A 288,358-nucleotide genomic window follows, 5' to 3' on the forward strand; every position below is an offset into this window, starting at 1 on the left:
CTTGTGTCTCACATCTCATGTAACAAGAATCCAGCTCTGCCATGAACTTCTGTTCCTCCCAGTTTGGCTGTTGGCAGCTTGAATTTTTTAAATTCATTTAGTTTGTTTCTAGCCCACCTTTCTCACTGATTCTCAGGATGGATTACAAAAAAATCAGACAGCACTAAATATCCTATAAACAGTCCAATAATCCTAGGATTACAGAGTTAGAAAACAATGCAAAACTGTCTAAAGGCAAGACATACTACGAACTCTACTCTAGTTTACTCCTGTGATATCTGTCGGTCTACCCCTCTACTTTTGCCCCATAGTCCACTTCTTCCTCCTCTTCACCCACCGCATTTGTCTGTCTTCATCTATTGCTATTAATCTAGGCCCCTTCCAGACCATATCTAGATTTCACCTCATGCTTCTTGTCCCAAGGCTGCCTGTCTCTCCTTTGCTCACCCAACCACTGTTCATTCATCACCCTTCTAGATCTGCCACATCCTTTATCAATTCATGTCTTTCTCCCACAGGAAAATTGATGGTGAGGTGTAGGCTGGAAAGGTATCGATGCTCGGCCATAGGTAGCCGAGCACACATTGTGCAGAAAATGTGAGTCCCAGTAGAAATGGGACTAAGATTGAGATGGAGCGTCGCACCAGAGGGCTTTGTCATAGCCTGAAAAGCAGGCTGCTTCGAGGAAACACAGGAAATTCAAAGCAGGAAAAGGTCTATACTGAGGCGCCCAAGTGAAAAGACCAGAAATCTGGGCTGTTTCCAGATGGCTTACCTTCACCTGGAACGTCGCGCCTCGTTGCGGGGAAAATGCGAAATATCACATTTCCTCGCACGAGTTTCGCGTGACTTCGCGTGACGTCGCTCAAAACTCGCGCGAGGAAATGCAATATTTCGCATTTTCCCCGCAACGAGGCACAACGTCCCGGGTGAAGGTAAGCCATCTGGAAACAGCCCAGGATGTGTAGAAACTGTGGTCAAGAAGGCAGATGGGTAAATAGAGTGGCAGATTGGCAGGGCAGCAGGCAGGCTGGGACACCGAGACTTCAACCAACACACAGTGATCATGTGTTTGCTGCAGAGACAAAGAGTCCTGGAAGCAATTAATGGCCAGGCCAAATCAGAGGCCAGGTGGAGCCCAACTTGAACCTGAGATGATATCTCTTGTTCTTCCATCACTCTGTATCGATGGGTAGGTCACCACTAGAGGCAGCAGAAAATGAGAGAGCAGCATTGGAAAATTGAAGTAACAACAGGAGACACTAAAGCTTAATCATTGTACTCAAAACAAGTAGCAATATACTATTACATATATTTTTAAATAAAAAAGTTGCCGTGAAATATTCTTTGAGAACTGTTTCAGGCAGTGAACCAGGCTTAGATTCTTGTTGATTCTTTTACCGAAGTAAATTGCACTCAAGACGGAACTTCCTCATTTCTTTTCCTTTTTCTAAAATATTCAATCCTAGGGACAGCCAATGAAGTTGATGAGCAGTAGATTCGGAACAGAGAAAAAGAAGCGCTTCTTCACACAATGCATAACTAACTTGTCAACTCACTGCCAAAGGATATAATGACAGCTGCTAGCTTAGATGGTATTAGGAGAGGAATAGACAAATTCATGGTGGAGACGCCCATCAATGGCAGTTAACCTTGATGGCTGAGGATGGGTCGTCCATGTTCAGAGGCATTACACATCAGAATGTCAGTAGCTAAGAGGCAATAGCAAGAGGAAGCTTTGGCCTCTGTATCTCTCCCATGGGCTCTCTGGAACTTCTGGCTGGTCACTATGCAAAACAGAATATTGAACTAGATGGACCTTTAGTCTGATTTAGCAGGGATCTTCTTGTATTTATAGAATCCCCAGTCCACTAACTGGTATGTCTTGAAAGGTGTGTCAATCAAAATACCGATCTCTTTGTTATCTAGGCTATGATTGCATGAAGATGGTTAATTGCAAGCTTACTTATGACTAAGTGGAAACAAAGGGCATGTACCACTTAATAATACATGCCAGGGCTGTACTTCTTCAGACAGCAGGTGAAGACTTGCATGCTTGAGTGGTCTTGTAGCCAAAGGACCCCCACAAATCTTTCAACAGGCTTGGAAAGGTAAGACTCTGTTTAGGATTGCGCTGCCATCCTTCCATGTACAATGCTTATTTTCCGTGTGCAGAGATACTGATTTAACACCTCACAGAGAACTAGGTCCATAAGGTATGTGTTTTAATGTTTTGTCCATATCATTCCAATCTTTTCAAGGTTTGTTGTATTCTATAGCGGTATTTGGTCAGCCACTGGATTAGATGGTCCTGTGGACCAATCCAAAAAAGCAGACCCTATATCTTAGAGCCTAGATGTGTGTTCCCCCTCAGGACAGAAAGCATCCAAGCTCATAGGAAAACTGCATGTCAAGAAGAGAGCTCGACCCGTCACATGGCTAATTTTCTACCTGGGTTCCCTATCCTGTGTGCAAGCTTTCAAACTAGCAATGCTGTGAAGTAGTACAGCCTGGGGGGAAGTTTGTCTTCTGGATTCTACTTAATGTTTAAAACTGTTTTTCAAATAATCTAGATCAAAGTGTGTTTGATCTAGATTATTGGTGTTGTTGGATCAGCCTAGGGTTGCCACCTCCAGAATGGACAAATTCTTGGAGATTTTGAGGATGGATCCTGGTGAGGATGGAGTTTGGAAAGGGGATGGATCTCATAAGGGCATAATTCCAGAGTCTGCCTTCCAAGGTAGCCACTTTCTCCAGGGGAACTGATCTCAGTAGGCTAGAGAGCAGTTGTAATTCCAGATCTTCAGGCCCCACCTGGAGGTTGGCAAGCCTAGATCAGTCTGAAGGCCCATCTAGTCTAGGGTCTTCAACAGCAGCCTTCAAAATATCCCTAGAAATCTCAGCAAGCAGAAGACATGATAGATCTACCGGTTGTCCTCGACCACTGATAATGCTGGGGAGGTAATGTTATGGCTCCAAATCCAGAGGTGCCAATTTCCCTATCATGGCTAATAGCTCCTAATAGATCTATCCTCCATGGCCTTTTTTAGAGCCATCGAAGCCCATCACCTTGCAGACCTTGCAGCAATGAATCCTAGAAGTTAATTATGCATTATGCGCTCTACATACAAAGAGCGCCTCGATGGAAGAGGAGACAGAAACACAGACCACTGGTGCGAGCATCCTGCCTCCCATCCCCTTTTAGCGCAGACCTGTTGAGGCCTGACCCACCCGGCAGCTTGATGGACGAGGAAGTGCTGATACAGCCAGCACTGTCTTCTGACTTGTGCCGCTCGATACTTTGCCGAACGCATCCATTTATACACTGTGATATATAAGGCTATCAAGCCAGTGCGGTAATAGCTCCTGCGAGGATTGTGTTGGTTTCTCCTCCCCTCCCTTCCCTCAGTCCAAGGAGCAGGTGTAAATTTAGCAAAACAGCTTCACTAACCTTTGGCTGTCTATTATGGTCAGGCCTCTGGGGCCCGGGTGGAAATTCAGAAGCGCCCAGGTTTGGCAAGTTAGGCGTGTTGTAGATAGCTTAAATGTGAACCCCTGTTTCCATTGAGAAGAGACTGGGAGGTGTGTCTTTTCTTCAGAGTTTGCAATTGTGGGAAGCAGTTTTGCAAAATGTATGTTTCCCTGAACCTGCTCCTTATCATTGGCTTCTGCTGGCAGGAGCAGGGAAATGCATGGCCTGCTGGTGTCACATGGTGTAGGTGGAAGATGGGGAAGAGGACAGGGATGCTGTGAATTTTTCATTTACTGTGTTTTGATTTGATGCTCAAATGTGAGCTGATCACCAGGTGCATTCAGTTTGGTACTAAAGATGCAAATGCCTGCTGAACAGTTTGAACGAGGTTTTGCAAAATTGCACACGTGCAAAAACATTCCTGGTCCAAACAGGTTGGCAACCATTAACCCTGCTAAGGGCTATTAGATGAAAGTCCTGGCCTGGATGGCCCAGGCTGGCCCAGTCTTGACAAATCTAGGAAGCTAAGTAGGTCCATCCTTGGTTAGTACTTGGATGAGAGACCGCTAAGATAGTCCAGGATCACTATGCAGAGGCAGGCAAATGGCAAACCACATCTATTTGTCTCTCGCCTTGGAAACCCTGTTGAGTTTTCTGTAAGTTGGCTGCGACTTAATGGTGCTTTACACAAACACACTTAGATGAACACCAGCTTGTAAGATTTTTTAAAAACCCACCATGTTTATTCATGACTGATTTTATATGCTTTGTGATTGAGTTAACTATCTAGAAACTTTTTGAGCCTGGGTCACCTTTGGAAGTTTGAGGTATGATGCTGGGCGCCACTACAAAACAGCTGCCATAGAAGGAGAAACAAAGCACAAAATGGCTGCCACGGGAGGTGAAGGCAAGCACACATACACATACACAAGGAAGGGGGATGGGGAATATAAACACACATATATACACATGAAGCACAAGGGGGGATAACAAGAGCACATACAGACAGAAGATGATGACCACTGGGAGGGAACGGTGGATAAAATACACAGAGAGAAGAAGCCCAAGGGGTGCTCCACTGCTCTGGGGCACCCTTGCCCCCACTGTCTCACATAGGCTTCCCGTAGGCTTCTCCCGGGGGTTTACCGTGTTGTCTGCTGATCACTGGCAATTGGTGGGAGGTTGTAAGCCCTCGCAGATTGCCCACCACTGGCAGGCAACCTGAGATCATGCACCAGGCAGAGTCATGGCAAGGTATGATGTTACTTGCTGAAGTGATGTCTTCACACCAGCCATGGGTGAGCTCCTGCACTTTGCTGGGGCCAATTTTGGCCTCGTGCAAAGTGTGGGAGCACGCCCATGGCTGGTGTGATGGCATCACTTCCTGGAAGTGATGACATTGTGCCTTTCCGAGAGTGTGTGTTATAGGAGATCAAAACAGATAAGTCCTAAGTCCTCCCTCTCCAGCTGGGAGGGTATAGGGACAGTGCCAGGTTTTCTGGCACCTGAGGCCGGAGGCAGCTTCAACACTGTTGCTGCCAATGTCATGCCACAGGCAGCTGGGACAGCATGCGTGCGTCCTCCCACCCATCCCGCTCAGTTGCTCCGTGTGCCGCCCCGGCCGCTTGCTGCACCTGGCCGCAGCTGCTGCACCCAGCCAGGAGCACGTGCTGGTGGTGGCGGCAGCACGGGGCAGCTGAAGCTGCAGCAGCTGTGGGCCAGGCATGGCAGGCGGCCGGGGCAGTGCGCAGGTGGCTTCCCAGTCCTCCAGTGCTGCTGCTGCCAGCACCACAGCGCACACCCCTGCCCCTGGCGCACCCTCTGGCACTTCAGCACTTGAGGTGGCTACCAGACCTGCCTCTATGGACATGCTGGCCCTGCCTATGGGCACTGTTTACAAGATCCTGGATTGTTTTCCAGGAAGTAGGGGGAAGGATTCAAGTGAAAACCCCTTCATTTGGATGAAGGCAGCCAGTCACTGATTCTGGTACGGTTGCCAGCCTCCAGATGGTGGAGATCTCCTGGAATTACAACTGATCTCTGGATGACAGAGATCAGTTCCCCTGGAGAGAATGGCTCACAGGGCCCAGCTAGAGCCCATTGTATTGTTAAACACAATGGGCTTTGTTGCTAGTAAACTTATATTTTGAATGCTTGACACCTGATATCTGCAAACATACCATGCCCATTTGCTCCCGCTTTCCAAGGAGTCCTAAAGGGAAGAGGCAGCAGCTGAGCTTGCCATCTCTAGAGTGTGAAAGCACAATAGGTCACCCCAGCACGAACCACAACTAAGCAAAGCCTTTAAACAGCAACACAGATACACAGGATGAGATATACAAATCCACTTAGTGGGAGATACTTGTTCAGATTTGTTGGTTACTGCCTAGAGAATGGAGCTTGTGTGTCCATTTCCTACGACAGGCATTTGGGAAGGAAATTCTCAGTAGGCCCTCCTAGTCTCGTATTATCTTTAGGTTTGGAAAAAGAATGCCTTGGGGAATGTACAAATGCCTTCTTTTGTTGCTACATGACCAACAACGAGTCTCAGAGACTACAGGAAAAAGTTCCAGTGCGAAGGCTTTTAGGCTTTCCCTTCTCATCTCCATGTCATATATTTATAGAATTTACATCTATGGCTCATACCAAAAATTTCTGCTGCTAGTGGACATTGGAGAAGATCAAACCCACACATGCACATTTCATGAGGATGGGGAGGGTCTCTGGTGTGCTTCTCTGCAGTGTTTGAATCCTGGCACATGCCCAATTCTGCCCACTGCTGACACCAGCTGCCTCAGTAGGGATAGAAATTTGTAGTACCCTTCTCTACAGTATGAATATAGTAGTCAGAATGCTGCATATAGACTATGGAGCGATGGGTTCAGATCTTCCCTCTGCCCACGTTGCTTGCTGGGGGACCTGCAACCAGTCACTGGATTGGGTCCTACAGACCCATTCCCCCAACAGTGGCACTTTCCTTCTCTTTGAGCTTCTTGAGAGCTGGCATGATATAGTGTATAGAGATCCTGGGAGATCCGGGTCTGAACCCCCACTTCTGCCATGGAGGCTCATTGGGTGACCTTGGAGCAGTCAAATGATCTCAACCTAACCTACTTCACACCCTGACCTGGATAGCCAGGTGAGCCTACTATATAAAAGGCAAGCCATTTTGGCGATGACTCGCATGCCCCTCTGCGAGGATAAACAGTGAGTCCTTGGCAACATGGCTTGCCACGGAGGCCCAGAGGAGGCCGCAGCAGCCCAGTGTGCCAGGCCTCTGGGGGGCCGTGGAGGTGGCAGGGAGGCCCAGCATGGCAGTGTGGACCTCCCAAGGCCCCACAATAGGGGTGGGGGCAGCTGCCAAATCAGTTTTCTACAGTCCGTTGCATTTTTCCACACAATTGTTGCAACCTGCGAGTCAATAAATAAATGCTAAATTTACCCAGCAATGGAAGGCTCCTTGCATTTGGGGGGAAGGCATCACCATGAATAGAATGGATCCTTGAGATCACTCACCCTCACCTACCTCAGAAGGGTTCAGTGCAGATAAAATCAGGGGCTTAGCTCTCAGGATGAAGAGCAAGAAGATGGACTATAATTTGGTTAGTCAGTTGTAATTCTGCTGTGTTACTGTAATAGGGAATGAAAAAGAAAATATTTAAATACTACTCTTTCAGATTACAATAAGAACTGGGAGAAAGTAGCTTTTATTTATTAAATTGTCAGCTACAGAACTTCCTTTCGGAGCTGAACCCCCCTCCCCATGTTGAGTTTTGGCAATGCATTCACTTATTGAAATGTAATTGATTAATGAATCAATTAATCGGATCAAAAGTTGGTGATTAATCAGCTAAAAATTCTTTAACCAGTTGACAGTCCTCTCCTCAACAGATAAAAGCCTCCTGATTTCTAATCTGTTTGCAAAGCTCTCCAATGCCGAGCCTGACTTTGGTTTTTCAAGAGTCTTGCCCTTTGTAGCTTCCTTTTATTCTACATCTGCAGGCAAACGAACCCTCCGCTTGTGTCAGCAGGAATCTCCTCTGCTTAACCAGACCGGCTACAGCAGCTCTTGGGTGAATGTGTACAGGGGCATCATATCACCTGTGCATGAGAGCAGATGACATTTCAGTGTTGGTTTGGCGGGCAAGGTATCTCCTTGGGGACCGTATACACAGCCTACTGATGTCCCCCTATTCTGGGCTGAAGCTTCCCTCCTCTTTGAAATCCCAAAGGGAGAAAATGCAAGAATCAAATCGGCAGATTATATTCATCTCCAGGACTGGGGGTGGAGGGAGATGCAGCCCTGACAAAAGGCAAAATCACCATAATCAAGCATGCACGCAGCTGTGATTAAAATGCTGCAACCAACTCGGGTCCCTTTCAGTTGTGGGGCAAGCCATGTGGGAATAGCCTTATTCACAAAGGAACAAGATTGTTTTTTATCCAGGGCGGAAGGAGGCAGGGGCAGGAAGGGTATGCTTGCAACACATGTCAAAATCATCTTTACATTCCAGTGTCAAACCATTTCACAAAGGATATTCAGGGGTGGCGTTTTAATTTTCAGGCCTCAGCCATATTTGGGGACTCGGTCACGTTGTGGAGACCCATTGCTTCCCATGACAGAAATTTTTCTCCCTGTTTTCTGGCCTGCTGTGCCTGGTTTGTGAATCAGGCATTTTGTCTCCCTTTTCGCACATTAAGAGTTTGTAAATTGGGATTGGAGTCTACAACCTCACTCTAGCCTGGAAGATGGCTTCTTATCTCAGCATGGCCAATCTGGCCACCTGGATCCATGCTATGGTAACATCAAGGCATGACTATTATAATGCACTATACATAGGTCTCCTATCTAAGTTAACTAGGGGGCTCCAATTAGTGCAAAATGCTGCAGCTCGACTGTTATCAGGAGCGAGCAGGAGCATGAACATCACTCCCATCCTACAGCCATGCTATTGGCTACCTATCAGTTACCGTGCTCAGTTCAAGATATTGGTTATTACATACAAAGCTCTTCACAGCTTTGGTCCAGCATACCTACAAGACTGCCTCCCTCCCTATGTTCCTCCACTGCAGCTCGGCTCATCTGAACAGCGTGTCCTGCAGGTCTCAGGCTGCACACAAGCAAAATCAACAACAGCCCATGTACGGGCTTTCTCTGTGGTGGCCCCTGCCCTGTGGAACGACCTGCCTGAGGAGGTCAGGAGAGCCTCCACTCTCCTGGCTTTCCACAAAGGATGCAAAACCAAATTATTCAAAAAGGCTTTTTACTCAAATGAGAGAGCTGTATTGTAGGGATGGGGTCTCAGATGCTTCACTAATGAGTTAGGGACCGTAGACTTCACCACTATGTTGCCTTACGTATTATCTGTTGCTTTAAATATGTGTACCACCTGTGCTTCATGTTGTCTAATGTCAGTCCTAGAATTGATTATGTTCTGTTTCAGTATTTTTTCTGCTCTGTATTGGATTCTTACTAATGCTATGTCTTTTTAAACTTGTATCTATTTACCCTATGGGATTGTCTATGGAAATGTCCTTGATACTGATTGTACTAATCTCATACTGTGTAATCCACCTTGAGTCTCAGTGAGAAAGGTGGACTACAAACAAACAAACAAACAAACAAACAAACAAACAAACAAACAAACAAACAAACAAACAAACAAACAAACAAACAAACAAACAAACAAACAAACAAACAAACAAACAAACAAACGTCTCTTTTCTACATGTGCCACAGTTGCAATCTGAATAAGTGCACTGCGCATGTGGGAACAAAGGTGAACCCACAGCTGGTTCCTGACTGTTACACCTGACACAGGTTGGGATCCTGGACCCAAGCTGTGTGCTCCATAATGTGTGAAGAGCCTTTTCTGTGGCTTTCAGAATATATGACATTTATATCATGCCCTTCCTCTTCTAAGGAGCTCAAGGTGGCATATATGGTTCTGCCCTCCTCCAGTTCATCCTTACAACAACCTTGTTAGGTAGGTAACCTGGGCTGTTTCCACACTACTCACCTTCATCCGGAACGGAGGGCAACGTCGCGAAAAAAACTCAGAAGATAGCGTCTTTTCGCGCGAGTTTTGCATGACGTCACGCAAAACTCACGCAAGAAGACGCTATCTTCTGCGGGTTTTTTGTGACGTTGCACCCCGTTCCGGATGAAGGTGAGTAGTGTGGAAACGGCCCTGGAAGAGAATGATTGGGCCAAGGACCCTCTGTGAGCTTCATTGCTCAGTGGAGATTTGAACCTGGGTCCCCCTAGCCCAATTGCTAATTCAGGTTGACCTGCCTTTCTAGTCCTTGGTCTTCTAAGCTTTCTGCTGCACAATTCCTTCCTAATAATAATGTTCCCTTGTCCTGCCAAGCCAGCCTGTCATTTCCACCACAGCAGCCACATTAAACTTCCACATTCTACAAGTTATCCATCTCTCTCTCTCTCTCTCTCAGCTGTTTCTGTGACATCACCGCAGTTTAACCAATTGTTTTAGAGAGTGGGAGGAACTTGCGGGTATGTGACAGATGGTAGTGGTTTTTTTTTAAGTTCTCTCTCTCTCTCTGAGTGTCCATGAAATGAAAAATATTCATTAATATCCATACAAGAATGCTGCTGTCACCTCTACTCCCTCCATAAGTCAGAAATATAAAATTCTGTTCCCGTTGATTCATTGAATTTGGAAGCATTTAAAACAGCAACAAAAATCTGAGATTGGGATTTTTGACCAGGATTTCCTTGTGGGTTTGAAAAAGCGATACTGCTGTTGATGGTGCGTGCTTGCAGCATAGGCTCTCGCCATTGCATGTGCAATGATACTGGTCTCTGCAATTTCGGCTTCTTGGTTCCTTAGGAGCCTCCTGCTAGCTAGACAGGGAAATCTGCTCAGGCACTAATGTGGTGCACGTCAGGATACAATGCTGTTAAACAGCTGCCAAGCAGCCCCAAGGCCGGATGCTTGGCAGGCAGCAAGCCCACGCCTGCAACAGCTTTACACTTTTATCAAGTGCTCAATTAAATGGTTTTCGGTCTGGGCAAAAGACAGCTGTGCCCGACGAGGCTGGAATTGTTGGCTTGCCCAGTACAGCCCCTTGCATGCTCCTCTTGCAGAGGCAATTTCCAATTTCCCTCCTGCCTGACCTACTGCATCAACTTTGTACATTAGATTTCTTTGTGGAGTCACATGCAGCTATGAAGATCAAGTCTATTGCTTTAGCTCTCTGGCATTATTAATGAATGTTTACATGATCCTCTTATGAAGGGCTGAATTCCCACTAAAACAGATTGTGGAGTTCAGGTAATGTGAAATACCAGAAGGTATTTTGACATGCTGTACCAAAGTTTTAATTGCTTTCATTGGACTACCAAATCCATAATGCAGTGTGGGTTGTGAGAGAAAACAGCACAAGTAAAAATATAGAGAGTCTGCAACAGAAATGGGTGAACGTGGGCAGCAAAATGAGCCAACCTGATGAACAGTAAGTGGATTTTCAATTGAAAATTGACGTATTGATGGAATTTGTCCCGCAAGGGATGTCATTCCCTACTTGGAATCTGCAAAGTGTCTTTCTGTTTTTTTCTCCTAGCACCATATTAGGGTATCCTTGGAAGGGAAATGATCCTGCTACCTTGCTGGAACTACGCAAATTTGGGTCTGACTGGTACCTGGATGGAAATCCTATGCCATCCACTTTGAGTTGCAAGAACAGGAGGCAGCTAGGATAGAAATGGACTTAAGTAATAAATTGGAGCACATCATGCTTGTCTCACAAATGAAACCATCCTCTGATTTTACTACATTGTCTATACTCTTTCGCTTCATTTGATGGTCAGAAGGAACTCCCCATGCTAAAAGCAGTCCTGGGTTGTTGCATTGTTTGGTGTAGTGTCTCCAAGGGCAAATTGAATAGGATATATAAAACAACTTTGCTATGCAAGAATATGCCACAGAGGTTAAAAGAAACTGGTAGCAACTGAAGCTTGAGAGTTGATTTGGCCAACTTGATCTCCGGAGAGAAAATGGTCTCCAAGGGAAGGAATACCATTGAGAAGTTCAAGAAGGTGGAGCATACTCTCTCTCTCTCTCTCTCTCTCTCTCTCTCTCTCTCTCACACACACACACACACACACACACACACACACACACACACACACACACACACACACACACACACCCTGTTTTGCTCCTTTGTGTCTTCCCATATGAAACAGGAGTGCTTTGGTTATGTGGAGCCCTTGGGAATTGGCATTTGTCGAACAAGCTTGCAAAAATTAGTAAAATACATTATTTTGGCTATGAGCATATCTGTACTGGTGTGCAAAGAGGTTATTACAGCATCTGACGAAGAGAACTTGATTCTCGAAAGCTTATGCTACAATAAAATTGGTTAGTCTTAAAGGTGCTACTGGACTCTTTTTGATTTTGCTACTACAGACTAACACGGCTAACTCCTCTGGATCTACAGTAACTATAAGAGTGTCTAGGGCTAAGAGCCCTTTTCCTTGGTGTGCACACACAGGAACAGCCAGGGTGTTATCTGCAAGAAGAAACTGGCACACTCCCTATGGTCTTAATCCAGCCCCTCCAATCTTCTTCCGTTCTCACTGAGATCCAAGGCAGATTACACAATGCAAGTGAAAATACAATATAATCAACAGCTAGGACATTCACTGAGCGAACCACAATAATTAACAACAGTTAGGACATTCAGTGAATGAGATACAATAGGGTATGGTAGTAGAAATTTGAAAAACAAGTAAAAAGCTGAGCACAGAGATGAAACCTTTCTGAAAGAAAGCATAACTAATTTACACAGCATGTTTATAAATGTGGAAACTCCCTAGTAGGTGCATGTCTATACCAGCAAACACTACCCAGCAGATTAACATATAGTCCCTGTCCCTACTCCCTACCAATGCATCTCTGAGCTACTTGTTATAACACTGCCCTATAATTGAAAGTCCTCTTGAATAATTCAGTTTTGCATAGTTTGCATAAAGGCAGGAGAGTAGGACCTTTACTGACCTCCTCAGGCAGGTCACAAGGTGGGGGCCAGAACAGAGAAAAAACTTGTGCGAGCAGCTGTCAATCTTGCCCAACTGCAGGGTGGTTTCTGCAGAAGGCTCTGTCCAGATGAGCAAAGTTGCCATGGCAGAACATAGAGGGAGAGGTGGCCAAGGCCATGAAGGGCTTTGAATGTGATAGTCATGAACGTGAACTGAGCCCAGTAACTGATGGGAAGCCAATGGAGTGGCTGCAGAATGGGAGTCCATCAAGCTCCTGAGAGTAAACAAGCTGCAGTGTTCTCTACCAGCTGAAATCTCTGAGTCAGCTTTGAGGGGAGGCCTATGTAGAGTGCATTACAGTAGTCTAGTCTCAATGTTACTGTGCCATGAATCAAGGTGGCTAGATTGCCACGTCAAGGTAGGGTGGCATCATCCAGGCTAGTACAGGAGTCTGGCAGGAAATTTTATTGTGCTCCAAGCAGGAGCTAAACTCCTGGCACGGTGCTAAGCTGGAGCTTGCAGGCACGGTGGGGAAAGTTTCATTGCAAGTTAGTTTGACAGCTGTGTATATCCTACTGAATGCCTCTTGTATTAGAACAATCTAAACAATAGGGCATAAAATTCAGCAAGAAGTTCTCCTGCACAAGCTCTGCTGAAATGAAAGAGAACTGTGCAAGAGAATGATCAGCTATCCTATTAATTTCTAAGGGGTTTGCATAAGAAACTCTTAGCCGGATTGTGCCCAGCCTTTGATTATAGTTTAATGTATTTGCAGTTTGTTTTCTATATATGCTTGACTGATGTATACATAAAAGTAAAAATAGATATTAAAACAAAAATACTTTTGTTTACTGAATTTTGAAATGCTGGATAGATTGGCATTAGGAACAGGCAAAAATGTCACCAACAAAGTCTAGGTACTATTCAAGAATTAAAAATAAATTAGTTCCTGCCTGTGGGCTTATAATCTAAAAAAATCAAGGGGTGGAACAAGAAAAGCTATTTTATGATCTCTATAGCTATATTGTAGAGCCCCGACTAAGGGGTTTGGTGATGATGCTGATGCTGAAGCCTCTCACAGTGATTGGCTTAGGTGTTCTGATGTCACAGAAGGGCTGGCCAGTCAGGAACGATTCTAGCTTCTCTTGACAGAGGGCTGCTTTAAACGTTATACATTGGGATATAAAAGGATGTGCTTCCTCTCCCCATTCTTCTGAGCCTTGTGCAAAGATATGAAATGTTCCTGTTCCCCACAGAGAGATCCTTTCACGTTAAAAAAAAAATTGCATCTCCTCTCCTGGATTAAGAAGGATGAATCTCAGTTTGTGGCAGGAAGTACCTCTGATTAACTTGGGTGCCTGCATTCCTACATCACAGGTTGCCAGAGTTAATTTCTAACTAGGATTCTTTGCATGATAAGGGGAGGGGAGCGAGGCACTCAAATTAGTCCAGTTTTGGTTTGTGCATATACTGGGCTTAATGGGATATCTGAATGCCTGTGCGGTGTAGTGGTTAGAGTAATGGACTAGGATCTGGGTGATCCAGGTTTGATTCTCTGCAATGCCATGGAGGCTCACTGGCTGACTCTGGGTCACTTACAAACTCTCAGCCTAATCTACCTTACAAGGTTCTTTTTTTAAAAATTTTTATTGGTGAGTACATAAATTTTACATAAATTCCCCATATTGCCTAAATTATAACAACCCCCACCCTTTCCCCCCTCCTTATTGACTTTCAACAGCTTTCCAACCCTTAACCCATCTTATCGTTGAAATTATTTTTAACTATATTCTTCTAAATCTTATATATATTGTATCCCTTATTCTACCTTACAAGGTTCTTGTGAGGAAAAAATGGAGGAGAGGAGAAAGATGTAAGCTGCTTTGGGTCCCCATTTGGGAGAAATGCAGAGTATAAATGAAGTAAAATAAATAAATAAATGATAAATAATAAATGCAACCTATCTTGAAAAAATGGTTGAAAAATGGCTTCTGTTCATATTAAATATCAGGGACATCAAGGAACTTCCATGTGCTTTTTTTTTTTTGCTGGTATGAAGAAACTTCCATTTAAAATGTGAAATTTGAGATTCTGAAATTCTGCCAGATGTCTAATCTTTGAAAAGTTTCCTTCCAGCCGTGTGCCTTTTGGCCTGTGTGGGTCAGTGTATCTTTTGATGGTGAAACTTCTCAGGGAAGACCTGTTATCATAAGAATGGCATCAGACTTGCTTGTCGCTCTTTTATTTATTTATTTAAACAATGTTTGCCTCACTATCCTTCATTTAAGGCGGTTTGCAAGAAGTGACAGAAAAAACATCCATAAAACATAGCATAAAACCCAGATAGTTCTTACAATATCTAGAAGATTGCTGTTTAAAAACACTTAACAATGAAAACAATAACATCAGATCGGTATTCTCTCCTCACATTTTATCCCATCCTTTCTGGGAACTCAGGGCAAAGCACTCTACTTTCCCTTCGTTTTATCCACACAACAACCCTGTGGGGCTGACTAGATTAAGACAGAGCATGTGACTGGCCCAAAGTTACCCAGTTCATTGTAGACTGGGAATTTGAAGTCCCTTCAATTCAGGGCATCTAGCTTCAGTTAATTAATTAGTTTATTTATATACCACCTTTCAGCTAAAAAGCCAGGCCAAAAGTATCTTTTAAAAGCTGTTGTAATGACTTTCTTTATTATTGATACTCCTTATATTGTTGTTCTCAGGGGTCATTTCGTAGAAAAAGAGCTGGAGGAACTCATTAGCATAACTTATTAGCATATGCCACACCCCCTTAACATTACCAGAAGTGTGTCATTAGCATAACTGATTTGTATATGCCACACCCCCTGACATCACCTATCCTGGCTGTTTTGGACCCAATCCTGGCCATTCAGGGCCGAAATTGGGCCCAAAATGGCAAAAAAGGGCTGAAAATGGCCGAAAAGGGGCCCAAAATGGTCAGGATCGGGCCGCTGCTGAGTGGGAGAGTGATCCACCACCTGTCAGAGGCCCAATTTGGGCTGTTTCGGCCCCAATCCAGGCCGAAACTGGCCCAAATGGCCAAGAGTCAGGTGGGCGGGGCCACCTGACATCTGCTCCTTTGGGGAACTTCCGGAACTGCGTTCCTGCGCATTCCCCCTCAAAATGATCCCTGGTTGTTCTGTGATTTTGTTATATTGCCTTTACTTTGAAAGCCACTTTGTACATGTCTCTGGAAAGGGAGCATATACATTTTTAACGCACATAAATAAAACAATCTCTTATTTTGAAATGACACAAGTTAATAAATCAGCAGCTAGGGTCAGGTTCCCTTACCATACTCCCTCACCATCCATGGATCTTAGTTCTGGTCAAATACTCTAACAATTTAAACAACACTGTCATGTCCACAAAACTTTCATCCAGATGCTATTTTCAGTTGCTATGTATGTTCTGTGACCATGTATATCTCCCATGAAGGTAGTTTCAGGTGGGTAGTTGTGTTGGTCTGCAGTGGAAGAGCAAGATTTGAGTTCAGTACTACCTTAAAGCCATTACTATGTATTAATGTGAAAGTTGGAGAGTGAAGAAAGCTGACAGGAAAAAAAATGACTCATTTGAAATGTGGTGCTCGAGGAGAGTTTTGTGGTTACCATGGGTGGTCAAAAAGACAAACAAATGGGTTCTAGATCACATCAAGCCTGAATTCTCCCTAGAAGTTAAAATGACAAAACTGAGGCTATCACAGTTTGGTCACATCACGAGAAGAGAAGACTCTTTGGAAAAGTCTATAACGTTAGGAAAAGTTGAAGGCAGTAGGAAAAGAGGAAGATGCAAAGCCAGATGGCTGGACTCAATAAAAAAAGCCATGGCCTCCAGTTTGCAAGATCTGAGCAAGTCTGTTAATGATAGGATGTTTTGGAGGTCTTTCATTCATAGGGTCGCCATAGGTTGGAGACGACTTGATGGCACATAACACACACACAGCAATTTACAGATCAACAAGATTTCCAGGGGATAAGCTTTGAAGAGTCTTGACTCTTGAAAGCTTATACCCTGGAAATCTTGTTGGGTTTTGAGGGGCTACCACACTCAAATCATGTTCATGTATACTATTCTCTCAAACTCTGGGAAGAACTCCTGTTTATCACTTCAGCATGGCTTGCACTGAAGTTTCTGGAGGATGATGCCCAGAGTCTCCAACATACTCCTACCACTCTATACCACCTTTTGATCTAAATGAGGGTTCTACCACATCTCCTGTTACATTCCCATGTATAGATTTGTACACCCCCAAAGAGCGGCCTCCTCTCCATTCCCCCTCCCTTCCTCATCCCCCAAACCACATTGTGTTTGCATTGCTGGGATGGAGAGGTTACTGTAAATGGCAGGAAGGAGAGGTCAAAAGTAATCAACCTGCCGGGCGACCCTTCACCCCTTCCCCAGCGTTACACATGCCCGGGCTAATACACTTGAGCCCAGCTGCTTGGCAGCTGACCCCCCCAGAGGCCCCCTTACTGACAAAAGGCCTATCTTCTCTCCACCTAAATGATTTAAATTCTAATCAAACATCATTTATAGTACATCTCGCAGCCGTCTCCTGGGAACTGCTCCCACGTGAGCCGTTGCCAGGGCAACCAGGGGGTCTCATTTCAGAAATGTCAGATTGTATTATTGTCTTCACACTTCTCTGATAACCTGGTGTCTCTCTCCTTCTTTCCACCATCCCTGTGGTTTTTCACTCTCTCCCCCCCTCCCTCCTCCCCTCGCCAATCCATCCCCACCCTGCATCCCAGGAGAAAATTACCAGCTCTATTTCATTACCTGCTCTGCCTCCATCATCACCCCTTACACACGCATGCACACACGCACACACACACACACACACACAGAGTCACACACATTTCCCCCCCCCTTCCTTTGGGGCTTGACTGTGTGGTCTGGTGTCATTTCATTTCACTAGATATGAAAATGAGACACAGATTTTCGCCAGAGACGATAGCAAAGCACAGTTGTTCCTGAGATTCTCCCTGGAATCAGGCTGTTTTGAAAGCAGGTTCACTTCCAGGCCTGATGGCAATTCATGGCTCCAAGATCTGGAAGCAGTGCATTTCATTTTTCAAACTGGGAAAGATTTCTTGCATAGGAAAATAGGTCGAGATGGGTAGCTGTGTTAGTCTGTCTGTAGCAGTAGAAAAGAGCAAGAGTCCAGTAGCACCTATACAACTGACAAAATTTGTGGTAGGGTATGAGCTTTTGTGACCCACAGCTCACTTCTTCAGATATAGGTAGAAATAGGGATGCTCAGTGGAACCTAAATACAAACACATACCCATTCTCAACATCTCACTGATGGAAAGAGGCAAATATTTGCAATGTCCTAGTTTTCATACAGAGTTATCACTTTGTGAACCCCACTTTCCCCAACAATGGTATGTTTTTGATTTGTGTTGTAATAGCTTGTCTGATCCTGATTGATAATCTAAGAAGGTATGTTTGTTCTTGACAATGAGATGCTCTAATTTACATATGACATGGAACTGGCAAAAGAATTGGCCCATCTGACTTTGCATGTACGCAGCCATCTCATTTAAACTAGACTGTCACTTGTTATCTGCGTATGCTTACTTGGTGCACTGGAGATGTGTATGTTGCACAGGTGTTGCACTGGGATGTTTATGTAGCACATGTAGCTACGTTGCATGGAAAGCACCCATGTTTAAATGATGGGCAAATTTATTTATTTTTACTCATTTATAAAAATGTGTATGGCTGCCTTTCAGCCCAGTCAGGGCTACCAAGGCTGCTAACCATTATTGTACTGTGAAAACATATCATAAAAACAATTCATAAAAGCAATTAAAACCAGAACTAAAATGCAAATTTAAAGAACATACAACATTAACAAAAACATAGGGCAGAAAGGAGAGATCGTGGATGGAATGACAAACAAAAATAGGGTTGCCAGGCCGATGACTGGCAGTCCCAGGAGTATTTGGGGCAGAGCATGAAGGGGGGAGCACTGCATGTTGTGTGATACTCTAAAACCTTCCCCAATCTGTATGGGAAAGACCATAGAGATTGTGGAAATTCCTAGAATGTCACGGATGCAGTGACCAGAAGTGATGTTGCTCCGTCTGTGACATCAGCACTCCCATTTTCTCCCATTGTGACAGCAGGTAGAGTAGGAGAGAGACGGCAAAGCAGGGGAGAGCTGGCAGGGACAGGAGGCTGCTTACCACAGAAGGCAATCTGGAAAGCCTAGACAAAATAAACAAAACAAACAAGTCTTCACCTACTAGCAGAAGACAGTGACAGAAGGGGACATGCAAATATCCCCAGGAAGAGAGTCGCATAGTTTTGGTTCCATAGCTGAGAAGCAACTCTTTCAGGTTGCCACCTGCCTGATTTCAGGAAAGGGGAGTCACTCAAAGCAGGGCCTTGGAAGATGATCATTGCAGTTGGGCAGGTTTGTATGAGAGTAGGTAGTCCTTATGGTAGGCTGGACCCAGGCTTAGAGGGCATTTAAATATCAGCATCAACACCTTGAATTTGGCCTGGAAACAAATTTGGAGCTAATGTAGATGAGCCAAGACTGGAGTAACAGGGACCCACTCCATTTTTTTGCCTCTTCAGCATCATGTTTCATTGCATAGGAACAGCAGTTTGGCATGGGAGCCAGTTGAGAATTTTACAGAGAACTAGTATTGTATAGTGGTTAGAGCGTCAGACAACTAGCCCAACTAGGGGAAAGGGCTGGGTTGGGTATAGGCCCCTCCCTGATAGATGCTTACATGCATGGAGTTTTTTTTTTACATAAGGAAGCATTTAAAAAGTGACCTGAAATGTTACCAATTCTTATCACATCTGTCTCTTTCCTCCTCTTGTGGAATGTGCTTGACGGCCCTTCAGGCCAGGCACTTGAAATGTCTTCATGTGGATCAGCCCCATGATATAAGTACATGTCTGACCTGGTATGTCTATGCTTGTAGAGGTCATTTCCTAATGACGCATTGTTCAGCAGCCATGCTTGCATGTATCCATAGAGGCAGTCAGGTCAACTGCTTCTTCCTTCACTTTGCTCCTGCACATGGAGGAATTTCAAGTATCTGAACAGGACCACAGATAAAAAAGGTGCCTTTCCCCAGTCAGTTGATGTCATGTACTCTGACTGGCAGCAATACTTGGTTAGAGAAAGATTTCTCCTAGCGCTTGAGAACATTTAACTGGAGATGCCAAGAATTGAACCCTGGGACCTTCTGTGTGCAAATCCATCTGCTCTGCCACTGAGCCATCTCTTAGTGCAAGCTCTTAGTGCATGCTTTTCTGAACTGGTCTATGTTTGCACATGCATTCTTCTTATTGCACTTCAACTCTCACAGCTCAGTACTAATACAGTGAGGATTTCAAAAGCTCAAAATAAACTAGGATAGCAGAGAAGGCCAGGTCGCAATAAACAGTTCTGTTTTGCCAGGGCAAACGTATGAAACTGCCTTGCACTGAGGCGATTCACTGACCAGGTAGGCAAGGATTGTCTTCTGAATGACAGCAGGTTCCCAAGATCTAAGGCAAAAATCTTTCCCAGCTCTGCTGCCTAAAATAGGTCAGGGATTGAATTTGGGATTTTCATTATGCAAACATCCCAGATTCAATTCAGATTTTCTGCATGCAAACATTTTCTCTACCATCAAAATTCTTGGTAAATGAACTTCAGCACTAGGCATACATCCAGTGTGGGTGAGGAGTGTGATGATATTTGGGGGTTTGTTTTTCCATCTTTCTTGTTAAAAAAAATACCAGCAAGAAGTTAAGGGGTCATAGGTATGGAGACAGATAGTAACAGGTATGCCTTATGTTACCCCTCATTATTTACAAGTGCCTCTGCTTGAGTGAGGGTGTGGGGAAAGCATTATTATTTTTAACTAGCAACAGAGCCCTTTTTTAAAAAAGGGGGCCCAAGAAAACCCAAGAATGCTAGACTTCCTGCCCCCATGGCATCCTCCAGAGGGACGGGACGGCTTTCCTGGCCTCCCCCTCCCCCATGGCGGCACCTCCGGAGGTCTCATTGGCCACCATGCACTTTTTATCCTGGTGCTCCTGCATAGGCACACCAGGAAAAAAAGTGCATTGTCACCAATACAGCTTGCCTTTTATATAGACAGATTGTAAGTATTCAGTCATTACAATGATACTGATTTTTTTAAAGCATCCACGGTAGGCTATTGAGGCAGAGTTAGCATAAAAGCTAATGCTGATATGTTTTAATACCACCTTGCAACAACCATCCTCCACCAGACGCATGCATGCATGCATGCATGCATTTTATATGGTCCCCATTTCCCTGGACACTAAAAACTTCCAAGCAGTCACCAAGTTAATTTTTCCAGAGGAGACAGCGCCGGCCATTTACAGTGTTTTTGGCAGTGGCAGCGGTGGGCGGCGGAGAGAGAGGTGTGGATCTGGAAAACAAGTCCTAGAAGGAAAAGTTGAAGGAATTGGGTATCTGTTACGCATAGAGAAGACTGCCAACGTAAGAAAAGACTTGCTGGATCAGACCTGTAGTCCGTCCAGTCCAGCATCCTGTCTCACACAATGGCTTATCTGTTACTATGGAGGGCCAACAATGGAACATAGAGTCTGAGATTTTCCATCTAATAGAACTGGTATTTCAGAAGTTTTCTGCCTCTGAATGTAACAGTTCCCTTTAGTCTCCATGTCCCTAGCATTCTCTTGAAATACCTGAAGAGCTGTCCCATGGAAGAGGGCAAACACTTGTTCCCTACTCTTCCAAAAACAAGGCTAAATATACTTGGCTTAAGTTACAGGAAGGTAGATTTGGGTTGCACATGAAGGAGCAATTCACCAATGAAACCAATTACTTAGATGTTCCCTTGTTGGAGATGCTCAAGCAGAGGCTCCCTGTCAGGAATGAGTCCAGCTTTAGATTCCCTGTGCTCTTGCCCTGAGCAGAGATGGATTAGATGGCCTCTAAGGCCCTTCCAACTGTAAGTCCTCCATGGCTTATTTTATAAACACCCACACACAAATGTGACAGTATCTTACTGCAGGAAGAAGATCCCACAAAGAGCAATTTGTGCAGCTCCCCAAGGCTGCCAATTCCAGCTAAAGACTATCAACTCTCTCCCTATCCATTCAAAACGCAAATTGCTATTTGCCATACAGTTCTCTGCTAAGCGCCAATCTTTGCCCACCCATTCAGGTGTATTATCCATTCAGAAACATCCAAAGCCATCAAGAAAAATTAACATTCTTTTATGAAGACCTTGACCACTCATTGAGAGAGATCATGCCAGTCAAACGATATGTATGCATTCTCCATCATCATCTCTAGGTACTAGATAATGTAGGCTGATGAAAGTATGTATGCATTCTCCATCATCATTGCTAGAGAGTAGATAAAGTAGACTGATGAAAGTTTGTGCCTCCTAGAAATCGGTGAGTCTTTAAGGTGCCACATGATTCTTTAACCAAAATTGTGTAATACATTTTTCATTAAACGCTGGGCAAACTTTTGAGTGCCCTTTATTAGGCTGGATGTTTAGTATGTATAAAACAAAGGAACAAAAGGTGGCAGTGGGTAGGTGTGTGGGATATCCATGAAGGTTCTGAACAGGGCTTTTTTTCTGGGAAAAGAGGTGGTGGAACTCAGTGGGTTGCCCTTGGAGAAAATGGTCACATGGCTAGTCGCCCTGCCCCCTGATCTCCAGATAGAGGGGAGTTTAGATTGCCCTCTGCGCCACTTGGCAGTGCGGAGAGCAATCTAAATTCCCCTTTGTCTGGAGATCAGGAGGCGGTGCCACCAGCCATGTGACCATTTTCAAGCGGTTCTGGAACTTCGTTCCACTGTGTTCCAGCTGAAAAAAAGCCCTGGTTCTGAACCTCCTGGAATAGTTCCTGTGGATGGACTCATGAGCCTGGGTTAACAGAGAAATATTGGCCCGGCACCTAAAAGAAAGCAAGAGCCAAGCTACAAGTGACACCTTACACAGGTTGGACACTTGTCAACTCCCCTCAAGTTTTGATGGGAAATGTAGGCATCCTGGTTTTACAGCTTGGCTCTCCATTACAGCTGCAAGACCAGGACGCCTACATTTCCCATCAAAACTTGAGGGAAGCTGACAAGTGTCCAACCTGTGTCAGGCGTCACTTGTAGCTTAGTTCCAACATGGGTGCCATACCAGACTCAAGGGGAAAGGCATTCCGTAAGTGAAGTGCCAGTACTGAAAAAGCCCTGTCTCTGGATGCCACAAGCTTACCTCTGAAGCAGGGGCATAGAGCATAGAGCTTGTGAGACAGACAACTGGTGGGCTGGGAAGTTCCCTGGCCCCATGGGTTTTACCACTAAGGTTGCCAGTCCCCTGCTGGAGATGGGGGATTCACCTGCTCCCCCTGCCCCAGCTTACCTGGCCAGCAGGGGAAAAGGCAGGGGAACACGGCTCCCAGGGTGTGCTCCCAGGTGGCACCGTGTACACCTGCACTCCTCAGTAGGCTGATTTGGGCTCCAAACAGGACAAGTTGGGCCTAGTTGAGCCTAAATTGGCCCACTGTGACGCGCAGGAGCTCTCCAGGGCCTTCCCATGAGTGCTCCCATGAATCGCAACAGGCCGAATCAGGCTTGTTTGGGGCCGAAATCAGCCTGCTGCGAAGTGCAGGAGCAGTCCAGGGCCCATAAGGCCTCGGCCACTGTGCCTGAAGTGTGGGTGAAAATGAAAAATTACTTGGCCCTAAGGTCAGTCAAAGGTGTCTTGTTTCAGTTTGTTTTGCTAAACTGGGCAAATTCAAATTCATAGAAGTTTAATGTGTAGAAACAAGCAGCTACAGTTTTTTATAGCATGGAGCTAAGTATCATTGTCTGATAATAGCTGCAGATCAAACTGATATTGAACAGAACAGCTAGAAGGACCTGTTTAAAAGCTGGCGTTATCTTGTCCATAGCATCCAGCACCTCTCAGTGCTAGAGTCATCACCAGAAATGCCAAGGCCTCTAGTTTAAATCTCTTAGGCTGGGACCCCTTTGGGCTTTTTTGTGTTTGCAGCAGAAACACGTGGATCTCCCTGCCTAGGCTGAGTGGGTGGTGCTCTCCGATCCACCCGAGCAGCTGTAATGAACCTTCCTACACTTCTCTCTGCAAAGAATAAACCAAGCCTGGCCCAGGCGGTTAATATTTAACTGAATAAAGAGCCATAAATATGGAAAATGGGACTTTTAATTAAATAAGCAGCTTTTAAAAAGACCCTAGGGCTGGAGTGGCTTTTGTTTAAATATGATTGATTGGTCTCTCTTTCTCTCCTGCTTGTGAAAAGTCCAAGGAGGGGGACGGTTTGGTCTTTGTCACACTCCAGCTGGCCAGCTGCTAAAGGGGAGTGCTTCAAGGTGGCGACAGTGAGCGTGCTGTATTTCATTTAAAAAGCATGGGGGGAGACTAAGGGTCAAGGCTAACTGGAAGTTAAAGCCTCTGTGACTGGTGCAATGAGATACAAATCAGGAAGTCTCTGGTTTGTGTGTGCCATGAATGTACCAGGTAGACTTTGGCAAACTGTTCAGCCTCATTGGTAAATGAGGACAATAATAATGTTGGCCTACTTTGCAGGGCTGTTGTAAGGGTCACAGCACTGCACATTCAAAGTGTTATGTAAATACTATGTGTGCAGTGTTGCATAATGGTTAGAGTATCTAACTAGGCCTGTGGAGGTCTAGGTTCAAATCCCAGCATCCTGTGAAACTTATGGGGGGTCTTGGGCCTGTCACTCCCTGTCTCCACCTAGCTTACCTAACAGGGTTGTTGTAAAGAACAGAAGGAGGTGAGGAGACATGTGCTGCCCTGAAATCCCTTGGGAAGGGCAGGAATAACAGTGTATGTAATACATAAATTAGGGTTGCCAACTCACCAGTAAGAAACAAAAAGCCCGTAAGGTGCCACCCACCTCACAGGGTGTTTTGTAGTGGGGATAATAATGGCATACTTTGTAAACTGCTCTGAGTGGATATTAAGTTGTCCTGAAGGGCGGTATATAAATCGAATGTTGTTGTTGTTGTTGTTGTTGTTATTATTGCTATCTCTGAGATAAACTCTTGTGCTTTTAGCTTCCTTCAGGAGCATATACTTGGCATTTATATAGCTCAGCCCCTGCTTCAGAACCAGAGCTAGTCCTTGATGTCTATCATAAATCAGTCACTAACTCAGGGCACCTTCTCTCAGCCATTCAAACAGGCAGTTATCTGCCTGCTAATTAAGAAACTATCCCTAGACACAAATGAGGCAGCCAATTATCACCCAGTCTCTAATTTGCCTTTTTTGGGCAAAGTGAGTGAGAAAGTAGGAGCTGACCAATTCCAGATCTTCTTGGATAATTCTCATGCTCTGGACCCTTTTTAGTCTGGATTCAGGCCAGGCTATGAGACAGAAATGGCTTTGGTGGCTTTAGTTGATGATGGCTGATTCCACACATGTTGGATAATTCACTTTCAATGGACTTTATCAAACGTTTGAGGTGGATTTTTTGTTCCACACACAAAAAAATCCATTCCAAATGATCTATAAAGAGGATTGGAAGTGCATTATCCAACGTGTGCGGAATCAGCCGATCTCTGCCTGAATGTAGTCAAAGGCCATGCTTCTTTGTTGCTTGCTACTCGTCAATCTATCTACAGCCTTCGATATAGCAGTAGTCCATGCCATCTTGTTGAGGTGTTTGGAGGCAGAAGTGGGCATCAAGAGATGTACCTTGGACTAGTTTAAATAATTTCCCATGGGATGAACTCAAAGGGTTGTTTTGGGAGACCAGTTATCTCCAGAGTGGGAATTATCTTGTGGAATTCCACAGGGCACAATCTTATCCCTCATGCTTTTCAACCTCTATGTAAAGGAAAACTCATTCATAGCTATGGAATTGGATGCTGATGCCATCAATATGCAGATGACACCTAGCTCTATATCTCACTATCCAAATCACTATGGAATACAATAGTGATCTTGGGTTGCTGCATGTAGTCAAATGGCTGAAAGTGAACAAATTGAAACTGAACCCAGACAAGACAGAAGCGATGCTGGTTGAGAAGGCAGAGATCTTGAAGGACACTGTACTCCCCAATTTCAAAGGAATTCATCTGACTCTTGTAGACTCAGTTAAGAGCCTAGGGGTTATACTGGATTTAGCACTACTACTAGAGAAGCAAGTTAAGGCAGCTGCAAAAAAAGCTTTCAACAAACTCAGTCTAGCCTGGAAGATGGCCCCCTACCTTGACATGGCTGATCTGGCCATATGGATCCATGTCATGATAACATGGTATCATGATGAGACTTAACTACTGTAATGCACTGTACATAGGTTTCTCCTCTAAGTTAACTTGGAGACTTCAGTTGGTGCAGAACGCTTCAGCTTGGTTATTACTGGGAGATAGGAGAAGAATTAATATTACTCCTATTCTCCAATTAGTCTACTGGCTGCCTATCAGTTACCGAACTCACTTCAAGGTATTGGCTATCACATGCAAAACTCTTCATGGCCTTAGTCTGGCATATCTACAAGACTGCCTCTATCCCTATGCTCCACCACAACAGCTTCGCTCATCTGAATATGGCCTTCTGCAAGTGCCACCTCGTATGAGGGCAAAATCAACAGCTGCCCATACACACGTATTCTCTGTAGTGCCCCCCCCCCCACCTTATGGACAGTTCTACCTGAAGAGGTCAGGAAAGTTCCCACTCTCCTGGCTTTCTACAAACAATGCAGAACTGAATTATTCAAGAGGTCTTTTTACTCAGATAGGAGGGCTGTACTGTAAGGAAGTAATCTCAGAGGGATGCATCAGTAGAGAGATTAGGAACCATAGACTTCACTACTCTGCTCTATCTGTTGCTTTGGCTATGATTCTACTGGAGCAGCGGGAGGGATGGCCCTCATGCGCCTGACAGCTGCCCCAGTTCGGCCTAATCAGGCGGCTGGCGGGCGAATAGAGCTGCCAGAGGTGGGATGGGGGAGGGGAGAAGGCAGGCAGACAGAAGTCTGACAGGAGTAGGGGCAGGCTCGGGCACTCGCGGCAGTGGTGGGGAGAATGCAGGGAAGGTGAGATAGGCAGGCAGAAGCCTGGCAGGTGTAGGGGGCAGGTGTGGGGTGCGTGCAGAGGGAGTGTGGGGGAGAATGCAGGGGTGAGACAGGCAGGCAGAAGTCTTGCTGGAGTAGAGGGGCAGGCGCGGGCGTGGCGGGGGGCGGGGAGAATGCGGGGAAGGTTGAGACAGGCAGGCAGAAGTCTTGCAGGAGAAGAGGGGCAGGCGTGGGGTGGCAGCAGGGGGCGGGTGGGGGTGGGGAGAATGCAGGTAAAGTGAGACAGGCAGAAGTCTGGCAGCAGTAGGAGGCAGGCGAGGTGGGTGCGTGGTGGGGGTGGGGAGGAGAATGCAAAGAAAGTGAGACGGGCAGGCAGAAGTCTTGCAAGAGTAGAGGGCCAGGCATGGGGTGCGTGAGGCGGGGGTGGGTGGGGGCGGGGAGAATGCAGGGAATGTAAGACAGGCAGGCAGAAGTCTTGCCGGAGTAGAGGGGCAGGTGCAGGGCACACGCAGCGGGGGACAGGTGGAGGAGAGGGGTAGACAGCGTGGAGCACTTCTTCGCCCGCCAGGTACCCAGTTCCGCCATGTTCAGCTGGAGGCAGGGAGGGAGGGGAGCAGGCAGCGGGGTGTGCTCCTGCTCCGGCCTCATCGGCAAGCCCTGTTGCCCGAGACTCACTTATCATTCCTGCTAGGGACGTGCCAGAGCGCGCCCGCGCTGTGGAATCCATGTGAGTCGTCGGCAACACGCTTTCTCAATTATGTTATAGGATTACATTGAAACATCTTTTAAAATGACTGTACTGACTCACACTGTGTAATCTTCCTTGAGTCTCAGTAAGAAAGGCGTACTATAAATAACAAAAATAAATAAAAATTAATAAAGCCTGGCCTTGGTGCCTGTTGACTCATGGTTATAATCTTCTTGCACGTTTCAGGATTCAGGCAAGTGACAAGCGAGCTGGTGAACCTGTTCCGGGATTGTAACAGTTCGTAACTCACAGCAAAATCTAAACACCTCTCAGAAAGTTCAGAGAGGAAAGTTAACCTGCTCAAGTTTGGAGTTTATAACACTTCTCATATTTTTAATTGGAATTCTAATGGGACCTTTTGAATTCTCTTTGCCATTTTACCATTTCCTGCCTTGAGCCTCTGTGAGGAGCAGGCATAAATCCCTCAACTCATCTAATCTGTCAAATGCACCCAGATGACCAAAGGTAGGAAATGACTTCCCAGGTCCAGCTGGTTTTGCCCCGCCCACTAGGGAACGGAAGAACGAGTACAAACGCAATCCCTCCAGCTCATGAATCATTTTAATACAGCCAATGCCCTCTGTGTGATAATAGGAAGCCTTGTCAAGTTCAAGCCCGTTGATTAGAAGTAATGCCCCCCGGCTGGCACAGGAATAACAGAGCTGATGATGAGCACAGAGGATGGAACCTTTGCAAGAAATCTAAATGAGGATGGAAGGCTGGCTGCAGCCAGATGCAACAAAGTTCATAGGCTGGAGACCTTCTTGATCTTCCGAGGCTGTTTTCTGTACAGCACCTAGCACTCTGATAGTGGTTTATTAGTAACGTGAAGGCCAGTGTGGTTAGAGTGTCAGACTAGGACTGTGGAGATCTAGGTTCAAACCACTCACTTGCCTACTTTACAGGGTTTCTTTGATGATCAAATGGATTGGTGAGAACCATGTGAGATTAAAATGTGATAGTACAAGAGGAAGATAATGGATAGCTATTGACTGTAATTGCTAAATGGAGCTTCCAGGATCAGCAGCAGTCCATCTTCGAATACCAGTTTCTGGGGAACAAACAATGAGGAAGGGCAGTTTTCACTGTGCTTGGCTTGTATATTTTTCAGCAGCATCTGGCTAGAAACAATTCTGGGCTAGATGCACCATGGTCTGGGTTCATAGATTCTTAATTTCTGCATTTTAAAATTAAAGTTGGTTAACTTTTAGTGTTTAATTATTAACTAATTACACTTTAGCTCAGTTTTCCTCCAAAGAGTTCAGGGCAGCATAGCATATCTACTTTTTATCCTTACAACAACCCTGCATGGTAGGCTGGGCTGAGAGAGAGATGTGAAGCCCTGGTCTCAGTCCAATACTCTAACCATGACATCACATTGGCTTATATTGTTCTATTTTGAAAGGCATTTTGCTCTCCACATGGGGGTCTAGGGGGGCAGTTGCTGTGGACCCACCCCTTTCATAATAAAGGTGGTCCTTTTTAGTGAAACAGCTGGCCATGGGTACAGCTGGGGCAGAGATGTGACAGAAGTGTGGATTATTTACTTCTTATAGCTCAAAGACACTTTTCAATGTCAAAGGAAACTGAAAAAAAAACTTTGAGCTACCATTTTATTTCAAATTTATCAGGGCCCAAGGACATTGATTTGGGGCTCAGATCTAGTGGTCCATCCAGCTTGAGGCCAGTTGACTGTCCCTACTCAAGAGGAAGCGGGAAAGAGAAACCTCAGTGGGAACGATGCCCTTTTCAGAGAAAATCTGTGACAGGATGGAAATCCCTAACCATAAAATGGGCCTAACTCAGCCTTTAATTTAGTCCGAGAATGCTCATTCCAGGAAGTGTTCCAGGGTGACTGTTATGGAATTTTACCACACAAATGTTTTCAAAAATGAATTTCAGTCTTAAATGTCATGTCATCGGTCCCCCCCCCCAACTATCTCCTCTTGGACACCCTATACAAACAGGCCTCTAGTCTTCAGCATCCTAATCTCTGTTCATATCAGGCAGTTGTTCTGGGTCTGCCAGAGCTGGTGGTATGAATCACAAGTGACATTTGGCCAGAGCTGGGTGACTGTGACCCTTCCCTTGCCCCTATTGCGCACCCCCGACAGCTCATCTGTGGTGGTTCGCAGCTACCTGAGCGAATGCAACTCATCATCTGGCAGGCCCACCACTTGCCCTGTTGCCATGGCAGCAGCTGTGGCTTCGTGGAGGCAGGCATGAGTGATGGCCCAAGCCTTTGCCCCAAGGCTCTCTCCATAAAGCTGGGGATACGGTGGAAGGGCAGTGACGGCGGCTGTAAATCGCCCTCAGAGCTGGCGTGTGGAGATGAGGTACCGCTCTTGGTTCTCTCTGCAGGGGAGGGGAGGAGAAGGGGAAGGGGAAGACAAGGCACTCAGCTGTGGAAATAGCCCATCTTGTCTGAGTGCTTAGAGGAGGTGCTGTCCCTGCATATCTTTGGGCTCTCCAGGTGCGTTCATGTGAATCTGGCAGGCAGTGCCACGTGTGGCCTTGGATCTGGGTGCATTGTTGTAAAAGGGTCATCCTCTCGTCTGCCAACCAGCCATTGTCTTCTCTTCTTTCTTATTTTCTCATTCAACGGTCTCCCCATCCTTGGCCTTTTTGGCATTGGATCAGCAGGAACAAATACATAATTCACCCTTGCCTTTATGTTGTTTTACAGGAGTGAGCCGGGCCAACAATTTGGCTTTGTATCCTCAGAAGGCTCCAATTAATTTGGGGAGGCTTTGTATGAGAAATGGCGAGGGTGCTGGTCTTAGATGATGTTCTCTTATATGTACTGGACAGTTTGGCATAGATTGTATTGTGATATAGCAGAAATGCAGAGAAGTTACAGAGTTCAGCTTCAGAGGAATCTGACCATTTTTAAAAAAAGAACTTTAAAAAAAGGTTTTTTAAAAAATGGAGCTTGTACATTTGCTGTGGATGTGTCCAGTTATTTGGTCTTTTGGGGAGGGAGCTATTACTCATATAAATTTTGTATAAGAATATTAAGTGAAGATATTGAAGATTTTCATGTACTTCTAAATTATTTGTTTGTTTCCTGGAGCTTAAGTGATGGTCAATGAAAATGGACTTGTGCCCTTACTAAAAGACTTATTCTACAGCATTGGAGAAACAACTGCCCACCTCCCATAATTTTGGTTGTTGTGGGTTTTCCGGGCTGTATTGCCGTGGTCTTGGCATTGTAGTTCCTGACGTTTTGCCAGCAGCTGTGGCTGGCATCTTCAGAGGTGTAGCACCAAAAGACAGAGATCTCTCAGTGTCACAGTGACCCACAACAACCATCATTCTCCAGCCGTGAAAGCCTTCAACAATACATCTCCCATAATTTAATGGACTGAGGACCTAACAATTTTATTATCATTAAATACATAGCATATAGATGACAATTGTCTATGGATTTATGGTATTTGTAGGCCTACATGTAGACCTGCTACCATTATTGTTATATCTTTTCTTGTTGTTTATTCTGAAATTAAAAAATTAAATAAAATAGGAGATTCTAGTCCTCAAGACTGCAAAGCTCAAAAATCTCAAATGCCTAAGATGGGCTGAATCAGAGTTGTGGTAGCCAGAATTAGAACTTTTAAATATTCCTTATAATTAAAAAAAGAGTTTATCAACCTTACCCTTTCCATTGTGACAGAAGCATAATCAATTATGCAAACGAGTAAAATTGCTGAATAAATTATGCATAATAAGAAAACCATTGTATATTTGCATAATTTATGCAACATGCATAATCCTGCTTTCCCTCTTGCAGAATTTGAGTTACCTTAAATGCTGATTTTTCTTTTTGTGGCATAAATGCTGCTCTGTACACAAGCAAGTGCAGGCTTTGGAGAACCTCAACAGGAAGAGAATTGCAGAACTAGGAGGAATCCACCCGCAAGTGGATCTTATGGATCTTTTTTCTCCAGATGGTTTACATGGATTATATACTTAGCAAAGTTTTCTGTTAACTCCAGAAATTATAATATTGGGGAAAATTTTTTTTAAAGGTGTGTGTACATAAGCAACATTTACATTTTTTATCCTGCCCATCCTCTATTGATCTGGGTGGAATACACAGTTCTCCCCACCTCTATTTTATCCTCACAGCAGCCCTGCAAGCTGAGTTAATTTGAGAAAAGGGCAGGGGGGCTGATTCAAGGTCACCCAGTGAGTTTCAGAGCCGAGTGGAGATTTGAACCCATGTCTCCTCAGTCCTAGTCCAGCACTTTAACCACTACACCACCACATTGGTTCTTGCAGTTTATAGTGCTACAGGCAAACCCAGCACTGTACCCCAAACTGACTGATAGGGGTCAGGGAATGTATTGAAAACTCAGGCTTTTAGACTCCTTTTCAAGAGTTTTTTCAGGGGAAGGAGTTAAATCTTGAGGTGAATGGCCAGAAGCAACAGAGCAGCTGGCTTGTTATTTGGCTTGTTTCTCCATCACCTTATCCATTAGGATCCACCACTGAACTACCAGACATAGGCATATTCTTCCCCCTGACCTGCAAGGTGGTATCTCCTGCCATGTGCTATTAGGTTGCACCCCTAAATTCCAGACTCTGCCCTCTTACTCATGATGCTGAGAAATCTGTAATCTAATTCCGAAGATGCATATTTTAGCAGCAGAAAGCATCTATAGGCTGGGTGGGTGGGTGGCTAGATGAAGCAGGATCATGTTGTAGGGGAAGGAGAGGTTATCTTTCATCTCATGCCATTTGAAAATTCTCCTCTCGCTTTGTAAAGCTCTGGTAGCATGGCTGGCTATACTATGAGGTGAGGTGGTGGCCTTGGGCAGCAGATGGGAGAGTTGGCTTGTGCCTCCTCTACCACCTTGTCCTTGTGGCTACCCTACCCTTGACCCAACAGCTGGAGAACCTAACACTCCTTCCTTCCTTGTTCCTGAGAGGTCTTCAACCCAGCATGGTAAGTGGCATATGTGCTTTAGGGATTACTGAAGTCTTGAGAGCCAGGCATGAGTGGCTTGCTATGCTGTGCTGAAAGATGTCTGGGGAAGGAGCGCTATGTGCTCCATCTCCTGGGTGGTGCAGTGGAGGAGGGGGTGGGAGCAAGGAGAATGGGCTTTAGGCAGTACCTCTTGTAGAGCAAAATGGTAGTACCTGTCTTTGTTCCCTGCTGCTTAAATCAGCCTGGTAAAGCTATTTTGGATTGAGGAACTGGTGTTGGGGCAAACAGTTGGGCCCCTTTGTACACCTCTGGCAGCCTGAGGCAAAAGAACTACACATCAGAGAATCTGATCATTGCACCCCAACATCATATAAGAGTTTGACCCTAGGAGATCTGGTCTGGTTACCCGATAGAGAAGCGGGCAGTGTAGGCAATCATAGGTTAGTATAGCACACTCCTGGCATTCTCCATCAGGGCAGGCCTCCCTCTGTGTGCAGAATTTTCTCAACAAGTCCCAAATGCAGTATACAGCAATGAGAGCTGCATTTCCTTTTGCAGAGATGGTTTTGTTCCTCTTGAAGCAAGGACGCGTGTGAGTTACATCAGTGACACAGTAGTGCAACTGGGCACAATCCATCTATTTCTGTGCCTCTGGGAGCCATCAGGCCCCATTCTGATATCAACCTCATGATCCACAGACAATGCATGTGCGGAATTTCTCCTTCAATGACTTCCCAGGGGTTGGGATGCACAATAGAATTTAGCCCCGGCACTGTGATGAAATGCACCCATCTATGGGAACTGCTTCATTGGAATGAGGCTGGAACAATCCCTGATTGGAAGGTGAGGAAGAGAAACAGAAATTGTGCCCTCTGGTGGCAAGAGAGAGTTCTATAGGATAGACATCCTTTGACTAGCAGTGATTCTGTATTCTTATGCTAACACTCTAGCCCTGTCACTCAAGCTCACTCAAAATCATTGACTCTTCCAGTTGCCAAAGGGAACTGCAGAGAGAAGGTTGAAGACTCATACAACTGTTCAAGCTCACATATGCAGGGTTTTTTTTTAAAGGACTTAATAGCTCTGGTATTGTTTGACATTTGGGTTTTACTCACTGTAGAAAGCAGCACTAATTAGTTCTTGGTTTCTCTAGAGTGGCAGAAAAGCTCATGCTTTTATGAAGTGCTGAGGATGTCTGTGGCCAAGTCCTTTCTGCAGCTGAATATGGCACTCTTCTGATTTCTCCCTCCCTGACCCCCATGGTAAACTTGTAGAGAGGTACTTAATGAAACCATGTGCCGGTGAGATAGAAATGAATCAAATGATAAGTGAGTCCAAAGTACCCATTCTCATAAGAGGGTTTGCTTACTGTGTCTCTGCCTTAGCTACTCATCTGGGTTTGCCTTATAACCTGGAAGCGTACTCAGAATAGTGACTCACAGAGGGGAACATCGGGTGGGCTCCCCTGAGCAAGGATTCTTACACAGTATAAACATTTTTGGGTGAAAAAATGAAACAAGTTGTTCAATTTTAATTGATAAAAAAGCATGCTATTTAGGGAAAAAAAGATTGTAATCTCATTGGGGCAGGAAGTTGTTTTTGGGAGGGGTTATGCTATTATGTAAAGCTCTGGGAACTTGGCAGTATTATACAATGAAATACAACACTAGAACTTGAGATCACCTAATAAAACTGATGGCCAGTGGATTCAGGACTGAGGAAAAGAGTTTCTTTTTTCTCACAATGTGCATCTAATTTGTGTAATTTGCTGCCCCTTGCTCAAATGGCTTTGAAAGGGGAATTAGACAAAATCAAACTCTATCCTTGGCTGATTCTGCACACGTTGGATAACGCACTTTCAATGCACTTTATCAATCGTTTGAGGTGGATTTTTTGTTCCGCACACAAAAAAATCCATTCCAAATGATCTATAAAGAGGATTGGAAGTGCATTATCTGATGTGTGCGGAATCACTCCGTGGCTTCTAGCCATGAGAGCTAAACAGAACACCCACTTATGGATGTAGTCCCTTGGAGAGGGGCCATGACTCCGTGGCAGAGCATTTACTTTGCATGCAGAAGGTCCCAGGTGCAGTCTCTGGTTAGGGGAGCAATCTGAAGCAGGTCTACCCATTTTATTAAATGGGACTTACTTCCAGGAAAGTGTTCTCAGGATTACAGCCTAAAAAGATCAAGTAATAGGTGACCTGAAAGATCTCTGCCTGAGACCCTGGAGAGCCACTATCAATCAGAGCAGATAATGCTGATCTTGATAGACCGATAGGCTGGTTCAGTATAAGGCAGCTTCATGTGTTCAGCTATCAACATACTCCTGAATACTAGTCACTGGTGGTATCAAACTGAAGGACAAACAGTGCACGTGAGAAGGATTTTGCCTTCATGGCCTGCTTGTGGGATTCCCAGAAGCTTTTAGTTTCATATTAAAGTTAGGAAGCCTCTGGTTCAAATCACCAGTTTACCAAATTACCATTTTACCACGAATCGTACTGGGTGGTAACCGTGGGCCAGTCACTATCTCAGAGCATTGTAATGAGAATAAAATGAGAGGAAGGGAAGAGAGCATGTATGCTGCTTGGAACTCCTTTGGAAAAGGGAGGGATACAAACCTTTGAGATAAATAAATCTCCGTCATTCATTGGGGGAAATTAGCTAGATCTTTCTTTGAATCAGGAGTCTTCTGATACTCTTCAAAAAAATATTGAGAACATGGTTGGCTATTGGGATTCTCAGGGCCCAATGAACTTCCACATCGGCTGCTTTTTCTCCAGATCCCCTCAACTACTTATTTATAACTAGCAACAGAGCCCCTTGTGGGAAAAAATACAACAGGCTCTAGAAAACTGATTTAGCAGGGCTCTTTGGGGGTCTTGGGAGGACGGTGCCTCCATGCCGGGCTTCTCTGCTGCCTCCATGGCCTGCATCGGGCAGCTCCGGAGGCTGGAAGTGCTGCCAGGGGTGGTTAGGGCCCTGGAGTGCTCCTGCGCCCCACAGCTACCCAATTCGACACTGCAGCTGGCTGCAGAGGCCGGGAGCGCTGCAGGGGCAGGGATGGTGGCAAGGGCCCCAGCGTGCTCCAGAGCCCTGAAGTTGCCTGCAGAGTGGGGAGCACTGCAGGGGGAGGGAGCAAGAGCCCTGACATACTCCTGCACCCTGCATCTGGCTGCAGAGGAAGGGAGCACTGCTGGGGGCGTGGGTAGCAAGGGCCCTGTCGCACTCCACACCCTGCAGTTGGCTGCAGAGTGGGGAGCGCGGGGTGGCGGCGGCAAGGGACTTGGTGCACTCCTGTGCCCCACAGCCGTCTGATTCAGCCATGATTGGGGCCAAATTGGACACCTTCAGAGGCGAGCTGTGGTGGGGGGAAGGGAGAGCTGGCATCTGCTAGTCCAGCCCTGTAAAAGAATAGGAAGTAGACTTGGCCTCCGGGAGTATGGAGGCCAGGTCTACCAGCCCAGCAAAGGAATAGGTGGTAAACCTGGCCTCTGCAGGTCTAGCACCCCAGTCTACCACCCTGGTAATACTACAGATGGTAGAACTGGCCTCCAGGAATACAGAGGCCAGGTCTACCCACCTGGTAGAGCCATGGCAGGTAGACCTAGCCTCCACAGGTCCAGAAGCTAGGTCTACTAGGCCAGCTGAGGAAGGGAAAGGTAGACTTGGTCTCTGAGGCTGTGGAGGCCAAGTCTACCACCCCAGCAATACTATGGGTGGTAGGCCTAGCCTCCAGGAATAAAGAGGCCACATCTACCCAGATATTAAAACTATGGGAGATAGACCTGGTCTCTGTGGGCCCAGAGGCCAGGTCTACCAGTCCAGCCAAGTAAGGAGAAGGTAGACCTGGTCTTTAAGGGAACAGCCTAGGTCTACCCAGTGGTGAATCATCTTGAACACGCTTACTTTTTTATGTGGCAAGATGTGCTTAAGAATTCTGGGCAGAAAACCCATGTTCAGAATTGTCTACTCTATTGTAATAATGTCACCATTTATATTTAAAGTCGAACCTTGAACAATCCTGGTGGTTTCCTATCCTAGCCTGCTTTATTCCAACAATGCTGTAGCATCAGGTGCTCTTTGACAATTTAGAGGCCAATTATTCCTATAATATGAATGGACCAGAATCACAAATAAGTTCTCTGCCAGTCCTCCAGACTCTGACAGGCTACCATTATGCCCCCCTTTCCTGTTTCACTGGGACACCATCCTTAATGTACTCTGTTTCTTCTCATATAAAGAGTAAATAAGCTCTGCTATGAGCTGGATAGCCCAGGCAATCCTGATCTCGTCAGAACTCTGAAGCAGGGTTGACCTTGGTTAGTAATTAGATGGCAAGACCAAGGTTGCAGAGGCAGGCAATGGCAAACCGCCTCTGTTCATCTCTTGCCTTGAAACCCCCACCAGTGGCTGCCATAAGTCAGCTATGACTTGAAGGTACTTTCCATCACCAAATAAGCTCTAAGCTTAGTGAGGCATGTGGATGAAAAGTTTTATTCCTGACCTTCCCTAACATTGTCACCCACATTCTTTCCTCTCTGCTGCTGCCTAGTCCCCTGTCCCCATCTCTCCCCCCATTTGATCTATAAGAACTTCCAAGGATCCTCGTTGGATTTTCACACTTAACATCTCACAAGCTGCCTCCATTCGATTATCTCCCCAGCAGGGAAGCAACTATGAGAATTCATGCATCCCACAGAAATGTCCTCCTTTCCTAATCCAGAGGCCTTAATCGCCTGGACATGTCCGTCTAAACGTGAGTGTCCCTGTCTTTTTTTTTTTTTTTAAGGGAGGAGGATGTGTCTTTCAGGGAGAAAATCCCCCACTGGCACACAAGGCTGAGGTGAAAATGAGATGCAGCTGTCTTGTCAGGCCCAGTGAGAGCTGCTGATTTCACGCTTCTGGACGCAGTAACTGGATTCTCAAACATCCACATGGATATGCATACCACTCCACTCCCAGCTCAACTTTATGCCCTTTTATGGCTCAACTAGAAACAAAGCCTGTTGGGAGAAAAAATACAAGAGACTCTAGAAAACGGATGTGGCAGGCCCCTACTAGTGGGGAGCACTGCTGGTGTGTGTGTGCAAATGTCCTGGTGCGCTCACGCGCAGGGCAGCCGCCACATTTGGTCCTACTGGGGTCAAATTGGGTGGCTGCAGAGGCATTGAATGCTGGGGGGGGGGCAGCAAGCAACCTGGTACACTGCTGCACCAGCCAGCCACCCAATTTGGTCCCATTGGGGCCAAATCGGGTGGCTGAAGAGGCAGGGAGCTCTGTGGGGTGGGGCAAACAACCTGGCACGCTCCTGCGCCTGGCAGCCACCCGATTGGACCACACTGGGGCCCAATTGGGTGGCTGCAGAGGTGGGAAATGCTGTCGGGGGGCAGCAAATGCCCTGGTACGCTTCTGGGTACGCTCACGTGCATGCTCCTGAACACCGCAGTGGCCCAATTCAGGCCTGGATCAAGCCACTGTGGAACATGGCAGTGCTCCTGTGCTCTGCAGTGGGCTGGATTCAGGCTGAATCGGGCTGCTGTAGAGTGCAACAGGACTCCCGTGCGCCGCAGTGGCCCAATCTGGCACAAACTGGGTCAGATTCAGGGGCAAATCAGGCCTGAATCGGGCCAGATTAGGCCCGAATCAAGCTGGATTCAGGCCAAATTGGGCTGGATTTAGCCCCCTGCAAAGTGCGGGAGTGCTCCCAGGGGCAGCTTCCACCCTACGTGATGTCACTTCCTGGAAGTGCCATTATCACGCAGGGCGGATGTATGCCTTCATGCGGGCCAGGGGGCATAGGAAGGTGAGTACCAGGTCCTCTGTAAAGTTGCTAGGGGGACCTGGCAACCCTACAGGGAGCACTGTCGGGGGAAGTGGTGGCAAGTGCCATGGCACACTCCTGCACCATGCAGCCACACGATTTGGCCCCACTGGGGCCAAATTGGGTGGTGGTGCACAGAAGCACGGCCAGCTGAACGTGGATGGGAGAGATGCAGCTGCCTCCTCAGCAAGCCCTGTTGCCGAGGGCTCACCTCTTTCTCCGCTAGGGTCATGCCACTGTGCCTGCGTTCTGGGAAAAGAGATGAGTCGTCTGGAACACATTTTGCCTTTTATAGATATAGACGGCAGGCTTGCAGAGCTGCATGTGGCCTCTTCCCCATGTTCTGACCACAGTTTAAATTTCTGCCAAGCAGGGAGGACACCCCTCCCCTGTTTAGCTGGGAGCCAAAACAAAGCATTAATTGCTGGAGAGATCATCTTTGCAGCAGACTCCTAGGATGAGAAGGGACAGTGGGCTTCCTTAGTAAAGCCACTCAGTAGGAAAAATAAGCACTTTATACAGAATTGCAGTGAAACATAAGCGAGTTTACACCAGAGCAAAACAAGCTTAAGACAAGGGGGTGGACAAGATATTTAAGGAGCAGCCATGTGCAATATTTAAAAGTAGATCCTTTTCCCTTTTGGAAATGGGAAATACCTGTAAGAACTGGATGTCAGGACTGGCCCAGATTCAGCCTCCATTCAGGTCTCCTCCCCCTGGCCTCAGTCCTTGTGCCTTTTCTCTTCTGTATCTTGAGACTCAAGAACGGGGGAAGACTAGAATAACTTTAGGGCAGGCTCAGTGTTGGATCACACACACTTTGCATGTAGATGGCCTCAAGTTACTGGCATCCCCACTTAAAAGGATTTCAGATAGCAGGAACCCTGGAGAGCTGATGGGGACTGGAGTAGCTGAGCTAGGTGGCCCAATAGTCTGACTTGGAATAAGGTAGCTTTATATGTTCAGCCAAGCTCCACATCCTTCCTGTCAACCGCCCACTGGTTCCTCCCGACCAAGTCTAGTTTTTGGCTTGTGTGGCTTCCCAGCCTTGTTCCAGGTATTTCTGTCTCTCAGCTGCTTGCTCCCCTCTTCCTTTCTCCTTGCCTACTTATTCCTCCTTCCCTTCCCTTCCACTTGCCTATCCTCGTTTCAGACCCTTCCTGGCCACTTTCTCAATCCTGATGCAGGCATACAACAGACCTGGCTGTGGATCTGTCTTGTACTCCATCTGCCTCTGATATGTATTCAGACTCTTGTTTCAGATTCCCTCTGCCTGGCTGCCTGTGGCATAGCATTGACAATGGGAAAATGCAGACAGGGTTGTATGAAAATCAAATAACACAAAGAAACCAGGTAGTAAAGGATTTATATTTATATCCTGATGTGCTCCTCAGTAATTTTCTAATTAAAAATAATAAGTAATATACACTGTTTTTCAAAACTGTACAAAGAACGAAGTTAAACAGATGCCTCCCGGCGAGAATAATTTCATCAGCTGGTGTAAAACAGCCAATGCAGCAGTTTTCCGGGTGGACAGGTGTCAGGCAAAAGATGGCATTGGTTCCTCCTCAAGCCATCTCGGATTCTACCCGGGAGAAAGGAATATCCCAAGACATAAAATGATGAGTGTAGCTTCTTTCAACACAGTGATCTTTGGAAGATCCAAGGTAAGGATCCACTTAGGCTGGAAGATGGACCCCAACCATCCTCTTGACTCTGAATCTGTTCTCAGCTGTTGAAAAAGATACAGACAGTATTAACTGCACTTATATCTATCCAGAGGGAAAAATGCTACACAGCATGGACTGTCCATCATAAAAAAAAAACGGAGAAAGCAGGTGCACTTATGGCACGGTACTCAAACTCTGCCAATGAAAAAGTTCAGAGACAGAAAGGGGTGGAGATTCTCCACATACAGGAATACATACACAAGAAACCCAAGCACAACACGATAGCAAGATTCACACACTGGGGGTGATGACTAGGATGGTATCCATCACGCCCTCCTCCCCTTGCAAGGAATGAAAACCTGGTGTGTGTGTGTGTGGGGGGGAAGCAAGGAAGGAGAACACAAACCCATCTGGGTGATGCATCGCACTGAAAACTGCGCCCTGCATTAAAAATTCACCAGCCAGTGAATTTTCAAGGGATTTGTAGTAATTAGATGACAAAATGCTGGCAAATCTCAAGCTTGCCGAAGATGTTACTCAGGGGTCAAAGACTCGACACTTTTGGCTGGGTAATTTGTAAGTGTCAATCACGCTCAGCCAGCAGAGAGAAGGCAAAGCTCTAGCGGCTGAATTCTAACTAAGTCCAATGCTCTCGGCCTTCAGCCACCCTGACTCCTCTCCTCCCTCCCCGCCTCTCATAATAACTTCATATGCTTGCATGCAAATGCAGTGTTCATTTATTTATAGACTGCCCCATCCTGAAGGCCCAGGGTGAGCAAAAGTTATTTAAAACACACGCACACGTAGATTTGGTTTTCCCATCTCAAAGAGATTACAGGGCTAGAAAAAGGACAGAGAAGGATGACAGGATCGAGGAATTGGAGCGCCTGACCTAGGAAGAAAGGCTGAAGCACTTGGTCAGTTTTAGTATAGGAAGCTGAAGACTGAGGTAGCCATGGGGATCACGGTGATGGGTGGGAGAAGTTTATATAATTTAGGAGAGTTTAGGATTAGTGGATAGAGAGATTTAGTTTTCCCCTCTCTAGGAGTCATCTGGTCAAAGTGAATAGCAGCTGGTTTAGGACAGTCAAGAGTCAAATAATGTATGATATACTTGTGAAACATGGCCAGAAGAAGTGATAATGGCCACTGGCTTAAATTGCTTTAAAATATTTATATATTAGATGAATGCATAATCTATTGGCCATGATAGCTAAATGGAAACTCCACATTCTGAAAGTGTGTATCTCCACATATCAGACAACATGAAAGGAGCATTTGCCTTCATGCATTGATTGTCAACTTCCCAGAGATACCTGGCCAGCTTTGAGCGGAAACAGAAAGCTGGGCTAGATGGGTCTTTGGTGAGACCCTGTGGGATAGGTGTTCTAATTCCTGGCAAGATTTGGGACGATGGCCCCCTTTCATTTGCTCTTGAAACAGAAAATACATATGAATGTGAGATGTCCGGCTGGCAGTTACTTAAATTCTATTGTATGAAGACAGTTATTTTATTTTTATTTTAATATATAACCTTTATGAAAATCTAAAGACCTGATTCAATGAAATCAAATCTCAAACCAAATAAAAGATACCATTTGCCCAAATCCTTACCCTCTGCTAACAAAAACCTCAACCCCTGAAACTCTGCCCCCCAAAGGATATCTCTGAACATTTCTGAACAGTGACCGTGGGTGGCGGAGAGCTCCACAGATGGCACCCAGACTGCCCTGAGGTTGTCTTGAAGCCGCATGGATGGCATTGAGAAACACTCTTAGACAATCTACAAGAGTGTGATGTGACATTAAGGGAGAAGGCAGTTGGTTACCACTTAAAATAACAGCTCTTCTAGCCCAAGCGTCAGTTTTCCCAGCAGGAATCTCACAGGGATGTTGGGACAAATTAGGGAAAGCAGGACAACCCAGAATACGCATCTCAAAAATGAATGCGGATTGACCCAACAGGAGAAAAAAAACCCTATCCTCACATGGTTCCTCTGTACCCTGTGGTTCTCCTCCTTAAAACAGGGCTGCCCTCCTTTTTCGTCATGACCTCAACTAGAAGGATTACAGGATTCACAATTTTTTTTCAGGTGAAGATGGCTCCTTGACAGTTTTGGAAAGTGTCTGGCAGGATGCAACCAACACATCTTTGAAGGTCAACACTATCATGTCTTATACATGAGCATCCAGGAACATTTAGCTGGTAGCTACGGGGAACCAGAATATTGTATCAGACCTATTGTTGGTTTGATGCAGCCATGGCAATCTCTATGGAATTCAGGTTCTAGACCAAGAATTTGCCCCGATGAGTGACAGAGTCTTCTCTGTTGTGGCACCACACCTATGGAAAACCCTCCTTAGAAATACTCATTTGACACTTACAAATTGTCATTTTGTAGCTATGATTAGTTAAAAAAGAACTTGCAGATGATCTGGGGATAAAAAAGGCCCTGAAAACATCGAGGCAGTATGTTCTCATTTTCTGTCTTTCATTGCTGTAACTAAATGCAAAATTTCAAGTAGTCTGTGTCCTTGCCCCAAATGAGCCAGCGTTGCAAAGGCCCCTGCTGATCTAAGTGTTCCTCTCATTCATCTTTGCTCTCTCTCTTGCACAAGACCCTTTAATTTCAGATGTCTTTACATAGGAGAAGTATCATGCTGTACTTGCCCTCTCCCCATGTGTGCAAACCAACCATTTTGTCCCCCCCCTTTAATTTTCCAGTTTCAGTGGATGACTGAGAATTTCCCCACTGAGGATGCAGCTGGATTGTCTGTACTCAGCTTAGGTGGTAGAGACAGCCAGGAAGAAGTTAACTAGGACCCTAGCCGCCAACGGGAAGCCCCTGCGAAGGCTGCTAAGCTGTCAGCCTGCCAGCCCTGCTCTCTCCTCCGTCTGTTAACAGAGATGCCTATTATTTTGCTGGCACCCTGGCCCTGGTTTGCATATTTCACCGATTCAGGTCACATCGCGTACACACGCATGCCGTAGCCAACGTCTGTTGATATTCTCGGTCTCTCGCCCAGCTCCAGTTTGAGGTGAAAGCCTTCCTTATTAGCCAATTTGGATGCCCATTTACTGTGAATTACTCAGCCTGATTATTATTCATGAATGGATAAATCTGAAATCTCAGCTCCCTGCTATGCCATTTCTCTCTCTCTCCCCCCCGAATGAATATATTTAAAGAAAAACAGGAGGCAGTATGTAGCACTGCTTATTCCCAGATAGACAAATGGGCTGTTGCCACAGAAAGGATCCTTTCCCTTCCTTTCCAACCAGGATGTTTACTCTATGAATCTGATACTTGAAAGGGCACAAAATGTTCCCTCCAGGTAGGAGAAGTGCCATGACAAACAGTAAGCTTACTCTTGACAAGGAGCTCCTCACCATAAAACCAAGTTTGGAACTGAAGAGAGAGTCTGCACTTGGTATCTTCCAGCAATCAGTCTGTGAATCACAGTAAACCACTTTGAACATTAGATAAAGCAGGGTATAAACAAAGATAGTGCTTGTTTGAACCTTATTTTTTTAAATGAGGCTGCTTCGCGATGCTAACAATATTCTAGGCTTGTAGTATCTTTTTTTGGGGGGGGGAGAATGTTTGCTTTGAATGCTTAACTTCTGGTTAACAGTTTTGTGTAGCCTGAAAGCTCATTTCTCTTTAAACAGAATGCAGCAATGTATCTTGTCTTGGGGGCCAGAAGTTCTGGAACAAACTATCTGTGTAGCACTTTTCCTATGCACTATTCACATCCATTATCCTAACATTACAGATCAGGAACTGAGGCCAAAAGTCTAGCTAGTTCTGAAATGGGGTTGCATCCCAGCTGCAAATGGCTAGCCTAGGAAGCCCCCAGGACTGCCCATTGGGTTTTTCTATTGCAGATGCTCTCACTTCTCAAGTTTAAGGACATCTTAAGTTGACACCACCACCCTATTTAAACAATAAAGGAATTCCAGGGAGTTCCAGCCACACTCACTTGCTAACTGCCTTTAAAGTTTAAAGATCATCACCATGTTTCAATATGGTATTGAAACTGTGAGTATCTCTACACAAAACATCTAACACATGAAGAACACATGTCAGGAGATGTAATGTTAGTTGGGAAAGGTAGTTTAAAAAGGCAGAGCCGGTGGCAGGACAAAGGCGTTTCTATTCATTGGAGCTGTGTGAAGGGGCTGTGAAATGCAAGAAGGGAAACAAAAGCCTATTACAACATCTCCAGGTCCAAGCCCAGTTCTGGAAGGCAGCTCCAGCCCATTTCCATTCCTTGCTGCCCTCTAGTTGTGATCCCTCACAGTTTGACACTGGAGAGGTGAAATTGACAGAGCCTTCATGGAGGTGAAGATGAAATTATCAAACCCTCTGAGAGCGATCTCTGCAGGCTCTGTCTTTTTAAATTATGCTTCCCGGCTAACATTGCATCTCCCTACACTTGACGAACACGTGCCGAGGCGTCTCGTGTCCACCAGAGCTAAAACTTTTTGCTATCATTTATAATCAGTAAACTTGAGATACACCTTTAATCTCAACCTGCGAGATGGAGCATATTTTTAAACTTTTTAACATGTATGTTCCTCTTTCTCTTCTCCACTCCCGATCTCTTTCTGTCTTTCATGTCTTTCACAGGACATGTCTTTCCTATAGACATGTTGATTCAACAGTCATTCCTTCTCCCTAAGGAACTCTGGAGACTGTAGCACTTTGTCTTAGTCAGGCTGAGGATTTCTAACTGAAAACTCTTAGCACCCTCAACACTGACCCTAATCGAAACACCTTCATTATGCACAGTACGATCTTCATCTAGAAGGGTTGGGTTAGGTGTACATCCATTATGGCTATAGCTCCAGGGCTAGGGGGTGACCTTGCTAGAACATCTATTTGAGTACATCCATCATGATCTTTGGTACCATGGACAATAAATTTGGAGCCTGAAGCCATGGGATCAGTTTATTCTTTGGCTTCTCCTATTTGCTTTTAGCAAATGTTTATTGCTCGAATACAAAGATTATCAGTAAATACATTACTGACTCTTATTGTAAACCTCTCTAGCAGGATATAAATGTTTCAAATGAAATAAACAGGCTAGTAAAAGTGAAGGCGTCAATCATGCAGAACTCATCTAGAAAAATGGGGAACTGTTTGCACCGCTTCAGCATCAACAACTTTACAAAACAAAGAAAAGGCTGAACCTGCAAATGTTCATGTTGCTTAAAAGGACTTAATTAAGAAATTAATTTCTGTCCATTTCCCACCATTAGCAAATTGACTTGCAAATTCTCAGCAAATTCAATCTGATCAGAATATTTTAGGGTGGAGAAAACATTTAAAATACATTAATCAGGAAGGATTTAATTCCTTTTAAGCAGAGAAACTTTACTTCAACAGTGGCCTCTGTGTCCAGGAACAAACACTTGCTAAAACAACAATGTCAAAGGAATTCCTTTAAAATATAATTTTAAAGAAAAAAGACATCCTCTCCCCCATTCTTGTGAAGGAGATATGCATCATTACGGGAAAACAGAAAAAAAAAAGTCTTCATTAAGATGGAGAAAGAAAAACTCAAATGACTGTTTGGATGTGGGGGGTGGGGGTGGGAATCAAAGGGTTAAATTAATTTTCATAAAAATGTAAACTTCAGAAGGTTCTCTGTTCTCTTCCCACTCCCCCCTCCCTTCCCCAACCTCTGGTGCTTTTGAACGTCTGACTGGCAAGCATTTCATATTTCAATCTCAGCAGAACAAATTGAATTAGATGTTGAAACCAAGCACGGCTCTGTTCTCGAAAGCCTACCTGTTTTGCTTGCACTAATCCTTTGCCTTGCCTTGCCGCTGCAAAGCGCAGAGAGGCTTGCAGCGAGAAATTCGCCCTGCTATGAAAGACAATGTTGGGGGGGAGGGCAGGAAGGAGGGAGGAAAAAGATACAAATTGCCTGTGGCAGAGATATGCTAAATGCTGTTCTGTATATTAATTCTGCTGTCTGTCTTGATAGTAGCACAGCCACGCTGACAGTATCCGGCTCCATGTTTAAATGAAAAACCACCAGTGTCCATTTATTTATTAATTATATTTTGAACACGTACATGGTTACCTCTTCACATTTTATCCTCACAGCAACCTTGTGAGGGAGGTCAGGCTGAGAGAGTGAGTGCACCAAAAGCAACCTTGGGAGCTCCAGGGCAGAATGGCATTTTGAACTCAGGGTTCCCTGGTCCCAGCCTTACACCCTTACTACTGACCCACACAGGCTCTTACAGCATTCAGTCTGCCCCCCTGACATGCTGTGTTGTCCATTTGCATATATTTTAAATCCACTGCATTGTGCTGTTAGGCCAAACAGGCCTTAGCATCCTAGTTTGATACTAACCACTATTTCACTCTGCCCCTTATGCTTCCAATCTGCCCATCTGGGATGCCAGGTGATCTGTCTGCATAGGCTTGCATATATTCCACACTCACTGCATTCTGCTAGGGGGCCAAACAGCTCGGCCACAGGGTCAGTCTATTGATAGCTTTCCAGTGTTCAAGGACTCCTCTCTGAAGTCCTTCTAGGTCCATCTGAAATGTAAAATGAAATGCTTTGACTGGCTTCCTGAAAAACACAAAGCCATTTGCTACACTGGACACTTAGCGGCTATTGTCCTATAAAAGAAGGGTGCTGGAAGAAGCAGCACTGTGCAGTAAGCCCCCGAGATCCCAAGTTGCCCATGTGGTGACAGAGGAAGGTACTGAATTAGGTACCAGACTGGAAACTGGTTTGTTTATTGAGAGTATGAGAGAGAACAGGAGGTTGGGTCAACTAGATTTATCCATGGAGTCTGTATCTGCAACCCTCTGGCTTAAACTGTCTGACATGACACCATGGTTGTTGTGGGTTTTCCGGGCTGTATTGCCGTGGTCTTGGCATTGTAGTTCCTGACGTTTCGCCAGCAGCTGTGGCTGGCATCTTCAGAGGTGTAGCACCAAAAGACAGAGATCTCTCAGTGTCACACCACACTATTATCCACACTGTGACACTGAGAGATCTCTGTCTTTTGGTGCTACACCTCTGAAGATGCCAGCCACAGCTGCTGGCGAAACGTCAGGAACTACAATGCCAAGACCACGGCAATACAGCCCGGAAAACCCACAACAACCGTCGTTCTCCGGCCGTGAAAGCCTTCGACAATACATGACACCATGCCTTAGAAGAACTGCATGCGGGTAAAGAAGCAGAGAAGAGAGCAGCTGCTGCATGCATATTCCACATTGCAAAAAATTAAACTGTGCACCCAGGCATCAAACTCCTACACTCTGCACCTTCTCTTCTTTTGCGCAAGTGTATTTTTAAAACTATACTGCATGATTTATTCTGGGTTTGCATGTTACAGAAAAGGCGCTGCTCAAGACACTACCCACAATCACTGGAAATCTAATCCATCCTTCTCTTTGGAGTCTGAGATTTTAACACGCATTGCCCATGCCCGTTTAAGTGTATCTTTGCATCCATAAAGTCCAGAAACTCGTTTTAAAAAATAAATACATAAAGCACACCGAGATTGCCTAGAAGCTGAATCCTGAACCAAGCACCAAACTCAACACACACCCAACTCTATTTGTTCTGGCTTGTGGAATGCATCCTGCAAAGTGACGGACTTATAACTGCATTCATTCATTCAGACTTATGCAGCCTCTTGTGGCTCAAAACCCAGATTTGTCCATGGCTCTGATGATAAGGCATTTTGCTCCCCTGAACTTTCCAGCCACCCTGGAAACTCAGAATCTTTCCTCTGGCATCTGCTCCTGGAGCTTACTGCTGGCCTTAGTCAAGATTGGCTGCTTCCCTCCTCCTCCTCCTCCTCCCCTTCCCATCCAAGCTGCGCTCTCTGGAGGAAAATGTCAATGGCAGAGGCACCCTGAAATTAGAGCTCTTCTAGAGGGACACAATGCGCTGCCAGACCCTGTGCTTATTCCAGAGGCACGGTGGGAAGCAGGCAGTTACTTAACCTGCCAGGGATTAGCCCTGCCATCATGCAGACATCTTCCCTTTCATCAGGAGAGCCCCGGCAGCGGCACTGAGCCTGCCTGTCTTGCGCGCAGCCGCCAAGGAGGCAGGTGTATTAGAAAGGTGATTGGCCAGCTGTGCACCCAGATGGAGCCTGAGCTGCCACTCGAGAGGCTGCCATCGCCAAGGAGTTGACAAAAGCCCAATAATCTGTAGGGTTATGGCCGTCCCACTGTTCAGTGCATTGGCGAGGGGGATAAGAACAATAGGCCAGCCTCGGCGAAGGGAGAAGCAGCCACGCTCTCGGCTAATGCAGCGCAGACCCAGAGCAGACACACACAATTGCGAGCTGTGCGACTATCTTCTGTGTGGATCAATGAGGGCACCTCTGTGGCTCAGAGGGGAAAGCCAGGAAACGTGCTTTTCAGGCAATGGAAGCCACAGGCAAAACAATCCAGAGGGGCAGGAACCAGAGCAAAGGGACAAATATCTTATAGCAGCCAGATGAATGCAGAAGGGGGGTGGCAACAAGATGCAGGCAATGCACCCCTGCCCCCAAGGCCTAGTTTCAGGCTGCTTCCACACTGAGACACATTACAATCCTTAACCTTCGTTTCTTAAGGACATCATTTGCTTCCTTGCTGTCTTGGTGCAGCCAGTGTGCACGCGCCCTGCTTGATGAATCTTGTTCACAGTCTGTAAAGCACTTTCTTCTCCTTCGCCCAGAACAAACTATCTCTTCTGTCAATTTTGTGTTTTGATTTAAAAAAAAAATGTGCCAATTTCTGCCTCTGGTTTCCAAAATATTGTTCCTTTTGTACTTTGCTGGTTTTAAGAGGAAAGCCTTAGAAAGATGCTCCACGGGCTGAGTTTTTGCTGAGGTGGGTAAAACCTTGCATTGGGGCTGGAAGACTTCAGGTTGCAGAGGGTGCGGGTCTTGGGATTAACAGTGTCCTAAATAGGATTATACCCTTCTCAGTACATGTCTCGACATGGGGGCATCCACCAGTAGTCCAAAGTGGTACAGTGCAGACAAAGGTGTATCAGGATCACAAAACAGGTGAGCACAGAGGTGAAGGGGACAGCTCCACATTTTTGTGGGCTTCTTGGTACCAGTCTCTCAGCAAGCCCCCCACCCCCCAATTGACTTCTTCTTCCTTTGCTCTTGTGACAGGCACTTCTTGTCGAAGAGGTGGATGCCAGGGAGAGAAATAGAAGGGGTTCCCCCTCTGGACGTTCTCTCCCATCTCACTTCCCTCCCTTTTTATGCAGCCAAGGCCAATCAGTCCGTCTTTGGGGCATATGGGTTCTACTAAACAAATAATAAAAACAAGAGAGTGCTTATACTCCGTTCTTCTAGGCAGGTTAGTGCCCACTTATATCGGTGAACAAAGTCAGCAATATTATTATCCCTGCTATACAGCCAGGGAACTACAGCTGAGAGGAACAGCTATTGAGCTATGGCAGTAGTGGGATTTGAACTACCAGACTGCTGATTTGCAGCTGGACCACATGAACACTATGCTACAGCAGCTCTCAATTTCAGCATTTGCAAGTCCGGGGGAGAGGGAGTTCAGGAGGAAGCATTATAAAAGGGGCCATATCATCACAGCCCAAAGATGCAGAAAGTAAAGGTGATGCCTTAAAGCAGAGTTCAGCACTTTTTTTTTGCCTATGGTGATCTGGGAGTGCTCCAGGCAACGGCCAGAGAAATAAGCAAGGATTTTACAGGAGTGGATATTAATGTAATAAAAATGGGGAGGGGGCACAAATACAAGGATCAAAGGATATATATACTAGGAGTTTGGGGGGGGATACAAGAGATGATTTAGGTGGGTGGCTGTTTTGGGCTGCAGTAGAACAGCAGGATTTGAGTTCAGTGGCACATTAAGAGACCAACAAGGTTTTCAGCTTTCAAGAGTGAGAGCTCACTTCTTCAGACAAGAGATAGAGGAAGAAGTAACAAGAGGAAGGGACTAAGAGGTATACAGAAGGAACTGGGGTGGTGGTGGTGGTGGACTAAAGTAATCATTAGTTTATAGTTGTCCCCCTAGAGTTTCTCCTCCCTTCCTGTGCCCCCCAGCCCAACACCTGCCCTGCAGATGGGGGCTGAATGATGGTTTTGGGAGAAAGCTTTTCCTCCTCTTCCCAACTCCAGATAAGATACTCCCAGTCATTCCCTTTCCCTAATCTAAGAGAAAAAAAAATCCCGACTGGTTAGTCTGGGCTTCCTAAAACCACAGGGGCTGCAGGGAACCCTCCTGCCACATTTTTTCCTGCTGGCAGGCATACCAGAGAAGCATGCTTTGTACCTCTTCCTCCTTCCTTGCAGTCAACAATGTGCTGTTGTGGCTCATTTTAGCACAGCCCAGGCCTGTAACCTTGGTGGAGGCTTACTGGTTCTGCCTGTCTTTTCCTCTCCTTCCACATACAGCTTCTCCTTCCCCATACAGCTCAGTTTGCCGTTGCACACTGGAGGTGGGGGGGGGGCGCAGCTGTAGGAACGAGAAGCCCCATACCTTCCTGTCAGTCAGCTGGGCTGCCCCAGTGGTCAATTTTGGCCTCCCTGACTCACTTCCTCCATGGCACTGGCTATAAGAAAAGAGGCACACCTTCGTTCCTTTCACTGGGAGGGTGAGAAGAAAGAACAGCTGGATAGAAAAGTGGGGGGGGAAGGGTGTCCTAAAGAGAAGATGTGGAGGGGGAAGGGGGAAAGGCAGCGGGGAAAGGAAAATTAAAAGGCTGTAATTCTGTGCTAAGCACAGGATACCTGAGCCGATTCCAGATGGCTAACGTTCACGCGGAACGTCGCGCCTCGTTGCGGGGAAAATGCGAAATATCGCGTTTCCTCGCGCGAGTTTTGCGCATCGTCACGCGATGTCGCGTAAAACTCACGCAAAGAAACGCGATATTTCGCATTTTCCCCGCAACGAGGCGCGACGTTCCGCGTGAACGTTAGCCATCTGGAATCGGCCCTGCTTTGCAACTCTGACTACTCTGAAGGACTGATAAAAGTCTTTTAATTGGCAAAGCAATTTCTAATTTTGTTCACTAGACCAACAGTAATGGTTTCTGTTATATAACCAAGTCTGGGGAATCCCCAGGACACACACTACTTCTTTTCCCTCCTTCTCTTGATAAACACATATACATATTAACACATGAAGTTGCCTTATACTGAATCAGACCATTGGTCCATAAAAGTCAGTAGTGTCTATTCAGATTGGTGGTAACTCTCCAGGGCTTCAGGTGGGGTCTGCGTGGGTTTCATTTCATCTACAATGTGAAACCAAATAGCTGCATCTCCCTTGCAGCAGTTTCAGCACTTCAAAAGGCATGAGGGGGCGGGGGCTGTGCAAGAGTGCCTCAGCCTGCCACATTGCACGTCTGATCAAGATCGGTCCTTGTGGCATTTTTAATTGCTTTAAAATGGTGGTGGCATCCCTGTGATGGACACAAAGATACTGTCAAGTTGTAGTTTGGCCTTCAGAGACCAAAGGCAAGGTCATGGAGAAAGTTCTGGACAGCTCCAAATAAACTGACTCACTAGATGGGGTTTGAATGATGTCAGAAAGCAGAAGGGAAACGGAGGCAGGTTTCTTGGGTGGGACAATGGCAGTAAAATAGTAACAGCTCTCTTTCACGCACTCTTCTCCACCATCAAATAAACAGAGATACTTCCACATACCTTTAGAATTTGTGTGTACTTGGCGGGGAAGTGACAATGATCTTAGCTGCCTCCCTCATCGTCCCCTTCTTCTTCTAGCTTCTCCAAGATTTCTTCTAGAACGGCTGACCGCTTCTTTTTCTTCTTTGCTGGGGAATCTGGGGGAAGGGCAAACAACAACGTTCAGGGAGGGGTGGGGGAAGGCAGTCTTGTCATCATGTGTCTGCAGTCCTGGCCAACCAGCAACAAGACACTCTCTCACCTGTGGCTCACAGAGGTATGCTTCTCCAAACCTGATCTAGAATGTCAAGATCCAGCATGGAAGTGGGATGCCTGGAACTGAATGCAGCATTCCAGGTATTTATGAGTATTTACAGGTACCTAATGCTGAGGCATTAAGCACCTTTCTCTCAAACATGTGGAAGACTGTGTTTGGCTACAATTGCACCGCATTTGCATGAAGACTGCTGACAGCCTGAGACTGATCCAAAGACCACCTACCTATAAAGCCTGGCTCTCTGGACTCAGTGCCTTAAAAATAATATACTCTACACCAAGACAAGTTGAATTTTGTGACACTGTACCAACCATGCCATTATGCAGGTTGTAGCCTGAATAACATCTTCTTGCTTATGCTGGTCATAGGGAGATGCAAAAATGCCATAAAAAGCAGGGAATGACCCTTTCCACCCTCCACCGCCTACTGCTGGAAATTTTAGCCACCTCTCTGGATTCTTTCATTGGGCATTGCCCATACATATCTTTTCTTTTCCAACTCATAAAAAGGACTAGAACCTTTAAAAAAAAACAACCCTGAAATTCTCTTGTGAAAGAAAGTAATCTTGCGAGAGCTCAGGAAGCCCTTTAGAGCATACACAGTTTGTCAACCTATTTTTAAGAAGGGTTTGTGCACTGAAAGAGGTCAGGAGGATTATCCACTCCAGGTCTATCAGCAGCAACAGCAGCAGTGAGTAAGGAAGGTGGGTAACAACGAAAGGTCTTGATCCACCTATGTTTGTGATTCACTAACACTTCCTGTATTCATGCATATCATTAATGCTGCAAATTGCTTTCAGCAAAAAAAGAAGCAGCAGCTTTTAACTAGTTCTGGAATAGCTTCCCAAGGCAGTATTCAAGTACTCCCTGGAATGATTCAGGGATCAAACCATTCTAACTGGGTTTAAGACAAATTTTGAAAGCTCTCACAGCTTGAGGTGTGTGAATCAGGTAGTCATCAGGTAGTCATCAGGTAGTCCCCCTTGTAGGGGGAGTGTAGTATATATAAATGCATTATGATACTGGCTGTTTTCTTTCCAAGGGATTGAAAAGAAAAAGGCCCATATAGGGAATATCTTTATTTAAATCAATGACGTTGTTGCATTTGGAATATCTCTGTATAGTTTTGTTGCCCCATCTCAAAAAAAAAAGTCTTAGAGCTGGGACAGGTACAGTTCAGAGGAAAAATATATGAAAGGGTGGGAGAGATAGACATATAAAATTACAACATATTGTAGAGAGAGGGGAATTTTGCACCCACCATCATGAAATGAAATTGATGGGTAGTATCTTTCAGTCAGGGAAAATAATCTGTTTCAACAAGAGATTTAAGACTTAGGGAAATTGCTGCCATGAAAGGTGATGATGACCAATACGAAGACAGCTTTTAAAAGGGATTAGACAAAATAAGAAACACTCAATGGCTTTTAGCTACCCTAACTAGATGGAATCTTTAATGTACCTCTGGATTGCTGGGGACAAGTAAGAGAAGTCCATCCCCTTCATGCCTTGCTTATGGGCCAATCAGCGAATATGTGGATGGTCAGTACAAGAAACTGGATACTGGCAAGATAGACTTTTGACCTAATCTAGTTTAGCTCCCAGATTCAAATCTCAGCCTTAGCCATAAACTCAGCAGACATGCTGTTTTTAAAAATAAAGAAGGGGCATATTGATTTTCTATCACTTCATTGTTGCTCACGCAGAACATGAAAAATAGATGGTACTCATTGAAACAAGCAGATGCACCTAGAAATGGGATGCAGAAGAACAGAATGGGTCAAAGGATGAGGGGAGATAAAAGTGGTTGTGATGGAAGAAAGAAAGCCTCAAGGGCTGCCTCCGTTGTTAAAAGTGGTGGATGTCAAATGGGTGCTGTGGACATTTTGGCTAGGAACAAGCCTTGCCAAGGAGCTGCACGGTGCCACCTCTCTCACTTTCTTCAAATTTCCCTTCAAAACTCATCTTGTCTGTGAAGCTTTTGGCATAACCCCTTAGCCCCCACATTAAATATATTCAACTGAAATGAATGCATATTTTTCTCCTGCATGCTTGGTCAATATTATGTGACTGACCCTTCCCCAGCAGAAATTAACAATACTCAAAATAAGTAATAATTAAAATAATAAAAGAGACTTGGGGGGTGGGTGGGTATAAGGCAATAAAATCTGCATACATTTGCATATGAACGCATTACTACTGAAGAAAACCGCTTTCCTTGTTTTTAGATGGTATATGCATTATTTTAGAAGAGGCATTCCCTTGTGTGTGAGATGATGCTTCTTGTAGAAAGATGTCTGCCATCTACAGTTTGTAAGTTCATATATTAAAACAGTAATTGACAGTGTTTAGAACAAACAAACCACTGCCTGATTAACTGGGACACTGTCTTAGTTGATCAAAAGATTTTAATAATCGAAACGATTAAACTCTGCAGCCCAAATTTTTATATAGATATCTCATCTAATTACAAGATCCAAGGAAGGCCCAAAGACATTAAGAAATCCCACAGAGAACACCTTGCCCTGAAGTCTATGGAAAACACTGAAACTATCCTCCTGTACTTTCCCCTTGTTTTCAAATTCAGTCCTCCATGTGGAGAACAGCTGTTCAAAGCCCGATCTCAGACATCAAACGCCATCTCAAACAAACAAACAAATGTACTTGCAGGACTCAGGGAGAAGGTGTAAAATAAATACATAGAACAAGCTGTGCATTTTCTTTCAGCATTACAGCTGCTTCCAAAGATAAACAACAAGTAAATGTCACAAAACATCAATACAGGAGAAATTAACCTGACAAAAGCTGCTCCCCCCATCCGTCCCCCACCATTCACGACCAAACAATTTTGCATTTCTGGAGTCCCCATCTAATGATTTTATTTTTCAATTAATTCCTTGACAGAACGCCAGGACTAGTCTCACTTCCGCTCCTGTATTTTATGAATGTTGAGACAGAAAGCCAGTGGGAGTGGGGGGTGAGGAGAAGTGACAGGAAATGTTTTTCTTGACAGGCCTTCAGCCGAGAATCTGAACCTTGGAAAGAAGCAAAATGTGTCATTAAGAGACAGCCAGGCCAAGCCACACTCATTTCAAGAGTGAGGTGAGATGGCAGATTTATTGTATTCAGTCATTAAAAAACAGTCTGAAAATGATATCTAAATGCATGCCTCCTCCCTTGGGTTGCCAATTCTTGAAATAAAAGATTCTGGCACTGGTGGGGCAGAGCCAAGGAGTTTGGTTGGATCTGAGAGTGCAGCCAAGCAGTTCTGGTAGATTGGCAGGAGGTGCCAAGTGGCTTCTGGCAGATCCAGTGTGGAACCCAGTGGAAAAAGGGGTAGTCTATTCATAGAATCACAGAATTGGAAGAGGCATTACAGACCATTAAATCAATCCCTGTTCCTTTAGGCAGGAACAGCCTAAAGCATCCCCCACATGTATTCATCCAACTACTCCTTGAAGACTGTCAATGGGGGTGGGGGGACCCATCCCATCCCTAGGCAGCCAATTCCATTGTTGAATTACTCTTAACATGGAGGAGGTTCTCCTAATGTCCAGTTGGTACATTCCCTCCTGTAGTTTAAACCCATTATTTCAAGTCCTACCCTCTTTTGCCAACAGGAACAGCTCCCTTCCCTTCTCTAAGTGACAGTCTTTTAAATAGTTAAAGAGAGCAATCACGTCTCCCCTCAACCTCCTCTTCTCCAAACTGAACATTCCCAGGTCCCTCAGTCTTTCCTCATACGGCTTGGTTTCCAGGCCTCTGATCATCTTGGTTATTCAATATATGGTTTTTAAAAATCTGAGGAGGAAAAATGGCCTTCCTTCCTTCTTGGCTGTCCAGGAATGAGCCTGAAAGAAAACAACCTATGAGGCAAGGTGGGGAAGGCCAGTATTTACCTATTGGGCTGTTTGATCTAAGTTCAGGTCCCCTGTGTTTGGGGAGTGGGGGGCATCAAATTTGGGTCTGAACATGAAATGTAGAACTGAGTCCTCCTGAATATGTACACAGACTTCCACTTAAATGTCTCAGTCTTCCCTTCACGCAGTAACTAATTTGTTAGGAAACCTGCATCATAGCCAAGACTTCTCCCTTGATCTAAGACTTCTCCCTGACCCTCTTGTTTTCTGTAGGAGTCTTTTTTTTCTATCATGAAGAAATGTTCTGCTATGTAAACTATCAGCTGCAGAACAGATACAATGGGGGCCAGTCAATGTTTGTTTAATCACAAATCAGACCTACTCATAGCTAAAGAAGGGATCAGAGAAGGACATGGGATATTAAAAAGAGAAGAGTTACATGGGTAACAACCGATGAAGCCTCCCCTGCCTTACTTTCCCATCTTTCATGGTTTAAGTAAGTTTTCTCTCAGAAAGACTCACTCTGGTATTAGAGTATGGCTTGGAGAAAAGTGCCTACTTCAATGGAACCTAGGGCCCTGAAGTTATACAGTCAAGAAGCAAGGTTCTTTCTCACTGTCTTAGAGAACAATTACAGCCTATTTATTACAGATTTAACAGCTTGCTTCTTCCTAAGGAAATATGGGGTTTTCAGAGATGTGTGTGTAATCTCTAGCAGAATTCTTAGCATCCATGTTAAATTAGAGTTCCTAAGATTGTTTTTTGGAGGGGAGGAGGGGAGCCACCTTTTAAATTAGTGCAGAACAGGTATAGCAATGGCCTACATGCTCTTTCTTTATCCTTATCCCCCCCCTTTTCTAATTCTCTCTCTGTCTCTCTTAAAAAAGCCACAGTTATGGTGCCATCTTAAGTCTGGCTATGACCCATTGGCAAGTCCTGACCCAGTAGGTGAAAACCAATGCCCTAGGACATACCCAGCTCTCCCATGTGGCTGCACACTGATGAAGAAAATCACAGTTGGTAAATTGTCTTTCAAGAAATCTTCTGCCATTACAGGTATTTACATTGAAGAACCACTGGTAACTCTTCAAGGAACTCGAGGGGGACATAAGAACACAGTTTTGAGGCCGTTGCTTTAGGTCTGAACAACAAAGGACTTCAGTTGATCAGTCTTTAAGCCTAGATCTGCTCCAAAGATGTAGAAAGTGGAGGAAGCTGAGATGGGTCAATTTTTAAGAGTACATGTGTGGGGAGTATTGAACCCTCCACTCAACTTTATTGTTGTTTCCTTGCACCTTGTTTTCCAGTGTCACTTTTTTTGCACATGAAATCAAGCTTGGAGAAACACACCTAGGGGAATGGGGAGGTCAGTGGCAAAGATGTGCTGGGGGGCGGGGTGTCCAGTTTCCTTCCCTTGTATGTGCTAAGAAACAACCAAAAAAATAGACTTCATCGCTTCTTGTTTTTTTACATGGAGTAGACCCAGTTTTTTAAAAAGATGAAATCTCCTTGCCGCACATCACCTTCACACTTGTGATTCCCACCATCATCAGAGGATGCTCTTGGGCATCCCAAAGGTGCCAGATTCACCCAGCGAAGATGTACAAGGAGGTGTGTTGTTGAAAGATCCCTCCAAATTACAGAACTTCCTCCCTCCTGGATGCTGAACAGACCCCAAACTTTTGGGAAGTGCTGCAAAACTTGACTTTGCAAGAATGGGCCTTGATGTTACATCGTCACAGGAATCTGCAGAAGAGGGCACGAGGCCCACCACGATTTGATATGGCACATTCTATTTTGTGGGGATTGTATTCTTATTGCATTTTGATTTACACCGAACTCTCTCAGTTAAGATTAGAGAGAAATCTTTTTTAAAAAATGGCAATAAAAGACTTAATTACATTTGCTTCACTTTTTTGTGTGCGGGGGTGGGGTGGGGATTAAGCACTTCTGGTCAATTCTACTAAAATCTTTTCTGCACCAACACATACAAACAGATACCCTGCCATGCCCCCCCCCCGCAACCTCCCAAGTTTTTCATTTGCAATGCATCCCCTTCAGTCCGAAGCGCGCTCGCTTTCCCAATCCCAGCCTCTGCCTGGGTTGAAATTTCCCTTCTGTCAGTTTAATTCTTTGATCGATGGGGAAGAGCAGGAAACGTGGCCCTGCGCAGCTGGCCTCCCAAGTTACCCCTGGCAGGAGATCGCCGGCCCTGCTGGCGACGGCTGAGTGAAATGTTTGTGGAGCGCACAGAACACAAGTCAATAGTAATTTAGCTGGATTGGGAGCAAGTACCTCCTCTGCACGAATTGCAGTTCCCGAGAGAGGAGGAGGTGTGTGCAGGATATTACTGACTCACTCGGAAATATTTCCAAAACAACCCTCCAAGAAGGGGAAAAGGGGGGCGGGGAGAAGAGCGAGCATCTCGCAAGCTGACTACAATGCAACGGCAGGTTCACATTAAATGTCTCGCAAGCAGCAACCCAGCACGTAACTTGCAAGCATAGAGAAAGCAAGCTAGGGCTAGTCATGCCAGGCAAAGAGGATGCAATTGCTCAGCTTGGCAGCAACACAAAGCAACTGCCTCTCAAGCTTTGAAAACAGCAGCCCAACAGAGCCTGGGTTCAAGTCCTTGCTCACAGCCAAAGTGGAAGAGGGAACCTCAAAGCCACCCAAATTCCCCTCATTCAGTCCTGTATGTGTTTGTCCCCAACCCAGTCCATCCGCAGTAGCACAAAGAATATATGAAGGTGCTTTATCCAAAGGTCCCTGTGACTCAGTACTGCCTACCCTAATGTTCTTTTTTTAAAAAACTGGCAATATGTGGGATTGAACCTGTGACTGTCTCTATGTCATCTCAAAAAAAATGTGCAGTACCTCTGAGCTATGGGAGAAAATGAATGAATAGCAAGTAGCTTCAGGTAGCTCCAATAAGGGACCGAGGAGCAGAAGATGCCTCCAAATTCAGCTGAAAACTGATGATCTGAACTCTGTGATTTGAGGGGACAGTTTTCCCCAATTCTGAACATGACAAATGGTCAGACTCTGAGATAGGGTTGCCAGCTCTGGGTTAAGAAATTCCTGGTGATTTGAGGGCGGATCCCGGGGAAGGCAGAGTTTAGAGAGGGGAGGGAGTATAGCAGTCTGCTATTCTGAAGCTGCCATTTATAACAACAACAACAACATTTGATTTATATACTACCCTTCAGGACAACTTAATGCCTACTTAGAGCAATTTACAAAGTATGTTGTTATTATCCTCACAACAATCACCCCGTGAGATGGGTGCGGCTGAGAGAGCTCTGAAAGAGCCGTGACTGACCCAAGTTCACCCAGCTGGCTTCTAGAGGAGTGGGGAGTCAAGCCCAGTTCTCCGGATTAGAGCCTTGCTGCTCTCAACCAGTTCCTTCCAGGGAAACTGATCTCTGTAGTATGAAAATCAGTTGCAATTCTAGGAGAATGCCAGTTCCTACTTTTGAGCATAAATAAAACCCAGTACTTTCATCGGAATGCAACTTCTCAAGTCTAGTGATGACTAGAATAACAGAATGCACAATTTACTGTCTCCTGTGATACCTTTTTAAAAGCAGAAGTTTACAATGGATAGATTGCTGCTTGTTTCCACATGGTTGTGGTAGGGGGCTACAGCTGGCACATTCTATACTTCTGTTCCCCCTTTCCTTTGTGTGCATTCGTGTTCCTAAAGCCTTTTAAAATATACTCAGCAATACACAGAGCGCTCTAAAATACAAAGGGAACTACTGTTATTGTTCTAATGTTTATTCTAAAAGACAACGAATAAAAGCTTTTAATAAAAAAATAAAAGAAATGTTGACTGGCACTGTGCATTGCACATATTCAGCCCCTCCCAAATGCTCTGAACTGCAATAAAGGTGATGGGGGCAAACAAACATGCTCAAATCTGTGCACATGGCTAATTGTATCTGTAAAATGCAAGACTAATTAGAGCCCAAATCAGGGGATTTTAGGGGGTTCTAGCTGGTAATGACTTAGCACAGTGTCACCATTTTGCTGGTCCAGGTGCTCTTCTGCTCAAACGGGGAAGATTATAGACTGGGGCAGAGTGTGCACGGGCAGATGAAGTGTGCGCTGCAGTCACCTAGAGCAGAGAAATGCTGTGAACTCATGATCTTCTGGACAATGGGAACAAGGAGCATTTTTCTAGGTGCAAGTCAGTTTGACAACCTGACTTATCCCTCCTCAAGCACAATGCAAGTGTCAAGCCAGTGTCCCACAGCAGTGAAAAAGGCAAACTATGCTGGAGATTATTAGGAAAGGGACTGAAAATAAAGCAGCCAATATTATAATGCCCTTGTACAGATCTATGGTGCGGCCTCGTTTGAAACACTGTCTGCAGTTCTGGTCTCCGTATCTCAAAAAGGACACTCCAGAGCGGGAAAAGGTACAGAAGAAGGCAACCAGGAAGGTTAAGGAGCCTTTTCATTGAGGAAAGGCAGAAGAGACTAGGACTTTTCAGTTTAGAAAAGAGATGACTAGGCGGGTGCCTGACAGAGGTTTGTAAAATTATGCACAGGGCAAAGAAAGCCGACAGAGAACTTTTTCTCCCTCTCCCAAAACTGCTAGAACCCAAAGGCATTCAATGCCGTTGCTGGTCAGTAATTCAGGATGGACAAAAGTATTGTTTTTAATACGAGTGATTAAAATGTGGAGTTCATTGCCAGAGAGTGTAGTGATGGCCACAGGCATAGAGCCATTAAAAAGGGATTAGACAGATTCATGGAGAAGAGGTCTGTAAGTGGCTACTAGCCACGATGACTAAAGGGATCCTCCATATTCAGAGGCAGTAAACCTTTGAATACTAGTGCCAGGAGGCAGCATCAAGGGAAGGCCTCAGCCTCTCTGCCCTGTTGTTGTCCCTCCAAGGTAACTGGCTGGCCACTGTGTGAAACAGGATGCTGAACTTGATCTAACAGGGCTCTTCTTATGTTCCTTGAAATGCTGAGGTTAGGCTTAAACCGTTCTTTCCTGAGTTGCAAGTTTTCTCTAGGTAGAGTTTTTGATTTTTTAAAAATTAGAACATTTAACCTTGAGAGCTCCCATCTATAATTGTACAACCAAATGTCCTGACCTGGATGGCACAGGCTATCCTGGTCTTGTCTGACTGCAGAAGCTAAGCAGGGCTAGTGCTGGTTAGTACTTGGATGGGAGACCACCAAGAAAGACCAAGGTTGCTATGCAAAGGCAGGTAATGGCAAACCACCTGTGTTATTCTCTTGCCTTGAAAAACCCAACAGAGGTCACCATAAGTTGGCTATGACTTGACGGCACTTTGTGCATATGCGTGCACACACACAACCTTGATACGCATTTATCACCAGTGATGAGAATCAGGCCACAGATAACCTTAGAAACTATGGGTTAAATAGCCTAGAAAATAAAACGGACACTTCAACTTTCTAGTCTGAGTGTTCTCCCACTTAGCTGTTCCTTTCGTCCACACCCCTCAAAAATTTGACTGTGCAGACCTTGCTGTTCACCCTCTATGTCACACACAGACCAGTGCGGGTTTGAAACATCTTCCACGTCTGGATTGTGAGAAACCTGAAATGCCAAAGCTCTAAATTCCCCTTTCCCCAGATTAGGGCTGTTTGAATATACACAGTCAGTGTATCATCTCCTCCCTGGTCACTTGCCATTCCAGTGGTACAGAAATTAAAGCGTAGGCACCCTTCTGTTGCAACCAAGTTCAAAAACTTGTTTCGATCACCCTTGAGGAAGAGGCACAGTTCCCAAGCCCCAATACTGCTGGCACCTGCCCTAGGACAGTCTGCACACTGAGACGAGCTTTTAAGAACCAGCCAAGGCAAAGCCTTGGGGGATGGTGGCAGGTTGCTAGCAGCAGACGCTGCAGCTGAGCGCAACGTTCCAAGGTGAGCGGATAAGTGCATGAACCCTCCATGTGTAGCGGCCGGCTAGCAACAAAGGAACAGGGAGGGGGATAAGGGCAAAGCTGAGCATGTAGCCAAATATAAACCCATTTCCTCCTACCCGAGAGAAAAGCAAACAAAGATTTTTAGAGCAGATACCTCCGGCATCATTATGCTCTTTCCAATGAATTCCCAGGCACCGCAGCCGGGAAACTGGACTGAAAGCCACTCTCTACTGTGGGCCTGCTGTTTGAAATGCCCTCTGGATAAATAGCACACAGTCAGTGACTTACTCTCTTCCACTTGGCTTTTCTGCCTGCTCTCTTCCCTTTCTAATACATCCCTGTAAGAATGTCCTCTTTTATGTGTTTGACCAAAAATCAAATATAGTCCAAACTTTGGCTGGGTGGGTGGATGAGGGGAATTACATTGAAGAAGGGGGAGGGGAGAGGATACAATTAACGCAGGAGTAAGGACATATTTTTCTGCCTTGTGTTACATTTTAATTTCTCCTTTGCTCCAAAGAGGTGAGGGTGGTGTACATATTTTTTACCTGCTTTTACTTTACCTCATAACAACCCTGTGAAAATAGGATAGGCCGACAAGGTCACCCAGTGAGCTTCCTGGATGAGATTACTAAATTACCTTGGGCCAGCTATTCTCTCTCAGCCTAGCCTCCCACATAGAGTGGTTGTGAGATTAAAAATGGCAGAAAGAAGACCACACGTGGGAGCAGTTGTGAGATTAAAAATGGTGCCTGGAAGGCTGCCCTGATCCTTTTGCTTATAGGTTTCCTGGAGCATCTGATTGGCTACAGTGGGAGGCAGGATTCTTAACTAGATAAGCCATGGGTCTGATCACAGGGTGTTTTGTTGTGGGGATAATGAAGGCATAGTTTGTAAACTGCTCTGAGCGGGTGTTAAGTCATCCTGAAGGGCAGTATATAAATCGAATATTACTATTATTACTATTAAAGGTAAAAGTGCAAGCACTGAGTCATTATTGTCATTACTGTGGGCCTGCTGTGCAGTGCAAGCACTGAGTCATTATTGACCCATGGGGAGACGTTGCATCACGACGTTTTCTTGGCAGACTTTTTATGGGGTGGTTTGCCATTGCCTTCTCCAGTCATCCACACTTTACCCCCAGGAAACTGGGTATTCATTTTACTGACGTTGGAAAGATGGAAGGCTGAGTGAACCTTGAGCTGGCTACCTGAACCCAGCTTCTGCCGGGATCGAACTCAGGTCGTGAGCAAAGCTTGGACTGCAGTACTGCAGCTTACCACTCTGCGCCATGGGGCTCTTCCTATTACTATTATTGTTAAGCAGACCTTACATTCCTGTTGGGGAATGAAGCATCCTGCAGGCAGTTACCTGAGACGGACTGATTCCCCCCCACCCCAGACTCTCAACTGTGAGATGCTTATATTCCCCACAGTAACAGGAGTGGTGTGGTGGTGGTGGCAATAGCAGGGAGGAACCCCAGCCAAGTGTTTTCTTCCCCTGCCCTCTTGCTTCTGCTTGGAAAACACTTCATAATATATTTAGATGGGGGAGCACAACTTCCTCCTGTCTCAGACAATTGGTTGAGGACAGCTTGTTCTCCAGAAGGATGGGAGGAAGAGGATGTGACTGAACAGTTAGCCAGTGGTTGTAACATATACCGGTGATAGATTTGCCAATATGCTATAGGCATATGCATGTTAAAATAAAGAGAGAGAGGGAGAACGTGCCACAAGCTCCTTTTTGCATGCAGATAACTGTAGACAGAGAACTTTCTACCGCAAAAGCCCTTTGGGTTCACTTCAAAGACAAGGAGAGGGCGTTTAGATGGCATTTGTGTTGCCTCCAGAAAGAAATGCTGGGAGCAGAAAGCATCCCAACCTTGTGAGTCATACTTGGCTCTACCAAACTAAACCCCTGTTGCTTGGCTTTATAGCCAGTGGGCGCAGATGGCCAAGGCTGATGTCCAGCATGACATATTCAGGGAGTCTGACTCCAAGGTTGTGGGGTGATGGCAGATGACAATGGAAACCTGATCATAGAAACTTGCCTGATACAGAAGGAATCAGAGTACTGGATTGTCTAGTTCAGCAGGAGCTACTCTAATTGGCAGAAGCTTGCCAAGATTTTCCCCAGCCCTGCCGTCTGAGATCCTTTTCAAATGGAGGTGTCAGGAACCTGGGACCTTCAGCATGCGAAGTACGCACAATACAACTTTACTCTGAAGACAAGAACTGCATTCTTGCTTCCAACCCAAGGAACTGAGGTGTGCGTGCATGCATGCAGTCTCTGGATCCTGCACATCATAAAAACCACAAGCACACGTTTTGATGCCTTCTTTATGTCCAGTCTAGTTGATACACTCATTGAGTCATTTCCAAACGAACACTGGAATGATACACTGTCATGTGTACAGTCACTCACAATAGAATGAACTGTTCTACAGCAATGCTGAGGAAAGAGCAGCTGCCAGGAATCATATCTCATGAGGAAGCTGATGAAGACGTTCCCAGTGTTTTTCGTCCTTATCCACTATGGCGCTTCTACCATTAAATGTGAAGGCTGAAATATGGTTATGCCCCCCAACAGATCTAAGTCGTTCTTTATCACTTAGCACAAGGATTGGTCTTCTCTTTCTTTTTAAAATTGCTTTTAGGCAATTAAAGTTGTGTTATGATAATATAAAATGCTGCACATGTTCTGATTTTTTTTTTCATTTTGGTGTGCATAGGCTAGCACGTAATTGCACATAGGCCAGAGAGAGATCTTGATCTCTTGCTGGAGCAGGAAACATGATCAAATATATATATGTGAAATTTGCATCTGAATGTGGATGTTGCTAGTTTGTGTGTGTTGCTTTCAAGGGTTGAGCTGTGGCGTGGGGGGGGGCAAGCACCTTGGTGCACTCCTGCGCCTGACAGCCACCTGATTGGGCCACATTGGGGCCAAACTGGGCAGCTGCAGAGGCGGGGAGCACTGCCAGGGGGGCTGCAAATGCCCTGGCGTGTTCCTGTGCCTGGCAGCTGCCCAATGTGGGGGGGGGGGGGAAAGTGCCCTGGCATGTTCGTGCCGAGCAGCTGCCCAATTTGGTCCTGTTGGGGCCAAATTGGGTGGCTGCAGAGGTGGAGAGCGCTGCCAGGGGGGAGGCAAGTGCTCAGGCGTGCTGCTGCCTCAGGCAGACACCCGATTTGGTTCCATTGGGGCAAAATCGGGCAGCTGCAGAGGCAGGGAGACAGAGTTGCCAGTTCCCCACTGAGGGCTGGGGAAGGATTGTCAGCACCATGTTAGGGGTGGAGGACTTCCCGGTTCCCATCCTCCACCCCCAACCCCTACTTATTGGGCAGCGGCATGCAGGAACGAGCCCTTATAAGTGTGGGGAGAGAGGGGAGGCACAGCAGCCTCCTCAGCAAGCTCTGTTGCCAAGGACTCATCTTTTTCTCCACTAGGGGCATGCCGCCATGCCTGCACTCTGGGGAAAAGGCTGAGTCATCTAGAACATGGCTTGCCTTTTATAGGTATAGATGTTATAGATGAGAAAATACAGGAATTGTAAGGCAACATCTGACAGACTACACTGTATCAGCTCCTTGCAGCACAAAAACTTCCTGAGAGATTTCTTCATACCAGTACTGACAAGCACAGACATAGGGAAATGAATGCTAGATAGTTTACAGGCACTCTGGCATTCATACCAATTGTTTGGGTGGATAGATGAAGTCACTCAAAGCTGCGTTCAGCACAAACACAATGCAAGTGTGCCAAACACCACAGGGAAAATTTAACCTCGCCAAATTATCATGGGATTTGGCAGGCAGATCCCGGAGCTGGAAAGCAGCAGAGTTAATGCGCCAAATGCATGCAACAGACATTACAAAGTCACTCTGTGTGAAATCAGAGTTATACACACGGTCACTGCGACATCTAGATGGGACTTCTTATTGTCTTTATTCCTGAAGGTGCCTAGTGGGAGGGAGAGATGAGCCAAAGGAAGCACATTGATCTTTCTCTTAACCCTTAGGGAGGTTTGGGGTGAACCTTACACTAATATTTGCCAACCAGTACAATTGCGTTTGTCAATGCTTGTCAATAGCTGCACGAAACAGCAGTTTCCATCTTCGGATATGTCAGCACTGGGGCTTTGATCCAAAGAAACCATCTTATTCTCAGTTCACTGCTCCTCTGAGGAGAGACTCCCCTTTCACTAGATAAGCACATTTTGTTTCATGTCCAGAAAGACAAGGTGCCCGAGATCCTTACTACATATCCACCCAACTGATCAGACATCCCTACAGTTGGTATCTTGCTCACTCCTCCTGTTTCCTTTGTGGTGACCCAACTGACAGGATTTCTTACAGGCTTCTCAAGCTACAAGGAAGATAATTTGAGAGAAGGGAGCTTTCCCTAAGCCTGGACCCCACCCCCCTTCTCTGATCACAGGGCCAACTCTTCCTCTTCAAATCCTACTTCAAAACTCAGCTTTTTTTGTGATGCCATTGGTTCGGCCTTCAGTCCTCGCTCCAAACTGAAACAAAAGCCTACATATACCAACTGCTTATTGTTCCTAGTAAGCCTTCCCTCTCCTCCCTGTTGCATCCACCTACTATTGGTGATTAGACTGTAAGCTCCTCAAGGCAGGATCCTGTCATTATGCTTATGTGACAGTGCGGCCCTATCCATAGTTACACTACTGTGCCACATACGTTGACAGCACTGTAAAAAAAAAATCACTATTCCAAGGGACCACATGTTCAAATATGAGTACAGGAAGATGGCAGATCTAGCCTCTTCTCCTACTCAGTAGAGAAGATTGGATCTATGTTCAGGCAGCCACATGCAGCCACAAGCGGCACTGTCAGTAAACTGTGGTTTGTGAATTCAGATGTCAAAACAAACCACAATAAGTACAAATTGCAGTTTACAAACCAGTTACACACACCTCATTTGATGATGAACAATCAACCATAGTTTGTCAGACTATCTTGCATTCTGACATCACGACGAACCTGTTTGATTAAACCATGGTTTATCAAGCTATCCAAATACAACTTTCTGTATACAATACACAATTCCCAGCAATCCATTTAGTGTCTGCATTTGGAATTATCAGATCTAAGATGAGTATTTAATTCATTCTACTAACTGCCAGGGACAACATAAACCAGGAAATTCACCGTTTTATCTCGAAAAGTGTGTCCTTTGGTCTCATAAACTCTCTTTAGGCATGTAGAACCAGGAGTAGGAACAATGTTGGCTGCTACAACTGGGTAGCAGAGCGATATCTTTGGATTAGCTAGGTCTGGTACATATGCCAATAGTCTGGCCTTCTGACCCTGCTGATGTTCTGCCTTCCGCTTAGGCACTTACTGTGCAATCCTAAGCAGAGTTACTCCAGTCTAAGCCCATTTAAATCAATTGTCTTAGACTGGAGTAACTCTTCTTAGGATTGCACCATCAATCTACTCCCAATTGCAGCCATGGGTAGCAGGTTGGGGGAAAAAAATCCAACCCCAAGATTTTGTTTGGGTGCAATTTTCCACTTCTCTAGGTTGTCTCAGAGACTGACAATTTTTTGTACCCTACAGAATCAAGCCCTGAAAAAGAGTCATATAGATCACCTATTCATTCATCTTTGCTGCTTAAAATCACAGCTACTCAGCGAGGCTCCGAAAAACTGAAGACTACATCATGTCTGAAAATGCTGCAAATGTCCTTTTTTGGAATAGCTTTAAAACAGCCAGTGTGAAACAGGAGTTGGGTCATTTTATTTGAATGGTTTCATAACACTTAGCATTTATCAAGTGCATTTTGAGTGTTCCAAGCCTTTCACCCCAGACGACCTCTGTAATATTTACAACAATACTGAATGTTAGCTTGGTGGTAATGTCATCCCTGAGGCTGAGAAGTATTTTGCCTCTCTAAGGCTACCTTGCAAATTTGTGACTGAGATGAGATTTGAATCACAGACTTTCCAACAGAAGCAAAAAGGAACCTTTGGCAATCCTAAGACTACACATGTGGCAAAAGAAACACATCCTTAAACATAAAAGGGGAGCCGTATTCCCAATGACTCACCCATTCATGTGGTGCAGGTGCAGTCTGTGTGCCTGCGGGAAGGATGGCCCGCCTCCCAGCCCTTCGCCGCCATGATAGGCTGGTAAGGGGAAGGGCCCGCTTGCCTACCAAGCCTCCGGCCCTAGAGCAGGGAGGGCAGGTGGTGGGATGGGTGGGCACGCCACCCAGCCCTTTGCCATTCACTGCCATGATGGCTGGGAGATGCGCCCGCATGCCTGCTAAGCCTCCAACCCCAGAGCGGGGAGGTCAAGTGGTGGGACAGGCGGTGCACCTCTCAGCCCTTTGCTACTATGATCAGCCAGAACTGGGGAAGGGGCAATGCCAGACCTGGCCACCTTGTCCTCCCCTGCCCAGATCAGGGCATGGCAGAGGCAGCAATGCCCGGCCCACCTGCCCTGCTCTTTCTAGAGCCTATTGTATTTCCCCCCACAACGGGCTTTGCTGCTAGTTTCCAAATAATGGCACAGCACATGGTCACTGGCATGAGTTATGTTACCTTGAAAACGCTCAGCAGTCTTCCGTCTTAGGGCCTCCACTGTCTCCTCTGTGTCAGCCCATTCCAAAACCAGCCTCCTGCCGTACAAATGGGTACTGTGGCATAGGGCATTGAAAGCTCTCTGTGGAGAAATGGAGAAAAATACAGAGCATATTATCAACATTTGGCTTCTTTGAAAGCCTTTGCCAGTCCTCCACCCACCTCCTGCCTCAAACACACAGGTCGATCAACCCCATCAGTCAATTGCTGAGTATATCCATTCAAGACTCATGGGTAGCCTTAGCCTGAAAAGACAGTATCCACTACTGGCTAGCACCACGTGGAAGACTTTCCTACAACAGTGATTGTGCCCAAGGGAGCTTCTCCTGGCACGCATCCATGTGTTTGAAGAAGGCAGGTGGGGCCTACTCTTAGAAGATCCTGCTCAGGAAAAGTTCCTCCCACTTTACCCTGTTGCCAATCAACTGGCCAGTGAAATCAATCTGCTACCACCCAGCTGGTGGCAGTGCCCACCATTGTCTCTCACAATTCCAAAAGTTTCTGTAGGCTTAACAAAGCTGAGGACCTCCTGTGCTATGATTCTCATCTCTGGTGACAGATTTTTCTTCCTTCCATGGAGTGCCTTGCAGAAATAAGTATGCAGCAATTCAAATTTGTAATGCAGGGAGATGAGGAAGGAAATGTTTAGCTAGAGACAGAAGAGGAGGAACTAGAAACTGTAACTGGGATAGGACACAGTGATTATGCACAGGTTTACAAAGGTCATCCACACAAATCCTGTTGCATGTTCTCCTACTGACAAAAACAGAGTAGGCAACAATGGTGGGGGGTGGGGGGTGGAGGGATCTTCTCAGTAGCACTGCCTCAACTTTGGAATGTCCTCCCAAGAAAAGCCTGCTTGACCCTATAACTTTTGGCTGTCCACAGACTTTCTATAACCTATTTATGCTGCTGGCTGAAAATAATGCTGTTTTCATCGGCATTAATGTTGATTTTACTATATTTAGCTTTGTTGGCTTCTCTTTTATCCTTTACCCTTCTTTCTCTTTCAACTGGGTATTAACAGGTTGTTACTTTTTGGACCATAGACTCCAAAACTATTGCTATATATATGATCCTACTGGGTAGTTCCTATGTTGTATAATATAATCATAGAACTGCTTTTGCACTGTCTCAGCATTTCGTCCGCTCTGCATTGGATTTCTGCAAATTTGCAGATATATACCTATTACGTGTTTTACTCTGTGATACCAACTGTACTGGCTCATTCTTTGTAATCCGCCTTGAGTCTCAGTGAGAAAGGCGGACTATAAATAATGTAAATAAATAAAATAAATGAAACAAATGTTATTAAACAATGTATTGTACATTTGTTTGTTTATACTGTTTTTAAAGTTATTGCAACCATCTCTGGGTATCTATACTAGGAATAGAGGTCAGGATAGGAACGCTTGTTTTTATGTATGTATGTACGTATGTATGTAATGTTTAGTCCCTCTTTCTCACCAAGACTCAAGGCAGATTACATAGTGTGAGATGAGTACAGTCATCAGTATCTTACTACATAAAAGGGTGTGTTCGAGATGACTCACCGATTTATCCTGGTGCAGGCGCAGTCCAAGCAGCATTTGCTGCCTCAAATGGGCCTGTGTGTCAGCTCCATCCACCCCAGCCTTGATTGGGCTGGGCTGGCATGGGTCATGCCCAGCTAGCCTGCTCCCCTTCCTCCAAGCCTCAATCTGCCATCGGGGGGGAGGGAAGGGGGGGCAGCGAGGCTCGCCTTACCTCCCCGCAAGCCTTGTGTGTGTGTGTGGGGTGCAGCAGCGGCTTGCCTTCCCTTCCCTCACCCAAGCCTTGCCCCTCCAAGCCCCGATTTTTGGCAAGGACGAGGGCGGAGCAGCAGTGGCTTGCCTTCCCTTCCCCATCCCAAGCCTTGCTCCCTCAAGCCCCAAATTGTGGCAGGGAGCCAGGGCCAGCGCAGCTTGCCAGCACTTCCCCCTCCCAAGCCTTGCCCCCTCCAAGCCTCGATTTTCAGTGGGGGGCAACTAGGGGGCAGCAGAGTGGCTTGCCTGCGCTTCCCCCTCCCAAGTCTTTCCCCAAGCCTTGATCTGTGGTGTGGGGGCATGGGGGAGCAGTGCAGCTTGCCTGCGCTTCCCCCCTAAGGTTTTCCCCCCAAGTCTTGATGGGGGGGGGCGCAGGGCAGCCCGGCTTGCCTGTGCTTCCCCCCAAGCCTCGATCTGTGGTGTGTGTGTGTGTGGGGGGGAATGTAGCTTGCCTGCGCTTCCCCTCCAGGCTTGCCCCTCAAGCGTTGATTTGTGGTGTGGGGGATGGGGATGGCAGTGCGGCTTGCCTGCGCTCCTCCCAAGCCTCAATTTCGGGTGGGGGTGCACAGAGGGGCAGCGTGGCTTGCTTGTGCTTCCACCACCAAAGAGCAGAGAAGCGCAATAGGTACTCGAGTGCTCCTGTGATACATACCGGTCCGATTTCCGCCAGTTTGAGGCTGAATTGCACCGGCAGACGGCACCGGAACACTGCCTGCTAGAGCCCGTTGTATTGTCAAACACAACGCGCTTTGTTGCTTGTCAAAGATATTTCAATAAATAATGCCATATGTAAGGCAAAAATGGATAAAGAGATAATTAATAATTCTCTTCCCAAGAGGTCATACCCTGATGTTTCAGAGAAGCACAAAGACCTATCTTAGGATGAGAACTCTTGGTTCATACTCCCCCAAATTAAACTGTATCACCAGCAGGCATCATCCATTTCTCAACACTTTCAAGTACAAAAAAGGCTGCAAATCTGCACACACCTGGGAGGAAGCACCATCAGAAACATATAAGTATACATATATAGGATTGGGCTATAACTTCCTTAAGATAATGCCCTCTGAAACTAATTTATCTGCTATTGAATGTCTCCCCTTCCAAATAAGTTTTTTACTCCTTCTTTATGCAAATGAGCAGAGCCCCCCAATTTGCACTCTTCACTGTTATTGGTAAGAAGCCTCAAGAGTCCGCCCTCTTTTGCACATCCATCTTTCACAATCCTGTCCCATAAAGAACAAGAAGAAATATGCTGTTGTGTTATGTTTGCTTTTCCTAAAGGTTGTAACTCCTTACACTTCTGCAACACGGGCTGTTTTTATTTTGTTTCCACTTGCTGCTGCTTTCTTTCTTTCTTTTTTTTTTAAAAAAGGCCTATTTTCACATTAAATGTTACCCAATTAGCAGAGCAACGTGTTGGCTTAAATAAACACTGCTGGGGTTGGAGGGAGAAGAGGGAAAAGGAGGAGTCAGCTGTAGGGAGTTGTGATAGCTGTTTATGTTGGCAGAAATAGCAATTCCAGCCCTGGCAAGCAACTGCAGCTCTAATTGCAGGTTCTCATTTGCTAATTTGTACTTTTTAATTTCTCACTTCCCAGCATCATAGGGGGGAGGGGGGAACAGAGACGGAAGGAGAGAGAGAGACAGTCTATACGGGAGAATGAATTGCATGAGCCCGTCTGTAAGTGCATGCGCCACAACAGCTGGCTGCCACCAGATTCTTAAGGTCTCACCCAAGGAGAGTGTTGTGTCATACAAAATGGCCAAATGTCACACTTTTGTAGCCTCAAGGATAAATTACAGTACTGTTGTCTGAGAGTTAGTCTATGTTTTACATTTACTAGAGAGACTGGCATTCCTGTGGTGCATGCACACACGTTACACATACACAAGCTGTAACATTTAGAACAACTCACCATGTGAATTTCTCTGCCCGAGATCTATGTTAAATGTCTCTCTCAGCCCACCACATGTAGGCCCCAACTCATGATACTGCTAATTGAGTGAGGAAGCTGCAGTGGGAATTCTGATGCCTGCGACTTCTACAATGGCTGTGAGTGAGTTGGCTTGTACAAGGTGACAGAAAGCTCTGGCTAAAGCAATGGCCTGGTTCCTGACAGAGGTGGGATGCCTGGAGCATAATTACAGGCAACCAGTGCATAATTAACTTGAGGAAATTTACTCACGTAAGATAGGAAGTTGGCCAGTGGTTGAGACGCTTTTAAAAAGGATTACACACATTTGTGGAGGGTAGGTCTATCAGAAGCTATTTGCTGCCTGATCGAGTGAAATGGCTAAATAGCTACATTATCAGAAACAGATACTTTCAAGTACCAATTATTGAGGAGGGGGGGATTTCTCTGATGCATTTGCATCCTGCCCCCAATCTCTTTTCTCCAAGGAGCACATGAAGGTGGATGTGGGCCTTTTCTTTTCCATTTTACCATCACAACAACCTTGGCCGATTCCAGACGGCCCTCTGCAATCTGAAACGTCGCGCGTTGTCGCGTGTCGTCACGCGGAAAACGCGAAATATTGCGTTTTCCGCGTGACAACGCGTGACGTTTCGGATTGCAGAGGGCCGTCTGGAATCGGCCCTTGTGAGGTACATTAGGTTAAGGCTGAGTGACTAGCCCAAGCTCACTCAGGGATCTTCATGTTGAGTGGGGATTTGACCAGTCTCCACAATCCTTTGGCTCGTGGTGCATCTTTCTCCCTAAATTTGCTTTCCTTCATCTGTGTGTGCCCTGACCTGGACGATCCAGGCTAAATCTTGTCAGATCTCAGAAGCTAAGCAGGGTTGGCCCTGGTGAATACTTGGATGGGAGACCACCAAGGAGGTCCAGAGTCACTACACAGAGGCAAGTAATGGCAAACAATCTCTGTGTGTCTCGTGTCTTGATAACCCTACAAGGTTGCTGTAAGGTGCCTGCAAGTCCCTGGCTCAAATTCCTATTAGCCATTTTATCATGTGTGCATACAAGATAAAACACAACAGAATGTATGAAGCTGCCTTAAATGCAGGTGTTCAGATAAGCCCCACACGCTCAGCAAGCCAACAACAGCTACATATTGGGGGCTTACCAATTCTACAACCCGTATGAGTCTTTCTGGCATGGCTGGGCATGTCCTTGCGGGCTCACAGATGCAGGGAGGGGAGGGGGAGAGCCGTCTGGGTTCCAGAGTGGTGGACGCCATAGATCAAGAAAGCAGGCCACTGGGATCACCTCCCGGGGGACCTACAGCTCAGCAGATCTAAATGCTCTTAATTTGGGGGACAGGGCCACTCTGCCTCTTCACTCCCTGTTGCCCTATTAAATACTCTGCCCGAAGAGCCCACAGGCAAAACCATTAGCAGGATACAAAGGGCCGACAACATTAGGCTGTTGATAGATTTCCCATCCCTCCTAAAAACAAAGACTCATCAGAGCTCCCAGTTGAGGATATTCTCTGTAGCGCCAGCTGGGTTCTTGTAAGAAGGCTGTTCTTCATTCCTGCCTGAATGGGTGATTTTCTAGTTTCAAGACCAGCTGAGTTTTTAATGCCATCCTATACCTTTAACTGCTTTGGGGATTCACACCAGTGAGTTAGTGCCAGCATGAAAAGAGGCAGGAGGGGAAAAAAATTGAAGCAACCCCCCCTCCGTATATGTAACACATGTGCACGGTTGCCCATTGAAATCATAGTGCCTTGAAGATGTAGGAGCATGCTTAAAACTGCCTTCTGTCCCTACAATTATGTAGAAGAGAGATCTTAGGGTCAAAGAAGAAACCTTGTGGAAAAAGACAACTCAAAGAGCTGTGACTGTGATAGTAAATAAGGGGGAGGAAACAAAAGAGATATGAAAAAAGTGTTCCTCGTTTGGCAGAAAAAATACAAGAACACCACCCCCTAATGGACAATAGAAGTAACAGAAGCCAGTGTAACTTATTATTGCATTTTAAAACAGCCCTTCCTCTAAGGAGTTCAGTTCAGCGTATGAGTCTCCTCCCCTCCATTTTATCCTCCCAACAACCCTGAGAGGTAGGTTACACTGAAAGAAAATAACTGGCCCAAGATCGCTCAATGAGCTTCAAGAGTGGAGACTTGAATGTGGGTCTCAATCTGGCACCCTAACCACTATGTCTCACTAGAGCTTAAGGGAAAATGAAATCAAGGTGGACGGAGAAATAGGATCGTAACTAATGCATGTACTGTATTTGCAAATACTAGCTGGGGTTGTGTCAACAATACCACAGATAACACCTCCCACACCCCCTATATGCACAAAGATCTCTGCTAATACTGGAATACAATAGTTAAGAATAGATTGAATATTGCAGAGGGCCCACATATAGCTGCCCAGTTTCCAACAGCAGTACAGATCACTGCTCAGTGGGGAAGCTGTTCAGCTGCCCCATTTCATGAGGTCTTCATCATGAGCATACATACGTAAACTAAACTAAAACAGCTTGTGGGCTGTGTTGCTGCCTTGCCAAGAACCCCTTCCCTGTACAAAGAGGAAAAAACGACTGTGGACGTGTGGACTTTGGCAGGTTGTCAGGGAAGAGTCTCTCTTAGTCCCAAAGGTGAAGGCCCTCCTTGTTCCCTATTCCCAAATTTCACACTGGAACTGATCAACCTAAATAATGCCATTGACTTCTCTAGTTCCCATGCTGGGGTGCATTTTCCTCTCTGTCTAAGCAATAACCATCACCCGAAAGGGAAGAGAAGCAGCAGCCCCGGATGGCACCAGAGTTAGAACTCCACAAATGTCAGCCTTCAGCCTAGTCTCATCTTTGTGCTTTCGGCCATGCTAGCGTGCCGAGGTTCTTGAAGGAAAGGGAAGTTCCTGGTCTTTTGGAGATTAGGGAAGATCAGGGCTTTTTTTCAGCTGGAACGCGGTGGAGCGGAGTTCCGGAACCTCTTGAAAATGGTCACATGGCAGGTGGCCCCGCCCCCTGATCTCCAGACAGAGGGGAGTTTAGATTGCCCTCTGTGGCACGGAGGGCAATCTAAACTCCCCTCTGTCTGGAGATCAGGGGGCGGGGCCACCAGCCATGTGACCATTTTCTCCGAGGGCAACCCACTGAGTTCCACCCCTTCTTTTCCCAGAAAAAAAGCCCTGGGGAAGATCATACTTTCCCAGGAGACTATTGGGGTTGCTGAACTGAACTGTGCCTGTTTTGCTTTTTTTAACTTCACTGCTGGGTTTATTTCTGGTTCTAACTCTGTTGTTACAGGCTTTAAAAAAAAACGCTTTCACAGTTTATTGGTTTAAGGATGTTTACTGCTTTTTAAAAATGCTACTTTAACTACCTTTTTATTTTTAAAATAGTAAAGAGTCCAGTAGCACCTTTAAGACGAACCAACTTTATTGTAGCATAAGTTTTTGAGAATCACCGCTGTGGTTCTCGAAAGCTTATGCTACAGAAAAGCTGGTTAGTCTTAAAGGTGCTAATGGACTCTTTACTATTTTGCAACTACAGATTAACACGGCTAACTCCTCTGGATCTTTTTATTTTTAGTATTTTGTGTTGGTAGCTGTCTACAGCACTGTTTTATTAGCAGAACAACGGGAGAGAATTTTTGAATAAATATTTGTCTCAGGCATTTTCTTCTTTCAGATCCCTCATTAACCAGAAAGGGGAACTAAGTAGGTGGGCAGGGAGTAGCAAGAGCCTTAAGCCCTTTGTATCATTCTTTTCCAACCCCGTATCTTCATTCTAAAACAGTTCCATGGTTTACTACTGCAATACTCCAGGGCGTTCTCTTTCTCTCCTTTCCAGCACGGGTTCTCTCTCTCCCAATGCCTCTTTCAAATATCCACTGCTCTCATTCTCTGCCCCCCATACTTCTTCAAAGTGCACTGCTTGACTTTTCCTCCGTAGGAAAATGCCAGTCAGTCTCTTATTTTGCAGAAAGTAAAAAGTACATTGCAGACATTTTCAGGGCTATATACATCTCACATATACATATGCATGTGTGCACACTGATGATGCGTGCTAATAATAATGTCCCTATCTACATGAAACTGACTGCAGCCCTGGAATCCCTCTTTTGCACTGTAATCCTAAATAGGGTAACACCCCATTAAACCCACTGGCTTAAAAGGGTGTATAGTTTTGCTTAGGATAGCACTATTGGTTGCTCTCAAAGATGATGAAATGTTGGCCAAATGGGATGAAATGCAAGGACCTTTTCTGAATCATCAAAGTCTCACTTTTCTTCCTTCTCCACTCCCTCTATCTCCCATCTCTCTCCATTCTTCTTTGGACATCTCAAGTCCTCTCTATCTGAGAGATCTTGGCCTTTCCATCTGATGCTGCTAGTAAGCCCTCCATGTACACATCATGGGCCCAAAACAGTTGTGATGTCAGGAGTTCTGTGGGGAGCCTCCAATTTCATTCTTTTTTAAAATAGAATGCACGTGGAGCCCAGATTAGAACAGGATTTTATTGTATTTTTTTTTAAAAAAAAATTCGTGAGCAGCCTCAAGCAGGTCTCTGGAGAGGCAGCTAACAAGGAAGGAAGCAAAGAAGGAAGGAACAAAAAAAAAGAGACCAGTTATTTGAAGTTGAGAAAACTCTTTCTCCAAAGTAGTTTGGTCACTTCTGCAACATCTCAGGAAAAATCCTGTAAAAATGCTTTCAGTACCAGAAATCTTGCACACTCAAATTTCATGATGAAGACTGGGATGGAAGGAATTGCTCTTACCTTAGCATCCTGCTTTGTGAGGAAGTCCACAAACCCAAAGCCACGATGACTTCCTGTCCCAACCATTTTCTTTGGTAAGCGAACAGTTTTCAGCTCTCCAAAGGTGCTGAGGGAAGAAAGGGGGTGGGGGAGAAGACTGTGTTCAGAAATAACAGCTTGGTCTTTTTAGCAAGCTTCTCCCAGGACTGTAAAATCTGCCTTACAAATGCCCCTTGTACAAACCCCCTCCACTCTGTGGGTGTCAGTGCAAAAATGAGAGGGGTTCTCTACTTAAATGCTAAAGGTCCTTCTGGCTAATTCCACTGAGGGCCAATTCACACATTGTGGGCTAGATATAGTCTGCATCTCGTTCAAGGCTTGTGCTGGGTCTGTTGATAAAGAAAGGGGGAAAGTAACTTCCCATGCCTTAGAAAGAGTGGTAACAACATGAAGGACAGCTAGATTGTGCCCACCCCGCTTTTAGGATGAACACCAAGGTAGTACAGATGAGCCAAAATGTGTTTGGAGGTATGCACAATCCATACAAACCCTCTTCAAGGCCTCCAAATTGGCTGTAGCACCCTGATGACAGTAACCTCAGTAGCAAACCCAGGGCATGTTGCCAAGCAAGATGCTGACAGCCTTCAGACTTTTGTTGGAGAATCTGTCCTTTCTTCAAAGCTCTCCAGGTGCGTGCAGGTTGGCCCACGTTCCCTCCCCACATTACATGCACAGAGAATTTCCTGCCAAGAATGATGCTCTCAGATTACTCCATCCAATGAGGACAATTAAAGAACTCAAAGAAATATATACACACCAAAGATCCCTGAATATATCTTTACCACTCTGCCACGCAAACAGATTGCTTGCATTTTGCCTGATATTGTCACTCACCCTGAAAGTACTGTGGCCAGATGTTATATTTTTAAAAAATAACACCATCACTTAGAGTGGTAAAAGGAATAAAAATTAGCCCCTCTTTCAATGCATGCTTGCAAGCAATTCAAACATTCAGGGAAACTTTAGAATACAGGTGTGGGGGGGAATGCAAAAAGGTATCACGTTAGCATGAAATATTCTAGGCTTGACTTCTCTTCGACATACTGACTTGCCATATGCAGCGAGGTTCTGACACAGAGGAGTATTTAGGAGGCCTGTACCAAAACATTAGAACTGATTCTTAAAGATAATGTGGTGGCTCCATTCATTGCTACTGATTATGCATACGGAATCATAAGGGGTTAAATTACTTCAGTTTAATATAGGTAAGGACGAAAACGAAATAACTTAGCAGACAAACATATAACAAGAATCTAGTGTCCACCAAACTGTGATTGCATTGCACCAAATCCTGTGAATCCTTCAAAGGAGCAGTTGGGTAGCTAGCGACTGGGAATGGAATTACGAAACGCCTTTTGGTTTACAACGCAATGTTGCTTGGTCTTTTTATAATGTTTTGCCAACCCTTATGGTCCGGATAAACTATACACATAGTAAGGCTGCAATCCTGAACAAGCTGGCAAGGGAGTAAGCTGTGAGTAAATATGCGTAGGACTACGCTACAAGAATTGTATATTTTGCTTGGGAATTTTACGAGTATGTGTATGCAAGTGTGAGTGAGGGCAGAATGGAGGGCATCAGCCAACCTATCCCATGGGGCTTCCTTACCCCCAACTATACGGAAATCCCACAACAAAGAAGCGCCTTTTCCTGCTGCCAAGAGTCAGCTGCCTTTCCCCGGCTTTGGGTCCATTTATCAACACCTACGCACAAATTGGAGACAATGAATATTTAATGCAGGCTCCGGCTGACTAGGTGTGCTATTTTATCTGACAATCTACACACAGGCGTGCAGGCCAGGGAAGCCGACGGGCCAGAGAGCGACTGGGAATAAACACGGTAAAGTGCCGTAAACACTCTCGTGAAATGATAGAAGCCAAATCCAGGGAGTTAACCTGCTGCACCGCCGGCATGACCAGGCATCCATCTGGTGAATTTCCTTGGGCTGAGCCGTGTGTAAGTGGAGCATTATGAAGCCTCAAAATGAATCTGCACGTCTCCCTCCTCGGAGCTCCCCCCCCCCCACTGCCGCTCCTCCTTCTTTTCCTCCTTGCAGCCTCCATCTCTCTTTTCTTTGAAAACGGGGAAACAAGAACAAAAAAACACACAAACAAACTAAAACAAGGGAGACAGCACAGCCTTGGACCACCAGAGCCTAAACCCAGCAGGAATGTTACATGTAATGCGTAGTGTTCGAGGAGGTGGGAGAGGGAGGGAGTAAACAAGAACGCAAGGAGATCTTTTGTTAGTGTGATTTCTACCCCATTAGCTGCTCAAGGGCTCAATCAAGATCCTGCGTCCAGTTGCGATGGCTATCATTTAACCTTCCTGTTAGTGCCAAGAGCTTTTCCTCCCCTTTACAGAAGTGACATTGTTCACATGCACAGCCAAATTTCATCAATGTGATCACATCAAGCTCACTATCACTTGAAGTACTACCACATGAACCATTAACATGTGCAAAATGCTGGTAACACAAAACTGCCCCAGTCCTCACAATTGCCAGGTCTTAAAACAAAAAAAAAAAGCTACAGTCTGAATGATTGCAGCAGAAGAATAGCTCTGGCGGACCAGACCTTGAGCTCATGTTGTTCAGCATCCTTGTCCCAATCACTAGAAAGCCCCGTTCAATAGGAAGAGGCAACAGCCCTTTCTCTGGTATGTGGTTCTACTAGCCCTCTTCAGATCCAGGGTGAAAATAATATGCAGAAATCAGATACAAGAATGAACATGCTGGTTCCACACCCGACAATTGCTGGAATGTGAGAAAGTCATGGACAATCTCCATGCACATAGGCTTTTCCATGATCACAAGGACTCGGCCAATGTACATACATGTCATCTCCCATTCTGATAATCCCATAGAGGCAGGAGGTGGGCCAGTGTACTTGCTGTCACTCCCTTCTATGTGTGTTATTTTCACCCTGGATGTTGTCTGAAGAGGGTGGCTGCTTCTGAAATAGGGTTGCCAGCCTCCAGGTGGTGGCTGGAGATCTCCTGGAATTACAACTGATCTCCAGGTGACAGAGATCAGTTCCCCTGGAGAAAATGGCGGCTTTGGAGGGTGGACTCTATGGCAGTGCACCCAGCTGAGACCTCTCCCCTCCCCAAACCCTGCCCTCTCCAGGCTCCACCCTCAAAATCTACAGGAATTTCCCAGCGTGGACCTGGCAACCCTATTCTGAAAAAGGAGGTTCATGGCTCTTTAGGGGTCGTAGTCACCGATGGACTTTCCTTCATTAATTTCCTTCATTAATTTGTCTCTCCTCTTTTAAAGCCACCTAAGCTAGGTGGTGTGTAGTTTATAGTTTAAATAAAGAAAATTTTAACACGAATTTTAACATGAAATTTTAACATAAAGCCACCTAAGCTAGTAGCCACCCTGACCTGAATAGCCTTGGTGAGCCCTCGGAAGCTAAACTGGGTTGACCTTGGTTAGTAATTGGATGGGAGACCTCCAAAAAAGACCAAGGTTGCAATGGCAAACTACCTCTGTTAATCTCTTGCCATAAAAACCCCACCAGGGGTCACCATAAGTCCACCATGACTTGACAGCAGTCTCTACCAACAAGCTAGTAGCTACCTCTACATTTTGTGGTAATTAATTCTATGAGTTAATTCATGTGAAGAAGTACTTTCTTTTGTCTGTCAGGAAGCCATTGGGTGATCTCAAGTTCTAGTATTATGGAAAAGAGATAAAGTTATCTTTATCCGTGATGAAGATAAACCAATTTATCACGTGGTGGAGATACACACTGAATACATAAAACTGCCCTATACTGAGTCAGGTCATTGATCTCTTAAGGTCAGTGTTGGTGACTCTGACTGGCAGTAGCTTTCCAAGGTCTCAGCTAGTGGTCTTCAACATCACCTATTACCTTTTAACTGGAGATGCCGGGGACTGAACCTGGGACCTTCCATATGCAAAGCAGATGCTCTATTACTGAGACACAGCCCTCCCCTATTGAGGACAGTCTCTCAGAATTAGTTCATAAATATCCTTAAAAATGGCTGGTTTGTCCAACAAATGCACAACAATCAAGGCTGATTGAGGAACCCTTCAGTGTGGTAGCCATGTTAGTCTTTAAGGTGCCACTGTACAGTCTTATTTATTTACTTCATTTATACCCCCACTTTCCCTCCCAATGAGGACTCAAAGTAGCTTACATTGTTCTCATCTCCTCCATTTTATCTTCACAACAACCCTGTGAGGTAGGGTCAGGCTGAGAGTATGTGACTGGCCCAAGATCATCCAGCAAGCTTCCATGGCAGAGTGGAGATTCAAACCTGGGTCTCTGGGATCTCTAACCACTACACCATGGTAGAACAGCCTAACCAATGCATTGTGGCATAAGCTTTGGTGGACTACTGAAGGATGCCATCAACTCTTAAGTCAGTACGTACATGTATGTGGAAGGGGGAAGAATTAACACAGTGGGGTTAAAAAAAACAATGAAACAAAGAGATAAGCAATAGGCATGTCACATTTCTACACAAAATGCAAATCAATACAAGGGACATTCTTAACAGGTACAAACTACTCCCAACTAGAAAACATGGGTGGTGCATTAGCATGATGAGAAAGATAGCATAAAACCAAGGGGACCCAGACTACAGTGTGATTTGATTGGTACATATTCAGTATTACATTTTTCACCCTTTCTTTCAGACTACCAGGCAATGCACAATAGGATCTGTAGTAGGGTCTCCTTTCCAGCCATCAAATGGACCCAGTCTTGCTCAGCTTCAGCACAAAGGTTGCCCTATGGACCTTCCAACTATACCCTGGGTCCTTATTTTCTGTTTTCATCTGCACGTGGCCATTTGGGTGGCAATCGACATTAGGAAAATAGATATAGAGACAGAGCCACTCTTTCTCTCTATCTGCAACGTAGTCGTGCTGAGCAAATGGCAGCTTTAAATGGGAGCAAGGGAGGGGCTGTGGCTCAGGGGCTGAGCATCTGCTTGGAAAGCAGAGCGTCCCTCCCAAGTTCAATCCCCGACATCCCCCATTAAAAAGGTCAGGTAGCAGGTGATGTGGAAGATCTCAGCTGAGACTCTGGAGAGCTACTGCCAGTCTGAGTAGAAAGTACTAACCTTGTTGGACCATGGTCTGATTCAGTATAAAGCAGTTTCATGTGTGTACATGTAAGCGTGCACCGCTTTTCCTAGTTCTTTGATATATGCATGTAAGGTGGGGCAATTATTTAGTGAGAAAGCCACTCCCAATGCTTTTGGAGTCCACAGTCCTTCAGCAACAGGACTGCAATTAAGGATTATCAGGTGCCTGGTCAAGGGCAGGCAATCTCCCAGCAATCCCTGCCTCTGCTCACCAGCTGACTGACTCAATGTTGACACCCGGTGTGACACAGAAGTGACTGCATTGCACTGGGACCAGTTCCTAAAAAACTGGCCCAAAACATAGCAAAAGGGTAAGTCACCCGTGCCCTCTTACCCACGCACCCAACCTGCAACATCCACCAATTACCAGGGGCACCTGGCAATCCTAGGACTGCTATAAAGAATTCTAACTCTGCTTATGGATCTCCCTACTTTGAAAGTCTCTAGTGTAGGAATATGCATGAGAGTTGTATTAAGACACTAAATGCATCTTTTTTTCTCACTTTGCTTGGACAGCTGCAATTGATACGAACACTGCAGAGAGAAAGACGAATACATTAATTGCCACACGTGATGACCTCCTTTGACATTAAGTTTATTGCTAGAGTGTTTTCTGTGAGGGAAAACTGCAGTGTTCAGGGCAGATCTGTAGGCAAATGAGAAACATGGTTCTGTTATTGAACAGGAGGCGGGCAAAAAAACCCTATTAAGCGCAGAATGGGCAGGCCACTGTGGAGCCATCTTCCTCCACCTGGTTCCATGCTGTCCTTCAAACCAAGCAGGGAACTTGTAGTCATCTCCATACAGGTTCAAAGGTGCTACAATGGAAACCTGCTCCTTCTAATTTCTTCTCTGTGAACTTGGATGGCAAATTTTCCTTGAGCGCACCGAAGTGCAGAAACTATATGGCCTTTAGCCTCAGCATTTGACAAAGACTTTGGCGACTCCAGTCAACATCTGACAGCAGACAAGCAGCAGTGATCAGTATTGGGCAGCTGGCTTGCAAAGGAATGAAAAGAATTTTATATTCAGTCAATCAAAACCAAAGAGTTGTTATACAATTTTGATTCAGGGATTCAAACGTGGACATAACTTTCTCCATCAAGACCCAGATTTTGATGGTTGAGTATTTTCTGCATTCCAAACTTCTCTAAAGTTTCATCTCAGCTCCAAGAAAGAGATCCTAAATCTAGGATGGAGATGGTCGATGGACTATTTGTGTGACTTTATTTACGGAGACGTTATGCCCTCCAACCACTAGATATGGCTACCTAATTTGGTATCTATTAAATCTTTGTCTACTTCATCACATAAAACTAATTTCCTATTTTGCTCATATGAAAACTACTGCGTTTTTCTTTGGTTCTGTTTTACAACAGATATTTTCATTCATATTAGTATAAATGATAGATCTGAATTACTTCAAAGGGAGAGTAGTTTTTTTGGTGTGTGCACACACTTTGGAATAACTTGAAGCCTATTTTAGATCCTGCATCATCTAATAATCTAATTAGGTTTGCAAAGGTTCCTGTATACCATTTTAAGATTACTACAAACCACAGACTTGGGGCTTTTATAGTACATCCTGAAATTTCTCCCTCTTTCCTTTTGTGTTTTGTACTGAATGTCCAGTCTGGTAAAGAGATTTAGGCAATTCAAAAAGTTGCTTGCTACTTTGCAACAATTTACTTGGCCATGACGAAAAGTATTATACTACTATTGCCTTTGGATTTTTTTTGCTATGAACAACCATGGTTGGTTACTTTCCATTTCTGTACATTACAACTCTACCACAATTCATGGAAATTTAGAAGCACTTCCTAATTTAAAGTCTGAATCTTTGATGGGGTTCATTCAGTAACCAAAAGGGTCAGAAAAGAGTTTGCACTTCTCCATATCCACTTGGAATCAAAATTCACAACCGATACCATGGACAGCAAAGATAGATTCAGACGGTAGCCATGCTGCTCTGCAGATTCAAGTCCAGTAGCACCTCAGTCTCTCTACAGCAGACGCCTCAGCGCGTGTTTGTCAAGTGTAGAGAGATGTAATGTTAGCCAGGAAGTGTAGTTTAAAAAGATATCGCTGGCGGAGATTGCTCCTCAGAGGGTTTGTTAATTTTCTTTGTCTTCCTGAAGGCTCTCTTAATTTCACCTCTCCAGTCTAAAACTGTGTTGGATGACAACCAGAGGGCAGAGAGGAATGGAAATGGGTGGGAGCTGCCTTCCAGAGCCAGGCTTGGACCCAGAGAGATTATAATGGGCTGAAGTTTCCCTTCTGGCACTTCACAGCCCCTTCACAAATGACAACGAGGCAGTGTGACAGGATTACTGTGGTTTACCTCTGGTAGTGAACCTTTACAGCACTAAAAAAAGGGAGGCAGTGAGTTTTTACAGGTTTAACAATAGGAGCATTTATACAGCACTCTGTGGGGAGGTGCTGTGGCTCAGTGTGGCACACATGGTTTGTATACAGAACAGATCCAGGTTCAATCCTTGGCAGCTCTCGTTAAAAGGATCTCAGAAAGCAGCCTTTTTTTTCTGCTGGAACGCTCCGGAATAGTGTTCCAGCAGCTCTGCAAAGTAGTCATGTGTTCAGGTGGCCCTTGCCAACTTGCAAGAAATGGAGCTCAGGAGCTCTTTAACCCCCGCTCTTCAGCTGGTCAGGGGAAGTCTTTTACACCAGCTGAAGAGTGGGGGTTAAAAGAGCTCCTTTCTGCTTGGCAAGCTGTGGGGAAAGGAGCTCTTTAATCCCAGCTCTTCAGCTGGTTGGGGGAAGCCCTGAAGGGGCTTTAAACTTCAGCTGTGAGGAGGGGGATTCCCCCCTCCCTGCGGAAGCCTCCCTCCCTCCCTCCCTCCCTCTTTCTTTCTTTCTTTCTTTCTTTCTTTCTTTCTTTCTTTCTTTCTTTCTTTCTTTCTTTCTTTCTTTCTTTCTTTCTTTCTTTCTTTCTTTCTTTCTCTTTCCTTCCTTCCTTCCTTCCTTCCCTGGGACAGCCACTACAAGCCACAGCAGTATATGCAGAGGAGAGGGATCAGAGGCCTGACCCACTAAAAGTAACTTCATATGCATTTTGTATACCTCACAGGGTTGCTTTTTATCAAAAGAAAAATCCTAGGCCGCTAAGAAAGCCCACAGAATGGGTTATGCTTCCCCGTCTCTCCTTCTGCAGCGTGGCTGCTGATAGTCAGAGGGAGAAGCCAGGTAATAGACATGCCAGGTAGGCCAGTGGGCAGAGTCTTGCAGGTCAGTATTATTATCCTCCATTCGGCACTGAGGCTAATAAGGAGAAGCTTGCCTAGTGATATGGCGGAAATGAGATTCAAACTGGAGAATGTCCTGGTTTGTATCTGAGTAGCTTATTAACGATTAATTTTGCATACAGCATATTTCTCCCACAATTATACTAGAGATTAGGTGGAGGGTATATTGCAGCAAAAAATTACAAAGCCGGGTTATGTTTTCCCATTTGTGATTATCACAGTGACCCGCTGAAAGGAGATTACTATCTGGATCACCCCGGCCCAAGTCCGACACTCTAATTACTACACCACACTGGTTCTACCACTGGTGAGTACACCATTCCTTCCACGCAGAAAACTAGCTCAGCAGAGAGAAGGCTGGGATAGATCCCTTCTCTTTCTACATGAAGGGAACTTTTTTTGTGTGGAAACATGTTCAGCTATGTAAGCCCCTAACCTGCAGTGGTCCAGCCCAGATACAGGTTATAGCTGTGGCCTAGTTCTTGCTTAGGTGGGCAACCGGTAAAGTATTTGAGTTTAGAAAGAAAGGGGTCAGATTTGGGGATTCTATTGTTTTTCAGAGAACCTCTAAAGAGTGGAATCTAGGAGCCCTGAAGGAGGATTCCAATGGGTTTCCCCCTTGAGTATCTCAGCACCGCACTAGGAAGAACAATGGGGCAACCAAAGACTCCTTGACCGGAGAGAGAGGAGGAGGGGCAGAACCCCCCTCCTCCCCACTGTGTTGATAATTAGAATCCATAACACGGCCATTGACATCCCTGAAGCTGCGAAAATGATGGAGGGGGGAAGGCTTTAATATCCCCCCCCTCCAAGCCCAAGCGAGTCGCTAACACCTCTCTTTTCCAATTATGATGTTCACCTTTTGAGAAGTGGGAGGAGGCACCAATTACCCTCTTCCAGAGCACAATGCGCCCTGTCTGTGAAGAATAATTTATGTTTTGATCAACAAGAGGAGTTCTCACATTTCTAATTTGTGTTGTGGCACGGGATGGGGTTGGTCTATACATACATGTGTGCAGGGCAGGAGGGAGGGGAGAATGTTTTGATGGAGCCCAAGAATAATTATAGCTTTTCTTGAGAGATGGCAGCTACAATGTGTACAAGTGCCATTTGGATGCAGATGCTAGAATGAATAGGATAAGGGGAGGGGGTAGGGGAAGGTTACTTTGCAAAACTAGACAACATGTTGTCAGAGACTACCACAACAAAGACTATGCAGTTTTTCCTATGCATTAAAGAAAAAACACCCACAACAGCCTTCATAACTGGTATTTAGGATCCATTGATAAAGAACTGAAAAACAGTCAACAGCCTTTCTTGGGTACATAACTGGTCCTTTAAATGAATGGTTTAACATCTTCAATAGTATTTTTTTAAACATTTACCCAGATAAGAACTCAGCTTTAGCAATGTAAGTACAGGAAATGGGGCTACATTACCATTGTATTTAATAATACAATGGATGACAAAAATCACATGATGGGGATACCCAGAGACATCTATGTGTGTGCAGAAAAAAATATATGACATTGCAAACTAACCAAAAGAAAAAAGTGAAATAAGTGAAAAGTACTAAATAAATATCCCAGAGGCTTCACAGAATCAGAGTTGGAAGGGGCCATATAGACCTTCTAGTCCAACCTTTCATTGCACCCGGAAGTTATCTCAATTAACTAGTCTTTTGCAGTCTGTAGAGCTATTTATGATGAACTAATTTTGTATTCTATGGAGTTGTGAATAATTATTTATGAATTGTTGTTAAATGGTACAATTAGCACTTGCATTTTAAAAATTCCACTTTATTACTCAAAAGTAGTTCATTGGATAGTGAGTTTCTTTTGGTTTCCTGTGGGGTTTCAGCCCCCCCCCCTTCTAATTTCTGTCTTCTTGAAAACTGCCAGTGAAGGGGAGCTGATTCCACCTTTGAACTACTCTGACCATGAAAAAGTTTTTCCTAATATCCAGCCGGTACCTTTCTGCATGTAATTTAAGCCCGATGCTTCGGGTCCTACCCTCTGCTGCCAACTGGAACAGCTCCTTGCCTTCCTCCAAATGACAGCCTTTCAAATATTCAAAGAGAGCAATCGTCCCCCCTCAATCTCCTCTTCTCCAAACTAAACATTCCCAAGGCCCTCAGCCTTTTCTCGTCGGGCTCAGTCTCCAGACCCCAAAGTCAGACTGACTAGCCTGCAGTTTACCAGGTCATCCGTTTCCCCTTTCTTAAAGATTGGGATAACATTTGCTTTTGTCCAATCTTGTGGCACATCCCCAGTCCTCCAGGAGGCCTTGAAGATGATGGAAAGTGGCTATGCAAGTTCTCTAGAAAGTTCTTTGAGCATTCTTGGGTGCACACCATCCAGCTTAGAATACGGAGAGCTACCGAGAATCAGTTAAAGGAGAAGGAGAGAGGAAGAGAATACTCTAGCTTGACCAAGGGATGGTGCTGTGTGGATAAAAAGGTGGAGTTATTTATTTATTTATGCCATTTATAGTACACCTTTCTCACTGAGACTCAAGGTGGATTACATAGAGTGAGATTAGCAGTCAATATCAAGGACATTTCAATAAACAATGCCATAGGATTAAAAAAAATGCAAGTTTACAAAGATATAACATAAGCAAAATCCAATACAAAGTTGAAGAAATGCTGAAACAGAACATAAGCAATTCTAGGACTGCCATTAGACAACATAGAACTACTTAGTAGAGTCCTACTTAAAGCAACAGGTAGCGCGGAAGGCACCATAGTGGTGGAGCCTATGGAGTGAAGCATCTCTTTGAGATCATCTCCCTACAATACAACCCTCCTATCTGTGTAAAAAGCCCTCTTGAATAATTCAGTATTGCATCGCTTGCGGAAGGCCAGGAGAGTAGGGGCTTTCCTGGCTTCCTCAGGCAGGCTGTTCCACAGGACAGGGGCCACCACAGAGAATGCCTGTGTATGGGCAGCTGTTGATTTCACTCATGTGCGGGGTGGCACCTGCAGGAGACCCTGTTCAGATGAGCAAAGTTGCCATGGAGGAACATAGGGAGGGAGGTGGTCCTGTAGGTATGCAGGACTGAGGCCATGAAGAGCCTTGTATGTGACAGCCAATACCGTGAACTGAGCATGGTAACCTAAGGTAGCCAATGGAGTGACTGCAGGATGGGAGTGATATTTACTCTCATGCTCACTCCTTATAACCGTGGAGCCCCAGCGTTTTGTACCAACTGGAGTCTTCTGGTTAACTTAGACGGGAGACCTATGTATAGTGCATTATGACAGTCAAGCCTTGATGTTACCATAGTATGGATCCAGGTGGCCAGGTCTGCCATGGTGAGGTAGGAAGCCATCAAAGAGCAGGCTAAACTCTAAACATACTGATGACTCTAACCAAAGATCTGGTTTAATCACTTTTAGACCATTTCCTTCATCCTTCACCACCACCACCACCATACTTCCTCCTCCGAGGAGCTCAAAGACGCAAACATGGTTCCTCTCCCTAGCATTTTAATCAAGAAAATGGAAAAATAAAAACAAATACCAGCAGGGGACATATTATGTGTTCAGAAGGCCTTAGGTTCAATCTCTGGCATCTTTAGTTAAAGGAACCTGGTACTAGGTGCTGGGAAAGACCTTTCTCTGCTCCAGTCCTGGAGAGTCGCCACCAACCAGAACTCACAACACTGAGTCAGATGAACCGAGGCTTTGTACCAAGTGGGAACATATGAAGCTGCCTTAACCTTGGGGGAAAAGGTATATAAAAGAGTCTAGAGGGTTCAATTTGTGCCAAGGAAATGGAGAGGGGGGGAAAGGAGGTAAAAGGCCTTGCTCCAAAGAATATGCATCCTCCAGTTGCATTTCAGTGCAATCCTAAACAAAGTTTAGGATTTCAGTTCAGTCTAAGCCCATTAAAGTAAATTTGTTTAGGAGTGTGCAGTTTGTCTTTTAAAGTCCGGAGATCCTATCCAGTGTCTCCTGCAGATTGTACAGTTGGGCATGGTCTTGTTGAAACCAAGGCAACTTTACCTGCATCAAAAACACACCCAGGGACACAGTATTATAGACACTCTTTTTCAAAGTTTCCCTTTTCCAGATCAGCATCTTCCAAAACAACCACAAAATAACAGAATGGCTGCAGAACAATTTTCAGCCAGCTCCGGAGGATTTAACAGGCAATCCAATAGTACAGATGGCAAATGAGCCATCGGAGCAGATTTGTTCAGCAATTCCAACACCGCCCCCCCCCCCAAGCTCCTGCCACTCAGACACATTTACACTCACAACTGACATGCACACAAGTAAAAAAACAAAAACAAAAATTCCCACGACATCGAGCGATCCCTCTAGAAATCTCTTTTATTAAAAAATTTGATTATTTGTGAAAGCATTTTTCTCTACCTCGACACAGACCAACAAGCTGCTAATTCCCCCACTATTCCAAGTAAGCAAGCAACAAAATGAAGCAAGAACAGTTACATGGACCTGGGATTTGGGGTGGTGGTGAAGCCAATAATTTCAAGGAAAAGGTGAATTTTGAGGAACAGTTTGGCTCGAGGTGGCATTACTACAGGAGTGCTACATGGCAATCAATGTATAATGGGCAGTGAGAGAAACTGGGAGAGTTGTTTGGGCACTTGAGAATGGTAGAATTGAAGCAAAGGCAGAGATGAGAAATAAGGGCAGACTTTGGATTGCTTTTAATGAGAAGGATAAAAGGATTTATGCTGGATGTGAACATGCATGAGGACTCAGCAAGAAGTGGCATCATGAGTCTGAGCAACAAGATAAATTAATGATTTTCGAAGCACTGTTTTGGACAGAGGCAGAGGAACCCCAAGTGCAATGAGGAAAAGCTGGAGAGAAGATTACAGGTGAAAGAGTATGGGAACATTAACCTGAGTTTTTAGCAGGGGGGACGGAGGCAGGGAAGAAGGGGCATATCGCAGGGAGGAACAGCATGACAGACTGAATATGGATATGAATATTTGTGCTTGCTAAATACGTTACTGATGAATGGATGAGGCTTCAGTTGGGTAACAGGGTAAAACGAAGAGTCATTACACTTACAGTAGGGAACACAGGTTTGTTAGCTGTGCAGATTAAAATGTTACAAAACCGCCCCTGTATGCTTCCCCCTCCCAACACAACATCTCACTCAAGTTCCTTGGCTGAGAATACCGCCATCATTATCACCCAGACATCACCGCTGACCCCTTTTATAATTTGTGAGCAGGACAGCAGGGGCAGCATCCGACTCCTGCCATTTTAGGCTCCGTTCCCTCTATCTCATGCTGCCAGAAGTCCACCTTAGATGACCCTAGGCAATTTCTTCCTTTTGACCCTCCTCCTTTCTAAAACAATCTGTCTCAATTGAACCTAAGAGAATCTCTTTTTTTTGGAAAACTTAGCAGACGGACTATGCTTCTTTTTAGGGTCTGAATAATTTCTGCATAAGTATGTGGAGAAGGATGCCCACTCCTGCCCTCTTCAAGAGATTAAACTACTAATTTTAGGACTGACCCAATCCTGCCAAGTGCAGCTCGACAAACTCTCAAGAGCAGCTCCAAAGTATCTGCTCCGTAAACAACTTCCCACCGGGCATCCCAGCTTTTTTTCAATGGAATGTTAACATCTGTATTTGTACAGGATGAACACGCCTGCATATCTGGTAGATAGCAGGCCCTGGTGAACAGCAGGGTACTGGACCAATCCTGCCCATCTCTGGTTTTCTGACCTCCACCCCTTTAAGAAATCAAGCAACGTGATGCCTGAGTAGCAAACAGCAAATACCTACATTCAGTTCTTGTTTCAGTACAGCCTTCATGCTGCCCCCACCATCTGCAAGGTAAGGATAACACCAGCCTTCCTTATTGGGCTGCTGTCATGATTACTGATATTGTATGTGGACCAGGTGAGACTCTGAATTTTTTTTAATTATAGCTTTTCTTCTGTTCTTTGATTTTCATGCCTTGCTGAGTCCAACCGCTATTACGTCAATACTGAGTTTTAGCATCACTGCCGTGGGAACGATTGTTTTAAAGGCAATCCAAAATGAGCGTCAGCAATAACCCTTCTCCTCCACGAAGCTAACTGGGTGACCTTGGGCTAATCACACACTTTCAGCTCAACCTACCTCACAGAGTTGTTGTGAAGATAAAACAAGGGCAGGGGAAACTTTGTATGCTGCCCTGGGCAACTTTGCAATAAAAATGTAATAGGTACTTTAAATCTTTCTGTTTAACTGTCAAACATTTTGGAGATTCCCTTGACAAAGATCAATGAAAGTGATCATATATCTATATCTATTTTTTAAAAATCCTACCTTTACAGAAAGCTCAAGGTGACGCACACTTTTATACACAACACTCAAATATGCATCATTAAAATATTAATAAAATGCCATCAGAACATATCTATACCTATAAAGGCAAGCTAGGTTCCAGATGACTCTTTTCCCAGAGCGCAAGTGTGGCGACATGCCCCTAGCAGGAAAAGAGGTGAGGCCTCGGCAACAGGGTTTGCTGAGAAAGCAGTTGCGCCTCCCCCTTCCTCCCCCCACACTTGCCTGGCTCTACTCCTGCGTACTGCCACCTGATTTGCCTCCCTGGCAGTGCTCCCCACCTCTGCAGCCACCCATTTGGCCCCAATGGGACCAAATCAGGCGGCTGCCCAGTGCAGCAGTGCACCTGGGAGCTTGCCGCCCCCTCCTGGCAGCACTCTCCGCCTCTGCAGCCACTCCAATTGGCCTCAATAGGACCAAACTGGGCAGCTGCCAGGCTCAGCAGTGCACCTGGGAGCTTGCCGCCCCCTCCTAGCAGCACTCCCTGCCTCTGCAGCCACCTTATTTGATCCCAATGGGGCCAAATGGGGTGGTTGCCTGCCTCAGGAGTGCACCAAGTCAATTCCCCTCCCTGCAGCTCTCCACACCTCTGTAGCCGCCTGATTTGGCCCCAATGGAACCAAATTGGGCAGCTGCTTGGCACAGGAGCATGCTACGGTGCTTGCTGCCCCCCCCCCCACACATCAGCAGCGCTTCCCACCTCTGCAGCTGCCTGATTTGGCCCCAATGTGGTCCAATCAGGTGGCTGCTACAAGCTGGAATGTACCAGGGCGCATATCCCCTGTCCCCCCACAGTGCTCCCAGCCTCTGTGGCTGCCAGATTCAGGTCAAATTGGGCGGCTGCCAGGTGCAGGGTCACTCCAGAGTCCTTGTGGCCCCTGGCAGCGCTCCCAGGCTCCAGAGCTGCCTGATGCAGGTCATGGAGGTGGCGGAGAGGCCCAGCACGGTGGTGTCACCCTCCCAAGGCCCCGCAGCAGAGGCCTGCCATATCACTTTTCTAGAGCTCGTTGTATTTTTTCCCACAATGGGGGAAAACACAATATAGTAACCACGAGCCAGTGGCAAAGAAGGAGATGACAACAACAAAAAATTGTACAGACTAACTAGTCCAACCAAACTTCAGCAAAAGGCCCTTTCAAATAGAACTAAATACAGTAAATGATGGTGCCCTCTCCACTTCCTTCCAACATGTCAGTCCATAACGTCACAGAGCCACAACAAAAATGCTCGAGCCCATGCTGGGGAGGAACGTCCTCTTTGGATGGAAAGGATAACAAGCAAAGATAGCTTTTACTGGCAGATGGCACACAAGTTTGAACACAGCGAGATGGTCCTTCAAATGTGAGCCTCAGTTGGGGACAGGCTGTAAATGATAAGAAATGGCATCTTGAACTGAACCCAGAAGCCAACAGGGATCTAAAGAAGTTGTTTTAGAACCAGTGTAGTCACATGTTGAATTAACTGAAGCTTCTGAGTTGTATACCACACATTACAGTAATCCAGCCTAGAAGTTACGGAAGCATGGATTAGCATGGCTTCATCAGCCAAGTCCAAAGAGATAACTTCTACACTAAACTGAGCTGACAGACGGTTGCAGAGGAACTCTGTGCCTTACTGGTTTTGCTTTGTGTGTTTCTTATGATTATCATGTATACTACTTTGTGAAGCTGGCAGTTTATAAATACTGTTTATACATTTTCCCCCTCAAACAAGCCAGAACAATTGCAAAAATTGCAACGTACACATGTGTATAATGTGCGACTCCTTGTCAAGTAAGTATACACTTGGCAGCAAAAACAGAGTTTACTCCCACGTAACGTGAGAAACAGCCATACACAGAACTTCTCCAAACCGGCCGGCATCAATTTAATGTCTATGTGTGATCAGAAGGTTTAGAAAAGTTTTTGATTGCTGTTTTAAAAAGAGAAAAGCATGTGGCAGCAATTCTGAGAAACGGCAGTGTTATCCTATTTTGCCCTAAAACCCACCTCTTATTTCAAACAAAAAGATGGGATCAGAAGTCTAAGGCAAGTTCAGACTCCACGACTGGTCGAGAGTTCCTAGGCTATGACAAGATATTCCTCGCAATCTTGCAGCACACTCACTTGGTAGCGGGATGATGGGTTCTATCTCAGCAAAATGCAACCATTGCCTTGCAATCATTTCTCTTTCTCTCTCTAACCACCCCAAAATAGCATTTCCCCCAAACTATCCCTGACCATCTCTGCCCTGTACTGATTTGCCGATTAGGGAGGAATAATGATCCCTTTTCATCCTATCCCTTTCCTCTGAATGAAGGGGCTCTGCCAAATAGTTTTGCCCCCAGGGCCAAGCTGTGGCCAGTTCCACCTCTTGTAGGACAGCACTAATGAAACACACAGCAAACTGTTTTTCCCCCCTTCCTTCATTCCCCCACCCCCTTCCGATGACTCCAGTACGGCTAATCCCATTACAAGAAAATAACGTGGATAATTCAAGCTAATGAAATCATTACAAGAATGCGGACAGCCAGAGGTGGACATTGAGAGCTAATTTAACACTCTTTGCTGGTGTTATCCTCAGCACAGGAAATATCTGTGGGGAAGGATAGAAAGAGAACCCTCCTCTCTTGTTAGACTCAAATCCAGTTAGCGAGTTCAGGAAATCGTCTGCCACATCTCTTTTCCTATTACTATTATAGCCATCATCAATAACGTCTCCTTGGTAACCTCAGAAAATTAATGAATGAACATGCAGGGAAAAGGGCAGGGACAAAATGCACCTTCCGACATGCTGCAGTGAGTCTATTTCTGCCTGGAGGGGGAAAAGAAGAGGAGGAAGAAGAGGAAAGGGATGTCACAGGAGGACTTTCTGAGTGACACAGTCAGACCTAGTTCATCCTTAGTACCCAGAAGTCCACATCCACTCCAAAAAGGGGCTTAAAAGAATCTCTGCAAAAGGAAACAAATTTTGATTCCTGCTAGAGTTCATTCAGGTAAAAGAATTGCTGAGCAGAGATACATGTATAATGTAGATCTAGAGGAGTTAGCCGTGTTAGTCTGTAGTAGCAAAATAGCAAAGAGTCCAGTAGTGCCTTAAAGATTATCCAACTTTATTGTAGCATAAGCTTTTGAGAGCCACAGCTCTCTTCATCAGATGCATGTATAATGTATGGATATACTTTTTGCCTGGAAAGATTCAAAAAGAAGTCACCTCTGCTAGAGATAGCATACAGGACTAACCAGAGCCAGCAACTGGGTCTGACCGGAGAGGTCTACAGTACAAGCTCCAAAAGAAAGAACGCAGACATTCTGGAAGAACTACTGTGAAAAAGAGCAGCAAGGAATTTTACTGGTTTCAAACATCTTTTATGAGTTTATACACATTTGTTATGCTGGTGCCTTGAACTGGACTATGCTAAGAGCATGGAAAGGTCCCCCACCCCCATCCCTTGAGATATTAGGACTACCAGATGATGCAGAAAACATACTGGGTGATGTAGCCTTGGACAAGCTGTATAAAGGGCTTCTTTCTGTAAAGAATCTGACAGTACTGAACTGCTAGTGTGCTAAAGATCGGTTTTTGCAAAGTTTGCTGGAGATGGAAGGGCAGAGGTGTACCCTGCAGCTTTCTGATGTAGAATTATGATGCATTGTCCATCTCTACCACCATCATCTACTCTCCAGAAGAACCATGAGCATTTCTGATGACACATGTAATGTGAAAACTAGGGGAGAGAAGGGAGAGAGGAAAAAATAGGAGTGGCATTGTGGGACAGAATAATGGTTCCTCTAGCTCAGCAATTTATCACTACCTGCCTTGGAATGGTTCACAAAGATATAGCTATGTGGTTTGCATGGAGGTGACAGTTTCATACAAACATACATACAGGAGGTTGCCTTTTGGGCTATCTTTTGGCATCCACTCTCCAGATATTTACGTACAAACCTCTTCAAAGGCCATTTGAAGTTGGTGGCCATCAGTACACCTGGTAACATCAAATCCATCAGTTAAATATGTCCTGGATCATACAGCCTACATACAGAGCTGTTGTAGCCTAGTGGTTAAGTGGCTGGGTTGCGAATCAGCACTCTGCTAGTTCGACTCTCACTACAGACATGAACACTGTAGGTGGACTTGGGTAAGCCACTCCTCTCAATCCCACCCGTCCAGCTGTACTGTAGGGACAATGATAATAACACTGACTTCGTTCACCACTCTTGAGTGTGGCCCTAACCAGTCCTGAAGGGTGGCATATAAGCACACTGTTGTTATTTTAAAAATTATTTTGTGGGGGGAAATCTCCCCACCTTCACTGTTCATGATTTTATGAATCTTTAAGCCATCCTTGCGTTCAAATAACTCCCCCCTTACAATGTCCCAATTTCATCATGATTTATCAGAACTCCTACTCATTCCTTAATTCTTTTCGCAGTACCTTCTCCAACTCTACGCAAAAAATGCTTCCTTCTCTTATTCTGCTTGTAAGAGGAGCACAAACCACAGCACCTCCTTCGAAGAAAACACAGCCACCTGAGTTCCTACTGTGAAAATAATGTGTGTGTGTGTATTCATTGTGAACACTGAATGAGTAAAATCCCCACACCAGAACCCACTGTTTCCCCCACCTGTTCTGACCCACTTTTCATTCATCTCACAAAATACCCCTGAATTGGTGAGAGGTCACAAGACAGCCAGGATCAGGCAGCATCTGAGTAAAGCAGCCGTGAGATCTCATAATTAGAACGGTCATTAGCAACACACACAGCAGAGGGTCTTGCAAATGAAGTGTAGATTTGGGTCTCTTTTCAACTCACCAAGAATATGAACAATCAGTGGGATTAGTTAATGGGACCAGTTTCCAGTCGTGGCAGGAATGACATTGCGTCAGCGAGTTTTAAGAAGTGTTGCTGGAAATGCAGGTAACATCACAGAGTGACTGGACTGGCAGTTCCTCCCTTTCCAGATCGTCATTTACAACTATTCCCTAATCCTCTTCACGAGCTACAGAGGATCTGATCATTTATCTTGCCTGTACTTTGTTCACAATAATGCTGAGCCCATTGGGTTTCCCCTCTCCCTTATTATTTCACAGCATTATCCAGAACCCTTATCTGGACCTCCTGATTTTGGATGTAAGGTTAATGGTGACTAGAGACAGGGCCTTCTCTGTTGTAGCCCATGCTACACAATGGGTGGGTTACATACGCACAGAATCAGCTCACCACCAACTAATTGCAAGCAGCCTGCAAATAAATGAGTGTAGGGATAAAGATTCCCAGATCAGTGACTGAACTGGTTTCCAGGTGGGTTAACAACAGGGCTGCCAGCCTCCAGGTGGGGCCTGCAGTCCTCCCAGATTTACAACTCGTTCCCAGTCTTCAGAGCCCAGTTTCCCTGGAAAAAAAGGGCAGCTTTGAAGGGTGGTCTCTATGGCTTCACATCCCCACCAAGCTATCTCCCGTGCCCAGCCTCTGCCCTACCCAGTTATCACCCCCAAATTTTCAGGAAATAATTAACACAGAGTTGCCAAGTCTAGTTTACACCCATATTGGTTTCATTTTAGAAATTCTGCACAGCACTTGGCTACCAGGAGAATGTGAAGGTAGCCGATTTCCTTCGAATGTGTTTTGTTTTCCTTCATATGTTTCATCTATCCATAATGCCCTCCCTGCTAATGTGAACTCTAGGCCCTTCTCATAACTCATTGTTCTTCAAACAGTTCTCTGCGGGGGGGGGGGGGGGTCAGATTGCCTGAACAAAACCAAGAATGCAGATTACAGCCTATAAAAAGGGTGCTGTGAAAGCCACAGGATTGCCCGGTCTAACCCAATCTTTCCCCTCTTACATGCTTGCACGCACGCACGCACACAGAGCTGCAGACTAACTGGCCCCAGAACCCTAATGGTACCCAGATTAATGGTCCAGGCCAGGGTATATTGCATGCAAGCAGAAAGCTCTACAAGGCAAGTGCTCTATATGGCATGGGAGCCTGAAGTGGAGTTCAAAGCCATTCCTTCCCTATGCAAAATAAAGGAGGGGCTATGGCCCAGTGGTAGCATCTGCTTGGCACAGAGAAGGTCCCAGGTTCAATCCCTGGCAACTTCAGTTAAAAAAGCCAGGTAGCAGGCGATGGGAAAGACGTCGGCCTGAGGCTCTGGAGAGCCACTGCCCGTTTGAGAAGGCAGTACTGACCTTGATGCACCAGTGGCCTGATTCAACACAAGGCAGGTTCATGAGTGTTCATGTGTGTGTGTGTGCATGCCCATGCGCACGTGTGTGCATGTGTCTGGTCAAGTCTAGTCCCTGTAGGAAGGAAGCTGGAGCCCAGCACCACCAAATCTCCTCTTCAGTTTGAGATACAGTGGTCAATATTCCACAGGGTTGCCAACATGGTTCAACTCCCTGAAATTCCTCTGCCACCCAGTATTCAAAGTCTGGTCTGTATATGCAGCAGAAGCATAGTAGCCTATACCATTTCGGGAGGTAGATGCCATACTTCCTTATGTATTCTCACCTCTCCCAAAATCTCTCTGTAAGTAAATAATAATAAAAAAAACCCGGCACATCAGGAAGAAAAGGTTCTAAACCCAACCAGTTTCCTGCTCCACTAGTTTTCTACTGGAACTGAGTTTCCTTTTTAAAAGGTATTCAAACTATGACTCCCTTTGTGCACAATGTGTCTTACAGTCTGAAGGTGTATACCCCATCTGACTGCTTCAGAACTTTATCAAGTTATTTGTCATTATGTATAGACCAGGCCCTAAACAAAGGGAGTAGATTGGAGCATCCTACATATCTAGGGCCCAACAGGGAAACCCCAAACGCTCAGTGTGTGCAGCTCCTAACACCTCTTTCTTGAACCATCTGAGGTCCCCCTTCTTTGTTACCCACAGATGCTGCTGCAAGCACATCTCCATCCCATATCTCCAGAATAACCCAAGAAGTCCAAAGCTAAGCAGGAGACGCCTGCTGTTCCTATCTATGCCCACATGGTGCCACTTTTCAGAAAAAGTAATGCAAGAGTTATTAGGATCTTCAGGCTGGGGCTCCGCAGTCCAGGAAGATACAGCAGTGCAGTGCCCTCCACCCAAGTCATTGCCATAACACAAAAGAGAACCCTTTAGGTCCACCTAAAGCCCACCAACAGCAGGGGCGGCCAAATGCCTGCATCGCTTCAGCTACATTGCTCTCCTTTCCCCTGGATTCAGAGGCACATGGCTGGGGGCTCGCTGTATCCTTCCTGCAGCACACACACATTCGGATTCCATCCCCATGTAAACTGATAGCATGGGGGAAGAGCCTTGGGCATGGTTACTGCAGAACTCAGGAAGAAACAGTAGAGATGTGCTGGGGAGAAAGAGACACACAGAAACAGCAAAAATAAAGAGCATGAAGAAATAAGAGGGGGGTGCTGCTGGGGGTACAGAAAGAAGGGATCTAGAGAGAACTGTGAGTGAGGAAACAGAGGGGGGAGAGAAGAGATGGGGATGAAAACCAGCATTGGTACAAAAAGGAAGAAACATCATGTGAGAACTCAGCCTTGTGAACAGGTCCTCACCTACCCCATCCATGGGCAGAACTATAATACTGACATGAACAAGGTATTTGCCTGAAGTCTTCAACCTTTCCAGCCCGAGGATCCCAATGGCAACATGAGAGACAACCTTAGTTTTTAACCATAATTAAAGTGCATGTTAGAAGTGGTTAGAAAACACAAAACCTGTTTATTGTTATCATACATGCCTCCCTGTATCCCACCCCTCTGTTTTCTCTCTTAAAACTACTTAGAACCAAAACTAGGTAAAAAAAAAATTGCAGTTCTGCTTTAAGTAGAAGCTACTCTCGGCTGAGGCATGACCCAGTTATGCAACCTGCCAGATACAGACCGATGGCCTAGGCTGCTTCTCCTAAATCGACAGCTACGGAAGTCAAACTGCATTGCATTGTCTTAGTCTTGGCTACAGTCCCCTCCCCTCCCCCGAATTATTACTTCTTGACAGCTCCTCAGCAGCTGCTGGAGAAGAGAATGACAGGCACAGACAGGTACGGTTGCTGCGTTGCAACTGTCACAGTAATTTAGCACTCTAGAGCTGGCACTCGCAGAATAATTTAACCAGGAGAGGTGGGCAAGTGGATGGGGGAGTGCTGGACAGCTTTGCCGGAGGGAGTTCATTTGTTCTGGCAGCACAAGGGACCCACCCCATATAATAAAGGTATGCACATTTGAGAGGCTCTATACTTGATGGTCAGTAGATGGAGACAATAGCAACACTATAACCGAAGGACGAGATAATAGCCCTCAGTCTGATCTTGTGCCATGAAAACAGATCCCTCTGCCAAAACTCAATTTTTCTGTGTTTTGGTCCTTTCATGCAGCTGTGGATCACACTGCATGTTCCTCATTAAGACTGCCAACCTCTGGGGGGGGGGGCTAGAGATCTGCTGGAATTACACCTGATCTCCAGGTGACAGAGATCAGTTCTCCAGGAGAAAATGGCTGCTTTGGAGGGTGGGCTGTATGGCATTATACCCTGCTGAGGTCCCTCCCCTTCTTAAACTTCACCCTCCCAGTGCCCCACCCCCCGATCTCCAGGGATTTCCCAAATGGGACTTGGCAACCCTATTCTCCATACATAAAGGGGATCAAATGAAGTGGGCCCCAATTGCATGGCTATAGGCAGCTTTTAGCATCTGTACTTAAGTAACCTGAATGAACTCCACCCACCCTTTGTGTTTCCATGAGAGTCACTGTTACTAGAACTTCCCTGAATGGGAGGTGGCAAACTAAGAGAGGAGATTCATACAGAACTGCAACAGGCAGCTTCCTCTGAAGACATAATTCTGTCCCATCATGACACCCAATGTTAGCAAACGATCCAAAGAATGCCCAATGCAGAGGCAGAGCAGAATGGCCAAATCCCAGTGGAGGGTGATTGGAAGAAGGCAGTACATCATGCACGGGCACTGCAGGGAGTCTCATTGTAAGCAGTCAGCCTGGCCGCCACCATTTTAATAGTAGTTTTATATATGGCTGCTTGCAATATTAAAAATGTTCAGGCCTCTGGAGTTAAAATGGCTGCTGTGTGGCCACCAGAGGACCTCTAACAGTTGCTACGTCCCGCCTGGGAGAACCAGGCATGCAAGGAATGCCACTCAGGAATGTGGGGTGATTAAGGAATTATTGGATTTACTGCCATCCTGGTGCCACCAGTGCCCAGTGCAAAAAAGGTCTCGAAGCGTCAGTCCCACTTAGCACATTCCTTTCCCTTCTCCCATGATGAGATCTCCTGTCCATGATTGAGGAGCTAATCAAATGACATTCATAAGCATGTACAGTCGTTCCTGGCACAATGTATCCCCTCCCTAAAAACACTTAACCTAGCTCCAGTGTACTTTATGAGAGAAACTGTCCATTTTGTGCAGTGCTAGAACTAGTTTTGCATCTGCATTCACACACCCCGGCAGCTATCAAAGTACTCAAGCCTTTTGTCCAACCCAGGAACTAACCACTGGAGCCTTTGTTCTAACAGCTAGGTGGGCTATTCCACCTCGGGGCACATTTTACCTATAAAGGTTGAGCCCTGGCCTCATTCAAATTGTGCAAGCTTTCTGGCATCTCCCTTAGGGTCACTTCCCCAAGCCTCTTGCTCTCTTGGCCGAGGATGCTGGCGTTCGAAGCTACTCTCTTCCTCCATGGACTGGACCCCTTCTCCAGGATAGGTAGATATAATTCCTCCCTCTCGCTCTATTCTCAAATCTCTGGCTATATTTCCTAGGACTCTGTGTGTGTGAGTGTGACTATTTTCCACAGTAATTGGTGTGTATGCACATGATGTTCTTACATTCAATAAAAGTTATTGTTTAATATTAAGTACCAGACTCGCTTGTTCAATTGTCAGAAGGGACCTGGTATACAAAGGTGATTGATCCCGGTTACCAGCCTCTTGCATAGCCATTCTCCTTGCCAGCTAATTCCCCCATAAATCATATTTATTGCAAGGAGACCATTTCTGGTAACATCACCTGTGGGTATGGCACTTTTGGCCTTACACGAACCTTTAATTTATCAATGTATCCCAAAACATAGGTTGGGAATTAGTGCTCTGAACATGCTCAGAAGCCACCTCCAGAAATTAGATCACGTAATCTTATTCAGGTAGGGATGGTACAATTTTTGTGTTACTTGTTTAAACACACAAATTGAAATTGAATGTCCACAGAAGCTGAGTGCTAATATTTTTTGGCTGAAACATGTAAAGGCAGGTTCAGGAACAAATATGAGGGGAGATCATTTTGAAAGAGGATTTTTTTTTTAAAAAAAGCAAGAGACTTTGAAGAGAACTTTACTTTCGATAATTCCAGAAAATGACTTTAGCTAGATTAATTATTTTAATGAGAATAAGGAAAACGTGCACAGAAGATCAAATAAATGCAAATCCACTAAAGGTTTGGGGGATTCTCATTAAGCATTTCCATTAAAGAAATGGTGAGATGTTGGGATGTGAAATAAGTCTCCAAAAGGAAAAAGCTCTCTTATCCTCCAGGGCTTCAAAACCAGAAACTACACAGGACAAAAATGAGCCAAAGGTCCAATAAAACATACGAGGAGGAAGGGAGAGGGAAAAGGAAACTTTTATTTTAGCTCATCTGCCATCTAGACAACCATTTTTTTTTTAAAAAAATGAATTTTCTGACTTACATCCACAAGTGTACGAGATTGTAGCTCCTTTGGAGTAAAGGAACAAACGTAATTTTGATATCATTGTATTTGTTTAAATGACATTAAAATAATCCATTAGAGGGTTTTTATTTAGCACACACTCTTTAATATTTCTGTTCTTATCATACTATATATAGAAAAGGAAACCATGCACAGCATTTTTGCCTTCCCTTATGTATATGCATCACAGCTTGGCATTTTAGCATCCTGGTTATTATCTTTGCAGCCCATTCTTCAAGTGCATGGGGAATTAGAAAGCAAAGTGGTATAGTTTTGCTATTTGCTTGCAAGTAACACCACTGTTACCACAAGGAAATCTAACATGAAAATCAACATATCTGGTCTCAGTAGTTTAGGTGGGTAGCCATGCAGCAGGATTTGAGTCCAGAGGCACTTTAAAGACCAACAACATTTTCAGACTGTAAGCGTTCGAGAGGGAGCTCTGACTCTCGAAAGCTTACACTCTGAAAATCTTGTTGGTCTCTAAGGTGCCATTGGACTCATGTCCTGGTCTCAGTAATGTCCTTTTAATATCCTAAAATCAAGAACTTCAATGGACTACAGGGACAAATTGTCCATCCAGGGGGTGCCCAAAGGATGCACCTCAGATCTTCCACGGGAAAGGTTTCAGATATGATAGGAGGGCAAGGGGAGATGTGTAGTGGCAGAATCAATCTTTAAAAAAATACTTCTCACCATCTAACACAAATTTTGCCCCATTGTGTCTTTTCTCCATAAGTCCCTCTGCTAGCTCCAGTCATGGCTGCAGAGAACCACCACAGTCCTCCTGGCAAAAATTCCCTCTGGGTCCTTGTCATGTGACCTGCTTTGTCTCCCATCTTCTGAGATGAGATGTCTGGCAACCAAGGAGAGGCCATTCTCTGTGCTAAGCTCCACTGCTGGAATGTCCTCCGCATAGCAAACATTGCCTAAAGGTCAACTAGCTTGGTGCCAAACAAATTTTAATCCACAGCCCCCACCCCCACTCCGCCCTGCATTTGACAGCACATTCGTATACATGCCCACGCTTCCTTATCAATTGTTCCATTAGATGTTGTCAGGGCTTTTTTTCTGGGAAAAGAGGTGGTGGAACTCAGTGGGTTGCCAGCACAGGGGGCAACTCTTGGCGGCAGGTGGTACCCCTGGTACCACATGTGTGCGCACAAAGTGCCAATGATGTCACTTGAGGTCAGCTGGAACAAGGGGGGAGTTTTTAAAAGTTTAAACCACCCTCGGTGAAAATAGTCACATGGCTGGTGGCCCCACCCCCTAATCTCCAGAGGGGAGTTTAGATTGCCCTCTGCACTGCTCCAGCGGGACCACCAGGCATGTGACCATTTTCAAGAGGTTCCGGAACTCTGTGCCACTGCATTCCAGCTGAAAAAAAGCCCTGGATGTTGTATTGTTCTACTGTTTCATCTCTGTTTATGACTTTTTATGCTATTGCTTTTATGGTTGATGCTTATGCTTTCATGATCGGTGCTTTTAATTGATTATATAAAAAAACAGCTTGAGCCCAGATTACCTGAAGAAGCACCATCAACATAAGGAAGTACAACACTCTTTGGATGAGCCTCTGCTTAGAGCTCCTTCGCTGCCTTAAGTTAAACTCGGGAGAAATGGGAGCTTTGGGGGCTGTAGCACTCTCCCTTTAGAACTTCTTTCCTGGAGAAGCCAGGCAGGTTAATATTCTCCTCAGTTCTTGGAAAAGAGTGAAGACGGTCATTATCAAATTAATCTGCTGTAGTGCTGACTAGATGAATTACGTTATTGCTATGTGATTCGTGGTTTTAAGTGTTTTCATGCTGCATTTTTGCAGAATCATGTATCTCATTCTGAAGTGGTCCTGACCACGCAGATGCTTATATCTGAGGACCGGGGCCACTTCAGAACACAACAGGGGGTTCTGAAACCTGGGGAAATCCCCCAGGGCTGAAGGAAACTGGGGTAATTTAGAAAGATGCATTGGGGAGTAAAGCCCCCCAAACAAAAATGCACTCTGTACACAGGTGCCACTTACCTGCCCACTCCAAAAGTGCGTGCAGGCCTGTGAGGCCCAGGTGGCTCCTGCAAGCTCTTGCAGGCCTCGGCGGAAGAGAACATAGCGGGGCCTAGAGAAGCATTAGATGCTGCCAGAATGTCAGAGATTGCTTCCCCCCTCCCTGCTCCAGGAAACATTGAGAAGGCTGGGAGCAAAGAAGGGTGACACACGAGTACCCATCGGCCCAAGTCAGTTCTGAGCTATGCAAGCCCTCCAGCACCTGGCCACACTGGGATGAGTGGACTGATACAGGCCTCAGCCGGAGCAGCACTGGAATGCATGCTGCCCCAGCAGCCTCGGCCAACACAGAGCTGTACAAGCACCCTCTAGCCCCAGCCAGTGCTAAGGCATGCGGGTGAGCCCCCACACTGCCTGCCCAGTGGAGAATTAGGTGAGACTGAGCGAAAAAGTAAGATCCGATCCAATATGCGGTGGCTTCATAGATTTTAGCTAGCAAAGCAGAACAGATCTTGTTTTCACTGAATATTGGTTTTCCTCTATCATCTTCACACACTCTGAACTTTGGAAATTCTCAACAGCATTCGGGAAGTCAGATTTGAGATGAGAATGAAAATACGTGCATAGAAACATCGATTCACTCATTCGCATCTCACCCTAACAGGCTGAGAGATGAGCCATGGCTCAGTGGCAAAGCACACATAAAAATCCCAGGGTCCAACCCTTGGTCAAAGGACCTCAGGGCCAGGGAAAGCCGTTCACTGGCTGAGATCTTGGAGGGCCACTGCTAGTGAGAGTGAAATACATTGAGCTGATACGTTATAAGGAAGCTTCACATACAAGCACCCAGTATTGGCCACTGCCCTTTGCCCTGCCGACAATATAAACCTGCTAGCTCTGAACTTCAGTAATATGTGCAGGCTGTGATGGAAGCGCAACTGAGTCCTGCTTCCCTAGTTCAAATCTTGCTTCACACGAACTCAGCTGAGGGGCTCTGACAAACTACTGTTCTCTCAGCCTCAGCTCCCTCGTGTACAATTATGTCGCTCTGTGTTGAAAGGATCATCTGCGATGATGATTTTAATCCTTTGGAATACCCAGAGACCAGAAACTTTTAATTTGGGAGGTTAAGGGAAGATACATATGGACAAATCTGAACACTGCCTGGTCATCTTAGGTAATTAAGAACTGCTCACAGGTGATCAGGCATAGATATTTATGCTGAAAGACAACTGGGTTCTTTCTGACAAGGAAGCACAAATGACAAACATATGGGCAGGCAGGCCATTACTGTGTTTGCACAATTGAAAGAGTTTGGAGCCCTCTAAATGCTTGTAGTTTCTTAGCTCTCCCTAATTTTCTTATTAAAAAGAGAGCTGACAAATTCATTCAAGAGGGGATGGTCTTTCAACAGCTACTGATGGTGTCAAACTAGCACAAGGGAAGCCCAGGTTCAAATCCGCACCCCTACCATGAAGCTCAATAGCCTGTAACCTAATACCTCACAAAGCAAAGTCTGAAACCTTCCTCTACTGGAAGAACTCCCTCCAGCCTAAGCTGGGATTCTGCCCACGGAGTGACCTTGGACCACCTTCTCTTTCTCTCACCTTAAACCACCTCACAGAATTCTTGAGAATAAAATGGAAAGAAAGGATTATCATATATGCTGCCAAGAACTTCTTGCAAAAAAGGTAAGATATAACTCAAATCAAAAAGCTCTGATTGGTAACTGGAACCTCTGCATTAGAGGTGTTGCACCTCAGAACATCAGTTCCAGAGAGGGGGGATATTTGGGAAGGCTGATGAATATATACAAAGACCTTTGATTTGCTACGAACAGACTATTCTTATGTTTGTAAAGCAAACCAGAGCTTAAGACATCCATTGCCTGCAATTTTAAAATAGATCATCACTTAAAAATGCATACAGGTAAAATGCAGTAGGGCCTTTTTTTGGTAGTGATGGGTGTCGGTGGGAAGAATACAAAAGGGGAAACTGGGGGCCATCCTAACCTTCAGGACAGAAGTTCAGGGTCTTAGAAATCCAGAGTAAACAAGTTCTTTCCCAGAAAAATATATATTATAGGTAATTTAAGCAATAAGGTTAATTCAACTCCCCAAAGCATACACTTGCAATCATGTGAAAAACAACCCTGCCATGCAGCTCTGACACAGATCAAAGATGGGTATAAGCTAGGGTTTCCTACTTGCCAGGTGATTTTTTAAAAAAAATAGCCTGGGCCTGCTCTTTTGCCTTTCAACAGCAGGGTAATATGCAGATCGCAGCAGGTGAAGCTCTAACTGCATGGAGTCAGATATAAGCCTTTTCTTAATATTCGTAGATGAAGCCCAGGTGCAGGGGAGAGCTGAAAAGTTGGCAAACTTGCTGTCAAATAGCAAGACATTTGCCCAAGAGGAAGTGCTGGTTCTGAATCTGGGAATCAGAGTTTTTGGAGAAATGTAGCACAGTATGAATACCAACCCAATCCTTGAGTTATACTGATCATATAAGTAGACCTCAGAGGCATACATATTGGGTATGCAAGGTAATACGTGAATTGACTTTGGGAGAAGAGTTAAAGGAATATAGACTCTGGTATAGAAGCTGTTCATTCATGTAAATATTGTTAGAGCAGCACCCATATCCATCCTTCTTTAAATAAAGTTAAGCCACACACAAGCCACACGCCTTTCTTTTTTGTCCCTTCGCTCTAAAGTGAAGTTCAGAGAAATGCAAAGAATCCCAAAGGCCTGCAAGACAATTTAGTGAATGTTGAGAATGCTGGCGTCGGGCCATGCACTGGGGGACCAACTTCCCTTCCACCCCTCTGCCGCTAATCAGATTCTAATCATATTCAGCACGATGCCAGAGGTGTCTGCAGCCAATAAGAGGTGATGGCAGGCAGCTGCACTTTGCTGACAGAAGCTGTCAAAATAGCCTTGCAAACAGGGGGTGGGGGTGGGGAGGTTTGAGGATAATGTGAAAATGAGATACAAAACGAGAGGGTACAGGGGGAGGTGTGGGAATGTAGCTGTCCCCCCCCCCTCTGGATAATGATGTTATTTGCTTAGGGGGGGGAAAGAATTAACCAAACATTGGCGTTTAAGAGGCACATAAACAATAACCAAAAAAAGAGTGCAGCAGGATGGGAACATCAACAAACAACCTTGCAAGGTAGGTCACTTATTCCCAAGTGAGTAACTGAGGTTGAGACATAGCAACTAGCCCAAAACATGCAAGGACCTCAATTAATCTGACTGCCAAAGGTGTAGACTTGTCATTGCATGTGTGAAACCCCCCACAACTACAAAGCCACCTTACACACAAAGTTCAGCGGAAAGGGCAGCTTACACAGTGTTTCTTCTGCAAATGGATTAAGCACATGACTCATGTTAGATCTTGGTTATGCCATACGTAGCTTGGTATTAGCCTACCTGAAGGACTGCCTACTCCCATCTGAATTTACCCAACTATGAAGGTCATCTTATAAGATTAGGTGGGTAGCAACTCAAGAAGGCGCCTATTTGGCCATGGCACCAAAACTATTGAGCTCTCTCTCCCAGGGATAGCTGCCTAACTCCTTTTATGACCAATTTTTGCCAGAGGGTAAAGACTTTTTTGTAGCATCTGCCATTCCCTGTGGGATCCCTTCTTTCTGCCCTGTTTTAGGCGCTTTTATAATACGTAGTTTAGTTTTGGTTTAAGTTGCTTTTATGATGTTTCTATAAAGTTTGTTTTAACTGTTAGCTATTAATAAACGGATAGTGTGCCTGTTCTTTAAATGGTGAGTGAATAAAACCAAGCTCAGACTTCCATAGACTCCCCCAGAAATGAAAAAGAAACTTGTAGGAGATAGGGTTGTCAGGTGCAGGTTGTGAAATTCCTGGAAATTTTGAGTGTGGAGCCTGGGGAAGGCAAGGTTTAGGAAGAGAAGGGCCTCAGCAGGGTATAATGCCATATATTCCACCCTCCAAAGGAGTCCTTTTCTCCAGGGGAACTGAACTATGTCATCTGAAGATCAGTTGTAATTCCAGATCTCCAGCTACCACCTGGAGGGTGGCAACTCTAGTAGGGGATCATAAAGCTGCAGCCAACTTTCTTCCTCCATTGCTTGTCTCCCCTTGCATCAGTGAATGATTTTCTGAAGGGGTGAGAAAGGGAGGAGCCTCTTTCAGTGAAACTTTGGGATAAGCAGCTTGGGCAGATAACAGCCACTGCGTCAAGGAGTGGTGGAGAAGAGGCAAACCTATGCAGAAGCAAGCCCTCCTCTCCCCAGAAAAGTGCTCAGATGGAACAACAACAACAAAAACAACAAGAAATAGCAGCCGGTGCAGCTCCTTCAAAATACCATCCTTTTGGTGCGGAGGCCACGCCCCTTCTGCACCCAGCCCTTGCTAGGCTCCGCTGGAAGAGACACAGTGCAGTCCTGCGTTGACAGCACGAAATTAATGCCATTTCGGGGGAAGCTGGCAGTGAATAATGAGAGTCTGAAATACCTTGTTTCTTTCGCTTGCCTTTTTTAACCCCTTTGCTGCTGCAGGTCTTTGGCAGGAGCCATGGAGGTAAAAGTGCCTGTTTGGTATTGTGGAGGGCGGAGAGCAGGGACAAAGGTATCCTAGATCCACTGGATTTATTTCTCTCCAGTCAAAAGAGGAGACTTTTCCTGGAGGTGGCCAGCCACATGACAGCTATCTCGGGTCTCATAAAATTAAAAAACAACAACACTGTGTGCATGATGACATGACCCTGATCTCTGGCTCCATTACATATGCTCAAATGTTAAGGATTCCGTTGCTGTGCCCAAACAGAGGAAGTGCAGGAAGGACAGCCACATTGTCCAGAGAAGCCTCCTTGTACCATTAGGCTAGATCAGGCCAGGTGATACTCTCTGACCTTTCTATAAAGGATTGCTTCTTCAAGTCTTGCTCACTGCTCTCAGCTACCGGGGACTTTGCTCTTCCTGACCACCTTTGCCTTTCTCCTAGCTCTGCTTTAGCCTTATGCCACCCTCATACCCAAATACAACAGGATGCTTTACGGCAGTGGTTCTCAACTTGGGGCCATATGGCCCCCCAGGGGGCCCCAGGATATTCCAAGGGGGCTACAGGTAAAAATTGCATAAATGGGGGGGGCACGGCACGAGACTAGAGGGCCACAGAGGGAAGTGAGAACAGAGAAGTGACCGAGAAAAGAAAACAGAAAAGACAGTGTGTGGGGTGCTGTTTCTTCATGCAAGTGTAACCCTGAGTCCCTTAAGGGGAGCTAAAGAGCAGGGGTATTCCATATAAGGAAGAAAAAGTGCAATTTCCCCAGAGTTATTGGGAGGCCTGAAGGACTCCATATTTTGTTATAAACCTATATATTTGATATTCTAGGTATGAGAATTCCTATACTTATGTTGATTGGCTATCAGTTTGTATTTTGATTGTCGTTGCAAATGTTTGTAATGGATGTTATATGAATCTTCTGAGATTACTGGAGGGCCTGAACTGCCCTCCAGCTTTATTATAAAAGCATGTATTCATAGGCCAGGGCTACATGGGACTCTTGAAAGGAGGAACAGACAGACCAAGACAGCACAGAGCTGCAAGTGTGTTCAGCTTCAAGGGACTATAGAAGTCAGAAAGGACTGAGTCCCTGGTCTGGTTGAACACAGCAGGCCTGAACTGTTACATGTTAATCAAGGTGGGGGTCACATTGTCAAAGATTTGAATTCCCTCAGTTCTTAACTGAAAAAAAAGCTTTCTTTGGTATCCCTCTTTAATTAGAGTTACACAAGTATTACTGTGAAAAGCGGTAAGTTGCTGCATGCAAGAGTTCTGCATGTAATCTTCAGGTATTTTTAGCCATTGTGTTTGCCATATAAAATAGCTACCTTTATACCAGTAGGACAGGGGGGGCCACAGGAAGGAAACAAGGTTGGAAGGGGGCCACGGTCAGAAAAAGGTTGAGAAACACTGCTTTATGGTTATGTTGGAGATGGAGAAACTCCGAAGGTATTATCAGCTGTTGGGCAGAAAGGGTACACATGGCCAGCATCAGCAGCAGGCAACATCTGTCACTGGCTGAGGTTCAGGGACTGCTGAACCCTGCCTACCTCCAACTGATCTATGCTACCACCTTCCCTGCTGGTACGCACACACGGGCTGTGCTCTCCCATTTGCACCACAAGCCGGAATCTCTGGCGTAACAAAAAGGCATCGCTTTCATAAATAGATGGAACAAGAGGTGCTGCCTGAAGTGACAGGCTTTGCCCTGGAAGCACCGTCTCCTAATCTCAGATGCTCACTGGTAACATGCTCACTTCAGGCTTTCTTCTCTGCTCTTGATAGGAAATCCACAGGAGCAGGCGCCATTCCCCATATGCTTTATCTACCCCTAGGACCCGGCCTTTGTCATTCTGTCTGTCTGGCGCTCTGTAAGCAGCAGCTGCTTTATATAAAACTTTAAAGAACTCCACCTGTCCCCAACCTGCATTTGGACCTTGACTACAGGCAGCAAAACTACCTGGGAGCATTTCAATTCTCCAGCCCGCTAGACGAATCCTTTGCCCGCTGCCATTTCGATTGCTATCGCTGCAGGAGGAAGAAAAAAAACCTACTTCCAAGTGTTCATTTCATAAAAAAAAAAACACCACTGAGATCAGTTCAGATGCTCTTCTAAAATTTTTGCTCTAGCCCAGCACAAAATATGTTCAGCATGTATCCTTGTTCTCTGGAATGAGGCCATGTTAGACTGATCCATGAAATGCTAGCTTCCCTCTGCTTTTAAGGGAGATTTTTCCATGCTGAAGCTTCTCAAGCTTTAGGCAGAAGTCCAGGTTGCAACATGAACCTCTTGTTTGGGTGACTCACATTTTCCTCGGCTGGCCTATTTGACATACCAGGTCAGCTGGAAGCAGCACAGTCGTGATTGTCCTTAGAACCTCCTTTCAGAAGCTCAGCCCCTGAAGACCAGAGGTGGAAGAGGGGCTAGGGACAAGGAAGGGGGCAGGGGAGACAGACACAGGAAGTAGCGAGGCAGCAGGAGTAACTAAGGACTGCTGAAGGAGGAACAGAAAGGACGAAAAAACTGGGGGCGGGGTGAGTCATACAGGTACAATAGGGACCTGGCTTTGCATGGTTTTCAAAGGCAAAGCAATTCAGGTATTTATTCCCCACTCTCCTCCAAAATGGGGATCAAAGCAGCTTACAACGTTCTCCCTTCCCCCATTTTATTCTCCTTTATTCCATTCTATCCTCACAACCAGGACCATGTGATATAGGCCAAACTAAAAGACAGAAAGAGAGAGAGAGAGACCCCCAATGTCTCCTAGTGAATTGTCTTGGCAGAGCGGCGATTTGGTCTCCTAGATCCTAGTCCAATACTCTTAACCACTACATCACACTGACTTTCATTACAGAAGACATGAGGCTGCCACTGAAAACAGAAACAAGGTAAGTTCACTTAACATGTATTACCATTCACTTTATGTCTTTGTGTGATATGCTTTCCCACCCCAATGGCGACAGCTAATGATGCGAAGCAAGAGTAAGAAAACACGGTTAACGGGATGCATCTGTGACCCCTCTCGCCACAATAATAAGCCCATCCCAATACTGAGGACCATTACAGGCGCGTTACTGAGTATAGATGTACTCTTTTACTAAAATCAATCTTTAACATTTTCTTGGATTAAATTGGACACCTTAAAGTATTTTTAAAGGCATGATGTCTTGTCTCAAATGAGCAAAATAATCTGAGCTTGGCTACCATTAAGAACAGAGAGTGAATAATCTTTCCACTAGCTAGAATTTACTAAACCTCTGTTCAAGGTAAGCTACCCAAGTCACATGCTACTAGGGTTGCCAAGTCCCCTTACCCTCCCAGTGAGGGAGGATCTGGATCTGGCACTTATCTTTATGATCTTCACATGCACGTACTCTCACTGGAGTGTGATGACATCACTCCCGGAATGACATTATCGCGCCCAGCAGTGGGCATGCTCCTGCCCTTCACAGGGACCAGGAGTGACGACATCACTTAAGAAAGTGACATCATTGTGGCCAGCAGGAGCGTGCCTGCTGTGTGCTGGCTCAGGAGGTTTATTGCCTCCCAGGCTCATTCTCTCTGGGCCTTTTCCCTCTGCTGGCCAGGTGAGTGGCGGTGAGGGGCAGAGGCTGGGAGCAGGGGATGCCTCACCCCCAGCAGGGTATCTGGCAACCCTACATGCCACCTGCCCTTTGAGTTATTTTTGGCTAAGTAAAAATAGCCCATGGATTTACTTTGAGGCCCAAATTAAGAAGTAACGAAAGTATTCAGGGGGATAGGAGAATCCAATTTACCAAAAGTTATCTGCTTGATAAAGTTGGAAGGGCCATAAGCAATCACAGTCAAGTGACTTATTTGCAAGAACGCTATGAATGTGATAAAAGTTAGGGGCTTGGGCTGTGTTTCTCTGTAAAGGGCAAGGAAGGGTCCACCCCACACATATTTTCAACAACAGGAAATTTGTCCCAGACCTTGCCACCAGTTGAGTCATCTTGTTTGGCTGCTGTTGGCTACCAGTCTTTGTTTCTCCATCCTGACCCAAATATCCAACAATTACTTCTAAATATGCAAAGCAGAGGGCTTCTCAAGAACAGATGAGGGCAAAGTATGCAGCTCTATTAAAACTGGTGGCCCATGAAGCACAGAAAACTCATTGCAAACAGAAGAAGAGATCTCATGATGGACCATCGCTTAATGACAAAGCATCAACTTTGCATGTAGAGGGGTTCAGGTTTAATAATATCAACAACAACAACAACAACAACAACAACAACAACATGCTTATATACCATCCTTCTGGACAGATTAGTGCCACACTCAGAGCGGTGAACAAAGCCAGTGTTATTATTATTCCCATAATACAGCTGGGGAGCTGAGAGGAGTGGCTTCCCCAAGGCCGCCTGCTGAGCTCATGGCAGCAGTGGGTGTTGAAGTAGCAGAGTGCTGATTCGTAGCCCAGCCACTTAACCACAATATTACATTTTAGCGATGTGAAGGCCCAAGGAAAAGAAAAGGAAAATTTCAGGCAGGAAGCCCCCGGCCCCTTTCCCCCAATGTCTTTTTTCCCATTTTTTTCTGATGGGAAAATTGGAAATTTGGATGGGTACAGAAACAAACTCCTATGAATTTTTTTTCTTTTAGAAGGATTGAAATTCTTTTAAAGACAAGGTGGGCATGAAGTAAACACACCTATCTCTTAAATCCAAGCTGCATTTCTGCATCGAGAAGGAGAAGGATATGAGGGGAGCATGCAGAGTTTTCATTGCTTCGCAACTGTTGCGTGCCTTCAGTTGCCCTTATGACCCGACTCTTCCCTTGCGGTTGACCTTTTTGCATCTCCCTCAAACCCCTGTGACTCACATGCCCACAGATTAGGTAACACAGCTTATTGCCCTACCTTGCTAAAGGGAAAAATCGATCAGGAGATGGGGGCAGAAACTGCACCAAAGCCTCAGAGGAAACTCATTTCGGTTTCCTTGAGAACTTAGCTCTCTCTAAGCAGTAGCCACTTAAGGAAAAAGACAACATCTAGCAGGCAGTGCGGATATTATTATTAACCCTTTGTGTGACCCTTTTCCTGCCCAAATAGTGTAGCTTAGGTTATTTACCGCAAAGCATGTGTTTTCTGTTTAACTCCTATTTTTTCTACTGTTCATTCAGCAAAAATTAAGGCACAGGTGCTAAGGTAGCATGGGGTGTGTTCGCTTGCAGTTTTCTCTCAAGTATTGGGTATCATTGCAATTTTGCTTATAGAAAATGAAGGCATTTATAACTTTTAAGTTCTATAAATCCAAGCAGGGACTTGCAACAAATTGATGAAGACTGTGTGGAGATGAAACTGGGTGGGGGGAGCCATGTTGGGTCTGGAAATGCTAAGAGTTGCGGCAGTCCTGTGTGTGTGTGTATGACAGCAGTGGTGGCGTTGGGGTGGGGTAGGGCAATTGCAGGGAGGGGAAATCCCATTCCCCCACCTTTGCTTCCCCCTCCCAAAGATCCTTCCATTTCTTGCCCCGCACAGATCCTTCTGTGTTCCACCCCACCCGAAACACCTTTCTGTGTTAGTCTCTCCACCTACTCACGCACCTTTCCTTCCTCTCACCCTGTCACATTTTTCTCTCTCCCCAAACCTTGCCCCTGTCCTTGTTTGTGTTGTCCCCCAACCCTGCTGCCCCAGGCCAGCACTGCAGGGCTGGCTCTACCGCAGGGGCTGGACTCGAGGAGCTGTCGACCTTCTCCACCTGCTGGCCTCCTCCATCTGTTGCAGAGTGGCAGCAGGAGAGAGTGGATTATACCCTGCCATTCCGCTGGTGTCCTGGAGCTTCCCTTGGCCCAGGCATCTCTTCTGGCTGGGCCTTGTGGGGCCACTCCAGAGTGCGTCTTTTGTGGCACAGAGGCAAGGTGCACCTGAGTGCAGAACACACTTTTGGGTTGGGGGGGGGCGGGTTTAAACTCCCCAATGTGTCTAACTTTTAAGATTTTTCTGCAGCCCTGGGAGTTCCCTGAGGTTGTAGAAGCCTGTGGTTTGTTCTGAAGTAGCTCCAGATCCTTAGATTTAAGGATCCATATGGTCAGGGCCACTTCAGAATTAAATATATGATGTCAAATACTGCAATTTTATATGCTAAGTAAAAATATATTAGCTAAGTAAAATGTACATATGATGCATTTTATGTTGTTAAAGCAGTACAATTAGTTTATGAGACTGGACCACAAGTATCACATATATATCAATTTCTGCCCCAAATTTCCATTTTTTCTGGGGGAAAGAACATTTTTTTTAAAAACAGGTTTTTCCCCGTGGCTTCAGAATTTCCAGAAATTGTACATCACTACCCAGGTTCAGTCCCCAGCATCTCCAGGGATCAGGCAGCCGGTGATGTGAAAGCTTGAGATCTTGGAAAGTTGTTGCCCATCCAAGGAGATAATACTGCCCTTGATGATCTGATTCACTATACGGCAGCTTCATGTGTTTACTGAAATAACCTTGGAGCAGTCACTATGTCTTAATCTAGCTTCATAATGCAGTTGAGACAAAAAAAATAGGCAAGGGGACATAACCATATACACTGATTTGGTGGTTGGGGGAGATGCCGCAAAAAAAAGGTAACCAATTATAGACTATATAATCGTAATTATAGAAATTTAAATAGATGGGATAGCCAGTCATATTGGCCAGTGAGATATTTCACAGAAGCCCACAAAGCAACAACTCTTTCTCCCCACCCCCTGATATTCAGAGGTATTCTGCCATTGAACATGGAGTTCAATTTAACCCAATTATAATTTTAGTGAAATTAAACTAAGAGTTGAAGTACTTGTCAGTCACCCCTCTGCTTTGGTGCTTGCTCCCCACAACACTGAGAGGGAGGAAGCAGTTCTACATCGTACCGGGGAGCTGAGAATAATGGTCTGCACATTCTGCTCCTTTTATATCTTCATAAGGAAAATGCTAGGTTTAAAAAAAAAACAGAATAATATTGAACGTTCAGGGAGGAGCTTGCTTCTGGCCCCTATAGCCTGGGACCTCAGCCATTGCCCACGATGCAGCAGCTTGTTCCTCATACTTGCACGCTCACCCACTCCTTTCTCATGCAGTGCACATAAAATAAAGCTAGTTGCATGCAAGATCCAAATGTAAGTGCCTGGGCAAGCTGGAATGTGCCTCCTCCCCAATACAGATTCTAAGCTGGGATCCCCTTTAGATTTCTTATATACCTTACAGTGCAATTCTATGCAAAGTTATTCCAGTCTAAGTCTGTTGATTTCAAGCTCATTCAAATCAATGGGCTCAGATTGAGGTAACTGCACAGGATTGCACCATTAGACAATTTCTTCCAAAATGAGGGGGGAAAGCCAAAGGACTCATTAACAGTTTGCTCTCCAGTGTGAAGAATGAGGTTTTTGGCAGTATTATCACCGCACACACTGCAGCTGTCTTTGATCTCTTAAATGTGTGAAGTGGCAGAACTCTGGCCAAGGCCTCACTCTCCACGCTGGAGACAAAAGGGTTAAAAGAGCTCTTTGACTGCACCTGCTCAAGTGAATTTATGGGGGTGAAGCCAAGTTGCTAGTCCTTGCTTAGCTTAAATGAGGTCTGTGTTAAAAAGTGAGTTGCTATCCAGGGAACCTGAAAAAGATATTACAGCAGTTTGGAAGTCTCTTTCTTCCTTGTCTTTTCCCTTCCGTTTCACATTCAGGAGATCCTCAGGTAAAAAGCCTTGTTTTTGTTTTGTTTCCTTCTGACAGTGGCTAGTGTTCAGAACTGCTTAACAAACACCAGGGCTGCTGTTGTAGCTAAAGAGCAGCTCAGAAGCAAAAGGCATACTTTGCCTTTAAGACAATGCAGACGTGCGTTGCACAGACATTATCTCAGAAGAGGCATTCCCTCCTACATATCAGAAAAGAAGGCAATTCTCTTAAGATGGTGCACCTTTTTAGTCAACCAGTTTAATTGATTAATGTACCCATTTTTTTAAAGGCAGAATGCCATAGCCCTAATAAAGCATCAATTATATTTAAGAGGAAAAAGTCATTGGCCTATCGGCACAGAATTCAGTTTTGCTAGGAAAAAAAACCTACAGCACGTGGGCAGTTCTGTCCCTTGCAAAGGCCTTCAGCTGTGCTCTTGGCCTTCGTATTTGGTCCTCCACCCTCTCCTTTGAAGCCAGGAGAAAATTCCTACCTATTTTGTCTTTTCGGCTCTCAACCCCAACTTCTAATTGTAAGTATAGATTCCAGGTGATGAAAAGAGAATTGCCTTAGCCAAAAGAGAGAGAAATGTGTGTGTGCAGAGCATATGCTTTCCTGACCCAGACTAGCAGTAATTTCCGAAGAAACAGGTTAAGGCAACAGAAACTGAGTTTTTCAGGAGTGGCTTCTGATGGCATGAATCAACAGAGTTCCACCCACTCGGCCTCCCACCCCAAACCAGCCTTATAACCTCCATGGGCAGTCCTGCCAACCAATGCCTAGCAAAGACATTACAGAAAGCGATTTGGGAGCAATCCCCCCCCCCCCTTGGCTCCCATCTCCAGCAAAGGCTAACAGTGCCCCCTGCAGGCCGGATAGAGGAAGAGCAAGCAACCCAAGCAACACTTTGTATTAACAAAGCCGCCAGGAGGAGTTGGAATGGAGACCTGGAATTCGAAATCAGGACAGGCTGCCTACTGGCAAGTAGTGTTCATTTATGAATCCACAGATTTGCTTTTAAGATTGTTCTCTATATTATTTTCAAACAGCTTTTGTCTTCAGTTTCTGCCTTCCTGAATACAGCTACTTTATGGACATGTCCTGGGAGCAGCTTATTGAGCTCTCCAAGATAAAGTATGGAAAATGTTTTGATGGGTCTGCTGTCTACTAGATGGGTAGCAATTGCAGAAGGACTTCCCACTGTTGCCACCACCCTGCATGTTGCATAATTGACACTTTTTTGAAGTTTGCTAGATGGAGGACTTTGGCCCTTTCAAACGGGTCCAAAAGGGCCAACTTAGTCTTTGTATTTATTCCTCACTTTTCTCCCTAGTGGGGACCTAAAGTGGTTAACATCATTCTCCCCTCCTTCAATTCATCCTCACAACAGGTGTGTTAGGCTGAGAGGGAGTGAGTGGCCCCAGATCCACCCATGAGCGTTCATAGCAGAGCGGGGATCTAAACCAGGGTCTTCCAGCTGCTAGTCCGACACTTTAACCAGTACACTACGTTGGCTCTCGTGACAGGGGTTCGATAAATCGATCTCCAGCTTAAAAAAAAAAACCCTTCAAACTGCAGCCACAGAGTACCAAGATTTGGAATAGAACCCCAGCACAGAGGAGCATTGCTTTAAACCATAACAACGCGCTCGTGCTGTTTTCATGCTCTCAATTGTCCTTTCCCCAACACTGAGATTTACCCTATGGAGGAATAACACAGGATCCTTCCTTCACAGGACAGGCTGAGGACAGCAACATGGGGAGAAAACTTTAAATGCAAGAGGCCCTGATGTGGATTGAGGCCACAGTAGACGGGGGTTAACAGCAAGGGATTCAATTAGTGGGTCTCCTGTCACCATGTCTAATCTGGCTAAGACCAACCTGCTTACGTCCAACACCTGCCTTTGGCCTTCATTGTTCTATTGGCCACAAAGTGGTGTGCCCCCCACACCCCGGATTTAATTTTACCGATTGTTATGTGTTATATATGTTTTGAATCATTATTAATTGACCTGGTTTTGAAAGGCAGTCTATAAAGCTGCTAAACAAAATGAAAAAACAAACAGCCCAGTAAGTATCCAGGAATACTGGATGAAAAGTAAATGCTGCTGCACCCCTACCCCTATGGGGCTGTACAACTACTCATTCTGGATTAGGGTTTGCAGGGTAAACTGAGCTGAAAACAGAACACATTTTTGGTTCTATAGACAATGAACACAAAAAAGAAGCAACATTGTTCCAAATGTGGAACAGCCATTGTAAAACAAAAACAAAAAAAGAAGCCGATCCAGAGTTCTCACAAATTTCAGCAACACACAGCATACTGTAAACAACATCCGTTAGCATGCCAACTGCCAACAAAAATGGCTCAAAAACTGTACGTTACGGAGAGTTAGGACACATGAAAACTGAGATCTGCTTTGCTTTATGGATCCTCTCATGAAATGCCTATTTTCTCAGGACTAACATCTCCCATTCCCCATGCACTTGTTCCACCACTCAAAAAAAAACCAAAATCCAAAAGGTCATTACTGCAAAGTAGAGATGAGCACGAACCGAACTATGAACCAAAGTTCTTGATGAACCAAGCTGGTTCGTGGTTCGCAAACCAGTGGTTCGTCAGAGCCCATTTCTGACGAACCGCCATGAACTTTAGGCTGGTTCATTTGGTTTGTTTTTTGGTTCATCATTGCAGACAGCTTGGCGCCAATCAATCAGTTTCCTAGGCAACAGGGGATGGACTTCATGCAGACCCTCTGCTGACCCGGAAGTGGCCTTCTGCTGGCCCAGAAGTGACGATTTGCTGACCTGGATGTGACGTTTTCATGAACCAAATGAACCGGTTCATGAACTGGGGCAGGTTCATGAAAGTTTGTGGTTCGTGAAATGAGACGAACCATGAACCGCATGGTTCGTTTTTTCCAGTTTGTGCCCATCTCTACTGCAAAGCATCAAATAGAGATGACTTTTTAACAACCACTTACACAATTCTGCAAAATACTGTATATTAAAGAACAATTATGCTGCCAAGCCAAGTATCAGTTAATGATGCAGTTCCAAAAATACCTGCTCAGTGCAGATTTAACACTGTCCTTAAGCATACATGCTTTTTTCTTTTAATTTCAGGTCCAACTATGGTCAGGATTACATTTGCACAGGCGTTTTCACTAACCCTGGTTGGAATGAAAGCACCGTTCGCATCATGATATTAACTGTGTTTGGGACTTTCTGCAGTTAATAAAAAAAAAGAAACCATAGGGAAGGGTTTTGAAGAGGGGGTGTGGGTCAGTAGCAGAACACCGGCTTTGCATGGAGAAGGTCCCACATTCAGTCCCAGGAATCTTTAATTAAAGGATTTCAGTTAGCAGATGCCATGGAAGAGTTTTTCTACCTGAGGCTTGGAAGAGTTAGTAATACTACTGAGTCAGATGATTGGTATAAGGCAGATTCTCGGTTCACAGTTAGTTCCAGAACTGAAAAGAGGCTCATGTGAGAAGGGTAGCCCAAGATCTGTGGCTGAGACAACATTATGCTTACACTGAGCTATAAAGATTCATAACCAGTACCTTATATATTTTTTTTTTAAAAAGCAACTCAATGCAAGAGCAGTAAAATATATATTCCTGGAACATGCCGTACAAGAGAAAAAGTACATTCATGGAATATCACATCACAACTTTTACAACTGTGTATTTCACAACTGTGGTCATTACTTGAATTCTTTATTTGTTTGAAAAGATCTCAACACAGACCTCGTTTCAATGTTTTCAAAAACACAAGGGGTGTCATTGCCAGACTGAAATCCAACTTTGTTAGAACCAAGCAGAGATTCAGAAGGATGAGCCATCAAATAAGAATGAATGAAAGGAACGAATGAAAGAATGCCAAGGGTCCATCTAGTCTGGTCTCCTGTTTCCAACACAGTTCAGCCTCTGGGAAGCCCACAAACAGGGCCTGAAGGCAATGACCCATTTCTAATGCCAATCCAGTCTAGGGACTATCGCCGTATCTTTTGGCAACAAATTCTGTACACTTACGATGCATTGTGTAGAGAAGTATTGCCTTTTGTCTGCCCTAGACCTGCCACCAATAAGTATCACTGAGTGACACTGAGTTCTAGTGTTACAAGAAAGGGAAAAAACACTTCTCTCCATCATTTAGAATTTACTTTATTCTCATCTTGATTAAGTGGCCTTAAAAGATTTCAGCTTTCTTCCCAGGGAATGTGCTCCAACCTCTTGTTTTGATGGTCTTTACATAGATTTCTGGCAAAGATATAGACCCCAAATACCTAAAATTCATTATAGTTCTGTGTAATGCCACAATTCATTCCATGTATATGCAGCAACACACACAAAATGTGACATTGGCCAAAGGTTCCTGGGAATTTGAGCTTTTAAAACTCAGTTTTCTTTAAGAAAAAAACCCTAGTTTCTAGTCCTTGCGACAACAAAGGTAATCTGTAGGCAATTCTAAGAGCTTCCAAAACAGAAACCGGAGGAGTTAGCCGTGTTAGTCTGCAGTAGCAAAACAGAAGAGTCCAGTAGCACCTTTAAGACTAACCAACTTTACTGTAGCATAAGCTTTCGAGAACCACAGTTCTCTTTGTCAGATGCATGCAGTTGTCATTTGGAAGAACCTGAGTGTTCTACACAGATACTTGCCTCTCCCTAACCCAATCATAAACAGAGTATAATTTACAATAAGAGAGAGAGAAACATTAGCTTAATGTGCAGAATGTATACTGATGGCACACAATATGTTCAGCCCCAACTATACAGAGTTGTGTGCAAAGCCTTCCATAATATAAAGGCAATAGTATGAATGCTTCCCAGTCCTGTCGACTTGCCCTTAATGTTGCCAGAGAAGGAGCACAAACCACGCAACACAAACTTCATTCCCATCCCAGTTAGCCAATTCTCCCTCCCTGTCATTGCCTTGATTGGCTTGAGATCATAAGCAAAGCCAGGGAAAGCCAAATGCAGACCAGAAAAGGTCTTTTCCCTACCTGAAAAGCTCTCGAATCTCTCTCACTGTTGCCTGGAAGGGAATATTGCGCACTAAGATCTTGGAGCTCTTTTGCTTCTTGCTGGTTTGCTTCTTGCGGGCTGGAATCACAGCAGACCTAGTTTAAAAACACACACACACACACAACACAATGGAAAGGCAGATGAATTGTGCCACAGAGAAACACAGCAGCTAAACTGATCAAAGATATAGGTACATTCCAAGATAAATTTGCATTCTTGTCTTTTCTGCCAAGGAGCTGTAAAGGGCCAAGAGAGGCCACCTATAGTTCAACTCCATGCACAAGGAAGTTCTTCCACCTCCTCCCGTCCCAAAGCACCACTTTAAGCAATTTGGAATATAGCTGGGCCACTATCTGGGGGATTCATGGCAAAGGTGGATATACTGAATCTGAAAAAAGGGTAGTAATAATAATAAGTACTAAGAATCTGTACAATGCATTCAAATGTTCAAAGTCGTTCATGTTCTGTCATCCTTAACAAATCTGTATGGTGGACTGAGAGACAGACATACCCACATACTTCCCTAAGGATTTAAGACGGACTTCCTGATCTGTAGGTAAGTCTCTTTGCTACTATACAATTATCAGCCCATTTTTCTCAGCTTGTGTTATGGCAAAATGGGCTCAGACTGTCTGACTAGAACTTCAGAAGCTTGGGTTCAGATCCCCAACTTAGCCCTAAAGTGCCAATCACTGTCTCCCAGCCTGATCTACCTTACAAGGTTGTTGTGATGATGAAATGATGTGTTTGTGCAGATATGAGAAACACCACATCAGCTGCTCCATGCTCCATGGAGGAGAATAAAAGTCAAACAAACAAATATTTTATATAATTCAGAGTAGCTAGAGATACAGAAGCTACTATAAAATAACGTGATCTTTCTCCCTTTGAATTAATTTTGCTTCTTTCCTAATGGGAATTTGGGACAGAACAAGTGGGGTCCTCAGGTGATTTCCCATTCAAGGGCTAATGAGGCACAGAGGTGCTTAGCTTTTGCAACAATGCTGCATCATGTTTCTTCACACTGTACCCTGGGCCCCTTTAACCCCTTCGATCCATCAGCTCCCCAGTTAGCAGAAATTTCCATCAGCGTTTTTGCACCGCTAATTTTTTATTCCAGGCACAGGGATATGTGTTTGCTCGGAGCAAGATTGCTCTAGGCAGTGCAGCAATCTTTCCCGCTTAAGTCAGCAGGAATTACCCCACTCCACATGTCTATCAAACAGGATTGCAATGCAAGCAAGATAGGAACGGATGCTGTTCCAATTTCAGCTGGGGAGAAACCAGTAGCAGCGAGCCTTACTTGATGGCCCTTTCAGAGATCTTTACTTCCAGATTATGGTCATCCACAGAGCAACCCTGAAAAGCAAAACAAAACAAACATATTCCTTTTTAAGATCTCTGGAGGGAAAAGTTGTATTTGTCTATTGAAATATATAATTCTGCAGCAGTTTTATAACAGATTGATTAGTTTTCTAATTGGATAGGAACCTGAACGAGAATATAGTTTTGGAGTAAGTAAGCACCCAGTTAGTAAATACTATCGTTATAAGATTATTATAATAACTGGAGACTCAGTGTTGTCTAATGGTTAGAGTGTAAGACTAGCTCTGGGAGGCTCCAATTTCCACTCTGCCATGGAACCTTGCTGGGAGACTGAGCCAGTCCCACACTCTCAGCCTAACCTACCTCACGGGGTTGTTGTGGGGATAAAATAGCGCAGAGGAGAAAGATGTAACCTGCTTTGGGTCCTCATTGGGGAGAAAGGTAGAGTACAAATGGAGTAAATATATAAATAAAATTAGCTAACTATATAATTATTAATTAAGTGCCATCAAGTTGCAACCAACATATGGTCACCCCTCAAGAAGTTTGCATGGCAAGAGATGAGCAGAGGTGGTTTGTCATTGCCTCCCTCCCTCTCTCTATATGCACAAACACAGTGCTAACAAATGGTCTTACAACCACACACGCACCTTTTTTGAATTTACACTATTGAATATAAGGTATGGTATAAATGTTATGTTTCTTTAAATTTAATACAAATTAAAATTAAACCCCAGCTCCCAAACTTTCCACATTTTGTACATTTCCTTCATTATTAGGCCCCACTGACAGGCAACGTGGCCTTGTGGTCAGTGTGTCAGATGAGGACTGAGAAAAACCTGGTTCACATCTTTACCCAGTCATGCAGGTCACAGGGGGATTTGGGGACAATCACTCTCTCTTAACTAACTCTTCCTTCACAGGCTTGTGAAAAAAAACAAAATGAAGGGAGAAGAACCACAGATGCCACCCTAAACTCCTAAGAAGGGTGAGATAAATAATTGAGACAGACAGGTGCACAGCTGGAACACGTTTGGAGAATATGGTTTGGACTGGAGCAGGGAAGCAACAGAGCCTTGAGCTTTGGCAGAACGAGAACCCAGATTCAACCCCTTCCCTGCTCCTGATGACAGAAGGGAGAAGGGGGATTCATATTTTGGAAGGACCAAAATACATACGGAGTCATTAAGGCTGAACTTACTTGGGAGAAAGAATCATTGATTGACTTAATTGGGAAAAAAACATGAACAGGATTGCACTGTAAGTCACCAGAGGGTGGGCAAGGAGAAGAGAGTAGGTTTCCCACCACTAAAACTGGGTTATCATGTACATCTTTTAAGGTGGACAAGGCAATGTGAAAGCCCCAAGCATATTACTTTTCTTTTGGAGAACATGGTAGTTACACATTTACATGGGGGAAAAACAGGATACACTGAGACCACACTGGGGTATGATTTACACCCAGCAAACGCCCAGGAAAAACTCGGAGGATCCATAAGATCTGAAGCCAGGGGTAAGATTTCTCCCCCTAGATCAACTATGTCCCAGACTGCACCCCAGATTCAAATGGTGACCCTGACTTTCATTTGCATACTATCATCCTGGATTCCTTCTCTTGGTCACACAAGAAAGAGAAAGCAACAGACCATAGGAACTGCCTTTTAAGTACATAACCTGAACTCCTATTTTACTTGGGCATCTAAAGCAGTCCAACACCTTCTCCCACACGCTAAGGCACTACTGAAGAAAGCCGATCCAGACATTACAACATTTAACAATTTATGGAAATCCGAATTATAGGTGGATGGTACTCAAGAGACAGTACTTCAACTGACTATACACTTGTGTGCGTTCTACATGTCTTTCTCCACTCCCAGATTTCTACACCATGGAAACCAAACTCCTCTAAATTCCTTGACTAGAAGCTTTCAGCTAGGAGTTTAGTGGTGGGAACGACCATGACTCACTGACAGAAGACACACTTTGCATGTAAAATATCTAGATGTCGTCTCTGGCATCTCTAGCGGAAGGATTTCAGGTAGCAAATAGTGGGAAGGGGGAGGTCTTTCTCTGCCCAAGACCCTAGAGAACCACTGCTAGTCAGATATTGAGCTAAACAGACCAATGGCATAATTTGGTACAGCAGATTCATTGTGCTTGCCTATTACTTCCAAGATAAACATTTTGAAATAACTTGGAATATGCTACTAAATTTAGACTTTTTAACATATACACTGTGAACCCAAGTGTGTTACTGATGACTTGAAAAATGGCACTGCGTGATACGTGTACTTTCAAAACACATGATACTCTCAATCACATGTTATGTTCTTAGGTGCAGTCTTAAAACAAAAAGAACGATGGGTATATGCCTAAAAACAAGGAGAGTCAAAACCCTGAGGGAGCAGAATGGAAGGAAGAGAAGGCATGTAAAGAACATACCCCTTAGGAGGAGAGATGTAGAAAAGAGCCAGAGTCCAGCAGCACCTATAAGACTAACAAAATTTGCCGTAGGGTATGAGCTTTCGTGAGTCATGTAATTTTGTTAGTCTTATAGGTGCTGCTGGACTCTGGCTCTTTTCTACTGCTACAGACAGCCTAACACAGCTACCCATCTTGATCCATCTCCATGGAGGAGAGACGTGTTAGGGCACTAGATCTGTTAGGGCACCAGATCCACATACCACTGCCTTTAAATGCCCTGTCCAACCCTAATTAAAAAGGTATTTTTTTTTAAAAAACCCAGAAATTAAATATATATCTGAATGCAAATAGCATTCACTGTTACCTGTAATTGCTTAAGAGCCTTCTGAGCATATTCCGGTTTCTTATATTCCACAAATCCAAACCCCATGGAAAGTAGTGTGCCTGGAAAATAATTTCAGAGACATGGAGGTAAATTGCATTCACAGACTCCAGAATCTAGCTATGGACAAGGATAAGGACTTTGCCAAATATACCAAGACCAATTCCAACCATCTGAATACACCGAAAGCAGCAACACACTCCTGTCATAGCCTGCTTGGTAAACAGTCTAGTAGCACCTTTAAGACTAACCAACTTTATTGTAGCATAAGCTTTTGAGAACCACAGCTCTCTTCATCAGATGCATTTGAATCAGAGAGCTGTGGTTCTTGAAAGCTCATGCCAAAGTTGGTTAGTCTTAAAGGTGCTACTGGACTCTTTACTATTTTGCAACTACAGACTAACACGGCTAACTCCTCTGGAGCCTGCTTGTTAACTCTCATAAGCAGAATCTCAGCAAACTAAGCTTGGGAAGCAGGGAGAAATTTGAACAGGCCAGTTTCAGGGCATCACTTGAACAAATGCCACCTTAAGTAGCTGTCTAGCAACTTCCAGGAATATGGTACATAAATGAAGGGCTGATGAAAATGGTATGGGCAAGAGGGGAGGAGTGTGCCAGCCCCTTGCATTAAACCTTCCAGTCCTTCAGTCCACTATTTCAGCTCTCTCATCCCCTTCTCTTGGAAATATTCTCTGGTTCTTCTTTTCTGTTCCCCAACATCTCAGTTACTTATCTGCCCCCCCAACCCCAAACACTGGTTCCTCCTTTCCACTCCCTACTTTCCCGATTTCCTCCACCTGCCTAGCATTTGTCTGCCATTCTTTCGCTTTTCACTTTTAAGTACTGTTCTGTCCTTTGCTCCATAGGAATGAATGGCAGCTATTCAAACTTATGTAAGAGAAAGTAAATACACGCACTCCAGGGAAAAATTAGGGCAGGGGCTGAGAGTGTTTCTAACTTCTGATGACTTCTTTAAGAATCAAGCTTGCTTCTTCCAGCATAGCTCAGCCCCTTTTGGGGTTCTGTGTCCTCATGGTCTCTCTAAAGTGTGACAGAATACTGAAAAAGATAGATAGATACCTGCTTTATCTTTCTTCTTTGAAATAGTGCAGCTCTTCACAGCTCCAGCTTTAGAAAAAACCTGAAAAGAAAAAATATCAAATACTAGTCTGTTTATCTGAAAGGGTTGCATTGCATTCCTCTGACAGTCCTACCCAGTAATGTGGTGGATCTGCTCCCCTTGCAAAGAATGAAAAAGCAGCCAGCCTCATGGAGTGATGTTACAAAAGAAACTGCTTCACGAGTCAGACCATTAGCCTTCTGGTATGGCACTGTCCAACCTAGTTTGGACAATCTCAGTGGATGTCTCTCTCTGTTTTGCAGCTCTGATGCTTGAGATCATTTAAGGTTGGAGAAGGTGGGAATCGAAACCTGGGACTGAGGGCCAATGAACTGTTGCAAATAGATAGAAGAGCAAGATTTGGGTCCAGCAGCACCTTAAAGAGTCAAACTACACAAGACGAATTACATGTGTACGACATGTGAATGCACTTACAGGTGTTTCCCCATTGCTTTCCTGTTCACTCACACACTGCAGCCACACTGCACTCAGTCCCATGCTCAGACTGGCACGTGTTTCTTCCCCATTCCTCCCAGACGAGAGATGGTATCTCACGATGCACCTTTTCTTCACGCATGCTCAAAACTTCCTCTGCAGCTTTTCTGAGAGGGAGACTTTTTTACTCAATTGGATGTAGCAAAGGAAAAAAAACCCTGCCAGGTTTCCTGGGGGGGGGTGTTTAAAAAAAGGGGTACCACCCCTCTGCTGAGATTTTGCAGCTTGGCCCACCAGGAAGGGGGGGGCATCTATGCAAAGGGGGGGGGGTGGGCAATCCCAACTTCAGGAGCGGCAGCAGCATTTCTTGCTGTCAGCCAGAAGCAACTCTTTCCTGCCTGTTTGTCCCCAGCCACCTCTGATCTCCATTATTACCTATGGAGAAAACTATGGGGCTATCCAGGGGGAGGAGGGGGTGGCATTTTGCAAAATAAATCTACAAAAATTTTAGGGGACCTACTGCTAACTTTCCTCTAAAGGACACCCCGCCCCCCCAGTTTCAGGGAGATTGGACCTCGTGGAGCCATTTTATGGCCCTTCAAAGAAGGTGACCTCAGCCACACCATTTTTTCCTATTTTAGAAAAAATTTGACAGCAACTGGGGAAACCCATAGATCATGCCTATCTCAGGGTCCAATCTCCCTGAAACTTGGGGGGGGGGCAGGGTCTTTAGAGGACAGTTTGGAGTAGGTCCTCTGAAAATATGTAGGATTTTGTTTGCAAAATGCCACCCCAGCCCCCTAGATAGCCCCCCTAGTTTTCCACACAGGGAATAATGGAGATTGGAGGTGGCTAGGGGCACCTTCTTTCGGGGCCCATAAAATGGCCCCCTGAAGTCCAATCTTCATGAAACTTGGGGAGTCTTTAGAGAACAACTAAAAGTAGGTCCCCAGCAAATTTGGTAAAATTTGGTACTAAAATGCCCCCAAGACCCCCAGAAAGCCCTGAATTGCATTTCCCATTGGAAACAATGGCAAAATTTTACCCAATTTGCTTGGTATTGCTGAGCCAAACTGGAGAACAAGTACCGCCCCTGCCCCATCCCTTTCAGGTTCATGTATCAGGCATGTTTCTGAACTTTTGCTCAGATGCATAATCATGTTGCCATGATCTTTCTTCCTACCTCCTCCTTATCCCAATCGAGGACGCTGCCTGGAGAGGAGGAAGAAAAAGTTAAGGGGAGAGGAGGGTGCAGGCGGTGGTGTCAACTAGAAAATGGGAGAATTTAAAACATGCCAAATGAAAAGAACAGTTTGGAATAATCTGGATCTAAGGGTACAAAGAGGGGAGGGAAGTGGAATCCGCTCAAAATCGACGCTAGGCAATGGCGACTCATTGATTATGACTATGGACACTTGCAACCGCAACTACATCAGTTACCCGACACATGCATGGACTAGGGCTTCAGGACATGTGTTCACCTGGGGTAAAATGGACACAAGCAGGTAGGAACAGACAGCCTTGTGTAATTCGTCTCGTCTAGTTTGGCTGAAAGACCAACTAGATTTCCAGGGTATGAGCTTTTGAGAGTCACAGCTCCCGTCGTTAGACCAGAATCTTGCTCTTCTACAAACTACTCTTCTACTACTAATTATTACTTCTACAGTAGTAGAAAAGAGCAAGAGTCCAGAAGCACCTATTAAGACTAACAAAATTAGTGGTAGGGTATGAGCTTTCATGAGCCACAGCTCACATCTTCAGTATCTGCTACTGGACTCTTGCTCTTATCTACTGCTACAGACAGACTAACATGGCTACCCAACTTGATCTACTACTAACACCACTAGCCACCTGAAACTATTTTTGTGGACAGACAGGTCAGACTAGGGCTGGGAAAGGTTCAAATATACACTTAGGCACCTGACATATTCAGGTGCCTTATACTGAAATCAGATCATCAAGGTCAGTAATATTTGCTCAGAGTGGAAGCAGCTCTCCAAAGTCTCTGGCAGAGGTCTTTCACATCACCTATCACCAGAGACTTTTTAACAGGAAATGCCAGGGATTGAACCCGAGACCTCCTGCATGCCAAGCAACTGGCACTACCACTCAGCCAAAGAATGATGTTCAAGAGTTGCTTCACACCAGCTGTATATGAGTCAAATTGATTGATATCATATATAGACTTATGATTGAAGGGGAAGAGAAATACTAATGTAAACAAATATAACTAAAATAGAAAGAAGAAGATAGAATGAATAACATATAGAGTATAAGTTAAACTGGTTGATTTATATGAATGTATGGTTTACATAGTTTAGGATATATAGAAATATTTGAAAGTGGAATAATGAAAAATGGGATAAATTGTTTATCCATTATGGAAAAAGGGACTCATAGTCAGGGTACAGAGTATCAAAAATAGTTAAAGAAGTCTTGCTTAGAATAAAGGGAGAATATATATTTGTTAGATAGAGGAATATATAAAGAGTAAGGGAAAAGGGATAAAGGGTTGGAAAACTGTTGGAAGTCAACAAAATGGGGGGGGAAAGGGAGGGGGTTAGAAATTGGGAAATGGGAATATTGACTGTAATGTGTAAACATTTGATCCTAACCCAATAAAAAAATTTTCAAAAAAAAAAAAAAGAGTTGCTTCACACCAATCGCTCGCTCTCAGACTAACCAATTTGCACAAGGTAGATTTCCATGAATGCCACCCTGAGTTCCTTGGAGGAAGGACTTCTAAAATTTCTAGCCATACAAATGGAGAAGAGCTTCAAGATGTACAAGCAATATCTACCTGAAGACAGATAACCTAAGTGATCCTTCTTCCAAAGACTCAGCAGCAATGCCATTATAATCAGACATACAGCAGGCTTTCAAGGACCTCAGACTGAGAAAATACATGCTTGGTGGGTTTTACGTGATTCTATTTAGTAAATGAAGGAAAATCACAAAATATGGCCTCATACCTGCTTCTGCAAGGTGCAGCGTCTACCTCAAGAAGAGTAAAGGATAACAAGAAAGAGAGGAGAGAAAGCGTACAAGCTGTGTCAGGAACTGTAGTTCCATGTGTGCAGGGACCAATCAGTAGCTCACCAGTGGTCGCATGACCATGACTCAGCAGGTCAACAAAATCACTCCCTGGGGAGTGATAGAGAAGTTAGGAGTTTCCATTTCTGCCCTCAGCCACTAGCTTGGTAGAGCCAGTGACAGGGGTGGTCTTAAGCCATGGGGCACCCAGAGCAGCTGCCCCAGGTGGGGCAACCACCCAATGTACCTCCCTGACAGAGGGGGAAAGAAGAGGAGGAGTAGGCAGGTAGGCTTCTGCCACTACTTACACCCATCCTCTCCAGCTCTCAGGTGCAAGCACACATCCTCTGGAGTTCTGACAGCAGCTGTGCAGCTCAGTGACTGCCCCATGCAAACTCCCTTTGGGCCTTTGACAGCAGCTAAACAGCTTGGAATTTGCTGTACGGACCTGCCCACTCTGCACCTTGGGCTTCTGCTAAGTTGGTGGCAGCAGCACTCGCTCACCCTCCATAAATAGGGTGAATGCCACCCCTTGGGCCCTGGTGGAGGGGTAGTACTGATTCTGGGTCCCCATCCTGGACTTTTGCCAAAGGACCCAGAATCACTAAGACTGCTGCTGGTCAATGAGAAAGGAAGTGACACTAGGAATGCATGCCTTACCTCCTTTAGGGTTTCTTCTGTGGTGCTGAAGTTCAGATTCTTTATGAAAAGAGTACAGCCTGGAATGCTTTCTCCTTCATCCTCCTCCTCCTCCTCATCTTCGTCTTCCATTCTGGTTTCCTCTGGCTTTGTTTTACCTTCTTCATTTTCACAGCTGCCTGCGAAGCCAGGTTGAAACACAGCCATTATACAGCAATGAGTCCCTCAAAGGGGAACTGTAGCAAATCTGCAAAGAGCATCAACACACAGTTCTAGAGCACCTTAAAATGGAGGAAAAGGCAGGAGGCACTAGCTAAAGTCAATACCAAAGGGAGGACCTCTCAGCTGAGACAGCTGTGTAGTACAAAGACAAAAGGAAGGAACGGTGATTCAAGCAGTCCCTCATTCGAATCTTGCTTCTGCTAAGAACTCAGCTCAAGGGAGCCACTCACAGCCCCTTTCTGCAATAGGAAGCTAAAAATATCAGCCTGCCTTACTGGACTGCTGCAGATTACAAGACGATGTAGGTGAAATGCTTTAAAAGTACTTTATAAATGTTAAGTTATTATTAACCTACCAAGGACCAAATGTCACTTGGCCTTCGCCTCTCAGAACTGCAGTGGTCATGCCACCTGGCTATTATATAAACATATAAATTAACTGAAAGCGAGCACCCAAGCCAGTTTGCTTTCCTTCTAACTTCCTTGCTGCTTCTTCCTTCTGTGCCTTTGTGTGTCAGCTTGTTCTGAACTGTAAACTGATTTGATTGCTATGTCTGAAAGATGGCAAATACATACAGTAATCAAGTAAGAGCCAGTTTGGACTAGAGACCAGTGGGACCCGAGTTCAAATCTTTGCTTGCCAGCTTACAAAGCCAAACTAGGTCACTGTAAAGGATAAAATGGAGAAAGGGAGAACCATGCATGCGATCTTGAGCTCCTTGGAGGAATGGTGGGATAAAAATGCATTAAAATAAACATACACTCACACACACAAGACTCAAATTCAAACCTTCATGCTCTGATCTTAAGCAGGAGACTGATCTTCATGTTAGTCTATACTATACTATATAGGACTGTATATACTATATGTCAAGTGACTTCTGACTAGCTCCCTTTTAGGGTTCTAAGGTTGCTGATCCTCATGGAAATGAAAAAGGAGCTTTAAAGTGTTGAAGCAGCTGGTGCCTTTGGAAGACTTTTGCAGAAATTCACATTGGCCTGATTTGTTTGCAATCCACATGAGATCAATCATGTGGATTGCATCAGGTCAAGAGCCCTAATACCTTAAAGAGGCAAACTCGCCCCTCCCATTAGAGTGCAGTGGACAGAATGCAGATGTCTGAGAATTAGCATCATTGCACATCTGACCTAAACAAATCTCTCTTCTCTGTGTGAAGTAACTTTAATGTACTTCAATGCTATTGCAAGTGGTCTTTGTCTCTGTCTCTCTCTCACACATACAATATAAATTTAAAATTTTCATTGGCAGCATGATATAAAAGATTGTAAATAGCAGCAGAGAAAGGAACTATCAGTCCCTCCAGCTCAGTATTGTTTACTTTGACTGACAGCAGCTCCTCAGGGTTTCAAGAAGAGAGGGGTCTTCCCTAACATGCAGTACCTGAAATCTTTAGAGTAGAAGAGCTGGGTACTGAACTTGGGACCTTTTGCATGCAAAGCATGTGCTCCACTACTGAGCCGCAATCCCTCCCTTTCCTTTCTGTCATTCCCAGTTACACCAACCCCGCCCCCCCATCCTCCACTTGCCACACAAATGGAATCTATCAAGCTTCCAATTAATCTTCAAGGGCTCCATCGTTAACAGCCCTTTAATGCTCTAGTGAAAACTGAAACAGTGATAATCTTGTCCTTTTAGTGGAACAGTGCTCTCGCTTGCTTTTTCTCACAAAGGGATGGAAAATCTTCACATCTCTTTCTAAGTTGTCCTTTCACCTCACATGCTAACTATAGCTATTGAGAGAGAGAAAGAGAATGAGAGAGAGAGAATGAATGCAAGCAGAGCAGTAACTCATACTTGCTTATGAAGGCATGTTTTCAGCCATGCTCTACACACAGGGTGGGCGAAATATGAAGACATGGGTAAATGGACATAACCCACTTCATGCATCTGATGAACCAGAGTTCAGATTTGGAAAGCAGATGTCACAACAACTCAAAGTTAGCCTCTTAAAAGTTTACAGCATATGGTTATTTTGCTACTTGATTCTGGACCACCTTGAGCTAAGAGTCTTTCTCTGGCTCATTTCTGACACCAAACCAGACCATGTTCAAGGAAGTATAAGAATAGTTAGATATGATGTCCAAATTGACAAATCCTGGTTTGCGACTGGTTGACAAAGCTGAGATCTGAAACCAGAAAATTTGGTTTGGAGTGTGGATGCAAACCATGGTTAGTGCTAACTGTGGTTTGATGAGATATCTAAGCTGACAAACAACATTTGTAGTGGTTGCTTTGCCTCCAGAGGCTGCTTAGCCACAGGACTGGGGAGTAAAAAGAAGAGAAAAAAAATCTCAAACCATGATTGGGGATCTGATCTGTAGATAGCACAAACGTTAGTTTGCAATAATACGCTTCTCTTTAACCAGGATAAATTTCATATTATAGAATATTACCTTCTAAAGAAAAGCACTTCAGGAGTAGTACAAAAAGTTTCAGAGCAAGCACAAATTAGCACTATACTCACTAGATTGTTTACTCTCAAGAGGAAAAGAAAAACAGATTAGAGCAACAGGAAGGGAAAGAACAGCAAGGGGGCCTTCCCCCCACCTGCAGTTTGCACAATAAAAGTCAGCTGCACAGAGCTCTTTTGTAATCAGACGTAAGAATTTACTGCTTCTTCCCCTGGGTGCCGGAGGCTAGCAGCAGAGACCCTTATCGGCCGCAAGCAGATTTCTAGGCACTCTAGCGCTTAAAGCCCTTTATCTGGAGGTGAAGGTCCGGGGTGCAGGAAAAAGAAAATTGCTTGCTGGCAACGGCATGCGGAAAGGTTTGTTGAGTTCACTAGCTCATCCCTTCCCTTTTCTCTCCCGCTCCCTCCTTCCTTCAAGAACCACGTAGGCAGGAGATTTATTTTTGAAAAGAAAAGGAAAACCCAAGGTGAGAACACAAAACAAAGAAGGTCATGGCACTAAAGCAAGAGCTGTGGGAATTTGAGGTCTGAGTCGATATTAAAAAGACAGACGCATCTATAGACATACAGTGGGCCAAAAACTTCCCAGGCAGTTTCAGGTCGGTAGCTGTGTTGGTCTGCAGTGGAACAGCAGGATTTGAGTCCAATGGTACCTTAGAGAACAACAAGCTCTCAGTTCCCAATATTCTTTTAAACAGAACAGAATAGAACTCTGGGACTTTCTGAGCGCAAAGTCCGCCCTTGCACTATGAACTGCTCCCAACAATTACTTTCCAGGCAGTTATCTCTTGCAGTCGCAGGGAGGCGAGGTGCGGGAATATCATTGCCCGGTTGCCTCTTTCTCAGGTGCTTTTCTCATTCCCGTTTTTCTCCCCCATGACCACCACGACCACCTTCAAGGGGATGGATCCCAGAGGCCGGAGCAGCTCCAGAGTTCTTTGCCCTCCAGGTGGTAGTTCCAATTTCTCTTTGAGATTTGATGAACCAAAAGTCCAACCAATGCAAAAGAACAGGATGGCATCCAGTATCTTTGGGACTGTAGAAGAGAATCCACCTTCTTGGGCTAGGTCAACAGCAGCCAAGCCCGGTGATATCAGTGATAGTTCTGAAGCACCTGGATCCCGAAGAAAACCTTCTGATGCAGACTGTGGAGACTTTGTAGATCCAAAGGGTGGAGAATGTCAGGGCTTGCTGCGGCTGCCACTGGGCGTGGCACTGGGCAGTCTGCTCCTGACGTCACAGGGGGGCCAGGGACTCTGCAGGACCCTGCTCTGTGGAAGGAGGGGCGGTATACCTCACCCAGACTCCCTCTCAGCCCACTCGCTGGCCTGCTCAACCTGGCCTGCTTACCCTCTGCATCCTCCTTCATCTCCTCCTTCCAGAACTCTCCTCCAAGCCACCACCCTTGCATCCTACTGCTCTCACTCCACATCATCACTCCTCACTCACACCCACCACCTCAGAGCTCTTCCTAGCCACCTTATATAGGGCTTCCTTTCCCCGCCCTGCCCTCCTTCTGGGCTTGTTCCCTCTCCTGACTTGGCCCAGCTGTGCCTTCCCTCAGGTGTTTCCCTCCTACCACTAATCCCTTCTTGGCTTCCTTGCCTTGCTGGCAGGGTGGGGTTGAATGCGAGCCATCCCCAGCTGAGGTCTCCTTGGCCTTGCTCATGAGGAGCTGCCCCAGCCGGCTTCTGTGCTGCTGAGCCTGCCTGGCCTTGCTCACGAGGAGCTGCCCTGGCCAGCTTTTGTGCTGCTGAGCCTGTCTGGCCTTGCTCGCGAGGAGCTGCCCTGGCCAGCTTCTGTGCTGCCTGTTCATTGATGCTGGGAGGGGCTACCCATCTCCTCCCCCAGAATGCCTGTGGCAGCTCCACCTGGAGGGGCTTGGCTCCTAGCACCTCCTGAGCCAGGCTGCTGTCCTCTAGCCAGGGTGTGGCTCTGGGCTGTGGTGGCTGCTTCTCCTCCTTGGAAGGTAAGGGCTCTGTCTGGGCTGTTGCTGTGTCCCTGTTCCCCTTGCCTTGGCCCTTTTCCTCTAGCCTGCTTAGCCCCCTTTCTCCCCCATGGTGGGTGGGACTAGCTGGCTTCTCCCTGCTCCCTCCAGCCTTCTGAGGCTTTGGCCTTTTGCCCCTTCCCCCTGGAGTAGGCAGGGTCTGGCTCTGTTTGCCAGACAGAGCAGCTGAACTGCTGTCTCCCGGCTGCCCCCTGCCGCTGTCTGCCAGCAAGTCCGGGGGCTGGGCTGCTGACCCCGGACACACCCCCCCTCTTAGCCTGGACGCTGGCTCGGGGGGGTCTGGCTCGAAGAGCCGTGACATGAAGTCCGCATCCCTATGGCTGGTCCCCCGGCGGTAGGTAATGGTGAACCGGTATGGCAGTAGAGACAGGTACCACCTCAGGATGCGAGGGTTGTGCTCTTTCATCCGGTGCATCCATTGGAGGGGTGCATGGTCTGTCACCAATGTAAAGGGGTTATTCGCCAGATAATACCGCAAAGCCCCCACGGCCCATTTGATGGCAAGGGCCTCCCTCTCAATGGTGGCATACTTCTGCTCCGCTGGCTGCAGCTTGCGGCTCAGGAACAAGACGGGCACCCTCCCTCCATCTTGCTCCTGCATCAGGACCGCCCCCAGGCCTGAGGCCGATGCGTCAGTTGCCAGTACGAAGGGTTTCTCAAAGTCCGGATTCCAGAGCTTGGTGGTGTCCGATAGTGCAGTGCGTAAGTCCTGGAAGGCAGCCTCCCGCTCCGGCGTCCAGCTGAGGCGACTAGGGCTGCCCTTCTTCAGACAGTCCGTCAGGGGGGCTGAGCGGGTCGCAAAATGGGGGATGAAGCGCCCGTAGTAGCCAAGAAGCCCCAGAAACCTCCTGAGCTGACGCTTGGTCTGTGGTTGGGGCACATCCCCTATGGAGGCCACCTTTTCAGGCGGGGGTCGGATCTGTCCACCTCCGATGACAAATCCCAGGTACTTGAGCTCCTGGAATCCCAAGTGGCTCTTCTTGGGGTTGGCCTTCAGCCCTGCCTTCTGGAGTGCGGTGAGGACTTTCTCCAGGTGCTGTAGGTGGGAGGGCCAGTCGGGACTGAAGATGACGATGTCATCAATGTAAGCCATTGCAAAGTCCCGACAGTCCCCCAGGACTTGATCCACCAGCCGCTGGAAGGTAGCCGCTGCCCCGTGGAGGCCAAAGGGCATGCGGCGGAACTGGAAGAGGCCCCGGGGGGTGGCGAAGGCCGTCTTCTCCCGGTCCTCCAGGCGCACTGGTACCTGCCAGTACCCTTTCGTCAGGTCGAGGGCGGACAAGTACCGGGCCGGCCCCAGTTGCCCCACTAGGACGTCCGCCCGCGGCATGGGGTATGCGTCGAACTTGGCCACTTTGTTCAGTTCCCGGTAGTCGATGCAGAAGCGAGTCGACCCGTCTGGCTTTGGCACCAACACGATGGGGCTGCGCCATTCACTTCGGGACGGTTCAATCACCCCCAGGCGCAGCATTTCCTCCGTCTCCCGCTCCACCGCCTCCCACTGCTTCCGGGGGATGGGTCGCCAGGTTGCCCGTGCAGATTGCCCCGGCTGGGTGGGGATGGCATGGTGCACCAGGTTCGTGACCCCGGGGCGTCTTGAAAAGACCCCGGGCGCTTGCTTCCACAGGGCCTGTAGCTGGGCCTTCTGTGCAGGGTTGAGCTGTGGATCCACCTTCGGCTCCTCGAACTCTGGGGCGTCAGCGGTCCATGGCAGCTCGCTGTCTGGGAGGTCTAAGGGGTCTTCGGCCAAGGCGCACCCATCCTCTGGCCGCTCATGCCACCGCTTGAGCAGGTTCACGTGCAGGGTTCTCCGTCGGCGTCGGCCTGGCCCGCACTGCAGCTCATAGGTGGTGGGGCCCAGCACCCTCCGAATTTGGTAAGGGCCCCTCCATGGGTCCCCCTCCTCCTGTGGGAACACCGAGTGGTGTACCAGGACCTTCTCTCCGACTTGGAAGGTCCTCATCCTTGCGCCCCGGTCATAGGCCGCCTTCTGCTTTGTCTGGGCGTGGGTCAGCTGGCGGTTGGCCTCAGCCTGGGACTGCTGCACCCGCCCACGGAGCTGGCTCATGTACTCCGGTATGGGGGGAGCAGGGCTGCTGGTGCGGGGACCCCACTGTTCCGCCAGCCGAGAGAGCATCCCCCGCGGCTTGCGCCCGTACAGCAGTTCAAAGGGGCTAAAGCCAGTGGACGCCTGCGGGGTCTCCCTAAGGGCGAACATGAGGGGGTCGATGTATAGGTCCCACTGCCGAGGCTTGTCCCGTGTCATCTTCCTCAAGGCTTCCTTGACGGTCTGGTTCAGACGCTCTGCCAAACCGTCAGTCTGAGGGTGATATGCCGAGGTGAACACCTGCCGGATCCCCAAATTCTGGCAGAGTTGACGCATGGCTTTGGCCCAGAACGGCCCCCCCCCCGGTCTGTCAAGATTTCATCAGGCAGTCCCACCATGGCAAAAAGCTTGGACAGGGCTCGTATCATCCCCGGGGTCTGCATCGTCTTAAGCGGGATGACCTCAGGGAATCGTGTAGCATAATCCACAATCACCAGGGCAAAGCGGTGGCCCCGGGGCGTGCGTGGCAGTGGGCCGATAAAGTCCATAGCGATGCGCTGGAAGGGCGTCTCCATGACGGGCAGCGGGGAGAGGGGGGCCTTTGGTGGGCACCGGGCTGCCACCCGCTGACAGGTGGGGCACGAGCGGCAGTGGGCCTTCACGTCCGCGTTCACAGAGGGCCAGAAGAACTGCTCGAGGATCTTCTTCAGGGTCTTGTGGTGCCCCAGATGCCCGGCCCAAGCATGTTCATGGGCCGTGCGGAGGACTTCTGCCCGGTAAGCTGCCGGCACCAGTAGCTGGCGGATCTCTCCCTGGCCGTTTGGGGCACGGGCTAGGCGGACCCACACCCCTCCTTGCTTCTCAATGCGGGGAAGCCGTTGGGACCTCCGCTCATCCTGCACTCGGTCCTCTTCACGAGCTGCTGTCTCCCGCAAGCGCTGTAAGGACTCATCTGCCCCTTGGGCCTCGCAGAAGGGGCGGTCGGCCAGGGGTCCCGCTGGTTCCTTGGCCTGCGGGCCTGCTCCTGGTCTGGTAGAGGGACCCTCATCCGGGTCGGGGGCCTCCTCCACTTGCAGCGCTGGGGCAACCTGTGGGTTTGCCAGTCCCTCGGCTGCCTCCCTAAGTAGCCTGGAGAACCCCGGGGCATCTCTCCCCAGCAGCATAGGGAGCGGTAAGTGGGCTACCTTGGCCACTTCCAGGCGGCGGAGCGCTCCCAGGTATTCCACTGTGATCCAGACCATAGGGTACGGCTGGGTGCGGCCCATCACGTCTGTCACCGGGACCCAGCGATGCACTGGGGTGTCAGCTGGGATAAGTTGGGAACGAATTGCTGATACTGCGCTCCCTGAGTCCAATAGGGCTTGTAGGGTCTGCCGTCCTATTCTCACGGTGGCGCACAGCCCCTGCACCGCCTTGCCGGCTGGTGGGTTAATTTCCCACGCGAATGCGCATACCACTGGTGGAGTGGCTGTGGGGGTGCAGGCTTGTATCTGGTGTTCCACCGCCTGTGCTAGCTTCACCTGAGCTGCTTGGAAGGTTGCCTCCAGCTTCCTCCACATCTCGTCCAGGTGTGCCTCTAGCCATGGTCTGAGCTCTGCAGTGGCATTGGGATGCATCCCCTCGCCTGGCGCCTGCGTTGGAACGACCTTCCCCGTACGGGCCACCAACTTGTCAGGGCTTGCTGCGGCTGCCACTGGGCGTGGCACTGGGCAGTCTGCTCCTGACGTCACAGGGGGGCCAGGGACTCTGCAGGACCCTGCTCTATGGAAGGAGGGGCGGTATACCTCACCCAGACTCCCTCTCAGCCCACTCGCTGGCCTGCTCAACCTGGCCTGCTTACCCTCTGCATCCTCCTTCATCTCCTCCTTCCAGAACTCTCCTCCAAGCCACCACCCTTGCATCCTACTGCTCTCACTCCACATCATCACTCCTCACTCACACCCACCACCTCAGAGCTCTTCCTAGCCACCTTATATAGGGCTTCCTTTCCCCGCCCTGCCCTCCTTCTGGGCTTGTTCCCTCTCCTGACTTGGCCCAGCTGTGCCTTCCCTCAGGTGTTTCCCTCCTACCACTAATCCCTTCTTGGCTTCCTTGCCTTGCTGGCAGGGTGGGGTTGAATGCGAGCCATCCCCAGCTGAGGTCTCCTTGGCCTTGCTCATGAGGAGCTGCCCCAGCCGGCTTCTGTGCTGCTGAGCCTGCCTGGCCTTGCTCACGAGGAGCTGCCCTGGCCAGCTTTTGTGCTGCTGAGCCTGTCTGGCCTTGCTCGCGAGGAGCTGCCCTGGCCAGCTTCTGTGCTGCCTGTTCATTGATGCTGGAGGGGCTACCCATCTCCTCCCCCAGAATGCCTGTGGCAGCTCCACCTGGAGGGGCTTGGCTCCTAGCACCTCCTGAGCCAGGCTGCTGTCCTCTAGCCAGGGTGTGGCTCTGGGCTGTGGTGGCTGCTTCTCCTCCTTGGAAGGTAAGGGCTCTGTCTGGGCTGTTGCTGTGTCCCTGTTCCCCTTGCCTTGGCCCTTTTCCTCTAGCCTGCTTAGCCCCCTTTCTCCCCCATGGTGGGTGGGACTAGCTGGCTTCTCCCTGCTCCCTCCAGCCTTCTGAGGCTTTGGCCTTTTGCCCCTTCCCCCTGGAGTAGGCAGGGTCTGGCTCTGTTTGCCAGACAGAGCAGCTGAACTGCTGTCTCCCGGCTGCCCCCTGCCGCTGTCTGCCAGCAAGTCCGGGGGCTGGGCTGCTGACCCCGGACAGAGAAGTCGAGATTCCTGAAAACACTGAGGCTGAAACAAAAACTGCTTCAGGCCCGAGTGAAGAAAAACCCCTGCCAGCTGCACCTGTTCCTAGCCCAGTAGCCCCTGCCCCTTCTAAAAGAAATCCACCTGGTGGGAAGTCCAGCCTAGTCCTTGGTTAAATTTCATCCTCTTTGCTGCTAACTACTCAGAACTCATGTCTGTCATCAGTTTCTTTTTCCTTCCCTGCTTGTGAACTGCACCACCTCAGCCTGACTGTACATCTCAATCTATCATTAAAAGAAGCACTTTATGTAAAAAAAAATTTTTTAAAACAATCACTTTCCATGAATGTGTGTGTGCGTGTGTGTTATGTGCCGTCAAATCGCCTCCCATCTATGGCAACCCTATGAATGAAAGACCTCCCAAACATCCTATCATTAACAGGCTGGTTTGCAAACAGGAGGTCGTGGCTTCTTTTATTGAGTCCAGCCATCTGGCTTTGCATCTTCCTCTTTTCCTGCTGCCTTCAACTTTTCCTGACATTATAGACTTTTCCAAAGAGTCTTCTCTTCTCGTGATGTGACCAAAGTACAATAACCTCAATTTGTCATTTTAGCTTCTAGGGAGTATTCAGACTTGATGTGCTCTAGAACCCATTTATTTGTCTTTATGGCCATCCATGGTATCCGCAAGCCTCATCCCCAGCACCACATTTCAATTTCCTTCCTGTCAGTTTTCTTCATTGTCCAAGTTTCACATCCATACATAGTAATGGGGAATATCATCATCTGGATGATCTTGATCTTGATCTCCAGAGAGATATCCTTATCTTTAATAATCTTTTCTAGTTCCCTCACAGCTGCTCTTCCAAATATCAATCTTCTTCTGATTTCTTGGTTGCAGTCTCCTTTTGGTTGATGACTGAGCCAAGGAATAGAAGATCTTGAACAATTTCAATTTCCTCATCAACTTTAAAACTGTGTAATTCCTCAGTAGTCATTACTTTTGTCTTCTTCATGTTCAGCTGCAATTCTGCTTTGGTGCTTTCTTCTTTAACCTTCATCAGAAGTCGTTTCAAGTCTTAACTTTCCATGAATATTCTCACAAAATCACATAGCAATGAGTTCCAAAGGAGAACTCACATGAAGATTCCTTTTACCTAATCAGATGATTTCACTATCAATGCCATTAATCTGACTGACAACAGCTTTTCAGAGTCTTGCATAGAAGTCCTTCATATCCCATGCTACCCAGTCCTTTTAACTGAACTGAACTGAACTTATACATGCAACAAAGAAGATACCCTGCCCCTCAGCCACAGTCTCTCCAATAAAAACATGATTTTTCCACTTCACTCTTTCTTCTCCTGAGAAAGCATGTTTCATGAAGCCCCACTGAATTCCAAAATAGCTGGTCTAGCCTCCCCCTTCCAAGCCTTGAACTCTTCAAACCACAGATTCAACCAGTTTTAATATGGCCAAGCCCACAATCAGTTTCTAAAAAATCAAGTAGGAAGGACAGGAACACACACCCTTTCCCCTCCATGTTTCAATCAGAGCCGCTCATTATCCTGGGACAGCAGCAAAGTAAGCAAAACAAAACAAAGAATAACCCAATCGCTGGGGAAAGCAAGAGAAGGTCTCCACCTCTGCCAATCTCTTATAGAGTTCCGCAGAGAGGAAAAAATCTGTTTGCTACAGAGGGGTACAAATGTTTTAACTCGAAGCAACGCCTCTGCCCACTTGCCCAGGGAGTGAGATCAACAAGCGGTGCCCTGCTATGACAGCCTGCATCATCGGAAGTGAGACGAGTGTGGCATGCCCTCTGAACAGTGGCCCCCGGGTTCTGAAGCTTCTTGTATTTAGAAGTGTCTCTCTTCCCTTCTCTCCTGGCATAATCTAGCATCATCTCTATTTCAGAAGGCCTGTGAAATTAGCAGATACAAGTAGGGGCCTGCAACAAAATGTTGTGGATTGTGGAGACAGTTGTCCCCAACATTATCCAAGTAACCCTTCCCTGTTACTGTCCTCCCCAACCCAACCTTCCCTGTTACTTTTGCCTGTTCCTGTAAAACACCCTTACCTTTTCCTGCATTACCTGCCAAAGACCCTCACCTTTTCCTGCCCCCCTCACAAGCACCATTTGCCTTTCCTCTCTCCCTCCCTCCCTCCCTCCCAAATTCCCTTACTCTCTCCTCCCGGCTCCCTCTCAAACACCCCTCCCCTTCTTCCTCCCTGGAAATATGCTTCCCGTCTTCCCGTTCCTATCCTTTCCCAGGAAAGCTGTCCTCACTTTGGTGGTCCCAGGCCTCCTGGGCTCATGAAGCTGCAGCTTTGGAGACAAACCCAGGGCAGCTCTCCTCCCTGGCCATGGCACTGGCTGCCCATAGGGCAGCTGAATCTGCTGTGCGGCTGGGCAGAACTCCTCATCTGGCTGCAGTGGTTGACTGTCCCCAAGGGGGCTCTCCTTGCTGTGCTACAGTGTTGTCACCCTTCTCTGCATGCTCTTGTTGGAGGGGGGGGGGTTAACCCCCCCAATGTATGTCTGTAACTGTAAAGATTTTTCTGCAACTCTGGGGGGTTCCCCAAAGTTGCAGAAACCTCTGGTTGATTCTGAAGTGGTCCTGATCAGATATAAGAATCTGCACATTTTGGAGCACTTCCAAATTATATACGTTATTGCATGGAAGTATTTTGGAAATTATTTTGTAACATGAAGCTTCAAGTGGCTGAAAAAATATTGGTTTTAGCTGACTGCCACGCTATTTATTCTACTGTGCACAGTTTTTCATAGAGTATCTTACTCTACTGCTTTTGAGCTTTAATTTTTATTATATATATGGGGCATGTTATAGCCCCATCTTGTCAGCTCTTGGAACCTAAGCAAGGTCAGTACTTGGAAGGGAGACCACCAAGGAATACTCTGCAGAGGGAGGCAATGGCAAACCACTTCTGCTTCTCACTTGCTTTGAAAGCCCCAGCACGGGTTGCCGACTTGACGGCACTTTACACACACCTGTTGGTACTGTTAAGTCACCCTGAGAGCTCTTTGAGCAGAAAGACGGAGTACAGACTGCCTGAACGAACAAATGAACGAGAGATTTGTAGATGCATCATCTCATCTGTAACTTAAAATCAAGACACGTACCTGTTCCCAGTGGTGTTCCATCTTCCTTCTTGCCTCCTGAAGACTCAGTTTCTTTCTTTCCTGGAGCAGAAAAGACTCCCATTGGCGCCCATTCCAGGTAGAGGGGAATATTCTGGAACTGAAACAAGGAGAGAGATCACTGCAACACAACAGCAGCCAAAATCAAGAGGTTTTCCACACAGGATTTTCCCCATTGATTCTAGCCCTCTACTGCTACAATTCCTGATTTCTGCATGTGTTTTTTGCCTTTAGTTGCAGCTTCAGGAGGGTTTTTTTCTCCCAGGTTTTTTTTAAGAGCGCTTGTACCCCGATCCTTCTGGAAGCCAATTTTGAGTTGATTTTTTTCCTAATGCATAATATGTTTCTTTTGGTTTTGTTTGTTCTGCCCACTCCCACCTATATCCAACCCACTTTTCAATGACTGGACATTTTTCATCATCGAACCACTCCTCTCCCCTTCCTGATTTTGTTTTTGATCTTTTTAAAACCATTAATTTCATAGTGATATACTGATCTACCATTGTAATAAGAAGTGCAGCAGGTTCTCTGAACTACCAGCCTTCATTTTCTAAAAAAGTAAGTTTCTATCCCCTTCCATTGCAGAGATATGCCTTTTTCCTTATACATCTGCAAGGAAAGGGGCTTGAGACCTGCTTTTTTAAAAAATGAAAGCTGGGAATTCAGAGATTCTACCGCATGCATTGTTACAATGGTAGGTTGATATATCAGTATGAACAATTAAAAAAATATATGCAAAAATCTTGGTGGCCCGGGGGGTAGTGGTGGCCGCTTCCAGTGTCAGAAAAAGCAACTTGATTTGAAAAACCCATCACTGTTGCTGTTCTGGGCTCCATCTCTAGTTTGTCCCACTGGTGCCAGCCTCCATCTCTTGGCTTTGGGTTTGCCCAGGATGGGGGATGATTTGGATGGGGAAGAGGTACTTAGTTATGAGTGGTGAAGCTGCTCTTCTTTTTAGGCTTTCCCGTACAAATACTGGCAGTGTGTTCCATTTTTTATCTTTTTGAAATCCTTTATACTGATAAAGCGATAGAAGCATGCACAAAAAATGAAAAGGGGTGTGCATGCTGATGCCACTGATAACGCCACTGATGACAACACCTCCCTCGCTTGAAAATCCTGATTATTTAAGGTACGTGAGGAAGAAAATAAACTGTCTCCACAACTGTAAAAATGCAAAGGAGGGAGGGGAATGACGTGTGGAAGAACCATGCCCAACTGATTTCAACGCTTGTGGATCAACTGCTAAGAAAATCAGGAATAAGCTGAATGTGCGGAAAAGCCCTCAGCAAGACTAAAGGTGATTTTATACACTTGGCCTCCTGCCTCTGTTTTAGATCTCCCACATATCTGTGAGAGTCACTGCTGACACCAAATATTTATATACATAAACAACCACAGTATATACAAAAATAGTATAGTTGGAGGGTTTCACCTGAAGGGCACTGTGATCATTAGCCCCCCCAGTTAAAATTAGTGGGGTAGAATAAAAGTACTGCACAGTCAAGATATCACAACTCTAAAATGACTTTAACCCAGTGAAAACATCTATTTGACAACACAATGTAATTGCGAGGAAACAGTTAATACAAGGAGGTGTTAAAATCCTGAGGTATGAATGGAACATAATACTTAATAATTCAGTAGAAGGAAAAAATATATGAATAAGGTTTGCGACCCCAAAAGAATTAACATTTCATTCATTATAGACCTCAAATACTATTCCTGTAAATGCCGTAACTAAGAGAGCCAGCATGGCATAGTGGTGAGGGTGTCAGACTAGGATCTGAGAGACCCAGGTTTGAATCCCCCGCTCTGCCACAGAAGCTTGTTGGGTAGCCTTGGGCCAGTCACATACTCTCAGCCTGACCTACGTCACAGGGCTGTTGTGAGGTTTAATTGATGGAGAGCAGACCTATGTAAGCCACTTCAGGGTCCCACTGGAAAGAAAGGCAGGATGTAAATGAAGTGAAAATTTTAAAAATATACATTATGTTCACTGAAACTTTCAAACAGGGTGTCTGAATCAGCTCAAAACTATCAGGATCTCAGGTCTTTTAAAACATCTTTTACAGAGGCCCTTTCTCTGGATAAGCTGGCGAATGAACTTGGGGCCTTTTGAATGTAAAACGTGCTTGAGCAAATAGCCACAGCTCCTTGTTTGCTTGGTCCGTCTCCACAACCACACTATTGCAACTTTTACCTTTGAATAGGCCAGTTTTGTGAACGCCTGCTTGGCTTCAGTGGGCTCCAGGAATTCCACTATAGCAGTCACCCCTCCTTCAGGGAGCAGCACCCGTCCGAGGCTCCCATATGCCCCAAAGGACTCCTCTAATTCTGCCTCCTTGGTTCCAGCAGGCAGGTTTTTCACCAGAATTACTGTTTTACTGCGTTCACCAGCAGCCTAATAGTGGGAGGTGGGAGAAAGAGAATATTTAGAAGTGGTCCCAGAATTCTTTATGGGTCAAGCTAAGGTATTACAGTTCCTGAGGTTTAGGTATGCAATGTTTAATTGAGTAATCAAAAATTGTAATCCAGGGGCTGCCCCAAATTACAAGATAAAAGGCAGATCTCAGCAAATCATATTTATAAAAACCTTATCTTAACACTGTACAAAGTAGTGATAAGAGATTACATTTTTTTTAAAAAGTTAATTAATTATTTCATTGTAACAGTTAATTGATTTATTTTTGTCATTGTCATTAGTATTAAGCCTGTTGATTAACACAGTATAGTTTGTCATTATAACTAACAGCGAAATCCTAAGCAGAGTTACTTCAGTCTAAGACCTCTGAAATCAATGGGCTTAGACTGAAGTAACTCTAAGTTTATGCTTTGAAAATACTTGACTGATACTTAACATTATAACCAGTCAATTGACCAAATCTTCTATGATTATTTAAATAGTTAAATACAGTTTAAAATGTTTGAATTTAAAAAATGCTCCAATTAGTTGAGCAGCAGATTTTTAATGTTGTATTAAAAATTAAAGATTTACAAATCCACAGGCTGCATGCTCCTTCTGAAAAGAGGCATTCTTCTTTCTCTCTTATGCAAGATGGAATTGCATACCTAATTCTGAACTGGCCCTCACCATGCAGGTGCTTAAATCCAAGGATTGGGCCTACTTCAGAACAGAAAAGACGCTTCTGCAACTTGGAGAAATTCCTCAGTGTCAGATACACCTCCAGCTTATCTGCCATGTGTTATGAATTTCTTGCTGCAGTGTGTAGTGTACTTCTGAGAACATGCAGAGGGAACCTGTTTTGCTAACTGGTTGCTAGCTGTTTATCTTGCAGGTGTTTTGGTTACCATTTCCTGGCAGGCCTGTGAACGTGGCCTTGAAGTTCCAGCTGAGACTGCACCAACATCCTAAGAGACTGAGCAGAGCTCATCCTTTCCCTCCTCCCCTCTCTCCTGGCTCCATGACCCAGCGCGTCAATGGACTTTCTTTCCCATTGGGGGCAGGGAGTTTGCCCGATAATTAACCTTGCTTTGCTACCTTGTGTCACTTTAGCCAATGAACCTGTCTGACCATCTTGATACTGGTATTCTTATTTAATAAAGTAACTTTAACTCATACACCTGAGCGATGCAGTGAAGTGCTTGGGGAAAATACCTGGCAAGACCTGACACTCAGGGTTGCAGAAAACTCATAAGTTAAAAAGCTGCATTGAGGGGGCTTAAAAAACTCCCCAAGTAAAGTGCGCTTTGAGCACAGGTGTCACTTTCCTGCCTGCCTTAAAAGTGTGCACTCCCTGCCATGCTACTCTGGGACACATGGAAGAGGGTGAAGATGGGTGACAACACTAGGGTATGCAAAGCTTTCTTGTCCCGGGGCAGCAGGTCCCAGCCAGTGCTGGAGTGCATAGAGTGCTACTGCCCCTACTAGTGCTGGAGTTTGATAAGACCCCACCAGTCCAGCCTGCAAGGTAAGGAGTAGGAGGAGGGAGCGGGTTATTTGGGAGGGAGGGAAGGCTCAGAAAGGGTAAGAGTATTTGACAAGGGCAAAAGGCAGGAAACTGTAAAGGTATTTGGTGGGGAGGGGGAGGCAAAGGGTAGGAAAGGGCAAGGATATTTGTCATGGGGGGAGGCTAAGGGTCCGCTGACCTGAACTGGAGAACTTAGAATGAATCAATTCATTGACCAAAGACATACAGAACAGTACAACTCCATCATATAGATGGGGCTGCATAATTGAGTTCTCCCAAACTAGAAAGCTCTCATAGACTCAGATTGCTAAATTAACTTTCTACACAGGGAGTTTTTAAACGAGAGAGAGAAAAGAACAGGAACATCGTTTCCTGTCCAACCTCATAATCCAGACCAATGAAAGTGCAAGAGACCAAGTGCGAAGCAGTAAAGATGCTCTGCTGAATCTACTTAGGCAAAGCGTTACACAAAGCACAATTTATAAAGCAGCAAGTGCAACATGGAGAGGTAGAAGATAGGAGTCCAGTGGGCCACAAGCTTTCAGGTATACTGAGTACCCGCTGGACCGTTTGCAAGAATCCAGTGTATTTGGCATGCACTCTTGCTTTCTAAATTTAAGACTCAGTAATGAAACTGAGAAATTTGTAAAAAAAACCAGCAGAACACTCAAGATTGAAATCCCACTCCTGCATTAGCCAATCTGGCATGTGTGAGAGGGAAATTCTTCCCGACGTGACGTTCAAGTTATGAATAAATAAAATGTATTCATCATATGTGGATTTTAGATGTGGTACAGTAAAGCCATCGCTGCAAGGGCTATACCATCCTTAGTTTTACATAGGGATGCCTTGGCCTGCCCTTGCTTTCAATGCTGAAATTCAGATCCTACTAGGTAGACAGAAGGCTTGAAATCTTCCTGTTGGAATTCTCCATACACGAAACTGAACTGATAACATCTCCTCTCTCTCTGTCCAATCCACAAGAACTGTAGCAGCCTCAAAAGGTTCTATGCATTGAACATGAACCTATTATTTAAAAATATTTCTTTGCATTATTGTCAGTAATCCAGCAAAGATCCTTGTGCTATGGTGGCAGCTGCTGCTGAAGCAACTTTTTAAAACCTGCACAGCAAATCAGAAGACCTGCTGGGCAACCCCACACCCCCCGGGGTTGTGGGTGGGCACCGTGGCACCCACAGGCATCATGTTGGGGACCCCTGCCCTACAGCTTTGTCTTAATGCCATATCAACAGTAAGGATAGCAATGAAGCCCACATTCCTCACCTGACTGAAAGAATCCAGACTGACTCCATTTTCTATCAGGAACCGACGGACATTCTGGACGAGTTCCGTTTCTCCTAGAGCCACCCTCACTGCCACGCTGCCCTTGCCCTCCTGTCAGGGGAGAAGAAAAGGTCATCAGTAGCAATTCCAGTTATCCTCCTGATACCTGAAGTGCAGTTGGGTTAAGGAAATGAAATAGCTAAGCTGGGGAGGCCATGTCCTCTAAGGTTTGCATCCAGAAGTTGGCAGGCACCTCCAATTTAAAAGATCTCAGGCAGCCAAATTGGGAAAGATGTTTTTCCCCCTAAATCCTTGAGATATTTTTTTTCTCCCTAAGGTACTCAAAACTGAGCTAGATGGACCAATGGCCTTTACTTTCTATAAACTAGCTTTATATACTCATAAAGAGACAGACAAATATGCTTCAACTTCCCAATCTGTGCAAACAGCAGAGTTTAGCTTTTTGGCACTGGAGGGAACATATGCAGGCCGCTTACGGGCTCTTGTTCAGCCAAGTAAATTTAAGTTCTACCACCCCAGTGTAAAGGAGAGTGACACAGTATGCCTGGCTTAGCCATGCTGTCAGGGAAACAGGCCATGCAAGTTCTCAACAATGACTGAACCCTTAACCCGAACCCCTGAAAGTGTGTGGGTGGGGGGAGAATAACCTCGTGCTTCCTGTGGGTAGGAAAATCATCTCATCAGAGAAAAAAATAAGGTCTATAGAACAAGTGTGGCAAAGGAAGGGTTTTAAAAGGTTGAGAAGAAATGCAGATAGCCGATGGGAGAACAAAGAAGTCATTATAGCTAGCCAACTTGAGGCCTCTAGCTCCGAGCAGCTAACTGTAGTGTACTGGAGAATGGCAAAACCCTAGACCCATTTTTCTATTCCTCCATTATAGAAATCTTTACAGTATGTGAAGTGGGAGCACCCTTTCCATTTGTAAAACTGTCACTCCAACTCACGTGATCCAAGACTTGGCTCTTGGTGGAGTTGTATTTTTGTGCAACAGCATCCGCCACAGCGTTCGTCCCCATGAACAGTGTGTTCCAATTGTGAGAACTAGGTGGAAGAAGAAGGGGGAAAAATTATCTCCCTTGACCTGGGAGAATCAGGAGAGACAGGAAGCCACCAATTCAAATCTCACCTCTGCCATATACTCACTAGGCAAACACCTAGTGCTCAGGTGCAGCCTTCCATCTGCAACAAGGAGATAATACTGACCTACATTAGCGTTGCTGTGCGTTTTTAAAAAGCTACACAAATTCCAAATTATCATCAACGCTATGATCTCCAATTATGATTAATCATCTCAAAAGTCAGACTACAAGACCTGCTAATTTGGAGGGCGCAATCTGGCACTTTTCCTCTTAGTTCTCTCTAGCCTCCCCCTTCATAAAAGATTCAGCAAAGGTTTGTGTCTCCTGCATCTTTCCATTCCCAAGCAGCTGTTTATACCTCCCAAGGGCATCCTGCTTAGTACTTAAATTGTTCTCCAAAAGACATTAGAAAGTTTTGTGCTACGCTTCTTTATTTTGACACACACAAGTGGAGGTACTGCAAGGAACATAGCTGGAAATGCTTCCTCCTGCTCCTGCCACCCCCACCCCCCACTCCCATAGATGTTTAGGACACAGGAATAATGATACAATAAGACAACATAAAAGGAAGAATATGACAATGGAATAAACTACTGCACAAAAAACATAATTACCTTGTAGAACTCACTGCCACAGGAGGCAATGCCAATGACTAGCTCACATGTCTTTAAGGGAGGACTTGACAAATGTTCAGAACTGCTTTACTTCTGAATATTAATTGATGGGGAGGGGAGACAACAGGGCTTTGCCCTCTGTGCCACTGCTCTGGGCTATTGTGGGAAACAGGATGTTAGACTATATGAAACGTTGGTCTGATGCAATGGAGCTTATGTTATGATACACAAACAGGGAACAGTTGCACATCTGTAGTATCTCATGGAAGTCAACCTCCATGTTCTTGAGGGAAACTTTGCAGTTGCCACCTACAGTCTACACATCTACTTGGAAATTCGAAACCGGGGGAGGGGGGGGGACAAGTTTTCCTCCTGCTTGGTTAAGAATCATAAGCCTGGAATAATGGATCAAAAGAGTTATATTGGTAACTCAAGCAATCAAAAGAAAACTTCTCCATTCTCAGGAGTATTCTTGATCTACACCCTTCTAAACACACATCATCTTTTCTGGTGACTGGGAGAGGGAACAAGCAGCTGTCCACTCTCCAAATACAAACCTGGAACTGTTGGCTTTGTCCTTTGACTCCTTCTGCTTCCTGTAGGAAGAGGATCCTACAGCATCAGAACTTTCGCCTTCATTCTTCTTAATAGTGGAGGGCAAGACATGCAACATTCGGCCCTAGGAGGCAAGAAGAACTTCAAATTCACCGCAAAAGGAAAACAGGTCTGGAAACTGAAAGCAATGCAAAGAACTCTGCTTGAGAATGCCTGTTGCCTTAGTTGTGCCGAGCGAGGCAAAGGGAAGGGTAATCCACAAGACTAGAAGCCACTGGGAGACTGCACAGTTTTCATCCAAACAGGAAAAGATCATCTTGGGTCCAACTGGATGAAAATGCCTGCTAGCACATTTTTCTGGAATTTGTAAAACTAATTTCTATTCATTCCAGTCTCCTCTTATTATGGATTTTTGCCTTCTGGCTTCTAAGACTGAGAACAGGGTTTGAGTCCGGCAGATTTATGTACAGCACCCCATACAATTACAGCGAATTAAATTTTAGCTGATAGGAGCTGCTTTGGTAGACCAAATTTTGTCTGAAAAGCAACATTAAAAAAAATATATCAGCCACTCAACTAATCTCTCAGACTCTTTGAACTCAGACTCCATTTCAAGACTTATTTTACTTTCTAACCTCCCTCCTTTTTCTTAAAAGCAAAGGAAAGAAAAACATGTTTCTAGCTCCTTTGAGAGGGAAAAATATTACTGAAAATGTCCAATGCTTGTAACAGTTTCAAAAGTACTAAATTTTCCAAGGATTAGGGGAGAAAACAAGAGGTTTCAGTGCATGGTTCTGCTCCCCTACTACTGAGCAGAAAAAGCATAATTATGAAAAAGTGAAAAAGCAGAATAATGCAAAATAAGAAAAATCATGTAAATTGCTTAGTTTGCTTAATTAAGTGGGACATGGCTTTTTTTAAAAGGTGGAATGCACAAGACTCTGCTTTCATCCCACTGACAGTACGATTCACATATTGGACTACCAACCGTACCTGGAAAACCTGTCCATCCACTTCTGCAAAGGCCTTCACAGCATGCTCAGGAAACATGTAGGTAACAAAGGCAAATCCCTTCGGCTTCTTGGTCAGACTATCAATGGGGAAGTGGGTTTCAGAAAGAGGCCCTGCAGAGAAACACATTTATCTTATGGAAAAGGCCTGCAGGTTCAGAAGGCAAAAGGGGCAACCTAGAAGAAACTTCTAAGGGCACGGTTGAGAAAATGAACAAGAACAGCCCTGCAGAATCCAATCTAATAGTGGCATGCCAAATGCCCCCGAGAAGCCCATCACAGCAGTCCCTGCGCCCACTGTTTCTTCCCAGCATCTCATATTAATAGGTATAATGCCAATGATCATGGAGGTTTCGTTTCTCTACTGTGACTGACTGATAGCCATATTTAAGAATGTGTTGACAAAATATGCCAAACTGACATTACGGAAATAACAGGGTTATGCTGTTGATGGCTGCCAATCTGAGCAACCAAATCTGGTTCTCATTCATCTATTCAAGCACATTTAGTATCTTGTATCAGAAACTGGCAGTGAGAGGGCAAGTGCAAACTGGAGCTTGGAAGCTGGTCATGTTTAAAGGGTTTTTCTAAGCCAGGAGCCCACTATGACGCCGTCTGTGTTTGCCACAGAGACCCACCGAGGACATCCATGAGAGCTGATGCTCTTCTTTGCTCCCAGAATCCATACAGATTTCTCTATCGACATGATTAATCCTTTCAGAGAAGGAGTGGGGGAGAAGAGGGTCAAGGGCGTACCATATTTGGAAAATATTCCTTCCAAGTCTTCCTCGGTGCTAGTGTAGGGAAGGTTCCTTACAAACAGCCTTCCTGATTCAGTCAGATCTTCCTCTTCCTCATCGTCCTTCTTAGTCCTTTGCCAAACTTGGGCCTGGCCCTTTGAGGAGACTTTCATCTTTGTAACATTCTGTTCAGGAAACACCTCAATGTACCGTCCACCTGTCCAAAATATCACAGAGGGAGAAAAATATAGCACCGACAGGCTGCTGTTATTTATTTCAAGGGGTTGCAGCAAACTCGTGAGGTAGGATTATGCTGAGGTGAGGACTAATTGGCCACGGATCAGCTGGCCAGGGAGAAAGCGGGTTTGCCCGGCTTCTCCCTGCCCAGCTGAGAGGTGGGCAAATGAGCTTCACTGCTGCTCCCCCCTTGCCTGCGGATCAGCTGGGCAGAGAGAAAGCCCGCCTTCTTCTTGCCCAGCTGAGCAGTGGGTTTCACAGCTGTCCCTTGCCTGCACCAGGCCGGGCAAGCCTGTGCTGCAGTGTGTCGCCAGGCTGGGCAACCCCACACTGCAGCAGGTCACTGGGCTGGGCCGCACTGAGCCCTGAGGCGGCAGGAAGGCCCGGAGCCACAGCGCTATGTCTTCCTGCTGTTGCGGGTCCTTCCCAGGCCTCCAGAAGCCCCGAGGCAGTGGGAAGGCCCAGCGTCACAGCACCAGGCCTTCCTGCAGTCGCACTGGGCCTTTCTGGACCTCTGGAGGTCCCGAGGAGGCAAACCATTCCCCCCCCCCACTCACTTCTTATCCCCGTGTACTACGCATGTGTGGGGATAAGAAATGAGTCGTTGGCAACACGGTTTGCCTTTTATGTCTTAGGATGACATGCAGCTTTTAAAAAAATGTCTGTTCACTCCAATGAGACCACACAAATACGAGTTCATTCTAAGTAAACACCCACACCCAATAAAAAGAGAATTTGAACATAAAATAGCTGTTCCAGCACTGCATTCAGCATTCTCCATTTACATGTCCTGAAGTCATACTCGAATGTTATGTACTTGCTCAGCATGCACCTGAACGTTTTAAATACACAATGCCCGCCCCCCCCAGCAATAAAGCACGGACAGTCTCAAAGAAGACTTACTGTCTTGCAGTCCCCTTTCAATACAGACACATACCCATGTATTCATGATTTCGCTTCAGGGCTTTCTGTACTTCTTCATCACTACTGAAGTCAACAAAGACATAACCTTAAAGAAAATGAGGGACATCACACTAAGATTCAGGCTGGGCTCAAAACAGCAAATTGGACATATGTTTAAGAACAGACTAAGGACGGGACCAATTTCTACCCGTACTGAGGACCCAATTCTATTTTTTTAGGGATCTGTCAAAAATATGACCTGGGAGGAGAGAAGCACATAATAGAAGTTTATAAAATTACAGATGGTTCTGGGAAAATGGACAGTGCTTTTTAATCTCTCTTCCCCATAACACCAGAAGTAAAAGTGACGTGCAGTAGATTCAAGACAGACGGAAGAAAAGACGTCTCTGGACAATTCAGCTTGGGGACCTCACTGCCACCAGCTATAGCAACGCCCACTAGTTCAAGATAAATTTAAAAGACAAACCCATGGAGATTAAGTTCACATATTTGTCATGACAGCTAAATGAAACCTCTCTGTTCAAAAGGTGGGTTAGTAATTTGCTGGAGGACAACGGCAGGGGAAGGCATTTGCCTCTGTCTCCTGATTCAGCATCTCAGACAGGTCAGCCTTTTGACCCTGCACTTGTTGACATGTAACTTGGTTTGCGTGCCAGCTGCTGCGGGATTCACAGCCGCAGATTAGGTGAAATGAACTTGTAATCCAGTCTAATTCTGCAAGAAGCATCCTGCAATGAGATACGTCATTTCTTTCCCTGCCACCATTCTTTCTGTTTCAGTCAAAGCAGGAATGTGACAACGTTGCAGTGCCGTTAAGGCTTTAAAGCAGGAATTGGTTGGGGCGGAATGCACAGAGGCCAAAATCTCTGCTACCTAGCCGGTACTCCTGAGGAAGCAGACACACAATAATGGAGCACATCTAGACATCTCTCCCAATGCAACAGTGCAGTTTACCTGTCTTGTTCCCGTGGGCATTTCTTGCAATCCTGATTGCTACCGGCCGAAGAGGCAAGAGAAACTCCCTCACGTTTTGCTGTGAACAGCAGAACATCAAGACAGTTAAACTGAGAGGTGTCAAGGACCTTCTGGCCACCCCAAGGTATTCTTTCAGCATTACAGGTGCGAAGCAAAGCAGCCATCTTCTCTCAGTTCCTTTCACAGAGATCAGCTCTTCCCAATCAAGTTTCATCTCCTCATCTAGACATCTCACTGGCCCTGAAACGCCTTTATTAGCAACCTGCCCTATTATAAGTGCTTTTAGGATGCAGAAGTTCCTTAGACAAAAAGAAATGAAACCTTGGCAAAAAGGGAGAGACAGAGAGAGAGAAAGGTGGATGAAGCCATGCTGACTGCTAAGGCTAGCCCAGTAGAATATTTTGTATCAGATTAGGATAAAGGAGACCTTTATTAAACTCCCACTCAGCCACCAACTGGTTTTAGGCCAGTCATTCTTTCTTGGCCTAACTTAACTCGTAAGGCTGTTGTGAGAATAAAATAGATGTAAGGGGAGAACACTGTACACTGCCCTGGGCTCCTCAGAGGAAAGGTGGGTTTAAAATGTGAAAGGCTACGGCTTCATTAGACTCACATAAAACAAGCTTGCTTCATTACTCTCTGAATTATTTGATATGAAACTATCATGACAGAAAATACAGCTACAGGGGCCAACCACCAGCGTACCAGAGAGCCAACATCAGCACCCAGGGTAATTGGGGGGGGGGACCGGTAGCCATAGAGAAGACTTGCTTGATGGGAGGGCTGACAGGACTTTTTTAAGTTACTGCCCTCAAGAAGTACCTCCTGAGTTTGTTAAAGTAAGCTCTCAGGACAGAAACAGCTTGTTCCTCTCCTGGCTCTAATATTGGCCCTATTAATATAAAAGCAAGCAGTGTTCTGAGGAAAATTTGTGGCACAATACTGGAGTGTATTTCTTTTTGCTTGAAGATTGTTCCCCCAAGAATTGGAATTCATACCTTTCCAGGCTGCTGGAGGATTGAGGGCATCAAAATGGCCGACAATTAGGCTTGCCAGGTGCCTTCTGATGGTGGGCAAACTCCCAGCAGTTTGCCCCTCTGCCCACATTGCTGGCAATAGGTGGGAGGTGGCAAGTCGCCTGGCAGTTGCCCACCACTGGCAGGCAACCCAGGCAAAAGCAGTACATCGTACAGGCTGTGGGCGTCCTCCCATGCTTTGAGCAAGGCCGATTTCGGCACCAAAAAGGCTGTGGCCCGGCGTGAAGAACGGAGGCACTTCTGTGGTCAGCACTATGGCGTCACTTCTGGAAGTGCTGTCAAAGCACACACGTGCAAAGATTGAAGCCCCAGTATGTACCACCCCACCCAGTTGGTTGTCAGGGAGACCTGGCAACGCTACCAACAACCTTTCTTCGGTAGATCAGCTGGAACTCAGATTTGACTGTTGGTACAGCAAGTATTCAAAGCTCAGATTAAAAGTAATTTTATCATGGGGAAGCTCCCATCCCTCCACAGGGTCACATTCTTCTACGAGTTTAGCAGGGTAACATAGCAGCATTAAAAGCAGCAGCCAAACACTTTCCACACTTTAAAACAAGAGAGCAAGAGTGAGCAAGAGAGAGCGAGAGAGAGAAGGGCAAAGAAAGGATTCTTGTATTTTCCCGCATGTTTTCGGAGGTGAAAAAATCAGCAATCATTGTTGAACTTTGCAATCTCCCTGGCACTGCAGAATGGGCAGGAGTGGAAATGTGGAGGGATAACAGCCTTGTCTAATTGAGACCACCCTGCCTGTGACATAAGAAGGAGAAATAAGGCAAGATTCACATATGCAGAAGAATGAGGTGGCAAAGCCCACTGCACCATATGAAACATTCCATGCAAAAGGGCAGAATCTACTCTCTTTGCTTACTGTGCCGGCTTTCCATTTGCATGGAGGTTTTAACATAGAGGAGCATTCCAAAGTGTCCACTTGCAGCAAGTGGTACAGTCCATTCTACCTTCCCAGGTCTCTGCTACATTAGCACCATCTCATTCCTCTGCACATGTGAACCAAGCTAGCCTCCACCCACTACCTATTAATCATTTCTATCTGACAGACACTGTATTTTATAAAGAGAGAAATTAAATGCTACCAAGAAGCTTAAGCTTTACGCTATCTGCTTATACATCCTTATCTCTGCAATATCTTATAAGATAGGAACAGGCCCATGCATTCTGATGGACATCTGGGGACCTGTTCCAGTGAACCTGTTTTCAGAATTTTCCTGTTTCACACAGGAAAATCCAGTTGAAAAGCACATTATTCAGTTGGCTGCTTTCACACATATGGATGGAGATGTCCATTCAATAACTATGCTTTTACCATTTAGGCATCAAGCAGGTTACTTTTCTAGAATTCCCCAGAGAGTATGAATTCAGCGCCTTATGTATACATCATACAAGTCCTGTATCAGTGACTGCAAAGGTGACTTACCTCGGTGACGTTGAATGGGGCACCACGCAGCTTCACTGTGTATGGTGTGGTAGGCTCATTTGCACTGACCGGGGTTTTGACCTTTGAAAAGACACACTGTTGGTCACCAAAAAGCCTCGGAAGCATCTTCCACAGCACGTAGCACCCAGTGGTTCACGTCTAATGTTTTTAGGCCAAGCAATTAGATCAGCCCACAGACCTACCTAGTATAGCATTCTGCTTCTAACTGGACTATCAGAAGCTTCTAGGAAGTCTTGACGGCAACTGTGACAGGAATTTCATGACATGCTATCTCCAAATGTGGAGATGCCACATAGCTATGCTGATTGCTAAGCTAGATGGATTAAGTACATGCAGGTTCCAGGCTCAATAGTTAGAAGCATCTCAGACAGAATGGTTGGTAAAGAAAACAAGACGACATTTGCCCAAGAGCTGCAGCCAGTAGACAGTATTTTGACCAACAGTCTGAATTGGCATAAAGCTACATGTGAAAGAGAGGAGAAAACGTGGCCCTCAATCAAAGACTTAGGAAGTCATCACAACAGCAGGGTCTTTGCAAGCGTCTTCTTTTACATACTCTGTAATGCCAGCAGATGAAGTCCTTCCTTGCTTTACAATTCCAGTTAAAAATTATCCTCAACTCCTATCAAGCTGCGACTTTCTAGCTTTGGAGAAAGCTTTTAACTACTAAGACAGAATCTTTCTGGTCTTTCTGACCATTTCTGACAACTGTATTTATTGCTCTATCTTACAAGATTTTAAAAAGGGCACTTGTTGCCATTCGGTTACCTTTTCCATGCTATTTTGATTTTGTCCTCTGCTGTATGTATACTTGTACAGAAAGACAATAAATCGCCAAATTAGACAGGGTGGTCATAGACCCAACTGCAAAATCTCTATTGGGGGCAGGGACATAAAGCCCATTGCTAATGGGGAGCCATGCGTTTTGGTCCTGAAAGAACATTTTTAGCCATTTTCCCCAGTGATGCTCCAAGACCAGAATTAACCTCTGCTGAGACTACTATTTTTTAAAAAAATCCTACAGTACTTTTTGGTGCAAAACCAAGAAAGGGAGAGCCAGTATGGTGCACTGGTCAGAGTATCGGATTCAGGTTTAAATCCCCACTTACTGTGAAATGTTTTGGGTGACCTTGGGCAAGTCACTGCGTGTGCGTGTGTGCATGTGCGTGTGTGTCTCAGCCTGTCCTACCTCACAAGGCTGTTGGGGGTTAAAATGTGATAGACCAATCACAACATCTCTTAGCATTTAGATGGCACCTTCAGTGTTCAAAATGCTTGCAAATAATCCTTACAAGTGCCTTGTGAAGCAGGCGTCCAGCACTACAGAATTTGGGGGGGGGGTGTTTGAGGCCAAGAGAGTGGGACACCCAAGGTCATCTAGTGAGTATGTGTCAGAAACAAAATTCAAACCACGGACACTACAAGAGCAAACAGGGAATCAGCATGACCTGAGCTGGGTCCTGATGGAGTTGTGTTTGGTTGCAGCCTTCAAACAGAAAGGTTCACCAAGCCAAACCCACAATGTCTGATCTTAGACTCTGCAGGACTCTGTCCAAGTTTAGGTTGCAGCATACCTGGGATGTGGCTTTTACTTTCTTCTTCTCTACTTCCTGGCCCTTGACTTTTTCATCCAGGACACCCTTTGTGGCAAGATTACAATCAGCAGCTGTCTTGTGACTAAGCTTCTCCTCCTCCTCCTCCTCCTCCTCCCTTCCCCCTCCAGACTCCTCGCTATCTGTATCCTCAGCTTCACTCTCCCCTTCAGATGACGGCACAGTGTGTTCATCCTTCACCACTTTAGACTTCAGGTAGTCCATGTCTGAGAGCTCTTTGCAAGCTGCTGCTTTTCCTCTGGAGTCTTTCTTCTCTGCATATTGGGGAAAGAACAGAGAATCTCTATGGGAACCTTCTTTGGGAGCTAGCAGGTAACAAAAAGCTTACATGAAACCCAACAAGGATTAATCTCTAACAAGGATGGGGAAATAAAGTGCCCAAGGCCATAGAAGAGGGCAGTGGCAGAGCTAGAAAGTGGTGGTGGTAGGGGGGGAAGCCTCTAATGTCTCACTTTCTCCATAATAACGTTACTAAAAGCAGAGGAGAAGCTGCATGCAGATGTAAAAGGCAGAAGCATAGATTGCTTAGGACCCCATGTAATGGGGGGAGGCAGGGTAACAGTGAGGGCCACTATTAAAAATGGCTTAAAATGGGACTAGACATTTTCATGGAAGAGAGGTCCATCAGCAGCTACCAGCCATGGTAAGTAAAGGGAAGCTGCACATCCAGAGGTGGTAAACCTCTGTATATCAGTGCTATGGGGAAAACATCAGGGTTAGGTCTGTTTGTTAGCCCTCCAGAGCGACTAGATGATTACTGTGTGAAACAGAATACTGGTCTAGATGGTCCATTATCCAGAAGGGCATAAACCTCACAGGTCTATTATGAGAATACTAGCAACAAAGCCCGTTGTGTTTAACAATACAACAGGCTCTAGCTGGGCCTTGTGTGGGTATGCGGTCCTGCACCAGCCTGATTTGGCCTCAAACAGGTGGAGATCAGACTGGTACAGAGCACAGAAGCACTCCAGAACCCCAACAGCATTCCTGCGCCCTGCACTGGCCTGATACGGTTTGCCTTTTGTATAGTAGGATATTTGTAGTCCACCTTTCTCACTGGGACTCAAGGCAGATTACACAGTATGGGTCAATACAGTCAATATCAAAGATCGTTTCAATAAAACATGTAACACATGTATCACATGCAAGTTTGGGCAGGTTTAAAAACCCCGCAGGGATCCACAAAAGAGCTGAAGAAATGCTGAAACAGAGGACAACTAATTCTACGGCCAATGTATTAAACAATACAGGAACTACCCAGTAGGATCATACTGAATAGCAATAGTAGTGGAGTCTATGGCCCCTTAATTTTTAATGAGTTTTGTGGTCTCTCCTAGCCCCTTTACCAGTATGGGGGTGTACTAGTCCCAGTATGGGGGTGTACTAAAAGGAATGACACTGGAATTAATGGGAGAGGCTTGAAGGCCCATTGGAGATAATGGGAACCACAAATGTCAATTTACTTGCACAGGTTCCACTGAAATACATTACAGCACAAAAAAAGTTACAAAGAAAATGTGGAATGAATTTTCCATAAAGATCTCTGGGCCCAGATAGACTATTCTGGGACTGGAATGACAGTCCTCTGAATGGAATGACAGCCCCCAGGAGTAGCAGAAAAGTTCTTTGACTGGAATGACAGACCTCAGATTGTAATGTATTTCAATGGTGCCCATGTAAGTAAATTGGCATTTCTGGCTCCCATTCTCTCCAATGGGCCTTCAAGCCTCTTCCATTATTTCCATATTTCCAATGGGCAATCCTGTCATGCCTTTTAGTACATTCCCCCCATTCCCTGTTTGTGCAAGTCAAGGGGGGCTTTGGAAAAAAGAGCGGGAACTGGGCTATATCTATAAGCTGACCAGAACCCTGCTGAGTGCAAGTGCGCGAGGGAAGCATCACCTTGTACAGTTGCCAAACTTCAGGTGGTGGCTGCACAGTTCCTGGAATTACAGTGGATCTCCCGGCCATGGAGATCAGTTTCCCTGGAGAAAATGGCTATTTTATAAGGCAGACTATGGCATTATACTCTGCAGAGGTCCCTCTTCTCCCCAAACCCCACCCTCTCCAGGCTCCACCTCCAAAATCTCCAGGAATTTTCCAACCTGGAGCTGGCAACCTGATGGCCTACTGGAGCGCCTACGGGGCGCAGTGGGATCAGGGGGCTGCCAGCTTCTCATGCTGGAGCCCTGCCAGTGCTCGCTGGGAGAGGGGTGGCATGCAACTCCATCTCCACCCCCAAAGCTGCATTGCCCTCATGGGGGCACTGAGGAATCCCAGCCCTCTTGCTTCTGGCCTCCCCTGGCTGCCTGCTAAGGCCCAGCAACCCAAAGTGCCAGGATGGTGCGGGAGGCCCCGGTAGGCCTCCTTGCTTGCAGGGGCAGCACCGCCACTTGGGAGGCTTTGGTTGGGCCCATGCCGGAGGCTTCTGCTCAGCAGCTCCTCCGCGACACCCGCTTGGGGCACTCTGCCTGCTCAGCTCCTGGCTGCTGGAGAGGAGCGCAGGGACCGTTGGCACTCTTAGCAGCCTCTGAGGAGGCTGCCATGGCGGCAGGAAGGCAAGGCGTGCTGCTGACACTTGCTTTTTATCCCCACGAGTGCACCTGCGCAGGGATAAAAAGTGTGTCGTCTTGAACACGCTTACCCAATTATGTAGTAAGAAAATGGAGGAGAGAAGAATGATGTAAGACACTTTGGGACCCCATAAGGGAAAAAGGTGAAGTATAAATGAAATAGGTCTCTGCCCAAAACCATGGACAGCAGCTAACTATCATCACAGACATTACTGAATTTAATGGACCAATGGTTTGATGCAGTAAGGCATCTACATAGGTCCGATTTCTAAAAATTCAGGAAACAAATGTGACATCTTTGGCAAACCCTTTTCCTATTCACTGTAACTTCACCTTTTCAGTTTATCAAGCTGCGCTTTCACATCCATTTCTATGTTACTTTACCTACTGCTGACTGTAAGGTCTCTGGGCCAGAGTCCATTAAAAAAGAGCATGCATTTTTATTCCTTTTCTGGTCAGTCTGGTGAGAAACTGATAATCCTCTCTCCTACACCAATAAAAGCACTTACGACATCAGAAAATATGCCACTTACTTTGGGTAACTTCAGCATCTTGCTCCTCAAGTCCTTTCTCAGCTTCCTCTTCACTGAAACTCTCAGACTCATCAGAATCAAAGTTCAAATAGTCATCTGTTGGTTTCACTTTACTTTTCTTGAGCTCCTCCTCCTTTGTATCATTGGACCAAGTGGCCACTTGGGACCGTTTCTGATGAACAGCAAGGAAATCTCTAAATTCTTCTTCGCTTTCCAGCTGTACGTGAGGGGCAGCAGGAAGAGATAAAGAGACCATTAAGACATGTCATAAACTTGATCTGAGTGGTTGCTCATTAGAAGAGTATAAGTTCTGCATGCAGAAAAATCCAAGTTTAATCCTTGGCATTTCCCTTTAAAACAAGATCACAGGCACCAATGGAGAACAAGAGGTACAGAGGCACAAAGTTCACCTGGAGCCTCTTCCTAATATTTAAGGGCTGGTGGCCATTATTCAGCGGCTCTGTGCATTGCCAGAGGCTCTCATTACTTCCAATTTGGAGCTCTAGCATTTAAAAAACATTTTGAGAACAACTGTAGGTAGATTAAGGTTATGACTTATTTACACGGTGGGGAAATGTTCAAAAAAGCCCTTTTGTGCACTTTTCAAATTTGAGAGTGTCATCCAACTGAAGGCAACCACCTACCCCCACTTGGCAGTTGAGGATGTTGAGACTGCAGAACTGTATGTTCTCCCTGGAGCACATTCAGAAAACCCACCTCAAAGAAAAGGGAACCATAGGAAGGCCGCATTTTCAATAATCCTAAATCCCCATTCCATCATTACAAAGGATACTATACCACTTTTGAATTGCATTCTTAATAATAATAATAACAACAACATTCGATTTATATACCGCCCTTCAGGATGACTTAACACCCACTCAGAGTGGTTTACAAAGTATATTATCATTATCCACGCAACAACAATCATCCTGTGAGGTGGGTGGGGCTGAGAGAGCTCTTAGAAGCTGTGACTGACCCAAGGTCACCCAGCTGGCTACAAGTGGAGGAGTTGGGAATCAAACCTGGTTCTCCAGATTAGAGTCCCATGCTCCTAACCACTACACCAAACTGGCTCTCTTCCAGATTAGACACATTTTGACCCCTTTGGATAATTTCTACCCTCCTTGAAAATGGCCTAGACTTGCCTCTTCTAGCTGCTCTGTTGTCTTCTTCTTCTTCCCCTAAAAAAAAAAAAAGAAACACAAACTTGACAGATGAGATTAGTGCTGATTAACAGTGCATCTGAGATCTCAAGAAAACAATGGACATACTTTAAAAAAATAGAATGCAAGGGGTACTTATTACACAGAAGGAAAAGCAATATTTTACTCTTACCTTATTTGCTTCTGCATGACCTGAAGTCTTTGTGAGATTCTTGGGAGTTTCTTTTAACCCTGGAGATTTTGGGGAGTGTTTGCTCCAAGCTCTGGGTTTCAGGGGATCCCCAAAAGATTTACAGAATTCAACCTGCAAATAGTCAGAGTTGAAACTATACTATTGTGGATAAGGGTCCTTCTAAGAACTCCAACATTCACTCTAATTGCTCTTTTATTTTAGCCAGGAAAACAAAATGTCAGATCCAAGACTGCAAAATGAATAAAGTATTTTGTATAAAGTAGTACTTTTTATTTATTGATTTGATTTATACCCTGCCCTCTCCACAAATGGGTTCAGGGCGGCTAACAACATTAATAAAACACAATGACTTAATCACAAAACCATAAAATCAATAATATTCTTTAAAAGGTCATTAAAATAGTCCAGGAGCAGGCTATTTAAATAAATATTTGGGAGTTCGTATATGGGCATAGTAAAATATATTCTAAAACATGAAACTGCCGTATAGTGAGTCAGCTCACCAATACTTCAATATCAATACTGTCTACTCAAATTGGCTGTGGCTGTCCAGGGTGCCCAGTAGGGATCTTTTACATCACCTCCTACTTGATCCTTTTAAATTGGGGATGCCAGGGATTGAGGATCTTGTAGATGCAAAGCAGATGATCAGCCAATGAACTATGGACCCTCTACCATCAATCAAGTTTTCTGGGCATCTCCAAGTTCTGGTACTTAAAGAAAAGTTTTTTAAAGGTTTTTTAGCACATTTCTCCATACTTTGTATAACTTTATAGACTTCAATCATGTCTCTTTATTGCCTCCCCCGCTCCACAAAAACTATATAATCCTATAGACACAGGACAGCCAAATACCTACATACCAAAAAATCTAAGAGTTTGTCTAAAATGGGGTCATAGGCTTGTCAACCTCCAGGTGGGGCCTAGTGTTCTCCTGGGATTACAATTGATCTCCAGACTAAAGAAAATAGCAACTTCGAAGAGTATGGCATCACATCTCCACTACACACCCTCACCTCCCCAAACTCCACCCCCCAAATCTCCAAAAATGTCCCAGCCCAGAGATGGCAAAGCTCAGTCATACTCACAGCACCTCTCCACACACTTATCATAGTCAGAACTAACCAATGCTTGGCCTGTCAAAGAAAGCCAGAACATTTCTTTTTACCTCAAATGTATATAAAGGTAGAATAGTACACCTCACCGTGACTCTGGCAGTGTCTATGAAGCTTTTATGGAAATGGCTCAGCGCTGCTTTGGCCTCGTCTTCAGATCTGAACCCAATAAAACCAAATTTGCGGAACTTGCCATCCTTTGTAAATTTCAAGCTGCAATCCGTCAGTGTTCCAAAAGCCCCAAAGAGATTCCGGAAACGATCTTCTTTCATCTGGGAGAGAGAAAAAATGTGGATCACTCTTGATTCATTGAGACAGTGCTAAAAATGCCATAAACATTTTGCAGGATGATAAACCTTCCAACAAGAACCACCTTGAAAACTCAGAACAGGTAAGAGAACCCCTTCCTCCAGCTTCAATTAAGGGCCTACCCAAAAAAAGAAAGGAAACAGTGCAATCCAAAACAGAGCTACTCTGGTCCAAGACCACTGAAATCAATAGACTTAGAGTAACTCTGTTTAGGATTGCACTGCAAGTATCCTTCCATCGTGCCTTGATCGAGTTCCAACAGAGAGCTCCCTGCCTAATGAACCGTTTGTACTGAACACTGATATTCAGACTGGATTTTGATTCCTGAGAATCGCATCGGGGGCCCATTCACTGGACTGCTGGCAACCCCAGCCTGTGCTCCATACAAACCCAGCTATCCAACCCACGTACCCCATTGGGTAGGTTCTTCACAATGAGCCGCGACATGCTGCCACTCTTCTCGCCTCAGCAAAATCGAATAAGGCGCATCAAACAAAAATCCACCAACGGTCACGCTGTTCACTGGGCGCCGCCATGTTGTGATCTGCGCGAAATCACGTGATCCAAAGGCTAGTTCTCTTACACAGCGCCTGCGCACTTAGGAGAGGCGTCAGGTTTCGCGCAGAGGAACCTGGGATTTGCGTCGGCGATCCATCGCTGACCTCTCAAGGGAACTCAAGAACTTCACATTTCCGGTTGTCAAGCGAATGTGCTCAGCAAGCAAAGCAAAAAGAGTGACGGGAGCGTGTATTCTCCCATTCGGACCTCATACGAGTAGGACAAAAAAATCTACATTTTAATTTTCATTGATCTGCTGCCACCTAAATTTCCATTTTTAATTTAATAATAGACATAATAGAGTGACAGCTGCCTTGAACCATCGCTCTCTATAAGCATGGAGTGGCCTCTCTCTTAGCCTTGGCTTTTTAATAATGACAACTATAGGTTGTACTTTATACTTCTGCCCCTTATGGGGGGAAAACGTTCACACAGAATCCAGAAGTGATAAGCTGCACACAACGTTTGTCTATTTCTCATCTCTATAGCAAGCTTCTCAACAAGCGTGTGGAGTAACTAAAAAAAATACCGCAAGTGGGCAGCAGGTGGCGGAATACAGTTTCAGGTGGGTAGCCCTATTGGTCTGCAGAAGAACAGCAAGATTCGAGTCCAGTAGCACCTTAAAGACTAACAAATTTTCCCAGGTTACAAGCTTTCGAGAGCCAAGCTTCCTTACAGTGCAATCCTATGCACATCGTTTCAGGTGAGTAGCCAAGATAGTTTGTAGAAAAAGAATAATATTTGGCTCCAGCAGCACCTTAGAGACCAACTAGATTTCCAGTGTATGAACTTGGTCTAGTTGGTCTCTAAGGTGCTGCTGGACCCAAATCTTGCTATCTTGAGCAACTCCAGTCTAAGCCCATGGAAATCAATGGGCTTAGGCTGGAGTAACTCTGCTTAGGATCGAACCATTAGTCAGAGAAGAGTAGAAATGGAGATCTCCTAGTCTTTATATCCCAGGCAGAAGGTAGGAGGGATGTTGGAAAGAAGATAGGATGTAAAGGTACAATGTGAAATGCAATTAGCTTGGTTAGAGCAGGAGAGGAGGTGGCAGAAGAGAGTAGACAGAACTTGCTGCGGGCATAATGCGGAAAATATACAGAAGCTGAATTTAAGTCCAGTGGCATCTTAGAGACCAACAAGATTTTCAGGGTTTAAGCTTTTAAGAATCAGAGCTCTCTTCTTAAGTTACATAGAACCTGGGCTCTTTTAGCATGAGGGGTAATGAATATAAGAAATCAGCAGACTAACTTAGTTATTGTACATTGGAAGTAATGAGAATTGGCACAGTCTCCAGTGTAGCTCTGTAAAATTACTTTACTAAGAGGATCAAAATAGGGTTACTTTGGAAGAAAATAATAAATTGCTAATAGGGTACATCTTGCTAGTATAGATAGAGAACTGAGAGAAGACGGAACAACAACTTAACTAAACAAAGAGCAATAAAACTTCAGTATATAGCATGATGTAATTGCCCCTCCTAATAAACAAGTTACTCAATAGAAAATCCTAATTCTACTTCATTATGCTTAGAGACTCCCTCTTCTACGGCGGGAATCTTTACTCGAAGCCCTAATGATTACATGCAAGTTTTCTAATTAAGTAGGTAAAGCAAACAGTTTAATTCTTTCATGACTGAAATAGAAACACTTGCAAATTCCCCACAATGAAAAGGTTTTGTTTCTTCCCCACCTAAAGACTCCTGAACTTTTCTACTACCACTTCTGCTGTTGGAAGAAGCTTCTGTCTCGACAAATTCTGCTCTCCTGCATTGTCTGATACTTATCTAATACCATTTCTGCGTTAACATATTATGTCTAATACTTTTTGCTTTGTTTCAAGCTTCTTTAATCTTCCGATTATGTTGCTTATTTGATGTCACCTCCTGTTGATTGCATTGACTTATGCTGTGTAATTCAACTTGAGTCTCAGGGAGAAAGGTGGAAAATAAAGAAAATAAAAAATGTGTGCTGATAATGGGACAAAACTCCCATAAATCTCCAATCTGCTATCAGGATACTGTTGTAGGTGCCATGTAATGGATCGGGCTTCAGGCATCCATTGCAGAGATTCCAGTTCCAATCCTCACTCAGCCAGGGAGGTAAGGCTTCGACTGGAATAAGTGACCTTGGGGCAGCCATTCTCTCTTAGCTCCACCTACTTTAATCATTAAAGGTCCATTTCATGTCTTATAGTTCAAGGGTACCAGAATCTGGAGCACTTCCAGAAACAGATTTACTGAGCCCTTAGAGGAAATTGGCTAGGGAAGCTGCTATGAAAGACTTGTGTTCCTTTCTTTGATTATTCTGAATAGAGTTATACTTTGTTTACTTAAGAAGACCCTAGACCAGGGGTGGGCAAATTGCGGCCCGCAGGCCACATGCGGCCCGCTACAGAGTTTTTTGTGGCCCGCCAAGACAGTCAGAAAAATCTGCCTTGAACTGAGATTTCCTTCATTTCCTTTATTCCTACATTTGTCTCATTAAACTGATTCTAAAATTAAATGTGCTTGCAGCTATAGATGATATGAAATTAGCACAATAAATAAATTGAATAAAACGACCACTATTTTATTTAATTTTATAATACAATTTATACCTTTTCTGAAATGCAAAGTTAACTAATGAATGCAATCATTTTAAAAGATGCGGCCCTCCGCTAACCTCCGCTCCCACAAAGTGGCCCCCGAGCCAAAACAATTGCCCACCCCTGCCCTAGACTCATTCCTGAGTGATTGTGACATCTTACACCTGCCCTGCAGGGTTGCTGTGAGAATAAAGTTTGAGCAATTAAAGCCGTTCACTCTGCCCTGAATTCATTGCGGGAAGGTCAGAATAAAGACTGGAGGTTTTCCGTAGAATGCTGCTAACTTTAGTAAAAGTTTGGGTTCTTACCAGGGGTCATTTCGTAGAAAAAGAGCTGGAGGAACTCATTAGCATAATGCATTAGCATAACTCATTAGCATATGCCACACCCCCTTAACATTACCAGAAGTGTGTCATTAGCATAGCTGGTTTGCATATGCCACACCCCCTGACATCATCTATCCTAGCGGTTTTGGACCCAATCCTGGCCACTCTGGGCCGAAATTGGGCCCAAGATGGCAAAAAGGGACTGAAAATGGCCAAAAAGGGGCCCAAAATGGTCAGGATCGGGCCACTGCTGAGTGGGACAGTGATCCACCACCCATCAGAGGCCTGATCTGGGCCGTTTCAGCCCCAATCCAGGCTGAAGTGGGCCCAAAATGGCCGAGAGTCAGGTGGGCGGGGCCACCTGACATGTGACCTCTTTGGGGAACTGCCGGAACTGCGTTCCTGCGCATTCCCTCTCGAAATGAGCCCGGGTTCTTACCTGCTCTTTTATGACTTGTTAAAATACTTTTATTGTATACTGTTGCTTCAGTGTATTCGAGGTGGGTGGGTGGGTTTACAACGGTGAATTAATCAAATGTTGTAAAGCTGCCCTGGGAATGGTATAGATGAATGTAAGGATCACTTGCAAATGCAGCCAGCCATTAGTTACTGACTTGGAGGCTTTTTGGCTTCCAAAAACTGATGGAGAACGAAAGAATGGAACCTTGGGAGAGTTTTGTTAAGCAATTCTGTTTGTGGTCAGCAGGGGGAGAGCTTGGCTTGGTTACGTCTTATCCCTGCCAAAAAAAAAAAAACCCACACAGCACAAGCCAGCCCATTTTTTTATTTTTTTAAAATGCTTTGTAACAGAGAAATTCACACATACTGCAGGGTTTTTAAAATGCTTTTTAAAAGGGGAGTTTTAAAAAACAAGCACAGCAAGATAGTGGGAGTTTGTGTCATTTATCACATGAACACATGTTGAGTTAGTCTATCAAAGTCAGTATTGTCTACTGAGACTGGTAGCGGCTATCCAGGGTCTTGGGCAGAGGTCTTTTACATCACCTACTACTGGAGCCTGCACCAGATGAAGTGAGCTTGTGACTCACAAAAGCATATAGGATTGTAGTCTGTTGCAATGTTTAGTCTGTATTGCCTTGCTTTTACTCCATTGTTTTCCACCTTTGCAAACCTTTTTCTGCATTATAGTATGTCATGCCTTAGACAGGGGTATTTTTGTTTGCATTATTTTCTAATTGTGTGATTCTGTTACATTGTATGTTTTATGCTGGTTGGTTTTTAAAAAATATTTTACAGTCCACCTGAAGTCTCAGCGAGAAAGGCAGGCTGTAGATGAAGGTATTGCTGGAATTATTTTTGATTTAATCTGTTATATGCTACTGGGCTCTTGTTTTATTTGCCAGATCTTTGTATCTGGGGATTAGAACTTGGAGTCCACCATTGTGCCACATCCCCTCATCACCAGTGTCAAGAAGGCCTTGGTCTTCCATGAGAGTATGCTCTTCCATTAAGAAAAAATCAATCCACACAGAAAACTAGCATGTCAGGGTTCAGTCTAGTATTTTCCTTGACATGCTAGTTTTCTCTGTGCAGGGAATATTCTTGGAAACAAGAATCATGTGATTCCCTTACCTGCAAACTGCAATGAGACACTATAGGAAGAAGTGGATTGCCTCATGGAGAACAAGGCCATACAAGCACAATCCTAAGCAGAGTTACTCCAGTCTAAGCCTGTTGGTTTCAGTGGGCTTAGATTGAGTAACTCTGCTTAGGATTTCACTATAGTCACTTGGCTAGCTACCATCAGGAGCTTAACAGAGCAATCCTAAACAGGGTTACACTCTTATAAGTCCATTGACTTCAGCGGACTTAGAAGGTTGTATCTCTGTCTAGGATTGCATTTCAGGCTTCTGTCCCACTCCACCACATTGGATACTGCAAGCGCAAATTCAAAGGATGAGCCATGGAGAATGGAGGGAGTGGGCAGACAATACATTCTCTCTCCTCAGAAAAAGAATCCAAGCAAATGTTCTTAGGTCAAATTTGCTTGCATTCCTTACATTGGATATCTTGTTAATTTAACGCCCCCCCCCTCCAGTGGCTCTGACCTAGATTGCCCAGGTGAGCCTGATCGTATCAGATCTCAGAAGCTAAGCAGGGTTGGCCTTGGTTAGTAATTGGATAGGAGACCTCCATGGAAGACCAGGGCTGCAGAGGCAGCTAATGGCAAACCACCTCTGTTAGTCTCTTGCCATGAAAACTCCACCAGGGGTCGCCATAAGTCAGCTATGACTTGAGGGCATTCACCACCACCACCACCCCTCCAATGATCATTACTACAGTTGAATTTAGGAAGTTAGATTTTAGGTGAGTAAAATTAATAATATTTAGCTTTTATGTGATTCCAAGCCCTTCACACACAGAGAGGTCTTGTAATGCTTACAACAACCCTATAAGGTAGGACAGCAGCATTATCCTCAGTATTGCAAACAGGAGACTGAGACAAAGCTGTTTGCTCAAGTGCAATCCAAAGCATAGTTAAACCCATCTAAGCCCACTGACTTCCATGGACTTAGAAAGGTGTAACACTGCTTACAACTGCACAGCTAGTGCGTTTTCAGTAGGTACAAGATTTGAACTGGGGACTTTTTGGATACCAGCTGACATGTTGTCCAGCTGTTATGCTTCACAGTCCCCTAGGAGTAAATGCAGGTGTGTGACACATGAGCATTTGCCAAGTTTGGTCTTAAATTCAGAAGTTAGAAGTATTGTCGTATTTTTTCATATACCTCAAGTTCCTGTTTCAAAAGTGAATGTAAAAATCTTATACTCTTCTTGATTCAGCAGGCAGACAGAGTCCCAGCTGCCCTTCCTTGCTTCCCTTTGCTTGGCTTTCCCATCCAGGAAGGTGGCAGATTCGTCCATAATGGAAGGACCGGGAGGGGGAGGGGGAGGGGGAGGGCAGGCATGTTGCGGCTAACAAGATGATCTTTCAATACATCCAAGTCAGCCTGTCACAAGGAATTAGGCGGCCGGCTCATCCAAGGAGCCGGACATGGAATGGCACAGCGCGAAGGAGCAGGGGTCACCTTGCTATGAAATAATATTATGGGATGCCTGCGGCCCTATGACTGAAGTCTCCAAAGCACAGACAAGAGCACAGGGTCTTGACGGATGGGGACAAATAGCAGAGGAGGAGTGAGAGGGGTCAGCCACATTGTCCTGCTGGGGGAGGAATTGGAGAGAGGACAGATGCTTGTCTCCAGTCATTTGGCCAGCAGCCGTGAGGGGGAGACGGGCAGAAGAAAGGGGCTGCATGTCAGTCAGGATGAGCAGATAGCTGGAGAGAGTCCATCTCGCTTGGCCAAAAACGACTGAGTCTGTTCAGAGATTCGTCCTGCTATTGCTGTGGAGTGGGCTTGGAGTACCTGAGTGAGGTTACTTCCATAAGGAGGTTGTCCTCCGGTTTAGCATCTAAGCTGGAGAAGGGTTTGGGCAGGGGGGAGGTGTTGGAGCATCCAGATAACATCACTCCCTAATTGTCCACTTTCTGGGTCTCCCCCCACCCCCATTTTGTTCTACCCTGGGTCTCAAGTCTGTGATACGCTGAATCTTCATGCATTCCTCACCTCACAAGTCCAGTCCCCCTCCATATTCTCCATCAAGGTTGGGACAGTATAGGAAACGGATCTTTATGCATGATCCTCTGTCTTCAATGGCAGGAGTCCACCCAGAAGTCCTCTGGGGCCCTCCCACTTAGAGGGTCTTCCTCGCATCCAGGATGCTCCGGAACCTCTTTTGCAGTCAGGAGCGGAGTCATCGCTCAGAGCCAAGTGCAAGCTTTGCATGCAAAAGTCCAAATTCACTCCATGTCATCTCCTGCTGAAAGGAGCTCAAATTGAGAAACCTCCTTACTTAAAAGTATAGGACTGATTGTCTGGTCCAGAATAAAGCGACCTTCAGACAGATAGCAGAGATTGCTCACCATCCATCTAGAACCACATTACTGTTATTAGCCTTGCTATCCCTGGTATATTGTTAGTAACAGTTACATGGGGTTTTATGCTTTAATCCTCTGCCATGTAATTTAACTGCAAAAAGCAGCTATCTCCCCCTCTCATATGGATATCAGGACTGCAACACTGGGGAAGAGGGTTTTTGCTCTCCCCACTCTCACCCTCATCACAATTTTCCTGATTAGAAATCACCTTTCTGGGTTGCTTTACAACCCAGGAGGTGGGAAAGGATGTATGGATGTAGGCCTCAGGAGGGCAGAAGACAGGCACAATAGGGGTTATGTCTTCAGGAGGGAAAAAGACAGGCAAAATAGAGGTGTATGTCTTTTTTCCTTACTAGGGCTTAAAGCAGCCCAAGGGAAGGGTATTCCTGAGAATGGAAACATCACGGCAAGGAGAGAATTAGAGCACACTAGCTGCCCAGTATTGCAGCCCAGATGGTATATTGTTGCAAAATGAGGGCTACTTTTTGCAGCTAAATTATATATCTAGGGATCCAATCATAAATCCTCATGGAATAGTTTGGCCCTGTAACCCTGTGCGTGCTCCCCTGGGAGCAAGCTCCACTAAACCTAGGTGGACTTACTCCTGAATGTAAATAAAATCGAGGGTGTTTGTCATGCAGGTGTTTGATTGTATATATTGCACTTTTGAATGACACAATGAGAATTTGAACAGAATCTTGGTTTTTGTATTGGAGGGGGCTGGGAAGGTGGGGCCTGCTGACCCTTTCCATTGTCCCACCATTTCTCCATCCATCATCTTCTCCTCCTCCTGGTTTCCTTCTCTGCTTGTGTCTAAACGGGCCCTGGGGAGGGTCCGGGCAACAGCTGCCTTTGATCAGCCCCACATCTGGGAGAGCCAGCTCAGCAAGAATGCTGAGCAGTGATCAAAGGTGGGAGCCCCCTGACAGCTGAGCTCTGTGTTAATAGGGGGGCTGGGGGTGGCCAGTGCATGCAAGCCAGCTCCACCCCCTCCCTCGCTGCCCTTGGGTCTGCTTAGAGCGCAGAGAGAGATTCAGCTCCCATCTTCTTGCATGTCTGCGAGACCACGGGCTTGTTTAAGTGGTCCCTCTCCTTCTACCGGTCTTTGTGGTCCACTGAACTTGACCAACGTGTAGCACAAGACATCTTGCTTGGGTTCTCTTCCCACTCTTGCTTTTTATATTTGGACAGTCAGATGGGTGAAAGAAACACAGAGAAAGGGTGACCAGGACAGGAGAGGATTGAATATACCAGTTTGTTGTAGTAGATGAATTCACATCTTTAGTTATTATATTGACAGATTTAAAAACCTCACGTGGAAGGCTTGGGTGAGGCAACAAACAGCGTGTTCCCTCTAGTGAGGGATGAACTTTTCTCAGCTCAATTTGGAATTGGCCCAGAATTTACAAGCTTTCTCAGAGAAAAGCTCTCCTTATTACAGATTTTTCTTACCTGGCTTGTCATGTTAGTTCACACTAACAGAAACATCTTCTTATTCTACCATTTTCAACACCCCACAGAATTTCACCTTTTATTCCTCACCCCTAAGAATTCTATTTCCAACTCAGGAAAATCTGAGCAAAATGCCCCAAAGTGAACTGTATAGTAGATGTGCTATCAGGGCTGGACTTGAGACAAAAGTATAGGGCTTCAGCCACCCCGGTTCCACAGAGGATAGGGTTGCCAGCCTCCAGGCAGTGGCTGGAAATCCCCCGAAATTACAACTGGTCTCCAGAACACAGAGATCAGTTCATCTGGAGAAAATGGCTACTTTGGGGCGTGGACTCTATGGAATTATGCCATGCTAAGGTCTTTTTCCTCCCCAAACCTCACTTTCTTCAGGTTTCACCCCTCAGATCTTCAGGAATTTCCCAACTTGGAGCTGGCAACCCTAACAGAGGACCTCCTGCATACAGGTTGTAGCTGGAGATGAGTGAGCTCTACCCAGCTCACCCCCATCTTTATTTTGTCACTTTCTACCCCAAGTGCATTCTGGGAATTGTAGTCCTTAGGACACCAGACATTAATAATGACAAAGAGGTGGGTGACTTTAAGTCTGGAGTCTAAAATCACCTTAATTGCTCTGTTGTTGTATAGTTCCTGAGCTACCGTACCAGAAGAGGCAGCTCAAAGATACCCCCCAGCCAAGTTCTTGGGGGAAATGATGCTCAGTTTGTAATACATCCAAATTTAACCAGTAGACAAATTCATACTCTAAAATGAGCAGTTGTGAATTTTACTGAAATAACCTTGCAGAGCAGAATAACATGTAAGCACATTCATCAACATTTCCCTGCACCAATAGTTGATTGAGGTCTGAAACTCGGGGTCAAATCAGAAGAGAGCTTGGGAGAACTCAGATCATCTTCCCAGCACCTATCCCCCTGTGTAAATAAGAGGCATAACGGGACAGATTCTGGATCAGTTCCATGAGGAAGGGTAGGCTATATTTCCTTTCCTGCATCCTCGGGGGGCAGTTCCCTGGTCTCAAATCCAGCTTCCCTGAACTGCTGTTTATTCCATTGAGGAAAAAGATGGGTTGCCAGCGTGCAGGCAATGTTTTCCCCAAACAGAACAGAGATCAGCTTTGTGAGTCCATCTGAGGTCAGAAAAACTGTGTGTGGGGGGGATTTATCTCCCTCTCCTGCAACATGGTACCAACCAGGACTGGGGCTTCCTGGGGCTTTTTTTAAAAAACAAAACAAAAATACACTGGAAGAGGGCCATCTGTGGATTTTCTGGATTTTTGCAGTTTGACCTTCAAAAACAAAGCTATATAGGTAGGTCTTGCCACACTTCTGAAAGCACGCAAGATGTTGGTAAGTCCACAGTGGAAGGGGATGCTACGGCCACAGCAAACCTTCACGCTCTTGAATATCTAGCTGGTTTTAATGATATATTTGAACTGAATGGTTTTAATGGTTTGGAGTCAGGACTCAGGAAGGACAGTTTAATCAACTCATTATTATGTAAATGGAGTAGAACAATTCATTCATTCATTCATTCATTCATGTCAGTTTTAAGTGAATGCCACCCCCTGTGCCTGCTTGCTGTAAGATTTGTACAGCCATCTTTGCAGTTTCCTGAGGTCCAAGATAACTTCTGCTTCCCAAGCCTAATCCAAGTCTCCTTTGACCCTGTGGGACAAGATAACAACTCATCCTTCCTTGTGAGTCCTTATCAGTTTATGTTAGGCCCCCTTCTTTAAGCAATGGCCTTCCTTGTCCAAGCAATATATAAATAGGTGGGGTTTGGCCTATGCTTACAGGAAGGAAAAGGGCTAGCCCAAGGTTTCTAGCTGCTCAGGGCAAATCAACATTTTGCCAGTATGTTGTCACATATTGAACAAGACAGCATATTAAATTATCAAAAGTTGGTCTTGAGATGTGGTGATGCTTAATTGCTCGGGTCTGAACTAGACATTACATTTGGCACATGGGACTGGAAGTCCGATAGCAGCTTCAAGTTCCTGATGGGATTTCCGTTCCAAAGCATGCTGAGCCCTGATTTGGATCGAGACCACAGTGTGGGAGAGAAGGGGCTTCAGACTTCCCCCTGTGCCATCTTCCCAACCTTAAACGACCCCAGAGGGGCAGTGTTTGCCCCATGGGGGATCCATGTTTAACCCACCAGATTCAGATCAGGAAAACAGCACGGGGAGGAAAGCTCAAGCCCTTTCTTCCCCCATACCAATACTGGAGTTCTGTGGAACTCATGGGGAAGTCACAGCTGCCATCTGACTGCAGGTCCCTTGTGGTGGTCGCGTGTCGAACGTAACATCTAGGATGGACTGTAGATGATTTTAAAAGGGAGTTGGACAAATGCACGGAGACAACTTTCAGTGGTTAATACCCATGATGGCAAAACAAAACCTCCAAGCAGTATATATGTGAACACCAGTTGCTGGATGGTGGACTCAGCAGAAGGGGGCAGGCTTTGGCTTCTGGGTCCTTGCTATGAGGTTGCTAGGGCATCAGGTTGGCCTCAGCAGGAAAGGGGATGCGGGACCAGATGGACCACGATTCAGCAGGGCTCTTCTTACATTCTTGTGTGTCTTCTCCTCTGTGGGTCAAAGGCACATAACATCTGCCGTAAGTGCGGAGCCAGGCTAGGGTGGTCAGAAGAAGAGAGGGATGGGGAGGAACACAGGCTGACATATTGTGTCAGGGACAACCCCTGACAGTCTGAAGATGTCACCCCGAGAAAGAAGAGAGTGGCAGTAGAAAGGAATTGGCAGCACCTGTCAGCAGATGCCAAGCTGTTTTATGGCTTGAAGGCAGTTCAGGAAGACAGGCTGGCTCTGACCTTGGACGTGAGAGAGGGTTAGGGGGGCACCCCCATAAAGCTAGCTCGGTACACAGGCAGCTTTGCTGGCTGACCTAGAGATCGAAGGTTACAGGAAGATCTCGGCTCTTTCTCAGTTGCAGGGAGGGGGGAGCAACCATATCCCAGGAATCCTGACTTTTCAAAGCAAATCCTCCTCCTGTCTCCCAAGAGGAAAGGAGCAGTTGGGTTGGCAGCAGCAGGAAGGATCCTGTCTCAGCTTGGAGTGTTCAGCTGACATGCACATGTACAAGTCTCAAATACTTCCCACCAATTCACATATGAACACTCTTCCTGTGCTTGTGTGTGTAAGGATCTGTCAAGTCACAGCTGACTTATGGCAACCTCAGAGGGTTTTCAAGAGATGAACAGAGGTGGTTTGCCATTGCCATTGCCTGCCTCTGTGTAGTGACCCTGGACTTCCTTGGTGGTCTCCCTTCCAAGTACTAACCAGGGCTGACCCTGCTTGGCTTCTGAGATCTGATGAGATTTGGCTAGCCTGTACCATCCCTCCTGTTCTCATGCTGATAATTTCAGGTGGATAGCCGCCGTGTTGGTCTGTAGTAGAAGAACAAGAGTTGGGTCCAGCTGGTCTCTAAGGTGCTACTGGTCCCAAATCTTGCTATTCTCATGCCATGATCTTCATTGCAAGCTGTGAACTATATCGTGTTCATGTGTATGCATGGAGGTCAAGAAGTAGGGTGGCCAGGTCCCCATGTCTTCCCAGGGGAAGACCCCATGTCTTCCCACACCAGGGAAGACCCCAGGTCCCCATGTCTTCCCACACCTCCCCCCCTTCTTCCTTGTGCACAGGAGTGCTATCGTGCTCTTCAGTGGCCCAATCTGGCCTGATTCAGGCCCAAATCGGCCTGATTCAGGCCCAAACTGGCACGGATTAGGCTGCTGCGGCACTCTGCAACAGCCCGGTCCAGTCTGATTCAGGACCGATCTGGTCTGATTCAGGCCCAAATCGGGCTGCTGCATAGCACAGGAGTGCTCGCATGCTCCACAGTGGCCTGATTCAGGCCAAATCGGGCCCACGGGAGTGCACAGCACTGCTGGGAAGCACACCCCCAGGAGGTATGTTCCTAGTTTTCCTCTAGCTCACTAGAGCAGGAAGTACTTAAGAACCTTGTGTAGGGAACAGCCATTCAAAAACAGTTACTTCTGCTAAAGGAGGAGCTTGATTTAGAGCCTCCCAACATGTTGTGATTGCCCCAGCCACCATGGCAGCCATTTTGTCATGGCGCCCTGACCTGTTTTCAGAAATTCCCAAAGACACAACAAGTTCAGGGACCCCTGCCCTAGCTGATTGACTATTAGTCCTCTCTGTTGTTTTAACTCAAAAATCCATGTTCTGATTTTACTTTTGCCTTATGTGAATTAAACCTGTGAATCTTTTATTTTCTTACCACTTTGTTTCCTTCCACCAAATTTGCCCCCATAAACCATGTGCTTTTTTTCAACATTTTGTGTGAATTAACAAGCCGGCATTTATACATATTATGTGCACAAGTGAATTACTGATACAGGCAAAAGTCGAAAACAGAGAATCAGAAACAACTGACAAACACAGAACTATATAAAGAAGTACAATATTGAACATCCCTTCAGTTTCCGATTGAACTTCGAGCAAGCCCAGAGAGTCTGGTTGGCATCCCTATCATTGCACAAAAAGTAGTACCAGAAGGCTCCAGAAAATCAAGACTGTCCCTGGTAAACAGTGACCACTGGAGCTCAAAAGCCCAGTAGGGGAGGGGGGGCAGATGCCTCCCCCATGCAATTGCCTACTTGTTTGCGGGATGCAACGCTGCAGAGGGGAGGCTGCACAAGCTCTCCTTCCCTGTGATCAGCGACACTTGCAAAGCCCTGTGGCTGCTCATGGGGAGAAGGCATGCTTCCTTTGCCCGGGGGCAACCTACAGACAAGGGGCAGGGCAGGCATGCTCGCTCCGGCTGTCCCTGCCTGCTCATTCAGTGGATGAGTGGGACTGTCATCTGTAGTGGGTTCCTGTACGCACTGCGCCCACAATGAGAGCACAACATAAGTATGAAAGAATCACATTGCTAGATCCACCCGTACTGAAAGGCCCACCTAGGCCAGCATCTTGTGTCCTGATAGTGGCCAACCAGATGCCCCCAGAAAGGCATAAAGCCCCTTATTGTTGCTCCCCTCGACAATTGGTTCAGAGGTATACTTCATAGACTTATACAGCTGGAAGTGACCCAGTGTCATCTTGTCCAACCCCCTGCACAATGCAGGAAATTCACAGCTACCTCCCCCCCTCCCCCCCCATACCCACAGTGACCCTTGCTCCATGCCCAGAAGATGGCAAAACACCTCCAGGATCCTTGGCCAAACTGGCTTGGATAAAATTGCTTCCTGACCCCCAAAGTGGTGATTGGCATTATCCTGGGCGCATAAGAAAGGGCCATGAGAACTAAGCACTGATGTAACCTTTCCTGTCCTCCCTCTCATGATCTGCCTAGGTTCACAGAATCAGCATTGCTGTCAGATGGCCATCCTAGCCTCTGCTTAAAAACCTCTGAAGAAAGAGAGCCCGCCACCTCCCAAGGAAGCCTGTTCCACTGAGGGACTGCTCTAACTGTCAGGAAGTTCTTAATGTTTAGCCGAAAACTTGCTCTGATTTTGGAGATTTCATTTAACAAGCATGTGCAGTAGCTGCTGGTACATCATTAATGGACTTATACTGCATTGCATCAATGGCAAACCACTTCTGCTTTCACTTGCCTTGAAAGCTGCTTGGTGGTGTTGCCATAAGTCAGTTGTGACTTGACAGCACTTTACATGCATACTTCTTTGCATTTCTTGCCCTTTGATTTCCTGTTAGCATCCCAAGAACCCACACTTTCTATTTGTTCAAAGGCCAGTTTCTACGCCTTCTGGTTCCACAGATGTGCAAGAATTTGCATACGTCACTTTTCCATCAAGAGTGGAAGCTTAATCAAGTGAGGCAAAATTAGCCTGTACAGGCAATTTACGTAACTGAAACTATTTATCTCAGATGTGGAATAAAATCTCTCTTTTTGTGGATGCCAAGCCTTGCATGCTGAAAACAATACCTGCACAGTCCATGCAAGGAAGACAGGATTGCTAGACATCCAGATCCTGGTTTGCCTGTTATGGTAAAGGGCAGGGCTTGGTGGAACTCAGTGGTGGAACTCAGGACCGCACAATGACATCACTTTGGGTCAGCTGGAAGAAGGGGGGAGTTTTTTAAAGTTTAAATTGCCCTAGGTGAAAATGGTCACATGGCTGGTGGCCCCGCTCCCTGATCTCCAGACAGAGGGGAGTTTAGATTGCCCTCCACACCAGTGGCACGGAGGGCAATCTAAACTCCTCTCTGTCTGGAGATCAGGGGGCGGGGCCACCGGCCATGTGACCATTTTCAAGAGGTGCTGGAACTCTATTCCACCGCGTTCCAGCTGAAAAAAAGCCCTGGTAAAGGGTATGGCTCAGACCTGCCAACTACAACTACTGTGGTTTAGTGTAGAACTAGGAGACCTGGGTTCAAATCACGACTCACCCATGAAACTCATTGGATGAACTCATTAGGTGATCTCATCCTGGTGCCTCCTTTGCTGTATTTTTGTCTGGTGCTGTACTCCTTGCTTCCCATCCATTGGCAGGGATGATACCAAAATGCCTGGATGCGCTGTTTGGATCTGAACATCCCCATTCCAGGGATGGGTTTTCCCTGCCCAATCTTCCTAATGTCATTGGATAGAAATACATTGTGAATATAAAAGCATCCACTTAATGGCTGTACGTAAAATTTTGTTAGTCTTTAAGGTGCCGCTGGACTCCTGTTCTGCCACAGGCTAGCAGGGCTACCGATCTGGAGTTACCATTAAAGCTGGTGCCAGTTTCCTGTTTAGAAATGATGAAAAATTGTCGCATAATGTATACAAGGCATCCAAATAGCATACAAGCAACAAACGAAAGGAGAAAACTAGAAGAGAAAGGTGGGATGAAAATGTTTCCACTGAATACAAATAAAAATGGCGTGTTTGTATATCTCTGCCTGTCAATATAATAGAGGTGATCTCCAGGTATACCGAGACAAGAAATTGTATGGGAAGCCGAGCCTCTGGGTGAAGTACTTTCTCTTCTCCTGACCTCCCTCTTTTGTTCCAGGGTTATTTTTGGAAGTAAAAGCTTTCCATTTCCCCCTCCCTCCCTCTAGACCTACAAAGTGCCATTTTAGGATTTCTGTCCACCCAGCCAGAAAAATGGTGACAGAGCCTGGGCAGAATTAACCTTTAGATTCACTAGATGGAAATCCAAAGCTTTCTCAGCTGATTAACTCCTTGGGATAAAAGCATCATCTGTGGGAAGAAGCACCATTTGCCCAGGAATCCCAACAGAAACAGAGAGAGGGTCTCCAACTTTCCCCCACTGGTCCTGCTCCTCAACCTTTCACTGCAGTTTACCATGCAGAAACTGAACTTTGGGCATTAAAAAAAGGCAACCCCTTTTAAGACTGATAAGCCCGTCTTTTAATCTTCTGTTCACGTCATAGGTCAGGGTTGCAAAAGGTTCTTTTTTGAGATTTCTGTATGATTTTAATCTGAATTGAGGCTATATTTGGGCCTGTAATTGTTTTCCCCCGTGAGTCAGTAATGACTTGGTGCTTGCACAGGGGACTACCTTTACCCTAATTGTTTTTATACTATTTTGTAATAAATGCATGTATTCATGTATATATATATATATATGTCCTATATTCAGTAATTTTAATACTGGGCCCTTCAGTTTGGATTCATTTAACCTTTTAGGTTCTCACTTCATAGCTGTCTACAGATGCTTCATAAGTAAATGATATTCTACTGGGGAAGCTGAGGAACCAAGCCAAGGAAGAGCATGTGCGTCAGAGGCTAGCCCAGGCAGGGACTTCAGCAATCCAGCTGACCATTTTGCTCCACATCAGCTATGATATCCTGATGTCATAGAGCTATGATATACTCAGGGCTTTTTTTCAGATGGCATGCGGTGGAACGGAGTTCTGGAACCTCTTGAAAATGGTCACGTGGCTGGTGGCTCCGCCCCCTGATCTCCAGACAGAGGGAAGTTTAGATTGCCCTCCATGCCATGGAGGGCGATCTCCCCTCTCTCTGGAGATCAGGGGGCGGGGCCACCAGCCATGTGACCATTTTCACCGAGGGCAACCCACTGAGTTCCACCACCTCTTTTCCCAGAAAAAAAGCCCTGGATATACTGATCCCCTAGAGTCACCAGCTTTGGGTTGGGAAATTCCTGGAGATTTGGGGTTAGAGTCTAAGGAGGGTGGAGTTTGGGGAGGGGAGGGACCTCAGCAGGGAATAGTGCCATAGAGTCCACCCTCCAAAGCAGCCATTTTCTCCACCCAGTTGTAATTCCAGGAGATCTCCAGGCCCCACCTGGAGGTTGGCAGTTCTGAACCTCCAAAATTGTTGTCCTCCTTTGTATTTTTTCTGAGGACGTGGACTCTGGGACACGAAGATGCCCATGTCACAAACACAAAAGAAGGGACAAAGGCTCCAGGATCTGACAGGCCTCCCTCAGGCCCAAACACTGCGCCATCAAGGACACCCTTGGCATTCATAGGCACAAAGTCAATAGAGCGTGCTCAAGGAGACAGTCCTGCTACTCATAATGTCAGAGGCAGGGGTGGGAGCATGTTGGGAAGCCTAAGTAATGGACAAAGTAGGTGCGATGGCGGATACAGGTCCAACCCGTGGTCGCCAATGACATTGTAGAGGAGAATTTAGCCATTTAAAAATTACAATCAGGATCTAATCCTGATCAGGCCCGTTGTGGGGCAGCACCATGCGATCTTATCCCCTCCCCAGTGCATTTTCATGTGCCAAAACAGATGTGTAGGAAATGTTTTGGCCCTTGAAAAGATGAGTGTGGGTGGACAAGATCGCGCGGTGCTGCCATGCTGTGGGCTGGGCCCTCGTGACAATTTTTAAACAGCCAAGTTCTCCTCTAAAATAGCATTGTGGCCACGGGTTAGACCCATGTCTGCTGTCATGTCTAGGTTGGCCCTAATGCAGACGCAAAGGAAACTTCTGGTCAGTGCAGAAGACACTCGGAGGAAACTCTGGAGTAACTGTCTTTGCTGGAGAAAGCATTTCCTCAGGGTCTACTTATATGTCCCTCACATCCTGTAAAACTAGGCGAGTACTGGGAGCTCGGTGCTAAAATTTAATTTTCAGCCATGCAGGAGCTGCTTTTGATTGGGACTGTGGGGAGCGAGGAGAGGGGACTTAATAAACCTTCTCCCCATGCCACTTTTCCTGAGCCAAAACATCCCCAGGGAGCTGCTAATTGCCCCGTTGGGGAAACTTGCATGCAGCCCAGGTTCCCCAGTGTTGAACTCCCTGCACCTGTCCAGTTTGACTGGACCTAACGTGGCCCCCCAAAAAACAATGTAATGTGTAGTTAATTTCTTACTGAGGTGGTCAGTCTAGGGATTCCCCACTCCATTCCTTGCACATAGAAACCAAGCACATAAAGGAGAAGGGCATTTATTTGGGCATCAGGTCTCTCAAGGCTGCAAGACTTGGCACCTTTATCAGCACTGACAAGCCTCTGAAATCAGGGCAAGGTGGATGCAAATAATTCTGCACAGACTCAGGAGCCAAAAAGCCAGTCACGCAGCCCTGTCTGGTTTTTGTTCTTGCTGTTTTGCCCTCAAAACTCAGGCACTACAAAGAAGATTTTGCTTTGGAAGCTTGTTTACAATGGCACGATCCAGCAGGTTCTCCTGCATGTGCCTCGCGGAAATGAATGGAAGTTGGGCAAGAGCACAGTCCTGTCGGGCTGGCTTGTGTGCAATACGTTTGATGGTTCAATAGAAAGTCTCTCTTCTTTGGTGACTTTTGTACAGCAGCTGGAAATGTAATGGGTTTAACGAGAGTTGGAAGCCTTTTGACAGACATGTAAACAGAGCCAAATTACTGCTGACTTTTATGTTCTCAAAGGGAGAGCAGCTTCTTCTTGTCTTTGTCTCTGAAGCCTTTGCGGCAACTTTGTTTTGTGCCTAGCTCAAATCAGGATGCTGCTTCCACACTGGGTGTTTGACTTGGATGCTAACGGGAAGATTTCCCCCCCCCCTCCGCTTCCATATAGCATGGTGTTGCTTCTGTCACTTTTTGGCTTTCCCCCTAGCTTTCTTGTGCACTTTCCAAAACCTGTTTTAAAATAACATTTTTAAAAGACTGCAGCAAAAATTGGAGGGGGAGGGCTGCTACATGGACAGGAAGTTCTAGATCTTTCCTACTCCTGCCCACATTGGTTGCCTTTTCCCTGCCTTGGTCCCTACGAGGGGCTTTAAAATGTTATAATGATTTTTAGCTAGTGATAAAGGTCCTGAAAAAGCCCTCCAGTGGTGCATGGGGAGAGATGGCCTCCATGGAGGATTGATATTTGCCATCCTACTGATTTTTCTGGATTTTTTACCGCTATGGATCAGCATGCTAACCTGCAGTTTCTGTACAGTTTCTAATGGGACACATACACACAATCATTTTGTACACTCAGATCAAAGAAGGTTGGCAGGTTTTTGAAAAGTATAAAACTCTGAAAATGAGCAACAATCCCTCTTCCAAACAACGTTTAGTTCTCTCAGCTAGAAGGTAACCAACCTCCAAGTGGTGCCTGGTGTACGAATTACAACTGTTCTCCAGACAACAGAGAACAATTCCCCTGGACAAAATGGCAGCTTCAGAGTGCAGATTCTATGCCATCACATCCTTGCTGAGTGCCCCCCACCCCCAACTCTCTCTTCCCCAGGCACTGCCCCTACATCTCCAGGAATTTCCTCAGCCTGAATTGGCAACCCTACTCTGGGGGAAACTGCCTAGTCTGTCTCCAGCCTTTCTTCTCTTGTGCAGAAACAGAAAACAGATTTTCAGAGACCTGAACATTGTTCAAAAGAGCCAGCGCTGCTTGTGGTGTGTGTATGCTCATCCCATGTTTACCTCTGGTAAGCAGGTTGGGCAGGGTTCTGCATTGTTTTGAAAATCTGCAAGACCTGTTTAACCAGGATGTGACAGTGAGATAGAGAGAAATCTGCAGGGCTCATTTTAAGGGGGAACGCGCAGGAACGCAGTTCCGGCAGTTCCCCAAAGAGGTCACATGTCAGGTGGCCCCGCCCACCTGACTCTCGGCCATTTTGGGCCCATTTCAGCCTGGATTGGGGGTGAAACGGCCTGGATCAGGCCTCTGACGGGTGGTGGATCACTCTCCCACTCAGCAGCAGCCTGATCCTGACCATTTTGGGCCCCTTTTCAGCCATTTTCAGCCCCTTTGTCCATTTTGGGCCCCATTTCTGCCCTGAATGGCCAGGACTGGGTCCAAAACAGCCAGTATAGGTGGTATCAGGGGGCATGGCACATGCTAATGTTATGCTAATGAGTTCCTCCTGCTCTTTTTCTACGAAATGACCCCTGGAAATCTGCAAACCCCATAGTCTAAGAGAAACCTCTCTTACACTGGTTTCAACTTCCTTAGAAATGATGGTTTGCCTCCATCATTGACTTCACAATTTCTCCCGTCTTCCTTCGTCTGCAGCTCTTACATCTCCTTCCACCCCCCCAGTGTCCCCTAACCTCTTCTTGCCCAGCTCAACTCACACATTGTAATGGGCTGACTTCTAGAATACAACTCTGTTGTGACCCCCACAGCATCTTTTAAAATTAGCAGTGGAGCAGGTTAGTGAGTCAGCCTCTCTTAGCACTACAGTCTTCTCCGCGGGCCAGTTACAGTCTTGTAAAAAACCCTGCCTGGAAGGAGAATCGCTCTGCAAGCACTGATCCTGGAGGTTATTTTATTGGCTGAATTAAAAAAGCCCCAGACTGCATTCGGAGGAGCAGTCAATGTTCATGGCTGCCCCGTGTTCAGAAGGCAAGCAAATCATTAGTCTATTAACAACTACCCCTTGGCCTGTTTTCCAGCTTTAAAAACAATGCACTCGAAATTGGCAGCCGGGTTAGTCTTAAAACATTCGCCTTGCCTCCCATCACTCTCGGCACCCTGTAAACTGAATGGCTTTTTGCTCCTTCATCAGGGGAGTTCTCTTGTTAGTTTTTCCATGTGCCTCTGACATATGGAGCTATTTAAAAAGAAAACCAACCTCGTAGCTGTGTCATAGAATTGTTGGGGGATTCACTGGTGTGGCCTGGCGCAACCCTGGGCCCAAAGGAAACGTGCGTTTTTTATTATCCAGGAAATTGAAATCCAGGCTTGGGCTAAGCAGGGTGTCCCATGCTTGTCCAAGTTACACATCATAATTTGTCTTCGAGGCAGATCAGTTTAAAATGGAAGGGGGGATTGCAGAATGATCCTTTGAATGGGGCGGGGGGAGAGGCTGCTGAGGCCTATCCACTTCCCACCCAAAAGCCAGATCATCCCTCCATCAGCTCAAAGTCCACACATCCCTGTCAACATTTGCAAGTTGCACATCACAGAGACTGCCATCCTAAGAACACTTTCCTGGGAGTAAACTCCATTGGAAAACATGGGAATTGCTTCTGAGTAGATCAGCTTAAGCTTGCTCCCAGCGTTTCATGCAAAAGAGAGGGGTGAAAAAATGAGAGCATTTTATTTACAGCCAGTGGTGCAGCCGGTAGTGCAAAAGAGCATGCCCAGAAAATGTAATCGTTCTGAAGTGGGTGCAAGGCTTTAGCCGGGATGGCACCTGCTGTGCTTGAAGCACGGCTTTGCCCAAGAGGCTTCCCACCTATGATATGACATTTCCATTCAAATAAGAGGAGCTTTTTTCCAAGTGCATTTCTGGTTGTAAAAATCCCTTGAGCCTCTGCAACTGTGAATTCTGCAAGCTGCTTCAAGGGGGAAATCTGTCATTTAAAAGAGGGATGGACAACATCTTTCATCTCAGAGGCTGGATGTTCTTTAGCTGGCCTACTGTGCAACCAGCTCATCTGCCCCAAATCATTTTCATCCCCTTCCACTCCACAAATTGTCTTGGAAAGGTCCGGCCCTCCCTGGAAATGTTTTAGCCCCATTGTGTACAAACACCTAGGGACAACCCTAAATACATCTGCCTACCTAGTACCATTATTGTTATCCCACCTTCCTTCCTTCCTTCCTTCCTTCCTTCCTTCCTTCCTTCCTTCCTTCCTTCCTTCCTTCCTTCCTTCCTTCCTTCCTTCCTTCCTTCCTTCCTTCCTTGCAGCTCTGAGCAGCACCCACTTCTGTTCCATCTTCCTCACTTTATCCTCCCAACAAAGACGTCGGTTAAGCTGCAAGTATGCGACTAGCCCGAGGTCATCCAATGAGCTTCCATGGCAGAGTGGGCATTTTAACCTGGTCTTCCAAACCCTAGTTTGGCACTGTGACCACCATCATATTGTGTCTCAGTGTATAGCTGTATTTGCTCATTTTATTCATTACAGCTCACTCTTTGTTGTCCTTCTCATTCAGTTTCCAATATTAAGCTTTTTTGATGTCAGGAATCACTCTTTCCATTATCATAGATCCAGAGGAGTTAGCCATGTTAGTCTGTAGTTAGTAAAGAGTTCAGTAGCACCTTTAGGACTAACTAACTTTATTGTAGCATAAGCTTTCGAGAACCACAGCTCTCTTTGTCAGATGCATGATGAGGAGAGCTGTGGTTCTCGAATGTTTAAGCTACAATAAAGTTGGTTAGTCTTAAAGGTGCTACTGGACTCATTATGGAACTGTGAAAGCACTATGCATACTGTAGCATTGATAAAAAGAGCTTTAAATATTGTTATTGTTGTTATTAATAAATACTGTGGTCTCAACACTTGCTGACCCACCTGACCTGGATTAGGGAAAATTAGCATATTATGAAAAAGGGCTAGGCTAGAACCCGTCTCCCTAGCATTCTAATTTTCCACATACAAGAAGTTTTTTCTTCTTTTTAATGTGAAGAGTGTTCAGATATATGCACAGTCTCCAAAAGTCCCAAGAAGGTTGTTCCATGTGATACTGCCGACTGTGAAGCTTTATCCTCTGGATAGCAGAACTGGCTGTATGAGAAGAGAATATGGCCAGAAAGCAGGTGGCAATTTGTGTTAGGTGATGATTCTTTAGAGGCCAGAAGAGTTTTTAAATGATGTTTATTGGCTGTAAAAGATGGGGAGGTTGGTTTCAGTCTTGTATGCTTTTTTAAAAAAAAATAGAATCCACATGGTCTACTAATGTGTTTTAGATTTATGAGACAAGGGTGTATACTCAGGATCTCATGAAGGTATAATGAATTTATGTTTAAGTGATCCCCTGGAGAGTGATGCTGAACAAAACAAAAACATACTTCCTGAAGCAGACCAAGTTCCAGCTTGATTTGCAAGCTTCCTAGCAATCAGTAGGTGCTAGATGGTCCACTGCTAGGTTAACAGTCCCCTGATGGGGGTGGGAGATACCCTGCTCCCACCCTCCACCTCTCACCACCACTCACCTGGCCAGCGGGGGTGGGGGAGACATGGAAATGGTCCTCCCGGGTGCACGCCCGTGCTTGTGCAATGACAACATTTCTGGTGACTGCACTTCTGGTTGATATCATTGTGCTGCCCCGAGAGTGCTCCTGCGCTCCTCAAGCTGATTTGGGCCCCAAACAGGATGAATTGGGCCCGTTTGGAGCCCAAATCAGCCCGTTGCAAAGCATGCGCATACTCCTGCACCTGCGCGATGACGTCACCCAGAAGTGATGTCACCCAGAAGTAACGTCACCGGAAGTGACATCATCACGCAGGTGCAGAACACGTGCATACAAAGCACATGCACGAGGAACAAGAAAAAGGCTAGTGCTGGGCCCCCCACTACAGGGGAAGGGTACCTGGCAACTCTATTCACTGCACTGACCTGGATAGCCTAGGCAAGCCTGATCTCGTCGGATCTTGGAAGCTAAGCAGGGCCGGCTTTGGTTAGTAATTGAATGGGATACTTCCAAGGAAGACCAGGGTCACTATGCAGAGGCAGGGAGTGGCAAACCATCTCTGTTAGTCTCTTGCTCTGAATACCCCAGCAGGGGTCACCCTAAGTCAGCCATGACTTGATGGCACTTTCTACCGCTAGGTGGTTCACCATTGGTCAACCTATCTTCTTCACAATCATACTGTAAAGCATCTATCCCAAGTCCCTGAAATACAGCAAGCCAAAGCCGGACATCCAGTCCACTCAATAAAAATTGTAACGCTGAAAACATTAGCTACTCTCCTATCTACCTATTTGATTTTTGTTCTACCCTTCTTCCAAGCAGTTCAGGGCAGTCTCTCCCCACCCCACGCCCTTTTATCCTTGTAACAACTCTGTGATATCACGTAGGCCGAATGGCAAGAGATCACCTGGTGAAATTCAGGGCTGAGAGGGGCTTCAAGCCTGGGTTTGTCTCAGTCCTTGTCTGATATGGAGACCACTACACCACACTGGATCTATTCTTCTTGCAGGCTTGCTGTGGCTTAGTCAACAGAAGCAAACAAAACAAATTACAATGTCAGCGCTGATGTGTACGTGAGTGTTTTTGTCAGCGTGCACGGACCATGCTTGGTACATGTTTGCACTTTGAGAGGGGTGGGGGTATGTGCTATTTCGCACTCCTTGGGGGTTGATGGGAACAGGGCAGGAATTCCTTGATAAGGAAGATGAATCCAGCCAGACTTCTGTGATCTCTTCTCTCTTTCTGCCTGGATTCTCTCCAGCAGCCGAGAAAGAGAAGTTGGGGGAGGCTCACAAAGGAGTCTGCAAAGTGCTGTTCAGCTATCATCACTGGCATTTGTCAAATGAAGCGACCACTTTCCGGACAGAGATACTATTTCAAATCTGGATCTTGCTTCTTTAAAAGCAAGAAGGTAGAAGGCTATCTTACAGCGAGAGCATAGTTGGGGCCTCTGGAGCTTGGAGGGAAAGATAACACTGCATTGGACCATTTATGAATTTTCAAAAGTTTACAACATCAACTAAAAACTACATATAAACAGATTTAAAACAAAACAATCTGGCAGCATTAAAATCTGTAAGAACATTAATACAACCAGAAGTTTAAAGAAGCAATAAATATGATGATTAAAAACAGCAGCAGTCTATAGATCCTCCAAACACAGGTTTGGGTCAGTTCTCTGTAGCAGATCAGCACAAATCACCAAGCCACAAACAATCCCACAGCCTTATATTGTGGCCTGCCAGATACTTGAGAACTTCTGCTTTTGTGGTCCCCAAAAGAAAGCATAAAGAGAAGATTAATGCAGATTCCTCTGCGTTGTGTTCATCTTGGAGGGCCACACATTGTTCAGCCCCTGATGTAGAGCAATTAGCATTGCCAGGTCCCCTTATCCTCCCAGGGGGAGGGTGGGAGACCTGGCTCTTACCTCCTGCTTCTCCTTGTCATGTTTCACTTGTTCGTGCTGTGCGTGCGGTCCTGCAGCTGTGCAGTGATGTCATTTCTGGTGATAGCACTTCTGGTGACATCACTCTGCAGGTGCAGGAGTGTGCATGCGCTTCGCCACAGGCCAATTTGGGTCTCAAACGGGCCCAATCTGGCCTGTTTGGGGTCCAAATCGGCCTGTGGCAAAGCACAGGAGTGCTCTTAGGGCGGCGTGATGACATCAGGGACGTCATCGTGCTGCCCCAGGAGCACACTCAGGAGGCCCATTCCCGAGCCTTCCTCCCCCGCTGGCCAGGTAAGTGCAGGCAGGGGGCAAAGGGTGAAAGTGGGGGATCCCCCACCTCCACTGGGGGAATGTGGTCCCTAAGAGCAATAAAAGCCACTTTCCCTTAGCTACCTTCACCTCAGCTGCTTGGGCAGGAAACCAGCCCTGAGTGCCAATCAGAATGGTCCGGCATGCTGCAGGTTCGTTTACACCTGTTCTCCGCTGTGCATCACACTGACTCTCTGTGAGATCTAGGCCCGAGTTACGATAGAAGGCAGTAATGGATCAGCAGCTACTCACAGAGAAATATAATCAGTTCAGATATGAAAGGAACTCCAAATTCTGTGACTATCAACAGTGAGGAAAAGAGAATCAGATAACAGATATAATGTATTTACTTGTTTATTTATTTGTATCATTTATAGTCTGCCTTTCTCACTGATATTCAAGGTGGATTACCTAGTGTGAGATTAGTACAGTCAGTATCAAGGACATTTCGATAAACAATGCCATAGGATAAATAAATGCAAGTTTACAAAGACGTAACCTTAGTAAAAAATCCAATACAAAGTTGAAGAAATGCTGAAAGAGCATAAGCAATTCTAGGACTGACATTAGACAACGCAGAACTACCCAATAAGATCATATGTAAAGCAACAGGTAATATAAAGGATCACATACTTAAAGCAACAAATAGGACATAAGGCAACATAGTGCTGAAGTCCAGGGTTTCTAACTCGTTAGTGAAGCATCTCTTTGAGACCACCTCCCTTCAATGTGGTCCTATCTGAGTAATTCAGGGTTGTTGTTTTTTTGAATAATTCGATTTTGCATCATTTGCAGAAAGCCAGGAGAGTGGGGGCTCTCCGGGCTTCCTCAGGCAAGCCATTCCACAGGGTAGGGGCCACCAAAGAGAAAGCCCATGTACGGGCAGCTGTTGATTTTGCCCATGTGCAGAGTGGCACCTGCAGGAGACCCTGTTCAGATGAGCAAAGCTGCTGTGGAGGGACATAGGTGGAGAGGTGGTTCTGTAGGTATGCTGGACCCAGGCCTTGAAGAGCCTTGTATGTGACAGCCAATAACTTGAACTGAGCAGAGTAACTGATAGGTAGCCAATGGAGCAACTGCGGGGTGGGAGTGATATTTATGCTCCTGCTTGCTCCTGATAACAGCTGAACTACAGCATTGCAAGAATTCCACTGGGGCAGGGTATAATTCCATAGAGACCATGTAGGAAGAGTAATACTTAATTGGCAGAATTTAGCAGAAATTGTGCATTGCAGTTAATGAGAACCGACACACTCACACTCCGGTTTAGCTCTATAAAATGTTTTATGACAAAGGATAAAAATAGGGTTACGTTGGTAGAAAACAAGAAATTGCTAGCTAGGCTACATCTTGCTAGTAGAAAGTACATTTAAGACTGAGGCCACTGAGACCCAGAGAAATAAAACTTCAGTATATATCTCCACTCAATCCCCCCCCCAATAAAATAGGTTGCCCAATAGAGAATCCTAATTCTACTTCATTAAGCTTAGACACTCCCCTTTCTCTGGTGGGAATCCTTGCTCGAGGCCTAAGTGGTTACATGCAAATAAATTTCACTAAGAGCTAAGCTACAAAAGACAGATTACACGAGGGACGTTTCCGCACGGCTTACCTCAATCCAGAACGCTGCGCAACATGCCCAAAAAACCGCAGAAGATTGCGTTTTCTTGCACAAGTTTTGCGCAACAAAACTTGTGCGAGAAAATGCAATCTTCCGTGTTTTTTTCGGCATGTTGTGCAGCATTCCAGGTTGAGGTAAGCCATGCGGAAACGCTCGAGGACAAGCACGTGAAGGGAGTCACTGTGTTAGCCGGGAAGCTGAGTTTTAAAAGAGATGGGAAAGCTTTGTCTATTTCCCCTCTGTACAGATCCAGGGAGATGGCTGCTCAGAGGGTTTGTTAATTTCCTCTTTGCCTCCCTAAGGCTCTGTCAGTGATCTCTGAGCAGTGATCTCCTTGGCTCTGTAGAGAGGGGAAATTGACAAAGCCTTCCGATCTCTTTTAAAACTCAGCTAACATTGGACTCCTTTCACATGTTTGTCCTTGTGTAATTTGTCTCTTGTAGCTTAACTCTAAGTAACACAAACAGTTTAACTCTTTCATGACTGAAATGTAAACACTTGCTAAATCCCAACAGTCCATCCTCCCATACAGCCATTTTTCTACAGAGGAACTGATCTTTGTAGTCTAGAGATCAGTTGTATTTCTGGGAGAACTCCATCCTGCACCTGGAGGTCTAGCATCCCTAGCACATAGTCGCATGAAGTATCCACAGCCATGCATTGTTCCCACCACCACCACTTCAACCGTACAGCATGACCTCCCCTCGACTCCATGTTTTATTTTAACAGGCCTCCTTGCTTTGTACCCCCTTTATCTTACTCAGAGCTCAGCCCTGATCTGCTTGCTGTTGCCATACAACATTGGAATAGCTGGACAAAGCCTTCAAGCTTTCCTTTCATTCTGCACTAAGAAAACTCACCTTCGTCCCATTTCTTTTCTCTATCTTTTTTTTCAACTTATGCAAGAATTCACTGGTGGCCACATTTGGAGGAAGGTGACATAAGAAACAAATACTGCGAATGTTCTCAGTTCAAGGATGCTTGGCTATATTAGCCAGCTGGTCAGGGATTAAATGCGCTTCCATGTCTAATCAGTGGTGGTGAAGATGAACACACGGGACTATGCCAGGAGGGTTGGACAAAACTATCTAGTTTCTTTCACTGCGTAGAAATGGGCGGCTGAAGCTTTTCTTGGCATGGAGATAAATAGTGTCTCATTGAGGATCAAGCTACAAGTGATGGTGTCCCTGGAGATAAAATTAAGCCAGATTGGGGCGCTGTCTTCCTCATCGGGCGAGCTGGCAGTACAGCAAGTGCGCCCAACTAGGGCTGCATCATTGCACGCCTGTTCTGGAGGGTGCCTCGCAGCTCTGTGTTAAAAAACTACAAATCAATTAAAAATGGGATCAGCAGACACAGGTTTAACTCCAGGGGACCCTGTCACTTGTCGCTTGACCCTAAGTCTGTATTAAAAGGACAGGACATTTCCCCCCCTGATCAGTTGGCAACACTATGAAAGTCAATGTGGTCCTGAACTAGAACCAGGGAGGTCAGGAGGACAAACTTTCCTTCAGCCATGGGGCACACTGGGTGATCTTAGGCCACTCTTTCTCAGCATTCCTTAGGGTTGCTTCGAGTATCAAGTGCATATGCATGTACAGCGAGAGAGAACCAAGAACATCACTCTGAAATTTTCCTTCCTTACAAACAGCTTTTAACAAGTCTAATAACTAAGTAAACAAATGTAGTCAGCTCTCAGGACTCACACTTCTTAAAGGTAAGCCCCACCTTCCAATTCCAAGTCCCCTCCTCCTCATTTGAGAGACCAATGAGCGGTGACAGGCACATTCCAATTGTGCGTGTGATGTCCCCAGTTAGTATTGGCCTGTTTCGGGATGGTGGGAGGATAGAGGGCAGATTTAACTGCCCCATCGCTACATGACTTTGTCAATTGAAATTGACCTGTTGGCTGTATTTAGTCTTTTAGGGGGGAAATGATGACCATCTGTCTAGAAAGCTGTAAAAGGACAAGGAGCTTGCCTTCGGTTTGCAAAACTGTACAGAAGTGAAAGGGTTAAACACTTCTGCTCTCCTGATCTGAATTTTGGCCAGGCATCTCTGTAATTAAACTTTAAAAGATGTAGGGAAAAGTTGAACCTCAGAGCTATATGCCAGGGAAGCGGTGAGGGGTGTTCTATCCAGAAAGGTCACATTCTTCAAAGGAAAACATCCCTTCTCCCTCCCATCTCCTTCTATGTTCCATTAATGGATACTGGGAATGAATGGCTTGCTGGGCCTTAGCATGTGTCTCTGTACCTCTTTACACAATGAAGCTACACCTTCAGGGAGGATATTAAACTGGCAAAATGTTAATCTGCTTTCATTGAGGGAGAGACTCATCATTTCCCCCCAACCTTGCAGCAAAGCCCTATACATTTCTTAGGGTTGCTTCAAGTATACATACTTGATATACGGACCTATACAGATTTGGTAAAGCCTTATTTTGTCAGAGAGAAAAAATTAAGTAAAAGACACAAGAGAAGGAAGGGCAAAAAGATGTGTGTGTGGCTGGATCATCAAAGTCCAATGTCTGGGATAATGCCATGCTCTGTGGAAGCAGCACAAGGCTTATATAACGGCTGTGGGTGCAGACGGAGCTATGGAGATCATACCTCCCTATGGGTATTTACTACTGCTCAGTCCTGGAGCATGCTGGGAACTGAGGAGGTTCAAACTGGGACAAACTGCCTGGAAGGGGAGGATGGCATTCCAGAGACTTCTCTTGGGGATGCAAAGTCCAGACCCATCAGCCAGAAAGGAGGCAGCAATTCAGAGAAGAAGAAAAAGGGAGGGGGGATAAGATCCAGGAATGCTGCTGGAATTAAGACGGCATTGGGAAGGCAGTTTAACAAGAGGAATAGAGCCAGTGTGATGTAATGGTTGGAGTACGGCTGAGTTCAGATCCCCTTCCACTGTGCTCGAGAATGACTGCCCCATCTGTGAATCTTTTGAAAATATGCCTTCTAAAGCAGTGCCATTACTCCAGAGGAGTTAGCCGTGTTAGTCTGCAGTAGCAAAACAGAAAAGAGTCCAGTAGCACCTTTAAGACTAACCAACTTTACTGTAGCATAAGCTTTCGAGAATCACAGTTCTCGAAACTATGATTGCATCTGACAAAGAACTGTGATTCTCGAAAGCTTATGCTACAGTAAAGTGGATTAGTCTTAAAGGTGCTACTGGACTCTTTTCTATAGTGCCTTTACTGTTTACATTTAAAGGATCAGAAGAGCTTGTTTTCAAAACAAGAAATATTCTGGTTAAGAAAGGGTGATTAGCATTTGGTCATCTCCAAAACTGATACTTCATCAACTTACTTTGTTCTCCGGCCGTGAAAGCCTTCGACAATATATTACTTTGTTCAGATTTTCCCATCCAATATTCCCCCTGAACACGTTTCTTCTTTGTTATCATGCTTAAGTTATCCCAAACAATTCCTCCATGAACTTGAATCTTGCTCTTTTGCTGAAGACTAACACGACCACCCATCTGAAACTATCCTTTAACCTATTAAGATTGTGAGCATTGTGAAGTGCTCAGAGGAACAAAGAAGTATTCTAGTCATGTCTGCTCAATGAGACTTACTCGTGGGAAAGTTTTCTTCAGACTGCACTGTGAAGGAGGTCCTTATTCAATTAAGGAAGGTGCTTCTTGTAAGTAGGTAAATATTTTGAAGCATGCAAAAGATCGATCTTATTCAATTTATATATTTCTGATGCTAATAGTTCAGCATTAATGTGAAGTAGCGGGAGCATCTGGGAGACCCAGTTTTGAGTCCCCATCTGCCATGGAAGTATACTTGTTGACCGTGGGCCAGTTACGCACGTTCAGCCTATCCTACCTCACAGGGTTGTTGAGACGATAAAATGGAGAAGAGACAAACATTGTAGGCTACTTTGCATCCCCATTGGGGAGAAAAGTGAGGTATAAATGAAGTACATAAACTATTGAATATATAGTTCAGATGCTAAAATGCACATAGACACATACTTGGCAACTGGATTATAGAAATTTCCGGTGGTTATGAGGAACCTTTGAACTGATTCTTCATTTTATTAACCCTCACCAGGAGATGTGGCATCTCCACTAAATGAAGATGACTATGGCTGTGATTGAGTCCCTGACAGCACGTAGCAAACAGGAGAACTTAGAACTGTCTGTGCGGATAAATCCATTTGTAAGTACAGAAGAGAGGGCCTGGGTAGAAGTGGGTGAGGGAAAGGTCCTGAGCCCACAGGATGGAGAAAAACCTAGATCAAAGGCAGAAATTCATCAGAGATAACAGAATTATTTATTTTTTCTGCTACCAAGGAACTTCCCCCCTTCCCAGGGCCCCCCAGATCCTATGCGCTCCTACGTCTCCAGACAGTCTATGCTTCTCTGCATTTCCCATCCCCCAAATGACAGGTTCATTCCATCACATCGGCAGGTTGGTCCGAAAAGAGTTTTTGATCTCTGACTTTCGGCAGTGTTTATGCAGGATGATTCCAGAAATGTATGCATGGTCCATGGAGTCCCTATTAATATCAGTCAGTTCGGGGGATAAAAGGGGAGAACTCCAATGATTCCCACAGATGTTTTGAGAATCTTGGCTTGTTTATAGAGATCTGTTCCAAAAGATGAGACAATTTTCCTTCTTATTTGTTTTAGGCAGTTATATCTGAGGCCGACCTTACAGGGCTGTTATAAAGGCTATAAAGGTGACAATGTGTGTAGCATTTTAAACATGGAAAGCACTATATAAATGCTCAGATCCAAAATCACTCCAAATTTGGTGCTTTACAATAAAAAAAATCTGTCAACAGATAAAACAGTTAAACTATTAATACTTATAGAGAGCCAGTTTGGTGTAGTAGTTAAGAGTGGCAGGACTTTAACTTGGGGAACCGCGTTGACTCCTCACTCCTCCACTTGGGTGAACCTTGGGTCAAGTCACAGCTTCTTGGAGTTCTCTCGGCCCCACCCACCTCACAGGGTGATTGTTGTGGGGATAATAATAACATACTTTGTAAATCGCTCTGAGTGGGTGTTAAATTGTCCTGAAGGGCAATATATAAATTGAATGTTAATGTTAAAAAAACCCAACGATCAAGTTATCATCAGATCTTAAATTGTGGCCTTTTTCTTTATCCAAAAGTTCACTTTGCTCTGCTTTCTCCAACTCCTGGGGAATTCTGGTTAATCAGGAAAATTTCAAAAGGGGAATCTGGAATTGGTGCAGTTGCAGCACCCCAATAGTTTTCACTTCATTTGGTTCACCTCCATCTATGCCCTCCCCTGCTAGGGTTGCCAGCTCCAAGTTGGGGAATTCCTGGAGATCTGGAGGGTGAAACCTGGAGAAACCTGGAGAAAGTGAGGTTTGGGGAGGGAAAGGACCTTGGTATGGCATAATTCCATAGAGTTCATCCCCCAAAATAGTCATTTTTTCCAGGTGAACTGATGTCTGTGGCCTGGAGACCAGTTGTAATTCCGGGAGATCTCCAGCCACTACCTGGAGGCTGGCAACCCTGTCCCCTGCATATATGTGCATTTGTAAAATATTACCAAAAAAGCAATCTTGATTTGACTACATGTATAACCTCATCAAGTTTCTTTATGTGTGGTGTTTTCCTGATGCCCTCATGTGTTCCTGTGCATTGAAAAATATCACCCCCCAAAGCCGTCCAGATACTACCATGTGTACAAATGCCTCCAGCCTGCTTCCTTCAGTGTTTTATCAACACACAATGCATATTGGTAACACAGTGGAGGCAACTTAATGGAAAGGTGGGGCAAATGGCACATGCCCATTGCTCAGTGCAAAGTTAGAAATAAAATAAAACCAGAGAGGATTCCTACTGCATTGTTTTACTTTGGGAACAAGGCCAGATTATTTAGAATTCCAAAACTCAGAGAGAAATTTGGAGGAGAATTTCATTAGCATTCTTATACGTCAAACAAAGCCAGCCAGTTTCATAGCAAACTGGGATGTGAATCTGGATTTCCTTTGTCTTAATCCAACACTCTAGCTGTTGCATCACACTGGCTGTAGTATGATTTGCTCAAAATAATAAATTCAGAACTTACTGTAAGTCATATTTATTAATTGTGCCAGTTAGTGTGCAGACTGATTCATTGCAGGCTTACTCAGTACTAAGTTCCATTGTACTGGCAAAAGTTTGCATACTACAAAATCCATGTTTTCTTGTGAAGTGCTTGAGGACTATCTTATGTAGCTACTAGCCCTCTCATTTTTTGGCCTTTCTTTTTCTGATTCCATCTTAGCTAATCAAACCAGCTCCTCTCTGCCTGTTAGAGGAGGCCTGTGCTTGACTACTTGGCGTGCTTCATGTGGGGCCACCCATGAAGAATGTTCAGAAACTTGTTAGTGAAAAATGCAGCAGTGAGTTGTCCTTGTTGGTACCTCCTATGAGGAAAATATGCATCCAATGCTTCATGAGATCCATAGTTTATAGTTCAGTCCAGTTCAAAGTGCTTTCTATGTGCTCCAGTCTTCCCTGAGCAATGAGAAGTTCAAATAGCAGGACTTACTTGAAATGTTTCTCTTTGATAAAGAGCTGCCTTGAGAAACATTTTTGTAGCATTTGCTCTATTTACAAATGAATAAGGAAAGCTCAGCAGAAGGCAAACAAGCACTCCTAAAGGGTGGTAGATTCAGTATTCCACGTCAGATCCCCAGAGAGAGAGAGAGAGAGAGAGAGAGAGAGAGAGAGAGAGAGAGAGAGAGAGAAGTCAAATGAGAGTTAGGTTGGGGAAAACTCATGTTTAACATGTGACTGGCATTCACCTTTAAAACAGTGTGTGTGTAAATGGGCTCCCAAGTATACCCATGAGGGCAGGAGGGGCTTTGCGATTCTCTTGTGCCAAGGGTACTTTGCAGACAGAAAAGGGCCAGTGCTGGGGAGGCTATTCATCTTACTGATGGTTTCACATGTCTGCCCAGGAGACACCACTTGGGATTTGAGACCTATTGGTGTCTTGCTTACAGAGACACCATGGCTGGCACATGAGACAGGCCTTTGGAGCCACTGTAGATCTCAAGTTGTGGAATGTTTTACTGGCGTAAAGGCAACTCGCAAGGTCCTAGTAGGTGTGTCACCCACAGTTTAACTGTAGATACAGACTGTCTTATGTCTCTGGGCATGCCAACCAACCTTGGCCTTATGGGGTTCTAATCCTTTCCTTTCTTTGGAAATTGAAACCAAGTAGTGAAGCAAAGAGCTGACCTAATCCCCAATGACAGGCACTTTGTCATTGCCACCCTCTCCCCATTGGCAACTCTTTTGTGGTGCTACCCACTATTTTTTTTTTAAAATTCCCAAAGTGCCTGCAGGTTCAAAAAGGTTAGCGATCCCTGCTTTCTGTTGTTTAGCAAACTGGACTTCCCTTTATGCTGAATAAGAAAATGAAGAGAAAGGAGGGCAGGGACTGTCAGAAATGCAGAAGAGCAAACTGTGCATTCTAAATCCTGCCTTATGTAGGCTGTTTTCATACTGTTTACCGGCCACAGAACATCACGCCAAGCTCTCGGAACGACAGCGTCTTTCTGGTGTGATTTCACGTGAGAACGGTAGTGCCAGGAAGACACTGTCGTTCCAGGAGCTTGGTGCAATGTTCCGTGGCTGGTAAGCAGTGTGAAAACGGCCATAGTTTCCTTGCTTGCATCAGAATACAGACTCCAGGTAGGTAGAGTTTGTTCCCTTATTCTGCGATGCTGAATGTAAGATGACCCCTCCAAAAATGTTAAACACAAAAAGTTTTCTGTTACTCAATATGTTTGCAACTTGAATGGGAACGTGAGGCAAGCTCATCTTTTTCTTGTTGGCACAACTGGGAAAAAAACTCCTAACTGTTCTTTTGGGTAAATTTGTTTGTGTGAGGTACAGGTACTGGTCATCACAGATTATTTTTACACCTGAAAATTTTCCTGTTCTAAAAACAAGCTTACATATTTTAAACCAAAGTTGTCACACAAAAATTAAATGACCTATTTTTTGGCCCCTCCAGCCAAAAAAAAAGCGTCGCAAACAAGTGCTTCATGTGGGGCAGTTAGGGTTGCCAATCTTTAGGTGGAGCCTGTAGTAGAGATGGGCATGAACCGGAAAAACCCAAACCATGTGGTTCGTGATTTGGGAAATTTCACGAAGCATGAACCACAAACTTTCATGAACCTGCCCCTGGTTCGCGAACCGGTTCGTTTGGTTCATGAAAATGTCACATCCAGGTCAGAAAATCATCACTTCTAGGTCAGCAGAAGTTCACTTCCGGGTCAGCAGAAGGTCTGCAGGAAGTCCCTGTTGCTTAGGAAACTGATTGATTGGCACCAGGCTGTCTGCAGTGAGGAACCAAAAAACGAACCAGCCTAAAAGTTCGTGGCAGTTTGTTAGAAATGGGATCTGACAAACCATGGTTTGCAAACTGGCCTGGTTCGTGCTTAATTTTGGTTCGTATTTTGGTTTTGTGCCCATCTCTAGCCTGGATATCTCCAGGAATTACACCAGAGATCAGTTTCCCTGGAGAAAATGGCTTCTTTGGAGGGTGAACTCTGGCATTATACCCCACTGAGGTCCCTCCCCAAACCCTGCCTTCTCTAGGTTCCAACTCTGAATATCCAAGAATTTCCAAACCCAGAGTTGGCAGTTCTAGGGGCAGTATGCCCATTGTATCCACTCTATTTCTCTGGATCTGTTCCTTCTCTCCAGCAAATATTAAAACCTGGAAGGCCTGTGATGTAAAGGGAATTGTTTTACATTGTCACTTCTTGTTTGAGTTACTGCTTTTATATTGACTTATATTGCTGCTGACCTGATATTTTATGGTTGCTGTTTATTTGCTGTTGATTTTATCTGAGGCTTTTACTGTTAATGTTTTGTGGCCTATCTGTAGTATTTCAGGATTGGAAACCGCTTTGGGTACTTTCCAAAAAGCAGAAACTAAATGGACTAAAATAAAATGTGTTTGTTTTTAATCATACAGTGCCTTTAAAAAAGCATTTGTTTTTGTGCTGAAAAACTGCTCCGGGGAGAGAAGGATAGGATGCTTTTTGCCAGTCAGGTACCTAGCCAGTCAGCAGTTTGCACAGCCCCTTCTGCTTCACATTGGCAAAACATGATTCCCTCAAGCACAGTCCTCAGGCAGAGGTCACACATTTAAACAATCATAGAGCATCTGATTAAAAGTGGTGTTTTAAAGCAGAAAAACTACTCCAGAGAGAAAAAAGGAGGATACTTTATGATGCCCTAGCTGTCTAGCCAATCTGCACTCCACACAGCCCCTTCTGTTTCATGCTGGCAGATCTTGTTTTCCTTCGGCTCAGTCCTTGAAAGAAGATCACGCATGCAATAGTAACATGTATCTTCCCGAGTGAAGTGTTTCCTGCTTTATGTAACCCAAACTTTCCCAGGGCAGACAGTCCATTGAGGTGCGCAAGAATGTTGTGTTCTTTATGTGGCTCCCATTCAGCTCAGTAGGGCTCGCCGAACACAATTTCCAGACGGATTATGCCCAGCGTATATGTACATTCCTCCCTCTTCTTTCATTGCAGGTATAGTGGAAACTGTAAGTCATGATGCATAGCCCAAGGAAGAGCTGGGTCTCTCTCTCTCTCTCTCTCTCTGTCCATCCCTTGCCCCTCTTGAAATTGCCGGCAGAGCGGGTGACTCACAGCTTTGAAATCTGTGCAGGATGGCAGCCACAAACTGAGGCTTTGCGCAATCAAGTTGACAGATGGCGCACAGGCTGCCCTGCTAGGCACAGACTCATCCATATTCCTAGTTAAAAGAAATATTGCATTTTTAAAGGGGAGAGAAACATATTTAAAAGATAAAGGAAAAGCGAGGGGGTTTGCTGGTCATTAATTATGGGAATAAAATCGAAGAGGGGGGCTTCACTTTAAAGACATCTTTAAGCTCCCTAATCTTCAAAGAGATAAGGGAAGGGCAGCTGTGCCAAGAGGAAGCCATTCCACCAGGCGGCAGTCTTGGCTCTGGAGCCTTTTAAGGGCATTGCAAAAGGTTACTTCTGCAGCAATTGAGGAAGGGTTTTTTTGAATAAACTTGAACTGTGCTTGACCGGGGGGGGGGGGAGAGAAGAAAAGGAGGAGGAAATGCAGGCATCCAAGAAAAAGGCCCGAGTAAGGTGTGGCCTTATGGCAAGCTCAGCTTCTTTTCTTGTGACACCCTTTAGCATCTCTAATGTTCAAAATAGTTTGCAGACATGATCGCCATAATCACGACAGCAGCCTGGTATGGCTGGCCAGTATTCTCCCCACCAGCTCCACCATTGCAGTTGGAAAAAATAGACTGAGAAAGAATGGCCGAGTTACTGCCCAGATACAATTGGATTCAAATCTTATTTGCAAGCATGTGTGCAAGCACGTTCAAATCATTTGACTCACTGGCCTTCCAAATTCTTTTAACTATAGTATAGGCCTGATTCTGCTTGATAACTGTATGGAAGGAGTGGGGAAGCTTTGCTTTGAAGTCTGTATTACTACTGATTGTTGCCTGGTATGACCAAGGAACGAGCATGTCACACTACTGGTTTTGGTGTTGCTCACCAATACTTGTTGTAGGGTTGCCAACCTCCAGGTGGTAGCTGGAGATCCCTGGGAATCCCAACTGATCTCCAGGCCATAGAGGTCAGTACTCCTGGAGAAAATGGTTGCTTTGGAGGGTAGACTCTATGGCATTATACTCAACTGAGGTTCCTCCCCTCCCCAAATCCTGGTCTCTTCAGGATCCACACCCCTAAATCTCCAGGAATTTACTGACCTGGAGCTAGCAACTCTAGGTCCATAGGTTTCTGGGTGCAAGTCAGGGGGTGGGCTTGTACCTTTAAGGTTCTAAATGGTTTGGGTCCAAGATACCTGAAGGAGCATCAACTCATTTTCTGCTGATAAGACCCTCATCAGGAGCCTGTCATACATGGACACAAGATTAGCATGCACATTGCACTAGGGAGCAAAGCCTTATCAGTTGACACCACCACCCCCTGCCCAAGATGGTGGAATTCATTCCCCTGTGATGTTCGTCTGCCTGCCACCCAGGGCAAATAAACGCACATCCACCCAGCATTTAGTATTAGGCAGTGAAACCCTTAGGTGGGTTAAATAGGGAAGGAGCACATACTTAGCATGCAGGAAGTGTGCAATCCCTGCTATCTCAGGATGCCAGATGTTGGAAAGACCCTTCTCTGTGATTCTGGAGAGCTGCTGCCACTCAAAGTAGATAATAATGATGGATGAAAGACTCATTACAAGGCTGCTTTATATGTTCAAATAAGGAGAGCTGAATTTCATGCCGCTTATTTTGTACTTTCTGCTCCTGATTTTTTGAAGGTTCCTGATTTCTTTTGGGACGTAGCTATGGTAGCCTGCTGTCTCTATCTCTGTCTCTGTATATATGCAAGTATCTTTGCACTTCCTGCCCTCCTTGTCCTTCTCTGAGATCAGAGCAGTTCAGCCAATAGCAGCCGGAGACAAAACCGCTTGATCCACCTATCTGTGACCATAAGGGCAGTCTAGCTATTCACTGGCAAAAGTTTCAGAGCAACCACATGATGCCTTAAAACATTACAAAATGGATTGATGGAGGGGAAGAAGCTTTCAAAGCAGAACAGCCAGTCAGCTTCAGTCCTGGTACTTCTCTGTTTCGTAAAGTCCTAATGATGCATTTCACATGCTGCTTATCCCACCCCACCCCGCTAATAAGTCTCATCAACAGAGGAATCATCTTTCTTCCTGGTATCCTGAAGGGTGCCAGATTAGAGATTCTGGAAAGTTGTTTCCAGCCTGACGGCCAGGGTGGTGCTGGGAGTTTATCACAAAGTTCAGCAGGACATTTTCTTCAGCCGGAGAGCCAAAGCTAACATAAACACCCAGTTCCTTATTCATTACTCTAATTCCATCATAAAACATACCAACTTTTCCTCTATCTGAGGTTTCCCTTGATTTACAGCCTTTTTGTCAGACTCGGTGTCTAATGAATTGGGCAAGGCCGGGCAGGTCAATGAACATGGCTGGAAGGGAAGTCCGCTTTTCTCCAAGCTATCACAGCCTAGCTGGCCCTGGGCAGTAGGAGGAGCTGTAGCAGGTGCCCTTGTGGCCTTTCCCATAGCCAATATACTTTGCTGCTGAAAATTGGAAGGAAAGAAGAACACCTTTACTCTGGAGACACCTGTTGCTCTTCAATATAAAAATATGAAACAGCGCGTTGTGTACTCTGAGAAGCATTGGTTTTTCTGAAAAGAAAGTTCCTTCTCAGCTCTTTCATGCTACTTGAGATCTAGAACAAATGCCAGGGATTGAGCCCGGTACCTTCTGTGTATATAAAACAGGCACTCTCCTGGTAAACCATAGACACTCTAACCACTATACTACACTGCCATAGCAGGCAATCTCATTTTGTGTCTCCTTTCGGACTGCCCTTGCTGAATTTTTTTATTGTGCTAATTGGTGCGGAAGATATTCCCTGTGCCTTTTATTCTGCTATTGGGTTCTCCTGTTTTATAGATTGTACTGTTTTTATTAGCTGAATATTGATTTTAATGGTTTTATGATATATTTATATTGGATGTGACCTTGCTGTACACTGTTTCAGTCATATTTGTAATGGAGAATGCCACTAAAACTAATCTAAGCAACCCAATAATAACATTTTTTTCCTTGAAGGATTTTATCTGTTTTGTACAAATTTGTACTTAGTTCAGTCCGAGGCCGTCATTTTTTACTCTGTTCTGCCATGGAAGGAATCTCTCCCCCACCCCCGCCCCGATTTCCATAGAGCTGCAATTAATACTCTTGCTGTTAAAAGCATGTTTCTTATTAGGTGTTGATTAGCCTTTTGTACATATTGTCTAATATTTCATGCAGGATTATTTCAAGATTTAATGAAAGATTATAACCAGTTATTTCTTTGATTAATGACATGCCATCTTCCCAATAAATGTTTTATTTTGGGACACTCCCACCATATGTGTATAAAATTAGCTACACCACAATTACATCTCCAGTAATTTCCCTTTGATGTTTTAGCAATCTCTGCAATCTTATCCAGTGTTAAATGCTATATGGTTTTATAGCAGTTCCCTTTAAAATTTACACATGGAGAAATGACAAGTCCACTTGCAAGAATATCATTCCATTGTTCTGCAGATGTTTCTTAGCTTTTATAGGGAAAATAATCACTTTCAAGATACGTGTCAAAATTGTATTTGGGTTGTATTTCTTACCCCAGGTCTGGTTGCCAACTGTTACCAAGCAAATGTATATCTGTGGCAACAGAAATCAGTGTCCCACAATACTCACATTTTGAATCCAAGATGTTAGAAAGCCAACATAAACGGTGAAGGAAAACACCTGAGATTATTAATCACTAATGTTGATATTTGTGGTTAATTTTTTTACCCCCTAGCATACCGCTCTGTGGTGAGGTAAATGTTTTCCCCTTAAGCCCATTTTTTTTACTAACCCACTTCTACCACTTCACTTCCCTGTTTTCCTGGGTCAGTTTCAAAATACACATGGGACATTTGTTATATTACTTTGGCTCGGACAAAAATGGCAAAAATCTATAACTTTTGAAGAGATAATTTTATTCTGTTTTGATTGGTGGTTTACTTTACTAACAAGCAAGTGACAGTGTCCCTAAGGGACAAACTGTAGAGCCACTTCGGCATGCATTCTGCCAACAGAAGTGCAAATGGGGAGGAAAGTTGTCAAAGCAAAAGTGTAACTAAGTTAATACCTAAGTGCCAAGTACTTGTCAATCAACCTGGTGCCACTGCTCTTATTGGTCACTGGCGGCTGGAGAAGGTTTGCTTCTTAGGCTCCTTCCATTCAAAGGGTTTTCTTCAGTTTCATTTCAAAACTGGAGGGCTCTTTTTTGTTTTGTTTTTTGGAGCATCCACACAACGTATGCTGGAATTGTGCTCCAGTCATTCTTTCCCCATACTTGGTATGCTTTTTCCCAAATCTGCTTTTCTCTAATGCTTTTGGGGAGACCACAGTTCCAATGCATTATCACTCCATCTGGGTGAGAAGATCTCACCACCACACTGGCACCAATTTACTTCTGTCTGCTCTATATGCTGTCTTTTCTATGCTGCAGCATTGGAGGGCTTTTGGGGGGGGTGAAATGTAAATGGTACTTGCTATAGTGCTATAACAGTTTAAGAAATTATCATTTTTAAAAAAGCCCTCCAAAGCCACTGTGGTGATGTGACGGGGTTAAAAACTGAAAGACTGTGGCTGTCAAAAAATGATGGCACACAGAAAACTCCCATTTGGAAGCTCCATTGCTGGTGCAAATGGCTCTGCATTTGTGGCAGAAATGAATCCAAAGCAGAATTGTCTCACCATTGGGAATGCAGTTATAGCTTTGACTGAGCAGTTGTGTGGATCAGAGGCAGACAAACATTTTCCCCTAAAGAAAAGAGCTAGAAATATTAACAACTAGTAACAAAGCCCATTCTGGGGAAAAATACAACAGGCTCTAGAAAGGGCAGGGTAGGCGGGCCAGGCATTGCCTGGTAGGGGGGAGGGCAAGGTGGCAGGGTCTGGCATTGCCCCCTCCTCAGCGCTCCAATGGGGGGACAGGCACCCTGGCATGCTCCCACACCTGGCAGCCACCTGGTTCGGCCCCATTTGGGACAGAATGGGCAGCTGGTGTGGCGGGGAGTGCTGAGGGGGGAGGAGAGCAGGCAGCCTGACGTGCTCCTGCACCTGCCAGCACCCAGTTCAGCCCTTTTTGGCCAAACGGGGAAGCTGGAGGCATGGAGAGTGCAGCAGGGAGGAGGGGAGCAGACAGACTGACCAGCTCCTGCTCCTGCCAGCCACCCGGGCAAGCCATGCTGCCCCTCCCACCATAGATTGAGGCTTGGGGGGGTAAGGCGTGGGAGGGGGAAGAACAGGCAAGCTGCATTGCCCCCCCTACTCCACAGCATTTCAAAGCTTGAGGAGAAGAGAGTGCAGGCCAGCCGGGCATGCCCCATGCCTGCCTAGCCCAATGTGAGTCCTTCTCACGCCAGAAGCTTGCCCTGACTGCGCCTGCACCAGGATAAATGGGTGAGTCGTCTACAACACGCCACTTACCCAATTATGTAGTAAGATCGTTCTCCTGCTGGTTTTTAACTCTTTCCTAGGAGTTAACTCCCATGAGTAGAACCTGTAGCCCAGTGGTAGAGTACATGTTTCACAGGCAGAAAGTCCCAGATTCTGTCCCTGGTTTCTCCAGTTGTAGGGCAGGAGGTACTGAGAAAAGCTTTTCTCTGTCTAAGACCAAGGAGAGTTGCTGGAAATCATAGAAGACGATGCTGATGGTTCAAATCAGCATGAAACATATTCCTGTTAATTACTCTCACTATTGGTATTTCATAAGTCAGGTATCTTATTCTGAATCATTTGTTCTCAGGTACATATGTTCTCATGATCAAAGCCTGAGCTAAATACCTTGGCAGCAGGAAGCAGGGAGGCAGGCAAAAGTCCATCAGGTAGGCAGCACAGGAGAGCCTCATGTTGGCCATGTGGATAGATGCCAAGGAACTTAGTCACTCTGTGACATGGGGCTGACCTCCTGGTTCTACACTGACTGGCAGCAGCTCCCCTGGGTCTCAGAGAAAGATCATTTCCAACACCTGCAGTGGGATGAGACTGTGGCTCACTGGTAAAAGTATCTGCTTTACATGCAAAAGGTTTCCAGTTCAATCCCTGATGTCTCCATTTAAAAGGATGAGGTAGATAGGTGATATGAAAGACCTCTGCCTGTCACCCTGGGGAGCCAGTCGGAGTAAACAGTACTGACCTTGATTTGACTCAGGATAAGGCACCTTTGTGGGTCTGTATGTTCTAACCCGAGATTCTTCAACTGGAAGGAAGGAGCCCAAGACTCCACCTTCCTTAAATTCTCTGGGCTCAAAGGTTCTGGACTGTCATGTCAGTTTTGATGTGCTGGCAGTCCCCTTCTGTCCTACTGCGTAGAACCAGTACCCGATGAGGAAGGTTCCTGGTCCGAGTCCCATCTGATACTTGCACACATCAGCCGGAGAGAGCAAAGACCATGCCCTGAACTCCAGCAGTGTGACATATCGGAGGGTGTGTGAGATGGGGAAGCAGGTTCTGTGAGCCACATTGCAGTATGCCAACTGAAGAGAGGAAAGGACAAATCAAGCCCTTCTCAATTGCTAACATCTGCCTTCCTTTCCTGGGGTGGGCAAAGCATGGCCAGCAGCTGTTGTCTTGACAAAAGAAAGTTCATGGGGGGAGGAGATGACGGTTGCTCTGAGTCAAATATGTGGGACTACACAAACATATAGCACAGCTCAGTTTTGCATGCTTCATGCTAAGTCTGAAAATGCATCACATGGGCAGCATAGAAGCATCAGTTGTGTGACCATATAAGACCTTTGTAGCTGGCCCAGAGATCATATGCATGCTTGCTCTGAAGTAAAGACTAGAGTAGATGCAATGCACTGAGATCTCATCTGATCTTACCAGAATTTTAAAATGATAATACCAATCATTGCTCTGACTTGAATGGTCTAGATAGCTGGATCTTGCGAGATCTTAAAAATTAAGCAGGGTCAGCCCTGGTCACTATTTGGATGGGAGACTATGGAGGAAGGCCAGAGTTGCTATGCAAAGGCAGCCTCCATGTGACTTGGCTGCAGGACTTTGCAACTGGGCCAGATTTCCCAAGGAGAGGCTGCCAGGGGCAGGGAAGCGGGGAAAGCAAAGAGCAAAGGAGGTACAGTGGTTAGGCTAGGATCTGGGAGACCCAGGTTCAAATCCTCACTCTGCCATGGAAGTTTGCTGGTGGACCTTGGGCCAGTCACACACTCTCAGCCTTCCCTACCTCACAGAGTTGCTGGGAGGATAACACGGAGGTGAGGAGAAAGATGTAAGCTGCTTTAGGTTTCCATCGGGGGTGGAGTTTGGGTACGAATGAAGTAAATTAATAAAGCTGGAAGGGGGCAGATAAAAGATAGGTTGGTTGCCAAGTGGGAAGGAGAGAAGGAAATGGGGAAAGGGGACGTGATATGTGATTTTTCAGGAGGAGAGAAAGAGGAACTAGTATGGAGAAGATGGTACATAGGGAAATGAAGTGACCCTTCTAAGTCTTCGCAGAGTCCCCACACTTGCAATTTTATAAACCTCTGTCTTGTCTTCCTTCTAATAGTCTTTTTCCTAGATGGGAAAACCTCAGAACCTTTTGCCTTTCCTCATGGGGGTTGGCGTTGTCAGACATGCCTGCTGGGTCTTAAAGGGCCCACTGCTGACCCTTCTCGGGGGAAGAGCACAGAAATGGGAGACTCTCCTAATGCTGCCGCCTGAAATCTGGAATCAGCTTTCTTGGCCGTTCTAGTTTTTCGGAGGTCACCCCTGTATCCTCCTCCCCAGCCGAGGTGTAGATGAACAGAAGCCCCCCAGGGATGTCATAAGCTCCAAAGCCATACCCAATTGCCTTGCCTTCCTTAAGGGGGGGGTACTTGTCTGTAAAAGCAAATGGACCAGCAGTTGTGGAAGATTTGTATGCGGCACCCCAAGAAAGCTTTCCCTCCTCCACCAGTGATGGCTTAGACAAACCGAGGCTCCCGTCTGCTGCTGCCAGTGTGGCTGGCAAATTGCTAATTCTTCCCACAGCTTCATCTCTGATGACAGTGTAAGAGTTCTAATTTCCATTTTGCATATTCTGGATCTCTGTTCCTACCAGGCTCTTTTATATCCCACCCTTCCATCAATGCTGCAAGAGAACAGAGGGAGAGGCGGGAGAGATTCTTTCGGGGCAATTTCATTGATTTCCAATTGCATGATTTTCTTTCGAGCCCTAACATCTGCACTCCCCTCCATCCCAGGGCTCCCTGGGCAGCAGAAAGTAAGACCCTATAAATAAAAGACACTGGAAAAGATATCACTGGCTCTCCAGGAAAAGTTTGGGAAGCTGAGCTGGAGATGCAGGGGAGTATTGGGGGCGGGAGGGAGGCAGCTGACTGACAGAGTGATTTAGAGCCTGGCTGAGAAGCAAACAAAAGCCATTTGGTCCTGCATCATCTACCAGAGCCCTAGTAGGCTGTATTTTCACAAGTGAGGATGGATGGTAAAAATGGCCTAATCCCCCAGTGAACTCCCCACACCTCTGCGTGTAGCTTGATGGGGCCAGCTGGTTTGTCTTGCAGATGATGCTTGACATAATATTGCTAGCCCCCCTTCGTGCTGTTTTGGGAGAGGGGAGGAAAACAGTTGCCAGCACGTGTAGCAGTTAGATTATCAGACTCAAGAATGGGGAAATGCAGTTCCCTCTCAGCTATGAAGCATCACTGAGTGACCTTGGGCTAATCCCTCTTTCTCGGCCTGACCTACCTCACAGGGTTGTTGTAAGAGTAAAACAGAAGATGAGGAGAAGGCTGCCACTGGCATACTGCACAGCAGCCTCCATTCCTTGTTGTCACATGGGGGGAAATTGGGGGGATAAGCATCTCTCCAACAACACAATGTTATGTCTGCCATGATCCCAGAAAATGCACCGTTCTATTAAGATGATGCTCTAGGATTGGCTTTTGGAGGAAGGGCTTTCTACCCTGCGGCCCCTACCCTGTGGAATGGCCTGCCTGAGGAGGTCAGGACAGCCTCCACTCTCTTTGCTTTCCACAAATGATGCAAAACTGAATTATTCAAAAAGGCTTTTGTATTGTAGGGAGAGGTCTCAGATGTTCCGCTAAAGAGTTAGGGTCCATAGACTTCAGCCATAGACTTCACCACTACGTTGCCTTGCGTACTATCTGTTGCTCTAAATATGTGCTATGTCAGCCCTAGAATTGCTTATGTTCTGTTTCAGCTTTTCTTCAATTCTGTATTAGATTCTTGCCAATGTTATGTCTTTGTAAACTTGTGCTTATTTACCTTATAGCGTTGTTTATGAAACTGTCCTTGATACTGATTTTCTAATCTCACACCGAGTAATCCACCTTGATTCTTAGTGAGAAAGGCAGAATATAAATGACATAAATAAATAAAAATCCCTAGCCTGCCATGAAAGACCACTGGATGACCTTGGGCCAGTCGCTGTCTCAGCCTAGCCTACCTCACAGGGTTGTTGTGAGCATACAATGGAGGAAGAATCATTTATGCTGTCCCTGTTTTCTTTGGAGGAAAAGCGGGCCAATGTACTAAATCTGCAGTTTCCTAGCACAGGTCAATGCTGGCTTAGATATGCAGAAGTTCCTTTGTGTCACTTGGCCCACATGCCCTTTATATTAAGGCATATCCAGAACGCAGACTCACAAGAGCTTAGTGGCCCTTCCTTCTTCTCCGGGAATTCTGGGACTCCTAGTTCTGCATCAGGGCACCAGGCATTGAGTTACAATGCCTCTGAACATGATGAAGATCCCATCTGGTGAATAGCTGTGGATGAACATTTTCATGCATTTGTCTAAACCTCCTTTAAAACCAGCTCAGCAAGTGGCCATAGCTACATCCTGTGGGTATGAGTTCCACAAGTTAATTATGACCTTCTGATGTTTTCTTTAGTATATCTGAATACCATCTGTTGAGGACAAATACAGTAGGAATTTATCAATTAATCAAGAATCAAGGTGGATTATATAGTGTGAGAGTAGTACATTCAATATCAAGGACATTTCAATAAACAGTGTCCTAGGGTAAATAAATGCAAGTTTACAAAGACATAACATTAGCAAATAATCTAATACAGAGCGGAAGAAATGCTGAAACAGAGCATAAGGAATTCTAGGACTGACGTTAGGCATCATAGAACTACCCAGTAGGGTCATACTTAAAGCAACAGGTAGCACATAGGAGCCCATACTTAAAGCAACAAATAGTCTGTTAGGCAACATAGTGGTGAAGTCCATGGTCCCTAACTCGATAGGAGCGCATACTTAAAGTAACCTCTGTGTCTTGTTTGTGGCTTGCCACCATTAGAAACTGCATGCTGGGACTAGATGGACCCTTGGCCTGACTAGCACGGATCTTTTTATATTGCAGTATTAGCCATGAGAATTCAGTTGGACCTCCATGTTCAGAGGCAGTATACCTCTAATGCTAGTTGCTAGAATACAAAGTGAACACCAGTTGCATTCAGGTCGTGGGCTTTTGTGGAGCATCTGCTTGCCCTCTATGGGAAACATGATGTTGGATTAGACATTTTGCAATAAGGCTTTTCTGTTCCTGGAGCTGCAGATTCTTAAAAGGGACAGAGAACAGGAGAGCTCAGTTCAGACAGGTGCAAGACCTTCTTCCAGTCCCTGCCACCACCACAACCACCCCAGACGACTGAGCCCTAACCCAGCGCCTCTGTATGCAGCCACTTGGTAACCAGGGAGAAAATGCACTATTAATGAAGTGCACCTGATTGCTCTGTTGCTAATCCATCTCCATCAGAGGCAGGGGCTGTTGACAGGGGAAATGGAAGCGAATACGTCCATCATCCCAGCTGAAGTCTGGAAGGGGAAAGGAGCAAAAGCCCCAGGGAGCAGAAACACTCCAACATACTGGAGCAGGTACACTCAATAAACAGCAAATGGTAAAACAGAAGCCCGTCTCAGGAAATCAATTAGATGGGGAGAATGCTGGGTCACTTTCTCTCTTCTTTTCTGCATGTTTCTTTTCCCCTGGAAAATGTCTAAGGTTAGGGTTACGGAAATGCTTTCTCCTGGCTATAGAACCTTTTCCATTGCTTGCATTCACAGCTAGAGTGCAACGGAGCTTGCTTGCCAAGGGACCTGCACTTCCTTTGCTTTCATGCTAGAGACACACACAGAGATGGAGAACTGGAGCGGGGTAGGCAGCATGCCATATCGGCTGTTCACTTTAGAACATCTTCTGGGTTGGCTAAAATAGCACGTATTTGTCAGGAGGGACGTTTGTCATGAGAAGGGCTGCCTCTGACATCTTCTCAGCCCAATTTGATATTTGATTATACCACTGCCCAATGCGTGGAACAGCAGTTTAGGGTGGGAACGTGTTGAAAAATTTACAGAGTATTACAGAGAAGCAATGTGGTGTAGTGATTAGAGTGTTGGACTAGGATCTGGCAAACCCAGTTTCAGATTCCTGCTCTGCCATGGAAGCTCACTGACCTTGGGCCAGTCGCACATTATCAACCTAACCTACCTCACAGGATTGTTGTGAGGATAAAATGGAGAAGGATGTAAGCCACTTTGGGTCCCCATTGGAGAGGAAGGTGGGGGTATAGATGAAGTAAATAAAATTGCAGACAGAGCGAGGACTGAGAGACAATTTGCAAGTGTGTGTGCTCATGGAAGATTGCGGAGAGGAATCAGCTCTGAAAGAAAAATCGCTTCCCGTTTCGGTAATTGTTTGGAAGACCTACAAAATGGAGGGAACGTATTCTCCTTTTTGGAGCATTGCCTTCCCTCTGGTTTGGCCTAGTGATATTGTCATGAATCCCATATTGTTTACGTATTTGGTCATCTGGTATGATGGCATTACCATACCATGTGATCCATGACCGGCTGGGAAAAGGCAATTTTTAAAGAGGGCACTTCTCTGTGCAGCTAACCAGGAATTGCATAACCACCATGAAGAACTCTCTTTTTAAAAATGAAAATGCTAGAGACAAAGCAGCTGCCAAAGGCCAACAAAATGGAGGTAAGCAGTGCTAAAGTCACTGGCGTGGCCTTTGGGGGAGCATTTCTGAACCCCTAAATGTCTTTCCCCTCAACAAAAATATTTATCTACTAAAAGGTGGATATGCCTTTTAACATATGTTGCCAACCTCCAGGTGGGGCCTGGAGATTGCCTGGAATTACAACTGATCTCCAGACAACAGAAACCAGTTTCCCTGGAGAAAAGGGTGGACTGTATGGCATTATACCCAGCTGACGAACTCTCTAGGAATTTCTCAACCCTAATTCACTGGCAACCCTAATTCACTGTGAAATCCACTTTGTCCAGAGTCACATATTTCTATGAGGAATGCTCCTGCCCTGCAGGATTCTATCTAATTCTCTTTTGGCTCCCATCTCTTCCTGTCTTGAACATTGTACAGGCCAAAGTTGCACTACATGATGGGCTCTGTAGTTTTCTCTTAACGACTAAAACCGTGATGTGTGAGAGCATCCCAGAACCTGCACTATACGGCAATACATGTGAACATATAAAACAACTCTATGCTGAGTCATACCATGGACACATCTAGCTCAGTACTGTGTACTTTGACCAATAGCAGCCCATCACAGTCATATGCAGAGAAATGTGTGTTCTCAACACCTGCTATGACAGGAGATTCCAGAGATTAGATCTGTGGCTTTCTGCATACCGAACACATGTTTTGCTATTGAACTATAGATCCTCCTCTGAACCTTCCAGGAAATCCAGAATTGGGAGGAGTGGATATGTAAGACTGTTCTTCCCGTTTTTTGCATACAGTTCTGCTTTGGCAAAACTATTGCCTTTAGCCCCAAATGCAACATACAAGTCATAATGCTACTTTGTATGAGGTATGAGATGTTTAACCCAGTGATACTCTTTCCGTGACAGATGTGCCAAATGGGGCTCTTTCATACGCTGCTTGTGGCTTTTTCTAATTTAGGGTACCAGGAGTTTGCTATGACGGTGCATCCAGATGTAAACATGGGCACACCAGAAGTAAAGCAGTACTGGTGACCAGTTAGAATGAAAACCATAGAGAAAACCCCTTGGAGAACTAAAAAGCATCCGGTAGAGGAGGTAAAGAGAGACCATCTGGTAGAAAAGGGCAGTGGTGTAACGGGGGGGGGGGCAGAGGGGCAGTTGCTTTGGGCGTAAACTTCTTAGGGGTACAAAATTTCTCGAGCCCCACCTCTAGCGGGGGAAGTAGCTGGTATCTATTGGGGAGACCTGTTACAACGATCCAGCCACCTCTCCCCAAGCGGCCACTCATGCTAGATCTCCGCACCTCATCGCCAAACAGCCACCTGCCCACCCTCCTCCTCACTGCGGCCTCCTCATTGGATGCTGCTCAGGGCTGCTTGCTCCCATTGGCTGGAGGGGCAGCTGGGCAAGGAGCATGCTGGGAGATGTAGTCCTGCAAGCACTGTGATTGCAGGTTTGCTCAGGAGCCATGAAAGACGCTAGGTGTGGGAGCCGGTGAGCGCTTCACTGCAGGGGAAGGAGCCGAGATGGCTGAGGAGAAGTGCTGCAGCTCGTGGCCCAGCAGAAGCTCCGTGGTTGGACTGGTGCGCCCATTGCACCCAGCCCAAGCTGAAAGCATGCTCTCATGGCCACACTCATGCATTGGGGTGGGGGGGAATGAAAATTTACCGGGCCCTGCAAGGAAGGATGGGCAGGAGGTGAAAAAATATGCATAGGACTGCGGAAAAGATAGGCCAGCCAGCGATCCTGGTTCCAGGTGACCAAAGTGCTTCTTCACCTCATCCACAATTCTGGGTTGCTGAACTCCAAGTGGTGGCTGGAGATCTCCCGGAATCACAACTGATCTTTAGGCCACAGAGATTACTTGGCTGCTTTGGCTGGTGGACTCTACAGCATTGTTTCCTGCTGAGGCTCCTCCCCTACCCAGGCACCACCTTCAAACTCCAGGAATTTCTCAACTGTCTCAAAAGAGATCCATCAGTAAAGTGACAGGGAGGGACCCCAGAGGAACCCCAGACTTTACTACCATCGAGTTCACGACTATTGTGATCACCATTCCCACTAGCATGTACTGGGGTTAAATAGCGCACAGATTATTAACCCTTTGGAGGAGATCAGTCTAAGAATCAGCAGAGAATCACTGCACTTAACATTAGAAGCTTCAAGATAGATAAGTTTACACAGCCAGGTATTATTGTTGTCTCTCTTGTCTAGTAGATTGATATTCTCTCATTCTAAGAGCTGGAACTGTTCCTTTATCACTCAAGGAAGTAATAACAACAGAAATTGTAAATTTAAAAAAATTCCATTTCAGGGAGGATCACTTTGTATTCCTAACACTGCAGGGAAAGGAACAGGCATGCTCTGAACAAAACAAGATTATGGTATAATGACTGCTGTGCCTCCAGGGGTTGACTGCCCCTGAACAGGGAGGTTCTTCGCGTGTGCGGCAGGAAAGCCTGGGCTCCAGCGGAGCCACTCCAAATGAGGATGCGAGAGTGAGTGGCCATCTTAGCGATTATGGAGTCCTGGGCAGAAAATGGGTGGTCCCCCAATCGCTGCCACCCCAATGCTCTCCCCGTCTGGCACCCAGTCAGGGGCAGATAGGTGCCAGTGGCACAGGAGCCTCCCTGCCACGGAGTTTTCAGAGGGGGACAAACTGAAGAGTTAGAAAGAGAGGTCAGGGTCAGGGCAACTGTTTATTGTTTAATTCTCTGCTATCCTTTGATGTGTAGATTGCTATTCTCAGGACTTCTTCTCTTGTGACATCCTTCTCTTCCTGGCTTGGTCAAGCTTCTGTCCCTTCTCTCCATCCCCTACCATGGATGCAGGACTTGTCCTTCCATCCATGTCCATCTTTAGACTAGATAGGTAGATAGGATCTATGTCTCTTCCTTTCCTGACAAAGTTTTGAGTTCCTAAAAAAGAACTCTAATTTCTTTTCTAAATATAAACCAAGTGTAAGTTTGTTCTTTTCTCTTTCACACTCACATTTAAGGGATTTCATAGTGTTCTATGTGTGATAGTGCTCTATAATTTATTTTATTTACTACATTTTTAACCACACTACCTCCAAGGATATCACAGCAGTGTACATTTGTCACCTCTATTTAACCTTCACAACAGTCCTGTGAGGTAGGTTACACCAGCTCCCATAAGGAGTATTGTTTAAAATTAGGAACACTTTATTACATTTCTATAGAAGTATAAAGAGATGTATCTGATATTACTTCATACCACATATAGTGCATTAGTTACCTTTCCCAACATAATTAAAACTCTGTAGACCATTGGAAACAGGGTTAGTATGTCCCATTGAGAACAGGCTTAATTTAATTTGACTGTGCACAAGATGTCATTTTAAAACTCAGGATAAGTTTGTGTGGAAATGAGAATTAACTTGCACACATCTAATGGGAATAATATTAATATTGTGCTTGGGGGTAAGGGGTTCAATATTGGACTGGTGGAAGGGACTCAGGGAGTGCTAATGGTCCACAGGTTAGGGGGTGCAATACTTGCCTTGCCCTAGGCGCTGGCAACCCACGCTACACCACTGGAAAAAGGGAAGGCAAGAAAGTGAACAGAGGCAAAGGAAGATTCAAGACAAGTAGAGGTGGGCATACAGTAGTCATATGACTCTTTTTGTCGATGGCAATTACAAATGTGGCTCGCTGTGAGCTGCAGCAAGACTATCGCCGGTTTAAATACTGTACAATGTATGTACACAGCACAAACTAAGCCAATAGCAGAAAGTGGGGAACCAAAACCACTAAGAAAAATATGAACAGGTGTAAAAAAAAAAGATTCACTTGTTCATTCCTGGTCCCAACCTGTGGTTGAAGGGCAAGCAGTCCAGCAGCTTTGATGAAGATAAGCTGATCTAGAAGTGGTCAGTGCCCAGAGAGGAGATCATTGGAATTCCAGCATCAATTGTCTTCCACGATGGAAGAAAAGTGGGATTAAAACGCAACAAACGTTTGCACTATTTAATGTCCTGCTTTAAAAAAAAAAACTTCTAGCCTCTTGTTGAAGGAGAGGAAAGGTAGGATGGCGGGTGTTTGAGACGTTTGTGTTTGGCGGCAGGTAAGTGGCCTCTTAACCCCCAAAGCAACCCTGGGTAGAGGGCCTGTGGATCAGACTCTGCAGAGACAGGCACCAGGCTGACTCCTCCTTGGCTAATTCCCTTCTGAAAAGCTGGAGCCACTGTCACTTCTCATTAAGAGAGGTTAATGCCCTCTTCCTTTCTCTTCTAAGAAGAACAGCTAAGCATGTGAATCTGGAAGTGGGGTAGCGTTGCAAGGAAAGCTGTGAGTTTGGACGGAACGGTCGCCCTTCCACAAACCTGCATGACCTGTGAGCTGCCAAACCAAAGACAGTTTGGTAGCCAATGACTGGTTCCTGCCAGGTTCTTGACTCCCCCTGACCCTTCTGCTCCCTGTTCCTGATAAATCGCAGTCCCGATTTTCTCCCATTTGTTGCTTTTGGGGGATGCCTTCTTAAAATGTTGTTCATGTAGATTTGCTAATGAAGTTGGTCTTCAAGGTTCAGCTCAGAGTCTGTAGAGGAGCCAGGGCTCACTGACAGAACACTTGCTTTGCACGGAGAAGATCTCTGGTGCAATCTTTCCAATTAAAGGACATCCGGTGTGAAATGGTGGGACAGGCACTTCTTGGCCTGAGGATCTAATTATATGGTTACTCTTAGATCTGCTAAGATCTACTGTGGGCTGTCTTTGTACAGGAGTCCACAGTAGGTCTTAGCAGACCTGCTCTTGACTGAGAGTCTTTCTACACAAGTCATCTTAGATGGGGATGCTCAGGGCTTTTTTTCTGGGAAAAGAGGTGGTGGAACTCAGTGGGTTGCCCTTGGAGAAAATGGTCACATGGCTGGTGGCCCCACCCCCTGATCTCCAGACAGAGGGGAGTTTAGATCGCCCTCCGCACCGCCAAGCAGCGCGGAAGGCAATCTAAACTCCCCTCTGTCTGGAGATCAGGGGGCGGGGCCACCAGCCATGTGACCATTTTCAAGAGATTCCAGAACTCCGTTCCACCATGTTCCTACTGAAAAAACGCCCTGGGGACTCTCAAGTGAATGTTCTGACATTTGTTCTCCCATTGTGGGCAAACATGCACTGCTAGGGGAGACAGAGTCCACTTGAATAGAAGACAACACAGAGAGTAAGTCACTTGAGCATCCCGCACATAAGATGTCATGCATAGAGAGACACTGGAACAATACCATTAGTATTGTTCATCTTCAGCTTGCTTGGGACAAAAGAGGCCACACGTTTGAGACAAGCAGCTCAATGAGATGGAGATGACAAAAAAGGGAAGTTATGAGGCAAGCCTGATGAGGCGGTCGGCTTTGGACCCACAGACTGCCTGGTAATAACCTATTCTGTGTTTCTAGTATGTCATTCACCTAAAGAACCAAACCTTCTCCTGGGTTTTAAGCTGGCAAAAGACAGTCAATTTCCAGAGGAAATGAGTGCAGCATACAAAAGGCAAAGAGGAACCTTCAAAATGATGGCAGGCAGGCAGGCAGTGTGTGTGTGTGTGGCCTCAGGCAATGACTGGAGTGAGTCCTTGTTTTCACCTGTGCAATGCTGGTGGATATGGCTTCAGATCCTGACCATTTCCACAAGTCTCACCAGCCTGTGGAACATCGCGCAAAAGACCCGGAAGACAGAATCTTCTCACGTGAAATTGCGCCAGGAAGACGCTATTATCTGGCAGTTTTTCATGAAATTGCCAGGAAGACGCTGTTTTGCGCAAAATCACACAAAACTCCCAGATAACAGCGTCTCCTTGGTGTGATTTCGCGTGAGAAGACGCTGTCTTCCAGGTCTTTTGCACAATGTTCCACAGGCAGGTAAGACTTGTGAAAATAGCCAGGATCTGAAGCCATATCCACCAGCATTGCACAGGTGTTAAAACAAGGACTCACTGGAGGCAGGTAAGATGTGTGGAAACAGCCCTTTAATCCGTCCGTCATTGGGAAGCAGATGAGATGGCTCACTTTCCAGGATTCTGTTAAAACTTGTGAATTAAGTATACACTTTGCCATTTATAGCAGGGTTGGAAGTTCCAGTTGCTTTTCAGTTACATCACCTCTGCAATGAAGAGGCGAGTTTTTGAAGCCATCATTATTATTTTTTGTTGTTTTCCTTGGTAAATCTTACTTAACCTTAGTAATGAAACACCCGAGGGGCATTGCCTTTTCGGTGGATTACGGCCTTCGGCTGGATTCCTTGTGACACATGCTGTAATCTGTTAGACATTCAATGCCTAGGCCCATGTCCCATTACATCAGTGCTGGGTTCTACAGAGACTGAACGGGTGGGACCAACAGGAGACCAAATGGATACTGGAGGTCAGGCAGGAACATGCAGGCAAGGGAGCAGTGTTTGGGTAGTTTCATTCTGAGTATTCATTTTGTTTTTTAAAATATTTGTTTGTGGCATTCTGAGAAAACAGAAGCTCTCTGCAGATCACATAATTCAGGTTAAAAAAATAAAATCTGTGATATGTTGGTAGAATCCAAACAGTGGTATGTACTCTGAAGCAACACAAATAAAAGTGTAAAAATTAGGATGTGATTTTAAATAATTCAGTAGGAGATGAACTACTTTTTAAAACATACTTACCAAGGGAAGCACAGTAATTAACCAATTGCCTGTGCACATCACTTGGCGGCTAACAAGACAGTAAGTGCCAGCCAAGCAGCAGTGGAATCATTCCACATCTAAGGTGACTCCACAGCAAAGAGGGAACTTTTTCAAAAAGTTACGATTAGGGTTGTCAGACTCCACAGGGGGCCTGGAGATCTCTGAATTACAACTGATCTCCAGACCACAGAGATCAGTTCCCATGGAGAAAACCACATGGACTCTTTGACATTATACTTTGCTAAGGCACCCCCCTGCCCTCCCCAGGCTCCACCCCTCAAGTCTCCAGGAAATTCTAGGGTTGCTATCCTCCAGGTGGTGCCTGGAGATTTTCCAGAATTACAACTGGTCTCCAAGCCATAGAGATCAGACCTCCTGGAGAAAATGGCTACTTTGGATGGTGGACTCTGCCAGGTCCCCTTACCCTCCTGGCAGGAGGGGGGAGATTGGGCACTTACCTCTATGTTGTCCATGAATGCAAAGCGTGTGAGTGCTCCTGGGCAGAGCGAAAACATCACTTCTGGAATTGGCCCAATGTGAAGCGCTCTCAGGGCCTGCACAATGACATCACTTCCAGCAGTGATATCATCATGCTGCCCCCAGGAGCACACTCTGGGAGGCCCGTTCCTGCACCCTTTCCCCTGCTGGCCTGGTTAGTGGTGGCAGGGGGGGGGGAGCTGGGAGCAGGGGGTCCCCTCCCTCACCAGGGGATCAGGAATCCTGACTCTATGGCAATATATTCTGCCGAGGTCTCTCCCCTCTCCAAATCCCTCCCTCTCTAGGCTCCAACCCCCCAAATCTCCAGGAATTTCCCAACCTGGAGCTAGGAACCCTTGAATTTACTCTCCCATGCTGGAGTCAGAAATCAGTTATAATTCCAAGAGAACTCCAGGCCCCACCTGAAGGTTGGCAACCCGATGACTCTTGCTAGATGGGAAGGCCCTTTCTGGTTCTTCACCAGATCTGGGGCAGAAAGTAAGAATCTCTGAGAACAGCAGGAAAGCAGCAACTTTTCCTGTTAGGCCTAAAAACTGTGGTGTGCGTGCGGGGAGGGGATGCTGGAGTCCAGAAAGCAGTTTGAGTCTGGTAAATAGTTTAGCTGTCATTCTGAAGTTATTTCGCAAGTCTGCAGCCAAGCTTTGGCACAGCCTGGGAATACAGCAAACCCCTATTCCCCCACCCATCCCTTGGTAATATCCCAGTGGTTAATTTCTAAAAGATGGTGGAGTGCAGGGCTTTTTTTCAGCTGGAACGTGGTGGAATGGAGTTCCGGAACCTCTTGAAAATGGTCACATGGCTGGTGGCCCCGCCCCCTGATCTCCAGACAGAGGGGAGTTTAGATTGCCCTCTGCGCTGGAGATCAGGGGGTGGGGCCACCAGTCATGTGACCATTTTCTCCGAGGGCAACCCACTGAGTTCCACCACCTCTTTTCCCAGAAAAAAAGCCCTGGTGGGGTGAAGTGGTCTCAGGCCCACAAAAGCTTCTGTGTTTATTCGGAAGGTGCCACAAGCGCCTTTGTGATTTTCTCTAGTCTGAAAGCTGTTCGTTCTCATCTCGGATACATGGGGACTAGATGGGGAAGAGAATGCAATTGCACATGGTTGGGACTGGATCCAAAGGTCAGTTTCTGCTGCGTAAATCCTGCTCTATACCATTTCGAGGGCATTTTTGTGGCTTTTTAAAATTGATTGCCTTTTTAGTAAATAAACAGAGTCATAAGCAAATGTCCAAATCAATGTTACATTTCAGGTTTTTTTAAAAATAAAAGGTAATTAGCCCACCTAAAAGAGTGAAAGCAAGCTTCAAATGGTTAAGTATATCTGTTGAATGCATTGTGAGAGTGTAAGGAGGAGGCAGGCTCACAGATGGCAGAAAAAAGCCAAAAACAAATCCTGTTTAAAGGAAAAGCTGTCTGCAACCTTGATTAAGCAGTACCGGCGTCATGCAGGCTCACACAAGCCATGTTTATTCAGCATTTATTCAAGATTTATTCCCCTGAAGTGCTCAGAAAATGGCAGAACTAACACCATTCCTCCCTCTCTCTTTTTTTCTGTCAGGTATTAAAGTGTTGGGTCTGGCAGGGGACACACCCTTTTGACCAGAGAAACGGCACAGGATCGGAGGACGAATCCGACCCTTCCTTTCCCTGTGCTGTAGCCCCATACCCAATTCAGATTCTCTCTCCCCTGCAGCTTTTTGGAGGGACCAAATTCCTCATTTTGGGTTCTAATAATGGGATTAAGGTGTCTCATGCATTGGAGTCTGACCTTGAGCAACACTTTTATGGTGGCAGTATCAAAATGTACATAAATGTACAAGGGATCCAGGAGGAATACATACAGTGAATTCTCATAGAAGTTGTAACCAGATGACAATGTAATTTTGTCCCTGACCTTGGTCTGTTCATAGAGGTCAGCAGCTAGAAGCCTCCGCCCAAATCTGGCTCTCTGAGTAATGCCTGCCCTCAATGGTCACTTGAGATGTGGAAAACATGGCACCCATGTACCCAGAAGTTGGTAATAGTTCCCTAGAACCTAGTTCTTGCTTGAGAGGTAATCCTGTGTCTGAGGTGCCACCTCCAGGTGGAGCCTGGAGATTCCTCCAGAGTTACAACGGAGATCAGTTTCCCTGGAGTCTGCCTAGCCCAGAAGCATGTTTATAACCTTAGTGAGCTTGGCCTTTAGGGGAAAGGAGCTGAGCTGCTGGGCAAATCACACTTCACACTTCTTAGGTTGGTTCTGGAAATGAGTTGATAGCCAGAGGCTTACAGAAAACGTCGCTTGTGAAGAGGCTTCCAACTTGAAACGCAAGGCACTTTCCAGCACATACCTATTTGCTAACACTAGGGGTCCTCCTCATACACAAAACAGCCCAGATCCTTTCAGACTGCCAGTGACCACAGGCAACCCTGGGGATTGATTTCTGGCTTTTTTTTTTTTTTGCACCGCCTGCTTTCCCATCTGCAGGCCACCCGAGAGCCCTGTGGATGGCTGAAATAATGGTCTCAGGACTCTCAAGGCATGTTTTAAGAGCTAAATTGAAGCAAGATTGCCTAAAAATCCATGGTTAAGCTCCAAGAAGATTGGAGTACAAATTTGGGGCTCCATCCCCCCACAGCTCCAGGAATTTCCCATCCTGGAGCTAGCAACCCCTGAGTCTACCCTCCAAAGCTGTCACTTAGCTCAAGATTCAGCAAGTCTTCATGAGAAGGAGGTTGTCCAGCTATATGGTAACCGGTTACACTGCCCCATTCAGTTCTGAACATGGTGTACAGGTAAACACACGCCTTGTACTAGCTCTATACAGACCACTCCTCCACACATTGACTGACCGCACGGGGAAACAGCAGGCCTGGGCGTGCTGGCTCCACCCCCACCTCCACATGATTAACAAGTCGTTTGCAATGTGAGAATGACCAGAGGAAATATCTACATGTATGCTCCTTCCCTGTAATCAGCAGTGTTTGAAAAGCAGCATTGCTGATCATGGAGATGCAACGTATACACGAGCTCTTCCTCCTTGAGTTTGTACCCTGCAGACCCCCTAGCTATTGCACAATGCCCTCATGATGACTGCAGTTAGTCAATGTGTATGGGTTGTCCATACAGGGCTATTGTTAGGTTGCCAGGTCCAGGTTGGGAAATTCCTGGAGATTTGGGGGGAGGATCCCTCAAATCATTTAATTATTAAATAATTAAAAATAATTAGAAAAACATTTAAAGATACTAATTAAAATCCAGCAGACCATCTCTAGAGCAGATCCCAAAAACCTTTTTGAAAGATGCCCAAGGAAATCATGACAAGGTAGCTAGTTTGTTACCCAGAAGCCTTGGCTTGCTTTGGGGTTGGCCATCAGCTCTGGGTCAAGGCTTGGCGATTCCGTTAAAACTTCTCCCTCCTCCCTCTGTGTAAATTGATCAGCTGAGTGAATATCAGTTCCTGAGTGGCAGGAGATACCAGGAGGTCTTGATAAGATGTTTCAAGTGGCAGTATGCTGTAAACATTCCCAGTGGGGCTGTTAGATTAGAGTGCTGGGAAAAATGCCTCCCTGTGTGCCAAGAGAAAGGGCGGGCGGGCTGTGGAGCTGTTGAAAAGTAAGGGGAGGAATGGCCAGCAGGCCCGAGAGTGTCTGCTGAAGGGTTTGGCTGACAGGCCACCTTGCTGCCCCCTCATATTATGCCCCCCCCACACACACACACATGGTCGGCTGCATATATTTTGAGCATATTAGCGGTACCATAGTGACTCCAAAAGAGAGATTTGTTATTTTTAACATTATTGGTTTCATGGGCCCATCCTTCCAAAGAGTAGGCCCTGTATTAGAGAGACCCACATGCAACACTCTGTTGAACCACAAAGCTAAGTGGGTGACCAGTTATTATTTCTTATCTTACCCAGGTATCACCCCTTTCTTTCACGAAGCTCACGGCTATCTGCATGGCTTCCCCACCCCCACCATTTTGGCCTCACAATGATCTGAGAAGTAGGTGAGGTCAAGAGAAAGGGAACGACTGGACCAAGGTTAGCAATAAGCTGAGTATGGATATAAAGCCAGCTAACTTCTCCCCTACTCTGATACTGTAACCACTACACTATCCTGTCTATAGAGGGGAAGGTCTCCCAAGGGAAGTTTGTTTTGTGGCTTCTCTGCTATTGGCAACTCATTTTTGAAGCATGTCTGGGGTGTCTTGACTGCCTCAATTTGAACTGTTGCTGTCTGCCGCTTTCTTTTGCTCCTTTACACCATTTAGTTTTGCTCCTTGGTGGTTAGCTACCTTGAAAATTTCAGTCAGAAGGCAGAGTAGAAATATTTAAAGATGTCCATTCCACTCAGAGTTGCTGTGAGGATAACTGGATGGCCATATAACCCGCCCCACCCCCAGCTTCATGAACAAAAAGTAAGTTAAACATGTAATAAGTAAAATAGAAACAAATAAATGCTGAGGGCTTGTGGAAAATAACACATTGGAAATATAGCACTGAAATCCTTGTGATAAAACACACTCTTGTCTGTGAAGGCAGATTAAAGTTTCTTCCCTCAATACAGGCCACCACAATCCATCCCATTCAAGGACCGTGACTACCAGGGGTCATTTCATAGAAAAAGATCTGGAGGAGCTCATTAGCATAACTAGTTAGCATATGCCACACCCCTTGCCATCCCTGGAAGTGTGTCGTTAGCATAACTGATTTGCATATGCCGCACCCCCTGACATCATCTATCCTGGAGGTTTTGGACCCAATCCTGGCCATTGAGGGCTGAAATGGTGCCCAAAATGGCAAAAAGGGGCTGACAATGGTCGAAAAGGGGCCAAAATGGTCAGGATTGGGCTGCTGCTGAACAGGAGAGTGATCCACCACCCGTCAGAGGCCCGATCCGGGCCGTTTCGGCCCCAATCCAGACCGAAAAGGGCCCCAAATGGCTGAGAGTCAGATGGGTGGGTCCAGATGTCATGTGACCTCTTTGGGGAACTGCCAGAACTGCATTCCTGCGCGTTGCCCCTCAAAATGAACCCTGATGACTACTATTGTTTTCTTCAGAGGCTGTGCATTGGGTGCCCCTGAGGCTAGATGGGTGGCAATCAGATGAAGGGCCTTCTAAGTCATGGCATCAAAACTTCAGAACACCCTCCCTAGAAAGGCTTGTCTGTCTCCCTCTATTGTAGAGGGAAGTGGGCAGTGGGTGAAGATGCTTTTGATTTGTCTGGAATACTCCCAATAACTGTTATTGCCTTCCTCCCTGGTTTTGGTGTTACGTGTGTTTATATGCTTTTACTGAATTATTTTATATATATTTTATTTTAAATGTTGTTCTAATGTTGAAATGTGGAAATGTTTTGATGTTCACTACCTTAGACACTCTGTTTGGGTGGCAAGGGGGCGTAGAAATGTTTTCAATAAATACTACAAAAAACTAGTACGTACTCCCTGCTTGCAATACAACCCTAAGCAGAGTTATACTCTTCTAACTGAATTGAGGACAATAGGCTTAGTTAGAAGAGTGTAACTCTGTTTAGGATTGCACTGTTACTCTATTTAAAAACCTCTTGACCAAATTAAAAAAGGTGTCTTCAGTTAATGAGGTGGTAGATTTGCTACAGCCAAAAAAAGAAAAATCCATTGCGTTGGTCTTAACAGATGCCTCATCTGTGCTTCTCTGCTGGAGTTGAGATGAAACTTTGCCCAAATTCAAAATCCAGCAAACATTTTGAATTTTAATACGTTTTTAAAAATGTTTAAACATTTTCAGATTTTGATTTGGAATAAAATTTTGAGTCTCAATGATGAAATATAACAGTATTAAGGCAGGGGTCCACAACCTTTTTGAGCCTAGGGCATATTTGGAATTCTGACTAGATATGGGCACGAACTGAAATACAAACCAAAGTTCATGATGAACCAGGTTGGTTCGTGGTTTGCAAACCGGCGGTTCGTCAGAGCCCATTTCTGATGAACCGCCATGAACTTTAGGCTGGTTTGTTTGGTTCATTTTTTGGTTTGTTACTGCAGACAGCCTGGCGTCGATCAATCAGTTTCCTAGGCAACAGGGGATGGACTTCTGCTGACCCAGAAGTGACGATTTACTGACCTTGATGTGACATTTTCACGAACCAAACAAACTAGTTCGCAAACCGGGGCAGATTCGTGAACATTCATGGTTCGTGAAATGCAACAAACATGAACCGCCTGGTTTGGGTTTTTTTCCGGTTCGTGCCCATCTCTAATTCTGACACACTGTAGTAGGCACAGCTACAAAATTTCTACCTCAAAATGGCTGCTGCAGGAGGTGCAGCCAGTCACAAAATGGCTGCCACAACTTACCTTCAGTCACACAGTATCTTTGTGCTGTGAAAGCAGCTTCTGCCAAAATCTGCACAGCCAATCAAATTGCCAATGTCTATTCAGAAGCCATGTTTAGCAAAAGCCTCACCTGGCCCCACCCACTTTCTAAAAACAGTTGGCAGGCGCTAGAAAAGGTATCAACGGGCACAATGGTGCCAACAGGCACCATGTTGGGGACCCTTTACATACTTACAAACTGTTTTAAAGTCCCCACTCCTTTACCAAGAATTCATAACAAAAAGTGGTGATGGAAGGCTGAATTAGGAGAACAGTAATCAGATTTTTTTTTTGCAAGCAATTTGGAGTTCATGTTTAAGAATTCCTCCCAGTAGCTCAAATTATTTTGCAGGGGTATGTCTGGGATAAGGCTGAACAAATATTCCTGATTTCATTTCTTTTTATATTCAGTTATATTTTTGTCAACGGTTTCAGTTCATTTTGCTGTTGGTTTTGTAGACTCTATTGAATCATGTAGGCATGTATGCCATTAATCTATGTATGCCAGTCTATGTGGTATCTGTATACCATTTCTACCTCAATAAGCTTGGCATTGGCCCTGACCTGGATAGCCCAGGTGAGCCTGGTCTCGTCAGAAGCTAAGCAGGGTCAGCCTTGGTTAGTAATTTGATGGGAGATCTCCAACAAAGACCAAAGTTGCAGAGGCAGGCAATGGCAAACCACCTCTGATAGTCTCTTGCCATGAAAACCCCTCAATGGGTTGCCATAAGTCAGCTATGACTTGAAGGCAGCACGCACACAAACACACAAGCAGGGCATTGATTTACTGAAACATAAATAATGTTGGGAAAGTGGAACAAAAAAGAATCAATTTGCACATCAGAGAAACAAAACTGAAAGGGAATTTGGATTGGGACTGCGGCATTGTGCGGGTCGGGGAGTCCTGCCTCCCCCTGGGACATTCTTCCAAGCAACATAGGGAAGCTTATGCACAGAATGCTTGTGTGTGCAGCCACTGACGGGACACATAATGCCTCTGGGCCCTTTTGGCTTGGGAAATTGGCACAGGATGGGGGAGGTAGCCCCTCCTTCCTCTCTGCCATAGTCCTAATCCAAATTGGGCCAATGCAGTGCCACTATGGGGGCTGCAGGTCCCCATAGTGACCCATGTAAAATGTAATGTGTAGTTTGGCCCTTAGTCCTTAGACTTTGAAAGAGAAAATAACAAAGGGCTCTATTAACTTTTAACATCTCTGTATTTAGAAATGTACAATTAAGGAGGGATTATAGGGGTGCAGAAGCAAGCACACAGCAGACAGTACCAGTAGGGTTGCCGTTTGCCCATTATAATCGGGCAAACCTGAACTGGTGCTCCCCATACCCCACTGGCAGTCACTGAAGCAGTGAGAAGAGGATGGGGGAATGATATCACCACATGGAGTGACTGTCTAGGAATCTTCCCAATCTCTATGGCTTTTACAATAGATATTGGGGAAATTCCTAGAGTGTTGCATGACACTCCTGGGTTGTTACGTGGACATGATCACACAATGCTCTCCCTCCCCATGTCACACCCCAGCAGCTCTCACTCATGCCAGGAGCAGGCCTGGCAACCGTAATTACCAGTAGGATTATCAACTTTCAGGTGGCGCCTGGTTTTTCCGGATTTACAAGTGATCTCCAGGTTGTGGAGATCCATTCCCCTAGATGAAAAGGCAGCTTTTATAAGAATGGACTCTATGGAATTACATCCCTGCGAATGTCTCTCACCTCCCGAAACTCCACTCTCCCCATTCACCACGCTCAAATATCCAGGAATTTTCTAAGCCAGCGTAGGCAACCTTCAGTACCGAATTCACAGCATCATTCTTTCAGACCAAAAGCAGCACATCTGCACCTTCTCCCAATTAGCTCCCAAATGATATAAGTGCCTTTTCTCTCTGGTCAAATTAAACAGTTTTCTTTCCAGGTCTCTTTCCCCCCACACTCATATTGGGCAAACCGTTTTCATAGTTTCTGCTTAACAGGTAGGGACGATCCAACTGATAGTCAGGTACTGCATTGATCTCCCATAACGTGCTGTGCTAATACAATGACATTGTTTGAGGGCCCTTTACAACCTCCTCCCTCCAGTCCTGTGAAATCTCAAGGCGTGCTTTCCCTCCCCTTCCGCTCCTCCTCCTTCAGGGAGATCACATATGAAAGAACTGTGGAGACATGGGGTGGGGGAGAGGAGCTCATTTCCAGCCACATGGAACCGAGTCTGAGAAATGGTTCCATATGGGACACGCCAGACCCCAAGCCAAAGTGAAAACCTATCTGTGTGACTGGGAACGGGCATCACAAAATCCAGGAAGCAAAGAGGCTCCCCGTCTACAATACCACATTGAGGGGAAATGCACAGCAAGGAAGGCCAGGGAATGCATCCCTCAGATCGGATGACGGCCGCGTCTGTTGCACACCCCAGGCTCTGCACTTTCTTACTAACAGATTATAAATCCAGTGGCGTTGGTGCTGAGGCACAACCCAATGAGAGGAAAAGGAGGTGCGTCGCTGCCATCTCTTTCCACATTGCATTCCTTGCAAGTTGTCAGTGATGCCCATAGATGTGAAGTGTGGGTCTTCATAGTGGAACAAATTGCCATGTGCAGTCCAAACAGTTTTGGCTGGTAGAAAATTGTTCCCCGCCTGATGGCCCTGCAATGACCTACTCCCCCAGCCAAGGGATATAGAATTGTGTTGCTTTGTGCTAACAAGTTAGGATGCTGCCACCTGTTTCTTTGTTTGTTACAAAAATCATCCATTAGAGTTGTGTGAACCTTTCCCATTTCATTTCTTTTTATAGTTTTGTTTCTATTTTTAGAAACACTTTTTATTTGCTGCTTTTCATGATTTGATTTTATAAGTTTGTGTTGTGAATGCAGGTTGTATGGATTTGATATACAGCATGAAAAATATTTATATTTGTATGTACAACTGTGTCATATGTCTATATAATGCAATGTATCATCCTGATTTATCAATTCACAAATATCATTTAAGAATGTGCACATTTTAATGGAAAGGAAACATAAAATAATACAAACAAAAAACCAGATTCCATTTGTACAAGAGAGAAGCAAAGTTGAAAGATGCATTTTCAGGTCAAAAGGACAGAGTTGAGAAACCAAAATCAACCCTAGAATTGATTTTGAACATACAAAATGTTCCAGCAGATGAGAAACCCCTTATCTACTTCTCTTTAGTCTGGTCCTAGGCTTCCCTAACCAACAACTATCCAGAGTAGCAAAGACAAGATCCATGTACAAATGAGCATGCAGAGGAGGAAACGTCAGGGTGGCACCTATTGGGCTCATCCCTAACCTCTATGCTTTCCAAGCCCTGTGTCCATAAAGTCAACATATATACACCCAAACCTTCCTTTTATCCAGGAGATGGCTTGCACTTGAAGGGATCTAGGCATGTTCAAGTAGATCCAAGTCCTGTACAGACATTCCAATGGACATACATACAATCCACATATAGCGTTTTCTGGGTATACACATTTAGTTATATTCCTTTTGATGCCTGCATGGAAGAATTCACAGTTAGAATCCCACATTTATCCAAGCAGTGGTCCTCAGTTTTATTTTTAAAATGAATGCATGTTGTCTTTCTTACAAACAGCTGCAAGAGGTGTGCGTGTTGGCTGTAACTTCTGTACAGGGCTTTTTGCACACAGGTCCCTTGAACTCGGGGAGGTGAGGATGGAACCAAGTGCATGGTCTTGATTGTACTTCCACATATTCGTTTCAATATAGATGAACATCTGCATATGGCCATTAAAAGAAACAAGAGGAGACATGTAGAAGAGAAAAGGAGGATGGTGGAAGAGGGAAGTAGGGAATACCAAGATGGCAATGTATGTGGCTGCTCCAACATTATTCACAGGTTGGCCCCAAAGTGGCACATAGCCTCCCGCATCACCACTTCCCAACGTTATGCCACATTCACAGCAGCTGTTTGTTGTGCTGCTCTTGGCACATGCTTGGGTCAGAAAGCTGGAGAATAGTGCCAGAGATGCCTTGGATATCGGCTGGTAGTGAATGGACCCCTGCCGCTGCACTGCCGCAACAGATTGCAGTTCTTCCCCACAAGTAAAACTGCAGCGTGAGTTGCATAAAATGACAACAACAATTTATACACCGCCCTTCGGGACAACTTAACACCCACTCAGAGTGGTTTACAAAGTTTGTTGTTATTATCCCCACAGCAATCACCCTACAGCGCTGTTGCCAGAGCCCTTGGCAGCACGGGAATCACTGGATGGGACTTTTCCAGGTTGAAAATAAACTACTATTAGATAGATTAAAGCCCTTTTCTGACATTCATATCTGTGTACATGAAAGCATGGAGGGCAACGCTCATGGGTACCTACCAGCTCTGCCCCTCTTGCTACCCATTCAAAGGTACGCAGTAACTCTGTTCACATGTCACAGTGAACACATGTACAATACAGGTACAGTGTATACTTGATTTTCCTTTGTATGTGCATGGAATAATTCTTACATTATGTTCAATGCATGTACAGCCAAATGTGTGATTTAAAGCCTATATTTATCCATGTATCAGCTCCCAGTTAGAGTACAGGCTATTTCTTACTAGCAGATGTTTGCATGTGCATGCAGGTTGCGTGTACATTTGCTATAACTTATGAACAGGGAGTGTGAGAGCCAGAATAGTGGAATGGAGTGTTTGACTGGAGAGAGCTAGGTACAAATCTCCCCGCTCAGGGCCAAGCTACACATTATGTTTTGCAACCCAGACCTGTCTCGCTTTCCATGCAGTCACACAACAGCTGTGGTGTTCTGCATTTTAAAAGTCTATGGGGCCCAATTCATTTGGCTTGGGACTGTGGTTATGGGGGAAGGAGGGGCTCCTCCCTCTACACCATTTTCTCAAACTGAAACAGCCCCAAGGGGAGTTATTGCACAGGTTACAGATACAGATATATAAAAGACTGCCTACTCACGTACGAACCTACCTGACCACTACAATCATCTCCAGGGCCCCTGCTTTGGGTGCTCCCGTCATCTGAGACTAGATGCATGGCAGCCTGAGAAAGGGCCTTTTTGGTCATCATGGTACCAAGACTATGGAATTCCCTCTCTATGAAAATTCACCAGTCCCCCTTGATCATTGTCTCTAGGTGAGATACAAACATGTTAAATAAAATGAATAAAATAAAAGCCAGCTTCTAACATTCTGTACAACCCCTGACACAGAAACAGAAGTAGAGTGGAACAAAAATAAATACATTGACTTTGTTCCATATGAGTGCCACTTGCATAGAGCTGCTTCTTTCCTGCATCATCCATCAGGCAGGTGTTTTTCTCGTTCATACATTTCTGCAAGTTCCAAGAGTGGCCTTTCAAAGAGTCAGTTTCATTGGTAGATAGTGTTTTTATAATATTCATTCATTTACAAATGCACGTACTAAGTAAGAGGAACTTGCAGTTGGTTCCAAAGAGCACTAATCTAAGGCAACATCCGTGCATCCCAAACATTTGTACATTTACAACCCCATCTTCTCCAACAACAATCCTTTTTACCAGATATCTGCAAAATAATGGCCAATTGTTTCTCCCCAGTTCTTACCTGAGCAGGTCGGGTGTTTCTAATAGCTAGTAGACACCAGCCATCAAAATACATCAATGTTCATTGAAGCATAAATGATGAATGGATGAATCATTTACTAGAAGCTGGAAAAAATTTGAAGAGCACTGGTCATTTCTGTTTTTGATGAGAAAATCAATATAACAACAACTTGGACTGAGATCTCTTCCTGAATGAAACCGTAGTTCATGAATGATATGTTCTCTACAACCAGAGAGATCTTTGATGTACCTTGGATGGAGACCAAAAATGTTGGTTGCTCCCATGGTTTTCTAAGAAGCCACCTCTGGGTTCAACATCTGCAGTTGTGACAAAAGGAACAGCTGTTCTTCCCTGCTTTGCCCTGGATCAATACTGTTCCTGCTAACTCCAGCCCTCCTCTTTAGCACTCGTGGCATAAATTATTTATCTCCAAGCTGATTGGGGTGGGGCAGGCTTTCAAGGTGTCAATTAATCAATTAATAAGCATTTCCCATCAAACCCTGCTGGCAAACTCTAGAGGGACTTACAGGAGCAAAGGGAAAGGAGCAGTGAACATCTGGTAGATCTCCCAAAAGATTCCTCTCCCAAACCCAGTTTGGGTTGAAAGGGGGTTAGCTGTTATATGGGCATTTTTAAATTGGCATAAATCCTACACCTTTAAATCTTCATAAGTCCCCCTTTGCTGAAGGAAAGAAATCTCTTCTACCAGTACAGAATTTCCACAGGATTTAAACCATCATGTGCTGCAAAGACTGCTGGTGTGATATTGGCCATTTCCACACGGCTTACCTTCCCTCGGAACGACGTGGAGCATTGTGCAAAAAACGTGGAAGATCGTGTTTTCTTGTGCGACATTTGTGTGATGTCGCACAAATCTTACACGAGAAAATGCGATCTTCCGCATTTTTTGTGCAATGTTCCGGGTCGTTCCGAGGGAAGGTAAGCCGTGTGGAAATGGCCAGTGTGTTTTAAGAGTTTAGATTATCGTGTAGATTAGGAAGATGTGGTTTCATATCCACGTTCAACTGCAACATTTACGAACTAGATGGTTAGTATCTCTCAAACTAACTTACTTCACAAGAAGAAAGGAGAATCAGGTGTGTCATTCTCAGCTCTTTGGCAATATTTTATTAACAATAATTAAAATCATGTGAAGAATACACTAGCTCCTTGGACAAAGAATAGGATAGAAATTTAATAAATACCTATTTCTCTTTCTCCCTGCGTTATGCCATTGGTCCATCTCTGTATCATTTCCTGTTCCCTCACTTATCAACCTCTTAGAGTCTGCTTCCAGGTGGCAATGATTTTCCGTGTTGCCTCAGCAACAAACCACACCATAGTTTTCCCTGCCCTTTCTTTGCCTCAGTTGCCTTTGCCACTATCCACCTGTCACCTGAAAGCCACCTGAAGGCACGCTACAGTGATATGTCAGTTGCTGAATTTATTAAAAAGCTGGAAAAATCCCTCATGTCATGAGATTGGTGAGAAAATGTCAGTTACAGGGGATGTAGGCGAGGAAAATGGCATCCATGTGGGTAGGAGCTGCAAAAATGCACATCTGTCAGTCCACTTGGTGTGCAAAGGTGCTTTGACTGCAGTAGTTCCCAAAAATTCATACCCAATCAGGTTTGGGAAAGATTGTGGCAAAATGAGGTGAAACAGAGAAGCAGGGTTAAAAGAGGACAACTGTGCGAACACTCCTGAAAATAGGGCTGCAGTAAGGAAACCAAAGTGGAACAAATCACTTGTGCAGAAGCTGTTCCAATTTTTCTTTCACTTTGTATACACCTTCAAACACTTCTGTTTACACAGGTACTCTTCACAAGTTGCAGTGAACACATGTACAGTATACACTTAATTTTTTAAAAAATACATGTGTTGCATAATTCTCATGCTACATTCAATGCATATACAGCTGAATGTATGATACAACACCTTATTTATCCAGGCACTGGTCCCTGGTGTCAATTTCAAAGTAAACATGCAGTGGCTCTTTCTTATAAATTTACACACATATATGTAGGGTGTATGGGCATCCAGTGTAACATGTGAACAGGGCTGCAGCATCATATATTCCAATGGATCTCAATGCCAAGTAAATCTGCTTTAGATAATACGTGTGTGTAAAGTGCGTCAAGTCACAGCTAACTTATGGTGTCTCTATACAGTTTCCAAGGCAAGAGATGAACAGAGTTTGTTTGCCACTGCCTGTCCCTGTTTGGCAGTCCTGGACTTCCTCAGTCCCATCCAAGTACTAACTAGGGCCAATCTTGCTTAGCTTCCAAGATCTGGCCAGCCTGGGACATCTGCCTCAGGGCTATAGATAATACACTAAATTAAATGGATCAGACCCTTATTTATGAAGTTTCACACTTTGTATAGGTGAGTTGTTATAGATGTGGTAGACACTCTTGCTTTTACAATGCTAATTCTTTTAATTATGTTATTTTACAAACCATAATTAAAAGCACATGAAGGACACACTAGCACGTGCGTGTATACACACAGATCATACGTCCAGTTCAAAACTTTGGGTTTGGATACCACCACACACAACAGTATTTCACGTAAGAATAAAATAGCTTTCCTAAATTAGGCCAAAGATTCATCTAGCCCAGAGTTCTTTTTCTGTCAATGGCTAGTTTTCACTTTGACTAAGTAAACACTTGAGGAATTCCACAAGGAGGGCATGGAGGCAACAGGCATCGGCTGATGCTTATCCCTCAAGAACTAGTATTCAGAGGTATACTGCCTCTTACCTTGGAGGTTCCATTGGGCTATTGTGGCCACTTCTTTTATTTAAGAAATTTATATCCCACTGCTCCACAAGAGTATTGTGTATATTGTAGCAACGTGAGCAGGGTCCTGTTGGATCAGACTGAAGGTCTGTCTAGTCCAGAATCCTATTCCAACAGAGGCCAGCCAGATGACTCTGGGGAAGCCCCCAAGCAGGATATGAAACTGGTCCCCTGTATTTGATACTAGCATACTGCCTCTGAATGTGGAGGTTCCATTTGGCTAGCATAACATAGCCTTAATAGACCTATCACCCATGACTTCGTCTACTCCTTTTAAAAAGTCAATAGCCTTCTGCACACCTTGTGGTAGCAACTTCCATCATGTAATTATATATGTTTTTGTGAATATATGTTTCCTTTTTTCTGTGATGAACCCACTGCTAACCAATGTTGTTGGGAGTGATTCAGAATTCTGTGAGTGAGAAAAAATTCACGCTTCACAGTCTCTCCACTAGAGATGGGCACGAACTGAAATACGAACCAAAGTTCGTCACGAACCAAGACAGTTTGTAGTTCACAAACCAGCGGTTCATCAGAGCCCATTTCTGATGAACCGCCATGAACTTTAACGTCATTCATTTGGTTCGTTTTTTGGTTCATCACTGCAGACCGCCTGGTGCCAATCAATCAGTTTCCTAGGCATCGGGGGTTGGGCTTTCTGCAGACCTTCTGCTGACCTGGAAGTGACCTTCTGCTGAACTGGAAATGGCCTTCTGCTGACCTGAAGTGGTGATTTGCTGGCCCAGAAGTGATGTTTTCATGAACCAAACGAACCAGTTCGCAAACCGGGGCAGGTTCGTGAAAGTGCATGGTTTGTGGTTTGTGAAATTTGATGAACCACGAACTGTATAGTTCGTTTTTTTTCTGGTTCATGCCCATCTCTACTCTCCACCATTCTTAGGAGTGAATCCAGCCAGTTTTTTCAATGAGTCTCGCCCGATTCTCCTTCCTACTGCACTCCCTGTCCCACATGGCTTCTGTCCCATGATCCCCAACACAACCCTTTTAAGTGGTCAAAAGAGACCACTCCTTCCTTTTTCATCAGTAGAAAAACTAGTTGGATCCAACCCATAATTCTGTAAGCTGCAATCATGTCCCCACCGTAGTCATTTCTCCCTGAAGCTAAAAAGCCCCAACCCCTACAGTGATTACATTCGCCTCCTTTTTGATTTTCAGACAGTCCCCCTAATCTGTCACCCCCCACCCCTAAGGAATTAAGCAAGCAGTAAAATGATTTTTCAAAGGACAAAGAAAAGTTTTATCCAGCGATGGGGGGCTGGAGAGGAATTGTTATCCCTTTCTCAACACTCCAGCAGCAATCGAACAGAGCTGTCTTTGGCTGATTCCCAACAGATGTTACCCTAATGAACAACAATTTAATCTCAGTTCCTTAATATAGTGCTGGGATGATAAAGTCTGAAATGGCTGTCATCATTGTGGCAAAAGAAGATCTGGTCATTGTCCCAGCCTTGGAGAGTCCTCTGATGATGATCATGTGAAAGGCATTCATTTAGTCTCCTTCTCTGGATTAAAATGCCCAGTTCTCCAGAGCAGAAGTAGCGATACTTGTTAGAAGATTGGAGATGCCACTCCAGGCCATGATCTCACAGCATTTAATGCTGAGCAAAGAGTTTGGAATGGCACATGGAGAAACCATGAAAATGGCCAAGGAAAGGAAGATACTTCTACAATTCTCTCCCTCCAAGTGTCTTCCCAGAGTTTGGGGTCCCCTGAACCTGTTTCCAATGACCTACCATTCTTTAAACCACTGGGCATCTTCAACTTGTTGTAATGTTCAGTTTGTATCCTACAGGGTGCCAAGAGTGTGCCTTGGCACCTATGTGCCTTCACAGCACACAAAAGAATCTCAGTGAGATTGGATGGCTGTTCCAAGACACGTTTTTATGACGGAATTTAAGTAGAATTGCCAACAGCCTGGAGAAAATAATGTTCTGTCCCTGTAATTGAGGCTTAATGTATAGAAAGGAGCAGGTGATGCTTTTCATGGCAGAGGTAAGCAACACTACCCGGTAAATAACATCTAATTAAGACAGGGCATCTTTTCTCAAGGTTGTTGGCAACCATAGATATAACCAATGTTATATATCCTGGTAGCTTGCAAGGAGGGGGAAAAAGAAGCAAACTGAAAATCATGACAAATTGCATAAGTAGCAGTTCCAAAACTTGATTTTAGAAATTCTTCAGGTTAAACCAGAAGCTACCTAGGGCAAAATGTGAAGCATTGCAGAGCTATCTACAAAATAGAACAGGCAAAAATCTACTCATTCACGGGAAACAGAAATCCTATTGCCTGACAGAATGAGGGTCAAATAGGTGAAATGTGGAATATCTGTGACTGGATCTTCAATACACACACACACACACACAATTGAGAGGCTCTGTTGGATCAGAGCTGTGGAGCAGGAGGTAGAAAGGTTTAACTTTTTTCTTGCATGTCATTTCCCTTATTTTAAACAGTCCTCCCAGGGTGCTATTTGTTGTCTTTGGAGAAACTTAGAGGTTGCTCCCAGTAAGACAAATAGGAAGAAAGCCTAAGCAGGTCTACTCAGAAGTAAATCAAAATGGGTAGCCATGTTTGTCTGTGGCTGTAGAAAACAGCAAGAGTCCGGTAGCATGTATAAGACTAACAAAATTTGTAACAGGGTATGAGCTTTCGTGAGTTACTGCTCACTTCTTCGGAACTGATTCAAAATCTCATCCCCTACCACAAATTGTGTCAGTCTTAGAGGTGCTACTGGACTCTTGCTCTTTTCTGCTACTCAGAAGTAAGTCCCATATTATTCAGTGGACTTTACTCCTGGGAAAGCATCCTTAGGCCTGCAGCTTAGGGTGTGCATTTTTCATTAAAGCAGAAAGAAAATAGAAAAAAAATGTGAGTTATTTTACGTGTTTTCTAACAACCACATTTTCTCAATCTCCAGGCAGTCTGGAATTCTGAATCTTTAATCACAGCCCATTTCTTTTTCCTGGAGTGGATTCAAGATTTTCAGTAGTGTTTTCAACTTTGCAGTTCTTAGCTATTTTATATTGTTTGTCTCTTTACATGTGCCTCTTTATGAAGATCTTCCACTGTGTAGTCATAATTTGGATGCTAGAATTTATGATGTTGTGCATCTTGTCGGCTTCATCACTGTAAACATAAACACTCCTTGACAGCTACAAGTATTCTCCTTAGTGGGCGGTTCACATGCAGAGATGGGGGTGGGGCAAAGTCTGGAGACTGTACACAACACAGGAAATCCAGAAACAGGATCTCCTATTTTTCATTTTAAAAAAAGCTACATACAAACATTCCCAAGCAGGGAGCAATTCAGATTGTGGCTGTAACAAGATGTGTATGGGGCTAACTCTTACCATTGCACAATTTCCCGATTTTAATTGCTCCTCCCAAAACCTGTTATAAGCAGGGCTTTTTTTCAGCTGGAACGCAGTGGAACGGAGTTCCGGAACCTCTTGAAAATGATCACATGGCTGGTGATCTCCAGACAGAGGGGAGATCAGGGGACGGGGCCACCAGCCATGTGACCATTTTCTCCGAGGGCAACCCACTGAGTTCCACCACCTCTTTTCGCAGAAAAAAAGCCCTGGTTATGAGAGACAACTATAATAGATCCCCTGTGATGTCTGTATGCTTTCCCGAGTGGGATAAAGAGCATTTTGGGGGTGGAGATTTTCATTGTGAAAATGAGATGGAGGGGAAAGGGTTAAAGTCCCTCTTCTGCATAACATAACCCTGATCCAAATCCTTCCCCCTCCCATGTCTTCTATGAGCATTAAAATATATATATATATATATATATAGATGTGATTATGGATGTCCTGCCATGTGTAGTTTACCCTGGAGACGCGTGTTAAAGAGGAGGGATGCAAAAAAGAAAGTAGATTTGCTATTAGGCAAAGATCGGAAAGTGTCTTGTTGCTTCCATTTCTGTCCTGTTGGTATACTTGTAAGTAGTAAAGCAGATTTTACAAAGACACCCACTACTCTCTTGTCCAATGCAAACAAAAAGCTTGCAGAGCTGCCTCTGTCCTTTTCACTGCTTGGTGGGGGGGGGCACACCCCACATTTTTACAGTCATATTTGTTTATGGCAAAGAATCCTTGGGGCTTGTCTTGGGAGAACTCCTTCCAGGGAGAACTGCTTGAACTCACCTTTCTCCCTTCTCTGTCTCTTTTTCTAGGAAGCAAGCAGCCATCTGCCACCACTTTAGCACACCACCTGGCAGCTGTCCAGGGAGAAGCAGACCGCACCTGTTTGCAATGTACTGCAGTCATTACTGGCCGCCCAACACAGCTGTAATTAAGAAAGGGCCAGAGGATCAAATATCCCAAATGGTATCTCCTCTTGAGTTTTATATTAAAATTCCCTTGCAATAAATGCACAAATAAATAGCCACTGAAAAATGAGACTCTTCCAGCAAGCTGCTCCTAACTGAACTACCTCGACAGAACCCCTGCTGGACTTCCTCTGATCATTTCCCACTCTCGCCATGTAAATGTCATTGCTCGGTAGCTTGTTATTGACCATGCTAAAGGGAACAACAGGTTCATGAGCAAAAAACTGCTTTCAAGAAGTTCTGTTTCAAGCCCCACTGAAACCAGTACCTTCTGTTCAAATCTTATGAGGAATTACCAGGGCTTTTTTTCTGGGAAAAGAGGTAGTGGAACTCAGTGGGTTGCCCTCAGAGAAAAAGGTCACATGGCTGGTGGCCCCGCCCCCTGATCTCCAGACAGAGGGGAGTTTAGATTGCCTTCCGCCACCAAGCAGCGTGGAGGGCAATCTAAACTCCCCTCTGTCTGGAGATCAGGGGGCGGGGCCACCAGCCATGTGACCATTTTCAAGAGGTTCCGGAACTCCGTTCCACACTCCAGCTGAAAAAAAGCCCTGGGAATTACATTTGCCAGGTCTCAGGATTTGGGGCTGATTTTCAAGGCCACAGGGTAAAATCTCAGGTCACCTAACTCGCACACTATTAAAGGGCTCCTTTTGAGACATCTGTGCATATCTTCCTGTGGTAACTGCTGCAAAAGGAAACTGCATATGAGAGGCAAGAGCTCTATTTTACATTTACTTCAGTTAATTCCCTGTGCTATTATACGTGTAAAATCCATCTCAACAACCTGGTTGTGACTGACTATACATGTTCACAGCTACTGTGGAGTATTATAATTCTATATTGTCTGAGGAAGTGCTACCTTAAATACTGCCACTCAGGTATGATACCATGTCCCCAAGCTTGCTACCGGGTCGCAATGCTATTTTAGAGCTCGGTTTTTGTCTTTCCAAAATGTCATGGGGACCTGATTCTACAAACCTTTATTGTGTCTCTCATGTTCAAAACAAACAGACAGACAGACAGAGAAGGAGCTTTGCATGAGCAGTGGCTTTCCCTTTTCATCTGAATAGTGACTGCTGTATGTGGACTTAATGCCCTGTGGAGCTTTAGATCTTATGAACAAGATGTTGCAGGTCCATGACTGGTTTCTCTGTCTTTTTGTATTTCTTGTAAACTGTGTGGGATCAAATTGTGAGTCTGCTGGACATGGACAAGATAGACCCAGAGTCAGCTCCTCCCTTGGCCCTGAAGCACACTGGGTGATCTTGGACCACTTGGTATCAGTCTAACCAACAGGGTTGTTGTGATAGTAAAATGGGGGAGGGGGGCTCATTACCTATGCACATCACCCTGAGGTCATTGCAGAAAGAATGGGATAAAAATACGATAGATATTATATACTGCTGATAGTTCTTATTTGTGTGCTGTTTTCAGTGATCACTCTGTTGAGTTTAAAGTCTGAAAAGGGTGCCTGAAGAAGAACTCTGACTCTCTAAAGCTTACACCCTGAAAATCTTATTGGTTTCTAAGGTGTCCCTGGACTCAAATCCTGAAGTGGATAGAGTGCTTGTTCTATTGGGTAAACTGGGAAAACATAACGGTCCAATGGTAATTCAGAATGCTTCTCCATTCTGTGAATAAAGTCTCTATCCCTGTTTTGCTGTGAAGTTATAAAAGGAAATGTGCAGGCTGCATCTTTGTTTTTACTCGGTAGCCGGATGTTGTTTCAACCCAAGGACTCAGAGTGAAGTTGGACTCAACACAAGACTAAAATTACACACACACACACCATCCCTGGCAGATGGACAAGATATAGTTCTACTTCAGATTATAACAACAATACCACCAAAAAAACATATTTCTATCCCACTTGAAAAATAACAGGCTGTGGGTTTTTCCTTCAGAAGCCTGCTATTGTTTCCTGGGGACAGGATTCCCAATAACCTAATTAAGCTGTTGATCCTCCCAGACGCAGTCTGACTCTGGATAATTCTGAAAGGGTGGAGGCGACACATGTCTTGGTCATTTGAGCGTGTGTAGCATGTCTACTCCAGGATGGCCTCAGGAGAGCGGCCGACTGTATCTCTCTGTTGTTTTGACCCCAACCTTTCTTCTTCGTGCCGAGATGTTCATGGAGCTGTTGAATGCGGCTTTCATTTGGGTGACCTCTGAGGTCATCTGTTTTCAGAGCATGAAATATGGCTGCCCAGTAGACAGAAGCAAGGAGATAAACTCCACTGAGGAGCTTTAACAGGCCGATGAGCCGTGACTAATGATGATTGTGGCTCATTAATACGGGGCATAATTTATTGGACCATTGACCACTTAGCATGCTGCCAAGGGAATTAACTCTTTCAGGTAGAAACCCATGCTTACTAGTTACTGGGCGGAGAACTCCCGTACGCTCCTATCCAACCTTTTAGGCTCCCAGAGATGAGTCTAAGACAAGATTTCTGTGTCTCATCACTCCCCTTTATCTTCTGGCCTGGAGAACATTTTAAAGTAGTGTTTTTTATTTTTTTCTTACTGCATATACCTTGGCTCACTTTTCTCAGGGATGCAAATTGACTTAAAAGCCATGTGCTTTTTGTGGAATATACATTTTATATGAAAAATTACCTGTTTATAAAATGTACTCAAGGGTACCACACTCCCAAACAGTCCAGTCCTGATCTGGTCTTAAAAAGCCCTCTGAGGCACCCAAAGACATTTCATTGGATATGATCATTTTCATCTCTGTTGCTGCGTTCTCTAGCCTGCTCTCTCTTGGAAGCAACCAGAAGGAAGCAGCTGCATCCCTTCTGTACCCCTACATTTTTTTTCAGCGACAAACATGCAAACCCCCTCTAGTTCCTCCTATTTCACATGCCGGAAAATAAAGGCTCACAGCAGACAGAGTTGATGCTTCAGCACAGACATCCAGCGTCAAGGATCTGTTTCCCTTCCTCTGCAAGAATTTGAAATGTATGGAAAACATTTAATGGATGGTAGTTTCAGGTGGGTCTGTAGTATCGGTCTGTGTAGAAGAGCAAGATTTGGGTCCGGTGGCACCTTAGAGACCAACTAGATTTTCAGGGAATGAGCCTCCAAGAGTGAGAGCTCCCTTCGTCAGATACAAAGAGAAGACTCAAAGGCTCATACTCTGGAAATCTAGTTGATCTTTAAGGTGCTACTGGATCTGAATCTTGATGGATGGTATAGCGAACACTTTAATTAGTTTCAGATTTAATATAAACATAACAATAAGGCAACAACGCGCATTGATTGGGCAGCTGCTCTGGTTTGTCTTTGGCATATCTTAGCACTACAATGGGATTTCTGGAGGCACTTTTGGCCGTTTTCACACTGCTTACCTTCTCTCAGAACAACCCAGAACATCGCTCAAAAAACATGGAAGATCGCGTTTTCTCGCGCGAGATTTGCGCGATGTTGCAAATCAAAATCGAGATTTGTCGCGCAAATCTCGTGCGAAAAAATGGAATCTTCTGCGGTTTTTGTCCAATGTTCCAGGTCGTTCTGAGAGAAGGTAAGCAGTGTGAAAATGGCCTTTGAAGCCCTTAGTTCCAGAATCTGTCTTCAGTCCAGAGAACAGCCTATGTTCTGTTACTGCTCAGTCCCTACAGTTTGGGTTGGCCCAAAGATTGTTTTGTGAGGCAGCTGCCCTGGTTTTCTTTATATTTATTTTGGTTCTTGGGCACCCGGTTTTGGAGCTGTTAGTGCTCAAATCAGGCTTTGGATTGGGGAACAGCGTAGGTTCTGTTGCACAGCAGAGCCCCCTGAGCCTGGTGATGTTTGAAGTGCAATGCTTATCATCAATTTATGGTTGGATTCATGGATAAGAACCTAGGAACTGTGAATAAGGAACAGAGAACCAAATTCAAGCTCAAAGCCCACTTCTGCCTCCTGACTGCACCTTTCATTGGCATATTCTCTGGATATGTTTAAACGTTGGTTTCCATGGGTGCTCGTCCGGTCATATAGTTATCTATCATTCCTCTCCTGTTGGGGTCTCCAAGGAATGAAAAAAAAATTCTGCAATTTCCTCAGAACTGACAGAAGTTTCTAAAAACCCCTCACCAAACTCTTTTAGTTACTGTGACCGGGAGTTTAGAACACTAAGTTAGGATTTTTAAAATAATGTTATGGAAGTAAGCAAAGGTTTCTGAAATTTAAAAAAAACCTGTTTAGTTTTTAGGCACGTAATAGACATTGAACACATTGAACATGGTGAATTGATTTTGAGAGCCAGTTTGGTGCAGTGGTTAAGAGTGCGGGACTCTAATCTAAAGAACCGGTTTTGATTCCCGACTCCTCCGCTTGAAGCCAGCTGGGGGACCTTGGGTGTGTCACAGCTTCTCGGAGCTCTCTCAGCCCCACCCACCTCACAGGAGATAATAATAACATAATTTGTAAACCGCTTTGAGTGGGTGTTAAGTTGCCCTGAAGGGCAGTATATAAATCTAATGTTGTTGTTGTTGTTGTTGTTGTTGTTAAATTTTGGTTGATTACTTATAGAGATGCTACTGGATTTCAGGACTAGTATAACTCAATTTGAAAGTTGGGAATTTTTATTGATTCCATGGTGCTTAAATAATTTAAAAAATTGGTAGTAAAACTGCCATTCAAATTATGCCTACTTTTGAGTAAAAAGGATGTAAAAAGGAATATAATGTATAAATGGCATAATATATTGTACGATATATAAATAATATACCAAATGCCTTAAGAGAAACAAACAAAAAATTAGGGGAAACTAACAAAGAAAACTGATGGGATGAAAATGCTCATAGCCCAAATAAATGAAACGAAAAAGAAATGGCCAAGTTGCATACCTGCGCAGCCATCATTAACTACAGATTTTCCACATTCATTTCTTTAAAACCCCATCAGATAATATGGCAAGCCCTCCTAGTTTAGCTAAAGTCCTGATGTGTGTAGGTGGGAAAGAGAGCCATATCCATACAATCCTCACCCCATCGAGTTTGTGACAATTCCTCTTTTGTTGCTCTCAGAAGCACCCAGAGTGAGTGGTCAATTTGAACAGGTGTCTCCTTTCATGGCTTTTTGCAAGGGCTTCAAGACAGCTTTTCTGGCTGTGTCTGTCTGATGCAGTCCTTTACTTCCAAGCCTCAAAGGTTGTTTCTCTTCCCTGTCTAAGGATCGCCCTTCCTACCCACAATTGCAAATGACCTTTCTCAAACTGTTATTGTTATTGCCCTTCCAATCACCCTATGAAAAGATATGAAAATACCACTTTGCCCTTTTCTTTCCCCAGGTGAAAGACCACACACACACACACATCCCAAAGAGACATATATGGCCATGTCTACTTCTACCCAACCTGACTAGTCCTCCCTAGAGCTGAGTGATCAGGAGAAACCTAGGCAGGATGGGAAGTAGATGGATGGGGCAGAGGAAAAGTACACAGGCCAGCTGTCGAAAGTGCAAGAGACCAACAGATCGTTCATACTGTTGGAAATAGCAATGTCTGGTGTACAACAGCAGCAAGAAGGAAGAATAGCCTTTCCATGCAGAGGGCAGCAAGGATCACTTAGTTAGGACAGTGAGAGCAGCACCTCTCTTGTTTCCTGGGGGTCATTTCCTTGTCTTGTCTCCTATTGGGCTAAACAGGGCAATATCCTGCTTCTTCTCTCTCCTGCCACACTCCTTCTCTCTCTCTGTAAGATGTAGTCAGATAGCAAGGAATCTCTCTCTCCTCTTTACTCTCAAGTATGTAATTTCCTCAAATAAAACTTTTTGCCTCTTTAATCAGCACAGCGTAATTCAGCTGCATTATTTGCACTCATCCATCACATACTGTGTCTAGAATGAAACATTTTCACGATCATTTCCCACAATAACAACAATCACATTCAGGATCAATGAAGGCCCCTTGTTTTGTTTCTGTTCATTTATATTTCTGCCAGTGGTTTGGATTCTCTGCTTTTCACAACTGGTTTTCTAGATTTGTTTGTATGTATGTTGTACAGTTTTGATATGTAGTTGATTACATGCCTAATGCTTAGTTCATAGGCATGCCTACATGGAATACAATCCATTGCACACAGTGGTACTTAACTCTTAACAGTCACCTCTGGTCTTGAACTAGTAGCAGCTTTTATTATGATCAGAGAGACGAGGGCCATTTCCAGATGGCTTACCTGCCTCCGGAACGTTGCGCCATCTTGCGGGGAAAACGCAAAATATCGCGTTTTCTCATGCGAGTTTTGCGTGACGTCACGTGATGTCGCGCAAAACTCGTGCGAGAAAACACGATATTTCGCGTTTCCCCCGCAAGATGGCACAAAGTTCCGGAGGCAGGTAAGCCATCTGGAAATGGCCCAGGCTGAAGGCTTAGCAAGAGGCTGAGCATTGGCTTTGCATGCAGCAAGTCTCAGGTTCAACGGCTGAAACTTCCAGCTGAAAGAAGGCAAAAGGTACAAGGCAGCTTGTGATGTATGCATGAGCTCAGGTGCTTGCAGTTTATTCCTATTTTTCTAACAAAACCCAACACCGGAAAGCCTGAAATAAAGCAGAAGGGTTGCAAAGGATGGAGAGCCAGGATATACTTAAGCCTTTCTTCTTGTTTTTTGCTACCCACCCACCCTGCCCACACACACACACCCAAGAACTGCTTCTTGCCCTGTACAATCAAATGTATGGATTCCAGTATCTTTCCCTGGGTGAGAAGTGATTTTTATCCAAAAATTGACAAAAGAGTGGGGATGAGTTAAGGACCCCATTCCTCCCCATGTTGGTCTTCCTCTTGAGGGGGTAGCCTTGCTTTTCTGTGGCACACACAAAGAAGTTCTGGATGAGATGCCTGCAACTAAGAGTCATGTGCAACTTGTCCGTTAAATCCCAGGAAGACCCTGACCAGCCAATAAAGCTCGCTAGAAGGTCCTGGTCTAGCCACTGTCTCTCAGCATAGCCTACTTCACAAGGTTGTTGTGAGGATATTGGGAATGGGTCGGTGGAAGAGCTGTGTTTGCCACCTTAAGTGCCTGAGAAGAAGAGTGGAATCAAACTGTAATTAATAATACATCGATGATTGGCTGGCACCTGAGAACTCAAACATTCTAATCTGGCCTAGGCCCCAGGATGATTCCACAGCAGAGATGGGATTTGAACCTGGCTCTTACCTATCATCTGGACAGCAAAGACTTCTAGTGCTATATATATATATATATGTGCTAGTTTGCAGTTACTGCAGATGAAAGGACTCGGCTCTGAACAAGAGACCCAGGAGCAGTCAGACACATACCAATCAGAAGAACCATACTGGAGAAGACCAAAAGTCCATTTAGACCAGCATCCTGTTTCCGGCAGAGTCCAGTGAGATGCTTTTAGGATGATTACAAGCTCTGCCTTTCTGTCTCCTGTCCCGGCAGCCATCATTTAGAGGTGCATTGCCCCTGAACATGGAGGCTCCATCTATCTAGCCCAATATTCAATGAGACCATGGACACTTAGCAATGTAGACAAACCCCACAGAGAGCAAAAGGGAAGGGAAATATGGAAGCAATGGGGGAAGGGAGGGAGGGCATCAAGATGGATGCTGGAAAAATCAAAGTGGGGGAAAGGGCTGTCTGGTTTCATTTTGGGAAGGAGGACCTTTCTGTCTCCAGTCTCTAGCAGCAGAGATTAGCCAAGACATGACCCAGCTATTGCTGGCCTGATACAGGGTGAGAGGTCATCAGGAGCCTGATAAATGGAGCAACCTCCCAGCCTTCCTCTCCCAAGGTGACTGGGGGAGGGAAGCATGCTATATGTAAGCAATAGCAAATGCTTGTGGCAGGCAGGGGAGCTGTGTACGTGTATAGAAGTCCCCAGCCAAAAGGGAAAGGATAATATATACAGCATTGTCCCCTAATTGCACCACAAACCTACATCCAGAATTCTCACCCCAACCTTGCAAGGTAGGCCCCTATTCTCATATCCACATATATCACACTGGGAGAAGGAAGAGCCTAAAGGAGCTCTCTGAATCAGAAGTTGGCCCCAGCATATTTAATAGGGCTTACTTCCTGGAAAGTGTTCATAGATTGCAGCCTAAAGATAATGAGTTTGTGTCTGAGCTAAGATTTGTATGGATTTCCTGTTTATGACTCTTGAAGCTGGATAAAGGGGTTTCCAGAAATGTAAAGGTAAAATCTGAGTCCAGGAGCACCTTAAAGACCAAAAAGATTTCCACAATATAAGCTTTCAAGAACTAAATCTTCCTTGGTCAGAAATGTAAGTGTTGGCTGATCTCTTGAGGAGCCATCCTGAGATTCCATAGGTGGTGTTTGTACACAAAGGGGAGGTGCATGACAAATTAGGGGTGTAGGGTAGACCAGAGCTCCAGGGATGATTAAACCAGTTTTTCCTGAAGCCTACATGTAACAAAATTTCACTGATGAAAAGAGGGCCATGTCTGTAGCTCCCCAGTTCTCAACCCTGTGATTAGGCTCCCAACTCCCAGTATATATTGTCAAAGGTTCTACTCTTTGTATTGCATTCATTGAAATGCAGTTATTTGTCCTGCCCTGTTTTAAGAGCCAAGAATTTGTTTCTGCTTTAGGTGAAAGACAAACTTAATTGTCCTCAGTTGGCCATAATTGCAACTAATCTCATGTGAAATGTTCTCCGTAGCACATTTGTCTTTAGGTGTGTGCATTTAGGGCATGTTCAGTTGAAATGAGACAATGTCAGCCAGCCACTCTGAGACTGAATTTCTGGGGATTGGGGGAGAGAGCTGAACCCCAAAGAGAACCCAAAGAATAGGGACTGTCAGTGCTAAATATGGGTCATTTCCACACGACTTACTGTTGCACGAGACTCTCGGAACAAGGGCATCTTCGTGGCGCAATTTCTGATGCCATTGCGCCATGATCCCGTTTTCATAGCACGACGATGGCAGAAATCGCGCCATGAAGATGTCCTCGTTCCATGAATCTTGCGCAGTTTTTCCCAACCAGGCGACCAGGGATTTTTTTTTGAGCTGCAGACGTTTCTGACTGAAGGACTGTGCAAGTCTTGGGCATGCTAGCTGTTTTGAATTGGTCTCCCAAGTCTGAAGAAGGGAGCAGTGACTCACAAAAACTCATATTGAAATAAATGTTCGTTTTTAAGGTGCCACTGGACTTTCTTTTTGAATCGCTCATGACAGCTGTTATATTTTTAATCATTTGGTCTTATTGCCTTTTTGAAAGTCATATAGTACTATTATTATTGTAAACCCCCTGAGGCATTTTTAGTTGAGAGGTGTGGTGTGTAGATTGGTTTTAAAAACACTCATTTTCCAGAAACGGAGCATCTCTGTGGACTGTAAATTTACCAGTCAGGGTGCAAATTTACATATTATATTTTCTACCTGCTGTTCCCACAAGAAGCTTTGAAGGCATACATGACTCCCTGCTATGTGATTGAGGTTAACCTCAGTAAGAGTGCCCCCAAAGTCACCCAAATGATTTGAACCCAGTCTCCCCACTACTGGTAATCTGTCACTAATATCACCACCACACACAAGACATCTTACACGGGGATGCTGAAGTCTGGTCTTATATTCAAGTGTACTCTGTCTCCCTAGCAGTGCATGTGTATCCACAATGGGAGAACAAGTGTAAGATCTTTCGCTTGAGCATCCTCGTGTAAGATGTCTTTTGCAGAGAGACTCTTCAGGGTTCTTTCTGGTTTTCGCTGTGCCACAATAGGTTTTTGGACTTTGGCTGTTTGTGGAGTGGTTCACTCACATATGCAAATCAACCGATATGAAGGGGCCGCCAATCCAGTGCTGAAACTGCATGTGTGAATCCACCCAAATGTCAAATTGAAATTTTAGGAATCAGCTGTGAAGAAGCACTCATAAAAAGCTCTGAGTGCTTGAAGGGATGAAGGTGGGTGTCCTAATCAGGGGTTAATGAGAAAAGTAGATTTCCCCTCCCTGTTTGAAGCTTGGCATATACACTAACCCAGCTGTGGTACTTCAGAGGACTCTGCTATCTGTCAGACCTAATGGATAGCCGGTTCCATCCTCCTAGCAGGTCTGGAATTTCCTTAGTTGAACTTTGAGACAAATATAGGCTAGAAGAAAAAGAGATGGTTAATACGGGGCTGTGGGGTGGGTGGGGGTGGGGTTGCTTCCCAACAGAGCTTTTTGTGTAATTATTCAAACTGCAGCCTGCATTTTCTCCTTCTAAAAAAGAACCCACGACTGCACATTTTTACAAATGTCAGAAAAATATCATCATAACCATTGCCAACATAATTTTTAACCTGCTCTGTCCCTTTGACTTTCACAGCAGCCTGACATGCAGAAATCAAGCAAATGAAGGTTTTCCAACCATACTGAGTAAAGCTCTCTCTGATACATTTCTATGGGCCAGGCTGCTGCTATATGCACAGAGGTGTGCTATGTTATTAAAAAAGGGAACCCTCCTTTGATACAGCTGGTGGAATGACAACCACACTGACCTCGTATTTCTTCTCCCAAATGATGCTTGCAGTGCCCATGTGCAAATGCTATGCAAATAGCCTAAGATTGCCAAATAGCCAGAAAAGGAAACTGGTCAGTTTCTAGGGTCATCATAGCTGCCGCTCTGCCTGCAGAAACCAGAAGGTGAAGTTTTCCCGGCATTAGGCTTGCCAGGTTGCCCAACAATGACAGGCAAACTGTCTCCCCCATCAACTCTCCCCTCTTCTGCCACCTCTTGCAGCAGAAGAAAATGGGGGGGGCAGGGGGATGACTTTGCAAATGCAATATCATTTCCTTTGTCACGCTCTAGGAATATCCTCATTCTCTACAGTCATTGTCAAGAAGATTTGGGGAAATCCTAGAGTATCGTGCAATATGATGACATCACTTCCAGGTCTTCACCTGGAAGTGATGTCTTCATGACATGCAATGCCCTCCCCATGCTCCTGGGATTGCCAAACACAGGCCTGGTAACAGTACCTGGCACAGAGATTAGCAATATTGCCAGCCAGCCTTTGCATACCAAGCTGCTGTTAAAAGCGCAGGGTAAAAACCAGTACGAAAAGTTGGCTGCCCTTTAATGAAAGGAGGTACAGCTCAGTAGTTGAGTTTTGCATGCAGAAGGTGCTGTATCCCTACTTAAGAGGTCACTGGTAGGAATCAGACCTTCTGAGCCACTGAGCCAGCCCGTATCTCTCTAATTAAGGGACTGAATCTGGCACTATCTGCTTCCAAATCTTGCGTTCTGCCACAGAATCATGATCTTCTACTACATGGAAATGACAGCTGAGATGAGTGTGAACAGTATTTCTTGCATCATCATCAGTTCTGAAAGAGAGAATACTGCAGGTCTCCAGGCTTAAGGGCTCGGAAACATCTCTTTGCGTAATCCTGAATCCATCGTTATAGAGGGCTCTTAATCAAAGCACCCTCGGTGGACCTTTTAACCTCATTATGCAAACCTGATACCCACTTGTCTGGGGCGCTCTGTGCAAATGGAGCACCACTGATTGGACTGCAAGCCTTTTACCAGTCTTAAATGCAATCTTGTTCCATTTTACAGGTTCTCAGACGGAGTTCTGAGTGACTCTTAAAGCAGAGGGTTGGGAGGAGAGATCTGCAACATTCAGGGCTTTTGATATCTCATTATGCCATCTAGAAAATGATTCAGCAAACACCTGCAAAATAGAGAAAGACAACACAAAGCTATCAGGCCAATTAAGTTATTATCCTTCTTAGCTCATATCCATTTAAACTTTGGGAGACTCAACTAAGATTAAGTTTAATTCCCAAGATTTGAAGCTTGCTTTTTAATAAAATGATTTCCCTATCTGCATCCTCCTATCTCCTTTAACTTTCTTAGAACAAAGCTTGCTTAACACCCCCTCTACTTCCAGCAATAAGCTTTGCATTTGAGTCCTGCATCCAGGCTATCTTGCAAATGTTTACATTGAGCCACAAGTACAATTATACCAACGTATCTAATAGTCCTCTCTGTATATGTTACCAAGTACTTAGGATCTTTTTGAAAAAGAAAGCCATTATGCCCACGTGACTATCCTCAAAGCCCTTTGGAGGGACTTTGTTTTGACAGAAGGGCATTAAGGGGGTGAAACCGATAGCATAAGTACCACTTACAGACTTTGATCATCTCAGGCCATAATTCTCCAAGGGAAAGTCTTGTATATATTAGGGGAGGAAATTAATTTTATTGCCGCTGCAGGTTCTTCCCTCTGCCCCTCCCCACTGCCTCCCTCCTGCCTCTATTGCAAGTTCAGGGGAAGCAAAAGTTGAATGATCCTATCCTGTTGAGAAGAAGAAAGGGTTTTGGATTCAGCAGGGACCCAGAATTTCCTCTCATTGGAAAGAGCATTGGTTGCACTTGCTTGCCTGTTACAGCATGTGAAAAGAGATCGTTTTAAGTGGGGAGCTGTGTTGGTTTACAGTAGAACAGCAGGTTTTGAGTCCAGTGGCACCTTGAAAACCACAATTTTCAGGGTGTTAAGTTTTCAAAGAGTTTCAGACAGTCTGAAGAAGGGAGCGCTGACTCTTGAAAAGCTTATACCCTGAAAATCTTGCTGATCTTGAAGATGCCACTGGACTCAAATCATGGTGAAAAGGGATGTAATGTTTTGAGAGCACAGAGGTTGGTTTGGAATACCATCACAGTCATCATCATCACTCAAACAGCTTTTCCTTTCCAGGGCAAGCACAGTAAAAGTAGGGAGGAGGTCTCCTGTCCCATCTGAATGCAAGCCGCATTGCATGCCGAAAGCTAGCATATCAGGAAGGAAAGGCACAGCCTAGCCTTCTTAGTGCCTAATCGTGTTTCATTGTTTCTGGGTCTGCCTTAGGTAGGGTTGCTCACTCTAGCTTGGGGAATTCCTGGAGATTTTTTTTTTGGAGGGGGGGTGGAGGAAAGGCAGGGGTAGAGGAGGAGGAGGGAGTTCAGCATGATATAAGGCCATAGAGTGCACCTTCCAAATCAGCCATTTTCTGCAGGGAAACTGATCTCTGTTGTCTGGTGACCTGTTGAAATTCTGGGAGATCTCCAAGCCCCACCTGGGGATACCCCGGACAAGTCAGATACTATCTATATACATCTATATACTATCTATATACATGAATCATCACGTTCATCTATGCATGTGAATATGATTAGTGACCATACATAAAAATCGTGCCTGTGAGGAAGTAAGAGTACGAAACGGGAATTGGAAATCTGCTAGCAAAAACCCATCGGCTGTATGTTTGAAGGAACATTCAGCTCTAGTTCTTCTAGACAATCTGATGGTCCATGGCACAGAATTTGTCAATGAAAGTGAAAAATGGAAAATTGTATGGTTTTTTCACTAGTTGGACTTTCATTATATGGACTTTTGACTTTACCTGTTGAATGTGACAACTTTGTCTTAAATTGCACATTAATTGCTTTTGCACTTTGCACTTTGCACATTTAGAAAAATTGATAAAAATTGCATAAAAATCTTGATGTTGTATTTTCCCCCAGGTTTGTATATAGATAGTGTCCCACCTGGAGGTTGGCAAACCTAGCCCCAGGTCATCTAAAACCAGATGTGTGCTTCCAGCAATTTTTGAATCTTAGTTCTCAGGAAAGTGAGGGCCTCCTCCCCACTGTATTCCTGACTCACATGGACCCCAGGGAGCCATCATTTCCCCTGCTGGGGAAACTTCCGTGTATTGATGGGCTATTTTTCTTTGGATGCAGAGCTTTTCCCTGCAGTAGTACTGATAGATACACACAGGGCTTTTTTTCAGCTGGAACGCAGGGGAACAGAGTTCCGGAACCTCTTGAAAATGGTCACATGGCTGGTGGCCCCGCCCCCTGATCTCCAGACAGAGGGGAGTTTAGATTGCCCTTCACACATGGAGGGCAATCTAAACTCCCCTCTGTCTGGAGATCAGGGGGCGGGGCCACCAGCCATGTGACCATTTTCTCCGAGAGCAACCCACTGAGTTCCACCACCTCTTTTTCCAGAAAAAAAAGCCCTGGATACACACACTTTTCTCCACCCTGAAATGATACAGCTGAAATCAATTCTTACCCCTTGATATCGTTGCATGCATAAACTGAGTTATTGAGGTTGACTTACGGCCCAATTCTCTGGCCCTTTACTTGGCGGTAAATACAACTGAGGTCAGTGGGCCTTTGCCCCAGGTAAGAGGGCATGGAATGGCAGCACGAGTCTAGTGTTGTGTCTCCAACAATGGTCAGTCTCTCGGATGCTCACCAGATAGCCTCAGGGGTGAAAGGGCAGTAGGCAGGTCTTCCAAGCAGATTCCATCCATGGCATCTCTTTCTGTAGAAATTAATCACTGCCTTTTCCTCATCCCTCCCCTGCCAAAATCCACAGCCTCTGAGAAAGGAAATGCCTGAGCAGAGATAGGACCCGTAGCTCAGTGCTCGGCGTGCTGTCATTAATCTTTTCTCTTTCTGCTTCTTTTTCTTCCCTTTCAGTGTCCTTTCTTGCTGGGAATATTCTGTTGCAAGCACTTCCACCACTTCTTTTATTCCCCCCACCCCCCATACAGGGGGCTATTGAGCATTTGGCTGAGTTTGAGCAAATATGAACTGTTTATTTTGAAAGATTGCTGGTTATCTCAATACTTTCAACCTCTCTTCCAGGGTTTAGCCTAGCTCCAGCAACGAAGACACAATTGCCAGAGCTATCTCCAAATGAAGCTCAGGGGATGAGTCACCGGGACCTGCCAATCTCCTCTCCTTTTGCATGAAGCAGCCTGGCTGTGCACAGACTAGACTTTGTCTTGTTGTCTTGAGCAGAGAGGCAATGATTTTAAATTCTCCAAACTCTGAAAAGCTCTGCTACATAATACCACCACCACTCCTGCCCACTGCATACTCTTCCATAAGCAGTGATGTTTGTAAATAACATGGTTGAAAATTATGGTTGAAACTCAGATTTCATTAAACCATCATTAGACAAAATCAAACCAAAGAGTTTCTAGCAATTCCTAGAGAGGCATGTTGTCTCTTCCAGGTTTTCTTTGGAAGTGGTAAGATGCTGTTGTGCCTAGGACAATTTTTTTTCTTCATTTTTCTCCCACCAGCTGACAGGGTGGCAGCAGGCAGTAGGGGTTGCCACCATGATGTTTCCTGCCATAATGGGAGCCATGGCAGTCCTAGGTAGGGGGCTGGTCACCATGGAGTCTGGCGTGCTGGCATCACCATCTGGAGTGGAGCCTTCAGTGGCAGGTCCTTCACTGGAGGCCTCAGAATCCAAGAGCTCTGAGTCTAGGGAGTTCAGTGCTGTTGGGGGTCCCCAGGGCTTCCTGAAGAACCCCTGAGGTGGTCTCTGGTTCATCCTGGTCATCTTCAAGTGAGGAGCCTGTTGCTGCAACTTGGTCTGACCCAGGGTTGGTCCACACACACACACGACATAAAAGGTGAATATCACAAAACAATGTTTAAAGATCAGCCCTATATAACATTGGGGGACCCTGACTGGTACTTCCTACATGATTTCTTGGCCCTAAAAAGCAGCCATGGTGCGAAGAAACATGGTGTGTCCTGGGGATGCAGGTCTGTGGAAGTGGAAGCTTATCTCTCCCCTCTGCCTTTTCCTTGCTTTGAACTGTCCTCTTTCTAGGGTGGTTTTAGCCCTGGAATGGGGGAAACGTACCCATGTTATATCAGCCTTTTCTTCCATTCAGGGCTAAAAAACAGCCTGAGGCTCAATTTTGTTTAAGAAAACGGTGTAAAGTAGTGATAGTGGTAGAAGAGTTAAATTCCCATTTCCACAGTACCAGGAATCCATGCTCTCCTTTCAGCTGTTTCTTTAGAGCCCTGAAAAACATCAGGTTCCAGTCACAGAATTCTAAGCTCATCTTTTGTCCCTATGAATACATATCAAACTTCAGAGAGCCAGGATTGGATGTGGCTCACTGTTACATGCACACAAACAAAAAACCTGTTGTTTGCTGCTGTAATGTGTCAAATGGTATCTGTCAGTTGTTTTTTTTTTTGCAACTTGTCATTGAACCTTCAATTTTTCAGATTGTTTCAAAAAGAAAATGATGAATCTTGTATCGGCCTTGTGGCAAAATCTTTCATTTGTTAACTACAAAATTTTCCTGATCCTGCAAATCAGAATAGCAACAGACCTTGAAACCTGGGTTAGATGCAGGGGTTTTTTGAGCATTGGGCACCCAGAGTGTACTTCATGAAAGTATCCACTCTGGTTTCGTTCTTCCCCTACAATTGTGGCCACCCTTCTCCCCAGCTGAAGGGAGATCCTTTCTTCCTCCACTCAATTAACATTACACATCTCACATTCCTTTTAACCCCATAGGTACTGGACAGACAAAAAGAAATGAAAAAGTTGATTCCATGTTGCAGGGGCCTCTGGGCTGATAGGGAAGGGTGCTTGAAGAATGGGACAGCAGGATTCTCTGTTTCCTCCGATGCCTTCAGGTAGGCACTTCTCCACCTAGGAAATGGGAATCCTTGGTCAGGGGTGAACCACCACTAGGCTATAGGCCTCAGCAGGTGCCTAGCAATGCTGATCCCTAATGCCGGCTCTGCTTGAAATACCCAAGGCGCTGGAAAATAGTGGTGCACCACCTTAAGTTCTACACCCTGCTGCTCAATAATCTCATTTGATTTATGACAACTGTCTGCACTGTGTACATTTCCCTTTGCATTCATACATAAACAGTGAAGGTTTTGCAGAAAAAGGAACAAGTTTGCCATTTAAGGACCAACTCAGCTACAGTCAGGGCTTCTTCTGTCACAGACAGAAGGGTTTCTCCTCTAATGCTCTTTTGGACAACACATTTTAAATAGCGAAGTGGTGTTTTCTTCCAACTAGCATATTACTTCTTCAGGCACTGTTTAACAGAATTGGACGTGAGAGAGTTTGGTGCAGTTCAAATGCAATTAGAGTGGGGCAATAATGACACTCACCCCAGAGCAGCCTTGTGCAAAAAGGAGAGGGGTACTAAATGGGCAGGAAGGAATCTTTTGACATGTTATTAAAATATATCAAATCATGGAGCGTTTTTTCCCTGTTTGGATTAATTAGACATGTTTTCAGGATGGTCAATGAAAAGTCAGATATCAGCTTACTCAAAAGGTTAAGATTAAACAAGATGTGTTGCTGGGAGTTCCAAGACTGAAACTACTGGTATTTTTATTTTCTTTAAAAGCAGGTGCCCAATTCCATTTGGGATAGTGTTGCAAGGGGAAGGTGTGTAAATGTGCCCCTTGTACTGTTTTCCTGACCTAAAAGGACCCCACAGAGCTGTTATTTGCTGTGTATGTGAGCAGGATACAGGTACCCATATCAGTACATGTACATTTTCCTAGCGGGACAAATATTTCTTAATTTGCTTCATTTACACCCTGCCTTTCTCCCCAGTGGGTACCCAAAGCAGCTTAAATCATCACTCCAGTTTATCTTCACAACAACCCAGTAAGGTAGGTTAGGCTGAGAACATGTGACCCAGCAAGCTTCCATGGCAGACTGGCATTCAAACCTGGATCTATCAGCGCCAACTGCAGAGAGGTAGGAGATGAGGTGGTGTTACACTTACAGTGAAATCCTAAGCAAAGTTACTCCAGTCTAAGCCCATTGGACTGGAGTAACTCTGCTTAGGATTACACTGTTAGTGGGAGAATCATTGGAGGGTATTTTGCCACAGGTCTTGCAAAACTAGAGTTGGTCCTGGTTATCAAAACAATAAGAACCAGTAGTTTAAAGATCTTCTGGCATTCCAAACTCCTAGTTTTTACCAATCAGCTTCACCAGCATAAGTTTTTGAACTCACTGTCTGCTGGATATTGTTTTGCATCTATTTGTGTCTTAATAGTTCAATCTTAAGCAGAGTTACTCTCTTCAACGCCCATTGACAGGTTTAATTCTGCGAAATTTTGTTTGGAGAAGGAGCAAAAATGTTTTCTAAGATGTATAAACTTCTATTGAAATGGTACACACAAGATGAGGTTGTTAAAACCCAAATGGTGAAATGGGCAATAAATTTTAACAAAGAAGTTACAATGGAGACTTGGGAGTTCTTACGGAAGAACACATTGAAGACTTCTACATGTAATAATTTGAAAGAGAATGGATATAAGATGATGTACAGATGGTATTTAATGCCTAAAAAATTAGCAAATGCAAACAGTGATATGTCAAATAAATGCTGGAAATGTAAAAAACATGAGGGCTCATTTTACCACATGTGGTGGACCTGCGATAAGGCCAAAATTTTTTGGTCTAAGATATATGTGGAAATGTTGTTAATTATGAAATGTAATATGTTGAAGAGCCCGGAAATGTTGTTGTTAGGACTAAACATGCAAAAAGTTAATGTGGGAGACGGGACACTGTTATTCTATATGACTCTAGCAGCAAGAATACAGTATGCACAATACTGGAAACAGGAAGACATACCAGAAGTTGAAGAATGGATTCAAAAGCTGTTGTACATGGCGGAGATGGACAAAATGACAAGAAAGCTGAAGGAGCAAAATCCAAATGAATTTTTAATTGATTGGAGGAAATTTAAGGACTATCTTGAAAATATATGGGACGTGAGAGGACAAATGTGGACTTTTGAGAACTATTAAGAAGTATATAGAGTCAAGGAACTTTACCTTTAATAATAGAAACTATAATTTGAATTGAGGTAATGATAAGAAATAAAAGGGTTCTACTGCTGTTGGGAGTCAAAAAGGGGGAAAGGGGGGAGGGGGAAGGGATGGGGGGCATATATATTAATCTGAAGGGTAAATGTAACTGTATATCTCTAAAGAAATGTATGTTAACCCATTCAATAAAAATGTTTTTTTTTAAAAAGACAGGTTTAATTCTGCTTAGGACTGCAGCGTTACAGTTGCATTTGCAACACTTCCATTCATTCTACTGGGGCCTGTGCAGCAGAATTTACTGCGGGCTTGTACCCAAAGTGTTAAACTCTTCTGTTCAGCATGACAATTAACATAACAATGTCAATACAAATCAACAAGACCTATTTCTGTAAGTATCCCTCAAAACCAAATTCCAAAAAATTTAAAAGATTTAAACTTAGAATTTGAAATGCTGACAAGTTTCACTGATGGATAATACTTCGGTTCTAGGCCCTGGATCAGTGGCAGTGCTTCAGCTTTGTATGCAGAAGGTCCCAGGTTCAGTCCCCAGCATCAACAGCTATGAAGGTTCACATAGGGAAAATATAGCAGAGTTTGTGCAAAGATTGTGCATTGGAAGTAATGAGAATAGACTCACACACACTCCAGTGTAGCTCTGTAAGAATACTTTACTAAAGGATAAAAATAGGGTTACATTTGGAGAAAATAATAAATTGCTAAGCTGACTACATCTTGCTAGAAAAGTAACTTAGAGAAGACTAGAAGACAAAGTGGACAAAGTGAACAAAGAGCAATAAAACTTCAGTACACAGCATCAATTAATTGCCCCCAATAAACAAAATGCCCAATAGAAAATCCTACTTCATTATGCTTAGTGACTCCCCTTTCTATGGCGGGAATCTTATTCGAAGCTCTAATGGTTACATTCAAAGTAAGTTTACTAATTAAGTAGGTAACACAAACAGTTTAACTCTTTCATGACTGAAATGAAAACACTTGCTAAATCCCAACAGTTCGGGTAGTTGGTAATGCGGAAAATATTTACCTGGGACCCTACAGAGTTGCTGCCAGTTGGAATAGACAATGCTGGCCTAGATAAACCAGTGGTCTGATAGAATAAAGCAATTTCTTATGTAGATTGGCTCTTTTAATAGACTCATCCCATGAGCCACCAGAGGGAGCCCATTCCAGTTGTTTCATGGGGGTTTTGGTGTGATCAGATGTCTTTATTGCCTGGCAAATTCTACAACATCAAGGCAGCAACTTTTAGTGCTGAACAACATGCCACACGTTGTCAGGATCTGTGGATCAATTAGATTCTGCTACGGGGTTAACCCATCAAAGAATGGATCTGTTTAAAAAGCAGCCGTCAGAAACCTGTGGCCACCTTATTTGTGCAATCGTAAGTTCATCATCATTTGAGTTTCTTCACCAGCATCCAATGAAAACAATCCAACAAGACATTCAGGCCATGATGCAATAATAATTGTCATCACAGTGTGGTCATTTGAATCCAGTGATTCACAAGAACTATGCAAGGGGCAGGGGGGGGGGTCTTCCTAGAAGTAGTAGTCAGTCCTCTCCCTAAGCCTTTTCCCAGGCCTCATACCACCCAAGTACAAGGTACATGGTATCTGCAACACCATCACTGCGACTAGGTGATGTCAACTTTATTGTGGAGCCAGTGTTGAAGGGGTTTGGGCACATGCCAAGGTCATAATCAGTGTATAGGGCCCATTTGCTGGAAGTCATCTTTGACCAGGCCAGAGGCAATGTCTGGGTCTCATCTTATAGCCTCCATTGTGAGGTGCCTCCCAGAATTCCTAGTAACAGTGCAAATGCTCCTGGGATGTTCTGCTCATCAGGGATGGCAAAAGGACTTTTGGTATCCCAGGCCAGCTGTCACTGGTACCCTTCCACCCGCTAGCCTGGGTACATGCTCACCTACCAATCAATTAGGTGGCCCAGGTGGGCATGCCCTGAACTACTGGCTGGCCTGGTGACCAGGCAGCGCTGGTGCTGGCACATCACAGGACTGTTCCTGGTTCCTCCTTGCCCTCTGACAACCTAGACCATGGCCAAGGGCTAACTAGTGGGCAAGATACCCCTGCTGCTATTTCACATCCCTCCCCACTACAAACCTTAGCTATATCTCCACCACTTCTAAACTGTTATTGGCCATTCTTGTCTAGTACTCCCAGGTCCAGCTGTACAATGGATCTGGCAAAGCGTGCCCAGCAAGCATTCAGGAGGTTGCAGGAAGGACTGAGTTGTCCATTCACCACACGAACAGGCAAACAGGACAACTGGCACAGAAGACCAGTCATGAAGTAGAGTCCAAGACCACAGCCAGTCTCTCTAGCATTCTGAACTGTTCCCAGGTAGCCAGTGATTTTGTTCCAGAACCAGACCAGACCAGTGATTTCATCCCAGAACCGGTCCAAATCCCACCCCTTCTCAGAAGAGTGGAGATCTTTAAAAGAGCAACCTCCTCCTTTGAAAGCTATGTTGAGTGTGTTTCTTGTGGGAAGGTGCAGAAGATTGCGAAACTTTTGAGGGGGGATGTTGGATTCCCATTCTGGTAGCCTGAGACAGAGTTTTCCAAAGCAGTAGTCACCCCTGAAAGAGCCAAACCATCCCTGAGGGGGATTCATTTATTTTCATCCCTGGACTACTTACTGACCCAACCCTCTGGAGAATTTCTTATAATATGTCTTTTCTTCCCATTATATATCTAATTCCAGTGGGTGGTCCTCCTGTATGGCACCTCACCCAGGGCTAGGAGAGATGTTTCTGCAAACATGAGGGAACCCCCTCCAAAAGTTGAAAAAATGGGGAGTTTCACCCCCTCCCCCAAACTGAAGCAGCAACTAAAAAGATGACTGAGATCACGGCAGCCATTTTGGAGTTGCCGGGCAACCCCATGCAACATATGCCTCATGCAGGGTAAACTACAAGGCTAATGAGACTGCAAAGCAGGTGGTGATGAGGGAGGAACTGCAGGACGGAGCCAGAGAAGAGGAAGGTAGGGAAGGAAGTCGGAACAAGGGAAGCAGAAACAAGTCTGGTGGACAAAGGAAATGGGTTCCCTCATCCTTCAGTAGTCCTTGTGGGTCCCCCACTGGTTATATTTTATGAGTGTTACTTGAACTTGTGGTTGCAGACAATGGAAACAAGGGGAACATCAATGACCACAGATGGTCAAAATCAGATCTCCTGATATTTATTACACTTTATATTATAGTCATGCACTAATCTGGATAGCCCGGGCAAGCCCCATTTCATCAAATCTTGGAAGCTAAACAGGGTTGGCCTTGGTTAGTAATTGGATAAGAGACCCCCAATGAAGACTGGGGTTGCAGAGGCAAGCAATGGCAAACTGTTCATCCCTTGCTATGAAAACCCCACCAGGGGTCACCATAGGTCAGCTATGACTTGACAGCACTCTCCACCACTGTATTACAGTCATGCAGGGACCCAAGTTTTATTGTACCTGTGGCATAGGAGAGGGGGAAGGATTTAAATTTTCTTCCACGTGTCATTTTTTTTCCATTTGAAGAACAGTTTCTTGCTCTGAAGAGCAAAAGATACAGGCACTGTATAAGATTTTTTCCATGAGGGACACATGCTAGCTTCAGGTCTGTATGCGACATGAGGGAGGGAGCAATTCAGCAGTGGAGCAATGCTGTCTTCCTCCATGTTGCATTTTTGAGCTGAATCCATAATTCCATCTCCTTTGCCACCTCCCCCCCCCCCGCCCCCAGCATTTCATGATGGGGAAAAGCAAGGGCTTAAACAGGACCTGAGCATCCTGCTCAGGCTGGGCCTGCAGGGAAGCCAGGCTGAGCACAGATGCTTCTGAGCTCCAGCAGCCTGGGGGATAGCTCTGTGTGTGGCTAGGATACGGCTTTGAGAAGAGAATAGGGATGGGATTTGGCAGGAATCTGAAGTCTGCTGTGTTTCCCCTCCTTCAAATCATGGAGTTTGGATGTTGAGGGGTAGCTGTTTGACACTGCAGACCTCGAAATGTGATGATATAATCATAGCAAAACTCTCAGGGACTCAATGTCTTTCTTCAGCCCTCCCTTCTGATGAGTGATGCTGAAAGGAATGACAGAGGATAACTGTTGGGATGTCAGTGACTATTCTGTTGCAGCTCTGGAACACAGAGGCAGGCAGAGGGGAGCACACGAAAGGGAGTGTGTTTGGTCTACTAGAAGTCGGCTTTTAGGACCTTCTTTGGGTCCCTCTGGAAGGGTCTTTAGTTCAGATTCTGCTAGCTTCTCCAGTTCATCTTACTTTGCTGTGAGTGAGCATTTTTCTTTCTGTCCAGCTCTCACTATGTCCATTGGATCATCTTGTCAGCTCTTTGTCCCCCACCTCAGTGTAGGGTGTTGTCCAAGGTCAGCAGGGCTTCTGACATGGTAGGAACTGACCCTTGTCAATTCTGTGAAATTCAGTCTGACAAATGTATTGATAACATTAAATGCCAGGATTCTCCAAGGACTTTACGGCGGAGTAGTCACTGGCCATGGGGAAAGGAGGTGGAAACTGTTTGTTGAAGTCCCATCTGGATTCACTCTTGGCCCAACTCAGTAGAGGTTTTTATATATATATATATATTATATAGGAAGATCAATATGTTCCTTGCTAGTATGCACCCGCACGCACACTGTAGTGCGCACACATTCTCTGCCTTTCCCATCAGCCTTGCTAACAAGATAGGCAGCCACATACATTTCTGGGAGCACTAACCAGAGCATAAAGAGGAGCCCAGGGACTTTGAGAGCAAAGTGCTTTCCACCTGGTCTCTTCTCTTGCTGCACAGAGTGAAATAATTGCTTCCTCTGTGCCTGCAATCCAATTTCAACATCAAAACATCAGTCCTATTGGACTGATCCATGTAACGCAGCAATCTGTTTCCCATAGTGGCCAACCGGGTGCTTCTGGAATGCCTACCAGTGGGGCACAAAGGCCTCAGCATCCCCTTGTTTTTGTCCCCTCTCAGCAACAGGTCTGTCTTGAATCTGCTGTTTATCCGCTGTATTGGATGGCTCCCTGGGTTCTGGTACTACGGGAGAGGGAGCGAAAGCTATTTTACTTGAGGCTGAATCTCAGATAAACTAGTATTTGTAAATGAGTTTAACTGAGCTCAGAAAACCTTCCTTCCATGGCCTGAAGGAAAAACTAGAGGAGACACTGGGAGTCCCATGTCTGGCTCTCCCAGTGGTTTTTTTTTTAAGTTGTCAGATATGTGGGGCTTCCTTTTTGACTGGTACTCATGGGACGGGTTGTTAAGCCTTCTCCCACACCATTTTCCTGATCTAAAGTAGCCCTATGGAACCACTATTTGCTACATTGGGGCAAAAATAGGGGGCTTGCATTATCTATGCTCATATATTTTCACAAGGAGGCAAACAGCACCTCTCCGGGGCTCTCTTAGATCAAGAAAATGGTCCGGAGAAAGGCTTCACACATACACTTCCCACACTCGTGCCACGGTCCCAATCCAAACCAGGTCCCCCCATACTTAATAATTCCATCTAGTCCATTTCTGTCTCTTGTTTGTACCCTGCCCTTTCTCCAAGAAGCTCTGCTGAGAGTGGCAGATGCTCCTTTCCCCATTTTATATTTGCAACAACCCTATCAGGTACTTTACCTCGAGTTGCAATGCCTAGTCCAAGGTTATCCCGCCAGCTTCTTGACAGGAAAGGGATCTGAATGCAAATCCTGCAGGTCCTAGTTGAGTTTAAAAATTGCACTGGGGGTTCTGGCCATGAAACTCCCAGCATCTCATGTGATTTGGCCTTCACTGAGGTGGTCAGCTTATGGCTGAGCTCTGCCACTTCAGCCATCTAATGAAGACCATAAGACTGGCACACAGAAAGGTAGCATACCAGGGTGCAGGGTTCTAGTTGTTCAGAAACAGACTGGGCATCTCTTTGGTTTCTGTGTGCTCTGAAATGCAGAATAGTATACTATCAAGAACATGTTTTATCCTTATGCAGATAAGGTGTTTTGGTACTCCCGAAAGATCCTGAAATGTGGCATTTGGTTTTACCAACAAGTCACCTGCAAGCCTGCTTTCTACATATACCTTTCTCCACAAGCAAACTATGGTTCAGAGGGTGTGGTGAGCTCTCCCTTACAGCTTGGGTGTAAGGCTAATAACCAGATCCACCCAGCACAACAGTGTGTCCCACAGAGCCAACATTTACCAGCCCGATGGGTGCTTAAACCATTCACTCGCACATTTGAGTGTCCTAACAGCTTTTTTCCAGCCCACCTGCTCAGTATTTCATGTAGGCTAGACTAGATGGAACAAGCTAACCTCTGACCCCTGAAGAGCAGTAATGGATTGGCGTATTGATCCCGGCACTTGTCACAGCGAGTCGAGGTGCCACAGTTCAATCCCCCAGCCTAGAAACTGTGCCTGGTTTCTGTACATCCCCACTCGCGCTAATGCAAAAGCAAGCGGACACCGTGTCTGACAGCCTATTAAGCTGCTGGATAGCCTGTCCCTTGTCAAAACACACAAGGTGTCACCATCCCCACAGGAATCCCACTTCTGCCCACTCTCTGCAGCCACCCCTAACCACAGCAGCAGGAGTTACAACAATATGAGAGCTACTTATTCAAGTGTAATGAAATCTTCCTTCAACAGGAAGTAAAAGAGGTGCTTCCATCCAAGGCAAGCTGATCTCAGTCTTGCATGGTCTATATTTTTAATTTGTTTTTCTTGAATCCCTGTAGTCCAGCAGAGCATTTTAAAATTTCAAAACGAAAATGTATACAGAGGGTCTCTGAGTTGTTAACCAATCTGTCTTTAAATGAGTCTGGTTTGCTTTCCTGGTTAACAGCAGAACAAGGAGATCAGGCCAAGCCTGTCTAATTCAGCATGTTTTGCAAGAGCTTCAAAAACTGGCAAGTGGCCCACTGGATGTTGATTAGTGATACATCATTGCATAGTCATCTATCTTCTGCCCATCCATGTCTAGTTCCATATATTTATTTGCATTTAAATATTTGTACCCTGCTTTTCTTCCCAAAAGGACCTAACATGGAAAAACATCTTGCAATATCAATAAACCAATGAATGAGCAAAACAACAAAATACATCTTGGGCCTGTCCTGGTGGGTCAGGTTCATCAAAAGGCACAGACTGTGACCCACGGGCTAAGAACCAAAGGGCCAAGAGCCCACAGCTTCAAGCTTTTACTCATGCCCAACCTTTATACCTGCAACAAGCAGGGAAAAGCAAATGCTCAGCAAAGATATTGCAGCTGGCAATAAGGCTGCCAATCCCCCACCCAGGGCGGGGGATCCCCTGTTCCTACCTCCTTCACCCCGACCCCACTTACCTGGCCAGTGGGGGTACGCCCTCTGGTGTGCCCCCTGGGTGGTGCAGTGCGTCCCCAGGTGGTGCAGCACGCCCCCGCACTCTGCAATGGGCCTGTTTCGGGCTGAATCAGACCCACGGGGCGGGGGGATTCAGCCCTTTGGCGAGCGTGGGAGTGCACGCCAGGCCACCCTTTGACCTGTGTGATGATGTCACTTCCTGGAAGTGACATCATCATGCACACCGGGACCGCATGCCCGCACACCGACAAGAGACACCAATGAGCTCAGAGGGTGAGTGCCAGGTTCCCTGTCCTCCACCGGGGGACTCAAGGAACCTGGCAACCCTATTTGGCAAAGATGTTCTTCCCAATCTTTCCCTCCCAGTGTCAAGGCTGGATGGAGCAAAGCGAAGAAAGACTCCCCAGCAATCTCCATCAATCAGCAGATACTGTGGAGCTGGGCTAGCCACAGTTTTGTCTCACCTTGGTTTTTATCATCATCATCATCAAAAGTCCCTTTGGTTCACTGATAAATTCAGATTTACAAATTAGGAGTGGATATTCAGCATTGTTTAACAATTAAGGCAGCTCTAATCTCAATCTGTTTGATGTGATTCTGTGTTTTTAAGTAAGAACCACTTAACACAGGTGAATACCTTGCTAGATCACACCAAGGTCATCCTAGATTAGCAGGGATGGATTTAGGGCAAGGAGACTCCGGCAACTGGCTGGGGAAGTATATTTGGAAAGCTCAGAGGCCTGATGATACTGATGGTGGACTACCCACTGGTTGGCTGAAATAAGTAGTAGAAAAGGTTCATTGTCACTTGTAAATCTGGCAATAGTGAATTCCCTAACATTTCCCTTTTTATTTATGCGGAACTGGAGCAGGCAGGAGGAAGAGTTAATTCCTGTCCTTCAGTACTGTAAACTCAAGCCAGGTCATCTTCCCCTCCCTGGAGCTGCCTTTTAAAGGACCTGCATATCTCAAATTACTGTCAGATCTGCCCAGCACAACAGTGTGTCCCACAGAGCCAACATTTACCAGCCCAATGGGTGCTGCTTACTGCCTTTTAGGGCCTGCATATCTGCACAACTGTCAGGAAACCTCACCGATGTCCTCAATGGCCCATATCTAGAATTTTAAAATTCACAGCAGCCCAACAAGGGCAGACTAGGTGGCCAAAAGGACCCTGGAAAGATCCCCTCCTGCTCCCTTACCCTGGCCAGTGACACCCCCCCCCCCCCAGGATTTTTCCTGGTGGCTTTAATGGCCAGTTCCTCCCCACTGCTTATTTGGATAGTTGTAAAGGCCTATTCTTAATAAAGATTAGAATTCTTTTGCTGGGCCAAATATACAAAACTACTTTATCTACAGGTACAGGTATCTGCAGGTTTGTCTGCTCTGATTTGTAGCAGTCCTCAAGCATTGAAAGGCCTTTTCCAGCATTTGCTACCCAAGACCTTGTAATTAGAGGTGCCAGAAGTTAAACAAGGGGCCACAGAAGATTTCCTGAGAGTACCCTTTGCTGAATTCATCCTGCAGTCGGGTGCAATCACCCATCCAAAAAAAGAAAAATGTGTGTGGTAGTGCAGATATTAAGGGGGGATGATCACACATTTGAAATCACTGAAGGTCTCACACCGTAGAGGGCAAAAAGCTTGTTTGCTGCTGCAGAGGGCAAGACTAGCTCTGAGGAGTTTAAGTTACAGGAGGGGAGATTTCAGCTGAACATGAGGAGAAACTTCCTAAAATGAAGGGTGGGCTCTCCCTCACTGGAGGTTTTCAAGAAGAGGCTTGACTGCTGGATAGCGATATTCTAACTTCCTATTATTAAGCAGAGGTAGGGTTGCCACTGGCCCCCTGGAGCCCAAACGGGGGGTTTGCTAGGTCCCTTTACTCCCCCCATGGGAGATTGGGAGCCTGGCACTCATCTTGCCGCTCAGGGGTTTTTCTTTATACGCACACGTGCTCCCGGCTTGCACAATGACGTCACTTCCGGAAGTGACATCATCACTCGGGGGTCAAAGGCTGGCCGGGAGTGCTCCTGCACTCACCAAGGGCTGGATCGGGCCCTGCAGGGCATGATTCTTCCCAAAACAGGCCAGCTGTGGGTGCAGGAGTGTGCAGCGTGGCTCGGGGTGCGTGGTGCGGCTTGGGCCGTGCGCTGCCACTTGAGGGGGCATGCCCCAGGGAGTGCGTCCCCCCACCAGTAAAGTAAGTGGGCATGAGGGGCAGAAGGGTGGGAGCAGGGGATCCCCTGCCCTCGATGGGGGAATGGTAGCCCTAAGCAGAGGACTGACTCAAAGGCAGAGTGGAAAAGAACACCACCCGGGATTAAAGAAACAGTAATATAATTTATTTAAAGTGCTAGTGCTCCCAAATTCGTATACATTTACAACGTGCAATTCGTACAGCAAGATCATATATTAAATACAAAATACAAAGTTCTAAGAACAAGGATCACATATTCCCCTCCCATACATTCCAAGAGAATTGTAGTTTACAGAGCGCCAGTCTATGGGAGGGAGAACATACGGTCAGGAGGGGAGTGCAGGCGTCAGGCTCTCGCTGGGCGCCCACCTCCCATCCGCTGTGTGTGTGTGTGGGGGGGGGGTCTGTAAACAATTAAATGGAGAGACAAGCTGTAAGACCAGGATGCCTACATTTCCCTTCAAAACTTGAGGGAAGCTGACAAGTGTCCAACCTGTGTCAGGCGTCACTTGTTGCTTGGCTCTTAGTTCCTTAAGAAGCTTTAGCCATTTTGGGGGGTACTTGCTTTACCAGACAGCAGTACAAGAATAGGGGAGACTAACCCGGCCTTTGTAAATTTGTTACCAGACAGCAGTGGCAAATATTGTCTTGTCATCTGGGAGGCCGCAATAGCTGGATTGAAAAGAGAGGATGTTTCAACACATTGACACACTATGTGTTATCACTCATATCTCTAGGACAATGTCAGGTGCTCTAAACTGATGTCTGCACATAAGCCTCATTTTTTTAGTTTATAGATGCCTCTTATACCTTGAATGGAACAAGCTCCCATATTCTGGAGGGAGGTATAATGGATGACAAAGAAGTGAGAGTGCCTTTGAGTCCATGATGCAAAAAACAAGGACATTTTTTTAAAAATCAATTTTGTTGCAGTGTCATCCGCCTAACCTATTAGGTACGGCTCACAGACAGTGTCAAAATATTCCTGCTGCACTTTCTCAACAGGGAAGTTCTGCTAACTTCCAACTTTTCAAGAGGACTGTATGCAGTGAGAGAGGGGGAAGAAGAAGGCAAGAGAGTGAAAGAAGCACACACACACAGAGGAATTGTGACGTTAAAAAAAAGAACATTCATGCAAAATAACATCATCGCCAATAATCATAACAACAACAAATTAAGACATCCCGATATAAAATGATCATGAGTTGGAGCCAACCAATTTGTTCACTTGTGAAAGGGTGTGTGTGTGTGTGTGTGTGTGTGTGTGTGTGTGTGTGTGTGTGTGTGTGTGTGTGTGTGTGTGTGTGTGTGTGTGTGTGTGTGTTGGGAGTGCCTTTGATCACCATCACTGCAACCACCACCAACAAAAAAAGCTATGCAAATCTGCAGTGAGGAGGGGAATTATGTAGTCAGTAAAAATATGCAAAATAAAATGGCAACACTTCAGTCTGTACAAATCTTATAATGCTTCGGTGCCTTTCTTGGACAACAGACCTGATGCTTTAGGTTTCTAGTGCCACCTTGAAAGCTTACCTTCACCAGCAGTTGAGCATGTAGGAAGCCAAGCCATATTGGTGGTACATCATGTGGTTTCACAAGGATCTGGAACTGGAGGGACAGGCAAGAGCAACTGTGATTCCTGGGTCAAAGAAGAACCTATGAGTGCCACTATCTGCCTCACCGTACATGGTCAATCCAGGGTCTACAAAGAGGGGACTTTCCACTAGTCCAGCATGGCGGGTGGGAGCAAGGGGCCTGACCTCTATCCCATCATTAAAGTGATACATCAGCAAAATTGCTGACTGGGAGGCGATAGTGAGGAAGTAGAAAGAGGACGACCCAGGAGAAGTAAGAGAAGGGGCTGAGGTGAGGAAGGGGTTGGGCTGGCCTATGGGTTGCCAACAGGTCTGGGGAAACATGCCCAGACCTAGCTGAAGCTTTTTATGGCATGGAGGTAAATAACACCACTGTTAGCATCCTCTTAAGCCTCTATTAACAGGGCAGGGCATTTTTTTCTGCAGGCATGTTGGCAATCCTAGCTGGAGTGAAGTGTATTGAAGAGAACAACAACAACAACAACAACATTCGATTTATATACCGCCCTTCAGAACAACTTAATGCCCGCTCAGAGCGGTTTACACAGTATGTTATCATTATCCCCACAACAATAATCACCCTGTGAGGTGGGTGGGGCTGAGAGAGCTCCAGAGAACTGTGAGTAGTCCAAGGTCACCCAGCTGGCTTCAAGTGGAGGAGCGGGGAATCAAACCCAGCTCTCCAGATCAGGGCCAGATCTAGGGCTGCTGGCGCCCAGGGCAACCCAATTGCGTAGCATGCACGTGCGCGCCCAACGCTGCGTGATGATGTCATTTCTGAGATGTCATCACGCAGGGGCAGAGCACACTGCCCGCGTGGCAAGCCAGCTGCCCCGGTGTGCCATGGAGCTGGCAGGGGCAGCGCGGGTGGCTGGGAGGCCGCCCGCGCCATTCGCCTGCCCCGCCGGACAGGGGGTGCGCAGCTAGCCAGCCGCCCCTTCAACGAGGCAGGCGAATGGTGCGGGCGGCCTCCCAGCCACCCGCGCTGCCCCTGCCAGCTCTGTGGCGCACTGGGGCAGCCGGCTTGCCATGCGGGTGGCACGCTGATGGGGCGTCTGGCTTGCCACATGCCCCCTGCCCTCAGGGCAGGCGAATGGCGCGGGTGGCCTCCCAGCCCTCTGCTCAGCCGCCTGCGTGCTCCTGGTGGCTGGCAGCTGTGCCTGGAGTCCCTCTTTGACGGTGCTGGGGGCAGACTACCCCCTGCCCCCCCGCCCCGTTGATCTAGCCCTGCTCCAGATTAGAGTTCTGCGCTCTTAACCACTACACCAAACTGGCAAAGGACCTCTCTTTCTCGCTGTCCTGCTGCAATCCTATCTTTTAATTTCGTGGGCATGTAAGAGTTTCTACAGTTTGACCAGCCAAAAAAGAAATCATAAAAGAGGCCTTAGGGAGGAGGAGCAGATTTGTTACTTTTCAATAATCATGTGTCACAAGCAATATGCAACAGATGCCCACTTGCAACCACAGTCATGAGTGTATTAAGCAGGAGAAGAGATCACATTGTCCCAGGTTCAGACTATTTGGTACAATCAGCGAAGGGCAACCTTGAACATGGCACAATAAATGAGAATGAACACCATTTGTTCCACTGAAAGCCACACATCTGAAAGAAGATCTCTCTCACTTTAAGTATCTTGGGCTGGTTTAGATAATTAATTTCTTGTTCTGCACAGACTAGGGCCTAGCTGATAGACCATCCATTCCAAAGATCCCGGTTTACCAGTGACATCTTTGTTCATGGTAAACCACTATTCCTGTTTTGCCCCTACTTTTTCCTTTTGGGAAGCCCTTGATTCTAGAGCTATTGGTCTTCAGTATTCAGCTAGGGTTGCCAGCCTTAGGTGGGGAAATTCCTGGAGATTTTGGGGATAGAGACTGGAAAGGGCAGGGTTTGGGGAGGGGAGGGACTTCGGTAGGGTATAATGTCATGGAGACCACCCTCCAAAGCAGCCATTTTCTCCAGGGGAACTAATCTCTGTTGTCTGGAGATCAGTTGTAATTCTGGGAGGTCTCCAGCCACCACTTGGAGGTTGGCAACCTAGTTCTCACCCAAATTTATGGAAGTTAAATTTCAGAGTGGGAAGAGGATACTTTTTTTTATCTAGATGCAGAGGAGTTAGCCGTGTTAGACTGTAGTAGCAAAATCAAAAGCAGTCCAGTAGCACCTTTAAGACTAACCAACTTTATTGTAGCATAAGCTTTCGAGAATCACAGTTCTCTTCATCAGATGCATGGAGGGCAAGAAGAAACTGGTCAGATATATAGGTGGAGAGGGGAGGGAGGAGTAGATGCAAACAGTCGCTTCTGATATGGAGATCGGTTTGCTTCTGTTAAGGAGGTCAGTTACTTCTGATAATGAGATAACCATTCATAGTCTCTATTCAATCCCAGCCTGACTGAGTCAAATTTACATATGAATTCCAATTCAGCAGCTTCCCATTGGATTCTGTTTTTGAAAGGTTTCTGTTGAACTACAGTGACCTTTAAGTCCTTGATGGAATGTCCTGGTAGATTGAAGTGTTCTCCCACTGGTTTCTGGATGTTGCCATTTTTTATGTCAGATTTGTGTCCATTTATTCTTTTGCGCAGAGGTTGGCTGGTTTGTCCAATGTACAGAGCAGATGGACATTGTTGGCACATGAGGGCATATATCACATGGGAGGATGAGCAGCTGTAAGAGCCAGAGACAGTGTAGTTGACGCCATTGGGTCCTGTAATTGTATTTCCTGGGTAGAGTATGCCTACATGCTAATGTCTGTACATGAACACTAATACTCCAGGGATTGCACAGCCTACATTTTCAACTATTGATAACCTATTTTAGGACTGTTATATTTTTCTAGTATATCTAAGAAATACCTTTTAGACTTAAGTCAGTAAAAATGCAGGCTTATGTATTTGTGTGTTTGTTTGTTTTGGCTTATACCCTGCCCTTCCTGCAAGCAGGCTCAGGGTGGCTTCCAACAAGATATACGGTTAAAAATACAATAAAAACATTATAGCCACATTGATCCAAATAGCATGAAAAGTCCAGGCGCCACCAAGCAAATCAGGCTACTGCAAAGCCACCATAAACCAAGGGCACTGCCATGATGGTTCTGCAGCTCACTTTTAATATAGACAACACACTCATTCATGGCTTTTGGAACAGTGTGGGATGAGCTATAGCAGAGCAAATGGATGCAGCAGATTGTGGAAAGAGTTTTTAGCCTTCTACAGTGTGAAATAATAGGAGGGAGAGTGCTTGTTCAGGCAGCGAACCTCAGTAACAGAACAGGGGTGTTATTTGCATGTCTCTAATTTCATCTGTGAAATATCAGGGAGCATGGCATATGAGGCATCTGCCGGGATTTCTCTGCCTTTGAATGTAGTACACAAGGATTGACAGCAAAAAGTGTGACTCCATTGAAAAGCACTGTTTTGAAACAAAATCAAAAAGAGTCCAGTAGCACCTTTAACCTCTTCTCTGCAATGGCCCATTCATGCATACAACTCATCACTTGATGTTGCAGAGATCAAGCAATGAGCACACATATGCAAATACACACTTTTTAGGAATTCCTCTGAGCATGTGCATAACTGGAGTTGGGTGTAATTTGGACTGCAAAATGATTGTGGTGATCAGGAGGTGTGCCGAACCCTTATTCTGCCTACTGATTCCCCCCTCCAATCCATCCATAGTGACTACTTCTCCCAGCTGGGATGACATTTAGTATTGAATTGCTGCTGGAGGAATAATGCCCTTAGGCGATGGCCTGGTGTGGAGTAGTAGGTGGCAGAAGATTCTACATTTGTGACCTTCTTTAAATCATGCACCCCCCAGAAACATGAGACTGGGACTGATCCATTGGGTCTGTCGGTACAGACAAGTAATTTGGCCCTGAATATCAGGGGACCCTGCTGGCTTTGTTGACTGGAGCCTAAAGAGTCATTTATCTCCAGTTCTGCAGCCTCTCTGTTTTCCATGAACTCTCTCCCCCGTCCTCACAAGAAAAGGAAGTCAAGATGCTGGGCAACCTTTGGTGACACCTGCAGCAATCCGGCCCTTGAAAAGATACAGGAGGAATTCTTAAAATATATTTCTCACAGACCACAATATATTCCATATGCTTAGAGAGTGGATGAGAGTGAAAGTGGTGCATTCAGCTACCTCTGGCAAATGTTTCATTCCCACACTGGGGAAAACCTTATCAGTGCTTTCCCCTTTCTTCACAGCTGGAAGGAATTTAAAGGCAAATCCTACCATGCCGTTGCCGAGGAAAGCTTAGCTTACAGAAGCACTTAAAACCCACAACTGTTCGGTAAAGTCCGGACTTCGGGCTCCTGCTTATGCTGGCCACCAAGATTTGGGAGTCAAAGATTCTTTGTGTGTATAAAGTTTGTTGTGGGCACAGCCCGAGGAGTTTTGTTAACCAACAAAAGCATCTCGACCAGATTGCATGCATTCAGTGTAAAGGAGGTGTGTATATAGAATTCTGGGCCAAGGCCATTCAACATTCTGCCCAAGAAAAACACAGCGTTTCCAATATACTCCACTGCTCCTTATTTATAGGGACAATCCTGATTTTCTAGGGCTGAGAACAGCTTTTGTAACGGCAGGAACTGAATGGCATGACAAACTGAGCACAAACAGTGCTGGATTTTTTTTAAAAAAAGTCCAGTGGACGATTTCTAATTCATAAGTTCCACTTCAGAAAGAAAACCAAGTAATCTGTAACTTCGGTATCTGGGAAGAAAATCAGAGAAAGGAATCCCTGTTTTGTTTTGTTTTTCATTTCATGGGGTATTCACATTACAACCAATCCTCTGTAGTTCTAGGTTCTATGGCCGGGGGGGACTGGGAGAATCCATGATTGCATCCCCCTTTTGCAGCTGCGGATCTGTTAAAGGACCAGATGAGATCTCTGGATTGGGAACTGGCTAATCCAACAAGAGCACTTGGAGAACTAGCAGCAAACCGCCTAGATTTTCATAAAGCTTACTTGGAAACTAATGAAGTGTGAGAAAATCACGGCAGCCACATGTTCAACTTCTACAGGGAGATGTTGACTGTGAGAACACCACAACCTCTCACATGCACTTGAAGGTCACAACCAGTGGGAACCAACCAGCCCATAGGTTCCTCCTTGTATTCGCTTGTGCTCTCCTGAACTCAGAACTTAACCTGCCAGCCCTACCTCTAGCAGCTCAAACCTTGAAAAGAGACTGCAACTCATCTCTGCCTTTTATCACAGAGGGGATAAAACATTTCCTCCCCTCGTTGCCACCTGTATTAGTAAATGCTAGTATTAAATAAATTACAATAAATAAAAATAAAATAGCTATTACAGGGTACATGAGTTAGCTATGGGGACTTGCAGCTGTACTGTAGCTGCTACTTGCTGGTGGCAGCTTGTATGTAAACCCACAGTTAGTCCCAATTCACGTAGGGAATGATGCACGGGAGAAAGGAATTTCTGCCTTCTCTGCGGTGCTTTTTTCAGTGGCTGAAACAGCTCAGGGGCTGCGGGAGAAGTGCTATTTGCTCCATTGGGAACCAGTGAATGCATTGAATGTTTGAATGTGCAGTGCTGACTCCCTACAGAGAAAACAATTCTCTTTCCCCCACCAGCTGCTGGGCTGTTTCAGCAACCAAAATCAGCATAAGGGGAAGGCAGGAATTCCTTCTTCTCCAATGCAGCGGTTCCAGTATGAATTGGGCCCTGCTCTGGGTTTACACACAAGCTGCCACCGGAGAATTAGCAGCTACTGTACCGCTGCAAGTCGTCATGGTGAACTCATGGAGCTGTTACATTTAGTTCGGCTCTGAGCTCACAGATCCATGAGACAAATACAGGCAGGACAGCCTGCCCATTAAAATTAAAGCATCACGTTATGCATATGCCATTGTGTTGTGTAGAGATGTCAGCTGTGAAGGTTCCTAGTAATTGTCTTATAGAAGCCAGCTGGATGACCTTGGGTCAGTCACAGCTCTCTCAGAGCTCTCTCAACCTCACAGGGTGATAATCTGTACCTATAAAAGGGAAAGCGTGTTCCCGACGATGTACCTCGATCAAACTGCACAGGCGCGGTCTCGTGTGCACCTAGCAGGGATAAGAGGCAAGACCTCGGCAACAGGGCTTGCCGAGGAGGCCGGAGCAGGAGTGCACCATGTTGCCTGCTCCCCTCCTTTCCCCCGCACTTCCCATGCCTCCAGCCTCCCAGTTCGACCCTGAACGGCAGGTGTAGGAGCACACCACGCTGCCTTCTCCATACTTTGTAAACTGCTCTGAGTGGGTTTTAAGTTGTTCTGAAGGGTGGTATATAAATCGAATGTTGTTGTTGTTATTAAATAAATAAGTATCATCAGAATATGAAAAGTTAAACAAATAAAAGATACATTTTAAAAACTGGGCTGCAAACTCTAATTGACCAGTTAATCAACTAAAGCTTTCATTAATTAGCTGGCGAGAACCAATTATTAGGGGGATTAAATGTTAATTGCATAATTGGCTTTTTGAGGGTATGCTGCCTTTGCTGTGTTAAATGTGACAAGAGTGGAGGAAAGCAAGATAATATCAACGATAGCCTTTTCCTGCTAAAGACATGTGGAAACTTTTCTCTACCAAATGATAGACATCACATGCTTCCTCCATTCCCTGCAAAGCACCAATGGCTTTTAAGGGCTTGTTTTTAAGCAGTGGTTGTATGATTTCATTTTATTGCGCCATTTTAATTTGTGACTTGGATCTTGTGGTGGCAAGTGCATTTTCTAAAGAAATGTGCAAAATTAATGTAAATTGAAGTAATTAATGATCTTATCAAAAGGTACATGATTAATTAACAAATCAGTCGATAGTCGCTTTTAAAAAGAACATGGCACTCCCCATATCATCTATAATAGAAACAGGGATTTTTTTTCTGGGAAAAGAGGTGGTGGAACTCAGTGGGTTGCCCTTGGAGAAAATGGTCACATGGCTGGTGGCCCCGCCCCCTGATCTCCAGACAGAGGGGAGTTTAGATTGCCCTCTGTACATGGTGCGGAGGGCAATCTAAACTCCGCTCTGTCTGGAGATCAGGGGGCGGGGCCACCAGCCATGTGACCATTTTCTCCAAGGGCAACCCACTGAGAGATATTTCACACTCACACTTAGCAGCGTATCTGTCCCTGGTTTGCATCCCATGTTTTCAGAGTTTTCACATTAGCAAGGCATCCATGGGACGCAGAGCCGCTGTCAGTCCGGGTTATCCCCGATTTTTCTCACTGCGGACATACCGCGAATTTTCCCATAATCCGCTGCCAACTCAATGCTGATCCGATAAATCCCAGTGTGAACACTTTTGTCCCTTTTTTGCTTCTCTCTCCCCCCGCTAAGTCTTGTCGTCGGAAGCTGATTGGTCTGCATCTCCAGCTCCCCAAATGCTTCGTCCGCCATTTTTTCCCCGCTACCTAAACATTTCAGCGGTACATCTCCATTGGTGCCATCTCTATTCTTCTCTCCCCGTCTTTTGCATCCTGATAAGTTCGTGTTACGCGCCTCACATTTCCAACCCCCCCCCTTAAAAAAATGTTTGCCTAGCGGTGAGCGATTGTGGTCATGATGAACCAAACGTTTCAGTGACAACCCCTCTCCACTCAAAACTCTCTGCATTTTGACAATTCAATCAGGAACCACCATCGACATTTTCCAGTAATGAAAAATAAAATTGGCCATAACGTTTCTGCGTTCTGTGGATGCAAAGGTGCATTGAGACATCTCCAATTGTGTGTTCTACATATTTTGACTCCTTTTTTCGGGATGGGAATGGGGTTGGGGCAGTGGGTGGTGCCCTCAAACGAGGTTCAAACTCACCCCTTCTGGGATCACGTGATTTTTGTGGACCAATGGGGTGCCATTATTTGCTGGGCGGGAAATTCAACTCCTGCGATCTGTGCCACCTCCGTGCACTGCTCAACGGTTGCTCAAGGAAATGGCTGCACTAAAACCAACCAGTGGGAGAGGGGTCTCCTGGAGGGAGAAGGAGACATTGGACCTCATTGAATTTTGGGGTGAGGAGAAGGTGCAAGAGGCACTATTGCTCTGTCACAGGAACATTGATGTTTTCGAGCGCATCTCAGAGCAGATGGTGGCGAGAGGCCATGCAAGAACCGCACTCGAATGCCGGACAAAAACAAAAGCTTTGAGACAGGAGTACAAGAGGGTCGCGGCACACAATGGAAGATCGGGAAATGCCCCTGCAACATGCCCTTTCTATGCACAGCTTGCAAGAATTTTCAGAGGGGATGCAAGCATACGGCCACAAAGGGTGGCAAGAAGTCTTAACCTGCAGTCGGTGAGCAATGCCGACCCCATGGGGGAAGATCGGTCGAACCATGGCGTTCCCGCTCCATGGGAGGGATCAGAGGAACTATTCACACATCCAATGGTCACTCTACATCTTCAGGCGGTCCCCGCTTCCACTCCCAATTATTCAGGTGAGCATGCAGTTTTGACCGACATGACTGGTCCTTGGTTGGGGTGGGTTCGCTGTGCCCTCCAGTGTGCCCCGCCTGGGCAGAACTTTCCCGGAGTCTCAGGGGCATTTTTTCCTTCTGCTTAGGATTTCGGGGATATGCTCAACGGATTGATTGTGTTTGGGTTATCACTGCAGGAGAGGGATGAGGCGCAAGTGGGGGGGCATTTCCCTGATTTAACTTTTGTGCGTGGAAGGATGTGTTGTTTATTCTGCCTATGGGGACGTATAACCAATATTGTGGAAATCCGCTTCTCAAGGCAAGCTAGCGGTGGGAAACGTTTTTTACTGGGGCTGGCGCAGGTTTCAGCAGAGAAGGGCTCTGTGAAAGGAGAGGGGGACTTCACCTTGATCAGCAATGTGCAAGGTATCCCAAAGGTGGTTGGGTTATCTTCCACCAAGCATTAATCCACACCTGACAATGGTCTGTAACGTCACCTCCCTTTCCCCCCCCCCTGGAGAACCATGGTACATTAACTGTTTACCAGCCTATCACTTGTTTTCAATTACTGCAGGTTCTTCCACAGAACAAGAAACATCAATCGGAGAAGCCCCCCCAATGGACATGACCGATCCAGAGGATGAAAATGCCGCAGACGGTAAGATGCAGATAGAGTGGGGTGCTTGTGGTCAACAATCAATGCTGCCCTCCCAATGAGCCCTGGTATGCTCCGCTCCATGAGAAACATGGCTATAGTCTCAAAATAATTATCTGTTTGTGGGGGTTGGGCTACCATGGAAAATATTGGTGTAAACATCGTTCTGCTGATGTCAAGAAGACTTCTGTGAGCATGAATGAAGAAGATCAACTCATTCATTTTACAACCAAATCTTTTATTTCCAAGATCCAGATTTAACTCAGATAGAGGAGTTCCCGGAGGTGACAGGACAGGGTGCAGAGGATCCGCAAGGTAGGAAAGAGCTGAAATTGTGACCTCCGCAAACTCCTTTGTAACTACTACTTGCATAACCACTGTCCTTTCCAACAGGAGATCTGAACAATCCACCAGCAGTGGAACAACCGCAGGTCCCCACGGCACAACTGTCTCCTGCTACACGCTTAGAAAAGGCGCGCACCAGAACCAGGCGCGTCTCTGTCCTCACCAACGTTGCAGAGAGAATGCTATCTCAGGCACAGAGGGAGGAACAAAACAACAGAAAGGAACGTGGAGAAATTCTGGAGGCAACCAGCCATTGGCGTGCAGCCATGGAATCAGAGACAAGATGGCACGAGGACATTATCAGGGAGGCAAGAGAGGATCGTAGGGCTTTTATTGAGGCACAGTCACAAAATATGGAGGGGCTTAATAGGGCTGTCGGTGCCCTCAGCTCCTTGACTGAACTCTTTGTCAGGGAGCAAAGAGCAGGCCCGGTTGCAGAAACTTCCCAAAATGCCAACAGCAAAACACGCGATAACGATCATGAGAAGGCACCACTAAGAAAAAGGGCTCGGATCATTAAAAAGAGAGAAAGATATGATCCATCCCTCTGAGCCCCACATGTTTTTCCGGTGCAGCATTTGGGTTGGAATCTGCATATCACACGTATCATTGCTGTTGAAATTATGTTTGTCACAGCTGTAATTGTGTTTTTCGATGTTGGCGAGGGGTTGACAATGGCCATTGAAAAAAATTGGTTTTTGTTTCCCACCGCAATCCAGGTGCGGTTTGCCAGATCTATTTTTTGACCACGGTTGTTTGAAATGTTGACCCATGGGAGAAACTACACAGTTTTAAATTTGTTTTTTATTCTTTTCAAAACTTGAAAGATTACATGTGAGGCATCATATGGACACTTAACTAACATGCATGTTAAATAAATCTTTTCTACATCTCCTTAAACCTTGACAGCACATTATCAATGTCGGACCTCAATTTCTTGTTCTCCTCATTCAAATTCCTCACATTGTTTTCTAGCTTCTTCACCAAGGCCTGCAGGCTGTCCATCCTTCTGTTGGTTTTCTTTGCTGTGGAAACAAAAGGTGTAAGCGCAGAGTGGCCACTTCTGTGTTCACAAACGTTGTAAGTCATTGATGGTTACTTACCGCAGCTGAGGCATGTTCCCACTGCCTTGTGAACAGTCTCCAGTATCTCAAGGGGCTGTTCCCTTGCCAAAGATGAAGAAGGCACATTTACAGTGTGTAGTGGACACCGCGCTTGAATGCATTCCTCACAGGGGTCACCTGAAAAGGGGGTTTGGAGAACTTGATTTAATTTTGTTCATTGTCATTACAGAGCACGTGTTTAACATGTGGCAGAATGACGGTGTAGTTAGTTCCATTTGTGTACCTGAATGCTCAGTCAGCTGTTCTGGTGGAATCACTGCTTGCTGAGGTGTGACTTCTTCATTGAACTCGGAGCAGTTTCCCTCTTCTTGCTTCACTGCCTCAGAACTGGGTTGCAAGGCCATTTCATCCATTGGCACGGTCACCTCTGAGCCTGTTTCCTCCGTGGGCTCCTCCTCCCCCTCATGTCTGTATGATGTTGCTGGAGAAACACATGAAGAGAATTAAAACATCAGTAAGAGCAGTATTGATGAAATGTTATGAACAAGGAATTCTGACTAATTCAAAAAATGGGGCAAGGGAATGTTGAAATGCTGATCACCCTAGGCAACCGATGCTGTATCATGTGTAGGGATTTAGGGAATGCCGTTTAGATTAGAAGGCCGGTTTGGGATCTTGGGCAGGGAGGGGGGGGAATACCCATGGAGGAATGATAAGGGCTGAGGTGTGTGGAATGCTGTTTTTACTTACCGCACAGTAGCCGAGTCATCTTTAAGAGAACACATTAAAAATATGTGCCGACATAAACCATAAACCTTTCCCAAAGAACAGAAACAAAACAACTTTTAAACATGGTGGGATAGTCTTCAAGGACAGGGCACAGTCCCAGTGCCGTTCAGTGCCACGTGTTCCTGTGTTCCATGTGCTGATCCCAACACAGCATGCCTGTTCTGGGGTTTTTCCTTGAAAACTTCCATCCAACATTCCTCTCATTCAGGAAATTGGTGCCTTGTACCAACATACATTTCCATCTTAGTGAGGGGATTGGGATGGGTGAGGGGGGGGGGAAGACACGGTGTTTGATGATGGTGCAAGGGGGGCCCATCTCACTTAAAGCATGGTGAAAACATTTTTAGAGGTGTGCCTTCACAAAATAAACATCCCACAGTACTTCATTTACCTTCATGGTGGACTCCAAAACAAGGTGCCCCATTCTTCAAACAATATCCATGTTTCTATATGGAGAAAAAGGAATTCATCTTCCCAGGTAGTTCAGGGTGGCCTTTTGTAATCAAAATGCTGCCAACTTTCATGGTGCCTGCTCCCACCTGTCCTAACTTCCTCTAACATGGTTCAGGCAGATGCCGGTTGGGTGGTCCTTTTAATGGACTGAAAAATATGTTGTTCTTGGCACCCTCTTTCTCCATCATCTCCCACGTTGAAAATAAGAGAGGCTGGTCGTTCTGGGGTTAGGAATATTGCATGAAAGATGCCCAGTGACATCAGGGGAACGTTTCCTACCTGTCCTCCAACCCCCCAAGCAAGCACCAAGGCAAACCAACCTGGAGGGGGGGGGCATTTGGTTCCACCTCGAAGGGCGGTTCTCGTGCCACACAACTTCGTGCCTTTAACTGTGCGGTAGACCAGACACCGTCTACATTGGTGGTGGGGGAGAACACCAAAGGGCATCTGGAGAGCTGGGTGTGATTCCCCACTCCTCCGCTTGAAGACAGCTGGGTCACCTTGGCCGAGTCACAGTTCTTTGGAGCTCTCTCAGCAACACCCACCTCACAGGGTGACTTTTTTGGGGGAATAATAACAGTTAGTAAACCGCTCTGAGTGGGCATTAGGTTGTCCTGAAGGGCGGTATATAAATCGAATGCTATTATTATTATTATAGGGGAAAATAGGGCACAAGTCACCTCACCTTACAGAGCAACCCAAAACACAATTGCTATAAGAAAGGATTTTTTATGTCACTTGTTTGAATATAAAAACCGGTGGGTGCAGACCTAAGGCCGTGACAGCATTCCCTCAACCAGAGAGATAACACTACGTAATTCACACACAATAATCCCCCGATCAAAATTGCTGGCAGAATTTGTGCATGCTATTTGTGTTATTTGGTGTTGTAGGCTGCTTTCGTGTCCTGTTGTGCCCACCAAATGGGAACCTGAAAGACCTTAAAGAAATAATTTTTTTTATTTCCCGTGATAGAGTTTGGTTTAATTCTGCACAGTATGGTTAGTTGTGTTATGTACTGCCTGTGTTATGTCTCACACTGTCCTTCTCAATTTTAGTTTGAAGGAGAGAATGGTTTTTTTATAATAGAGTACTTTGGTGTGTGGTTGTCATTTTTCCTTTGTTCTGTAGGTGGTTCCCATCGCAGGGAACACTGTGGAAGTGTGACGTTGGGGGAGGGTGTTTGTGGATCTGATGCTGTTTCACACGGATAAGCTAGCATTCAACAGTGTGCTGACCATCTTGGCACCCCTGGGCTGTGCAATGATGAACCCTTTTTTTCACTTTCTCTCTTTGTGGAAACCCCTCCTGCTCACTTGATGCCCACCAAACAGAACATTTCTTACCATGATGTTATAAAAATTTATTTCAAAACAGGAATGGAACAATGAGAATTCACTCATTAGATCATCATTGAATCTCTAAACAAAGCTTTCTAACAAACCATGTTTCATAGGAATCCAGCACTTGCAACTGAATGCATGACACACCCAATCAAGGCAAAACCAACAAGAAACATTTTTTGAAACCGTGAGTCCAACCTCTGAACATGCAACAAGTTCAACCACAGATTTTTTCACAATCAGACTGAAGAGTTTTTTATATTGTTAGATTTCTCTGTTTCGAAACATGTGGCGTGCAAGGGCATCGCGCACCAACTTCCCCTCCTCCCGGTGCCTTCTGTCTCCCACAGGGAGTTCAAGAGATTCCTCATCCACCTCCACAGGCCTCACGGGAGAATCATCCTCTGGAATGCCATGACCTTTCAATTCACAAATGTTATGTAGCACCACACACGCGGTAGCTATGCAGGTCACATTCTCCTCCGCAACCATAAGCTGTGACCTCAAACACCTCCAGCGCCCCTTCAAACGTCCGAAACATCTTTCCACTATGGTCCTAGCTCTGGTGAGGCAGCGGTCAAAGTATGCTTCTGCGGGAGTGTGGGGCCTATTGAAGGGCTTCATCAGCCACCTTCTCATGGGGTAGGCTGCATCAGATATGATGAGTGGTGGCACGGTTACACCCTCTATTGTAAGACTGGGGTTGCCTGGCACAAACACCCCCGCATCCATTGCCGTACAAATTGCAGAATTCACAAAAACAAAGGCGTCATGGTTCCGCCCACTCCAGCCAACCTCTGCATCAATGAATCTTCCAGTATGGTCCACCGTGCCCTGGATGAGAATGGAATTGAATTTCTTGCGGTTGATGTACTCCCGTCCACGGCCTTTAAATTTGCAAATGGCAACATGGGTGCCATCAACTGCACCAATGCAATGAGGAAAGCCAAGTTTCTGAAATCCAGACATAATCTGCAATGAAAGAGAAAAAAACAAGATTGCTGTTAGAGAGAATCCCCTCTTTCTCCCACCGCCTATATTCATAATCTCCTCACTACAGCGCTGAGGCAGTCTCACATCTCCAGAATCCAGAGGAGTTAGCCATAGTCTGTACTAGTGAAATAAAAAAGAGTACAGTAGAACCCTCAGCACTTGCAAATTTTACTGTAGCTCAAGCTTTTGAGAATCACAGTTCGCTTGTTCAAACGCACAAGAAAAAAGGGAACCGCGACTCTCGAAAGCTCATGGCACGATAAAATTGGTTTAAAGGTGCAGCTCATTGCCTACATGTCAGCAACATAGTTTTTTGTGCTTCAAATTGTAATCTTTGACCAGTACAGTTTGAATGGAGACTGTTACTCTGGGAGATGAGTGCGTACTCACCCTCGCCACATCAGGTCCAAGGCACACGACTCTACTGAGTAGCTCCAATTCTATCGCCAAGCAGACCTCCAAGACGATTCCTGCCACTGTTGAAATACCCACTCCGAATTGGTTCATGCATTGACGGTAAGTCGAACAGTTGGCAAGATACCAAAGTGCTATGGCGACTCTCATCTCCACAGAGATTGGATTGCGAAGTCTGGTGCGCTGACGGGAAAGACGGTGCCCTATGGAATGAACCAATTCATTGAAAGTCTCCCTGGTCATACGAAAATTTTCAATCCACAGCTGGTCATCCCATATGGCAGTGACGAAATTGTCCCACCAGTCCCTGCTACGGGGATAAATCCAGTAGCGACGGGGGACTCTGATTCCGGCTACAGCGAGAAAACGTGCTCTGTTCATTGCTGTTCTCCTTGTTCTCCATAAAGGCGGAGGTATGCACCTCAGTGCAAGTGATTTCCTAAGCATTCTCCTTCTTCTAACCACTCGCATCCAGTAACTGTTGCAGGCATCGATCGATCGCTGAATATAGATAAAGATGATGTGAAGCAAGGCCAGTGCCAATGCTCGGACCGCAGACATAATTCAGCAGAATAAAATCGGGCTCAAAAAATCCTCCGCAATTCCAAAGTATGCCGTGAGACAAATGTGTTCACAAGAGTGGAGAACGCACAGTTCCAAGGAAAACTCCCGCCCAAGTTGGCCAGCCTATCATCGTGGCCACATTTTTGGCGGGAGAAAAATCATGACTTCCTAGAGGGGAGGAAGGACATTTGCTAGGGATAGTTGTGCTTGTGTCTTTTAGGGCAAAGAGCATAGAGTAGACTTGCAGGAGCAGATTGACCAGTTCTTCCACTCAAATGTCGCGATGACTACACATGTGATGGAGCAAAATTAAGAGGGGCGGATTACAGTGGATTGATGTGTTGACCCCCTCCCCAGTCCAGTTTTCCTGACTCTGAAACACCTAAAAAAAAAAAAATAGCGGTATGTATGTTTTGTGAAGTAGCGCTTTGTTTTATTAAAAAAAAAGTACTCGGTCCCGTTTTTTTCAAGCACAAGGAATGCAGTCAGTCTAAAGCGTTGTGTGATTCTTTGCCCTGTCAATTCGCACACGCACCACTGTCTTGTTCGGTTCCCACAATTTCTTTCCCCTTTACTAGTCACGTGATGGAAAAGAAATCGAGTTTCACGTTCATCCATCCACGAAAGAGTAAAAAACGGTGCGGTAGGGTAGGAAATCTTGTCCTAGATTTTTTTTTAAAATGGTTTATCTGTGTTCACCACGAATTAAACAAAAATACACTTCAATGTCACAGTCACAAGTCCACACGCTTCTGAGAAATTATCATAAGCCTCCACTTGATCTGTCCACCAAAATAAATTTTTACTTGAGAACATTCCATGTTTTTGGCGGGCACTAAGACGATTGGCTAAAATCGTTGAGGGGGCGGGCGGATGAAATGGGAGACCAATCACTCTTGAGAGAACTTTTTGGAATTTGTGTGTGGCGCAGTTCACTTGGTGCAAAATGATTTCCCGGCGTCATGGAAATGTCTGGGAAGTGGAGGAGGTATCTCTTCTTCTGAGGGTTGTTCGGAGGAGTGGGCATGCATCTCGGTTAATGGCCAGCACGCAATCAAGCAACCGCGGCATCTATCGATTTCTTTCAAGAGTGCTACGCAGTCGCGGATTTCATCGAACGGCCAACCAGTGTCGAAGCAAATTCCAAAAACTGAAGTCCGATTTCATTTCATCAATGGAGGCACTGCAATGCATTCCTAGAAGCAGTCGTAGAATTAGGGTGCACAACGCGATGATGCTAATCTGGAAGGCGGCAGGGAGGCCTCGATGTCAAGAAAGACCTCATGATGGTGAGTTTTTTGAACCCCCCCCCCTTCCATGGCGGACCATGCAAGTCCCCCATGTTTAATGACACCTTTTTAGTGGCATGTTCTCAAAGAGACTTCATTCCTCATTAACAAATGGGTGGTTTTTGAAGTCAACCTTCTGTTTGTCACGCTCTAATTTTAATCTTCGAATTATTTGTCACGATTGGAAAGCCATAGAGTGTTCTTAGAGAAATACCATCTCCTCAAAAGCATCTTTCATGTTAATATGCAATTCCCCCGGTCACCACTTTTATGCTATGCATCCTGTTTGATCCCTTTAACTGAATGCCTGGATCATAAAAAGCAAAGTAAGTAAAGGGAAACATTATCAGGGCGATCATTCCGTTTTTTACCATTGTTCAAATGATTTTTCATTTCAGAGATTATCTGTGAAAGAGCAGTCAAGATTGAAGAAACTTCATCTGAGGATGATGAGAATTCAGAAACTGTTGCAGTGGAATCATCAAGTGCAGCAGAATCTGATGCGCAAGCCTATGCACCTCTTGGAGTGACAACTGAAGACCCAGCAAAGATCAATACAGCAGCAGTTCCTCAAGGTAAGTTTAACCTTTTATGTGATTGTCAGCTTACTAGAGTTTACCCATGGCAAACTAATTCAAAAACCATCGACAGGATTCTTAGGAAGTCATGAACTCCAAACAAAGCCACCATTTTTAATTTGTTTTTTGATCCGTCATCAGATCAGAAAATGGTGCAATTTTAAAAATTTGCTTTCTTGTCCAAGTACTTTGAGAAGTGAGTGGTGTATTCCATGTACCAATAACAAGATCATTAATTGGAATTCTGCTGTATTAAATCACTAGCTTCAGAGAGAGAAAGAACAGATGACAGTGGATCTCATTGCCTAGAAACTGAAGAAACCGTAATCGTTATATCTTCCGGCAGTAGTCACGAAGAAGCAACTGATGACATGACTGCTCCTGAAACCATAATGCCCGGAGATGTATCTCCACAACCGAGTACCTCAGGTAATTTTTTGTGTGGTTCACACGTGCCATCAAGAGCTGCTCTGAAAATTGTGGGATTGCATGAGATTCTGCAGGAATGAATGGCCATTATTTTGCCAATCAAAGCACTATTGCCTGGGCAAAATACCATCAAGGTAACCAGATCCACTCTCAGCTAAAACAAAACATATTTGTTCTCCATGATGACTCCTTTGAAGGTGAGTGGAGTACAACTAACACCTTGTCAACGTTTCTTGAGTGGTACGTGAAGTGAACACGATCTCTTGATATAGCTCTCATCACTAGAAAACAATTTCAGCCTTTATTTTTCAAGGGTGTTTAGCAGTGTTCCCATTATCTTGTTTCCTTTGTTTTTTCCTGTGCCTAAGGCTGTTATCTTCTGCGCGGTTTCTCCGGCAGAAAAAATTGTCTCTGTATCAGCAGTCCAAAGTCTTCATAACCCAAAGTGGTGACTTATCTTCCATCCTTCATCATCGTGAATGTAAACAATGCCCAACATGTGGTGATGAGGAGATCAGTTCATTCCTTGAACAAAACACACTGCGGCTCTAAAGATGTCAAGCATAGGCTCAAACTACAGCCTTGCCAACACTTGCACAACCTTCAGATGTGGGATTCCTCTGGAAATTTCTAACAAAACCTTTTCTCTTTCTAGCTTCTTTAGCAACACACAGTGGTGCCGCAGTGAGAAAGTATGCCATGAGCGCTGAGCACAAACTTCACATAATTGAGGAAACAACTTCTTCTGATGCTGAGGATGAGGACAGAAACGCCGTTGAGGAAGGCAGAACCGAGGATGCAGAGGGAACTCCAGTTCTCTCATTTTCCACAGGCACGTTTTAGCTATGCCACATTTGAGTGGAGTTACATTTTTCGCTGATTTATTTTGCTGGGTGACACTTCAATATCTGCCTAAAATATTGACTGACTTTAATTTTGCAGGTGATACTTCAGCGGGAGGTTTGCGTGACATGATGCCAAATAAAGACCAATCCGCTGATATTGGCGAGATCTATCGTAGTATGCAGGGAATACAATCTCTATGTCTATCAAGAAGTAAGTATGACTATTCCAAGGAAAACTTGAGGCAGAGTTTGGTGTGGTGTTTCTGATCACGCGGCTCAGATCAGGCGCGACAGTACCAATCCCACATCACGTATGGAAGTCAGTAGGGAAACATTCACCGAGTCATTGATATGTGGATTCATAGATCCAGATAAGTCATCAGTTCTAGTCTGTGGTCACATAATCAAATAGTGTCCGTTCAAAACTATTGACATAACCGATGTAATTGAAGCACATTTCATGAATCACTAGACTATTTGGCAGATGCAAGTAGGCACAAAGGATACATTTTTCATAGGTTTTGAACGCGTGGTGGGTGCAGGGTGGATTCAAACAACTCCTTCCAATATGTGGATGCAAACATCTCCCCCTGGTATGCAGATCAGTCCATCCCTGTAATGGGTCATAGGAGTGGCCACGTTAGTCTGCGGTTGCAGAATAAAAGAGACTCCTCCGGCACCTCCGAGAACAACCACTTCCAATGTTGCGGATTCCTTTGATAACCAGGGCTCTCCCCACCAGATAAAGTTTGACAAAGAGAACTGTGAACACCAAAAGCCAAAATATCGGCTTTCGTGGAACACACATCTCTCCGTCAGATGCGTCCAGTGGTGAGAGCTATGTTTCTCCACAGATTTTGCTGCATTAGTTTCAGTTGGTCTGGGAGGTGAGGCCATACTCTTTTGCAATTTGCAAACATGTAGTTATAGCTTGGCTTCCATGTACCTTATCATGGGCAAAATGATCTCAATATCATAAGA

The 288,358-nt window shown here is 45.4% G+C and overlaps 3 protein-coding genes across 6 annotated transcripts in view; 2 read left to right on the forward strand and 1 right to left on the reverse strand.

Annotated features, from left to right (window-relative positions):
* Positions 1-39,417: 39,417 nt before the first annotated feature.
* Positions 39,418-165,030, reverse strand: RBM19 (RNA binding motif protein 19). The gene is made up of 25 exons (XM_054997032.1): positions 164,919-165,030; positions 164,288-164,470; positions 163,064-163,195; positions 162,874-162,909; positions 161,726-161,942; positions 158,581-158,873; positions 156,986-157,066; positions 154,493-154,571; positions 153,552-153,623; positions 152,394-152,594; positions 151,621-151,751; positions 150,630-150,751; positions 149,324-149,420; positions 148,358-148,468; positions 145,345-145,545; positions 143,124-143,241; positions 130,570-130,727; positions 126,402-126,462; positions 125,304-125,383; positions 122,493-122,548; positions 121,168-121,284; positions 76,498-76,603; positions 67,976-68,096; positions 51,379-51,515; positions 39,418-39,767 (listed from the first exon to the last, which is right to left on the reverse strand). The coding sequence occupies exons 1-24, from the start codon at positions 164,952-164,954 to the stop codon at positions 51,421-51,423; spliced, it is 2,904 nt and encodes a 967-aa protein (XP_054853007.1). The 5' UTR covers positions 164,955-165,030; the 3' UTR covers positions 39,418-39,767; positions 51,379-51,420.
* LOC129341703 (jupiter microtubule associated homolog 1-like) lies at positions 134,078-140,155 on the forward strand. The gene is made up of 2 exons (XM_054997031.1): positions 134,078-134,381; positions 140,001-140,155. Exons 1-2 carry the CDS (start codon positions 134,078-134,080, stop codon positions 140,153-140,155), a joined length of 459 nt encoding a protein of 152 aa, XP_054853006.1.
* Positions 165,031-276,312: 111,282 nt separating the features above from the next.
* The window catches only part of LOC129341195 (uncharacterized), a 12,958-nt gene continuing 912 nt past the window's right edge, over positions 276,313-288,358 (forward strand). Inside the window, exons 1-7 of one of the 4 annotated variants that reach the window (XR_008598108.1) lie at positions 276,313-277,637; positions 278,191-278,274; positions 278,521-278,586; positions 278,665-285,525; positions 285,924-286,100; positions 286,368-286,532; positions 287,188-288,358. The exon at positions 287,188-288,358 is cut by the window's right edge and continues 912 nt beyond it. Coding sequence is in view for 1 of the 4 variants with exons in the window: in XM_054996242.1 (XP_054852217.1) it covers positions 285,183-285,525; positions 285,924-286,100; positions 286,368-286,532; positions 287,188-287,364; positions 287,475-287,588 (976 nt within the window). In the remaining 3 variants the exon portion in view is untranslated. Of the gene's footprint in view, positions 286,101-286,367; positions 286,533-287,187 lie in introns of all 4 variants that reach the window. The other 3 variants (XR_008598106.1, XR_008598107.1, XM_054996242.1) reach the window with 3 other exon arrangements.

The sequence above is a fragment of the Eublepharis macularius genome, chromosome 13 (genome assembly GCF_028583425.1).
Source record: "Eublepharis macularius isolate TG4126 chromosome 13, MPM_Emac_v1.0, whole genome shotgun sequence".
Taxonomy (NCBI): Eukaryota; Metazoa; Chordata; class Lepidosauria; order Squamata; family Eublepharidae; genus Eublepharis; species Eublepharis macularius.

What these genes read in the sequence shown, in the direction of transcription:
- LOC129341703 (XM_054997031.1), top strand. Translation starts at nt 134,078, where the DNA reads ATGACCACCACGACCACCTTCAAGGGGATGGATCCCAGAGGCCGGAGC. An exon ending in AGATCCAAAGGGTGGAGAAT is followed by an intron (nt 134,382 to 140,000) that starts GTCAGGGCTTGC and finishes CGGACAGAGAAG; the next exon opens with TCGAGATTCCTGAAAACACT.
- RBM19 (XM_054997032.1), bottom strand. Translation starts at nt 164,954, where the DNA reads ATGTCGCGGCTCATTGTGAAGAACCTACCCAATGGG. An exon ending in AGATGCTGAAGTTACCCAAA is followed by an intron (nt 158,874 to 161,725) that starts GTAAGTGGCATA and finishes CCCAATATGCAG; the next exon opens with AGAAGAAAGACTCCAGAGGA. An exon ending in TGGAACACCACTGGGAACAG is followed by an intron (nt 130,728 to 143,123) that starts GTACGTGTCTTG and finishes CTGGCTTCGCAG; the next exon opens with GCAGCTGTGAAAATGAAGAA.